General features: G+C 43.9%; 1 protein-coding gene across 2 annotated transcripts; it reads left to right on the forward strand.

Annotated features, from left to right (window-relative positions):
• Nucleotides 1-6,351: 6,351 nt before the first annotated feature.
• On the forward strand, nucleotides 6,352-233,877 carry ITPK1 (inositol-tetrakisphosphate 1-kinase). Of its 2 annotated transcripts, XM_053261319.1 has the most exons (10): nucleotides 6,352-6,503; nucleotides 67,049-67,073; nucleotides 144,620-144,745; nucleotides 174,847-174,964; nucleotides 205,894-205,992; nucleotides 207,160-207,200; nucleotides 208,959-209,124; nucleotides 213,112-213,179; nucleotides 218,429-218,591; nucleotides 225,539-233,877. In XM_053261319.1, the coding sequence occupies exons 1-10, from the start codon at nucleotides 6,409-6,411 to the stop codon at nucleotides 225,856-225,858; spliced, it is 1,221 nt and encodes a 406-aa protein (XP_053117294.1). In that variant the 5' UTR covers nucleotides 6,352-6,408; the 3' UTR covers nucleotides 225,859-233,877. The 2 variants fall into 2 exon arrangements, with proteins under 2 accessions (XP_053117294.1, XP_053117302.1); XM_053261327.1 differs by lacking the exon at nucleotides 144,620-144,745.
• The last annotated feature ends 8,522 nt before the right edge of the window (nucleotides 233,878-242,399 follow it).

Below are 242,399 nucleotides of genomic sequence, written 5' to 3' on the forward strand. Positions count from 1 at the left end.
AGCTGTACGCCATGATCATCACAATTATAACAAATTAAGGCTTGACTTATCTTGCTTTGCATGTAATGTGTCTGTCTCATATATCAGTTTCACCTTTTAATTTGCATTACTGAAATTAATGAACTTTTGCACGATATTCTAATTTTTCGAGTTTCACCTGTACTAGCAGACCCGGCGCAGAGCGTCTGCGCCCTCTTCCCTGGGCGTCTCTGATGCCCGCCCGGTCTGCTTCTCTCCTCCCCACCGTGGTTTTGGGCCAGCTTGAACCCCCCCCGCCCGCCGCCACCTGCTCTTCCTTGTGACCCAGCCGCCTCCTCACCCTGGCAGCTGGGCCCGCCGCTGCCTCCTCGCTGCTGCCGCCTCCCCGCTGTGGCCAGGCCCGCCACCACCACCGCCTCCCCACCGTGGCCGAGCCCACTGCTGCTTCCACCTCCCCGCCACGACCAGGCCCACTGCTGTCTCCCACTGCTGCCTCCCCAATGCGGTTGCTGCCACCTCGCCTGCCTCTTCTTGCCGCCGCCATTAGCTTCCAGTCTGGCGAACAGTGGCCAATCGGTGCCCAGCCAATCAGGCGCCTCCTTCGCTGGCACGCATTAGCCTTGCCACATCCCCACACACGGCAGGTGGCTGGCTAAGAGAATTAAGTATAACTAGCAGACCTGGCGCACAGCATCTGTGCCGCTTCCCCCGCTCCCTTCTGCCCCAGTCTGTTCCCCATTCTCTCCTCCACCATTCTCCCTGCTCCCAGCCCCCATGCCCGCCACAACAGCCCCATTTGCTCCACCAGCCTCTGTCTGGCCATTTTGGGGAGCCTGTCCCCGCCACTTCCCACCCAGCCGGGATCCTCTCAGTGGCACGGCTCAGCCGCCCGCCTCCTCCTCTACAACCCTTTTTGTCTCACCACCCTCACTTTTTTTGTCTCGCCGCCCATTCCCCTCCTGACCCGGCCTCCAAAAGGTGCCTCGCCGCCCTGTTGCCCTTCTGCACCAGGCAATGTTCCTGATCCTGCCCGTTCCTTCCCAAGGCAATGGCTGGAACTCTTGCAGGACCTCACGAGAGTTCCAGCAGGCATCCAGACGCATCTCAACATCCCCATGGAGTTCTCTACTGGGTTGGCTGTAAGATAATTAAATATATAGATGATAATTCTCTAAGGCATACCCATGGCTAATCCTGTGTGTAGCAGCTCTCGCAAGAGTTTGCAAGCAGAAACACTGAGGAGGAAAAGTGGGATGTAAATGTAAAACTTTTAAAAAAAAAATTAGGTTGGCTCTGGAGACTTTGTTCTCTCAGGAGAGTGTCCCAGTCTGGTTATGTCCTCTAACACCCTCTAAATCAAAAGCTTTTAACCTGTGGTCTATGGAGTCAGTGGAAAACTGACTCCTGGGGTCAATGGAAAACCTTTGTTGCACTTCATTCTATTTGCTTCCTGATGAGCCAGAACAAAGTTCTTGAAATGAATTATCCTGAATAATTTCTCCTTCTCTCATTTTTACTGAAGCCTTATGAAAGTATATTTTACAAGTGAGGTGGGGAGGTCTATGGGTAATATTTGAGGACCTGTGGGGTCAAAGAGGCACCTCTTAAAGTGGTGATTTGGAGAAAGCTGGCCCGGTCCAACCCCAGCACAGCATCCCTCCAGTGGTTGCTACTGATATCTATCTAATGTCTCTTTTTATATTGTGAGCCATTTGGAGACGGGGGACCATCTTATTTATTTATTATCTATTTTTCTATATAAGCTTTGAGAACTTTGGTTGAAAAGTGGTATAAACAGTGGTGTAGCGATCACTGGATGGGAGGGGGGGGGAAGATCTCTAGGCTGCCAGCATGCAGGGGCTGCTAGGGTGCCCCCTCACTTCCTCAGGGCGCTCAGTCAAACCACCCACCCACCTGGCAAATGAAGAGATTGTCAGCGGGGAGAGATGGACATGCAGCCTCTCACCCTTGCCTAGCCTAGCCTAGCCAGCTCTGAGTAAGAAGAGGAAAGAAGCACTCATGCAGCAAGCAAAGTGCTGGATGGCCAGCTGGGAAAGTGTGAGGGGTGGCACATCCATTCCCTGAAACTGGCTACACCCCGTACATCGGGATATTTCTGACACCGGTGCAAAGGGCATGAAAGGTGCGTGCGTGCGTGTGTGTGTTGGGGGGCTGCTGTGAAAGTGGGTGGCAGCAGTAGTGGCGGCAGCCTTTCTCAGGGCCACCAGCCTCTCTACACTCCTGGGTTAATAATAATAATAATAATAATAATAATAATAATAATAATGATGATGATGATGATGATGATGAATGGATGGTTGAATGAATAAATAGATGTAGGATTAGTCTGCAAGTGCAAAAAATATTAAGAACCCTTGTCCTAAATCCTCAGTTCCAATATTTGGGCAGGATAAACCCAGTCAGCTGACTATAGTTTTCTTTGCTTGCAAGTCCCAGCCTGTTAATTCAACCACAGCAAACTGAGAGTACAAATGATGAAATGGGCTGTTACCTTTCTAGGCTTCCCTCCGGCCACAGGCATTATGTAGCATACACACAATGGCATTTCCATACTCCCCTTTTGGGAAACTGTGTGCAAATCGCTGCTACCAAATCATCACATCCGGCATGAGGGCTTTGACTTTCCTGTCAAATGCAAACAATAGCACCGCTAGCACTTATACACTCTGACTGCTTGTTACAAAATACCCTTTCCATTCCAACCCTGACAGTGCTTCCTGATCACACTCCTAGTTCCCCCTATGCAGAACAACCATATTCTACCACTGAGAACAGTTAACAAGTCACACCCAGCCGAGTGAGTCAGCAGCATTTACTCAGCATCTTTGGAGGTGCAGTTTGATTTCCTGCTTGCTTGGGGTGAGTTACCAGAAAGATCCTGTAGCTGCATGAATGACATTGGGTAGAAGTGCAATAGTTACAAAGGAGAATCTTACTTCTTTCTGAAAGAGCTGGAAATGTGATTATCCTTATGGATGCATAACCAGAGCACCCATGAATGTGTTGGAGATACTGGCAGACTCAGGGTAGCATGCAGATACATCAGTTTCACAACAATTGGGGCAGGTGGGTGGCTAAGGGGTCAAGAACCCACCCACCCCCCAAATGCCCCAGGGTAACTCATTGGAACAGCTTATTAGTGGACTCAGAGAGGGCACTTAACAGACAACCAGGTGGGTAGAGTTAATAGAACTCAGTGGTGGCGGAAAGGAGGGCTTGAACAAAAAAAAGCGAGCAATTTATCAGCTTGAAGAATACTCCCTCAAGACAGTCACAACTGCATGTATGTGAACTCTGCTCTCCTGACTCTGAGGAGTGGGTGGGGGGGATTGTTCAATGAATCTGTTATTCTGCTGATTATTGTATATAAGTATGCACACACACACACAAAGTCAGAAAATAAACTAACAACATTCCCCTCCCCCCGCCCCCACACCAGGGGCATACTGCAACATTTTGTTGTTGGTCCATACTTGCAATGTATATATTATACAACCATAATCCTTGCCTGATTTTACATAGTAGAAGAGGGTTGCCAGATTGCAACCTGTATAGTGAGCATTTATCTTTAAATGCACCAGTCAGCAGGCGATACTATAGACCAGGGCTGCTCAACTTTGGCCCTCCAGCAGTTGTTGGCCTACAACTCCCCTAATCCCTGGCTATTGGCAACTGTGGCTGGGGACTGTGGGAATTGTAGTCCAAAAACAGCTGGAGGGCCTGATTTGAGCGGGCCTGCCATAGGCATATCTTCCAGCTTGTATTTTTCCTAGTCATTCCTTTCACTCACCACCAGCTCCTCTGCCTGCAGAAGGCAAAAACACTCACTCCTACAGGTGGAAGAGAAGGCTGGACAAAGGGACTCGTGGACGGGGTTTCCAGTGGCCGGGGGACAAAGGTAGCCAGGGGGCCTCCATCACGCTCGCAAAGTGCACATGAGCCCCAAGCCATGCCCACTGCATCTGATGCCAGATGCAAGGGGGAAGAGCAATGTGCCCCTCCGCCTTCCTCTCCCATCTCTTGAATTCACTGTACACAGGTACAGATCTGTACTCAGGTAGTTATTCACATGTTCTACTGAATGCAGGTACAGCAGCACACTTCCCATCTGTATCCTGGATTTCAGGAGGACCGTACCCAGGTTGAGTTTTGAAACAAATATAGGTACAGTCATTTACACGAAAAAATGTACATGTACACAGACATCTGAACACAGGTAGTATCTGCATTCATATACCTGTACATTCATACACGTTTTTGTGTTAATAACTGTACCTGAGTTAATGTTAAAAGTGAGCCTTGGTACAGGTCCCTCAAATGCATGGTACAGATCAGAAGTGTATTGCTGTACCTGCATTCAACATAACATGTGAATAACTGTACCTGTGTACACTGCACACAGCTTGTATGAGTGCCGAGCATAATGTGTGAATAGGGCTAGAATCCTGAACATAACCTTTTTGCCTTTACACAAGCCTTTACATAAGGTTTAGCAGACTGATCTTCAAGGAACTGAACAATAGCATGTTCATGGATGTGGATATCGGGGAAAATCCCAGTGGCTCTAGAAGGGTTATTTTTGAACAAGTGATGAACATTGTGGCTTTAGTCCTGTCTAAACCCATATAGCCTATAGAGAAAAACCATTGACTATTACGTTCCTTAACAGTGGCTGCTTTGTGAGTATCTTATAAATAAGAGCTGGTGTTGGCACGATTAAAAAATGTGACCCAAGCAGTGCATGGGTCAGATAGAAACAGGAAGCCAAGCTCTTTGACGCTTACTTCCAATACAAGGGCCGCTGGACTGTTTGTGCTTACTGAGTAGAGTAGTAAAGTCAATCTACACATGGCAATCTACACAGGCAACCCCCCCCCCCCCCCCATTTTATTATTTCACATTATGTTCCAGGACATGATGAAAAACATCTTCAGGCGGCCCTAAGCCCTGTAAACATAGTTTGCAACTGAATATAGTTGCCATTTGCATGCAGGCCCTGGAGCTTGCCCCATTCCAGAATGTCATAGTCTTGGTCTGCTGCCAGAAAAGAAAGATGCAAAGCCAGAACAGGGGCATCTTTTGGTGTTTTAAGTTTCTAGATGTATCAAGATGTATTACGTGTGTGCACTATGCACAGGCTCAGAGGCCCTCTGCCATCAAATCAATTACCTCTTTTAGGACATGGGAGGGAGGTGCTCTGCATATCCTCAGAAGCCCTCGGGCTGCCAACACGGACAGTCCTTCAGAAAGAAATGGGAAGCAGAGCGGAAGAGGGGAGCTCTGTCTCTTTCAAGTGGCAATCCTAGGACCGCTTCTTTGGGAGAAGTACATCCCTTGGAACTCAACGCGACTTGTTTCCGAGCAGGCACGCCTGCACGTCGTCGCCATGGCGCCGTGTTGCCCCCTGCAGGCCCAGTGCTGCACTCGGCGGCTACGGGCCCGCAAAATCCGTTGACACCGTCGAGCCCTGGAAGAGGCGACTTGCTGCTGCGGAGCGTGAGCGAGGTGGACCGCGGCCCATGATGTCCTACGCTTGCTACTCGCAAGTTCCTCTGAACGCCGCCGCCGCTGCTGCCGGGAGGGTGTGTCCTTGAGCCCCCCCCCCCCCCGCTTGGTGGCCGGGGGTGGAGAGAGGAGGAGACCGGCGGCAGCGGCAGGAGGAGGAGGAAGTGGAGGCGGTGGAGGAGAATAGCGGGCAAATGGAGACCTGAAAAGCCGCTGCAGCAGCTGCCCCAGCCAGGAAGGAGGCGAGCCTGGCTCAAGACTCTTCACCGCTCCCCCAGCCAGGCTTCTTCTTCCGCGCAAGCTCCCCGTCGTTGTTACCACCGCCGCCTCCTCCTCCTCCGGGGTTGCCCGGAGAGCCATAGCGGTCGCCAGCACTGCCTGCTGCCTTCCCCTCCTCCAAGCGGGCAGAGGGAGACTGCTGCTGAGAGGAGAAGCTTTCCCTCCCCCAGAGGCATCTTCTTCCCGTCGTCTCGGAACCTTCTTGGATTCGCTGTGCTTCGGAGGGCCTGCAAAACGCGGTTGCACGCCCAACTTGCTGCCGCCTACTGCTGCTGCTGCTCCTCGCGCGGACCCGGTACCTGCCTGAGCCATGCAAGCCTTTGGCCGGGGGAAGTTTCTTGATGGCTGCTGAGAGACTTGGATCTCTCCCCTCGCGCCCAGGTTCCTGCTGCTCGAAAAACAGCCCCCATGTCTTCTGTGGAAGGCTAAAGATCCCCCCGCCCGGCCCCCTCTTCAGTGCCCCAGCAGGCATCCTCAGGGCTGAATGAGCGTCCTGTAGAGACCCACGTCCATACATTTCAAAGTAGCTGCCTGCATCTTGCCTACCTTTGCCTCCTGATTCCTTCCCCCACCCTCTCTCTTTCTTTTTAAACCGCAACTGACTCTAGTCAAGTGGGAGAGAAGATGCAGACGTTTCTAAAAGGGAAAAGGGTCGGCTATTGGCTGAGTGAGAAGAAAATCAAGAAGCTGAATTTCCAGGCGTTTGCAGAGCTTTGCAGGTAAGAAACAAACCTTGAGTAGTTAAGTGGTGGGTGTTCTTTGGGTGGTTTTTTGTTTTTGTTTTAAAGAATCCATCTTCTCTTCTCTTGGGACTTGCTTATAACTTGACAGTTCTGGGCTCTCTGCCTTTAAAGCATCTTTATACGGTGGGCCTGTGTGTCTTACCATTTTTTCCCGGTTAACTGGAGGAATGTGCAGGTTTTTATACGGTTAGGCATAAGACCTTGATAATTGGCACTTGGGAAATCAAGCCTTACAAATTGCAGCACCTTGATCTAGGAAAGCCGTGCCTGATGCGCTGAGGATGCAAAAACCTTATAATTTTCTTGGCTTCTCCTGCTTCCTCTTTCTACCAATAACAGAGAGGATAAAATGTGAGGCTTTGGAGATTATGTAGACACGTGCAGGTTGGGGGAAAAAAGTACTGAGGGATTGTAACCATGCTAGTTGTTGCCAGTGTTTGGTTAATTGCTTTTGCAGTAAACTAGTCCAATGAAGGCAGTTTTCTACAAGCTAGAAGACTAGGGTGGAATGCTCATAAGCATGGTGGTATTTTGAGAGGCTGCATTTAGGGCTCTGTGGGTACCAGGAGTCGAAACTGACTTGATGGTACACTTTACCTTTATTAGCATTATCCTGTGCAACTCTGTGTATGACCAATATGATACTTCTTTCAGTTTTGGTTTATGAATCTAGTATCTCTTTTTCATGACAGCAATCTTTGCCTTTTCCCTTTTAAAGTGCACCAGTCAAAGCAGTTTGCCTTAAACCAAGATGAGCCTGAATGCTAGTCTTTTGAAGAGTACTAAACCAAAGTGTACTAAACCAAAAGAGTACTAATTAAAGGCCTCTGCTAATCTGATTATTTACTTGATTGTTTGTGACTGGAGTAAACTTGTGTTTGGATGCACCATTCAAAAACTTCTAGAGCTTATTGATGATAAAAACAAGATTGATTATTTTTGCTAGCTTTCCTCTTTCTTTGGTAAACCAAAATGGTAACATAATGGTTCTTGCTACTAGGAACAGAACAGATGAATGAGATTATTGTTTTGGTATATGACACAAGCTATTGAGATCTACTGTATAGTAGTTCTGCAGACTGTGGCTGGCTCCTTTGGGAGACTTTTGAATAGTTAAATAATAAGATCATATTGTGAGAGTCATTTTTCAAATAATAAAAGTAATTATTTTCCATGACTTGCATTATCGGTGGCTGCATTTAGTAACTTTTTTTGTCTTGCTTGTTACTCTTTCTTGACCTGCTAAATTCCCCAAGTCAAATATGCCAGATAATATTTTCACTTAAAAGCAAGTGAATACAATCAAGGCTTTATTGTTAAACATCCAGACAATATTCCTAATGTGTTTCTGTTCCAAGGTGATTCTCTTTGCTCTTTTAAAAACTTAGTTTACCTGTGCTTTGCCTGAAATTAGCTAATTAGTATTTACAGCTATTTTGCCTCAAAATGCAGTAGATGAATGTCTTAAGTGCTTTACTTCAGCCTTGCCTTGAAAATATAAGAAGTCAATAAAATTAGAGATGGGACCTGAGCAGATTTTGGCTGTGGTGTAGAATGCAGTGACAGTGGTGGCATTTTATCTCCCAAGTAGAAGGAAACCTATAGGATGCTTGACTTTCTGAAGACTATCTTGGCTAAGACACAAATGTTGGAGTTCTGGTTTGCCACTTCTCAGCGTGAGTCTGGCTTTGAATGGTATCTAGAGCCTCTGGAATTCCCCATTTCTTTTGCAGTAATCCCCTTGTGGGGAGTGTGTTTATCTCTGTTACCTCTAAGGCGTGCACACGTGCACGCTCACAAGTTTGTGGATGTATTCTCAGTTCAATTTAGGTCCTGCTCAGATTGAATCAGGAAGGCCCCATTCTGAATACAAGTGGACACACACTGCCTTGACACTGCCACCCAGAATAAAATTCATTCTGCACAGAGATGGAAAAAAATTAGAGGGACCACTGGGGTGTGTGTGTGTGTGTGTGTGAGAGAGAGAGAGAGAGAGAGAGAGAGAACACACAAACGAACCCTTTTGATAAAACAACAAGCTAACCATATGGGTGAAACTCTATCCTTCCACCCTCAGAACTGGGGTTTGATTCATGCTTAGCTCTGTTCACTGTATGTATGTACAAGTGTCTGTATATATGTATGGGGTTTTTTTTTGTGAAGGACTATACAGTATTGAGTTCATTTGAAAAGTGAATGTGGGTGTAGGCTCCCAAAAAATGCAGATACGAAGTGCATTACTGTACATGCATTGAACATAATATGTGCATTACTGTGCATGTGTACAGATGTACACTACTACTACAACAATGATGAATACATTTTCAACAAAAGTTCTCAAAGGTAGGGAACCACTTGATATATTTTTCTATATACACTTCTTTGAGAACTTGGTTGAAAGGTTTATAAATATTTGTCAAAGTGGTTTTCATAAATGATGGTTTGCTGTCCCAAAAGGGCTCACTGTGTATAGGTTATATGTGCATTGAACATAACATGTGAATAGGATTCTTCTTGGTGGATGCTTATCTAGACTTCCTATAGAAAGGTTTGTTAAACTTGTTGTATCTGTAGATCCTAGTAGTTTAGGCAGTTTGTCTGAAAGATGAAAACAAGATTTTCCATCTATATTACAAAGAGGTAAAATTCATCCTTGATCTTTCCTGTTAGGGTTGAATTGTATGGTCTGGAATTCCTGTTGGGGAGAAAAGAGGCTTGAGGGGGAAGTAGAAGGATTTAGCTTCTTTCCTCCTCTTGTGCTGTTCACCCCTAGCAAATTGTCGCTTCTGCAAATTTCAGAGGAGAAGCAGCACCTGGGGTTTCAAGGCTCAATGGAGACAGAATTTGTAGTTTGTCCTAAGATGCTTTTATGAAGTTCGATTATGGTCCTGTTCCAGAAACTTGTAGGAGTTGTCTTCTCACCTCCCCCGCCACCCCATGCTTTGGGATTAATTACTGAATTATGCCTTAGATATGCTGCCTGACATCTAGCCTAACAAAGTGATGGTGAAGCTGCACTCATGCTTCAAGGAGGAGTGATTTTTGTCAATCTCTGTGATTGTGAGTTGTGAAAATGTCTGATTTTGACTGACTGCGACTCCTGAAAATATGTCCCTGAGGGCTGCTGTCAGAGATATATTTTGGGGAGTCACAGTTGGCTTCCCAACTGTGGGAATCGTAGTTCTGGTCTATGAGAGGAGAGCTGGTCTTGTGGTAACAAGCATGAATTGGCCCCTTTGCTAAGCAGTGTCTACCTTGATTTGCATTTGAATGGGAGGCTACATGTGAGCACAGTAAGATATTCCTTTGAGGAGATGGGGCTGCTCTGGCAAGAGCATTTGCATGCAGAAGGTTCCAAGTTCTCTCTCTAGCATCCCCAAGATAGGGCTGAGAGAAACTCCTGCCTGCAACCTTGTAGAAGCTGCTGCCAGTCTGTGGACAGTACTGAGCTAGATGACCAGTGGTCTGACTTGGTATAAGGTAGCCTCCTATGTTCCTATCCTATGAGATTGAAAATTGCCCTTCCTCCAAAGTGCAGGCATATTTTTGCTGCACCACTTCATTTTGCTGAACTGCTTTGGATGTTAGCATCTTATTAGCACAGCAGTTTAGACAGGAGACTAAACTGCCTTGTTAATATTTTTTCATATGGGATATTATACTTCCTGTACTTGTAATATTTTTATATATAGACAGAATCGGGGCTCTTGCCTGATTCAAGGAAAAACAAACTAATAGCATGTATGGTCTTAGAAACATTCCTTGTTCTTCCCCTAGTTCAGGAGAGAATACCTTTTTTATGGAGGCACTGTCTGCAGGTTTTATAAGTACTCTGTACTGAAAATAATGTTAAAATTCTGCTATCCAATTAATCAAGGGCATCCTTCTGGGCCAATCAAAATATTCTTAATCAACTAAATGTTGCAGTCGCCCTAGCCAAAATGTATATCTTATAATATCACCTAAAGCCAAAACGTATGTAGCTTCTGTTTGTTCACCACCCCAAACTCTATTCTCTAGGTGATTTACAGCAACCTTAAAACAAGTAGTCTAGTAAAAAAAACTTTGATGAATAAGTGTGTCTTAAGATACTTTTTAAGAGTATCTTTTGTCAGAGATGGGGAGGCTCTTAAGCAGGGAACACATTTCAGAATCTTGGGGCGGCAATAGAAGAGGCCCACCAGACAAGCTGGTGGCAAGTGCAGACAAACCTCTCCAGATGATCTCAATAGGCAATGGGACTCATTGTGAAGAAGACGTTCTCTTAAATACCCCGAGCTGTTTAGGGCTTTATAGGTTATAACTACCAGTAGCAGCTTGTATTCTGCCCAGAAACCTTTTGGTAACCAGTGTAGTTCTTTAACTATAGGAGTAATATGGTCTCTTTGAGACGACTCGGAGATCAATCTAGTTGCTGCATTCTGTACCAACTGCAGTTTCCAGACTATGTATAAAGGCAGCCCAACATAGAGCATGTTGCAGTAGTGAAGTCTGGAAGATACCAGTTTATGTACCACTGTGTTGAGGTTGTTGATCTCAATAAATGAGTGCAGTTGGAGTATGAGCTGAAACTGATAGAAAGAACCTCTGACTATTGCCTCAACATGAGACACCAGGGAGAGGTTTGGATCCAGAAGTACACCCAGATGGCATACCTGTTCCTTTTGAGGAAGTGTGACCCCCATCCAGAACCAGCAGATCAAAATTGTCTCCTGATTGCTGACCCCACACAATGAGTACTTCCGTCTTACTTGGATCCAGTCTCAGTTTGTTATCACTCATCCAGCCCATCACTGCATCCAGGCAAGCATTTAGGAAGGTTATGCCTTTTCCAGATGATATTGACATGGAGAAAGAGAAATAGATTTGGGTATCATCAGCATACTGATAATACGCTGCACCAGATCTCCTGATGATCTCTCCCAGCGGCTTCATGTAGATGTGATAAAGCATTGGAGACAGTATGGAGCCTGGGGGACACCATCAGTGTTCCCTCTAACAAGAATTCCCAGATGTTTTTGACTACAACTCCGAGAATCCCTAGCTCCAGTGGCTTTTGCTTGGGTATTATGGGAGTTGTAGTCAACATCTGGGAATCTCTGTTAGAGGGAACACTGGATGCCATATAAAAGTTCACGTTTTGAAGACCAGTCTCCTTGTGACACCATCTGGAATCTTCCCGAGAGGTAGGAACAGAACCACAGCAAAGTAGTGCCTCCTGCTTCCAATCCCCTCAGACGGTCCAGAAGGATTCTATGGTTGATCGTATTGAAAGTCACAGAGATCCAAAAGGACCAACAGAGTCAAACTCCTTCTGTCGGTTCCTAATTGGAGAGCCTCCATCAGGCCAACTAAGGCAATCTCCACCCCATAGTCCACCTGAAAACCAGTTTGAAATAGGTCTAGATAATCAGTTTCCTCCAAGACTATCTGGAGCTTGGAGGCCACTACCCAGTCATGGAGCATTGGAGACATGCCTGTAGTTTCTCTGAGGAATCCCATGCAGGCTTCTTCAGAGTGCATCCTGCCCTCCCCCAGAGAAACATTTATAATATCTACCAGGCTTTCTACAACAAGCCCCCTTCCTGATAGTATAAGCCATGTCACACAAGGGTCTGGAGAACAGGTGGTAGGCTGTACCATTCCAAGCAGCTTATCCACATCACCAGGAGTCGCAAACTGAAACTGATCCAGCCTAACTACATAAGAGGAGTTTCTGGACACCTCCATATTAGGTTCTGCAATAATTGTGGGGTCTGAATCTAAGTCAGTCCAAATATGAGAGATTTTATCTAAAAAGAACTCATTTAAAAAAGTATAATGGGTAATTATTGGTTCAAAATTCTGATTCAAGGGAGGGACATATACTAGCCCTCTTACAACCAGTATTCTCTCTAATTTTTTTCATCTGTGTGCGGAATGAGTTTTTTTCTGGGCGGCAGTATTAAGGCAGTGTGTGTGCATGTGCATTCAGAGTGGGGCATTCCTGATTCAACCTGAGTGGGATCTAAAATTTACTGAGTGTACATCAAAAAACCTGTGAGCGCGTGCATGCCTTAGAGGGAACACTGCTCGCAACCCTAAACAACTCCACTGGATGTGAGCTTGCGAATGAATCGCTTCTTTGCCACACATATTGCCTGAGCATAGGTCTTCAAATGCACTCTATTGTTGAAACCTGTCTGATTCGAGTAGCATCTTTCTCCACTTGCACTCTAGTTGTCTACCTTGCCGCTTCAGTTCCATAGTTGTCTACTTTGTTGTCCAGTTGTCTACCTTGCTGCTTCCATATACCAAGGGGCCAATTTTGAAGTGGGTTGGAGAGGACACTTAGGAGCAATCATGTCTACTGCCATGGTGAGTTTGCTGTTTCAGTTCTCTACCAGGACATCAACAGAATCACCAGCAGAGCCAACATGAAATCCTTCCAAGCCTTCTTGGAATCCTGTTGGAACCAATAACCTTTGGGTGGGCCTCCTAATAGACCTCTCACCCTGTGGAAGCTGAGACATGATTGTGAGTCCAACCTTGTCCAGATGGTGGTCTGTCCATGACAATGAGGAAATCACAGGAGTTCCTACCCACAGAACACTGCACCTTACAAAGATTATTGTAGAGCTTGAAAAGATACAGAAAAGAGCAACCAAAATGATCAGGGGGTTAGAGAAACTCTCTTATGAGGAAATACTACAACATCTGGGCCTTTTTAGTTTAGAAAGAAGGTGGATAAGTGAGGACATGATAAAGGTGTATAAAACTATGCATGATGTGGATGAAGTGGATACAGACAAGTTTTTCTCCCTTTCTCATAATGTTAGAACCTGGGGTCATCTGTTGAAGCTAGATGTTGGGAGATTCAAGATGGACAAAAGAAATATATCTTTATGCAACATGTAGTTAAACTATGGAATTTTCTGCCGCCGGATGTGGTGATGGTCACCAATCTAGATGGTTTTAAAAGAAGATTAGACAGATACATGGAGGATAGGACTATCCATGGCTTTTAGCCTTGGGAGTTGTATATTTCAGTCAGGATCGAGGGTGGGGGAGGCATGCCCCTGAACAGCAGATGGCACATAACACCAATGGGAGGAGGCAATTACCTTCTTTCCCCTCTTGCAGGCTTCCCAAGTATGCCTGGTTGGCCACTGCATGAGGCAGGATGCTAAATGGGCTTTGGCGGCAGCAGCAGCACTATTCTTATATAATAATCCTAAAACCTTCTGTGAGTCTTGGGTATTTCCTCACAGGCATTTCCCTCATCAGTAGGAATTACTTGTCTCTTGTGATTTCCTAGGTAATCCAGTCCTAGAGTCTGAAAGGTATTATGCAAAATATCTGCAAAGTTATAAATACACGCTTGATAGCTTACTTGGATGCTTAATCTAGATGGGATATTCCAGCAAAACTGCAGTTCCATGCATATGTGAATTCAGCATACTCCAGATTATGTTAAAATAATCAGTAGCTCTCATGCACACAGATTCTGTCATTCAGCTGCTGCTCCAGGTAAAGAGGGTATATTGAGCTAAGTTTTCTTTTTTTTAAATGCTGACTTATATTTATTGTTATAAAAACTCATTACCCCATTCAGGGTTGCCTCTAACAGGGATTACCAGGTGTTGTTGACTACAACCCTCAAAATCCCCAGCAAAAGGTCATTGCAGCTGGGAGATGTAGTGAAGAATATCTGGGAATCTCTGTTAGAGGGAACGGTGACCCCATTAGTATCCGGTATGGAGCTCTCCTTCCAGTTTCTTCTTTCATCTACTACTAAACCAGTAGAAGTAATACATGCCAGCAGTGCCCAAACTTTGTGGAAAGTATACAAGAAGACATGTCCAAAATATGAGAGTGCCTCTTCAGAGCATACTGCAGTCTATGTGTGGCTGCCTCTAACTTGGGTGATTCTGCTTGTACTGATTGGAAATGGGCACAAGAATAGGTCTGATTCGAGACCATAGCCAGGACCAATGACTCTCTTATTTCTGAATTGGAGTACCACAGACTCACATTGTGTGTAGTGGCCATAGCATAATAAATAGATTAGACACACAGGCACTTAGACGCTAGCCACCCCAAATTATATCTAATATATTGTAGCCAGAGATATGCATGATTGCGAGGGGAGGGGAGGAAAGCAGGATTTCTGACTTGATATGAAAGTAATTGAATTCTGCACTTAAATGAAATATGTTATGTGAGTCCATTTGCTTCTCTGAGAAAACAACTTGCTTACAATGGGTTTGAAATGAGGTATATACCATGGCCTCCTGAACGCTTGCCAATGTATTTCTGCCTATTTAGTATGAATCTATCCCATCTTGAGTTTATGCAGTTTGGTAGTCTTCATCCAGTTTTACCATATGCTGCTTAAAATTCTTGTTTTTGAACTTGTAAACTTCACGAGGGCAAATAAAATTGCTTTTATCTATGGACAGTTTTCATCTTAACTTCAGATGTCTATGATGGTATTTGCCTCTTCTAGGTTCAACTGTCACATTCTCCAGTCTGAAAATTGTTGATATGGGATAAGAAACGGAAGAAGGCCAGTTCAAAAGCGAATGTGCATTTTAGCCAGTATGAAAACATAAGATATGTGTCTCACATATGGGACCATGGAAGCCATTTTCTCAGTCTGACCTCAGAGTTGCTGGAAATGTCAGGGTTAAGAACTGTAAAGCCCTTGATGCTAGAAAGTGCTATGAAATGAACAGAAATGACAACTGTATGCAGTACTTCTCCCTCTCTCCACCCTCTAAAAAATCTGGGGCAAGGAGAATGTTCACTGTTGATGTGTGATGGTTTGGGAAGTGTATCACAGTAAAATTAACCAAGAATATGAATTGTTCTAAAAAAACAAACAAAAAACCAAGGCAGAAAATTGATTAGTAAGTCCTGTTTAGTTTTAAATTAAGCTTCCCAACAAGATTTTATTAAGCTTCTTTGATCGGTACCCCCAATTTATTTAGGGTATAGTGTTCACATTCCTGCATTGCATTGTTGTTGTTGTTTTGGTAGATCATATCTAACATTTGAGTGTACCATACTAAAACAAGCATAGTTTCAGCCGTGCACAGGAGAGCTGTCTTATACAAAGTCAGTCCACTGGCCCATCTACCTCAGTGTTGTTGTCTACACCAGGGCTGCACAACTTCAGCCCTCCAGCTGTTGCTGGACTACAGTACCCATCACCTGTAACTATTGGCTACTGGCTGGGGATTATGGGAGTTGTAATCCAGCAACTGCTGGGGGGCTGAAGTTGTTGTGCAGCCCTGGTCTACACTAACTAGTAGTGGCTCTCCAAGGTTTTGGGCAGAAGTCTTTCCCAGCCCTACCTGGAGATGCCAAGGATTAGACCTGGGATCTCCTGCACGCAGAGCTGGTGCTGTGCCATTGAGCTATAGCCCCATTCCCTTCTTCCTAAAGTAGTATTTTATCCTTGTTTCATCAGTACTTGTATCAACCTTTCACACAGCTGCAGAACTCCAGTGGTAGCCAAACTGTTGCTTCTGTGCACTCCAGAAATGTCAACCAATTTACCTTTTGGTTTTGCAAAAATCTGGACATGCTCATGACAAATATTTCAGATGACCCACCTAAGTGTTTGGCGACATCTAGATTAGAGAAGGGAAAACAGCCAGCCAAATGCAGGATAGTTGTATGAACTTCTCTTCATCCATAGAAGAGGAAATAGTCGTATCTTAGCAATTTGGTTACCACAACTTTCATTTCTAGTTTGGTGATAGTTATATAATTGGGGAGGTGCAAACACAGTTGTACCCCTTTTAAGGTATATACTTGAGAGCACTAGTCATTGGGTTGTTAGCCACTCATTTAATGCAGTCCTAACCACACTTCCAGAATGTGGTAGAGAGTGGCTGAAAAGGTTCTTCACTGAACTCCACTCTACTTTAGCTGAGTACTTAGCCTAATATGAGTCAGGGTATGAATTCTGTGTTCTAATGGCAATTATTAGTAAGGAATGGATGCTGTCGTTCTGATTAACAGGAACTTTTCATCAGTGCTTTTATAAACTGGGTTAACATAAGAACAGCCCTACTTGGGCCTGCCCAAGGCCTATTATCAAATCCAGCATCTTGTTTTACACAGTGGCCTTACAAGATGCTTCTAAGAAGCCAACGGGCATGACCTCTCTCCTGATTTTGCTCCTCTGCAACTGGTATTTAGAGGAATCTTGCCTCTGAGGCTGGAGGTGGCCCATGGCGACAGGACTGTTAGCTATTTATAGACCTGTCCTCCATTAATCTGTTCAAGCCCTTTTAAAAAGCCATCCAAGCCTAATGGCCATCATCACATCCCATGGCAGAGAATTCCATAGATTAATTATTCACTCTGTGAAAAAGTAATTCCTTTTGTATGTCCTAAATATCCTGGCCATCAGTTTCAAGGGATGGCCCCTGGTTCTAGTGTTGAGGGAGAGGGAGAAAAATTTCTGTCAACTCTCTCTACTCAATACATAATTTTATATTGCATGGAGTGCCTTTTATCAGCTTCGGCTGATACGCCAGCTGTGACCTTACCAGGATAGATATAGCTTGGCCACAGTTACTTATGCTCTGGTAACCTCTTGCTTAGATTACTGCAATGCACTGTACGTGGGACTGCCTTTGAAAATGGTCCAGATACTGCAGCTGGTACAATTTTTATTATTTATTTATCATATTTTTATAGCACCTGATATTTATATCTCTAAGCGGTGTACAAAATTTAAAATATTTAAAAGTCACAAATTAAAACAAATGGCAATAAAATCAATAGAATAAAATTATTAAAATAAGTTTTTTTTAAAAAAATATTAAAATTAATTCTAATTAAAAGCCTGAGAGAACAGGAGAGTCTTGAGATTCTTCCTGAAAACAGAGAAGGAGATGCTCTTATTTCAGCAGGAAGCTTATTCCAAAGCCAAAATAGGGCTGCAAGATTAACTAATGGGACTGGATGCTTTGATCATATTACTACACCAGTGCTTTGTCAGCTGCTTTGGCTCCCAGTCCAATTAAAAGTGTTGGTTTTAACCTTTAAAGCCCTAAATGGCTGGGACCAGGTTACCTGAGAGAGCGCCTTGCCCCATGTGTTGGACTTTAAGATTTTCGGAGGCCTTGCTTCAAGTGCCCTTGCCAAATGAGGTGAGGCAGGTGGCTACTAGGAAGAGGGTCTTTTCAGTGGTTGCATCCCATTTATGGAATAGACTCCTCAGTGAGGTTTGCCTGGCTTCATCACTTTTTACTCTTAGATGCCAGGTGAAGAAGACCTTTTGTTTACCCAGTCTTCTCTTTTCTAGTTCTACAGTGTCCTCCTTTAAGATGCAGTGACCAGAACTGTATGCAGTACTCCAAGTGTGGCCACACCATAGATTTGTAGAAGGGCATTATAATATTAGCATTTTTATTTCCAATCCCCTTCCTAATGATCCCTAGCATGGAATTTGCCTTTTTCACAGCTGCTGTGCACTGAGTTGACACTTTCAATGAGCTGTCCACCATGACCCCAAGATCTCTGTTCTGGTCATTCACTGACAGCTCAGACCCCATCAGTGTATTTGTGAAGTTGGGATTTTTTTGCACTTGCTCACATTGTACTGCATTTGCCATTTAGTTGCCCACTCATCCAGTTTGAAGAAATCCTTTCGGAGCTCCTTGCAACACTATTATTCATTGTGTACAGTGCAGTAGGCACAAGAGGCCAAACATAATCTGAGGCATTAATCAGCTTTTTAAAAAAAGTTGTGAAGTAAATTGCATTTCCTCTCAGGAATTCCCACTAACGCCTCTCAAATTTGCAATTACTAAATATACTTGGTCAGATGCTTGCCTTGTGCTAGTTAGGATATTACTTTAGATTCTGAGGTTAGATTTTAAGAGTAGCATCTGAAGTTTCCTAGGCTGCTTTTTTAATATTCAAGTATCAAGCTTAAATGGGATAAACATAGTTGCTTTAAGCAGATTTTAAGAGCTGTGAGGTGTCTTGTGCTAGCTGTTTGTTTGATTTGTGCATATTAAAGGCAGGAATGGGCTACTGCTATTAAATTTCTTAATGCCTGTTGTGAATTAAGCCTTGTTGATAGTACCGAGGTTATAATCCCAAGCAAATAATTCTTGGTGCTGGTGCCTTCTTCAAGAGAGAATTTCAGAAGAGTGAGCCAGGGTGGTCTAGTCTTTAGAGAATTGGATTTGGATCGTGAAGATCTGTGTAAAAGTCTCTAATATACCATAAGGAATAGTTCCACAATTCATGAAACAATTCTATTTGCCACTGGTACATAGGTATTACATAGGTATATCCTGTAGCGCGCATGCGTGCGTGCACACACACACACACACACACACACACACACAGTGTAAATGGCAGACACTCTAACTTAATGGAGCAAATAATGTTCAGGACTTCTTGTAACTCTTTTTCCTGGAGTTCAGTGTTATGAAAATGGAAGCCCTTCTGCATTTCTCCTCTTAAATAATAGTATCGGGGAGGGAGAGTTAAAACAAAATATGAAACCACAAGCCTTAGCTCTGATTTCCAAATAACATTATTAGAAGTGAGCTCTGAAATCAGTAGCACTTGCTCTATATAAGAAGATCATGATCGAGTGTGTATTTGGCTCAAAATCAAGATAGCAAGCATCCCAACAAAAACGGTTCCCTTAGTGTATCCTAATACCATTTGACTCATGTTAATAGTGGATGGGAATGTTGGAGAGCTCTTGAGATTAAGAATGGTGTAAAGCTAAAGTGTGCCATCGAGTTGGTGTTGCCTCCTGGCGACCACAGAGCCCTGTGGTTGTCTTTGGTAGAATACAGGAGGGATTTATCATTGCCATCTCCCGCACAGTATGAGATGATGCCTTTTAGCATCTTCCTATACCGCTGCTGCCTGATATAGGTGTTTCTCATAGTCTGGGAAACATACCAGTGGGATTCAAACCAGCAATCACTGGCTTGCTAATCAAGTCATTTCCCTGCTGTGCCACTAGGTAGTTTTTAGAATGATGTGCCCTCTGTAAAAACTCTCATCTTAACTGGTGCTCCTGCAAACATGTAGTGAGACTCCCCTCTTGGACTGAGCACTTTGTCTTTAAGTTGGTAAAAGAAAAAATTCGTTTGAGGACAATGCAAGAGAATTTGGAACATGAGGCTGTGTATCGGAGAACTTGCGTCCAGAATTATAGATCTGTGTTCATTGTGCTGAATACATTTGTATATTTTCTCAATAAGCAGATGCTATGGCACAACAATCTGTTACAGTGCAGGTTTTGCTAACAGGTATAGAGTGAGTAAGCCACCAAATGGCGCAGCAGGGAAGCAACTTGCCTAGGGAGCAAGAGGTTGCTGGTTCGAATCCCCGCTGGTATGTTTCCCAGACTATGGGCAACACCCATATCGGGCAGCAGCGATATAGGAAGATGCTGAAACGTGGCACCTGATACTGCACGGGAGATGGCAATGGTAAACCTCTCCTGTATTCTACCAAAAAGAAAACAACATGGCTTAATGGTTGCCAGGAGTCGACGCCAACTCGATGGCAGAACTTTACCTTTATACAGTGGGTGGGTCAGGCTGTGGTGTTATGAGTGTGTGTGTTTAAATCAAAGAATAGGTGTGATACCTCTTCTCCTCCATCCCTTTTCTCTTAAAACTGGCTCTTCAATGCTGCTTTTCTCTAAGTGGGACTTACTTCATGGAGTTTAGGCAGGTGAAAAACAGCTGAGGGGAGGGGGGGCTTTAGAGGGAAAATGGTCAGCAGAGGAATGGTTCAGTACCTGCCCATCTTTTCTCAAAATTGTTCCTTCTGAACTGAAAATAAGGGATGGTCCTCTAGCAGGCACATCCCTAGATCATATTTGGAGTGAATGGACAAAATAAGAAAACATATAGGCATTTGCAGAAGCACTTTAGATCTGTACCATTGGACAGTAAACATGATACTTTAAGAACAAAACAAACATTATTTTTTCTGCTAATTCTACGGCATTGCTTTCATGCATGCATTTTGCTCATGTGCTGTTCAGCTCTTCAGAGTTTACATTGCCCTGTTTCTCCACCTCACTTCCTCCCCCACTCCCCGTCTAGAGCTCACTGCACATTGAGATTGTTGCTTTCCCCACAGATCTGGAAGCATGACAAAAGAACACGTGAAAAAGGAAGGCACTGTGATTTCCTTCCCCTATCTAGGCTGTGCCTGCTGCAGTTCCTCTGCTCTCCGGTGTTGTCTGCTAGGGAATTATACTGACTGTGCTTTACTATCATGTGGTCTGTAAGAGACTGGGTAAGCTGGGCACTGGGGCGGGGGAGAAATCATTGAGCAGACAGTGAGTGCCCGGTTTCTCCTGTACACTTAAAAAGGTAACTTTTGGATTTAAAAGAATTAATTGTGGCATGGATTAATTTCACTCCATATGGAGTTCTTTTGAATTGTGACAAAGCAAAATGACTGTAGCAGAGACTATGATGGTTTGAAACCGATTATGTTACAGTCTAATTAGAGAGCAAAGTACCTTGAGTTTAAATTAGGGAACGGTCTTATTGCTCTAAGGACAGCTTTTGAGTGGGCAAACCAAAGCCTTGCAGTTTCTGGGCTGGAGCACATTTGCTGGGTAATATGTGGCAACCCCTCTCTGTTCACCAACTGCACATTTCAGGGTAGTTCTGATAAAAAGGAGAAATGCAGGTGGAAAACTTGAATTGTGGCTGCTTCAGATAAGAGGATTGGCATGGCCGTCCTGAAGCTCTCCAGTAGTTGGATTAAACTCTCATCATCCCCAACAGCAATTTATTGTGGCTGGGATAATGGGAGTTGTACTTCAGCAGGAGTTGGAGAGTCTCATGTTGGACACCCCTGAAGTGGATCATGGTTTCCCCCTTCTAATGTTGCAAGCGTTGCTCCATTTCAGATGTAAATAACCTTTAGTCATGATGTGATTGTGACTGAGCGATTGCTTTATGTCCGTGATCGGCTACTACAAGGCTAGAGGCTACTCTGGTACAGGCCTTGGTTCCTTTTTGCCTCTGCTCTCTTGCCCCCATTAGCATACTTGCACTTAATTGAGAGTGAAAACTCTGTTGTGAAAGTGGGAGGGAAACTGAAAGAAGCCATGCATCGAGGGCGACCTGCATGTTTCTGTCCTTCCTTTTGAAGCCAGCTGTTATCTGTCTGACTGGGACTACAGTACAATGTTCCTTCTCGGCCCTAGAAGAGCATAGGTGAATGGTGGGTCAACCTGCTGGTGATTCTTGTCCGCAGCTCAGATTTGGAGCATAGACTCTCAGTTGACTACTGCATTAGTCTTCAGATGCTCACTGTAGCTTAGTCTTTTCTTTAAAAGACCACATTTTGTTAATGACTTGCTTGGCCACAGAATGGATTAATCTGTGAAGACAAATTTTGTCAGGATATTTTAACTTACCCTTTTTCTCCCTGTAAAAGTTCACAAATAGCTTTTATAAGCAATTAGTGTGTAATGTTCCGGAGTGCTTTTGTTAGAGAGAGCATATTGAGTTACCCTCGGCAACAAGCGGAAAGTGAGCTGTTGGCATTATGCAATGCCAAGAAATTGTGTGTACATGCTGTTGATATGAAATTCTAAAAATTGACATGGGAGGGGTCAGAAAGATAGTGACATTTGTATGTAAGGCCCCTACATCCAGTGGGAAGATACCTTATGGTCAGCACACAAGATTTGCACAGTATTTTCAAACATTGAGTTTAGATGATTTCTAGCAGTGTGTGGCATGGCTCGTTCCCTTGTGGAGAGCCTAAAGGGTAAAACTGATTGTCTTGGGGAGCTTGCTTTTTAACATGCACTAATGAAGACTAGCATATCTGTGGATACTAAGGGCCAAACTGCACATTGTTGTAAACTTACCTTGACAAATTTTCTTTGGATCTAGGAGTTGGTCTCAAAATTTAGGAACCAGGCAGTGGATACTTGACAAAGACTTGGTGACGGACATTCTTTCTCTTTATCCCCTTTATAAGTAAGCTACTTAGAACAAAAATGGGCACATTTGTCCCATTTTGCCTGGGACAAATAAAATTTACTAAATAACTCTACTTCTGAGTATTTTTGTCAGGACTGGCATGAGGGGAAAGGGTTGAGTACCCCCTCCCCTCCATGCTGTGATAGCTGTCCTGACTGACCCCCTCACAGCTGCTATTTTAGTTTTATTTAAGAGAAAAAGGCTCCAAAATCCAGACTACATTGCATGATGTTTAAAATAGCAAGTAATTTAACTCAAATTGGGATTAGGATCTTGAGAGCTGGCACTGACCAGCTCATGTAACAGTGGAATCTAAAGCTTGACCTGTTCTGATATATACAAACTATGGGTATGCAAGATTACATAGTTGGGTATGCTGTATATGGGTATAGTTTGGAGAAACCACGTTACTCCTATATTAAAAGAACTACCCTGACTACCAATAAATTTCTGGGCAACATACAAGGTGCTGTTTATAACCTATAAAGCCCTAAATAGCTTAGGCCCTGGGTATTTAAGAGAAAGGAACATTGGTCTTACCTGTGAAGGGTTCTTTTTCCTTGTAGCTGGAGCTCATCAGTATGGGATCAGTTACTGAGCATGCTTGAGACAGGCTGGAAATAACTGAACTCCTCCCACTAGAGGGTGGTATCCCCAGTTCCGGGACTGTAGTGAAGAGTGGCAATCAAAAGCTGAGATCGTGCTAAAGGAAATTAAAAAAAACTTCAGGAATGACAATGTCAAAACAGCAGAGCAGAAGAAATTCAGAAGCTGAAAGAGAAAACACGGACAGAGAGTAGTTAGAACTAAGACTGTAACCCTGGGGGGTTTGCCTCCACCCCAAAACGGAGCCTATCCCTGCAGCAACTATATAGAAAAAGGACAAAGAGACCCTTCCAGACTAGACATCAAGGAGAGCCTGATGAGCTCCAGCTACAGGGAAAAAGAACCCTTCACAGGTAAGACCGATGTTGCTTTCCCCACTGTGCTGGTGCTCATCAGTATGGAACATGCCCAACCAGTAGTCCCAAAGAAATGGGTGAGAGAGGATGTTCTAGACCACTTGCTGTAGCACTGTATGACTGAATGCTGCCTGGGATGACACAAAGGAAACTATTTTGTAATGATGTATGAAAGGTGTGGCCGAAGTCCATGTGGCTGCCCTGCAGATATCCGACAAAGGGGCCAGAGTGGAAAAGGCCGTGGCTGTTGCTGCACTATGAGTGGAATGTGCTGTGATTCCAGCTGGTGGGGGTAATCCTTGAGCCTCGTAGGCCAGTTATATGCATTATTTGATCCAGGTTGCCAACGTGGTTTTGGAGACCTTCTGGCCCAGATTATGAGAATGAAAAGAAACGAACAGGGCACCAGACAACCTGGAATCCTTGGTGCACCAAATATAAAAATGTAAGGCGTCCAACGTATGCTAGAGCTTCTCCTTGTGATGGGAAGGTTTGGGACAGAAGGAGGGAAGTATATCCTCCTGGGATCGGTGGAACACCGTGTTGACTTTAGGCAAGAAAGTCGGATCCAACCTCAGGATAGCTGCATCTGGTTAAAAAAATACACAACTCCTTGCACACCAAAAGTGCCCCTAGTTCTGATACCCTGAGGGCTGAAGTGATCGCCACCAGAAAAAGCGTTTTGTAGGAGATGACCCTCAAAGGAATGGAATTTAAAAGTTGAAACGGTGGGGACATAAGAGCGTTTAGTACTTTAAGATTCCATGAGGGAAAATGATGAGTTGGTGGAGGGGCCAAATTAGAAGCCCCCCTGAGAAAATGAGAGATGTGAGGATGTGGGGACTGAGTACCAGGGTCGGAAATATCCAGGACTGATGCTAGAGACGAAACCTGCCTTTTCAATGTGGATGGTTTAAGTCGTAACTCTGAGCCCGAATGAAGGAAAGTGAAGACATCAGGGACCCCTGCCGAAACTGGGTCGATGTGATGTCTGCGAAACCATCTGGAGAAGGCTGCCCAGGTGGCCTGGTAGATACGTTGGGTAGCCGCATGATGAGAAGCTATAATGGTGTCTAGAACCTGTTGTGAATGGCCTCTAATCTTTAGTTGTTTGCGCTCAACCTCCAGACACAACGTTGGAACCACCTGGGGTCTGGGTGCACTATGGGCCATTGCAACAGGAGGTCTGGGAGAGGGAGGAGTCACCATGGCGGTTCCATGGAGAGGCTGATCACGTCCACACGCCACACCTGGTGGGGTCAGTGTGGGACCACCAGGATGATTTCTGCCTTTTCCAGGCGTAGCTTTCTGATGACTTTTGGAAGAACAGGTGTTGGCGGGAATGCATAAAGCAGGCCCCTCGGCCATGGGGAGATCAGGGCATCCATGGCTTCCGCTTGGTGAGTCAAGAACCTGGACATGAAACGTGGAACCTGTGTGTTGATGGGAGACATGAAGAGGTCTATTAGAGGAGTGCCTAGACGGTTGGTAATTTGGCGGAAGATCTTTGGATGAAGTCTCCATTCCAATGGATCCACTGATTGATGGCGTAACCAATCTGCTTGTAGATTGTCCACTGTGCTCAGATGTTCTGCAGTAACCAAAAGAAGATGCCTCTCGGCCCAGCTGAAGAAGAGGTCAGACTCTTTCATCAGGCTTCTGGTGCAGGTGCCCACCGATAGTTTATATGTGCTTTGATGGTGGTATTGTCTGTCCAGATGAGGATGTGCCTGCCCTGAATTACTGTCCGGAAGTGTAAGAGAGCAAGTCTGGCTGCTCTCAGCAGTTGATGTTGCATTTCCTTTCCAATACTGACCACAGCCCTTGGCCGGACGGCCCTCGCAGATTGCCCCCCAGCCTTTGAGACTGGCGTGTGTCATGATCACCAACCTTTGTGGTTCCATGAGAGGGATGCCCTTTTCTAGAGCTGGAGAGAGCCACCATAGGAAGGAGTTCTTGATTGGATCCAAGAGGCACACTGTTGGTGGGTCACTGTCATGATGGCATCCTGGGAGGGCAGGAGTAGCTGTATATTCCATGGCCAGAATCATTAGTCCCAGGATTTGAGCTAGCAGCATCAGGTCTGCTGAAGTGGCATGAAGGAGGGGCATGATGGATGATAAAATCTTGGATTTCCTTTCTGCTAGAATGGTCTGGAACAGGGCTCCGAGGTGCTAGAGCGACTGCATGGGGTACAGGTGACTCTTGTCTGGATTTATAACAAATCTGTGGTCCCTGAGACAATTCAGGGTGAACTGAACATGCTTCTGGGCTACCTGGAACGATGGAGCCCTTATGAGGAGCTAATGAAGGTATGGGTAAATGCACACCCCCTGTAGGTGGAGGTGAGCAGTGAGAGCTGCCATTATCTTCGTGATAACCCTTGGGGTTGAAGCTAGGCCAAACAGGAGTGCTCAATGTTGATAATGGAGATTGTTGTAGGAAAAACGTAGGAATTTTCTGTGTGTTGGAAATATAGGAACATGCAGCTATGCCTCCGAAAGGTCCACTGACGTTTGGAAGAATCGCCTGCTTGTTGGACCGCAGAGATTCCATCCTAAAATTCCTCCTCTTGATGAATTTGTTGAGATTTGAGATTCAGCACCGCTCGCCAGGACCCGTCCTCCTTGGGTACCAGGAATAAAAGTGAGTAAACGCCTAAAGATCTTTGCATCAAGGGCATGGGTTCGACTGCCCGAATCTGAAAAAGGTGTTGAATCGCCAGGTTCATTTGAACATGTTTTGCTAACCACTGAGAGTGCAGGGTGATGAAAAAGGAGTCATGGGGAGTAAGGGAGAGTTCTAGTGAGTAACCCTGTGACACCATGTCCAGAACCCATTGATCCTGGGTTGAGGACAGTTACATGAGGGCTAACTGTTTAAGCCTAGCCCCTAAGGACCGCGAGTCGTTGTTTGTTATAGTGTGAGGTGGAGTTAAGGGCTCTATTCTCCTGAGGTTAGGGGGAACCCCTGAACCATTGTCTCCATTGTGTACCTTCCAGTGTCTATGAAGTTGGAACTTCTGACATCTCCTGACCAGGAGGAGGATGCGTTCTGAAACTGTCTTTGATTCCGAAAGGTATGACCATAGTTGTGAAAGCCTCTACGGAATTCTTTCCTAGTAGCTGGCATAGGTTTCTTTTTGTTCTTGGTTCCGACCAAGACTGGATCTAGTGAAGGGCCAAAAAGGTTAGTGCCTTATTAGGTAGAGGCCATTAAGGCCATATTTGACTTAAGAGTCTACCTGCCATCCCTTGAGGATCTGCGCAAAACCACCCCAGATGCTAGAGCTCTAGAGGCTTGTCGAACACAGTTGAGATTGGAATCCGTCATAAAGGCTGCTGCCATAGCCATCTTATTAACGCCCTGTCTTAACTTAGTATTTTCTGGAGGTACAAGGGTGACTAATTCCTTAGCACCAAAGGAAATTCCTTAGGCCCTGGCGAAAATGAAATTAGCAGTGGCTGCTCTCATAACTGTGGCGGAAGCTTCATGCTCTTTCTTGAGCTAGAGATCACATTTTCTGTCCTCCATGGACCTTAATTGTTCCTGGCTCTCAACAGTTGGAAGAGTCCCTGAGACCATTTGCACAACAGGGGGTCTACCCAGGATGCTGCCAGAAGGGAAGTGGCTTCGGGGGACAAGGTATAATTCCTAGGGTAGGAACTGATGGACCTACAGGATGCTGAGTTTTGTCATTCAGCCAGCATCATCTGTTTGAATAAGGACAGAAAGGGCACGGAGGCCAAGGGGCCTGTGGAGGGAGGAAAAACATTCTGGTCTAACTCAGAAGATTGAGCTATCTCTATGGAAGAAACATCATTAATCGCCCTCTTGCCCTTAGATAAGAGAATATCAAAATCTGCCGATGAAAATAGGTGCCACTGGTGTGGCTTCTTCCTCCAGTAGTTCTCCCTCTTCCTTATCTGACTCATTAGGAACCAAAGGCACAGGTGACTCATGGTCGGGACAGGTGGAGGGAAGGATAGGCGGAGTGGTGGGTGGGGGTAAGAATCAGGTTGGTCAGATGGGCAGGAGCAGGCAAGATAGGAAGTGGAGCAGGATCATCTAACTGAGCTGGAACTCTGGGTTCGTGGGGACATTTAGGACCCCTAGGATCAGCCTCCGAATCAGAGGATGGCAAAGGGCGCCACTGCTTGAGCCTAGGAATGAGCGGTCTTGGCGCAAAACGTCCTTGGACTGAAATCTGGTGAAGAGAAGGAGAGGCGCCTGTTGGGGCACGTTGGTCTGTCCGGCAAGGAGAAGCCAGTCAGCCGAATTGTAAAAGAAAAAAAAGTTTGTAGCATGCTGGTAAAATAACTAAAAATGCCTAAGGCAAGCCCCTTCCTGTACTTGCACTCTCAAAGGATGGGGAAAGGGAGCAAAGAAAAGTATTTTTGGTATCGATCTGAAGATCTGTGCAGAGCAAAAACCCGCTCAGCATGTGAGCCTTGAGCTGGGGATACCACCCTCTGGTAGGAGGAGTCAGAGTTCATTTATTTCCAGCCTGTCTCGAGCATGCTCAGTGACAGATCTCATACTGATGAGCACAGGGGAAAATGTCATCTTTGCCATGAGCCCCATTGAGAGCATCTAGAGGCTTGCCTGCAGTTGTCACCGGCTTGCCTGGTGGCTATACAGGGATGGGCCTTCTCTGGTGCCGCTCCGAGACTCTGGAATGAGCTCCCTGCTGAAGAGTCTCTCCATCTCTGACAACTTTAAATAAGTCCTTAAAGGCTTATTCTACAAACCCCCCCCCCCCCGCCACAAGCTTTTTAATTTTGAATGTGGTTTGAAATTGTTTTAAGGTTTTTATTTTTGTCTTAATTTGTTTTATGTTGTTGTAAACCGCCCAGAGATGAAAGTTTGGGGTGGTTTCCAATTGTGATAAATAAAATATATAAAGGAAAGCCAAGCTTAAATTGTTTGGATAATCTTGTTTTGGCTTGCTTCCTGACATAGCATCAGTCAGGCCTAGGGAGGCAAATTGGTTAATTGTGACAAGGGTTAGTGAGGTCTTTGGATCTTAAAATCCTCATGGAATGAAGAGAGAAACACCAGAATTATGGAATTTTTTAGCTTTTCCTAGCTTGAACACAGAAGAAGGGGTGAATAAAGGTGCAGCGGATTAAAGCCTTTGTCTCAGAGCAAACTCAAGTGAGGGACAGAAATGCTGACTCATCCCTGCAGGGCTTTCTGGCAAAGGCTATTCTGAAAACTTTCCTGTATTTCTGGTAGGTTCAAAAATGGCTGCCACCACCACTCCTCTTTATCACAGAGCTTGACCCTCTCTGGCTTGGGTTGGAAATCCCAGGGGGAAACTCCCTTTAAGCTAAATACAAAAACCTTTCACATGCTAGCCTACACGTGGTGAGAAAACTGATCCAAGTGGACAGAGACTGAGGCGTGTTTGCACCAGAGTAAAAAAAAACACCCTTTCTCCTAAGCCAAAAATCCACCCAGAGAGGCTTGTAAAATACAATCATCAAAAATAATTTTAAAAAAGTTTTATTCAAAGGCTACAGACCTCTGCCATCAGAGGCTCTCTCAGCTTTTCGTTGCAGGTAAAAATACTCATTGGTTACAAGCTGTGGTCCCTCTAATTATTTTCATCTCTGTGCGGAATGAGTTTTGTTCTGGGCGGCGGTGTCAAGGCAGTGTGCGCGCACATGCATTCAGAACAAGGCCTTCCTGATTCAATCTGAATGGGATCGAAAATGAACTGAGCGGACATCCAGAAACTTGTGTGTGTGCACAAATGCACGCGCCTTAGAGTTACTTTGAAATTACCAAGAATACTTCAAAAAGCACCCCAGTTGCAAGGAACAGTGATGTAGTAAAATACAAAAGCACCTTTAAAAGCTTACAGAGTCTTTTGCAATGCCCTGGCTGGATGGGCACAGGCTAGTGTTGCTTAGCTTAGTTACATTACAGGTAAACAATCCTAGAACAGTTTCAGGGACATGCAAAGCACACGAAAGAAAACAAAAGTCTAATGCCAATTCTGATGAAATGAACTTTTCCCTAGACTACTTCCCGAAGCCAAAAGCCCTGGCTTCCTCTGTCCTGAACTCACCAAATCCTGGATGAGAATTCAAGCTTCCTGCCCTCCTGGCTTCCCTGGGACCTGCTGAAGGGACATTCTCCAGCCTTTATGGCCACATGTCAGCTTTTGTACTCCTAGCCAGCTTCTTTCTAACAAAGAAACCCTTCTTCCTTTCCAGTGGCCCTCTAGATCCCACCCACCTGGTGTGCTGATTGGCTGATCCCTGGAGTTCACTAGCCTGTCAGTCAGGACAGGGTTCACTTCCGGTTAACTCTTTAGGGAGGAGAAGTGGCTGGTCACTACAAAAGGTGACCATCTATAAACTCTCCATATGCAGTTCCCAATGGCAGCTCTGTCACCTGTACCATAGGGCTACTTGGCCAAATAAACTTCTATCACAACCATGCATCTGTTTTTAAATCTGGAGTAGCAGGACCCTCTAACTTTGTCTCGGCATGTGGCCATGTTCTATCGATTGACACTTTGCTTGGGTTAACACAGAGCCATTGTGGACTATCCATCCTGCTCTGAGCAGGAGAAGATCTCCAAGATCCTTTTCAACTCTAACTTCCTATGATTCTGTGGATTGACTGAGTGACTAAGTTCACTCAGAAAGAGGTGTTAAGAAAACATTTTTAGCAATTTTAATGCATGACTTGAGACTCTGACTCTAACCTCGGGTTTCTCAACCTTGGGTCCCCAGATATTGTTGGCCTACAACTCCCATCATTTCCAATGGCCATTGTGGCTGGAGATGATGGGAGTTGTAGCCCAACATGGGATCTAAGATTGAGAACACCTGGTTTAAACTCTCTTTTCTCTTGTATTGGTTCATGAATCAGCTATGGGTAGGTGTTTGAATTTCTGTCCTAGCAATTAAAATCTAAAGTGTGTTAAATTTACTTAAGATGAAATCCATGGATTTAACCCATATAAATGGTGTAGGATCAGTTTGTGAAATCTCAGCTACTAAAATGTGGATGATCTGCAAGCTTAGCTCTAGCTATGAGAAGTCGGCCACAATAAAGAGTTCTTGTAGTACTGAAAGATACAGAGCCGGTTCAGATGAACATGACACACTTTGTGGGATAATGTCTGGGTTGTGGTGAGAACACACCCACCCTGCTGTCACTAAAGGATGTGCCGACACATTCTCAACATATTCTGTAATTGTGCATGAGGGCTGTTGGTTGGAATTGCCCCTCTGCATGTGCTAAAACCCTGCATAAATTCCGATGAACACACCTTGCATACAATTGGAGACATGCTGAGAACATGTCAGATGTGATGTTGGGACAGGTGTGTTTTTGCTGTGGTCCCAACATTATCCTGTGTAGAGGCCCATGTTCATCTGAACCAGGCCATAGTTAGCCAGATGGGGATTCTACTTCTGTGGGGAAGCATTAAAAAATGGTGCACTCTAGCATCTTGGTTGTGTGCTTGTGTGTCCCCTATTCTGTCATAACTGAATTCCTGTGGTAAAGAAAACCGCATAGCTCTGTGGTTGCCAGGACTCGACAGCACAACTTTACTGTTACCTTTTTCCACATTGGCACCAAGATTAACATTAACGATCATGAGCTTAATCAGAGTTCAACACTGGGGCTGAAACTGGCTTATACTTTTTTTTTTTTTTTTGGAGGGTATCTTGTAGGTCTTGCTGAATTTATTTAAAGCTGCCAGTTTGGTTTTTAGTAGGGAATGGAAAAACTTAGATCTTCCTACTACATTAGAGTGGATAATGAAGATTTGGGATGTGACATGTTAAATCTGGTGAGAGTTGAATAGAGCACAGAATGATGACAAACTTATCCAGAAATGGAGTCACTTCATTGTATTCAGGAGCAATTAAAACTGTTTGCTTTGTTAGAGACAATTTAAGAAAAGGATGAAAAATAAAGTTTGGTGCTGTATTTCAATAAGATTGTTGTGCATTCTGCACATAAAGGTAAAGTTGTGCCATCGAGTCAGTGTCGACTCCTGGTGACCATAGAGCCATGTGGTTTTCTTTGTTGGAATACAGGAGGGTTTTACCATTGCCATCTCCCACGCAGTATGAGATGCCGCCTTTCAGTATCTTCCTATATCGCTGCTGCGCAATATAGGTATTGCCCATAGTCTGGGAAACATACCAGCGGGGATTCGAACCAGCAACCTCTTGCTACCTAGGCAAGTTACTTTCCTGCTGTGCCATTAGGTGGTGCATTCTATACATATTCCATGCGTCATATGGGTTTTGCATTTTTCTCTCCCCTCCCACCCCCAAATTACGTCAAAAACAAAAGATTTTAAGAAATGTTAACCCTGTTGTGGACATAATGCTGCACCATGGCTAGCTGACATAATGGGAAGTATTCATTCAAATTTAATCTCTTAACCATGGCCAATTATGTCGATGGGTCCTCTGTATCTTTACTATTTGACTTTGGGGGAAATTATACCCAAAGAGAGATTAAAAGGAATTGCTCTCTGGGACATCCTTGCCAAGGATGAGCAAAATCATTCAGGTGCTGTTGGGAATAATTTGGCTAGTTCTGCAGCCATGACACAGAAACAATCATATTGAGGCTTATGCTATTCTAACAGGTAAAATATGGAAAATCTTATTTAGATGCTGTTTTCATATAGGGTATAAAAAAAAAAGACTCTTCTGCGCAAACCTGGAGATAAAGTATTTGCAATAATTCTTTTAAAATATCTGATTGGTTGATTCTTAATGGTTTAAAGGCAGTATTTTCAATGTATGTGGATAAAACTCTTGATTCCCTGCTGATGTAGAAGAAGCTGTACATTACATTGGACTTCAGCATAGTTCATCTGAGTTAATGACGTTCCTGTGCTTGAATCGAATCTAATATTGACTATGTCCTGACTAATCTCGGTGTTATCATCATGCAGGAATTGCTGGTTAACTGTTAACTGAACAAGTGATGTGTCCGATGATTAATGCTATGGTTGAGAGAAGTGAAGATGTTATAAAAGACTCATTTATAATGCTCTCTGTCCCCTTACCACAGTAGTAAAATGCTTTGTTTGTGCCACCCTTAAATTTTCTGTGGTTAGAAGGAGCTGTAACTTAGTTCAAATGGGAGGAGAGCTGGTCTTGTGGTAGCAAGCATGAATTATCCTCTTTGCTAAGTGGGGTCTGCCCTGGTTTGCAATTAATCAATCAATTAATTAATTAAATTAATTAATTTATACCCTGCCCAAACTTGCGTCTCTGGGCGGCTTCTAGTTTGAACGAGAAACTACATGTGAGCACTATCGGACATTCTCCTTAGGGGATGGGACCGCTCTGTGAAGAACATGTGCATTTTTGCTTGCAGAAGGTCCCAAGTTCGCTGCCTGGCATCTTCAACTAGGTCTGAGAGAGATGCCTGCCTGTAACCTTGGAGAAGCTGCTGCCAGTTTGTGTAGACAATACTGAGCTAGATGGACAAATGGCCTGACTCGTATAAAGAAGCTTCCTGTGTCAGATTACTCCATGGCTCCTTTGCCACAAGACATAGAGAGATAAGAGTTAGGTGTTGCAAGGTAGTCAAAATCAACTTGGAAATAACACAGCTGCAAAGTTGAAAAATGACTTTAAAGAACAATTCTTTGTATTGGTTGCCATACAGAGAGCTGCTGTTTAGGGATTGCGCCATAACATTCCTCAAGGAAGGTACTACCTAATAAAATGCCAGTACTGTAGAGGTAAGGGAAAGGTATTGATGGAATTCTCCTGGTATTGTTTTTTTCCTGCTCCCTGTGATGATTAGACTAGCTGGCACAATCTGCCCCCAGCAATTATAATGCCTGCCACTGGCTCTCTTCCAGTACCAACTGTAGCATGGAACCTTGTACATGAACCTTTGGTCATAGAACTGGTTTTTCATTGTACCTGAATGCCTGTTGTCACTGCTATAATTTTTGATAAGAATATAAGAGCTGCCCTGTTGGATGAGACCAAAGATCTGTTTAGTCCAGCACAGGGGCGTAGCAAGGTTGGAGGGGGCCCAGAGACAAGATTTTAAAATGGGCCCCTCACTTATATACACACACAAACACACTTCACAATCTAGTTTTTTTTACTCTCTGCTCCTGCCGATCTCCAAGAGACTCAACATAATTCATAGGGGGTGCAACATGGGCGGGTGGGGAGTCATGTGATGTGCCTCTGGGGGGCCCCTCGAGGCAGTGGGGCCCCAAGACGACTGCCTCCCCTTGCCTAATGGTAGTTACGCCCCTGGTCCAGCATCATCCTTCACACACAGTGGCCACTCAGCTGCCTCCAGGAAGCCAACAAACAATGCTATTTTACTGACTGACATTCTGATGCTGAACTTGTGCAACAAAAGTGTTGTGCTAGCTCTGGAAGATTGCATAGCGGCACTAAATCATGAGGATTTTTGAAACTGCATGAGTGTGCAGAAATTCTCTGTGAAACACATGAGGCGAGCTCTACTGTAAACCATTTGAGCACCTCTTGGGTTTTGCTTTCATGGGCCTTGGTAACATGAGGAACAGAGAACCTCCTGTGACAACAAAAACCCAGGGAATGCACAGTGGTTCCTGTTTCATCTGCTCATTCTTCATTGGTGACCCACTGACCTCTCTCTTCCTCTGCTGAGGAGGAGGAGGAGCACCAGCTGCTGACTATTTGCCCTCTTTCTGGACTTGCTTGCTTATTTCCTGTTGTATTCTATCCAGTATATTGTATGTTCTGTGGCTTAGAAGTTTGTTCCAGTGGGGATCCTGTAGAAAGTGTGGGATAGAGTCAGAAAGGAAAAGGGAGGGAAAGGAGAAAACGGAGTTGTTTCTGAATAAACTCTTAGTTAAATCTGTATAAGATTACTTTGTATTTGAGGGAAGCAGCTAGAAAACATTTACTTATTCTGCTAATTGAGCAAACAGGTATCTTCAAAGTGGTGGCTCCTTTATTTAGAGCAAGAAGAGAGCAACTGTTTCTATTCATCCCAGGCGGTGCATTGGAGCCCCTATGGAATGGAACCATCTTTTACTTGCAGTGTAAACAGCTTTGAACTCTTCTGTTGAAAAGTGTTTGCTTTTAGTCAAGGAGCCAAGTACATTTTTCTGCTGTTCAACACAATCCTTCAAACATTACCACTGCAGGAGGCTGTTGAACAGCAGTGCCTAGTGGAATTTTACCCATTACTAGTTGCTTTTTGCTTAATCTGAAGCAGTTGTTTCCTGAGTAGTGTGTCACCCTGTGTGTACACATTTGCACAATGGACATTGTTTAATGGAAGAGTTGGCACAGAACTCTCTTCCTGTAATATATTTTTCTCCTTTGGCCTCCAAGTTACTTTTTAACAGTCAACATAACCCCTCACTTGTTACTTTTACTAACTCTCCCTATGATGTCTGTTGGTTGCATTTGATAACTAAGCAAGTTCTTGATTTTCAGCAGCTCGTAGTAATAAGTGGCGGTGATTCTAAGCTAAAATTCAATATTTCGGGTATGTCTTTCTGAACAACGATAAAGTTATATTTAGCCTGAACAATGTTGGATTATAAGATGAATGGTCAGAACGCTGAAAAGCTGTTTAGACCTAGTGTGATGATCAGTGTATAAACTGCTCTTCCCCAAGGATGGATGTTAATTTTCGCTACTAGTTCCTTATATGTGAAATAGGTACAATAACTGCCTTGAGAAGAATGTACGCTAATTGGTATGGTCAACACAGGATGTAGTTTTCCAAATCTTTGAACGGGCGAATTGCTTCGTCATTGCCCTTATAAGCCTTTGTACTATTGTTACTGTATTCTGGTTTCTAAAGAAATGTGGCGGCGCGTTGTGGAGAACTTATCTTAGTGAGACAAGTTCTTTCCCATTGCTGAATTTATTACATCTATATCCCAGCTTTCCCCCATCATGGAACGTAATGTAAAAGTTATAAGGGGCTTCTCAGGTAATAATCAGATCTCTCAGGTAAACCCATTCAGACACTGACCAGACTTAGACCTGATTAGCTTCAGCAAGGTTGTTGTTATCAGGTGCCCTTATACCATGATGCTTTGGGACCCTAAATGGCTGTAGATCTGTTGACATTATCTGTAAACTGTCTTATGAATAGATAAATGCCTGTGCAGTAGGAAGCTGCTACTCTTTAGTTTTTGGGGGGTGGAGGGGAAGAGACATTCCTTCTGTTTCTTTATTCTGCTAAAAAATAGTAAAAGCAAGTAGCTGTGCAGTTCCCAGATACACAAGTTAATGCTGTCCATTGCTTTGGAGTTGCCCCACAGAAAAAAATGCTCTGTACCTCTTCCGTATTCTCTAGTTCCTGTTGGTTGGTTTCTTCCATTTTACTGTTTGTTTTTGTTGCTCCTTGTAGAAGTCTGCTTGGTCAGCTAGAAGTTTATGGTCATCGATGATGGTAGATATAGGGCACTGTTCCCTCTAAGGCATGAGCATGTGCACACGCTCACAAGTTTTTGGATGTCCACTCAGTTAATTTTAGACCCTGCTCAGTTGCCCTGATTCTTTGGGGCAACTCCACTCTGAATGCACGTGCAGACACACTGCCTTGATACTGGCACTCAGAACAAAACTAATTCCGCACACACAGAGACCAAAACAATTAGAGAACACTTATATAGGGTTTAGCAAGAAACAAGGAAAGGTGACACTTACTAGTCATTCCTGACTAGTGTCTGCAGCAAAGGTCAAGTTGCTCCAGATCAGCCGTGCATGCAAAGATAGGTTGAGAGCCGTGCATTTATTTGTCAAAGGTCCCTTCCAATATCTGGTTAGGATCACAGTTTGAATACCTGGTTTTCTTTCCCAGATCCATTAGATCCCCTCTTCCATAGGTCATGCCTTCAAACAAAATTTGGAAAGTTTGATCTCTTTCCCCTCTCTGGCTCACAAAAAAGGTGAAAAACTGTACAGTCATATATCCATGGGAGTGTTCTCAAGCAGACAAAGTTGATGAGGAACATTCGAGTTCTGTTTGGCACATGGCATTTCAAATGTTTGCTTTGCAAAGAACAGCACTTGCACTAAGTCATTTTCTTGTACTGTTCTACAGTGATTCTTTGATTCTGCGATTCAGTGAATGCTGTGATTTAAAACAGATATATTTGCTCGAGTTTAGAGGCCTCTAAGTTGCTTATAAGAATGCAAGCTGTGCATTTATAGAACTTTTAGGAATAATTAAATTACAGTTATGACAGTAGTTTTGTTCAGTGCAGCCAAAAAATAAAAATGGCACTAATGTATTGCAGTGGGAAATGGAGCCCAGTGAGGATATTTTCAGCTAACTACATATTATTCATTCCTTAAGAATCTGACGATATGCCTGTGTGTGGGTGTTGCAAGAGCCAGGATGACAGCAGTATCCTCCAGGAATAATTACTGGGGTGTTTTATAATGCGATAGTGACTATGGGATTGTGGAGTTGTAGTCAAAGACCCTCTTCCTTTGCCTGAGCAAATCTTATTTAATGAGTTCATTTAATCTGGTAACTGTAGGAACTTCAGATACTGAGACAAAAAATATATAATTTCAGCATTCAGTGCCTATGTTAGAAAAGTTTTTAAAAGGCCAGTTTTGAAAACCAGAACCTGCATTCCTTATATTTGCAGTTCAGGTATTCCCCCCGCCCCCCATCTCCCTCACAGTCCCCAAGTGTGTATTGTCCATGCACTTTTAGGACAGCATTTGACCTCTTCAGAGTTCATAAACCATCACATGCCTTGAATTCAGGAGGCAACATCCATGATAAGTAGTCATGACTGAGCATCGTTTAAATAATGAGATAAGTTAGTCATAATTAACAAGTCCGGTTGTACTTCGTAATGACTAACTTAAACTCCCTAGACAACATTCATACACTTAAAATTTTGAGCTTAAAGTTGTCATAATTTTCTTAAAAAAAACCTTTCTAACAAGCAATTTTAATTAGTAGTTTAGAAGGTGGTTGAGACACACTTGTAATGGTTTTGAACTAGTTTTAGAGCCATGTTATCCTGAATCATATAGAAGACTTTTGCTTGCGAGTTTATGAAATGAGCACAATAATGACTTAACTTGAACTGTAGCCTTTCTGGTACTGGGTGGAGGAGAGGCCCTTGAGAGAGAAGGTCTGGGCGCAGAGGAAGGTGTCACGTGGATCACTTTTCTCCATTTAAAAAAATAAAATAAAATTCCTGCAACGACCTTTTCTAGAGCATTCCTTGTCATACATTCTCTCTGTGTATAAATATTTTAGAAAATCCTTCACATTGTTGTTTAACACAAGTTGCTGAAACTTAAATATTTTTTTCAATGCTTTCAGCACACTTACATTAGCACACTCAGAATTGTGCATTACAGCTATAGATTGTTCCTAGTGATAGACGCTCATCTCATGTTCCATCCACTTATTCAGTAAACACTTAGAGTGGGGAACAGTATCATACGTGCTGGCTCTGCTGCTGCTTGATGAAAGGGGAGAATGGGTGCTACATACATGGATGTGTGACTCTACCTTTACACCAGCGGCCTATCAGCCCAGTACTACTTCCTCTGCCTGGCATCTCTCTGCTCTCCAGCTTCTTGGACTTTGCCTGCCACTCCCATGTAAAATGCACACACTGCTGCTGGGCAGTGGCCCCTCCCGTTTTTTTTAATGGACAGGAGCAGCAGCAGACAAGAAGCGATAGGGGCTCTATCCATCTTATAGTGGTTGGGGATGATCAAAGTTGTAGTTCAGCAAGATTTGGGAGCAGGTTGGGAAGCTCTGCCCTAAGGTATACTCCAGGTTTGTTTACATTTACCCACACCCTCTTCTTCTCTTACATTTGCAAGAATGAACACAATTGTCTTTTCTTAGCTACCTTTTGGAAAGGTTCTTGCCACCTTCTCCGCTTTCTGAAACGTTTCGACTATTTGAGGTATATGTCCTAGAACCTCCTTTTCTGCTGCACTAAGCACAACTAAGAAAGGGACCCATCTCCAGAGGGCTGAGGGAGGGGTCAAGTTGCTAAATTCTATAATTGTTCTTGAGGCACTTGCAAATTGCAGCAGCCATTTGCTCTAGTCAGGCAAAACGTAGCAGTAAGGGATGTGGGGTGGAAAACGTTCTGAAACGGAAACATGAGCTTGTTGTGAGCCGCCCCAAGCAGTAGTATACTGGAGGGGCGGGTTATAAATACTATAAATAATAAATAAATGAGATTTCCAGAAACCCTTCCCATAGTTAGTTTTTTTTCTGTGGAAACGTTTCAATTTCTAAAATTGCTACTTGGCTCTGTGAGAAACTTCTGAGACACAGTAGGGGATTTGAAAGAACAATAACAAAACACTCCCACTGTATCAAACTGTATGAATAACATACCATTTCAGATCACAATCTATTTAGGGCATCAGGACGACTTGTATAGAGATTTTTCAAAAGAGAAAAACATGAATGCAGATTTTTTGCAAATGAAGGGAAAATTTGCATTGGAAAGCTTTTCCAAAACCCCCACATCTCTGTTCGCTGCTTAAGGGATGGGGCTGTAACTCAGTGGTAGAGCATCTGCTTTGCATGCAGAAGGTTCCCGGTTCAATCCTTGGCATCTCCTAGTACAGGCATCCCCAAACTGCGGCCCTCCAGATGTTGCTGAACTACAACTCCCAGCATCCCTAGACACAATTTTTTGTGGCTGGGTATGCTGGAAGTTGTAGTTCATCAACATCTGGAGGGCTGCAGTTTGGGGATGCCTGTCCTAGTAGGCCTGGGAAAGACTCCTGCCTGAAACTTAGGAGAGCCACTGCCAATCAGAGTAGACAATATTGTGCTAGATGTAACAATGGTCTGTCTCGGTATAAGACAGCTTCCTATGTGCACATTCCACGTCAAACCTTGTCGGTTGCTGTTCATTCTTGTAGGATAATCATTTATTTATTGATTTGAAATATTTATACCCCGCTCCTCCAGTGCACTACTGCTCGGGGCGGCTCACAATGATCATGCTATAGGATTGAGGCTGTGTGACTCATACTATGGAGATGTAAAGCTCTGACCATGCTGAAGGATTTAGGATTGGGGCCACAGTGTCATGTATACTTTCCACAAACCCATTCCCTGGTTGACCCCAACCTTCATCAATGATATGAAGCCAACTTGCTATGGGGCTGAGACGGCCTTGGTCAGCCTGATGGTTGATCTCCAATTGGCTATCAACAGAGAAAGTGTGACTCTGCTTATCTTTTTGGATATCTCGGAGACTTCTGATACCATTGGCCATGGTATCCTTCTGGGTCACCTGCCGTTCTCTCTCTTTTTCTCATCAGCTAACGGAATGAGTTTTGTTCTGAGTGGCAGTACAAGGCAGTGTGTGCACATGTGCATTATTTTCCACTAAAGATACAACACACTCACCAAAATTATGAAAGGAAAGAAGTGTACTTTACAATTCTATTTATCATTCTTCTGTTGTAAAAACAATTGTATTTGCTATTTTAGGCACAACATTTAATTAATTAATTGTTAATGAATTAATCAGTTTTATATCACCTTTCATAAAACATCCCAAGGTGGTTTTCAAAAGTTAACATACAATAAAACTCCATAAAAACCACATTTAAAAGGTTAAAATCAGTTGATCAGTAAAAACCATGAAACACCAAAAAACCATAAAAAGACCCCAAAAAGCAAAGCACAAATATAAAGAGATTTTTTAAAAAAGATCTAAATATAAATAAAGCACTAATCAGTTTAATAACTCTAGAGTAATAATTTGCAGATTGCTTTACTCCTCTCCGAGTAAGATTTATGCTGCATGACCATAATCTTATTGATACAAATACCTCCTCCCATTTAGTTAGTTCAAGGAAAAGATTGTCAAAGTACCCTGGGATGACAAATAATTTTTAGATTCACACTTGAAGTGAATTGATTAGAAGCAATTTTTATGTTTTGCACAATAAAAGGTCAAGCTGCTCGGGTTTGTGAAGCCAATTTGTAGTACAACCTTTTCCCTACAACTGCTGCTAGACTAATGTAGATGCACACTACTAGGAAGTAGAGAAATCCATTTATCCAACCATGTCATTTAAGCAGGGTGCACAAGCAGTGGATTTCTCTATTTATCCTCCATATTAGCCCTGCTACACTCTGCCTGTGAGATCCTCATTTTATGAGGGCACTACTCTTTTATACAATTTTGCAACTAATAATGGCCCACTTGAAAAATTTTCAGAGCAGACCAAGAACATTTTTGAAGAAGAAAATAGAGTACCAATCTCACTAATTACTCTGTTCTCTCCTCGCAGCGGCCACACTGTGGTGCTGAGGAAGCTCTAGGCTGCTGGGAGTTCCTGCCGCCGCCACTCACCTCTGGCTCCGTCTGCAGATCTCAACAGAAGTCTCATGAGAGGGGAGGTGGGACTCTCCCCCAATGAGACTTTGGATGAGAGCTGCATCCAGAGCTGTAAGAGGAGGCTTGGCTCGGGGGGAGGAGGTGGCAGCAACTGCAGCAGCCCAGCCAGGAGAGAGGGCAAGTAGGACCTTGGTGGGGAGCTGGAGGTTGGTGGTGGGAGCGGCAGGACTGCATGCCTGCCACAAAGAGCTGCACAGGGAGCTGAGAGGGAACAGTGTTCGCCTGAGGGAGGTGGGATTGAGTGGCACTGCTTTACAGTGGTTCCATTCCTACCAGATTCCAGTTGGTGTTGCTTGGAGACTGCTGCTCTGCAAAGCGAGAGCTGAAGTATGGAGTTCCACAAGGCTCCATACTGTCTCTAATGCTCTTTAACATCTACACGAAACTGCTTGGAGAGATCATCAGGAGGTTTGGTGCTGTGTGTTGTCAATATGCTGATGACACCCAGAGCTATTTCTCCATATTGAACTCATCAGGAAATGACATAACTTCTCTAAATACCTGCCTGGAGGTGGTAATGGACTGGATGAGGGATAACAAACTAAAGTTGAATCTAAATAAGACAGAGGTACTAACTTGGGGTGGGGGTGGGGGCTGGGACCTGAGTGATCTGCCTGTTCTGAATGGAGTGACACTTCAACTGAAAGATCAGGTATGTAGCTTGGGAGTGCTAGAAACAAAACTCTCTCTGACCTTTTGGGTTGAGGAAGTGGCCAGGAGCGCTTTTTATAGGCTTCAGCTGATACATCAGCTATGTCCATTTCTGGAGGTTAATGACCTTAAAACAGTTATGCGTATGCTGATAACCTCCAGCCTTGACTACTGTCATGCGCTTGGGGCTGCCTTTGTACATAGTCTGGAAATTACAATTGGTACAGTAAGCGGCAGCCAGATTGGTCCCTGGCAGTGTTCCCTCTAATAGGGAATCCCAGATGTTGACTACAACTCCCATAATCCCCAAGAAAAAGCCATTTCAGCTGGGGATTCTGGGAGTTGTAGTCAATAACATCTGGGAATCCCTGTTAGAGGGAACACGGGTCCCTGGGACAACCGGAAGCGACCACATAACACCAACCTTAAAAGACTTGCACTGCCTGCTGATATGTTTCCAAGAGAAATATAAAGTGCTGGTTATTACCTATAAAGCCTTCAATGGCTTGGGTCCAGGGTACTTAAGAGAGCGTGTTCTGTCATGAAATTAATTTTAAACTGTTTTAACAATCTGTGAAATTGTTCTGTTCTTACTCAGTTTTATGTGTTAGTTAAATTGTGTATGCCACCTATAGATACACACATTAGGCAGTGTATAAATATCATAAATGAATAAATAATGATTGAAAAACAACAGCTTCAGATCCTAGTTTAAAAGCAAAACCCTATTTTAACTTGTACTGATGAAAGCATCATCAGTGGTGGTGGAGTGAGTATGCGATTCCAGGCAGAAAATCTGCTCATCTTAACTTGCATTCATTGGACAGATTGTTTTCTAGAAAGGTTCCAGTTAGTCATATTGTAAGCATTAAATGATTCATACTCCCTTTTCATTGACTTGCCATGTCATTATAAAGGTGCCCCCCCCCCGCCTTGCTGCTACCTAGAAGCAAAGCTTCACTATACCAGAATGTCTTTGGCTGATTACTTTGATAAGATTAAAGAATGAATCTCTGCTTTTTGAGTGGCAGTGTCTTAAGTAAGAAGAAGCTTAGTCAGTTCCTCTCTTGACATTCAGATAAAATGAAAATGGATAAGATGTAAGACTTCGTACTGTAATGGGTATTGCACTGCTGACAGGCCTACTATTATGAAAACCTCATGATAATTGTGTTTGCGGCATTCAAGACCTAAGGCATCAAACCTAAGGCTGTTGACCTGTATTGCGTCCTTAGGGTGCTTCTGAAGGCATAAGCCATTACTTCTTAACCTTCTAGAGATCAGGGCAGTGATAACAAAGCTGTTTATGGAATGAAGTCTTGGTTGAGGAAGCTTCCAGTTCAAGTGGTCACCTTTACCCTCACATTGCTGACTCACTAGCCACTTCATTCAAAAATATGTCATGAGAGCTCTCTCTCAAGCTTATAGTCATAGTGGCATAATGATTGTGCTCTTGTTGAACAAGCCTACTTTTTAAATGGTGATAAAACATCATGATGCTTGGGATGTCTTCAAATAATGCTGAAATGCCCCATCGCTGCTCTTAGGCTGTTTGAGCCATGTTTGAATGTTTAATTCAGGAAGCACAATGGAACTAAAACTGGATATGCATTTTAGCTAATTTAGTTTTAATGCTTGCGTTGTAAAACTGATTTCAGCAAGGCTCCCAACTTAAGCCATACATATTAGGGGTGTGCAATTCGGGTTTTCGGTGATTCGGTTCGGGACCCGAACCGAATCACCCCCGTTCTGTTCTGTGCCCGAATCTGGGCTACCCGAATCACCCCTGATTGGGTTCGGGTTCGGATTAAATCTGAATCCGAATCGATTTGGGTAAGAAAAACGGGTCCCGGAGCAAAATAGTGGGGTAGGGTGGTAGTGCCCAACGGTTGGAGGCTACCATCCAAATTTCAGGGGAATTGGGCAGAGGGCTGATTTTTGGGGAATTGTTGAATACCTCACATCTAGATTAGGAATTGTTGAATACCTCACATTTAGATTACTGCAATGTATTTTCTCTTCAGTGGTGGCACCCTGTTTATGGAATACCTCCCCCCTCTCGGTATGGTTTGTCTGGCACCATCATTATATTCTTTCAGATGCCAAGTGAAGACCTTGTTCAGCCAGGCTTTTAAATTGTCTTTTTAGTCTTTTAGGTGTCTTTTTGTTTGTTTTTAGTCCCATTTGGGTGTTTGTGCATGTGTGTTACTGTTTTGTGAGCCTCCCAGAGAACAATTGGTTATGGTGTGACCATATAAATAAAGTTGTTATTAAAAGAAGAAAATTGGATTTCTCTGATTTAGTAGGAAACAAGTTGTTGTTAGAACTAATCTGCCTACTTTCCTTTCACTATCCTTACAACTGCACTAAATTCTATCCAGATCAGTTAGGCAGTTCACAAGTTAGCCCACTTGCGCCTCAGAAGTTTATGCGTCCACCATCTTGAATTGGGGTGGATGACATCATCACAGACTATGCTGTTGAAGTGTCCCTACAACTGTATCCGATTTGGTTCATATTGGTCCAGGCATTGCAGAGTTGATGTGCGGGAGAGACACAGATGGAATCTCATAAGCCTACTGGAAAGTAGGCTTTAAAAGATGCTTTCCAGCCTGATGCAGAGGACTGATGCACTATGTCAGTAAATAAATGATTAGGAGAGGAATGGAAACAACCTGTGCCATTGAGAGGCAAGAAGTCAAGAAAGAAATGTTTGGGAATGCTAATATTGTTCTTGATGTATTGGATGCTGCTACTAATACTACAACAAATATTCATATGCTGCTTTTCAACAAAAGTTCCCAAAGCAGTTTGCATAGAAAAATAAAAATTAAATAAATAAGGTTTCCTGTCTCCAAAAGGCTCACAGTGAATTGATTTATTAAAACAAGTTGTTCTAGTAAGAACTAATCAGCCTACTTTCTTTTCACTAGCTCTACAACTGGACTAAATTTGGTTCAAATCAAGGTTCACAAGTTAGATCTCTTGCACTTCAATTGTTCATGCACCCACCATCTTGGATCAGGGTGGATGACATTATTACAAACTATACCATTGAGGTGTCCCTGCGTGTCACTCACTACAACTGTATTAAATTTGGTTCAAATGGGTTAGACAGTCCTCAAATTAGTACACTTGCGCCGCAAAAGTTCACACATCCATCATCTTGGATCAAGGTGGATGACATCACAAACTACACCATTGGGACATCTGTGTTGCTACAGCTGTAGCAAATTTGGTTTAAGTCGGTTAAGCAGTTCACAAGTTAGCCCACTTGTGCCTCCAAAGCGTATGCATCCGCCATCTTGGATTGGGGTGGATGACATTATCACAAACTATGGCGTTGAGGTGTCCCCACAACTGTACCCGATTTGGTTCATATTGGTCCAGGCGTTGCGAAGTTGATAGTGGGGGACACACGGACACACACACACAGAATGCCAGGTGATCTCATAAGCCTACTGGAAAGTAGGCTAATGATAACCATTCTGCCTTTGGAACTAAAGGAGACTAGTCATTCACCCCATATTAAGTATGGCGGGATTATTGAAGCACTTGACTGCACCTTTGATGGATGGCGGTTTGACTATTGTTCTTGTGCCATGTAACTGTTTCTGCCACCTCAGTATAAATGGTTGTCAGATTCACAAGAGAAATCAAATGCAGTGAGACATAGTGCCAGCTACCTTGTATATCTTAGGCCAGGGCTACTCAGCTTTGGCCCTCCTGCAGATGTTGGACTACAACTCCCAGAATCCCTGATTATTGGCCACAGTGGCTGAGGATGATGGGAGTTGTAGTCTAAAAATAGTTGGGGGCTGAAAAGTTGTGCAGCCTTGTCTTAGGCCAAAAAAGTGGTATATCTTTAATTGCATCATTCTGATGGTGCAGATGATGTGAGATAAACTTTGACCTGACTATCGCGATCTTACTGAAGGCTTGCACTCTGCCAGCTAATGACAGGCTGAAGTTATAAAAAGAATAAACTGTGCATCACTACCAATAGCTGATGGTCTAAGACAGTGTTTCTCAACCACCGGTCCCTGGACCGCTGCCGGTCCCCGAAGGGTTGAGTGCCGGTCCCTGACTAGGAGTCAACACCCCCCCCCCTGAAATCAAGGCACTCACTTCCTCAATTTTGCACATGGCACGGAAGAGGAAGAGTATCACGGAGGCATGGGACCCTTCTTGTGCCTTGCCTCCACGTGCTGCTGAGATCTTCCTATAGCTATCTTATTCCCTATCTTTACAGCTTCAAACTGTATGCGATGCGGGGGCATGGAGGAAAAAGTATGGCAGTGGGCGCCACTTGAAGGGCTGCTGGTTCTTGCATGCTCATTGTTTGCAGCCAAAGGTTGGTTGATTGAAACCCAGCTGCCTGTTGTGGTTGAGGCGCCTTGAGAGGGAACACTGTTTCCCTCTTGCATCAGTGGGGCTTGCTTGTATGTTGTTTTCATTGGCCCCATGTAGCTTTTGAATTTTTCCAATGGCCCAGCATCCCCTCTCCATTGAGTAATCACAAGCACCTCCACTCCAGACATACTGGAGACAAATTTGTTCACCCAGGCTTTTAGATTCAGGGGTTCTCAACCTTGGGTACCCAGACGTTGGTGGACTTCTACTCCCATAATCCCGAGCCATAATGGCCAAATGCCATTGTTGTTGGGGGTTATGGGAGTTTAACTGAGGGACCCAAGGTTAAGAACCCCTAATATTCAATGTTTGCAAAAGATTCCAAATTTAATTATTTTAATGCTTATATTATTTTCATTCTAAACTGCCCAGAGATGCAAGTTTTGGGCAGTATAGAAGTCTGATAGATAGACAGACAGACAGACAGATAGACAGACTTGAAACCCCTTTACTAACTGCTGGTCCGGGAAACTGCGCATGAAGAATGTAGCGGTCCTTGAAACTCTGCACGAAGAATTTAGCGGTCCTTGACTCCAAAAAGTTTGAGAAACACTGGTCTAAGATGCTTTAGCCACTAAAAGGCTATATGTGTAATGAACAGCATCTTCTTTGGACATGGACTCGAGTGGGATAGCACAATGGTGAGCCAGCAAGGCAAAAGCAGAGAAAGCTCCAAAGTGTGCTGAAAGTATGTGGTGATTTAGATCTGTAGGTTCAATGCAGGAGCAGCTGAGGGAGCAGTTAAAGCTTTTGCACTAGTTAGAAGGTAATGAGGCTGCTGGCTCTGTATTGCTTTTAGTATCTGCTGAAGCTTTTTTCTCTGTTTTGTGTGATGCTTTCTTTGGTGGTAATAGAAGGGATGTTTGTGGGCATTTTTCTCTGGCATAGAGCTCTAAGAGCTTATGAAACTTTTTTGTCTTGTCTAACCAATCTTTTTGTCTTGTAAGTGCTAGTGGTTGGAATTCCTGTCTGTAAAAGGCAGAGAATGCTTTTGAGGTGAGTTAGTGATGTTGGGTCACAAGATAGCAGATAGGACATGGGGATAAAAGTGACTGCATGAAAAACTGTCCAGACTGATATGGAAGAGACTCTACGTTTTGTCTGAACAAAGTCTTAAATCTCTTAGGCTTAGGATAGTCATAATACATACTTGGGTTATTAACAGTTCGAGGTGGGGGAATCAGTGGGTAAAGTAGTCTTTGATAAATAAGTTGATCTTAAGACACCTCTGTCTCTACATTTGCTGAAGAGTAGTCATGCCAGTTTTCTGAAGATTACGAAGCTGCTTTATACTGAATTGGGCCATCTAGGTCGGTCCTGCCTGTGCTGACCAGCAACACTTTCCCACAGAAAGTTTCAGAAAGGGGTTTTTCAAAGCCCTAACACAGGGCTGCATAACTTTGGCCCTCCAGCTGTTTTTGGACTACAACTCCCATAATCCCCAGCCACAGTGGTCATTAGTCAGATGTTGTAGCCCAGGGCTGCTCAACTTCGGCCCTCCTGCAGGTGTTGGCCTACAACTCCCATAATCCCTGGCTATTGGCCACTGTGGCTGGGGATTATGGGCGTTGTAGATCAAAAACAGTCCCACCCCCAAGTTAACCAGGCCTGTTGTAGGCCAACATCTGCAGGAGGGCTGAATTTGTGCACCCTTGTCCTAACTGAAGGTGCCAGGGATTGAACCTGGGACCTTCTGCATGTAAAGTAGGTGCTCTGCTACTGAGTTACAACCCTGTCCTCAGTGCATTTGGTCTACACCAGGGCTGCACAACTTCAGCCCTCCTGCATGTGTTGGATCACCACTCCCATCATCCCTGACTATTGGCCTCTATGGCAATGGATTTTGGGAGTTGTAGTCCAAAAGCAACTGGAGGGCTGAAGTTGTTCAACTCTGGGTTACACAGAACAAAACTATCCCTTAATTAGTCAGACGCTAGTTTTCGTACTTGGAACCTCCATTTGTTCTAAAAAGGGCAAATGGTCCATGCATATAGACATCTCTTGATGGGCGGGGGTGGGGGAAGGATCTTGAAAAAGAAAAAGTGAATTGCATCTGAGCTGACTTAATTGCAACAAGTTGCTCTTCCGGGAGAGAATCAAGAACATTACTCTGTGAACTTCCTTCTGTTGCTAAATTATTCTGAGTTTCCCAAGAATCTGTGGGAGGTTTCTTTGGCATGAAACTGTCATGGGTTGTCAGGCTTGCTCAACTTAGAGTCTGCATGAAACATTGTAGCCATCAAGATTTTTAAAACTTCCAGAGGTGCAGATATTAAAAAGGCTTGCACAAAGATTCTCCTCTCCAGGGTTTCTCCTGCCTTGCCCCTCAGAATCGTGCTATTGGCTTCTGGGTGTGTAGCATCGCCATGCGCCTCAGTGGACTTTAGAAAGAGGAGGTCCTTGAACTGGCTGCCTCACAACAGGTCTTATGCCCAAGTTGGCCACCATTTAATATAAATTCCTCTTTGTTTTTCCACTTAATATAAGCAGCTGGAAGAGCAAAGAGTGTTTTCTGTTTAATTATGGGGATAGTTTTTGGGTTGTATGACACAGTTCTTCAACTTCTGTGGATCCCCAATGCTTTCTTTTAAGAATATGCTAGGTGTGCGTGAGTCCTTATTACAGGGTTTGACAAATCCCAGGCATCAGGGAGCCATGGTGCCAAGAAATTTAACTGTGTTGCTTATACTAATGAATTCTCCCCCAGATTCGTTCAGCCCCCTTCCTAACTGCTTTTAAGTCCCTTCTTAAGATCCACCTATTTTGCCAGGCGTTGGCTTTCTTTTTTATTTTTATTTATTTTTATTTTTTATATGTATTTTGTTATTGGTATTGTTGTTGTCCACCACCTACAGTCTTTGGAGGAGGTGGTATATAAGAAAATTTTAATTAATAAATAAAATTAAACATACAGGATACTAGAAGGTACAGTTACTTAATGAAATCTTTATTTGTCCCAGGCAGCTCTGTCTCTGTTCTAAGTATGTTACAAGTAAAAGGGATAAAGAGAAGTCTTTCTCCCACCACCATAGTGTCCATCACTAAGTCCAGTGATTTTGTCAAGCGCCCACTGTTTAGCTCTTAGATCCAAATAAAACTTTTTCAAGGCCTGCCTTATTTCAGAGGATTATATTTCTTCTTTTTATGTAAGCAGTTGCTTGCTTAATGTTAGAATCTGTATATCTTGCAGCACATTTTTGTACTGCAAAATAGATACTCCGTGACTGAACATAATTTTGAATTATCAGCGTGAGCAAACACTTGGAATGGAAGTGGGGCCCTAGTATTATTATCGCAGTACTGCTCTAGATTAACAACAACCCTTGAAAAATTATGGTAGCCCTTACGTAACCACAACTGTTATCTATATGTTGAAATATATTTGCCAACTTGGTAGTGTTCTCTCCAGGTCCTTTAATTGAGGCTTACTATAGCCCACAACCAGCCACCTAATGGCGCAGCAGGGAAATGACTTAGCAAGTCAAAGGTTGCCGGTTCGAATCCCTGTTGGTACCTATAGCAGGCAGCAGCAATATAGGGAGATGCTGAAAGGCATTCCGTACCTTGCGCGCGATGGCAATGGTAAACCCCTCCTGTATTGTACCAAAGACAACCACAGGGCTCTGTGGTCGCCAGGAGTAGATACCAACTCAGAAGTACACTTTACTTTATTTATAGCCCACAAACCACAATGTCAAGTTTGGGGAACTAACTAGTTTGTGAATGGCAGCACTGATTCTGGCACTACCTAGAAGAGGCATTGCAGAGGTATAATATGCTTCCCTTTTGGTTTTCTGTATGTAGGTAGTCGAAGATGTTTTGAAATATAATCGGTCTTAAAAATACTCACAGCTCCTTGTTGAAAAAGGAGAACAAAATGACAGTTAAAGCATCCTGTTTTGTCTTGAACCTTGGATAAGCAGTATTCAGTATAACAAAGCCTCTAGGGGTTTGGCTGTCCAACAATCTTAGTTTAATAATTCAATTTATTTTCCTAGGTACCAGTAACTGCCCCTTCTTATTGTTTTGATTTGGCATCCTAACTTGGCAGGCGCATGATGCTTGCCAACGTAAAAGCTCTCTTGGATCAAAGGGACACTAGAATCCGTTAAGAAGGGGCTGGTATAAATCTGGAAAGTATCTTGTTTGGCGCAAGGAAGAAGTTTGTAACTTGCAGAGTGGGATGTTGTGTGCAATTTAAGGCCCTTGGACAGTCTCTCAGAGTTTATAGAGCACCTTGATTCATGTTAAATTAGTTACCAAAGTAGTCCCCATTATAACAAATGGGAAAATTCTTCTCCACTGCAGTCATGTGCATGGGCCTAACTGCGTCTCTAGTCCACTCTAAGTCTCAAGGCGCATTTGACCTGTTAGTGCAGTGACTCATCCACCTTTATTCTTTCTTGTCACTTGGTGAAGGATCACCCCATATAGTCATAAGAACAGCTCTGCTGCATCGGGCCCAAGGCTCATCTGGTCCAGCACCCTGTTTCCCACAATGGCCCAGCAGATGCCACTGAGAAGCCCACAGGCAAGAGCTGAGGGCATGCCCTCTTTCTTGCTGTTGCTCCCCTGCGACTGCTGTTTAGAGATATCTTGCCTCTAAGACTGGAGGTGCCCTATAGCCATCAACTAGTAGCCATCAATAGACCAGTCCTTCATGAATTTGCCCAAGCCCATTTTAAAGCCATCTAAGCTAGTGGCCATCACCACATCCCGTGGCAGAGAATTACATAGATTAATTACATGCTGTGTGAAGAAGTACTTCCTTTTGTTCCTGAAATTCCCGGCCTTCAGTTTCATGGGATGTCCCCTGGTTCTAGTGTTGTGGGAAAGAGAGAATAAATGTCTTCAAAATGGTCTCTGTCTTTTACACAAATGGGCTATGCACCTGCGCAAAGACCTCATTGGAACCTAGTAAGCTCAATTCTCCTCCTGCTTTTGGGTGGGAACCCCTCACCCAGCCGCTATATGCGGCTGCACCACCCCTCATTCCCTCAGTCTTTCGTCGTCCGTGCTTCAGTAAGCATCATGGAGTCTGCAGCTTGACAGTGAGTAGGATCTATCTATCCCCTTGTTTTTCTTCCTGCTTCTCGGTTTGTTTTCTTTCTTTCTTTCTTTCTTTCTTTCTTTCTTTCTTTCTTTCTTTCTTTCTTTCTTTCTTTCTTGTAATAGCATTTTTTCCCTTGAGGTTTTGTTTTTTTGTGGGTTTTCTGTGAAGCTCCGATCCTGGCCTGGATGGAGCGTGGTGACCGGCTGGCCTACGGTGTTTATGCCGGGCACAACGAACTTCAAAACATGTGTTAGTTGCAGATCTAAGATCCCTTCCCCTGATATTTATACCGAGTGTCTCCTGTGCCTGGGGGAATCCCACATTGTCGAAACCTGTCTTCATTGTCAGAAGTTTACGAAGCAGGCTTGCAAAAATAGGACTTCTTGCCTGCGCACAGCCCTGTGGGATCTGGCTCTCTGTTCTGCTTGAGCACAACCTTATCCTCGTGGAACTGAAGGTATGGTTGATCAACCCTTAGGGCCCGCAACTCACTTACCCTCCTAGCGGAGGTAATGGCCACCAGAAAGGCGACCTTCCAGGTCAGGAGGCAGGGCTCAGTTGAAGCCAAAGGCTCAAAGGGGGGCCGTAGCAGACCGGCCAAATCCCAGGCTGGTGACATGACAGCATGGTCTGGAAAAACATGGAACAAACCCTTCAGGAAACTCTTAACCACCGGGTCCTTAAACCACAAAGCCTGGGTCATCAGGGAGTGTGCCACAATGGCAGCCAAATGTACCTTAAGAGAAGAAAGCTGTAAACCAGACTCCTTAAGGGACAGCAGATATGAACATACATCTTGTACAGTGGGATTAAACGCATCAAACTCATGCAAAGAAGCAAACGGACAGAAATGAATCCACTTATCCTCTTTAATAATCCTCATCGTATAAGGATCCAACCATCTCCCTGGCAGTTTTTGTGCTTCTCATACATTTAAAGAGGTTTTTTATTATTCCCCTTGACACTTCTAGCTATATGCTTCTCAAATGCTCTCTTTGCATCCCTTATTGTTGCTTTGCATTTCTTTTGCCAGAGTTTATGTTCTTTTCTGTTCTCTTCATTTGGGCAGGACTTCCATTTTCTGAAGGAAGTCTTCCCTTTTTATAGCTTCCCTGACTCTACTTGCTAGCCACGCTGGCGTCATGCTCAACTTGTTGGTACTTTTCCTACTTCTTGGTATACATTCCAGCTGAGTTTCTATTATTGTGGTTTTAAATAGGTTGCATGTTTTCTGGAGTGATTTGAGCCTTCTGACTTTCCCTTCCAGCTTCCTTTTTACCAGTCCTCTCATTTGTGAGAAGTTTCCTCTTCTGAAGTCCAACGCATCAGTGTTGGACCTGTTTGACAATGCTCCACCTGCATATTAGCTGAATTGGATCACACTATGGTCACTGTTCCCTTATTGGCTCTACAACTCTGACATCTTGCACCACTCAGTATCAGTTCAGGATGATTTAGTGAAGGGATTGTTATGTTTATAACTTGTTTCAAATATCGGCTCAGCTCTTACCTTGCTGAGCAATAACCATGGGCAGTTGCCAGCTCTTGGTCTCCATATATGAAATGGAAATCTTCTTGACAGGAACTGTTGTGAAGATGACTGACCACAGGTTATAACTTGCAATGCACAAGAACGTTATTATTTATCATAAGAACATAAGAAGAGCCTTGCTGTATCAGACCAAAGGCCAATCTAGTATGCATTCTGTTTTCCACAGGGTCCAGGCATGGGAAGCCCCTATCAAACATGATCAGTTGCTTTTGTACAATCGTGCAAGTTGTATTGCTAGCTTATTTATTGAGTTCAGGGTGCATTTTGGCTTGTTTAGCTTAGGATGGGACAACTCCAGTTTCATTTTTGTTTTGAGTCAGTGCTCGTGTGTCTGGGGGCATGTTTCGTTTTCAGACTTGACATTTCATAGTTCTGTCTGGACTGCTTACTTAGCTTTGCTAATGTGATTACCATTGACCCATGAGTCAACATTTCTGTATGCTTCCCCTTTCTAAACAGAAGTACTGTTACCCAATGTGTGGGTTTTTTAAAGTTGCTTGTATGGATCATGTGATATGAGGTAAATCTCCATGGAATAGAAAGCAACGGAATTAGTTAACTTGAGTGCCTTGGCTACCACTAAACTTCAAACTTGATAACTGAAGATTTCTTCTACTTGTGTTTCAGCAATGTGAAGCACTTGCTTTGATTTCACCGATAAGCTGCAAACTTATCCCTTGAAGAGCTCTTTGTTTGCATATGGTAGAGACACTCGGCTTGTCTTGTAATATATGCCCAGCAGCAAGGGTTGCTAATTTGCAACCACCAGCGTATGGGACAAATCTATAGGAATCCTTGGAAGGTAGGTGGCTATGAGAGACTACAGCTACCAAGGGAGCCTGGATCTGGGAAAAGAGAAGGCAATGAAGGAGGAAGAGGATGAACATCCCAGTTTTTTGCCCCCTACCATGTGCAGATGTCTACAAATGTTGTTTGGCCTCAGGTATCAATCTGTTACTGACCCTGCTTCTCCCTAGAGTCCTCTGGTGTGCACCGTCAGAGTGTCTAAAACACAGAGCAAAGTTGGAGATAAGGGAAACACGCCCCCCTCCCATCTCTCCCCAATAAATTGTAGCTGGGAATGATGGGAGTTCTAGTTCAGCAATATCTGGAGGACCCCAACTTGGGAACCACTGGTCTAAGCAGTGGGGAATCAGGAGGCTCATTTGCCATGGTGAGAGCATTTGTGGTCCTTTGATCACATCCATCTTGGTACCTTTCACAAAATCAAGGAAGAGGCTCCAGTTGTTGCCCTCGCTCTTTCCTTGGTTACTGTATTCTTCTCTGCACAGGAGCAGCTCTTTGGGTAGTGCTTTTTCCTCTTTAATCCTGCCCAAGAGAGAGGTGATTGCAGGGAAACTAGACCTTTCCAGTCTTTCTCCTTGAGTGCCCTCTTGCGCCAGTGTCCAGTTCAGTTATTATGATGCAACAGGAGAAGGATGGAAGAGAATATACTAGTAAATGGCACTGCTCTTTTTATTAGTGCTAAATCCCATATTGATATTCTTGTATTAATAACTTCCAGGATCCAAGATATACTAAACAAACAGCAAGGCTAACTACTGTAGTGACCCAAATAGAAAATGACTCTGAATTTGACTCCCCCCTCCCTTTAAAAATAGAGGTTAAATATAGGTTATACCAGTATTAACTCAAGGAACAGGACTCTGAATTTAAGCCAGCCCCCCCCCCCACACCATTTCTAACCTCTGGGGGGGAAACTAGTCTGATTCAGATAAATATGGTATTTACATAGTCTTTGTTAGAATGAGGAGCACATAATAGGACTGCTTTGTTTGCCAGCTCAGTTCCCACTGAGGGGCTGCTGAGTCACTGAGTAATATATTCAAGAGTCCAACCTTCTTTAAGTGATGGTGTCTTTACGATATAATGGCAGACAATGGTATAGAACCTGGTTTTGTTTTGTTGGTTGGTCTGGGTGGGTGGGGCAGGGAACAGCTTAGATCTTTTATAAATTGCATCAAGACACAGAAGGGTATATTCTCCATAGTATATTTGCTGTATTTAGTAATTGGTTCAGTTCAGCCCATTTCATTATAAGGAAAGTTAATTTAGGTGGTGCTAAAAGAAACTCTGGAAGCCAACAACCTCTTCTTAACACCTGTTATTGTTTGAGCAAGGTTTGTGGTTCATTGATGCTTGGTGGGTTAATATTCTTACTCTGAAACTTTCTGATGGTAGTTTTCTTGCCGAGGAATTCTCTTCATTTTGACTCATAGCAGGATCAATATGAATGAGTTGTCTCTCTAGAGATGCACCAAAGCATACCACCAGCAACTCTGTAAAATTAGCTGCTGTATAGAATGGGTACGAAATAACTCTGTAAATTTTCTGTGAAAGTAATTTGTTTGGGCACATGGTGTTGCCTAATAGTCTTTTGCAAATCCAGGATTTGACGTTGACCCCACTCTGCAACATGGGATCCAGTTTTAATTTTTTAACCACAATGTCAAGGGCAAAGAGAGAGAGATTCTCAAGGCATATCTCCACTGAGGGCATACTGATTCAACAGTCTGTCTTCTCTAGAGACTCCTAGAAAATTATACTTTTGGAGGGTGGAGTAGGGAAATCTCATCTGTTTAAAAAAAATAAAATCTTAGCACCTGCACCATATTACAGTGCCCGGAATTGGAGGATGAGGGAGCCATTGCAGAGTGGAGTGGGGGGAGCATTGAACTGGTATACCGTGTTTCCCTGAAAGTAAGACAGTGTCTTATATTAATTTTAGCCGCCAAAAATGCACTAGGGCAATTAGCGGTACATCAGAAATTACTGCTAGGTCTTACTTTCGGGGTAGGTCTTACTTTCGGGGAAACAGGGTATATGTGAAGTGTAGCCATATTCCTCCCTCTTTCCCCTTATACTGAGCTTCATTAAAAAAAAAAAAAAGGCAAAAGTTCTGTTGGTGCTATAATCCATGGTTGCCCTAAATGGGATATTTTCGGCTGGCTGTATTTGTAGCTAAAACAAGCTTCATTTAACAATTGTATTTTAGTTCTTTGAAAGTTATAACACTTTGGACATCCAGATATGACAAAGTAGACTAAATGTTCACTACAAGATATATATGAAATTTCATTCGCGTGTGTGTGTGAGAGAGAGAGAGAGCGCTCTCGCGAGAGTTTGCAAGCAGCTGCCTGGGGGATAGCGACGGGGATGAGGGAGAAAATGGCGGTGACAGCCAGTCGGCCGGAGAGAAAGTGCCGGCTGGCCAGCAATGCAAAACACCTAGCGGGCATGTGGGGAAGGGAAGCGCTGGCCAGGCCAGTGGGCGGGGAGGGTGGGAGAAGGGAAGTGCAGGCCCAGCCGGCCGGCAAGAAAAGAAAGCGCGGCGGGTGGGGAGGAAGAAAAAGTGCTGCACAGGCCAGCAGGCAGGGAAGGGAAAGTGCCAGCCAGGCCGGCAGGCGGGGAAGAGAAGTGAAGTGCCGGCCGGCAAGGGAAAGCAGCCTGGGAGGAGAACGGACTGGGGCTGAAGGGGGTGATGGTAGAGGAGAATGAACTGGGGCTGAAGGGGGTGGAATGAACTAGGGGTGCAGATGCTCTGTGCCAGATCAGCTAGCTTGTGTGTGCGTGTAATTCTCTAAGGTGTACCTGTGGCTAATCCCATGCATGGCAGATCTTGCGAGAGTTCGTGAGCAGAAGCACCATGGTGATTGGGCAGTAGGCATTCCATATGCAGATGAGGAATAGGAGATTGCGATGGTTAAGGTCAGTTGGAATGAAACTGTTACTGGTTGGAAGATGTTCTTGGTTGTAGAGGGTTGTATACACACACACATATGGAACTACACTGCAGACTAGCACTTAGTAGGGTTGCAATGAAGGCCTTGAAAAGGATTTTTAGATGCTGTGACATGTCTACACCTACAAAGAATAGAATCTTTCAGACAAGGGTTTTCCCTTAACACTCTATGGATGCGAAACTGGACTTTGAAGAAGCAAACTATCATACTTCGGACACATTATGCAAAGACCAAGCTCCCTTGAGAAGTCTATAATGCTGGGGAAAGTTGAAGGAAAAAGAAGAAGAGGATGACCAGCAGCAAGGTGGATGGACTCAATTACAACAGCAATGAATGCACCACTGAGAGACTTTAAAGGCCAAGTTGAAGACAAATCATCCTGGAGAGAATCTATGTGGTTGCTAAGAGTTGACACTGACTTGACAGCAATCACTATAAATATAAATATTAAAAATATAAATATAATTAAAGGATAGTGGGCAGGGGTCTGCGAAGAGAGTGGTCATGAGGGAGCAAAGAGCCCCTTCAGGAGAAGGAGACTGCCCTTGTATGAATTAGATGAGGAAACAAGATGACCAAGATCTGTTATATCAGGGAGGGAGGATAAGACAGACCATGGGGAAGAGTGAGTGGAGGAGAGAGAAAGAGATAAAAGGAAGGGAGGGAAAGAGAGAAAGAAGAAAGAGTGAGGAATGGGCCTGAGGGGAACTAGCGGCCATGGCGACTGCTGCTCCTGTGGGGAGGAGATCTCTGGGGGTAGGAGTCTGCAGCTTGGCTAATAGGTGCCAACAATGCTGCAGCCGTGACCAAGAGGGGTGAGGGAGATGGAGTAAAGGATGGAGGAGTGATCAAGAGGGGGATGGAAGCAATGGGATGGAGGAGCAGGAGTGTGGCTTAGGCAAGGGTGGAGAGATCTCTGAGGCAAGCGGGGCTGTGGCAGAGGGTGAGGGGAGCAATTGGGTACTAGTGCGCAGATGCTCTGCATGGGTTAAGTTATTTCTGATACAGATTAGAGAAATGTGGGTTCAGAAGTCTGTTTTGCCTCCATCTCCCCCCCCCCCCCGCCGGTTTTCTTGGCTTGGAGTGTTTTGCTGTAATGATCCCTCCTAAAACATCTTTCCCAAGTCAACTCTATACTCACACAAAGTGTTGTATTAAGAATATTGTTGGCTCCTCTTTAAGGATTTAAAAAGAGCTTAGAATTATGACACATTCTCCCTTCAAGCCATTTGTCCTGGCAATTAAAATATCTGTTCTGAACTGTTTTGACCCAACATTAACCAGAAAAGAGAAACTGCAACCTGTGAAATTCTGAATTAAGAAGAGTAGGCAAACCACAATAACCTGCTTAGGTTACAGAGTAGCTCCAGGTTACTCTGTTGTGCGCTAAATTCAGGAAGCCTGACACTTTCAGAAATATATTGTGTGCCTTAGATCAGGACATTGCCATTTATTATTATTTATTTATTCAGTTTTTATACTGCCCTTCCTAAAGTGGCTCAGGGTGGTTTACACTTAAAAAAAAACAACAACAAACCACATACCAATTAAAATAAAAAAACAATTTAAAAGCAGGTTAAAATTAACATTAAAACTAAATATCATTAAAAGCCAGGCTTAAAAGATGGGTCTTTAAGGCGCTCCTGAAGGCCTCCAAGGAAGATGATCCCCTCAAACCTGTGAAGAGCATGTTCCACTGCCCAGGGGCGACAACTGAGAAGGCCCTATCCCAGGTTGTCACTGGATGAACTGGTGGCACCCAAAGATGGATCCCTCCTGGTGATCTCGGTGACTGATGGGGATCTTTTAGAGAAAGTTGCTCTCTCAGGTAACCCAGACCTAAGCCATTCAGTGCTTTAAATACTTTGTTTGTTTGTTTGTTTGTTTTATTTGAAACATTTGATATACCACCCACTCTGAAGACTCTGGGCAGTGTACAAAAACATGCAAAACAAGACAGCATTAAAGTTACATTCTAAATAAAACTAAAGTAACTAACAGAGAGGGGGGAAATAGATAAACTACAGGGTAAAAGCCTGGTGAAAAAGAAAAGTCTTCAATAAAGAATTAAAAATCGACAAGGAAGGAGCTAACGAAGCTTCAGGGGAAGGGAATTCCAGAGAAGTGGGGCGGCAACCGAGAAGGCTTGGATAAAGATAAACAGCACCCACCACATTAAACATTTTAAACATTATGCCTGTTTAAAAACAGGCATAATGTGGTCTCCCCAGAATACCCCAGAGACCAATCTGGCTGCTGCATTTTGAACTTACTGAAGTTTCCAAACTAATAGCTGTGGTCTATGAGACTACCACCTCCCTTACCAGGATCCCTGTCAGAGATTTGGCCTATGTTGAATGTGTGTACCTAAGTCTAGGGACCAGGGATAGCCCGGGACTGCTGGTGTACTGATCACCCCGCTGCCCAGCGGAGTCCCTAATTCAGCTGACAGACCTGGTTGCTGAGTTGGCATTGGAGTGGCCCAGGTTGCTGTTGGTGGGTGACTTCATTTTGGACTGGGTTGTTGTTGTTGTTGTTGTTACATTTATATCCCACTCTTCCTCCAAGGAGCCCAGAGCGGTGTACTACATACTTAAGTTTCTCTTTCACGACAACCCTGTGAAGTAGGCTAGGCTGAGAAAGAAGTGACTGACCCAGAGTCACCCAGCTAGTATCATGGCTGAATGGGGATTTGAACTCGGGTCTCCCGGTGCTAGTCCAGCACTCTAACCACTACACCACACTGGCTCCCACGCTGTTAGGAACGGCTCAAGAGTTCATAGTGGCCATGATCAGGGTTCTCTCTAATTCTTTTCCTCTGTGTGCAGAATGAGTTTTGTTCTGTGTGGCAATATCAAGGCACTGTGCATGCACATGCATTCAGAGTGTGGCCTTCCTAATTCAACCTGAGCGGGATCTAAAATTAACTGAGCGGACATGAAAAAACTTGTGAGTGCAAGCATGTGCGCATGCCTTAGAGGGAACACTGGCCATGAAGTTGGTCACATGCTTAATTTGGTCTTTAGCTTTGATCAGGGTAGTGTTCCATGGGTGGGGACTTGTGCCATCTCTCCGTTGTCATGGAAGGAACAGCATCTGGTTAAGATAGAACTTGCAGCCTCAACCCACTTCTGCAGGGATGAAGGACCTATTAGATTGGTCTGCCCAAGGAGGTTATTGGATCCAATAGGAATCCAAGAAGTCTTGGAAAGGTTTAGGGTTGGCTCTACTAGTGATTCTGTGTGTTTTAAAAATTATTTAACATCGGTATACCACCCAAAACGCAAGTCTCTGTTGATGCTCTGGTGCAAACATGGAATAATGAACTCACTAGAGCATTAGACACAATAGCTCCTAAGTGTAATCTCCAACTTGCTTTAAAGACAGCCCCATGATATTCGGATGAATTATGGGAGCTGAAGCGGCAAGGTAGACAACTAGAGCGCAAGTGGAGAAAGACTGATCGTGTACAACACAGAGCACATTTGAAGATCTATGCTCTGGCAGTGCAGGCGACAAAGAAGCAGTTCTTTTCTGTCCGTATTTCTTCTGCAAAATTTAATGAGTTTTAATCTGGTTTAAAGGTTATTTATTTTAATTGTTGTATTAGGTGCCTTTTATTCTAATGTAAACTGCCCTGAACCACTTTAGGAAGGTTGGATTATAAATTGAATGAATAAAAAAATAAAAACAATAGAGAGGGGGCCAGAGAAATTTCACTTGGGAGGACGTTCCAAAGCTGTCATTTCTAACTCTCGTGTTCACCCAAGAAATAAAGTATACAGTTGGCTTAAGGAGCAGTAGATTTATTCCACTAAAATGTCTGCCTTATTACTTTTTTTTTGCTTCAAGAAAGTTCTCCAAATGTGAGTGAGGTGACTATGGAGACAATAATGAAGCAATGATAAAGCACCAGCCAAATATATAATCTATTCTGTTGAAAGGTTGCTCTATATTAGTCTTAGATGAAGAAGGTTAAACTCCTTTGGAAAATTCATCAGATGTTTTAATAGTTTATTTCTTACACGTCTTTAATATGAGGACAGTGATGCCTAGGCTTTTGGAAGAACATTGCGTATTTTGTAGTAAATCAACAGACATAAGAATACTGGGTTGAATCCTAAAAAACAACTTGCATAACAGAAGTTCAGTTGTTCAAGGAAAGAGATGGGCCATTTTTGCCGATCCTCCTTCTACAGCTCCCTACAAGTTCCAAAAAAGGTTCTTGAGGGCTGGGGAGCCCTCCTATCAAGAACAGATTTTTGGGACATAGCAAAAAGAAGAGCAATGAAGTGAAGTGAAAAATCACTCCTCTGTTGCTCCTTGTGTGATAGAACTTATTCCATTCATAAAATCTCTCCTTGGAATCCATCCCACTGAATGGGTTCACTGATGTCAATATTGTGCACTGAACATCTTTAAAATTCAGTAGAGATGGCATGTGTACATGTGTTTTGAAGTGGTTAATGTTAGGATATATTTTGAGATACTATTGCCTGTCAGAGTCATAGCAAGAACTGGGCTGACAGGTTTTTAGCAAGTCCAAAGAATTCTGGTACTGAAAACATATGGCTAGTTATTCAGCTATATATTCTCTTTGAAATCTATCTTTTGTGTGGTATTCCATTTTCAGGGAACAATATGAGAGGAGGCAACACAATAAGTAGTCTCTGAACAGCTGAGTTTTCTAGCCAGCTGAGATGATGGCCAAGAGATCTTATAATGTTGATCCCTAGTGTCCAGAATCATGACTCAGCTCTTCCCTTTATGAGGTTTTGAAGCAGGATAAGTCCCTTTCTGTGTTTACCATCTCCAAGAGAAACCATTTTAAATTGGCTTTAATTTTGTTTTAGTGAGTGAGTTTGTTTGTTTGTTTGTTTTTAATCAGTGTTTATATTTGTGAACCACCTCCCTAGAGCCATCTGGATGAGGTGGTTTAAAAATTCAATTTGGTAAATTAAAAAGAGAGAACCTTAAAATGGAATATTAAGGTTCTTTGGATTTTTAACGAGGCTTGCACAAATTCTACAAGAGTGCAGCGTACATATTGCTGACTGCATAAGACCAAAACTCTAATCAAATCCAAACAGGAAGACCGTAAGTTCAAGAGGAAAAACATTATAATGCCTCTTGAAATTTTTTTAAAAACCCTCAGTTTTTGATTTGGGACATCCTGAAGGCAAACAAAGTTATAGTTATATGGCTACTCTTCTTAATTCAGAATTTCAGAAACAGTAGATTCCCTTTTTTTGATTAACATTGGGCCAAAGCTGCTCTCACATTATAATCTTTCTTGGTGTGAAAGGCCAAACATTCTTTTATGGCTTAGAAACTGCTTCCCAAGTCAGGGTCAGACGATCTATCAGATGCCTTAAAAGAACACTTAAGGCCTATTCTCATGTTGCTTGTAGGGTATGCTTGTGTAGAACTAGGTGTGTGTCCCTCTTTGCGAGAAATGCCCTGATCCTCTTTCAGTTGCTATTGCAAAGTTATTTGCGTTTTTAAGAGAAAGAGACATGTCCAAATTCTCACCTTCTCGCTTGGAGAGGGGTGTGTGTGTGTATTTTGTATTTGGAATATGAACAAGAACAAACAAGTGAAGTAAGAATCTGCCTTTAGGCTTGGAATACCTTGGATTCCTTTCCATTCCCTATGACATTTCTGGCTATGCTACTACTGCTGCTACTTAATATTTCTTTCAGTACCCATAATATGCAGTGCACAGAGCCAGACTTCATCCTGTTATCCTGCACTCATTTGAGGAAGAGATTATCCTTTGGGGATTTATTTTGCTCACCCCGTTCTTGCATCTTTGAAAGTCCAAGGATGTTTGAATGCTGGGCATGCGTGATTTGACTGTAGAGAGAGGTCATTCCATCATGTGCTTCTTGTGGGATAACATGATTGTGCAAGATCTTGCCTAGCTGATTTGCCAACTGGGGTTTTCCTTACCATGCAGACAGAAATAAGCTAACTGGAGAGAATCTCCTCAGATACCTGGTCTTAATTTTAGCCCGTTGTAGATCATGATTATATAAATGAAATGAGAAGGCAGCCTAGTACTCCAAGTTGACTTTAATTTGGAGGAAAAAAGAGGATTTATTTTTTAAAAAGAAATATAATCTCTTGTGGAAGTACCAGATCAGTCTATAGCTTTTTCATTGACTGTCACAAAGGAAATGTGCAGTGTTCTTCTAGGGACTAGAAGTCCTGCATAAAGAAGGTTTAATCCAAGCCTGATGTTAATGTTGGAACGTTATTAAAAACTAGTTGTGCTGTGCTCCCTCTCCAGATCCGAAGAGATTGGCCTTGGATGGCACTTGTTTGGTTTGTTTTGACCTCAGAGCATCATCAATATCTAAATTGGAGATGGCCAGCCTGAGGCTTTATAGCTAATTTTGAACCACAATTCCCATCATTCCTATCCATAATGGCCAACAGCCATGGCTTATGGGAGTTGTAGATCAGCCTGAGGGTCCTCCCAGTTTATGGGACAACCTGTTCTAAATCTTGAGAAATTAACATGGGAATTATTGGTTTTATTACCACTACAGAATCCACATAGTGGTGGGAAACCCCCGTTGCTTTTTACCCCCGCTCACTCTATGGAATGTTGTATGCTTCTGTTCTCTCTAGTATGATTCTAATATCTATACAATGAGGCTTCTCTGGGAGAGATCCTGAGACTATGGAGTGTGTTGTCATCGTCAGTGTGCTGATGGTCTGTAGCTTTGTGTTTTCATTTTTGGCAGATCCAGAAGCAGCAGGGTTTGCTTTCTAGATGAGTCAATGAAGCAAGTTGAATGCGGATAAGATAGAGGAGATGATTAATAATGGCCTGTGCAATACTGGGTGGGTGGGTTTGCTGGCCTTAGTAAAGCAATGATCACCCTGACTAATCAGGCTTATGGTCTGAGTGTCGCCATGGACCTGGCATGGCTTCTGGATGCCAGGGTGGCAGCTATGGTATGGAGTATGGTTTTTATCAGCTGCCCCTGATTCACTGACTCTGCCTCTTCTTGGAAAACAAGGGCTTTGACCCAGTCATCTATGCTTTGATGACTTCTCACATCAGTTTACTGCAAAGAAATGTTTATGACACTGTCCTTTACATAGTAGTCTGGAAGCTGGAAGCCATGCAGAATGCTGCACTTTTCTTAGCCATACCATGGGCCCACCCTGACCACTGAGATTTGTGAATGAAACTCTGCGCCAGATCTCTTCCTCTAGGTCAGGGATGGACAACCCAAGACTTTCTAGCTGTGGTTGGACACACACCATCAGTTGCAATCTAATTGTAGTTGGATATGATAGGAGTTGGAGTCGAAGCTGTAGATTGAAGGCATATGATGCATTTTTGAAAGGGTCAGTGTTTCTGAATTTAAAACTCAAGAGTTTTTGATTTGGGACACCCTGAAGGCAAACAAAGTTATAGTTGTATGGCTACTGTTCTTAATTCAGAATTTCAGAGACAGTAGTTTATCTTTCTTGATTAACATTGGGCCAAAGCTACTCACACATCAGGACAGGTATTTCTAGTGTCGGAATAAATGGCTTGAGGAGGAAAAAGTCAAAATCCCAATAGTTCTTTTTGGTCTCTGTGTTTAGAGCAGAACATTCTCTGTGGTGGCACCACAATCGTGGAGCACCCTCCTCAGTGAGGCACCTGAAGCAATATTTGGTACATCCACATGCTGTAGAGTTACCAAATGACTCTACAGCCATTCGAGTCCCAGGCCATGCTCTGAGGGCACATGCTTTAACCACCTTGATTTGCCACCCATGGAAACTATGCAGTTCTAGTCTAGTCAGTGTCTGGATGGGTGACTGAGAATCTCCATGGAGCCTCTTTGAGTTTTGTGAAGGAAGAAAGGTGGAATTCAAGTGTAATAATAATAAAAGTACTCCTTCCCATTAGGGATGTGCTGGAATCGAGAGTTGTGCACAGATTTGAAGCTGAGCCAGTTTGTGGGGTTTACAAACCTATTTGACTGGTGGAGGGTGGGGCAGTGAGTGGCACCTTTTTAAAAGGGAGGACAGCAGATCCTTACCTGCTCCTCTGCCGCTTCACGCAGCTTCCTGCTGCAATGGTGCACCCCCCTCCCTGGAGCCCACATGCAGCAACACGCACATGGCCTTTGTGCATGCCACCACAGTGCCGGTGAGCTAGGGGCTTCTGCGGAGTGTGCTGCTGCTGCAGGAAGCTACCCTCCACCAGTTGAACTGGTTCAGCTTTGAATCTGTGCATGAATCTCTATTCATTCACATCCTCACTCCCCATAGTTAGAAATGAATTTTGGAAACTGGTTTGAGTAACTGTCACTACCATTACATCTGTGTCAACATTAGCAACTCCAAAAATGTAATGGGTTGTGCACAACTGTGGGGGTTAGGGAAGACCATTATTTGGATATTGGACACTGCACGGGGGCTATAAGCACTCTTCTTCCAAAAGCAGATTTTCTTTGGCAAAGCTAGTATAAGCTGACTGCCTTTTTTCTGTTGCATACTTCTGTTTTTCAAAAGTGAAAAAATGGCATTTTAAATGGGTGGTGGATTGATTTAAAATGCTGTCAAGTCGATTTCAACTCCTGGTGCCCACAGAGCCCTGTGGTTGTCTTTGGTAGAATACAGGAGGGGTTTACCATTGCTTCCTCCCATGCAGTGTGAGATGATGCCTTTCAGCATCTTCCTGTATCACTGCTGCCCAATATAGTACCGGTGGGGATTTGACCCGACAACCTTCTGCTTGTTAGTCAAGCATTTCCCCGCTGCGTCACTTAAGGTGGAGGGTGGATTGATTTAGGCCTTGATAATTTTTCCTTGGATTTAGGAGCCAGCCTAAAAATATTGGAGCCAGACAATGGATACTTAATGAAATTACTGGACTTAGTGATTAACATTGTGGGGTTGGTGGTAAATGAGCTTCTCTTTATCCCCCTTGTAAGTAACATACTTAGAACAGAAGCAGGAGTGGGGGCAAGATTTTCTTAAATAACCCTGCCTCTGAATATCCTAGTCTAGATGCCGTGGCTCCCTGGTGCCTGGAGATTTGTCAAGCTCTGGATTAATTAGAATTGTGAAGCACCTCTTGAGAATTTACAAGCCAAACCAAAAGAGCTTCTTCATCCACTGCTCTCCTGCCTTTATTTTTATTATTATGAACTGGGTGATGTAAATGTTCAAGCATATGACTTCCTTTTTTCATCTGAATGCTTATCTTTTCATATTTGAATTAGTCCTGGTATATCCGTTTCATAAATAAACTTGTTTATAAGAGGAGGAGAGCTGGTCTTGTGGTAGCAAGCATAACTTGTCCCCTTCGCTAAACAGGGTCTGCCCTGGTTGCATATGAATGGGAGACTTGATATATGAGCACTGTAAGACATTACCCTCAGGGGATGGAGCCACTCTGAGAAGAGCATCTAGGTTCCAAGTTCCCTCCCTGGCATCTCCAAGATAGGACAAGGGTTTTTTTATAGGACAAGATTTTTTTATTGAACCAACAAACTACCAAAGCATACAGTACGTTGCCAAAGCACAATTATATACAAAGTGGTTGTTTGTACATCATATATCTACAAAGATTTACACACAAGGATTTGGAGACCCACAGGGTTATAAAGTATATGCAGGCAGTACTGTAACTCGGGGATGGGGGATTACAAGGCACATCAGGTAATCGGGGGGCGGGGTTACGTCCAGCAGGGCTGAGAGAGATTCCTGCCTGCAGCCTTGGAGAAGCTGCTTCCAGTCTGTGTAGACAATACTGAGCTAGATGGACCAATGGTCTGACTCAGTATATGGCAGCTTCTTATGTTTTATCAGCCTAAATAAGAACTGTCAAATAGACCTTAAGTATGTTTGGCCACCAGGTCACTTGCACTTTTTAGAAGTATAATAGAAACTGCATGAAATATGCGGAGAAAGGAAAGTTTGAAATTTTTGAGTTGACTTCATGGCTTTTCCCCCTTTTGCCTTTATCCTGCTACCAGTTTGATATTATCACCACAAGGCCTGAGATTCTTGAGATAACCATGTATTGAAATACTTCCGTTTGAAAAATTGCAGTCTAGTTAAGCAGATATGATTGGATGCTTCATAGTGCTCTATTTGTCCCTGTTGGCTGTGTTGAAATTTCTTGATCACTTAGTTATCCTTTATAATTTTTTTCCTTTATCCTTTTTTCCTTTATCCTTTATAATTTTTCTCTTTTTGTTTAGAGCAGCATTTAGTATATGTGAAGTGGGGGAGGATCCTTCAGTTAAGTTGGCACTGGTAGTCATGCTTTCTCATTATACAGCTAAAACTATTTTTCTAGGTAAGAGGAATGCATTTCAGGGTTCTGTGCATAATGCCGATCTGTTTATTTGTTATCAAAAATTGCTTTCCATTTAGAAAATTGGAAGGGAGACCTGGGGTGGTGGGTGAGTGAGTATATGTGTTTGTGTGTTGAAATTATGTACTGCTACTATATTGTAACACAAGGGAACTTTATCCTTTAGTATTTTATTCTGAATTTGGAATCTAAACATGTATGACAAGATTGCCTGGACTCCTAAAAATTTGTCATACATGCTGAGGAACTGAAACTACTATCTTGGTCCAAAAACCTTTAAATGTGCTTTCCCCAGCCTGGAATATATATGACTTGTGCTGATATTAAAGCAATAACTAGTCTTACAGTTTATTGCTACTCTAAGTAACTTAATTTCTTTTTTATTTTTCAGGAAAAGAGGGATAGAAGTCATACAGGTGAGTACAAATGATGCGTTTCTTTATTTTGAAAAGACTTTTTCCCCGAATCATGCCTTACAGTAATTAGTTTGCCACTGATAATAAAAGCTGAAAAGCTATAAACAGAAACATAACTGCATTTTAAGTTGTCTTCCTTTGTTTTTAATTTTAACTGCTAATGCTGCTTATAGTGAGGTACCATTTAAGGCAGGGCTGCACAACGGTGGCCCTCATGCAGATGTTGGACACGTACTCCCATAATCTGGACTGTTGGCCCCTGTGGCTGGGGAGTAGTCCAAAAATGGCTGAAAGGTCAAAGTTGTGCAGCTCTGCCTTAACGTAACATTGCAATACAGTAAGATGTGAGGTTGGAATAGGTAGATGGAGGACCTTGTTATTCGTGGGGGTTCCATTCCGCAATTGTACTATGGATATGGAAACGGTGAATATCGAGACATTAAAGTAAATGTATCCATGGCGGGATAGGTTCCCAGTTGGCCGAAAATGCTTCTAAATTGCCAAAAATCTACTGTCTTTGAGCAAGGGGGCATGCAGGGGGGAGTTCCTTACTGTGCTTTGCTGTTCCCCCTGAGTTGCACTGTGCCCGCGGAATGCCTGAAAAACTGCCAAAAATCACTGGGTTTTTTTGTTAAGACCGGAGCAGCCGGAAATGATCTCCGTGGTCATTTACGGCTATCTCCGACCCACAGATATGCAAGGTCAATATGACCCTCCCCCACATATGCATAATGAATCTGTGGCTAACAAGGTTTTACTGTACCTAAAGCACACGGGTTGCATAGATCATAGCAGCACTGTCGGTATTCAGATTATGGGGTGAAGCTGCAGAGGTGGCCTTAATCTAGAAGCCTCCCCTCCTGTTTTAGTCAATTCATGCTCCCCAACCTTCTATAAAGCATTGGTAAAGCCCCCCTCTCCTATAGTTCAAACACTGTCTAGTGCTCCCTCTCTTCCTCTTGCTTGCAGTGTGTTGTAGTTAAACACACATAGGTCATATCATGCATTTCATTACATAATAGGGAGAGGGAAGGGAGTTAGAACACTGCACCACTATGTGTGCTTAATGCTTAGCTTCACCCGAAGTCTTTCATGTACTCCAATTAGCTCTTCTTAAACTTGCCAGTGAACAGAACAGAATTTTCAGGTAAGTATTATATCTGGATTTGGCCAGTGTTGGAGAAGGTCTACTGGGCTTCATGGGCCCATTTGCTCTGACTGGGTAGGAATAGTTTTGTGAGGTATGCTTTATGGCACGAGTTCTCAAGGTCGAGTCCCCAGCTGTTGTGGACTACAACTCCCATCATCTCTAGTCACAATGGCATTTGGGCATTGTGGCTGGGGATAATGGGAGTTGTAGTACAACCACAGCTGAGGATCAAGTTGGAGAACAGCTTTATCACTCTTCACTCCCTTCATTCATTTAGGTTTTTTTAAAAGCTAAACCATGGTTTGATTAGTTTCTAATTGAATTTCAAACTACATTGTCCAGATCTGTGATTAATGTCGATAGTTTCCTTGACTAGAGAAGCAAAACACTGGCTTACATCTTTTCCTACTTGTTATGCATTGAAGTGACATTGATACAAAGCAAATACTTTGCTGTAAGAGGATGGAGTATTTCTTTGGTGTGTGTCTTAGTAAAACTGTCATCTTCAAATGAGGACCAATGACATCATGCAAAGTTTTAATAATTCAAGAACAAAACCTGATTTATACTTTCAGAGAAGTCTTGGAGTTAAGAAGGCCTCTGTGGGTGGTATTTAGTGCTCTGTGTGGAATCAGAAAGTATGTTAGGCATACCTTGAAGTAATAGCAAGCATAAACATGGAAAGTTGCTTTCTATTGAGTCAGTCCATAGGTCTATCCAGTGTTGTCTACTCTCTCTGACAGTGGCTCTCCAGGGTTTCAAAGGTAGGTGTCTTTCCCAGCCCAACCTGGAAATGCCAGGGATTGAACATGGGACTTGTTGCATGAAAAGCAGATGCTCTGTGACTGAGCTACAACACCACCCACAAAGCCTTGTGCCCCTGCTAACTGGGCAAAGAGGCACCTTTTACCGTGGCGATTCTCTTTATTTAGCAAGGGGAGAGTAACTGGCCCTATCCACCCCCAGCACAGCATCCCTCCAGTGACTGTTGCTGGTGTCTATCTTATGTTTCTTTTTAGATTGTGAGCCTTTGGGGACAGGGATCCATCTTATTTATTTATTTATGATTCCTCTGTGTAAACTGCCCTGAGCCATTTTTGGAAGGGCGGTATAGAAATCAAATTATTATTATTATTATTATTAGATAGGTATAATAGGGTGGAGAGAGGAAAGGTGCTGGATCTATGCAATGAATCAATGCACCCAAATGGCTTACATATAGTTGCTTTGAATTGTTTTACTGGGCATATCTTGTATGCTGGCTACTAATGTATATAGGTCTCCCCTAAAATATGACAGGACTATGCAGTCATGTCAGACCGACAGCACTATCAGATCTGACATCCACTTTGGGAAATTTTGGATTAATTCTGACATGATTTTCATAGATCCTTATTTATTGGAAAGTTTGGAGTGAATTCTCTATTGTGTTGGATTTATATCAGAATTCAAAAGAGCTCTTTTAGGGCTTCTAGAAGCCAAGCCAAACAATGTTGCCATAAAGGTAAAGTTGTGCCGTCAAGTCCATGTCGACTCATGGTGACCACAGAGCCATGTGCTTTTCTTTGGTAGAATACAGGAGGGGTTTACCATTGCCATCTCCCGTTCAGTATGAGATGCCTTTCAGCATCTTCCTATATTGCATACAGTTGCCTTATTTGGAACAGGCTGGGGGTGGGGTGGCAGAAAGAGTTCTGGAGTGACAGATCAAGCTCGATATTTGCAGTGAAATTATATCAAATGGTCTGAGTTGTTCCAATCACAGAACCTCTGGGGAGAGGCACAGATCCCTATGTTCTTGCTCAACTACTAATCTAGGTCCCATGCTTAAAAAACACACCAAACCATTAAAAATCAGTGGGTGGGCCAGTATGCTTCAAAGCCATGTACTTACCACCGTGGGAGATTTGATAACAATCTGCCCAGCTATTCTGAAGTTATTCCTCCCATTTTTGGCACCCCATGTTATATTACTTCCATATGAAGGCAAGGAGTGTTTTTCTCCTACAGGGGCATGTTCAGTGGTCAATTCCTGAAGCTATTGATATTACTTTCTGCCATGAAATAAAACATTTATGGTGCTTTTTAAGTTTTAAAAGCTTATTCCAAAATTGATTAAAAATCAACAGCTGAATGAATTTCTTTTAAAGTCCACATACTTAATGCAGTTATCATGTACTACCACCATGTGAAATTTCAGAGCTTCATTACAGCCATTCAGGAATTATTCATTTTTTAAAATGTTTCCAATTAATCCCTATGTGAAATCCAACTCAAATCAAATATTTCTGACTGAAATCAGACCTGACCTGACTAACAACTTTAAAGGACTCTCATTCTGATTCCAACCATTTTCATGATGGATTGGTGTCGAATAAGAGCTGACAATCTTTCACAAGCACTGGCGTTGAATGTGAACTGGAATGCCAATGTAGAAGTCTGATTTTTATGGCCACTTAATCCTGAGTGGTGTCCAGGACCAAGAAGTCAGAGTTGTAGAACCATCTTGTAGATGCAAGATGTCAGAGTTGTAGAACCATTTGGGAATGGTGACCATAGTGTGATCCAGTTCAGCTTATATGCAAGTGGAGCATTGCCAAGGAAGTCCAACGCAGATGTATTGGACTTCAGAAGAGGAAAGATGTCACAAATGTGAGGACTGGTGAAAAAGAAGCTGAAAGGGAAAATCAGAAGAGTCAAATCTCTCCAGAAGACATGGGACTTACTTAAAACAACAATAATAGAAGCTCAGTTGTAATGTATACAAAGAAGGAGGAAAGGTACCACCAAGTTCAGGTGGATGCCTTGGATTGCTAACAAGTAGAGTCAGGGAAGATATAAAAGAGAAGAAGACTTTCTTCAGAAAATGGAAGTCCTGCCCAAATGAAGAGAACAGAAAGGAACATAAATTCTGTCAAAGGAAATGCAAGTAGACAATAAGTGATGCAAAAGAGAAGGAGCATGTAGCTAGAAGTGTCGAGAATAACAAAAACTTTTAAAAATGTATCAGAAGCTAAAAACCTGGCAGGGAGGAGTTTGGACTCTTTAGATGATGAGGTCATGAAAAGGATTGAGGAAGATATTGCAGAGAAGCTGAATGAGTTATTTGCATCCCTCTTAATGGCAGAGGATACTGACCATACACCCACTGAGCTTCTCAGGGTTGGAGACTGAAGAACTGGGCCAATTTGAGGTGACAAGAGAGAATGTTCTAAAATGTCTTCAAAAACTAAAAATTAACAAATCACCAGGGCTATTTGTTAATCCTTTGTTAATAAAGTTCTGAAGGAAATCAAGTGTGAAATTGCTGATCTCCTAGTAACAACAATGTGAGCTGCCCAGAGATGCAAGTTTTGGGCGGGATATAAATATGTCCAAAAATAATAAACTTGTCTCTACAGTCAGGCTCTATACTGGAGGGAGGAGTGGAAAGTAGCTAATGTAACTCTGATTTTCAAAAGGGATCCAGGGGGGATCCAGAAAACTACAGGCCAATTAGCTTAATTTCTGTGCTGGGTAAATTGATGGGAATCATTCTTAAAGACAAAATTGTTACATATAGAATAACAGGCCTTGCTGAAGGAGAAGCAGCATGATTTCTGCAAGGGCAAGTCTTGCCTCACTAACCTTTTGGATTTATTTGAGATTGTCAGTAGGCATGTGGATAAAGGTGATCTGGTTGACATAGTATACTTGGACTTCCAAAAAGCTTTTGACAAAGTTCCCCACCAAAGGCACTTGAGTAAACTTAGCAGTCATGGGATAAGGGGTCAGGTTCATGTGTGGATTGCTAACTGGTTGAAGGACAGGAAACAGAGGGTAGGAATAAATGGACAGCTCTCATAATGGAGAGAAATAAGAAGTGCAATCCCCCAGGGATGTGTACTGGGACCAGTGCTCTTTAACTTGTTCATAAATGACCTAGAGGTTGGGATAAGCAGCGAGCTGGCCAAATTTGCAGATGACACTAAACTATTTAGGGTAGTAAAGTCCACAACGGATTGTGAGGAGCTGCCAAAAGATCTCTCCAAACTGGGTGAGTGGGCGACAAAATGGCAAATGCAGTTCAATGTAAGCAAGTGTAAAGTGATGCATATTGTGGCAAAAATCCCCAACTTCAAATATATGCTGATTGGATCTGAGCTGTCAGTGACTGACCAAGAGGGATCTTGGGGTTGTGGTGGACACAACATTGAAAGTGTCAACTAAGTGCGCAGCAGCTGTGAAAAATGTTGATTCTATGCTAGAAATAATTAGGAAGGGGATTGAAAATAAAAAAATACTAGTACTATAATGCACTTATACAAATATATAGTGTGACCACATTTGGAGTTTGCATGCAGTTCTGGTCACTGTATCTTAAGGAGGACATTGTAGAACTTTGTGGAAAAGGTGTAGAAGAGGGCAGCCAAGATGATCAGGGGCCTGGAATACCTTCCTTATGTGGGAAGGCTTTTTAGTTTGGAAAAGAGGCGACTATGGGGAGACATGATAGAGGTGTATAAAATTATGCATGGAGTGAACATAGAGAAATTTTATTCTCAATTTCTCACAACACTAGAACCAGGGGTCGTCCTATGAAACCAAAGGCCAGGAAATTTAGGACTGACAAAAGGAAGTACTTTTTCACACAGCACATAGTTAACTATGGAGTTTTCTGCTATGGGATGTGGTGATAGCCAATAGTTTTGATGGTTTTTAAAGGGGATTAGAAAAATTTATGGATGATGGGTCTATCAATGGTTACTAGTTGGTGGCTGTAGGGCACCTCCAATCTCAGAGGCAAGATACTTCTCAATACCAGTTGCAGGGGAGCAACAGCAGAAGAGAGGGCATGCCCTCACCTCTTGCCTGTGGGCTTTTCAGAGGCATCTGGTGGACTACTTTGTGAAGCAGAATGCTGGACTAGATAGGCCTTGGGCTTGAGCCAGTTGGGCTGTTCTTGTGTTGTCTTGGGATGGCCATTTGTCTCTGCTGGATAAGAAGAGAAATGGGATGTATGCCAGAGATATAGCAGAGGAAACTATCAATGATATATAGCATTACACTCTGTGAGGAAATGGGGCTCTTCCTATTTATTTTTGATAAAATATTTGTTGGCACATAAATATTTTAAACAAATCCTGAACCATTTACTGAAAAAGGGAAAAGTCTGCTATAAGTATTTATATCCTGTTTTTCCATTTTCAGTAAAATGCTCAAGGTGGTTAGAGAGATCTGTAGTATTTGGGTAATGCAATGCCAGAATTCCAACAGATAGGCACATAATGTGCATTCTGTCCTCCTTTGGATTTTAGCAATTTTTCTGTTGGCATTTGTTAAAATGCTTAAAACCACATCTAAAATATGCAAACCAATAAAAAATTAATATAGACAACATTATGTTGGTTTGGGAGGAATTTGCATGACTGTAATGTAGCACATACAGCAGGATGCTGAAGTTCAGACAGTTGTCGAGAGTGCAAACTGTTTGTAGGCTAGGATGAGTTTACCCTTCTGATAATTTTGGGTAAGAGTTAGTCACTTTAATACCTTTTTAATATATAGCTCCTCTGTGGTAGAGTACAAAGAAATACATGATGTTAATTCTTGTAACCAGAACTGCAATAATCCAGGCTACAGAAAATAATAAATTCAGAGGTGGCAATATGCAGTCTTGGTGGATCCAAGAAGCCATGTGGCTTAGAGTGGCACAGAATCGTAGGCCATTCTTAGCCATTTTTGATAGGGCTCCTCAAAGTGGAATCTGTATATGCAGGCATCCGTTTACACAGAGAACACCTGCTTCCTTCTTGCTTTTTGCTCTTCAGTGCTTCAGGTAATAAAAGACAGCACCTCCATTCATCATTTCAAAGGTGGAACAAAAGATCTTATGATGTGATTTAGACTTCTTTTTTCATTAGTAATTGGCAGTGTTTGTTTATGATGTCATATATGCTTGTCCAAATGTACTGTTCTCACCATACAAATCTGGCCTTGTATGCTTTGCCAGTTTCTTGGGGCACATTTATTTTCATGATGTTTTGAGGTTTGTTTAATATTTATCTTGGAATTCACTTTTCTGGTTATCAAATAGTATTAAAATTCAGATAGCAAAGGCCCAAACTATTGTCCATAGATATCTGTAGTATTTGTCAGTAAAATGCTCATCTGTTGTCATGGTGAATTTTCTTTGTTTTTCATAGCAAAACATTGCTTTGTTCTTGGTGATATTGGTACCCTACATTGCAGTTCTTTTGTTCCTCTGCTTTTCTCTCCCTTTTGATGTTCCCATGTTATATACACACCAGGAACAGGTCTGTTATTTTTAAATGAAATGCTGAATATCCAGAGAGATCAGAATACTGTACAATGAACTGAAAGGGGATATTTCAACTGCATTCTGATAACAGATTCTGAAGGAATTAAGAATATAAGTAAGAGTCTTATAAGAGTGTTAACCACTTTTATTTTAAACTAGCTGGGCCAGGCGCAGAGCATCTGAACCGCTAGTTCTTCCCCCTCGGTTTCCCTCTGTTCTCTGCCCCCACCCACCGCTTTCCCCCCCTGTCTGCCACCACCGTTTTCTTTCCCCCCTCACCCGCAAGCCTGTCCACTGGTGCCGGCGCTTTACTCTCCCACTACTGGCAGCTCACTCGCAAACTCTCGCTAGAGCTGCCACGCATGGGATTAACGACGAGTACGCCTTAGAGAACCATATAGATATCGATATGCACATGGTGCCTTTCTATCAAAGTAATCCACAAGGGGGGCAGCGTCACACCAACTAATATCTTCTAATTTTTCATTTAGCTGATCAGACTACAGTGAGGAAGGTTCTTGCCAAACAGGTGCTGTTAGGATCCACTTGTTCAAGGAAAAGCCTTAGATCTTGTGCAGATATAATCTAAACTTTGTTTCAGATAACCATCGGAAGCAGGCACCAACTCATTATGGCACCTGGAATTTTAGTGTGGCGCCTAAGCCAGCAGATGGAGAGGACATGAGGAGGAGGTAGCAAACAAGGTGGAGATGAGTTGCTCCCTCATTCTCCAGATTATGTCAGTCCATTGCCTGCCTTGAGCCAGACAGATGTGACCAGGAGGTGGAGTGAGCATGCAAAGTGGTGAGTTTGCCCCTCCCTGCCCCATGGAGCAGAGGGTTTGCTGAAGATGAGTGATGAGTTGATAAATAGGATTGATAAAAGCTGGAATGCTTAGAATTGATGATTTGTAAAAAAGAAAGACTTTAAAAATTTATATCAGATTTTTTTAAAAACCAGATTTTGGTTAAAAAACAAAAGAACCTAGGTCAAAGAGATAATCATGAATATTATCATAACTTCTAATTCTGTGAACAGCAATATATGGGGATCAATGTTCTATCTAATGTTTTTCATCTGTGTATGGAATTATTTTTGTTCTGGGCAGTAGTATCAAGGCAGTGTGTGCTCATGTGCATTCAGAGTGGGACATTCCTGATTCAGCCTGAGCAGGATCTCAAATTAACTGAGTGGACATTTTTTAAAAAGTGTGAGCACGTACACGCCTTAGAGGGAACACTGATGGTATGAGAGATAACAGATCTCATCAATCCTATTCTGCAGGTTATGTACATTCAGCATACAGTCAAGCACTTACCCTCCTCTTTCTCTCTAAAGAGAGTGCAAAGAAAAATGAAGGCCAATGAATGAACAGAGGATTTGGGGGGATGGATTAGATCTGAGCAAGGAGGAGGGGTCTGGAAAAAATGCACAGGATGGGGAGGGGAATAGAAAGTGAAACCAAAAGTGATCAGAACATATTCATACAGCCCTAAAGAAACTTTTTCCAACGGTATCTGCCATTGTCTAAGGGAAACACCTATCATGGCAGCAGCAAGCAGAGGCCCCATTTGGGAATATTTTAATTAAGTTCCTGTATCTGTGGGTAAGACAGGCATGTGTACAAAATGCAAACAGTACTACAAAGAAATGCAAGACCTGGTTGTCCAAATTAAACAGCATTATGAGAAGTGTGTACCTTCTAAAAATAAAACCTAGCTCTCTCAAGATGTGTTAAGGTTATATTAGACAACAGAAGCATACTTTTATTGAAAATGATGATTAAATAGAATCTTCCTGACTAGTGATTTAAATTGTGATTTAAAGCATTAAAATTGAGTCCTTCTGTTAAGCCATTTAAATCAATTTGATCTAAATCAAATTAACACTGGTTTAGATCAGGGCCACACAACTTCAGCCCTCCAACTATTGTTGGACTACAACTCCTAGCATCCTTGACAATTGGCCACTGGCTGAGGATGATGAGATTTGTAGTCTAACAGCAGCTGAAAGCCAAATTTGTGCAGCCCTGATTTAGATGGTCATAAAGGAGTTTGCCCTTATGTGCTTGCTCCCCACCCTTCCTTTTCAGACACCAGAGGAGAAGCTCAAACATCCACACTTGCTTTTGAACTAATCATAGTGCTTTCATAATGGGCAGCCGTGTTTACTACAAATGTGGAAGCATTCAGTCTTCTCCTGGCTCATTCATCAGAGGGGAGTGTGCATGCCTGCATTGTGGGTAGGCGTGTTCAAAATCTAAACCAAGGCTGCACAACTTTGACCCTCCAGCAGTTTTCGATCTACATCTTCTAGAATCCCCAGCCACAATGGCTAATAGCTGGGTATGATGGGAGTTGTAGTCCAGGAGGGCCGGAATTGTGCAGCCCTAATCTAAACAGTGTTTTATCATAGAACCTGGCCCTTACTTTTTGCTGTTTGAAGCTATTGCCAAGTTTACAATATCCATACCCCAATTTATTCTCAGCTAGCATGGCAAGCATCCCAAATCAGCCAGATTGTCCTCTCTAACTGTTCCATTTCTGACCTTGCCACATCCCCTCTGATGCTTCTTAACTTTGATAAATTGCCTACTGTCATCTATGTATACAGTCTGCAATTCTGTATGTAGCTTTGACCATTAGGTTTTAGGGTTGTGCACAAAGCATGAAACGTTCATGATTGCTAACCACATAAATGGCCACTGTGCATGCACAGAGGTCATGTGCGTGCCAGCATAGCACAGGGGCAGCTGGGGGAGAGCACAGCCGGTGTATGATGATTGGTGGGTGGCACTGTGATTAAGGAAGTGGCGGCAAGCGGTGGAAGTGGTATGGACCTGTTCTCCTCCATGTTAAAGGAGATTTATTTATTTACTTTATTTTATTTTTTACATTTATATCCCGCTCTTCCTCCAAGGAGCCCAGAGCGGTGTACAACATACTTTAGTTTCTCTTTCACAACAACCCTGTGAAGTAGGTTAGGCTGAGAGAGAAGTGACTGGCCCAGAGTCACCCAACTAGTATCATGGCTGAATGGGGATTTGAACAGGTCCTAGTCCAGCACTCTAACCACTACACCATGCTGGCTCCAAGGATGTGTAATCCTTCCACGTTAAAGGGATGAGCTGCAATTTGGCATCCAAATTGCATTTCATACACATCCCTATTAGGTTTAATCTATTTTATTTTACAAGCAAAAGATTATAGTTCATTAGCTGCCTGGAGTAGGATACTAATTGGCCGTTGCCAGCATGCAGCCGTGCTGAATATTTGCCAGCTTGCTTGTGCTAGAGACTATTTCTTCTCATGGTATAGCAGAGTTTCTCATAAATCATACTAAACTTGAGACATGGAATTTCTGGCAGTGCTTGAGGATGTCACTTCTCTGCTGCTGAACTATTTTTCATGCTGTGGGTGGGGGAATGCTAAAGGTGAAACCTACTCACTTAAAGGAAAGAGAATTGGGTCTCTGCACACCAGTTCCTGAAAATCACCAGCTCCTTAGCTGTAGCTGATGCACCCTCTTAGGTTTTGTTACACTGCAGAGGAGGAGAGATGGTTCTGGATTACAGTATGCTGGGCAAGAATGAATTGGTAGGAGGTGTATTTGTGTTAAGCAGCAGGGGTGCTTTGATTCTTTTTGTTCCAGGAATGTATCCTACTGTGAGCTGAGCTAAGCCTTGGTAGCAGACTGCTCATATAGCTGACAGCCACCACCAATTTGTAATGTAAAATACACCACTTCCAGAGGGGTAGCTCACTTACTCAGCAACAAAAATAACAAAGTGTCTTGTGGTACCTGCTCATGGTAGGTTGAACATCTGCTCTACAGTAGCAAGGGGGAAAGGCCAGACATGCATGTGTACATACATGTACGTGTATGTTTGTGTGTACACACAGAGAGAGAGAGAGAGATTGACTATGGGTGCATCTAGAAAATTTAAGGAACATCTTACAATTGTCTGTCTTAAAAAAAATTACTTTGCTTGTCCTCAAGAGATAAAAAGGCTGTGGAGGATACTGAATTCCAGCTGCCAAACACTAACATCTTGTTCAGTCACATTGTGAGATTTATTAAAAAGCTAAAACCTGTGTACTTGCTTTCATTCTCCTTCTGGCTGTGAATTATAGCCAAGCTCCATTTGCTACTGTCTTTAGATAGCTGGAGCTGAGGGTGGGTGGTTGGGAGTGGGGTGAATGGTCTGGCTAAAACAAAGGGGAGTTGAGTTCGACCTATGGATTTCCTTAAAGCTCTTCCTACCTTTCCCCTATAATTTGAGCATTGTAAAAGGGCTTCACTAAGTACTACATCTTGCACTTTTTTTGCACTTCCGCAGAATTGCAGTGTACAAGCTCACAACTCTGGGTACAGCCCTTCTAATTAACTACTCATTACAGTTTTCAGACTCTAATAATGACCCCACACCCCCATTGTACTCTGTTCCCCCACAAACTGCTGTGGGCTGAAGTGTTTGATGGAATTGACAAAAACCATAAGAGCATAAAAAATGTTGGGTGCAACCTTACACAAGGGTAAAAAGCCTGTTCATTTCTTAGTCAAGACTTGGAGGTGTGTGTTTAATTTATACCATCTGGGCCGGGCACAGAGCATCTGTGCCTCCTAGTTCTCCCCATTCCCCCACCCCCGTTGGTCTCCCCCCCGGCGCTCTTGCCTTGTGGCCAGCGGGTGGGCCAGAGAGTGAGGAGGAGCTGCCCTCTCTGCCGCCCACTACCATCATTTCCCTCCCCAATGCCGGAGCTCCTGCCTTTTTGTCGGCAGGCGACTGGAGAGGGAGGCTGCGTCGCCTGCCTGTCCGTTACCATTCCTCCTGGCACTCCTGACTTTTGGCCGGCAGGTGGGCCAGAGAGGGAGGCTGTGCTGCTCTCTCCACTGCCCGCCATTGCCCCCGGTACTCTTGTCTTTTGGCTGGCAGGCGGGCCAGAGAGGGAGGCTGCACTGCCCTCTCTGCTGGCCGCTGCCGCCATCACCATTATCTTCCCCATCCCCGTGGCTAATTGGCAGCTGCTTGCGAACTCTCACATGAGCTGCCACTCATGGGATTCACCATGGCTATGTCTTAGAGAAATAAATATATAGAAGATATAGATACTACCTGACTCCGAAGGCTCTAGGTGGTTCACAACCATAAATACATTAAAAACACAATAAAACAAACGATTAAACAACTAGTTAAAACAATTTAAAACATTCAAAGATTACTAAAACCCAGGCTAAAAAAATGTCTTAAGGGCTTTTTAAAAGGGTGACAAAGATGTTAGGCCACAGATATCTATAGGGAGTACATTCCACAGCCCAGGAGTGACTATAGAAAAGGCCTGCTCCTGAGTCTCTACCAGATGAGCTGGTGGCCTCTGGAGACAGATCTCTCTCAATGATCTTAATGTGTGGTGGAGATCATGCAGAAGAAGGCGCTCTCCCAGGTAACCTAAGCCATTTAGGGCTTTAAAGGTAATTGGTATTTTGCCCAGAAACCTATTGGCAGCCAATGCAATTGTTTTAAAACAGGCATAATGTGGTCCCTCCAAGAAACCCCAGAAACCAATCTAGCCGTTGGATTTTGGGCCAACTGAAGTTTCTGAACCACATACAAAGGCAGCTCCAGGTAAAGTGCATTTCAGTAGTCAAGCCTAGAGGTTACCAGAAAATGCACTACAATTCTGTGATAACTATCTTCAAGGAATGGATGCAGTTGTCGAATCAACCAAAGTTGACAGAAAGCGCTCTTGGCCATAGCCTCAACCTGAGTAACTAGAGTGAGGCCTGGGTTCAGAAGCACTCCCAAACTACATAAGAACATAAGAACAGCCCGGCTGGATCAGGCCCAAGGCCCATCTAGTCCAGCATCCCATTTCGCACAGTGGCCCACCAGATGTTGCTGGAAGCCACAGGCAGGAGTTGAGGGCATGCCCTCTCTCCTGCTGTTACTCCCCCGCAACTGGTACCCAGAGGCACCCCGCCCCCAAGGCTAAACTACATACCTGGGGGGAGTGCAACCCCATCCAGAACAGGAAGATCTTTCACATGAGTACCTCTGCCTTGTTTGGATTCAGTTTCATTTTATTATCCCTCATCCAGTCCATTACTGCCTGTCGGCAGGCATTTAGGGGATTATGCCATTACCAGATGTCATGGAGAAATAGATTTGGGTGTCATCAGCATATTGATAACATCCTGCTCCTACTCTCCTGATTATCTCACCAGCGGTTTCATGTAGATGTTAAGAAGCATTGGAGGTATACGGGTCAGGGGTGATATAGCCAAGCAAAATGCATCCTTTTATTGAGCTGCTGGCTTGCAAACTAAAATAAATATTCTTCTCGTAATTCTAGGGAACCACTCTCCGACATCATTCAACTCTTGCTTGCCTTGGAAGGCTTCCAGCCGAGTCTCTATGTATACATTATTGGATATCTATCTTATAAGCTCCCTTTCTTTGGATATATTCTTCTGTTCCATGCTTATTCCGCCAATTTTTCATGCAAAAATAAACCTCTCAACATTTGGGGAAAACAGCCGTTGCCAGGCAACAATTAGTGCTAACTGTTTTCATCAGTATTTTTTTTTTTTTACTTTGAAGACAAACTCACTTATTCTTTGTAGCTTTCTGATGAACCCATCTGTGTTAAAGGAACGTAGATTTACCATCTTTTTGAAATCCCTGTTTTAAATGGGGGAAATCTCCCCCTTTAAAATGGTGGTTTTTAAAGGAGATGATAGTCGTATTTCTCACTGGACTTGCTTTTATTTTATTGTTAAATAGGCTCCTGTTCCTTTATATTAAAATGTTGGACTAGATTAGACTGCTGTAATGTAGTAGATGGATCTACCACTATACATGGATCTGCCTTTGGCAAATATCTGGTAACTCAGCAGGTACAGAATGCAATAGCTAGGGTTCTTTGGCGGAGGGTGGGTGGGCTTGGGAATATGCATCTTCCACTCTGTTCCACCTGCATTGGTTGCCAACTTGTTTCTCGGCATAATTCAGAGTGCAGCTTATCATGTTTTAAAGCTGTAAAAGGTTTGGGGCCAGTTTATCTGGAAGGCTGTCTCTTCCTATATAAAGCTGCTGGCCTATTACAGCAGTGTTACACAACTTCAGTACTCCAGCTGTGTTTGAACTACAACTCCCATCATTCCCAGCTACAGTTGCCAGTAGTCAGGGATTATAGTAGTTGTAGTTCAACATCTGGAGGAGGGCTGAAGTTGTGCAGCTCTGTACTACAGTCATCCAGTGCCCTGCCCTGCACTCTTCTGCTATCGGTCCAATTAATGTCTAATTGATGGAGTCCAGTTGATGGAAAAGTGTGATGGGACCCCTTCTGTTTTGGCATCCTGCCTATGGAACTCGCTGTCCTGTGAGGCCTGCCAAGCCCTCATACTGCTGGTTCTTGTTGGCTGGCAAAAACATGTTGCTTTTAGGTGTTCAGTTTGAGGTTATTGGTGTTCTCCTTGCTTTATACCGATATGCCTGTATCGTCTTGAGCACTTGTATGCCATGCTGAATGATTTTCTGTGGGTTTTAATTGATTGTGAAAGCAGTCATAAACACCAAATAAATAGAAAGATTAGCAAGCGTGTACAGAAATTGTTTCTTGAAGATTTTTAAAAGGCTGCAAAAGGGTGTGAGATAGCTGTAAATATTTATACTTTTGAATAATCATTTGTTTGCTTGTATATGCTGCTGCTACTTATGTAGCAGCACATACAAGCAGCTGTACATTATGAACCCCATCGCCAATTGAGATCATCAGGAGAGGTCCGTCTGCATTTGCCACCGGCTCATCTGGTGGCTACTCAGGGATGGGCCTTCTCCGTTGCTGCCTTGGCTTTGGAATGCGCTCCCCAGTGAAATAAGAGCTTCCCATCTCTGACAGCTTTTAAAAGGTCTTTAAAGATGCATCTGTTCACCCAGGCTTTTAACTGATACTGTTTTGATTGTTTTTAATGTTGTTTTAGAGCATTGTTTTAATTTTGTTTAATTGTTGTGTTTTAAATTTCTTGTTTTTGTTTTTAACTAATGTTTTAATGTTTTTATCTGTTGTAAACCGCCCAGAGACATGAGTTGTGGGCGGTATAAAAATATGTAAATAAATAAATACTGAAATAGTTTCAGATAGATTGGGACCCAGTGGACAAAGGCGATCCTGCTACCCTCCTATAACAAAATTGTGTAAATAAATGGAAAGTTGCATAAATTCAGACACAACTGGTTTCTTCATCCCATATAAGAAATTCTTAGATAAATTGATCCTTTTGCAAAAAGTCATTTTAGCAATTAGTAGTGGGAGTCCAACTCTTTCTCCAAATGGAGACTAGTTAGTTACAGTGGCTGGCATGATGAAGAAAATTGCTTAAAAGTTGCCTATTTTTCCTTTTAATTTCGATGGGATGACTTTGCTATCTATGCTACAGCTGATTCTATCAAAACATGAGAAAAATTACTCAAACACACTCTACTAGCTCAGTCCCAATAGTGTTGGCAATATATGTTCTAGAGCTGTGGTCTCTGGACTTGGGTTCTCAGAGGTTGTTGGACACAGTCCTAAGACTTGTGGCATTTCTTGAAAGATGAAATGTTTTCATGCTGACTAAAAGTGAGGAAGACATTCAATTTATAGAGGATTCCTCAGTCATTAAGTTATATCTCCAGCATTTCTAAGCAGTTAGTTTTGTTACTGTGGTTTTGAACTATCACTGAGCCAAAACTATGCAGTGCTTTGGGAACATTTTTGATAGGGATGTGTTTGAAATGTGATGTGGCATCTGAATCGCAGCACAGTCCCTTTAAAACTGAGGATTTCTACAGCCCCTTTTAACACGGAGGAGAACAGGTCCATCCCAGCTCCTTCTCCGCTCGCCAACTTTGCTGTACTCATAGCACTCCCCCCCCCCACTATCACTGTGCACTGGCGGCACTCTTCCCCAGCTGTCCCCACACATGTGCAGTGGCCATGTATATGCTAGCACTGTGCAGGGGCGGTGAGCGGAGGAGGCGCAGGGATGGACCTGCTCTCCTCTAAGTTAAAGGTGCTGTGGAAGCCCTCAGTTTTAAAGGGATTGTGCTGAGATTCGGACGCTGAATCAAATTTTGGCACATGCCTAACTTTTGACAGTAAAATGCTTTCTTACTGCCCTCAGTGATACCATTGCATAGCCAAATATGATTGGCTGAGTACCAATCCTAAGACCCCTGCTAACTGAGCAAAGAGACACCTTTTTTAAAACTGGTGATTCTCTTATATTTAGCAGGGGGAGAGCAACTGGCCCTATCCAACCCCAGCACAGCATTCCTCCAGTGGCTGTTGCTGGTATCTGCCTTATGTTTCTTTTTAGATTGTGGGCCCTTTGGGGACAGGGATCCATCTTATTTATGTATTTTTCTGTGTATACCACTTTGAGAACTTTGGTTGAAGAGCAGTATATTAGTGGTAGTGGTAGGGTGGGGATGTCATCCTATTTGCCGTGCTATCCTGATTGTGTTGGATTAAAGGAAGTTGTAGTAGCCAGAGGACTGGAGCAAAATGGCAAAGCAAACAATGGAACAAACAATGGCAAAAAGAATCAAGGAAAAAATGAACTTTAGCATTATCTAATGTTTGGGTAGGGGAAAATCTATTCCATACAATTGTTCTCTTCTATCCAATGCTTGGCACAGTTTTATTTTTAACAGTTGTCTGATTTTTGTAAGTAGCTATTCTTCTGCTAATTTGTAAACAAGTAGCCATTCTTTTGCTAAATTAAACACACACCACATTCCTCCTTTTGTTGAGTGGAAAAAACCTTTGACTTTGAGTTAAATTTTAGAACTATGACTAAGCTAAAATTCTAAAGTCTTTCTCATCTTGAAAGCTAAAATAAAGCTGTCCTGACAAGCTCCCCTGGGCTTCTATAATGAAGGTCACCACTACTGAGAAGATCCTCCTACTCATCAATCTGACTAGATGCAGACCGGATTTGGAGCAAGGCTTTATGGCAGTTCTGCATTTGCAGGAGTTTGAGAACTATGGTGTGTACGTGGCTCATTTTGGATGACTTATTACTTCCTGACTTCAGAGGCACTGGGCAGTTCACACAAATGAATACAATAAAAACAAGACAGCTATTAAAACAACAATTTAAAACATTGAACAATTACTAGAAGCCAGGCTGAAAAAATGCATCCTAAGAGCCAGGCCCTCAGGGCAACAGGGCATATTCCCGGTGCGTCCCATCCGCGGGTCGTCCCTGCGCCCCAACTCCCACCTTTAATTGACCATTCTGCTCAAAACCCAGCACCCCAGCACATTCCATCGCTCTCTCAGTGCCCCCAGTCCAGCCCTGCTAAGGGCTCTTTTAAAGGCTGGTAAAGATGTTAAAGATGAGCTGGCGGCATCTGGAGACAGACCTCTCTTGATGACCTTAATGTGCCGTGGTGACCTTAATGGTACATAGCTATCATGTATGTATGTATGTATGTATGTAGTCAGATCATGACGAAGAGGAAGGAAGATGCAGGGGGCAGTCAAGCCCTGAGATGACTGATGTACTCTTAGTGTGGGAGCCCAGAAGAGAGCCAGAGGCAAACAGGGGAGATGGGGACTAAAAGATGCCTAAATCTCTCTGCTCATGTAACCATTCCCCTCCACCTCCATTGCTGAGGCTATTCAGGGGGCTTGAGGCCTCCTGTCAATTGTGAAATCCTGCGAGATCCACAGACGTTAAGAACGGAAGGCACCCAGCCAATGTAAGGAAGAAGGAGTTCCAGAAATGAGAGATCGTGAAGAACACAGCGTGTGTTGCCACCCATTTCACTTCAGAAGGGACACTCTTCTCAGGGTTCCTGAATAAGATCTTAATACAAGTTTCAGTATACAGATTTTTAAAAAAAAATTAACTTCTTAAAACAGTGTGAACTTCTAGCCTTGCTAAATGGGCAAAGATACACTTTATAACATGGTGGTTCTCTTCTGTTTAGTAGGGGAAGAGCAACTCGCCCTATTAAACCCCAGCACAACATTCCTCTCATAGCTGCTGCTGGTGTTTCTCTTGTGTTTCCTTAAGAGTGTTGGTTATTTGGGACAAGGAAGGAACCATCTTCTTATTTCTTTTGCTATGTAAACTGCTTTGAGATATTTTTTTTTTTGGTTGAAATGTGGTATTCAAACAATAATCTGTTCTATATTCTCACTAGCTGTTATAATAGCTCTGACAATTTTTAATTTTTTTTTAAAAAAAATCCATCTTTTTACTCAGGCCTTTTCAGCTTCTTAATGTATAGGTTTTTAATTCTGTGATTGATTTTTAAATTGTTAGTTTTTAATTGTTTTTATGTGTTTTAACTGTTTTATCATTGTGAACCGCCCAGAGACACATGTGTGGGGCAGTATAAAAGTGTAAATAATAATAATAATAATAATACATAATCTAAAACATCAAGTAAAATAAAACATCTGCTGTACATGGATAATCTGAAGTTGTATGGAAAGTCCCAGTCAGAAATTGAATCACTGCTAAACACTGTCTGTATATTCAGTAGCAATATAGCAGTGGAGTTTGGACTAGACAAGTGTGCTTCATTAATAATGAACAGAGGGAAAATAAGAAAAACAGAAGGAATAGAGCTGGCCAATGGAAGCAAGATCAAGAACCTGGAAGAGAAAGAACATTACAAATACTTGGGCATTCTCCAGGCGGATAACATTGCACACACTCAAGTTAAAAGAAAAATAGGAAGTGAATACATCAGGAGAGTTAGAAAAACCCTCAAGTCTAAACTCAATGGCGGGAACACCATACAAGCCATAAACGCCTGGGCTATACCTGTTATCAAATACACTGCAGGAATAATAGACTGGACCCAGGCAGAGCTAGAGACGCTAGATTGTAAGACCAGGAAAATCATGACCATCAATCATGCTCTGCACCCGCGCAGTGATGTCGATAGGCTATACCTCCCTTGCAGATCAGGTGGAAGAGGAATGCTGCAACAAGTCCATCAAACAGTAAAGGAGGAGAAAAGAGGCCTTGAAGAATATATCAAGGAAAGTGAAGAAGATGCACTTCAAATGGTCAATAATGCGAAACTATTCAACACGAATGAAACAAAGCAGGCCTACAAGAAAGAACAAGTCGAGAACCGAGCAGAAAAATGTAAAAAGAAGCCCCTGCATGGTCAATATTTGTACAATATAAGTGGAAAATCAGACATCACCAAGACCTGGCAATGGCTTAAGAATGGCAACTTGAAGAAAGAAACAGAGGGTTTAATACTGACTGCACAAGAACAGGCACTAAGAACAAATGCAATAAGAGCAAAAGTCGAAAAATCCAAAACAAACAGCGAGTGCCACCTTTGTAAAGAAGCAGATGAAACAGTGGACCCACTTAATCAGCTGTTGTAAAAAGATTGCACAGACTGACTACAAACAAAGGCATGACAAGGTAGCAGGGATGATACACTGGAACATCTGCAAAAAATACAAGCTACCTGTAGCCAAAAATTGGTGGGACCATAACATTGAAAAAGTGGTAGAAAATGAAGATGTAAAAATATTATGGGACTTCCGACTACAAACAGACAAACATCTGCCACACAATACACCAGATATAAGTGTAGTCGAGAAGAAAGAAAAACAAGTTAAAATAATCGACATAGCAATACCAGGGGATAGCAGAACAGAAGAAAAAGAAATAGAAAAAATCACCAAATACAAAGATCTACAAATTGAAATTGAAAGGCTGTGGCAGAAAAAGACCCAAATGATCCCAGTGGTAATTGGCACCCTGGGTGCAGTTCCAAAAGACCTTGAAGAGCACCTCAACACCATAGGGACCACAGAAATCACCATCAGCCAGTTACAAAAAGCAGCTTTACTGGGAACAGCCTATATTCTGCGACGATATCTATAACAGGAACAACATTGACAATAAAATTCAGCCATCCTAGGTCCTTAGGAAGGACTCGATGTCTGGATAAAACAAACCAGTCAATAACACCTGTCTGTGTAAACAAGAAATTATAATAATGAAAAGTTGGTTGAATTATCTGGTCTGGATCAGTCTCTATGAGTCTGTTAGACTGACTTGAATGGAAATCCTGATGCTCAGAGCAGAGCCTCTGTGAGAGTGCTTAGAGCTCCGGTAACTATTGCCCAGTGTTTCCATGCTGAAGCTACGAAGAGTAGAATTGTGCTGATGAATGGAGAAACTAATAAACAGACTGTACACAGTTATAGTTTAATAACATCTGTTGAATACCAAATGCATATGTGTTAAAAATAAATATAAACCTTTTAACACTCTAGTTAAACAGAATTTTACTTGGGTGGATTTTTGTTGCTATTCATTACCTAATGGGAAATTCTTCTTCTAAAGTTTCTTGCTTTAGCATCCACGTTGGCTCTTGTCATGCTTGACCATCTTTGCAACACACGCTGTTGCTATGGCACCATTTGAAAAAACACACACAGAGTGTTCTCTCCATAAAACCATACATAACCTTGAGAGATTCAATAAATATAGATGTTAAGCCTCAATCAGTAGGGAGTCAGAAGAAATTACTATTCATAACCGCCAACTATGTTCAGTATTTGTTGCAATGAGAATGAAAAGCTTTAAATTAAACCCTTCCAAGTGGCACTCAACTTTATGGTCCTTGTCTTTGTGAAGATCATTATTAAGAATGAAAAAGAGGTGGTGCTGAGGTCAAAAGTGTCTGTGGTGCTACTTTCATGCATAGGTATGTAATGTTTATATTACTGTTTATGTAATATTACTGTTTATGTAATGTTTATATTACTGTTGGTTATAATGGAGCATGCCAGGAATGTGTTACTTGCTCATTTTCCTTGGAAATCAACAGATTTCATTTTAAGCTCCAGCATTAGATTCATAGGTGTCCAGGCAAAAGGCCATTTAGGATTTTTACAGCCCTGTTGTACTATTTGTCTAACACTGGCAGTCAGGTTTCCAACTGTTGCTATCTTTTGATCAAAAGCTGTTACTCTATTTACAAAAAGAAAAGAAAAGTGTGAAAGACTTTATAGACCCTTTTGAATGTAGCCTCAAAGCACGGGTAGACGAAGCTGTGGTTAACCTGTGAAGCCGAGAATCGCGCCACAGACGATTGATCAACTGCTGTTCGTTAATCTCTGGCTTCAGGACAGAGGAATTCCTCCTTCCTCGTCCGTCCAATCTGCATCCCAGCAAGTCCCACTCCACTCACAGCGCCAGACTGTGGTCAATGCGTCAGTAAAGCGGCTACTGTTGGTTACGATGTTAGAGGGGGCATCTTCAGTGTGATCATGCCTTTTCAGCATTGATCATCTGCCTTCGGCAGGGCAAAAACATTTTAACCCTTTCCTCGCATCAGTGCTTTTGCAAGAACTCCCAAGCTACACAGTCATTCACAAGCACAATTATTGTTACCCCGGGATGGCAAGGGGCACTTCCAGATGACAATGGGATTTGGGGGGAGAGACACAGAACAGCAACTGAGAAATTGGGGTGAAAGTGCGGTGGGTTGGCTGGATGGGTGGGAGAAGGGACGGTCCACCAGAAAAAATAATGTTGTATCATATCCGCGCAGCTGCTCCAGGAGCCTAGGATGGAACTCATGCAAATTAATTGCAGTTGGTGTCTCTGGGAGCTGTTTCCTGACTGGAAAGATGGCACCTGTGTTACTACCATCTTTGGTCAGGAGTGACCTGCGTTTTATGTTGGGGAGCTGGAATTTATGCATGTAGTTTGACTGCTGCATTTAAAAGGGCAGTCATAGAGACTCCCATCGGTAGCGATCGCAGTGCAAATCCATACCCCACCATTGGATGGGAGCCTACAACCAGCAAGTGGAATCTCTATATTTGGACTATCACAAACTTAAACCTCTGGCATGAGCCCCTGGTGGCGCAGTGGTAAAACTGTTGCCCTGTAACCAGAAGGTTACAAGTTCGATCCTGACCAGGGGCTCAAGGTTGACTCAGCCTTCCATCCTTTCGAGGTTGGTAAAATGAGTACCCAGAATGTTGGGGGCAATATGCTAAAATCATTGTAAACCGCTTAGAGAGCTCTGGCTATAGAGCGGTATATAAATGTAAGTGCTATTGCTATTGCTATGTTTACCTCTGGTTTGGCGTTATGTCTGAATGGGGCCAGAGTCTTGTCTGCAAAATGTTAGGAAGCAATATCTGACCTCCAGTAAAACCAGTCTGAATATTATCTTTCCCCCCATCTTTCTTTACAGGTCTGCTGAATCAACAGTGTCCCTTCTGAATAACCCAAACATTTGCCTCTGAACTGGTTTTTCACTGGAAGAAGCCAGAGATGTTAGGAGTGATTAATAGAAAGTGTTTATTAATCATTCCCAACATTGTCTCTAGCTGCTTTGAATGCAAAACCAGAACAGTTCAGAGGCAAATACTTGGGTTATCAGAAGGGACACTGCTGATAGGGGGTTAAAACAGACATCTCTGTGTGAAGTGTGTTATATACTTCATTTAAAAGCCCTTTATGGTATGCTTCCTCACTGTAAGACAGCACAGGAGGGCGTTGCAGTTCAGTGGTGGAGCATCTGTTTTACATGCAGAAAGTCCCAGTTTCAATACTTGGCATCTCCAGGTAGGCTGGGAAAGATTCCTGCCTGAAACCCTGAAGAACTGCTACCAACCAGAGAAGATAATGATCAGACACGAAAGGCTTTCTCCCTAAATATCCAATTCTGTGAGTTACCGATCTCATGAGACGCCAAAGATCTCATGAGGGACTGAGTCCTCATCTTGCATGAGCTCATCTTCCTGCGAGACCAACCAGCACTCGCACAAATTGCCATCTCTTATTTTATCCTATCTCAGACTGGTTTTGCATCCCTGGTGTGGTCCTAACCAACTCCAGGCTGGTCACAAGGTCAAGGTTGTGCCAGGCATCAACCTCCCCACAGCATTATTTCTGAAGCAGTTTTAAATGTACTCTTCCTTTTGCTGCGTTTTGCTTTGATCACAGTCTTTGGTTTATGTATGTGTATATATTTTGTTGGCTTTAATTATCTCGTAAAATATGGTTCAGGAGGAGTAGAGTAAAATAACTTAAAGAAACAGAAAAAGTAACTTAATAAGACAAAGCATTAGGTCAAATGAAGGACAAGCTGCCAGGCAAGTATTTCAGTAGCCCAGAGAAACCTGCTCAAACTTTAAAGTCATGGTTCTCTAGTAGTAAAATGAGCAGTATTAAGTAGATAGAGATAGCTACTAAAGAAACAGCTTCCTGGTACTGTTCTCTAGTCCTCTGAATGTGCAAGTGTAATTTTGGATTAGTCAATTTAGCCTTGCAACACATGAATATTTGGGATTAAAAGGTCAGCCATCAGTTCATCTGTATCTGCATATTCTAATGGCGAAACAATGGACATGATCCATTCAAGGTCATGCACTTTAACTCTTGGTGGCTAGCTTTTGCCCAAATATGTATATTTTACAGTGTATAAATAAAAGACTGAAAGGGCACACTGATGCAGTTCTCCACTTTCTGCAGCACAAAAATATTTACCAAAGGAATCCAATAAAATAATGCAGTGATGGATTTATTGTCAACTATGCCTCTGCTCTCATGGGTACTTGTTCTTGATTATTTACTTATGGTAGTGCTGTCCTCTACTTTCACCCAAACAGAGAAGGGCTTCCTGTGTTTTGATACCATTTTAAAGGAACTTATAGCAACCCAGGAACCTGAATTTCTCTAACCATGGCTGTACATATTAATGGTGTGTGTGTGTGTGTACATTCAGTAACAAAGATACAGTTAATATTTATTCAGAAGAGTTACAGGGGGAAACTCTGGCAACACATTTCACCACTACAGTGCAAAGTATCCCTTCATCCTTCCTCAAACAAGCTATTACATATTCATGATAGGCTATGATGGATTGCAGTTCCACCATGCCTGCTGCTTCTCATCCCTTGGAAACGCCAGAAATACCAATGTGTAAAACTTCCCAGATACTTGTGTTGTGCAGTCATGATTTTGGATTGAGCCAATGGGATTACATTTTATTATTATTACATTTTTATCCCAGGCTTCTTCCAAGGAACTCGGGGAGTATACATAGCTTTCTTCTATTTTATACTCATAATAACACTGTGAGGTAGATTAGGCTGAGTGAGTGTGGCTGCCTCAAGGTCACCCAGTGGGTTTTGTGGTTGAGTGGGGCTTCGAACTGGGTCTCTCAAGTTCTATCGCTTCCCCCCCCACCCAGTCCATGGCATTTTTATGATGGCCACATTGGCAAGAGCAGTTAGAATACAGTGGTTTAGAAAATGAAAGTTGTAGAGCTGAAAAGAATTGAGTTGAGGGGATGGAGAAAAGAACTTGCTAGGAGGAATATCTGGAAAAAGTGAGACTTGATGTCGGGTAGAAAGAAGGAGGTGGGGGGAATCTTGCAAGTCCATGCATGTAGGTGGGGTTTAAAGTAAAATACTGTTCAAAGTAACTATTTCACGAGAAGCCTGTTCAACCAGAGGCGTAACTATGGGGGGGCAGGGGGGGCACGTGCCCCGGGCGCCATCTTTTCTGGTCACGTGGGGGGCGCCGCCATGACCAATTTTTTAAAAATTTTTTTGTTAATACAAATGTTTCCTGCTCAGTGCAGCAGCGCTGCAGCAGTCAAGGAAGCACGTCGGTGCCCCCTTCCCCATGAGCGGTCCCTTCCACGCCACCTGCAGCCCCCCCCCATTGCTTTGCTGGCACCTGGCGGCCAGTCAGTGGCCTGGCTTGGCGGTGGCGGCGGGCGCTTGTGAGGAAAAACCTAAGTATAATGTAGTATATTGGGGGGCGTGGTGGGGGGCGCCATTTCAGTGCTTGCCCCGGGCGCCGTTGTCCCTAGTTACGCCTCTGTGTTCAACCACCAAGTCCACAGGAGAAAAGGGGGAATATAAGAACAGCCTTGCTGGATCAGGCCCAAGGCCCATCTAGTCCAGCATCCTGTTTCGCACAGTGGTCCACCAGATGCTGCCGAAAGCCACAGTCAGGAGTTGAGGGAGTGCCCTCTCTCCTGCTGTTACTTCCCTGCACCTGTTACTCAGAGGCATCCTGCCTTTGAAGCTGGAGGTGGTCTTTAGTCCTCCGACTAGTACCCATTGATAGACCTCTTCTCCATGTTATCCAAATCTCTCTTAAAGTCATCCAGGTTGTTGGCTGTCACCACATCTCGTGGCAGAGAATTCCACAAGTTGATTATGCATTGTGTGAAAAAGTACTTCTGTTTGTTGGTCCTAGATTTCCTGGCAATCCATTTCATGGGATGACCCCTGGTTCTAGTGTTATGTGAGAGGGAGAAGAATTTCTCTCTATCCAGTTTCTCCACACCATGCATGATTTTATAGACCTCTGTCATGTCTCCTCGCAATCGTCTTTTTTCTAAACTAAGAAGCCCCAGGTGCTGTAGCCTTGCCTCATAAGAAAGGTGCTCTAGGCCCCTGATCATCTTGGTTGCCCTCTTCTGTACCTTTTCCAGTTGTACAATGTCCTTTTTTAGATGTGGTGACCAGAATTGTACGCAGTACTCCAGGTGTGACTGCACCATAGTTTTGTATAAGGGCATTATAATATTAGCAGTTTTATTTTCAGTCCCCTTCCTAATGCATCCCTAGCATGGAAAGAACACAAGAACTGAAAAGTCTGTTTCATGCTGAGAAAGGGAAGCAATAATATCTAAAGTTATAGTCACTTTACATCAGTAACTGAGAAAATAAAGCCACTTAATTAACACCTGTAAATAGTTATATATTGATTTTTAAAAAAAATTACTAGCAACTCCTGAGTTGGTTTTTAAAAATTAAACCTTAAAAACACTCTCTTATGGGGAAAAGTGATTTGGGATTTGGTTCATCTCCATGCCTCAAGCCATTACCAACTAGTGTGTCAGACTGGAAAAGAGGTAATGTGGCAGTTAATCAGAAGGCAAAAACGGGATTGGTTTAACTTATGCCAGTTAAGAATTCCCCACAGGCACCCATCCATATACAGAATGCCTGGACCTAGCATAAAATCTTCCTCTGTTACAAAAAGAGAACTGGCCCCAAGTAGGAATGGGCCACCTTGGTAAACCTTGTATGGTGATTCAAAACTTGCTAGCTTCTAAGATAGGGCTTTAGTGAGGACCCTGAAGTGAGTTTTATTTGGGAGCTACTCAGATTTGATTTAATAGCATGACATTAGTTAGGTTTACAGACGTCAAAGGTCTAGAATCCTAGTGGAGTGTGGTTTTATAATCCAACCTTCTGGGAATGGAAAAAAGTGTGGCTACTAAGGATTGTTGCTAGATCAATGAAGATAGCATTTTGTGTTACTGAAATTGCTTCAGGCAGATGAATGGAGGCCAGCAATCAGCAAAATAAGAAACTTGTATGGCTTGGCAGTTTGTTGTGTGGAGGTTCATACACACTTTCATAAGCGCTATCTCAGGACATCAGGTAATTTCCTTTCTGCATATTTATTGCTATGTGATCTAAAACTGTAGAATTAAGATTGTATCTAAATATGATGCCATATTCACCATATTCAAGACTCTGCAAGTAGATGAATTCTGGGTGAGCAGGATGTGACTTGCCTAGGCCTATTTTGCAGATTTAGAAGAGCACCACAACTGGGAATGTGTGTGTGAGTGAAGGGACTTGCCAAGTTCTTGCATTGCACAGTTTCTTGGAGTTATGAGTAGTTTGGCTTGTAGTTTTACCCATTTTTGAATAGTGCAATGACAATTAGTGTGTATTATGACATTCCCGATTCCATGGACAATAGGGAGATCACTGTAAACACTTTGGTGGAGAGTCTACTCTGGGTAACTTCTTTCAGAGAAGAGAAATTTGATTCACAGGCTAATCTAAGTCTAAACCCCCTTCCCACAAGCACATAGATTGACAATTAAACCTAAACCACTGTGTGCTGCACATGGGGAAAATGTGTGCTTGTAGGGAAGATGGGTCAGATTCTAACTCCATCATTGGAAGCTGTTTTTGGAAACAAAGGGGTTGTGTTCATGCAACTGTTGTATGAGCTCTACTCACCTTCTGATGGAGGAGCACACCATTGAAAGTTCAAATCCAGCGCATTAGCTTTACTCAAAAACACACAACCTAAACTGGCACATAGGATTGATACCTTGAAGAGTAGGCGACTGTCCTTTAGCATCCTGAACAACATAATGGACCCCATGATTTTTAGCCACGAGGTGTTTTTTGTGTGTGTGCGCGCGTGTATGTGCACACGTGTGTGTGCATGTGTGTGTTTGCAAGAATCCATTTTACATTTTTAATTGATTTTTTAAAAGTACTAAATTAACCGAACAGGTGGTTACAGGGTGCATATTTAAGATAACAGTCATAGTAGTACTTAAGCATAATTCACATTCTTGAGAACATAGCATAGATGTGTGTCATCCAATATAGCTTAGATGTACTGTATATCATCCAAGTTAGTCCTTTCAAAAGCCACTGTAAGAAGATGGCCATGGAAGTGATTCATTCTTATTTATGTATTGGATAAATCATACCATTCTGGGTAGAATGTGTCTGAATCTGTTAATCCTTTAGATAGTGTAGCTATTAATGCTGAGTGCCTCACTCCTTGGTGTTAAGCTTCATGTCAAATGACCCATTGATGTCCCAACGTTTAGCAACCTTGTTGTCATGTAGCACCTTCCTTGGGGCTCATGAGTAGGGCTCATAACTCAGGAGAGGATCTACTCATTGAGTGTAACAAAGGGCCTGGAGAACCCCAGTAACAGTGCAGGCAAGTTATGTGCAGGCAGTAGGCTCCAGGCAGTAGAGCTGGGATGAAGAGACCGAGCAGAGCAAGACTGGGATGAAGAGACTGGGATGAAGAGACCGAGCAGAGCAAGGCTCTGGGACCAGAGAAGGCTGGAGTTTAGCTCAGCAAAATCAGCAGCAGGGGAACCTTCACAGGCTGCAGGCCTGGAGCTTCTTAGTAGGAGGGAGTGGGCCTTTTTGGTGGTTGCGCCCCATTTATGGAATAGCATCCCCAGTGAGGTTCATCTGGCTTCATCACTTGGTTGTTTTAGATGCCAGGTAAAGACATTTTTGCTCACCCAGGCCTCTTAAATTGTGTGTTTTACAGATTTGATCTGATTTTTAACTAATTTTAAAATGAGTTTTTAAGCTGCTTTGTGTTGTACTTTCTTTTCACCATTTTTTGTCTGTTATGATTTAATGTGTTGTATGTTTTAATCCTCTGTTGTGAGCCACCCAGAGAACAATTTGAGAACAATTTGTTATGGGGTGGCTAACAAAGTTTTTTTTTAAAAAAATGAAAAAATAAAATTATTACTAAAGCCTGGAGGCCGAAAGCAGGGCAGTCAACAAGGAGACCCGGCAACTGATCTTGGCATAAGGTGGAGCAGACTCTCAAAGACAGCTGTTTGAAACTAGCCAGCTGTGGAGCAAGAGCAGTAGCTTTTGTAGTTTTGCAAAGCCAAACCCTTTCCTGCTTGGCCCAGGAAGCCTTACTCTAGAGTAGGGGTTCTCAACCTAGGATCCTCAGATGTTGTTGGATTTCAACTCCCATTATAATAACAATTATTCCCACCCACTGTGGCCTTTGGCCATTGTGACTGGGGATGATGGGAGTTGAAGTCCAACAACATCTGGAGACTCAAGGTTGAGAAGCCCTACTCTAGAGGAACCTTTCTGCAGCATGTTTACTGCTCCTTTTGAGGAGGCTGATGGAAGGGTAGGCCTCTGGCAGCTAAGCATATGCTCTTCCATCTGCATTGGATTTTTTCCCTAGCCTGGTGTCGACTTCGCTGTTGGGGGTTAAGGGCTTGGAGGGAAGCCTAAGGGTTACGGAGGGACTGAGGGTTTTTCCTGAGGGATCCCAGGAGCAGCTGTTCCTTAGGTGTCAAAGTAGGAGTCTCAGCCTTGGAGGTCAGCAGGGATTCAGTGCGAATGGAGGGTTCTGGTGGGTCTGGAGCTTCTTCAGATGAGTGGAGGGCTGGTGGGGGATGCTGGATCCACCAGCGAGCAAGGGTGAGGGATGGTGTGGTTTTCTCTGCCTGAATGGCGGGAAGGGGTTCTGAAGAGGCTCCTTGTTCCAAGGTCTGTGGGCAGGGTTCCAGGGATTCCACAGCCAGGGTATCTTCTTCCACTGGCATACTTGCCACTTCATCCTCAGAGTCACTAGCCTTGCACCCTGAGCCCAGACTGATCCTGACACTAGTCAAGTGTTTTCCTTGCCAACTTGGTTGTGATACTGTAACTTAAATTTTATAAATCATAGAGTGCTGTCAGGGCGGACTGTGAAGTTAAAATGCGGAAGAGGTGATGGTGCATAGTCCACTTTTAGACAGAAACTTCTCTAAGGAGCTGATCCAGAACTTGTGCCCACACAGTAGGAATTACAAATATGACAATAGAAAGCCTTCGGTTTAATGAGCTGGTGGGATGAGGTAAGTCAAGCATAAGGGAATGCAGGAGAAGAAGCCATCAGTCATGGAATGTGTCCATCCTGAACTTTTTCCTTAACTGAGTATTCAGAGAGATGAGTGTGGGAGCTTTATTTGCTATTCTACTGACTAGCCTGTTTATTCCATGGAGATTGGACCGTTACCTTCAGTTAACTTTGGACATGGATAATTTGTGTCTGTTTTGACTTTCAAAATGAGAGAGAGAATAAATAAGGTGCGGCTGTTGCTAAATTGAAATCCCTGTTAATCCATGAAACTCATTGGGTGATTCTGGGCCAGCCACTTCTCTCTCAGCCTAATCTACATCACAGGGTTGTTGTGAGGATAAACATAAACCATGTACACCATTCTCGGTGCCTTAGAGGAAGAGTGGGATACATACGCACGCACACACACACGCAGACTATTGACCCATCTAGGGATGTGCACAAACTGGTTCATGCACTCCCAGGAGGTGGGGGTTGCTTTAAGGGGCAGGGAGGGTGCCCTTACCTGCCCCACTGCTCTCCCCCCACCGGCACTCTCCCCAAAAGCATTGGTGTGGGGCTGCAGCGAGGTACGCTGCAGCCCCGCACAATGCTTTTGAGGAGAGTGCCGGTGGGGGAAAGCGGCTGGGCAGGCAAGGGCACCCTCCCTGCCCCTTAAAGCAACCCCCACCTCCAAACCGGCTCGAACGCTGGCATTCCGAACTGCTTTGGCACTCCAGAAAAGGAGCACCGAATTGGTTCGTGCACATCCCTAGATCCATGTACTGACTGTCAGGGGTGCCACAAAGTCTCTGAAGAGAGCCTGTCTCAGCTCTGCTGCCTGATTTCCATCTGCAGTCATGGAGCGCAAATTTGTTAGCACTCACTGTTTCGAGATTATTTTAAACTAGTAAGTAAGTAAAACTTTATTTCGGTCGTAGACGAGCAATACAACAATATAAAACAAATAAGAAAATAATAATAATAATTAATAAGATAATCATATAAATCAGACTACACTTATACACATTTGGCATATTATATAACAATATTTGGCCACAACATGAATAACATCTGAATTAAGATTAGTGAGCAAATAGTTTAAATAATAATCATCTCCACAACCCGGAAAATTAATCAAAAGTGGGGCAGTTAGTTGGCGTCTTATGTCTCTGTAATAATCACAATACAGAAGAACATGAGCAGTTGTTGCAACTTGACCAGATGCACAAGGGCATAATCTTGTTGCATATGATATACCCTGGAATCACCCATGGAGCACAGCTGTTGGGAGAGCATTTATTTATTTATGTTTATTTATTCAGTTTCTATACCGCTGTTTACACGGGCAAGAGTTAGAGCTCGTCTAAACTTTGGAATTAGGATGCTATATTTTAAACTATATATTGTGTTATTGGTATTGTTTTGCTTATTTATTTGTTGGAAGCTGTCTCGAACTATAGAGAGGTAGGATGCAAATATTTTAAATAGATTGACAGGATATGCCAAGGATTTGAAGATGGAACCTTCTGCTTGCAAAGCATGTAGTCCACCTAGCATTAGTCCCTGTTAAGACATACTATAATCTTTTTGCTTTTTCTGCAGAGTTTCTTATTGGGCAAGGTGGAAATATATTTAATTCTGAGTCACAGAGACTAAAGTTTAGTTAAATAAATAAAATGGTTTTTGAGCTTGGGTGGATAGTAACCTAATCCCAGCTTTAGCACTTTAAAAAATGGCTCATAACAGCCCTTAATGGGGTGTTATTAGTGTGTTGGTTATCTATGTATCTATCTATCATATTTATATACCGCCTGATATGTGTATCTCTAGGCAGTGTACACAATTTAAAACAACAAATATAAAACAGAGTAAAACCAAAACAATTTCACAAAATAAAAAGTAAAAACAATTTCATAGGATAAAAACAATTAAACAGTTTAAAGTTAATTTCAGTTAAAAGCCTGAGAAAACAGGTTTGTCTTGAGGGCCTTTCTAAAAGTAGTCACAGATTGTGATGTTCTTACTTTGACAGGGAGCATATTCCAAAGCCCCGGGGCAGACACAGAGAAGGCCCAGTCCCAAGACCACCAAATGAGTGGGTGCAAACTGTAACCAGACCTCCCCAGGTTATTTTAATAGGCGTCGGGGTTCATGACAAAGGAGGCACTCACTTAAGTACCCGAGACCCAAGCTGTCCATAATGATGCCAAAATAACAATCCTCCCCTTGCCTGCCCCCTCCTCTCCAATTGCTTTTTCTATTCAGAAAGGTTATTAATGTAAATTATTTCCTTTTCAAAGGTATATATTGCTACCCCTAACTGATAGGAGATATTTGAGATACTTTAGGCCACTTCCAAAAAAAAATTTAAAAAGTAAAATGGCATTAAAATGATGGCTGAAATGATGCATAGATTTATGCCTGCATTTCTAATCCGTCCCCTGCTACAGATGTCTAAGGCAGCTTTGGTGGTCTTGCACAAGAGTGTGTTTGCACAAATACTAAAAAGCTGCATAATGACACTTGAGAGACAAAACTTAACTTATTTCCAATATAAGTTGTGTTCCCAAAGTGTGGGTCTGCAACTTTAAGTATTTGCATAAGAGTGCTCTTTTGTAAGGCCAAGAATACTTCATGCAGTAGTAAGGGGCTAATGGGAAACGTAGGCAGAAGCCTGCTCGACATGTTGGCCACCAATAAATAAATAAAATTAGTACTAAAACAACTATTTCAAAGAGGCCTAGGAGAATAAAAAGTTCTTTGGTGCCTGAAGAAGAACAACATAAGCAATGGGTAGGATTCCCTAAGGAAAGGCTGAGAGAGAAGACCCTTTGCCTAGTCACTCATCCGGTGATGGGGCCGTAGCTCAGTAGCAAAGCACCTGCTTTTCATGCAGGAAGTCCCAGGTTCAATCCCTGGCATCCTCAGATGGGTCTGGGAAAGACTCCTGCCTGAAACCTTTGGAGAGCCACAGCCAGTCAGTGTAGACACTGAGCAGGATGGATCAATGACCTTCCTCAGTATAAGGCAGTTTCCTATGTTCCAACCCCATGACTGCCAGAAGCATCCAGAGGGGGCCTCCAGAGATAATCTTGATACATATATTTCAGTAATGCTTATAGTCTTTAAGGTAGGTCAGTTATACCCTTATGATAGGATCAGGGGTGTAGCTAGGGGAGAAGGGGCCCGTGTTTGCCCCTCTCCCCGGTGGCCCCTTGGAGTGAGGGAGATAATGAAAATAGGGAGGGCTGGAGCTGGGGGGGCCTCAGGAGCTGGGAGCCCCGGGTTCTTTGAACCCATCTGCTCAATTATAGCTATACCCCCTGGATAGGATTGAGAGGAGGCTGAGAGATAGTGACTTTCAAAGGCTAGCTATTGAGTTCATAGCTGAAAACTAATATTTGAACTACGGATGTATAACTCTTGGTGATTTTGATGTATCAGCTCTGACATGATAAAATGTTATTTGGGGAGAAACTGTTTTCAGGAGAGAACTAGCTGTCTAAATGTGGAAGGTTGTCCAAGTGCATAATCATTGCTAAGTACTTGTGGATGCCCAAACTCTAAGGGAACTGACCTCTTTCTGCACTGAGGTGATCTCTAGGTAGGGAAAACAGTGTGAATCAAGTGGCCCTGAGTGTGCTGTGGGGGCGATCCAAAAAGTAGCGTGTTGTTTCCAGAATCTGGTTCCAGTCAACTTACAGCAGCTTACAAATCCATTGCAGCCGGCAAGGGCTGGGGCTTACAGTGGGAAAAGGTGGTTGATTGATTGATTGATTGATTAAGTGCTGTCAAGTCGGTGTTGACTTTTAGCAACCACATCGTTAGATTCTCGCCAGGATGATCTGTCTTCAATTTGACCTTTAAGGTCTCTCTGTGATGCATTCATTGCTGTCGTAATCGAGTCCACCCACCTTGCTGCTGGTCGTCCTCTTCTCTTTCCTTCAACTTTCCCCAGCATTATAGACTTCTCAAGGGAGCTGGGTCTTTGCATAATGTGTTCTAAGTATGATAGTTTGAGTCTGGTCATTTGTGCCTCGAGTGAAAATTCTGGATTGATTTGTTCTGAGTAACAAAAAGTATCCTGGCCTTAAAGCAGCTGAATAGCTTGTTCTACAGTTCTTTGGAGGAGAGCATTTGTAAAGTTTGTGCTTGAATTGTAATGTTGGGACCTTGCTTGTTTTTTTTGTTCTTTAAAAAATATTAGTGCAATACAATTATGCTCAAATTGCATCTAAAAGCACGTTGTGTCCAAAAGCTTTATTGAAATAGTTGCCTTGATCTAAGGACTGTAATGCTGCCATGTTATCTGTTTATCTGCGGTTTTTAATCAGTGGTGCATAAAGTTCTTGCTAATGTTTTGCTGCCACTCCTGTCTCTATAGCCAGCTAACAAGATTCTACCAGTCCACTTGTCTGCTTTAATTGATTTGCACTGATTTACAAAGCCTCTTCCTCAAAGATGATAAATGAGTTTTGACTTCTTAGTCCTTCACTTATCAGGTTGGTTGGTTTGCCCTGCCTTTATACATATGTCCAGTTGACACAATTCAGCAGGGGATAGGCCAGAGAGAATGTTTTAAAATTGATTTAATGACAGCGGAACTGGAGAATACTGAGAAGTAGTTCATATGCAATAAAAGTTAGCAATAATGTGCACTTGATAAACATCTATCAGATGAGGAGATCTTGCGCCTGATCAGCTGTTTGTTTGTTTGTTTCTATTTGCTGAGCTGCTGAACTTTTTTTAGTGATCTGTATCTGCTGTTAGTTGTTTATGTTTTGTGTTGTATTTTAAATGGTGTCTAAAATTGTGCTTTCCTTTTGTGTTGTATACTGCTTTGTGTACCCTTTGAGTTCAAAGGTAGTATAAAAATATAATGAATAAACAGAGGCAAAGGGTGTTGTTCGACAGTAAGGCACAATTTTGACGACGTTTCTTTTCCGCCAGGCATTTGCCCTTTAAATCTCTCTCTCTCTCTCTCTCTCTCTCTCTCTCGCTTTCTCTCTCTCGCTCTCTCTTTTTAAATCTTGCATGCTGTACCTGGCTTGTACACTGCCCTGAGTCTGTGGATTGGGTAGTATATTAAATCTTTTAATAAATAAATAAATGTAGAATTTGTACTTTATATAAAGCTAGTTAAATGGCCCCACATAGCAGTGCTTGGAAATAGCTTTTTCCCTTGAAAGCTGCTCCAGTCAGGGTGGACTGTAGTGGATAAGATGGACTCCTGCTTTAGTTCAGTAAAATGAAAAAAGAAAGAAACAATGATGTAAAGCTGATAAATTGGCAAAACGGTATTTATATTTTGCAGAACCTTTCAAACATAAATGCCCTTTCTCAGGAAGACGGAAATATAGTAAAGAGATTTGATTATTTTGTTAAAGCCTGACCATATAGATATACTTATACCAATTACAGCTTTCCACTGAAATTGTTTGCTAAAATTTTGTTTCATGTAAAAGGGGAAATCCTTTATAAGGCTGTAGAGGCATCTTCCATAAATCTCTGAAAATAATATATTTTAAATTTATCAGAAACAACACAGTGGTTACTATATAATCTAACAGTGTATTTGTGGTTCTATATCTATATTATTGATTTCTGAAACATGTAAGGATCATATGACAGTCAAATTAATCCAGAATGTGTGCCCTGAAGGGAGAAAGCTTGAAAATCACTGTTCTAATTATCTTCAGTCTCTCATGTAATGAAGCATTTGTGGTTATAGAAGGCGAGTGAAGAAGCCATAGGTACCCCATAGAGCTCTCTCTCGTGCAGACGTGCGCTCTCTCTCTCTCTCTCTCTCTCTCTCTCTCTCTCTCTCTCTCTCTCTCATAACGAGACTTTGGCTTACATACAAAGTTACTCAGGAGTACTGCCATTGAAATAATGGGACAAGTAAACTTAGTTTCTATAAGACTGCTTATGAGTAACTCTAGATGTGAACCAGCGACTGGAATAGCCCATCTCATAACTTTAACATTAAGTGTGTGTGTGTGTGTGTGTGTGTGTGTGTGAGAGAGAGAGAGAGAGAGAGAGAGAGAGAGAGAGAGAGATTTCAGTGTTTCATTTACTGCAGTCACAAATTTAAGAGGTACAGGCTCACATCCATACTAAGTTACTCATAAGGAATCTTATTGAAATTAAGGGGACAAGTTTATTTGTCCCATTAATTTCAAAGGGAGTACTCATTGCTAATTTTTGAAGCCTTTCGGTCAGGCTGAGGGAAGGGTTTGCTGAGCTTCAGCACATAGCCTACCAATCGGGAGCAGAGAAGAAGGGTCTTCATCCTCCTCCCCCCCGCCTTCTGCAGCAGAAACATCACTGAGGATGTGTTGGCTTGAAGCTGGCAATCCTCAGATGGGCAACATAGCATGGCTGCAGCATGGGGAGACAGGAGTGATCTGTGTACCCCCGGGAGCCCAAGTACCCCCTGTTGGGAACCTCTAGTCTAGGATATACAGTACATACTCTTCCCCAGAATGAAATTTTTGGGAAAAACAATTTTTTTAGGAAAATAGTAACAATCTTAGTATGTTTCATACCAATTCTGTACTGCTTTTTCCTGCTTCTAATAACTAAGATATATGATATTATAGCGGCCCCTTTCTCTGGCTCAGTAGTCTACTATAGTTAAAACAAGCAAAAGAAGTGAAGGTACACTAATGACTAGTCTTTGTGTATGTTCTCTACATACTTTTCATTAGTCTGTTTCAAGTTAAGAGGGGAATGTTGGGTCAGACATTGTGTGAGTTGCTGGGAATTGTGCATTCATTCATCAGTTTGGTTTAAAGCTTGGGATCTGCCCTGCCTGATTGCTGGAACACAGGCAGGAAGCATTCACTTCAGGGTGAGACTGTGTCAACAGGTGGTACTGTCTTGAAGTCAGTCAATGAGGGTGTTGCTTTGCGCTCTCACTTTAAGAATTCTGGGGTTGAAAAAACGGTAGCTACCAGATGCTGAAACGTCAGGGGCACATTGCTATCAGGACCTTGAAACAGGCAGCAGCGAAAAAGGTGAGCTGGGGACTGGTTTCAAGGGATTTTTAAAATACCCAAATCTCCAGCTGAAAATTGTTTTCAGCTCAGTCTTATCTCATACCACATTCTGACAGTTGCTCTTTTATTGAATTCGTATTTCAGTTTAATAGTATGTATAGTTTGCTTTGACTGAAATGTCCTATAGAGATGTACTACAGCGTGAATCTGGGTGAACTTGGATTTGTCTGTGCCTTAGTCAGGCTTAATTTCCTAAGAAGGATATTAGCAAAGTAGATAAAAGTTTGCATCAGAGAATGTCTTGGTTTAGAAAACCTTGAGGGCAATGAACTGGTGGCAGGGTGAGCAAATTTGCGCTGGTGCAAGATGTTAGCTTAGTTACTCTGGAAAACGGGATTGGCAGAATTGCTCTAATACAGATGAGAAGTGCTGCAGTTGTGCATCTGCAAGCATGCTTGCAGTAGGGCAACACTAGTCTGGAGCACAAGCTCTAGCCCTAACACAGCTTTGCTCTAGTGCAGTGTCCTTTCATAAGCAGTTCATTGCTCTGGATGTCAGCCATTGTTCTAAATCTTAATGTGACTTGGATGTTAAAAGAAGTGCACAGTAGGCTCCATTGATTCTGCTTAGGGCTTCTTGTGTGTTTTCCTTCAAATCTTTGCTGGATGAGCTTCTCCTCGCCCCCACCACTGCATAGGGATTTGAATCCGGGAGCCCTTTCTCATGATTACGTGAGCATGCTGCAGAGTGGGTGGCCTTCCAGTTTGCCATCCCTGCAGATGATCTGGCTGCCATGTCTGGGAGTGTCAGGTTACGCGATTCTGCACACCCAGACAGTCTGCTGTTTTTCTCGGCAGCATGGGGGTCAGGATGTGTCATCCTGGCCCCCGGAACTCCCATAATGCACTGTGTGAATGCACAGTGCATTCTGGGGATACCCCCAGTGATGGGCGGGCGCTCTTCAGCGTTGCAGCATTGGCTGAAAGCATCCAATGCTGCTCATGATTAAAAAATGGGGGGCTAAGGGAGTTCTCTCTCCCTTAACCTCATTTAGTAAGCAGGTTCCACAATGGGGTTAGGTGGTGCTGGCCTGCCGGGATTGAGCCCAATCCCGGCAATTCTCAGGCTCAGTCATCCCTAGCCTGGTTTAGGCTGTGTGTGAGAACAGTTTCTGGATCTCCCAAACCTTAGTTTGACACTCTAACCACTATTGTTCTAAGTGTGAAAACTGATACGTGTGATGGATATAGGTCTGGGATTATAAGCAACATGGGAGGCAGACCTGAGTCCATTGCTATGATAATGCTGCCTTGTGTTCAAGCTTGGCAGGTTTCTTCCAGTGGGAACCCTTTCTTCAGAGTCCATACCTGTTTGCTTATAGCATGGCTTGGCCATTCCAGTTGGCTGTTCGTATCACTGGTGCTGTGAGCTTCTACACAAACACCAGTAAGCAAATACATGTTTGTGTTTGACACCAATTTCAAGAAAGTTTCTGGCAAACACAGGTTGCCTCCAGTCCCAGCAAAGTGTTAAATAGGTTGTTGGTGTTGCATTTTTGCATGGTTTTTGTTTCTGTACTGATGTTTTGTCTTGCTAACCTTTGTGGTAGGCCAGTTGTAACAGGCTGGACTGCAGTCTGTGCTTGGTGTGCTCAAGATAAACTTGGAATGAAGCCACTGTCGTGGAGTGCAAAGCTATCTGTAGTTGAAGATGTCCTTAAAACGTTGTGTGTTGGTGCTAGTTGGATCCTGCTTTGGCAATTGGGCAGCATGTAGTTGCTGCTAAAGGCTGCAGATGTCCAGATCTAGGTAGCAGATCTGCTGTTATGAATGAACACCTGCTGCAAAATGCTGTCTCTATCTGACTCGGGTACCCTTTGTGCCAGGCTGAACTATGGCTTGCCTGAGACGTCGCTTGGTTTTGCATCATGCAAGCTGCATCTTTCCAGACCGTGCAGATATGGTGCTGAAAGTCCAATTCACTCTATGCATACATGCTATGGCAGTTGGACCCTGAAGCAGTGAAGTCATCAGAACAAACCAGAACCTAGAGATCTTTGGGAAGGTCGGATAAGAGTTCTTGAGATCCAACCAGAGCCTTCAGTCCTCCATTCTGGCCAGAATGTATCCCCATCTGGTGCTTCTATTCGATTCCAACCAAAATTCTGATGGGAGTAGATTATTGTAGAATTATCTTGAGTTTCTCTCATCCCTAACTCCATCATACACTCCAAAATACTAATTTTCCAGTTATAATATGATTTCCCCCCTTTAATAAAAGCCTCATTCTGTGTTGCACACAACACATGGACGTATATATTTTAGAAGGGGGGGGAGGTGTATTTACAATTAATACCTCCTTCACAGAGCCCCTCTTCTTTTCTTTCTTTCTTTCTTTCTTTCTTTCTTTCTTTCTTTCTTTCTTTCTTTCTTTCTTTCTTTCTCTTTCTTTCTTTCTTTCTTTCTTTCTTTCCCCCTCAGCCGTTCACTCCTGCCTCTACTCTTCCTGAACCTATAGGCCTAAATCCACTCTAAATGATTGGACAATCATTCCAGTCAGTGGTCTGCCTGTCTCTCCATCTCAATGGACCATGCAGTACAGAATATAATAGCAAGCAGTTCCTAAACTTACCAGCCAGAAAACAGCTTCCTCCTTCCTGCTTTCTGTCAAGGCAAGTTATATGCTTTGTACTAACTTGCAGTAGCTCTCCTTGTCCAGGCAGCTCAGGGGCAAAGAAAGGGGGAGGAGAAACAAGTCAAATTTGGTGATGCATATAACAAATGGAAACACTGGTTTTCTTCCATTTTATTTTAAAAGTTAGCACTTCTGGGGAGCATATTATAATTGGAAAACTACAGTAGTCAAATTTTGTTGGTTGTGTTGTCTGTCTCTAACATTGTTTTGTAAGTTTTCCAAAAAAATTTCAACAGAGGGCTTCTGGGGAAGGTACAATTTTACATTGTAATGGAGAAGCAAATTACTTGCTTTGCAGTTCAGTTACGCATTGCCTAAACTTCAGCAGCTAACTGAAGCAGGTTGATAGAAGTGTTACAGAGTAGGATGTTGTTACAGGTGTCTTGCTGTAACTTAGGTGTATGAATACATAATCTTGCATGTAACTTAGGTGTATAATATACATAATGAGATGTATATATCAGGCAGTATAAAAATATGATAAATAAATAATGTATTAAAGATGGCTTTTGATCTGCTGCCCCTGGATTCCTTTGTCCCGTTTAAAGGGTGGTGGCATACATGTTTCAGGTCCACTTAGAAATAGTGAGGTGCCATTGCATACTTTTTACAGTTATCCTCCTAAAATCCGTAGTGGGGGGTGGTGAAATGCAGAGTTAGGCTGAACATCTGCAACGAACCCTGAATTAAACTTCCTAATGGCATACTAAATAAATAGTTGTTCACTTAACAACAATTTATTGTTGGATACTGCTTTGAATAGGCTTGAAATAGGCTTTGAATCCAAAGCCATGTCTTTGGGTAAAGTGCATGGAAGTGCTGTTAATTCAACATCTCTGCTACCATAGTCCATTGTGTTGTTTGCTTACATAGTAAGTCTAATGTACCTGGTGCTCAAGGAGTATGACAAGCAAGTAAAACAAAAAAACAGGCTCCTGCCCTGAGGAGTTTACAATTTAATCTACACTAGGCATGTGCCTTTGCAGGGCCAGTATGGCTGCAGCTGTCTTGACCTTTAGGTAGCTTCTTCACGTCTTGAGTCCCTCTTCAGATGATGTTAAGTCATCTGAAGAGGTCCGTCTTCAGTTATCACTGGTACATCTGATGGTGACACAGAGGTGGACCTTCTCTGTAGCCGCTCCTGGGCTGTGGAATGCACTTCCTACAGAAATCCATAAATTGAATTCTTTATTGGCCTTCAGGAGAGCCCTCATCCTATCTGTTTGGCCTGTTCTTCCAGGGTTTTTAAATTGTTGTAAATAGTTTTAATGTTGTAACCTGGTATTTCAGGGGTTTTAAACTGTTCTGACTGTTTAATTGTTGTTTTATGGTGTTTTATAATCTCTGTTTTAACTGTTAATTGATTTTAATTGTTTTGTTTTAATTGTAAACCGCCTTGATCCGTTTTGGAAGGGCAGTATGGAAATTGAATAAATAAATAAATAATGTGTTGAATGTACATTGACTGCTGTTCCAGTAAACTTACCTGTATTACACTTTGGTACAGTGTATTTAAGGGAACATGGTCTTCACTATGAGCCCCATAGCCCATTGGGATAGTCTGAAGAGGTTTGTCTGCTGTTGCCACCGGCTTGTCTGGTGGTTACACAGGGTGAGGGGCTTCTCTGTTGCCACCCAAGATTCTGGAATGGGCTGAAATAAGAGCCTGATAACTTTCTCTAAAGACACATCTAAAGGCTGACAAGTCTCTAAAGACACATTTATTCACCCAAGCTGTTTAACTAGGCATATAGTTTTAAATGGTGTTAAGGTTTAAATTTCTGTGTTAATTTGTTCTATGTTGTTGTAAACCACCCAGAGATTGAAGTTTGAGACGGTGTACAAATATAATCAATCAACCAATAAATAAATAACTGCAAATATGCTGAAGCAGAAGGGCCCAAAAGTACAGGGCAGGTGCAACTTTCACAGCATTAACTGCATAGTTAATAGTATCTCTCTTGTCTCCAAGATATCTTATCAGACAGTGAATAATATCAGTTGCATTTGCACAGGGTGTTTCCTCTGCGTGTTGCACTTTGTTCCTTTTCCGGGACAAAGTGCACCGCCTGCAAAAAGTTTCCAAAAGATGGTCTGTTCAGTTTCTTGAACTCTCTCTCAGGTTTTGTAGTACATCATAATCTTTTGCATGTGTATTAATGCCAGTGTCTCTTGTGGCTGATAGTAGGAGAATTATAAAAGGCAGGAGTGGAGGAGAAAATGGTGTAGCATTTCTCCACTGAAGGGGAAATAACAGCAGAGACTAATACTTGGCCATGCCCTTGGTCAGCAGCTGGCTCCTTGAGGAGCACCATTTGGTCTGTCAACTAAGAAAATGTGTAGAGGAAGCATTGACTGCCCACATGGGACTTGGTAGCAATTTACTTTGCATGACTAAGTCTTGTTTAGCATACTCCTGCTATTTTCTGATGAGTTCACATGGCTGGGTGTTGCATAGAAAGAGTGGTTGCCTAGCAGTGTGTAGCTGTAGCTGTAGCTGCATTCTAAATAAAAAGAACTTTAAAAAAAATGAAAACTGCTTTACAGAGGCAGAGGAACCAAGTGTATAATGCTTGCGACTGCTGTATTGCTGCTGCTGGCCTACAGGATGTTCTATGACTGTCTGGGAGTTAGTTTCATTTGGTATTCTGGGATTTATATCTCAGTTTTCGGCCCTCAAATGGTACACTGAGGTGGCCCACATCTGCCTTCTTCAAATTCACATAATGAAATAAAATTGACAAAAATTGCTTCCACAAATTCATGTCCAGCGGAGTTGTCAAGGGTTGTGTGGGGGCTGGTATATGCCCCCTTGAATTTGAACTTGGAACCATCAGTCACTCGCTGTGACGTCTTCAGTGGATTTTTTGCAAATAAAATATCTTGTATTCGGGCTGAACTGTATTCCCAAGTTACTGCAAAGTCTACTGCTGAGGTGTCCAGTGACTCCACTTATGGGATTAAACTGGACCACTTTATGTTTGTAACTCTTGATAACTAGGCAAAGAAGTACATTTTAAATGTGGTAATTCTCTTTATTTAGCAGGGGGAGAGTAACTGGCCCTATCAACTCGCAGCAAGGTACTTCTAGTGACTGTTCCTGGTTTCTATCTTATGTTTATTTTTAGATTGTGAGCCCGTTGGGGACAGGGATCCATTTTATTTATTTATTATTTCTCTATGTAAACCGCTTTGGAAACTTTTGTTGGATAGAGGTATATAAATATTTGTTGTTTTTGAGGATGTAGACAAACTACTTTGGACTGTACATCCTACAACCTGTTATCTTGACTCTTGCCCAACTTGGCTTATTTCATCTAGTAATCGTATTATCAGAGAGGGCCTGGTAAATATAAATGCTTCTCGTCACAGGGGGAAGGATGCCTCTTTGTTATAAGGAGGCTATAATTGGACCTTATTTGAAGAAACTTGCATTGGATCCCTCAGAGTTAGCTAATTACAGACCCGTTTCTAATCTTCCATGGTTGGACAAGGTGATTGAGCGGGTGGTAGCCTCACAGCTCCAGGCAGTTTTGAATGATACAGATTATCTAGACCTATTTCAAACTGGCTTTTGAGCAGACTGTGGGGTTGAGACTGCCTTGGTCGGCCTGATTTATGATCTCCAATTGGCTGTCGACAGAGGGAGTGTGACTGCTGATCTTTTTGGATCTCTCGGAGGCTTTTGAAACCATCGATCATGGTATCATTCTGGTTTGCCTGAGGGAGGTGGGATTGGGTGGATTAATAATACTTCCCGTTCAGGGTGCTAATGAAGATTACATCAAGATAGTATGATTAAAGTGCTTTGCACACTAAAGAAAAGTGCTGTACAACAGTTTAGTATTATTATTATTGGTTATATGGAAACTGAATGATAATCTTCAAAAGGGTGGGCACTCTGATTGGTAGACCTTAAGAGCATAGGAAGCTGCCCTTGTACCAAGTCAGACCATTGGTTCATCTAGCTCAGTATTGCTTGCACTGACTGGCAGCTCTCCAAGGTTTCAGGCAGGAGTCTTTCACTGCCCTACCTGGAGATGCTATCGGGGATTGAACCTGGGACCTTCTGCATGCAATTTAGGGATGTGCAATTCAATTCGTGCCAAACTGGCGATTTACAAATTCAACTGCAAATTGAATCAACCATTAAATGAAGGGGCTGATTCAAGGTTGATTTGTGTGACCATTTTTGACGGGCTTTCCCCCCTTTGCTGATTGGTTTTCTGGCAGTGGCTTCTGGTTGACTTGATCTCCTCGCTCCTTGGTTGGCTGGCAATTAAAATAAAGTGTAGCAAAGACAACTGTTCCCCCACTGGTTGGGGTGGAGAGAGCAGGGAACACTTTGAGGGAATTTCAAAATGTATTCAAAGGGACTGTGAGGCAGAGAGAGAGCCTTTATGCAGGAAGAGGATACATCAGGAGGAAGGAAGGTTTGACTAGGTGGTTGTCATTTATCAGCACGGAGTAGAATGCTGTGCTACCTATTGCTGCTATAATTATCTGGTTTTGCTGGATCTCAGATTGTCAAAGGCAGATTGACATAGTTTCTGTCTTGAGCTGTTGTTTGGTCTGTTTGTGAGATGGTGTTGTGCTGAAAAATGGACAGTGGCAGTTCGTTCTGTGAGAGTGAGAGAGAGAGAGATTTCTTGAGGATTGCGGTGATGAGCTCCATGTTTGCTCTGCATTCTGGGTGTACTCGCTCAGTCAAAATGTGGCTACAAATGTTACTGTAGTTGAACCTATGGCTATGCTTGCTGGGAGCTAAGGGTGCTGCTGTGCTGTCATAGCTGTTGCAAGTGAGGATGGAGTCATAATTGTGTGTGAGAAAGAAACTTGTGCCAGTGATGTTACTGCAGCAGAGGTACCGTGGCTGGCAGTGGATTCATCAGAGGTACTGTGTCTGGCAGTAGATTCTGGGTCAGTGATTCTTTTTTGGCCATCTTCAGACTGTGTGTTTGGCAAAATGTGTTCTGTGTTGGGAGGGACTGTGTGTACTGCTTCTGTCCTACAGTAGTATTTTTCAAGGCAGGGTTGCAAACTGTGTGCTCACTGCACAGTGCATTCTGCTTGTTTTGTCCATAGGAAGCAATGCGGAACTGGAGTAAAAAATTCAAATTGGTTTGATGAATTGAATTGGAAATGCATGAAAAACTGATGATTCACCCATACAGAACAATGTGTAACTCGAATCAACCAATTGTTCTACATGGGAAGTTCCTAGGCACATCAAAGTGAGTTGGGTGGTACGATGTGATGGATACTACTTACCACCCAACCCACAAAAGAAACGGGCAAGTGGGTGAATTTTTTTTTAAAAAAAAACCTAAACCCCCACAGGATCCTATGAGTTTGCGGGGGCAGGGAGTTTTAAAAAATTGCTAATGCCCATTTCTTTTGTGGGTTGAGTGGTAGGTAGCACCCATCATGCCCTACCATCCAACTCACTTTGGTTTCCCTAGGATCTACCCATGGGGAATTCAAGTTCCCCATTATATTGTATGGGCGTATAATGAATTTTCCACAAATTTCCAATTCGTCAGTCCAATTTGAATTTTTGTCATTCGATTCGAGGTTGAATTGAATCACAAAAATCAATTCATGCACCCCCCTAATGCAAAGCAGATGCTCTATCGCTGAGCTACAGCTCCATCGCCATTAACCCTCTCGGAGTTAAGTGAGATGAGGGTGCATAATATTTCACATCTCTTCAGTTTCTGTTTGTGTTAACAAGGTACCTTTTATAAATCTCAACAAACACATGTAGCAAAGTGAAGGCAGCTTCCCTGAGAAGCTAGTGTGACAACTAGCTACGCTGCTGCTTATGTGTTAGGCGACCCCAGGCTAAATGGGAACATGAAAAGCTTGGCTCAACTGGATTATTTCCTGGCTTCATGACAATCCTGCACCCATACATTTTAAACAAATATTGATTTGTCATTGGTTTGTACCCAAACTAGATCTTATCTTCAGTTTATTAAAGGTTTTCATTAGACCTGAAAATCTTTCTCTGCACTCTCTGGTTAACAGGCTCAGCCTCGTAGAATCCTGCAGTGAACTTAAAATGGAAACATCTTCATCTCATTCAGTGTTTATCAGAAAAGGACTTGAATGAACGAGTCTTTGTTTCAGTCAACGACCAGAACAAACAATTATAAATTACCACCAGTTTAATTAATAACCCCTCATAAAATTAAATCTAAACACAACAAAAACTACACAAGGTAATTAAAAGCTTATGCCCACACAAACCTGCCACACACAATGCTTGTTAATCAAATGAGGTGCTCATCTTCTGATGCTCTTTGGTTGCCATTGCGCTAAGCTTAGCATCATTTAAAGCTATTAAATCATTTTCATCCAATAAAAGAAAATTCAAATAAAAATTGTCCAACTGCCCTGGGTAAATCTTTCAAAAAATGGAGGAGAAAATAATTGTGAATAGCTCTATAATAATTACAGTAGAACAGTACGTGAGCAGTTGTCTCTATGCTTTGTGTTACACAGACAAAGACACTCAGCATACGGTACTTTCTTAAATCTTCCCTGGAGCACTGCCATATGTAATGCATTAAGACGAACTAGTGATAATGCTCTATGATATTTTGGCAGTTGTCATGCTGAGATACCTAGAAGAATTGATATTTGTGGTTTGATTTCCTAGGATAACAGTTCTTAGTACATGACTTAAATCTGTTTGCCATTCCATATTGTGCATTCATTGTCTAATCGCTAATCTGGCTTCTACGTATCCCATTGAAACTAAAAAATCAGGAGATAACCCACAGAAACACAATTTCCTCACCAGAGTGTGTCTCCAACAAGATGAAAACTTATCCAAAAGGATCAAAGATGTCAGGCCAGAAATCTGAAATTTTTCAACCATCGCTCAAAGATGCTAAGCCATTGCCCTGTTTCAATCTTTAATAAACCCATTTCCAGTTGAAGTACAGGACTCACTATTTGCAAGGGGAAAAAATCCATATTGGAATTTATCTTTAGGGTGTATGACTGTTTAGGGACACAAAAGATTCCGGTATGTTTCTTCCCCACTAACCTTTGGCTAGAACCAAATGTAGTCAGCCAATTAGTGAGCTAGCTGACTGGAGCTTTGTCACAAAGCAAGGCTCACCCCGCCCGTTAATTCTTTTAAGCTCCAAGTGTAATTTTCTGCATATTTAGTTGAGAAGGCAGAGGTCATGCAATAGGTATTTACCATGAGAGGCATCCATGCTAGATGCCCAGGGTAGTATCATATTTACCCAAATATGAGAGGACTCTGAATTTAAGGCGTCCTCTTTAAAAAATACAGGTTAAATAAAGAACACTGAAGAACTGATGTATTTATGTTGAAACGTCTGCTCTTTGTTGCAGTTCCCTTTTATGTTTTAACTTGTGCAATTAAAAAAAAGGTCTGGTGAGGAGTTTTGCAGCAGATCCATCATGCATATTGCGTCACCATTATATCAACTAATTTGGTTAAATAAAGGTTATATCTGTATTTACCCAAAAGGAGGAGGACTTTAAGATGACACCACAATTTTTAACACCAGAGAATTTGGTGGGAGGAGTGGGGAACCTAGTCTTGGATTCAGGGTTCATACAGTGTTGAATGTCAACTGGAAAAACCTTGGTTTAAAGCAGGGTTGCACAACTCAAATGCCCTGGTGGGCCAGAACTACCCACAACTTGGCATGCAGTGGCCGAGGTCAATTTTTAGCACCTTATTATATTAAAATTAAAAAATATATTATTAGTTACTTGTGGATCTATTCCCCCTGTCAATGGATCCATAGTTTCAACCAAGGATAGTGGCCAGAGAATAGGTCCTGTCCCTGCTCAATCAGTGGGGCCCCTAGAATGCATGCCAGCCCCAAACAAATGCCAAGTCCTCTCCTCTCCCTAAACTGTTGTTACTTTCAGGCTGCAATGCCAGGTATGCTTACATGGGAGTAAGCCTCACTGGGCACACCAATGGAGCATATTTCTTAGAAAGCATGCACAGGATGGTGCTATAAGGCTGTTTCCAGCTCCTATATTGCTGCAGGATAACTGGGGGCCAGTAAAATAGTCACTGTGGACCAGTTTTCCAACAACTCTCAGCATACTCTGGCTATCATACAAGTACACATACCTACCTCTCTCTCCTCACAAATGACTATTTGCTTTTTAAAAAAAATCTCCACGTATCTGAGACCATCTGACAGCCATAACAACATCTGTGGGTGGTGGTAGGTCAGAGAGAAAAGGCAGGGCCAGGGTCTTCCCACCAATGCCTGCCCACCTCCTCCACCGCACGCCCACTGGCGCCTCCCGCCTCCTCTGCTCGCCTCTTCATCCGTCCACCTCCTCGCCGCTGCCATTATTTCTCGCCCGCTGGAACTGTTGTGCGCTCTCGCGAGAGTTCCAGTACACATTCCAGACGCCCGTCTACCCTGTATAGAAGATCCCCAAATCCAGAAAAGTCCGAAATCCAGAACACTGCTGGTCCCAAGCAGTCAGGATAAGGGGTACTCGACCTGTAATAGCACTTCAAAGCAACTGCAGTGGATACTTGCTTAGAGGTATTTGCTCCCATTAAGCTGTAAAAATGGTTGCAAATGGTGGTAAATATATTTGTGATGTACCAGAAACAAGGCCTCTTCAGTAGTGGTTCCATATTTGGGAGGTTTTCTCACTAGGGATGTATGTCAAGCTTCCTCTTTTGTCAGTGTTGTCAATACTGAGCTAGGCAGATCAATGGTCGGACTCTGTATAAGGCAGCTTCCTATGTAACCTATAACAGACCTTAGTAGAAATGTTTAGTTATAATACCAGTTCATAATTCAACTTGTTATAACATTCAATATATAGAAATAGAGTTGAAAGTTGTCTTGAAATTTATTGTTCCAGAACACAGAAAGTGACCACTTTTCAACAGACTTGTTCATCTTCTAGAATAATGTCTTGCAATATGTTCGCTGAATCATTAAAACAATATTCCTTTAAAAACAACAACACCCATTCAGATAGCAGCAAGATTGCTGCCTTTTTTCATTATGAGGCAATACAGATGCAGTTACTACATTGTAGTGGTTTAAACAACGCATGCTAACCACTTTGTGGTGGGCTGCTATAAGATATCCTGTGTCTTCATAATGTTGGTTATTTTGTGCTGATAGACTCGCCGAAGAGACTGGAAGTGCCACTTCTGTGCTCTGTACAATACCTCCCAGACACGCTAGCAATAACCCCACATCTCCGTACCAGTTAGATATCGAACTAGTTCGGATTCAAACCTGTTTGCACACCCTTTGGGAGGAAGATTTGTCGATAGCAGTCCCATTGAGATCTTAGACTGCTCTTTTCTTTATAGATCTCAGTCCTTTAAAAAACAAAACACTGGAGTGTGCCAGAGAGGGGACCCAGGGCCAGGAATCAACATGTAAAATGTAATATGAAATTTGATGGCTTAGATATTTTCTCCTTCAGCATTTATGTTCATGTAGCGTAGTTCTTAACTTCAGAGTAGTTCATCAACATATATTCCTGATACAGCAGAACTGAAACCAAACTAGAGGTGACTGAGCAGGCACATGTCGTTTGGGTTGTGTGTTTGCCTTGCTCACATCCAAAATGAGGGGGGTTGTTTTTCAACAAAAGGTGTGCACAAGTAAGGAGTGTGGAACCTTTCTCCCCCTTACACATTCATAGTTTGTTGTTTCAAGGGCAAGTGGACCTCAGTATCCATGGGGGTTCCATTCCCGCATGTTAGCGCAGATAAACCGCGGATTTAGAATCCGCATATAATGAGGTTCTCCTGCACTGTCATCCCCAGCCTAATTCACTTCTGGTATTGGAGCTGGGTTGAAAGATTGCATGCAGTGGCAGAGCACAGGAAGTTGGGGGTGGGGGTGGCGGTTTCCCGTTTCCCTAGTCCCATGCGTGGTGTGGTGTGTGTTTTTTTTAAAAAGCCCAACTTCCCTGTTGCTGATACCAGTGACCCAGATGAATGAGAAACATTCATGTCTGCTTGCTTAGGTCCATACCTGGCGCTGCATTTGGAGTGCTTTTCCCTCAAATTTAGTGTTTTGATTAAGCATCCCTTAAACTAAAAGTCTATTGGGAGGAATTTCATTTTGTTTAGAAGACCGATCACATGATTCCTTTTGGATGGGAATTTGCCTTGTGATATAATATGTCTGGGTAATGGCTGTGTTTTGAATAAATACACGTTCACATGTTGGCCAGTTTTAAACTGTGTAAGCACTCTAATCATAAACCCTAGAGGTTAGCAGATAATGATTTTCCATCATACAGTAGGCAGTAAGACAGCCTGGCTTTTTCTGGCAAGTCTTTATTTTTTTAAATACACAGAATAAGAATTGGAGGCAAGAAAATTACTTTTTATGATAATAACTACTTAGGAAGCCCAGGTAGCAGGCTCACTGTTAGCCAGGCACATAACATTGAAGTTGTTAATGTAACTTCACTCTACTGGTATATTTGATTGGAGTTCTATACATGGAGAATGCACATCAAAGGTAGGCTAAAGTACTCCTCTCTTTCAGCCTCCATTGATTCAGGAGGGCTGAAAATGGAGCACAGAACATAAGAAGCTATCTTAAATTGATTCAGACCCTTAATCCATCTAGCTCAGTTTGTCTACTGACTGCAGCTGTCCAGAGTTTCAAGCGGGGTCCCTCCACCACCACCACCCCACCTGTATGGAGATGCCAGGGATTGAACCTGGCACCTTCTGCATGCAAAGCATGTTCTTTTCCACTGAGCTATAGGCATTCTGAGATTTCTGAAACTCTAAAAGGAGGTTAACCAAGATAAGACATAGCTCATTACATGAGATCTGGGTTGCAATGAATTAAATATCAGGTTCTCCAGTGGTAAATGGTGCAAAGGCCTGTTGCTCATCTTCGGTGAGCAACCTGGCTAACTGATTACCCCTGGCTAACAGAGCAAAGAGACACCTTTTAAAGTGGTGATTCTCTTAAATTTAGCAGGGGAAAGCAACTGACCCAGTCCAATCCCAGCACAGCATCCATCCAGTGGCTGTTGCTGGTGTCTACCTTGTGTTTCTTTGTAAATTGTGAGCCCTTTGGGGGCAGGGGGCCATCTTATTTATTATTTATTTTTCTGTGTAAACTGCTTTGAGAACTTTGGTTGAAGAGCAGTATATAAATATCAGGAGGAGGAGGAGGATAACCAAGATAATGCACAGTTCATTAGATGAGATCTGGGTTGCAATGAATTAAATATCAGGTTCTCCAGTGGTAAATGGTGCATAGGCCTGTTGCTCATCTTCTATGAGAGATACATAGGAAGCTGCCATATACAGATTCAGACCCTTGGTCCATCTAGCTCAGTATTGTCTTCACAGACTGGCAGTGGCTTCTCCAAGGTTGCAGGCAGGAATCTCTCTCATAGGGATGTGCATAAAACCGGTTCTCCCGGTTCGGTTCGGGTCCGAACCGGGTCCGGACCGGACCGGGGTGGTTCGGTTTTGGTTTTGCCAGACCACCCCCCCGGTCCGGTTCGGTTTCGAACTGGTTCGGATCACAAAAAGTGGCTGGTTTTGAAGGGGACATTGTGTTCTACCTGCCACCCAAATTTCAAGTCGATTGGACCTTCCTCTGATTTTTTACAAATTTTTTTCAAAAAATAAATTTTTGCCCATAACTCACAATGTGGAGCCCTTAGGGGCAAAAAAGCTGGGGTGGGTGGTAGCCACCCATGGGTGTCCTCCACCCCAAAAATCCCAAGGCAATTGGTGGCTCCTAGTATTATTGGTGAATTTCTGAAGAATTTTTTTTTCCCCATTGGCTAGAATGGGGGTTCGGGGCTGCCCCAGACCCACCTCTGTGGGGTGGCAGCACCCCCAAAGTGGGTCCGGGGCCATGGCAAAAATGCCCTCAGTCCCTCCCAGCAATCCCCGTAGAGATAGGAGTGATGGTTCTGTTGTTTTTCTGAGGTATTCTGAGTGTAGATTCTATGATAGCTTATGAGATTTCCAATGAGACACCATGAATCCACTCTCATTTGCTATCACAGAATCCACACTCACTCAGAACACCTCAGAAAAACAACAGAACCATCACTCCTATCTCTACGGGGATTGCTGGGAGGGACTGAGGGCATTTTTGCCATGGCCCCGGACCCACTTTGGCGGTGCTGCCACCCCACAGAGGCGGGTCTGGGGCAGCCCCAAACCCCCATTCTAGCCAATGGAAAAAAAAAATTTCTTCAGAAATTCACCAATAATACTAGGAGCAACCCAACAATTGCCACCCCATCTTTTTGGCGCCTCTCTCTGTGCGCCCTAACATGTAACACCTAGTCAGTCCATCTTAATGCCTACCTACTACCACCACTCCTATCCAAGCAAGTAAGAGGAGGACACTCAGAGAGACAACACCCACTCTCTGATCTAACAAAAAGGCCACTGCTGTGCTGCCTGCCAGCACAGCAGCAGCAGCAGCGGAGCAGCACACTAAGCACAAGAGCAGCACACACAGAGAAGAAGCAGGAGGCGGAGCAGCAGAGCAGCAGACCTGCCGCTCTGCATGATGGGTGACGTGATGCCCAAAGAAACCACCTCCTCACTCAGTGCCTGCCACTGACTAGGCCCGACAGACAGAAGCCAGCCAACCTGCTCTGCTCTGCTCTGATGCTCCCCATGGATGATGCACACACACCCTACATCTGCATCCCAATGACCAGACCAGACCAGACCAAGTGCGCAGAGTCAGCACAGGCCAGCAGCCACCAGCCCAGCAACAACAACAGCTACTACTGCTACCACCACAACCAGTGTTGCCGCTACAATAACATTCCCAGTCCAGTCACGCGCGCCACAGCCTGAGCCTAGCACACAGCCAACAGCTGCTGCCAGCCAGTGCCTGGCAAGCCCAGCCAACATGAGGAGGAGAGAGCTAACAAGTAGACGGCGCACGCACATCACCAACCCATCACGACGGCGCAACTGCAAGGGGAGAGGGCACAATTACAGGCAGGAGGAGGAGGAGGAGGAGGCGGGCGAGGCAATCCTAGCACAGATTTGAAAGTTTAAAATCCACCAGGACATCTTCTAGAATCTAGACTTCTGTTTTTTCTACCACCAGCTGTAGTGTCTAGTTAGTCAGTGTGCTGTGCAGCTGAGCTGAGCTGAGCTGAGCTGCATGTGAGGAAGGGTGATTGTAGCTAGTTCTTTAGTTTCAGCAGACTGAGCATTGAGCATGGGCAGTGGCCTTGGGAAGCAACACAATTACACGACACTCACCTGCTGCTGCTGGTTCTAGAAGTTGCCTCTTCTCGTCTTCACCTCTTCGTGTGTGTGTGTGTGTGTGTGCAGTGAGTGCATGCCTTTTGCCTTGCTGGAAAGAAATGCTTCTCTGGTCCACCACCACATATCTGCTCAAGGACACAGAGGCCCAAGGCAGAGGTGGTGGCACCAGTGTGAGTGCATGTGTGCTGGTGGTGTTTGCCACCACAGGTGTTTTGTGTGTGTATGTGTGCACTGCTAGCTAGGAGGGGGGAGGGAGGCAGGGAGGGAGGCTGGGAGGCAGGGGGGAGGAAAGGGGAGGGGGAGAGGGATGTAGAGGGGATTGAAGGGGGGAGGGTCCGGCTCAGAGTTGGTCAGCCACATATTTGTGCACACACGTGCTCACGTGTGTGCTTCGGTGGGAGAGACCAGACTCTCATCATCTGCCAGACCGGGGTTGGGGGCAGGTGAGGCGGTGGTGGGCTGGAAGGGAGGGAGGATGGAAGGTGGTGAAGAGGAAGGGGAGAGGATGAGAGGGGAAGGATGGAGGGAGGCATGGGGGGGAGGAAAAAAAACATGTAGACAGACACACACCACACTACACACAGAAAGCATCCACACACAGAGACAGTGCTAGGCATCCATTCACACAGACAGACAGACAGACAGACACACAACAGGAAGAGACAGACTGAGCCTGCACCACACACACACACACAGACCCAATTCCCCCCCTGCACAGTTATCAATCAATATGTTGTGTTGGCAGCCAGTTCATTGCTATTCTGATGGTTTTGGGTTTTTTGCCATCAGCCAACATCAACAGTGACCACAATCAAGATGAACATAAGATGATAATAATTCATTCGTTTCATTTCAAAAAATCACCCAATCATTTTCTCCATGTAAACCAAGCCCCCCACACATGATTTCTGGTGACATTTTCAATAAAATCAATTCATTTGGCATTCATCATTTTGTTCTCCCTTTGTCACCTTTTTTTCTTTCTTTTGCATAATTTTGAGGCTTGATTTTGACATGGGGTTTTTAAAGAAAAAATTATTTACATGTTTATTTACATACAGTATTTACATATCTACACTGCATTTTTGAACGTATACCCGCCGCTGCCGCTAAGTCTAGTACTCCGTGGGCTGTGCTACTTTGGGGGGGTGTGCCGTGCCCACGCCAGGTCCCCAAATGCTGACAGGTGGATAGATAAAGGGCCTGTGCTGGTCAGCATTGGGTTTCTTTTTAGGTGGGCGTGGGCATTGTAAACATCTGGCCAGTCGCAGCACTACAACTACTACTACAACTGCATCTCTGTGTGGGCACACTACACGCTGCGACTGGCTGGCACGGCTCAGCATCTGTCACATCAGCTCAGCTAGAGGTGGAAGGGGGGAGGGTAGGGATAAGCACAGAGTTCGAGCCAGGCAGGTGACCAACCATGGGGCAACCCACGGTAATCACTCGCCCATCTCAAACTGCAGCTTGGGGTAGCCCAACAGGGGGAGGTTCACCTTAAGGAAGACCAGCTGCTCCACCAGACCAGGGTCCAAGCGGGAGCGAGAGGGTGTCACCACGTCCCCGGCACGTGAAAACACCCGCTCGCTCTGGACACTGGTTGGGGGGCAGGAGAGGAGGCGCACAGCCACCACCGCCAGGTCCGGCCAGACTTGGCGGCGGCTCGCCCAGAACTGTGCGCAGTCCACGCCGTCTCCCTCCACAGGCTCCTCCAAGTACTGCGCAACGCATTGCTCAGCACTGGAGGGGGGCCTGGCAGGTCGAGCCTCCCGCATACCAGGCATGGCGCCATAGCAGAACCGCTGAAACCACTGGGCGGATCTCGAGTCGGTAGCAAATGGCTGCTGCGATGGCGCCGCCTGGGATGCCGCGCTGCTGGACTGGGAAGAGGGAGGGGAAGGGGAAGCTGACGCCGGCTGGCCGCCCATGCTGCTGCTGGGTGCGGGTTGGGCCGCGAGGGCTGCCCCCGCACCACTACCAACACCCTGGTCTCTGCGGGCCCTAGCGGCCTCCTCCTCCCTAACCTTCTCGACCAGGATGCCCTTCCACCTGGGCAAGTCGTCGGCACTCACGGCATTGCCCTTGAGGGCTGGGTGACAGAGACAAGCGAGGACATACTCCTCCCTGTCTCCCAGCACATCAACGAGCCGCTTGTCAACCCCAGACCTCAGCCTCCCAGCCAGAGCACGACCCTCTGGCGTGGTCAGAGAGATATGGAGTCCACCCATCAGCTTCTCGAGACCAACAGCTGTGGGCAGCGCCTGGCTCAAGGGAGTGGTGTCGCCACACAAGCCCTTCGTGGCAAGCTGGAAGGGCTCGAGTGCCGACACCACCTCGGACATCTGCTTCCACTCTGCGTTCGAGAAGTCGCAGACATCCAAGGACTCGTCCCTCACCAGGGCGACAAGGGCTCTCTCCTGCTCCAACAGGCGCTGGAACAGGAGGAAGGTGGAGTTCCACCGCGTCTCCACATCCGTAGGGATGAGATGGCGAGGAAGGCCAAGGTCATCCTGCTTCTGGCGAAGCAGTCTCCTGGACTTCTCGCTGCGGTGGAAGTGGGCGGCCAGCTTGCGGGACTTATCCACAAGCGTGGCCGTGGCAGCAACAGCACCTGCGATGGGGCGGGCCCCCTTCTCCTGGGACGCCCTCAGCTCCTTAAGGCCAAGGGCGTCCCTGACGGTCAGATGGAGCGTGTGTGCCATACACCGTATGTTCAAACAGTCCATGACTGTCTCGACAGCGGCGGTAACGTTGGCTCCATTGTCGGTGACAATGAAGCCGCGGGAGAGGTGTGGACACCAGCCAATCCACTCCTCTATCTGGCGGTCGAGTACGGCCGCCACCTCCTCCGCGGTGTGCCTCGTGTCCATCGTCTCCACGTGCAGGACGGCCCACCTGTGCCGTAGTGCATCGGGAGCCGCGCCGGACCCGGAAGCATCGCCCGCGGAGGTCCCCTCACTCTCCGGTCCCCACCAGTGGGCAGTGAGGGCCAGGAAAGAAGCGTGCATCCCACTGACACTGGTCCAGAGGTCAGTCGTGAAATGCACGCTTGTCCCGGCCGGAGCTGCACGCAGCTCGGCCGACACGAGCTCCCTGCACCGGCGGTACAGGGAGGGGACCACGTTCCGGCTGAACGTCGTCCTTGAGGGGATGACGTATTCGGGAGCCAGGTATTGGAGAATACGGCGGAAGCCGTTGTTCTCGACCACCTGAAACGGCTGGTCATCGGTGGAAATCATCTCCCCTATGAGGCGGGTGAGGTGATGATGGTCCACGCGAACAATACGCTGGCTGCCCGAGGACTGCGTCCACCGCTGGACGGGCAGTGTAGCCTGCCTGCTGGCTGGCACACTGCCGCTGCCCGCCCTAGTGGCAGATGCACAAGGCGCACTAGCGCTGCCAGCCTGTCCCCTGAGACCTGGGTGGTGACGCTCTAGGTGTCTCCACATAGGCGTCGTACCCAGGTGCGCAGGGTCCCTTCCACGGCTGACAAGCATCCTGCAGTGGACACAGCGGGCGTGGAATGGGGCATCTTGAGGGACCTCAAAATGCACCCATGCACCACTGCCCTTGGCCTCCTGCGCCCTGGGCGCCGTCCTAGGCCGTTTCTCGCAGGGTGGCTGCAGTCCTGGGGGGGGGCGGCCGCCGCTGCCTGCCCACTGCTGCCACCCAACCCGCCCCTTCCGCCCTCCACAGCGGAGGAAGGGCCCGGCTCAACTGGCATCGGAGAGGCAGGCCTCTCCTCCACCACCTCGCCAGACCGCTCCCCACCAGAGTGTCGGGCTTCACGAGGGGGGGCCCCACTGAGCGGCGAAAGGATAGGGGGAAGGGGCCCCAGAGGGAGGGAGAACCTGGCTGCATCGCTGCCAGCCGCACGGTCCTCACCGCCCTCTACCTGCTCTTCCAACTCCACAGTCTCCTCCACCTCAACAACTGGCGGTAGCTCAGCAGCACCTGGTGCCGCCGGCGAGGAGGGACCCGCCACAGCCCTAACAGTGCCTCTGCCTCTGCCGCGATTGGCGGCAGCAGGCGTGGGGAACTGAATCCTGCGCACCAAAGATGGGGCCGGAGCAAAGAATTCTCCAATGGGGAGAACTGGGGTGTCCTCAGGCTCCCCGCGTCCTCTCCCTCCCCGTGCCGCAGGCGCACCCCGCACCTGGCCTCTCCCACCTCTGCCTGCCAGCCTTGAGCGAGCCCTGCCCGCCACACGGCGCTCAGACATGCTGCTAGGTCAGAAGGAGGGAGACTTTAGGAGGAAGGCCAGACAGGGTCAAAAAAATAATTTGGAGGGGCTTAGGGGCCAAAAAAAAGGCAGCTGATTTGGAGGCGGCGGGGGGGAAGTTTGTTTTCAAAAAAGGAAGCCAATTGGGGGGAAAGGAAGACTTTTTGATATGGGGGGGTAAGCCAATCGAAGTGAGGGGGAGGGTGTCCTTTTTGAATTTGGGAGTCAACCACCAAGCCAATTGGGGAGATGGGTCTGGGAGGGTTTTTTTTTAGAAAAATAGGGGGTTAAAGGGTGGAACCCCGGTGTGGGAGGGTGGCACGGGCAGTTGGGTGGAGTAGTTGTGGTGTGGGTGGCAAGTTTTTAGCTTTTTGGGGGGGGGAGAGTGGATGGGGGGAGGGCACAGCACCTACCGGGGGTGGGGGAGGGATGCAGTCAACGCTTGGGAACCTGCAGATCAAAGGAGGAAACCCTTATTTAGTGAACTGGAACACAAAGTGTGGGTTCTGGGGGGTGGTTCTCAAGTAATGCTCCTGTGGGGGGAGCATCAAACTCAATGCAGCCTATTTAGTGACACACAACCAAAACCAGAACCCAGTCACACCAACACAGAGGTTGAACCCACCCACTCTGTGACTCTGCCTGCCCAATGCCATGGCAAGCAAGCAGCAGCAAACACTTGATGGCAGCCTCATGGATTGAACATCATGATCATCATCATACGTGTGTATTGGCCCAGCATGTAGTGGCAGCATCAGAGCCCAGCCAGGACCCCACTCAGACTGCCCCAGAGGCAAGGAAGCACTCTGGCATGGCATGGGCCCAGCATGTAGTGGCAGCATCAGAGCCCAGCCAGGACCCCACTCAGACTGCCCCAGAGGCAAGGAAGCACTCTGGCATGGCATGGGCCCAGCATGTAGTGGCAGCATCGCATCAGAACCCTGGACCCCACTCAGACTGCCCCAGAGGCAAGGAAGCACTCTGGAAGGCACCTGTTCAAAAACCACCTGCAAGACGCATGCAATGCAACGCAACACACAGCAGCAATTTCTTTACTGGGCATGGGCATGAAGACACAAGTTTTACAACAGTACATCTCCTCTCCAAGGTTCCCTCCCTCCTCCCCACACCCAAATGCATTTCAGAATAGGGGTGTCCCTATTTAAAACCGCCAGCTAGGGAGAGAAAGGGGCAACAAAAGGTGCACAATCGCACACGCACTAACCCCTCTTCTTCCGGTCCTTCTCCTGCCACTCACTGCTGGTCACGGATTCGCCGCCGCCAGCCAGCCACCCTGGGCTGAGACACAGCAGGGCGGCCGCACGAGGCACACAGGCAACCGGGGTAGTTCAACAACGATGGAGGGGCAGAAGTGAGGAGACAACACTATTTGTGTCGCTCAACTCACCCCCAAGCAGAGACAAAATCAACCAAAAACTATAAAAAGAAAAAAAAAACCCGATGGCAGCCGCCAGGTGGGTAGGCTACTGTGTGCGGCTGCAGCTGTGGGAGAGGAGGTGGAAAGTGAAGGGGAGCAGAGAGAGAAAAGACTAAGAGAGAGAGAAAAGAGAGGGGGGGCAGGGACAAAGAGAAAGAGAGGAGAGAGAGAGAAAAGAAAGAGAGAGAGAGGAGAAAGAGAGATGATAGAGAGAAAGAGGAGAGAGGAGAAGCGCAGCGCAGCAGGGAGGGGGGATTCAGGTGTGGGGGGAGGACACAGCAGTAGCAGCGGTCCAAAGAGGTGGGGGGAGCAGAGAGGGTGTGTGTGGTTGGGGGCTAGTGTGTGGCAGGGGGCCTGGGGTAAGTGGAGAGAGTCGGGGGCAAGGAGGAAAAGAGGTGGGGTGGGGGGAGCAGAGAGGGTGTGTGTGGTTGGGGGCTAGTGTGTGGCAGGGGGCCTGGGGTAAGTGGAGAGAGTCGGGGGCAAGGAGAAAAAGAGGTGGGGTGGGGGGAGCAGAGAGGGTGTGTGTGGTTGGGGGCTAGTGTGTGGCAGGGGGCCTGGGGTAAGTGGAGAGAGTCGGGGGCAAGGAGAAAAAGAGGTGGGGTGGGGGGAGCAGAGAGGGTGTGTGTGGTTGGGGCTAGTGTGTGGCAGGGGTTCTGGGGTAAGTGGAGAGAGTCGGGGGCAAGGAGGAAAAGAGGTGGGGTGGGGGGAGCAGAGAGGCTGTGTGTGGTTGGGGGCTAGTGTGTGGCAGGGGGCCTGGGGTAAGTGGAGAGAGTCGGGGGCAAGGAGGAAAAGAGGTGGGGTGGGGGGAGCAGAGAGGGTGTGTGTGGTTGGGGGCTAGTGTGTGGCAGGGGGCCTGGGGTAAGTGGAGAGAGTCGGGGGCAAGGAGAAAAAGAGGTGGGGTGGGGGGAGCAGAGAGGGTGTGTGTGGTTGGGGCTAGTGTGTGGCAGGGGGCCTGGGGTAAGTGGAGAGAGTCGGGGGCAAGGAGGAAAAGAGGTGGGGTGGGGGGAGCAGAGAGGGTGTGTGTGGTTGGGGGCTAGTGTGTGGCAGGGGGCCTGGGGTAAGTGGAGAGAGTCGGGGGCAAGGAGAAAAAGAGGTGGGGTGGGGGGAGCAGAGAGGGTGTGTGTGGTTGGGGGCTAGTGTGTGGCAGGGGGCCTGGGGTAAGTGGAGAGAGTCAGGGGCAAGGAGGAAAAGAGGTGGGGTGGGGGGAGCAGAGAGGGTGTGTGTGGTTGGGGGCTAGTGTGTGGCAGGGGGCCTGGGGTGAGTGGAGAGAGTCAGGGGCAAGGAGAAAAAGAGGTGGGGTGGGGGGAGCAGAGAGGGTGTGTGTGGTTGGGGGCTAGTGTGTGGCAGAGGGGTGTTGGGGGGAAGGGGAGGGGGCAACAATAAACAGCAAAGGAGAAACTGGAACAACTCGGGCAGCAGCAGCGATTAGGCTGGATGGGGTGGTTGGGGGAGGAGCTGGGCCTGGGCTAGGGTAGGGTCTGGGAGGAGGGAGGGTGGGGGGGGGCAGGCAGGGGGGGGAGGAGGAGGAGGAGGGTAGCAAAATATATAAAGCAATATATATCAAGAGAACACAAGCCAGAAGTTTAAAAAAAAAATTAAAAGAAAGACTATAACCAGCAGAAAAAACTTGGGGGTGGGGGTGTGGGGAGGGGGAACCAAACACAGACTCTGAGGGGGGCCACTAAGTGAACAGAGACAATGAAACCACAATTGCTGCAAATTAATAATAGCAAATGAATAAGTGGAACCAAGCAAAGAAAACTGGACTCGGTTTGGCAGCAGCAAACTTGGGAGAAGGCTGGATGGGGTGGGGTTGGGGTGGGGTGTGGTTGGACTTGGAGGGGCAAGTTTGGAGCAGGGAACCAAAACTGATTATATGGGACAACAAGAAACAACAACAGAATCCTCTGGGGGTGGGGGGGAGGGATTCAGGGAACCAACTCGCAGGGCAGCAGCAGTCAGCAGAAACAAACAAAATGGTACAATTTAAGCAAAACCAGCAAGCAATATATAACTGAAACCAATGGAATGCAATGTGAAAATCAAAAAGTTGGACAACAACAAGGCAGGACAAAGAGCAATAATTAATGGAAGAAGATTTAAAGCAATGAGGATGCAGTGGGTGGGAGTGGGGGAGGGGGAGGGTAGGCCCAAAGGATGAGAAGGGAAAGGGGGGGGAGGGGGGGAGAAAAGCAGACAGACAAGGAACAGGGAAAATTGGGGGAAATTAAGAAGAAAGTAAAGTGAAGTAACACACAGTATACAGACAAGAGACAGACAGAGAGAGGAGACACACAGAGAGTCACAAAGGGCAGGTGGACAAAGGATTAGACAGAGCACACACAGAGAGACACAGGACACAGTCAGGACTCACAGAGACACCAGAGCAGCCAGCAAAGGGCAAGCAGGTCTCAGAGATGATCCCACAACTGCAGCCAAGAGAAGTTTCCAGAGAAGAGGCTTGGGTTTATATAGGTTTGAAATTCCCTCCTTTGGGAGCCCCCACCTTTGCATACTCCCCCCACGGCCAACAGGGTGCCAGCTCTCAACAGTGCAACAGCCAAGCAGCCTACCAGACCAAAGGACTCATTCTGGCCAATCAAGGATCAATAGCGCAGCCAATACAATGCCTGGAAATAGCATCACAAAATGGATGCAAGGAGGAGCAAAAGTTTCGGGAAGGAGACACAAAATGGAGGACACACTTGGAACTTTAAAGAGACACTCCAGAGACTCAATTTCATTCCCGAACCGGTTCGGGAAACCCGAGCCGGTTCGGTACCAAACCGGCTCGAATTCGGTCCGGCTCGGTCCCCGGAAGGGCCCGATTCGGTCCGGGATCGAGCTGCCGGATCCGGACCGGTTCGGACGAACCGGTCCGGATCCGAACCGAACCGCACATCCCTACTCTCTCAGCCCTATCTTGGATAAGCCAGGGAGGGAAATTGGAACTTTCTGCTCTTCTCAGAGCGGCTCCATTCCCTGAGGGGAATATCTTACAGTGCGCACACTTCCCATCCATATGCAACCAGGGCAGACCCTATTTAGCTAAGGGGACAAGTCATACTTGTTACCACAAGACTAGTTCTCCTCCGATTGGCTGTGTTAAATTTCAATGTGTGTGAGAGAGGTAGCATTTTTGGGTAGATAGGTTGTTTATCTCCCCCCCCCCAGTTCAATATTTGTAATTACTTTCTGCTAGTGGATCCAGTGTGGTGTAGTGGTTAGAGTGCTGGACTAGGACCAGGAAGATCCGAGTTCAAATCCCCATTCAGCCATGGGACTAGCTGGGTGACTCTGGGCCAGTCACTTCTCTCTCAGCCTAACCTACTTCACAGGGTTGTTGTGAGGAGAAATTTAAGTATGAAGTACACCGCTCTGGGCTCCTTGGAGGAAGAGTGGGATATAAAATGTAATTAATTAATTTAATCTTGTCTAGTAATAAGGGGCCATCAAGAGATGTATTATTTATTTACTAGTATTTTTTAGCCCGTTAATAACGGGCGCTAGCCTTTTCCTCCTCTCTTTATGGGGGTCGAGCGGAGGCTGTGGAAATCTTAAATAGAAAATGCTGCCCCCGCCGTTGCCGCCGAACTCCCACCCTCCCTCCCAACTTCCGACACCACCTTACCCCGGCCCATGTCAGTTGGGGGGGGAAGTCCTTAATTGAAGAGGGAGAGAGAAGCTTGAAAGCAGTGCTTCTCTCTCTGCAAAGCCTCTTCCTGAACTGGCGCTTTGGGCGGAAAGGACGTCTCTTGCGTCCTTTCCGCCCAAAGCGCCAGTTCAGGCAGAGCCTTTGCTCAGAGAGGAGCACTGCTTGTGTGCTCCTCTCTCCCTCTTCAATTAAGGACTTTTTCCCCCCAACTGACATGGGCCGGGGTAAGGTGGTGTCGGAAGTTGGGTGGGAGGGTGGGAGGGAGGGTGGGAGTTTGGCGGCAACGGCGGGGGCAGCATTTTCTTTTTAAGATTTTAATGGCCTCCGCTCGGCCCCCGGTCCCTGGTCCCCGTCTCTCCTGTGGCTGAGGCAGCGGCTCTGCCACCGCCTCGGCCAATTTCCCCCGCCTCCTCTTCCCCGGCTTCGCGGCGGCCGCTTCTGTCCTTTCCACTGCCGGGCGAAGCCACCAAGATGGCTGCCTGGTGGCTGTGTCCGTTTTTGTCTCGGCGGAACTGAGCATGCGCTCCGTGCATGCTCAGAGCAGGCCAGGGAGGCACGGACACACGCTTTTTATTAGAGAGGATTATTTCTCTATGTAACCCGCCCTGAGCCATTTTTGGAAGGGTGATATAGAAATTGTATTAATAATAATAATGAAAATAATAATAATAATGTAAAAATAATAATGTGAAAATAATAATGTGAAAAGTACTCTAAAATCTTTTTTAAAAAAAATTCTGGTTTGTTTGATCTCAGTAATTGAGACTGATCCAAAATGAAGAATTGGAAAAGGAGAAGTGAATTGTGATGGCTTCAACTGTCTGCCTATCTGCTTGCTGTCTTGGATAATATATGTCCCTTTTTTGTTTTCTCTTCTTATGTAGGAACATTGAGTCAGCGATGTGATGTAGATGTAGTTACCCCTGCCAGCTGAGTAAAGAGCCACCTTTTAAAGTGGTGGATCTCTTACATTTATCAATGGGAGAGCTACTGCGCTTATCCAATTCCAGCACAGTGACATTTGCTACTGGTGTCTACCTTATATTTCTTTTTAGATTATGAAGCCTTTGGGTACATGGATCCATCTTATTTATTATTTATTTTTCTGCATAAACCGCTTTGAGAACCTTTGTGGGAAAATGGTATGTAAATAGTAGTAGCAGCAGCAGCAGCTCCTTGCAAGCTATGGCTTGCAAACGTGCAGTCCCTCCAAGTCCTCCCTCTTTGTTGTCTATAACCATGGTTCAGTATATTACATTGGCATGGAGTTGATTAATGCCAACCCAGCTCCTCTTAAGCGAATTCTGCACATCTTTTTCAAATCCTTGTTAGAATGGGAGCCTACTTAGTGTTTAACTATGGCTCTCATAGTTGCAGATACAATGCTAAGTGCTTGTTAAAGCCACAAAGGAAGAAATTGGCACCAAGAAGGTAGCAGAAAGAAATTTGCTTCCTGTTTTTGCATTCCATAGTTTTCAGGGAGTTGGCTTTAAGCTTGCACTGGACCAATATAATTGTGTGGTGTTTGTGCGGCTCTCATACATAAAAGGAATGGGGGACATCAGAAATGTTGGAGAAGAGCAACATATTATTGTAGGCTGTCATTGGCCAGTGATACCCACAGGCAGAGCCTGTTGTTGATTTTTCTCCTTTCTGTTTGTATTGACAACTCATAAAGATCATGTTAGCCAACCTGGGTCACCTTCCTTAGAAACAGTCAAGTTCCTGAGAATAGCTGAAAGATTACTTAATCCATGTCCTTGGCATTGAGACAAAGGCAGATGATGGTGAGAGGGGATGTCCACAGATTGTGTTCACATTTGAATAATATATCATCTGGTATCATTCAACATGGAGTGCCCTAGGACTTTAAGGGCAGACTTGTTAACACTTGACAAGTTGCAGGTTTTGCCAGGTGCCAGCTCATATGCTCACCCTTCTTTCCCTTACACAGGAGAGACCCAGGCATTACAGGAAAGGATTTGCTGCTGCCGGTGCCAGTAAGCAGTCCTGCCACTCCTTTTCCTTGTCTCCCCCCTACTGTGTATACCTCATGTGATGACACTGCATCCAAAGTTGCCCCTGCCCCACAACTCCCCTTTAGTCAAGTTAGTAGAGCAGGGTGTGAATGTGGTGACACCACATTGTATGTTCTCTTCTATACATTACTGGGTTCCCTGACTTTAGCCCGTTGCAATGCTTTGCGTACAGCGATGCTAGAAGGGAGGTTTTATGGTATCCCCCAGGAAGACCGTGTGTGCCCTTGTGGCTCTGGAGAGATTGAAAATACGGCCCATGTTGCTTTACACTGCCAGCTTTACAATGACGTTAGATATGAGCTTATCCGCCCGGAATTTGCCTCATACCCAGCCTCGTATTTATCTTTTCTTTTAACTGGACAGAATGAAGCCAGATTGTGGAAGGTTGCCGGATTTTGTTACATTGTTGGTAGGATTCGATTAGAAGCTATGAATACTTTTTAGCTAGTTATTCCTGCATTCTACTAATGTTAATTGTAATTTCATTCCCTTTAATTATTTGTCTATTGGATTTTATGTCTTACTGATATTTACTTTGTTTACTTAGTTTAACTTACTAGTTAAATAAGTAAGTAAATAAATAAAATAATATGTAGTTTGCCCTGTGATGACAGAAAATTGGGACCAATTCTCTTTCAGTGTTCCCAGATGCTCTTACACCTTGTTGATTTGGGGCTGACTTTTTCTTATGAAACTATGATAATGCTAGCATAGCTTTTGGAAGAGCCAAACACTACCTAAGGTAATCCAGATATTTCTAATATTATTTGCTTTGAGTTTGCATCTGATGTGATCTATTTATCTTGGCAAAGTTCTGTGGCATTAAAATATTTTAGGTGGAGAATGTTCAGCCTTGAAAATTGAACAATGTACAATTTTGACTCCCTCTCCTAACCTCTAGCCTTTAACCTCAGAAATGATTTGCATACAATACCCATTTCTCCTACTCCTACTCCTACTACTACTTATATATCGCTTTTCAACAGAAGCTCTCAAAGTGGTTTACATAGAAAATGTAAATAAAATAAGATGGTCCCCTGTCCCCAAAGGGCTCACAATCTAAAATGAAATATGGCAGACACCAGCAACAGCCACTGGACGGATGCTGTGATGGGGTTGGATAGGGCCAGTTGTTCTCCTCTGCTAAATATAAGAGAATCACTACTTTAAAAAATTCCTCTTAGCCCAGTTAGCAGTTCCGTTCTTAGAACTTCAGATGCTGATCATTGCTTCAAAACTCACAAGTTATTTTTGTTAAATATCCAAGTCCAGTGCTGCAAGAAATGAGTGAATGAGTAAATAAACTCTGTGGATGTGTACTTTACTATGTAGGATTTCTGTCATCCACACTCATAACAAGAAGTCGTCAAACTGTTTTGAACGCCAGCAGGCCTAATTCCACCCTCTTGCTTCAGTTAGGTTTTGCTTTCCTCCACATATCTTCAAGTAATCCCTTGTGTGACATGTTTGTTTGTTTTATTTAATTTATATACTGTCTATCCAAAAAATGGCTCAAGGTGGTTCACAATAAAAAATAAAACTATTTAAAATATAAACTAAAACTAATTTTAAAACCATTTAAAAATGGTTAAAAGCCAGGCTGAAAAGATAGGTCTTATGGCTCTCTTGAAGGCCTCCAAAGATAACAAAGCTCTTATATCCACAGGGAGGGCATTCCACAACCTAGGGGCAACAACTGAGAAGGCTCAATCCCAAGTTGCCCCCAGATCAACTGGTGGCACCCAAAGACGGACCTCTTCTGTTGATGTTAATGAGCGGTGGGGTCTTGCAGAGAAAGGTGCTCTGTCTGATAACCCAGGCCTAAGCTATTCAAGTCTTTAAATGTGATAACCAGCCCTTAATATTTTGAGTGGAAACATACCAGCAGCCAGTGCAACTGTTTAACAGGCATAATGTGTTATCTTTTAAGTTACCCAGGAGACGAATCTGACTACTGCATTTAGGACTAACTCCTGTAGCCCAGCCTGGAGGTTACCAGCTGATGCGGCACTGTTTGGAGGTCATTCTCCAAACAAGGAATGGGTAGAGATGTTGTATCAGCTGGAGCTGATGAAAAACACTCTTGACCATCGTCTCAACCTGAGACACCCGGGTGAGACCAGGACACTCTCAAACTGCATATGTGTTCTTTCTGGAGGAGTATAATCCCATCTAGAACAGGAGATTCTATTCCATTCTCCATAGTATGACCCCCCCTCCCCCAATGAGCACCTCGGTCTTGTGTGGATTCAATTTCAATGTATTATCCCTCAACCAGCCCATTACTGCCTGTAAGCAGGCATTTAGGGAGATAATTCCTGATAATGATGACACGGAGAGATAGATTTCAGTGTCATCAGCATACTGATAACACCTAGCACCAAATTTCCTGGTGACTTCCCCCAGCAATTTCATGTAGATGTTAAAAAGCATTGGTGGCAGAATGGAACCTTGAGGGACTTCGTGTAATAGCTCCCATTTTGAAAAGCAGCTGTCACCAAGCATCACTATCTGAAATCTACCTGAAAGCTAGGAGCAGAACACTTCAAGGCAGTGCCTCCCATCCCCAAATCCCTCAGGCGATCCAGAAGGATACCATGGTGATGGTATTGAAAACCACCAAGAGACTGAAAATAAGAGAGTCACACTCCCTCTGTCAGTTTCCTCACAAAGGGTGCCTGTCAGGCTTACCAATCCACTTGTGGAATTCTTTGCCATAAGATGTGGTGACAGCCAACAACCTGGATGGCTTTAAGAAGGGTTTGGATAACTTCATGGAGGAGAGGTCTATCAACGGCTACTAGTTGGAGGACTGTGGGCCACCTCCAGCCTCAAAGGCAGGATGCCTCTGAGTACCAGTTGCAGGGGACTAACAGCAGGAGAGAGGGCACACCCTCAACTCCTGCCTGTGGCTTCCAGCGGCATCAGGTGGGCCACTGTGCGGAACAGGATGCTGGACTAGATGGGCCTTGGGCCTGATCCAGCAGGGCTTATGTTCTTATGTACCAAGGTCATCTCAACTGATAGCCCACCTTAAAGCCTGTTTAAAACGGGTTTAGATAAGCTGTTTCCTCCAAGACCACTTGAAACTAGTTAGCCACCACCCCCTCAATCATCTTACCCAACCATAGGAGGTTGGAGACTTGCCTATAATTATCCATCACTAGGGGATCTAGGGCAGGCTTCTTAAGAAGAGGTCTAAGCATTGTTTGCTTCAAACAAGGAGACATCCTCAGTTGTTCCATGTTGAAGTACAACTTTACAGTTTAGTACATAAATACAGGCCAATGTAGTGTAATTACTAGGTATCCATGCTTGGAACATTCTCACTTGAAATGGGCCATTGTGAGTGTTCCAATGGAACACCCTTCAAATGAAGGGCTCTTTCTGTCGCAGCATCCGTCTCGACCGGTTGTTCCGACAGAATGTTCCGGGCAGTTGCATTCCGCAGAAGCTAGTCAAGCCTGTGATTCCTACAGAATGAGCCCTTCGTTTGAAGGGTGTTCAATTTCGGAACAGAACACTTGCAACAGCCTGTTTCGAGTAAGAACGTTCTGAGCTCAGAACATTCTGCACAGCCTTCGTAATTACCTCTTGCAATTTCTTTAAATTCACACTTGCATCCTTCTGAAGGAAGACGAAATAAGGACTGAGTGCAGGTGTAACCTTGCAGTAATATTCTGGCCCCAAATTGTAATGTTCTATAGTGAAGCTAGAGAAAAGGATGGTGGAGGGGGCGTTATTGTTGCTGCTGTGGCCCCTTACATATGAGAAACATGGGACATTTTTCCAGCAAACATACTGATGAAGATCTTTTGAAGCTACTGAAGAAGACTTTTGAAACTTTGATTGTCCATTGTGTGTTTGAACTTGGAGAGAGGCATAGATCAGTGCCAGAGCATATGCTCTGCATGGAGAAGGTCCCAGCTTCCATCCTTTGCACCTCCAGCTAAAGAAGCTTCACTCTAAGAGGGATGGAAAAGATCTCTGCCCTGAGGCCTTGGAGGACTGATATTGGTTAGAGAAGATATTACTCAATTTAAATGGATTAGCAGCCTGATGGGGTATCAGTGATGCGGGGCAGACAGTTTTCCACTACCAAATTTTTCTGTGGCAAATTGTCTACTTTTTATCATGGCAAATAACATGCCATACTGGATCATGCTTCAAATAGAATGGATCACATTCTGTTTAGGGTTTTGAGGGAAATTTACGTAGTAACATTTTCTGAGAAAAATCCTTGCACACATTCTATGCCAATAAGGTAGGGGGAGGGAATCATTGGACAATTTCTGGAATTGTATTCCAGTGCAGAATTTCCCAGAAAACCCATATCACTGGACAATTTCACATGTTCATATATGTTTCTTGCTTCCCAGTTTGCCTCTGTCCACCAAGAAATAATGACTACATTTTTGTTCTACAGAAGTTAGAAGTGGCTTTTAGGATATTCTTCTGTAATGCTGTTGAACATGATTCTGATTCTGGAGGGAAAGGGTGGTGGTTGTATTTGCACATTTAAAGTAAGTGTGTGTGTGTGTGTGTGTGTGTGTGTGTGTGTGTGTGTGTACACGTGTGTACAAACATTACAGAATAGTATAAAAGTAGCATTCATCCGCATGAATAGTCTCAACAGAATTTGCTTACTTTTGGTCTTTGGATGCAGACTAAGTAAAAATGACAAGAAGAAGTTACTTTACCATCCAGATGTCTGTAGGCAAAGTGAACTGATTGGGTGGCTTAAATCCCCCCCCCGCCCCATTTTTATTTTAGTTCTGTGAAGGCTGAGTAACTAGAGGTTCATCCTCTTTGATTCACAAAGTTGGATTGTCTCCGTGGTTGACTTGAGTGCTGAGAGTTCTGTCCAGTCAGGCATTGAAGTGAAAGATGAGTGGAGAGGAGGCTGAGGAGCTAATCAGTGAAATGGCTTTCCCTTCTCAGTCCTTGGTTGCTTCAGCAGAAATTGAATGGGTAATGGTCTGAGTTAACTGTGCATTCCGTAAAGTGGGGGGTGGGAGGGATACAACGGAAATCCCAGTTGTTGAACTTTTCACTTTTCCTTCTTCTGTTGCAGTCTGAGTCATGGTTTGGCCTGAGTTTGCCCTTTGCAACAGGATCAGGCTGGCTCTTCTGACACAAAAGGAGGTTTATATGCCTCTAGCCTGGTTCTCCCTCTTTGCCCTTTGACTCCACTATTGGCAGCAGTGAGTGCTAAACTGTTGAGCCTGTTCCAGCCCAGAAGAAAGAGAGAGAGAAACTTTCTGAGTGAGTAGGAATGATAAGGAAATGCGTTAATGTTGATCAGATTTAATAGGTGGCACATTATGGCGCTTATATTTGCCTGCCCGTTGTTCATAGGTTAACTTATGGCCACATTCCCACAACTGCTTTTTTGGCCCTGGAGGCTAGCCAGGATTGGTGGGGACGCCCAGCACAAAATCAGGTGTGGTGGTGCACCATCCACATGAGCTCAATTAGTGACTCTGGGAGAGCAGACTGCGGCAGCCATTGGCCCCCAGGGACCCACATGGAAACTCAGAAGCCGTCACGCACCGCTTACATTGCCTTGAACCTGGAAAACCTTCAGCGCGTTGCCACAGATACTCTGATTGGCCCTGATGTCGGAGTGGGTGGCTGAAGCAGCTCCAACTGCACTTGGTAATCTCCAGAGAGCTTTGGAACTGATCAGCAAGCCCATGGAGGTGGGGGAGCATTCCAAGTGAGTGACTGGCACCGTAACTCCTTCCCTGCAATGGGGCTCTTGGCCAGTTTGTGATCTGGGTGGCCTGTGCTTCATCCCAGTGGCGGGGGGTGGGGTGGAGCAACCCAAGGAGAAAGGACTAGACTGCAATCAGGCAGCCCCAACTGAACCCTTGGGTTTAATGAGACAAATGCAAATACCCCAGGGCATCCTGAGAAGCTCTTTCTATGGTGCCTGCCTCTGTACTGGGAGTTCACTGCCTGTCCCATGATGGGCAGATGTGCATCTTGAGGAGAGGGCAGGGAGGGACCGTTCTCCACACCCAGGCACTGTGAGGTTAGCAGGAGGCAAGGGGTCAGAATCCCGCTTGGGGACCTATTGCTCTCTGGCTGGCATAGGAGGGAGGAGCACTGTTCCTTCTAAGGTGTGCGCACTCACACATTTCCTGATGTCCGCTCAATTAATTTTAAATCCCGCTCAGGTTGAATCGGGAAGGCCCCGCTCTGAATGCACATGTGCACACACTTTCTTGATACTGCCGCCCAGAGCAAAACTCATTCTTCACACAGAGAAAACTGGGGAGGAGTATCCCCAGCCATCAGTTTCCCCTCCACATCAGCTTGGCATCTCTCCCCTTCACCAGCACCTGTGACTTGGAGCATCACAAAATATATGTCATGGGGGGAGGAACTTTCTGATAGTTTAAAGAATGTTTATAAAGTTTAAAACCTAATAGTTAGACTGTCATTTGTTTCATCCGTATGTGTGCCATCTTGCTCACCTACTCATGCCCAGGTTATGTCTCCCCTGAGATGCACATACTGCTTAAGATGGAGACAGCCTGGCCACAGTTACCCATCCTCCAGTAACTTCCCTTTTAAATCACTGTGACATGTTGTATGTGAGGCTGCCTTTGAAAATGATTTGGAAACTGCAGTCAGTCCAAAATATGGATGTAAGATTGTTAACTGGGACTGGACATTTTGATCACATCACATAGGTACTTTGTCAGCTGCACTGGTTTCCAGCCTGTTTCTGAACCCAATTCAGAGTGCTGGTTTTAACCCTTAAAGCCCTAAACGGCTTGGACTAGGTCACCTGAAAGAGCATAGTGCCCCATATGTCCCTACCTAGACCTTGAGATGTTCTTGGAGGTCCTGCTCCAATTAAGTGGGGTGGGTGAATACTAGAGAGAGGGCCTTTTCAGTGGTGGCACCCTGTTTATGGAATTGTCTCTCCAGCGAGGCTTGCCTGACACATCACTCTGTTCTTGCAGATGCAGGTTGAAGGCCTTCTTGTTCACCCAGGCTTTAAAAAAATTGTTTTCTTTAAATAGTATTTTCTTAATGTGCTTTTAGTTGCATATCTTATTTTACTGGTTTTATTGTGAGCCGCCCAGACAACAATTGTTCTCCAATCAATAAAGTTGTTAATAAGATAAAGGGATATTGATTTCTTTGACTTATTGGTAGGAGGCAGAGGAATACTGGATAATGACTTCAGAGTAGAGATTGTATGGCAAGAATGAACTGAAGAAGCAATATTTTTTAAAATGGCCCCAGATGGCAACATTCCTAAGCTTGGTTTTCATGGACTTTGATAAACTGAAATCTCAGATGTGAAATAAACAGAAACCCTTTTCTGGCTCAGTAACCCCAAGAGAATTATCATACATTACAGCAGCCTAAGGAATACCATATACAGACTTTGGAGACGTTCAATACAGGCTGGTGCTGTACATTTTGTTCAGAAGAAGGAGCACCCAGTGCCAGAGAACATTGAAATTTCCAGCAAAGAGTTAGGATTGTACATTTTATGGAAATACATTAGAGTGCCATAAATCTGATGCTGGGATGAAGTGAACAGAATGCACAAATGCTTTTGCCTTAGTAGGTGTTTAACCTTTGGTGATATGAGAATTGGAGTTCTCAGCTGTATTAAAGTTTAATCACAGTGCTAAAGTATAATCCCAAATAGTGCAACTCAAGTTAAAAGTTAACTATTTTTGAGTTTAGAAATGAGAAGATTTTTTTTTTAAACAGTTGAGTATAACATTCTGCAGAGTGTTAGCTGGAACAGCTGTGGGATCAAAGAACAATAAGTGTTTAAATAGCACTTCAAAGTGCTTTGTATATACTGGATATAAATATGCAGATATAAATTTCTCAGTAATCCCTTACAAACTCCTCTATAAGGTAGATCAGTGGAGTGACTACCAATCCACAAAATGTATACCAAAAAAGTGGAAAATAATCCCAAAGCCACAAGAAAAACAACCACCAGATTTTCTTTGTTGGCTGACATCCAGATGAAAGAAGCACCACTGCTTCTCACGATGTTCTGGTGCTGTGTGCGTGCAGCTGGAGCATTCTGGACTAACACAATATGCACAGTCGTGGGAGTCCATTTAGTTGATCTTCCCTGCCCTTGAAGTGCTCCATGCAACCTAGAAGTAGGCCCCTGAGGGTTGCACATGCTTCTGGGGGAAGGGGAGATGGGCAGAAATCACCCTCTCCCAATGCAAAGAATGAGGCTGCATTAGTCTGCAATTTGGCAGCACCAACACTTTATGAGAAGTGTTGGGACTTCCTTAATCTGGATAACAGCCATTTAATTTATAAAATCTTGGATAGCAGAAAATTGACTTGGGCAAGTGTGCCCAAGTTCTTGTAGGAGGAAGTTGGTGGGTCAGAAGAAGTTATCTGCTTTGCAGAGGAGAAGCAGCAGCTGGGGTTTCAGTGCACAAGATGATCACATAATGTGTAGCTCTAGCCTACAATTCTCTATTCAGGTTTTATTTCCTTATTGACCAACCAGCTATTGTCTCTTCCAGCTCTACAGCTCCATCATTGCATTTCTCATTTCAAAGTCCCTTGTCCTTTACTATTTGTTACTTTGAGTCAGAGAGTGGTCAGTACTACTGACTACTTTGAAAAAATGAACCTTTTGGCAATAACAGGTCAAATGTGAGAAATACTTGAAGAACAAGAGATGCTGGAAAAAGCAGGAAGCAGGAGGGCTGGAATTCCAGCCAAGGCCAAACACTGGCTCATTGTTTTGCTCAGCGGAGGGTCATCAGAAATGTACACTAGACTTTGTTAGACTTGTGACAAGAACTGATATTTTCTGTTGAAAAGCCTTCATTTTGGGGCTCTTTTTTTCTTTTTTGTAGTACGAATATAAAAAGGAGTCTAATATGAATATAATCATTCTAATACTTCTAATACGAATGTAAAAAAGGAGTGGTGGAAATGCTCCAAATTCCCTACAATTTAGAAATGTTTAATTTTCATAACTAAGAAGAATTGTTCCCAAAACATACACATTTATTTATTTATTTATTTATTTATTCATTCATTCATTCATTCATTTATTCATTCATTTATTCATTCATTCATTCATTCAATTTCTGTACCGCCCTTCCAAAAATGGCTCAGGGCGGTTTACACAGAAAACTTACCTGCAAACAGCTTAATCCATTGTAATAATGATTGACCCTGTTGGTTCTCGTGAATGGAGGTCATAATCTGGAGAATCCGTTTCACATTTAAAAACCAGGTCACACATGTGGATCAGGTCTTTTCCTCACTCAGTTTGCACAAGAACCTTGCATGGATAGATCCCCAGTGACATGAAGATCGCTTGATCCCAGTGTGGGAGATAGGAAGTTGTCTTCTACTGAGTCAGGACATTGGCCTATCTAGTTCAGTATTGTCTGCACTGACTGATACTAGACACCTTTTGGGGGAGGTGATGGATTCTGTGCATCCATTTCATAATCTGTGAAGAGTTTACCATTCCACTGGTATTATAAGATGGTCCCTTGGTCCAAAAGTGCTCACAATTTAAAAGAAAATATAAGGTAGACACTAGCAACAGCCGCTGTAGGGATGCTATGTGGGGCTGAATAGAGACGGTTGCTTCCCCCCTGCTTAATATAAGAGAATCACCATATTGAAAGGTGCCTCTTTGACCAGTTAGCTGGGAAGGACTGAGGTGTCGGAGGCACTATCTCTGGTGAGAAAATAATGTATCCTACCCTAGCTCTGCTAGGTTTCAGATTCTTTCCCCTCTGCTGTATTTGCAAGCTGTAAAATAAAACTGTAGTTTTGCTTGCTACCGCTAGTAGGAAAGGGAGGTTAGGAGAACCCTTGAATCCCAAGTTCCCGCTTAACAGCAGCTTAAAAGCTCCTTGTTACTCAAGCATAGAGGTGTTTTCCCCCATCCTTTCTTTTTCTTTGTTTGCAACAGGTCATACTGGAAGATGAATTTATCCCTTGGGGGGGTGTCTTCATCCCTCCCCCCTTTAAATATTTTACAAGGGGTGGCTCTGCATGCAAAAGAGACTAAAACTTAGTTGTTGTGTTTATATCTTCCAGGGAACTTGGGAATGGAAAATGGAGTTCAGTCTGAAATAAAATGGAAAGACTGTATGTTTTATTTCTGTTTAAGTGCTGTGAGTAACCTGGCTGAAAAGATCTTAAAGCCCAGCTCACCTGATGGGAATGCATTCAAAGAGACTGCAGACCTCTCCCTTCTGTCCGTGAAACATTCAATAGCCATTTCTGGATGGTTGCCAGTGTCTCACCAGGGCCCTGTGTTTAATCATCTGCTGAGTCACATGGATCATGCAGATTTAAGGTCTGCGTGCTGTTGGGACATCTGCATGCAGCTTCTGTTCATACTCTTCTCAAAGTCTTCCCTATTTGTCATCACCCCAAGGATTTTACAGTGGTGATTTGGCATCTGCGTGTGCAGTAAAAGAGATTAAGGTTTGGGGTTTTCCACTGTGAGGCAATTTGGTAGTTCTGTAACCAAGCTAAGCTTTCTGAAACTTTGTTTTGTTGGGTATATACCACCTGATATATCAGTTGTTGTGGTGTTGTGTTTTTGTTTTTTTATTTATTTTTGTTTTTTGTTTTTGTTTTTAATAATTTCCTGTGCTTGGCAGGATTAAATTTTGTCTGTTTTATCAAATTTGTACACTGCCCCAAACTTCCGCCTCTGGGCGGTTTACAGGAACATAAAACAAATTAAGACAAAAATGAAAACCTAAACACACTTTAAAACCACAAGTTAAAAAGCTTGAGTGAAAAAAATAAGTCTTTAAGGAATTTTTAAAAGGTTTACAAAGATTGGGAGGCTCTTATTTCAGCCGGGAGTGCATTCCAGAGTCTTTGGGCAGCAAGAGAGAAGGCCTGTCCTTGTGTAGCTGCCAGACCAGTAGGTGGCAACTGCAGACGAACCTCTCCGGATGATCTCAATGGGTGATGGGGCTCATGGCGTAGAAGACGTTCTCTTAAATACCCTGTTTAGGGTTTTATAGGTTATAACCAGCACCTTGTATTTTGCGCAGAAACGCATTGGTAGCCAGTGTAATTCCTTTAGTATAAGAACAATATGGTGTCTCTCAGATGACCTGTAGACCAACCTGACTGCTGCATTCTGTATCAACTGCAGTTTCCGGATGACGTACAAAGTCAGCCCCATATACAGTGCATTGCAGTAGTCAAGTCTGGAGGTTACCAGCATATGTACTACTGTTTTGAGGTTGTTTATCTCAAACAGATGCAGCTGGTGTATCATCCGAAACTGATAGAAAGCACCTCTGGCCATTGTCTCAGCCTTGGGATACCAGGCAGAGGTTTGGATCCAGAAGCACTCCCAGACTGCATACCTGTTCCTTCTGGGGGAGCGTGACCCCATCCAGAACCATCAGATCAAAATGGTCTCCCGAGTTCCGACCCCACACACCATCACTATTGATGGAAATCAGTATTGCATTCCAACAGAATACAAGGCCCAATCTACATGTGAGAGCAGCAGGTCCATATCTTTAGATTCAGGCCTGCCCCAGTCATGCATAAATTAGGATATCAGAGATGCACTTTAAGGTTCCATCAGGATGCACAGCTGGAGGATGCAGGCCTGTGCGCTGCAGTAATATCGGAGTTCCGAAGGTGGAATTTTCTGCCTCCACCACCAGGAGGCTGTGAAACACAGGGCAAGTGCCCCAGATAGCATCCTGGTGGTTGCTACCACATGGCCAGCTCTCCTGATCTATCAGCTGATCCTTGGTAGATCAGACTCTGCATAAGGACCCAAATCTCTCTTGCAGTCTTATTTCTGTGACAAGACGTGTTGCTCGGGGACCAAACATAGAACTGATAGTCACATCTGGGAAACAGTTCTGCTCCTGGCCTATTGAGAGTGATTGTGATGTAGAGGTCAGAGTGTTGGTGCAGAGAAACCAGGGTTCAAACCCCCATTCAGCTATGAGGCTAACTGGGTGACTTTGGGCCAGTAACTAACTAACTTATCTCACTTGCTCTCAGCCCAGCCTACCTCAGAGGTTAGTTGTGAGGATAAAATGTTTAGGAGGGGAAATGTGTGCACTGTTCTGAGTTCCTTGGCAGAAGCACAGGCTAAAGATTCAGTCAATCAATCAATCAAGCATTGTCAGATTAACTGAAAAACTGAGCTGTGGTAGATGAGAAACCACTTTTTCCTGTATTGTAACACAACTGAAGTTATCCACATGTGCCTTGACATGGTTTTTCCTGCTCTGCTCTTGAGTTTCAGTATAATCTTGGTGTATGTAATCATCTGCTGTGGGCACGCATGAAGGGGACCGGATATTGATGGTTTCCTACCTGATCCTCCTCCAGCTCTGATTATATATGAAAGTATGATTGCTCCACCCACTTGTTATTTAGTGCTAACATGAATACAGCATAATGGGCAAGAGTTTCTTAAGAACTATTGTTTTAGTGTAGAAAATTCATCGTTTCAGAAGTAGACAGAACGGTCCCGTGTGCAGTAAGATCATTCTGTGATGAAAATGCTCTGTAATTTCTGTCCTAGCAGTCAATATATTTTTATTAATAATGGAGGGTTATATTGATAAAGATTGCTTTTTATAACTAGAAAATTAGTTCTAGAAAATCCATTAGTTAGTGGACCCACTCCAGAAGTACTCTGCTAGAGTGGAAAAGTCACTGAGGGTAAAGTGATATGCTTCTGCTCTGAGTGCTTCTGGAGTGCGGGTGGGGGTGCGTGCAACAGTGAGGGGCCAGTGCTGCGTGGTGGCAGATGCTAGGAGCACCCACAGACTGCTGGTCTGGATGTTCGCCAGTATCTCCAGTTGAAAGGAATCAGCAGGGGCTGACCCTCTGACTGAGATTTGGGGGGCAATACTGGGCCAGATGGACCAGTAATCTGAATCTGTATATAGCAGCTTCATATCTGGACTTCACTGATTCTAGGAAATGATGACTGATGGGATGTAGCTGAATTCCTCTTGGAAGTTTGCTGCCGGTTGGAATAGACAATGCCAGACTAGGTGAATCAATGGTCTGACTCAATAGGGCAGCTTCCACTAGACTCCATGAGCAACCGTTTCACAAGAAATATCCTCCACGTCATATACCTTGAGGCTAATATCCTCAGCAGCCATCATAAAGAACCAGATTTGATCTTTCATGGAAATACAATTTATAAATTACAATTTATATTTTAATTTGGATTGTGTACACCACCTAGAGACATACATATCAGGCAGTATATAAATTTGATAGAGAGAAAAAATAAGTTTGTTTTCTGTTTTCCTGCTCCTTCCAGCTTGACCTTACCAAACCAATAGAAGATCAGGGTCCATTAGATGTGATCATACATAAACTGACAGATGTCATCATTGAAGCTGACCAAAATGACAGCCAGTCTCTGGAGTTGGTTCACAGGTTCCAGGTGAGTAATCGGCTTTGTTACCTCATTCAAATTGATGGCAGAGGCAGCAGGCATGAGGTTGATGACCAGTGTTGGTTAAATGATTGCTAGTTTATTGGTGCTTTACATTTATCTAGCCCTTTATAATGGAAGAAGAAACCTTATGTCATGTTTGCACAGCATCTGCCTGGTGTACATTTCTTCACAAAAATCTGCTTCACCTGCAACTGACATTAGCTATTCAGTTCCATTGTCTGCTGCTAACTATGCTGTAAGCTACATTGGGGTTGGGGGGATCATTGGGCCATCTGCTGCTAAACAGAATAATCAGATGCACCCTGCTCTTGCTAGTCTCTTGGTGCCTAGAAAATCATTCCAAGAAGAGTGTTCAACACTTCTGTGACACATTAGTAAACTCAGAACTGTTGGCAGGTCTAACCCCTGCTTACTTGACAAAGAGGTACCTTTTAACATGGTGATTCTCTTTATTTAGCAGAGGAAGAGCAACTGGGCCTATTCACCCCCAGCACAGTACCTCCAATGACAGTTGCTGGTGTCTATCTTAAGTTTCTTTTTAGATTGTGAGACGTATGGGGACAGGGATCCATCTTATTGATTTATTATTTCTCTGTGTAAACTGCCCTGAGCCATTTTTGGAAGGACAGTATAGAAATCAAAACAACAACAACCACCACCGAGCAGAAAAATGGAAAAAGAAGCCCCTGCATGGTCAATATTTGCACAATATAAGTGGAAAATCAGATATCACCAAGACCTGGCAATCGCTTAAGGATGACCGCTTGTGGAAAGAGAGAGTTTTCTAGTGGCTGCACAAGAACAGGCACTAAGAACAAATGTAATAAGAGCAAAAGTAGAAAAATCAACAACAAACAGCAAGTGCCACCTTGGAAAGAAGCAGATGAAACAGTGGACCACCTCATCAGCTGTTGTAAAAAGATCGCACAGGCTGACTACAAAGAAAGGCATGACAAGGATGCAGGGATGATACACTGGAACATCTGCAAAAAATACAAGCTACCTGTAGCCAAAAATTGGTGGGACCATAAAATTGAAAAAGTTGTAGAAAATAAAGATGTAAAAATATTATGGGACTTCCACTACAAACAGACAAACATCTGCCACACAATACACCAGATATAACTGCTGTCGAGAAGAAAGAAAAACAAGTGAAAATAATCGACATAGCAATACCAGGGGAGAGCAGAATAGAAGAAAAAGAAATAGAAAAAATCACCAAATACAAAGATCTACAAATTGAAATTGAAAGGCTGTGGCAGAAAAAGACCAAAATAATCCCAGTAGTAATTGACGCCCTGGGTGCAATTCCAAAACACCTTGAAGAGCACCTCAACACCATAGGGGCCAAAGAAATCACCATCAGTCAATTACAAAAAGCAGCTTTACTGGGAACAGCCTATATTCTGTGACGATAACTATTATTATAATAATAGCAACAATATTGACAATAAAATTCAGCCATCCCCGGTCCTTGGGAAGGACTCGATGTCTGGATAAAACAAACCAGTCAATAACACCTGTCTGACTGTGTAAACAACAACAATAATAATAAAATTGAGTCATTACTCAATACGGTTAGAATTTATAGCCATGATATCGTAATGGAGTTGGACAAATGTGCTATATTGCCAGTAAATTGCGGGAAAATGACAGTCAGTGAAGGAACTAAGTTGCTAAACGGAAACAACATAAAGTTAGTAAGGAATATATCAGGCAAGTAAGAAAGACACTTAAATCCAAACTTAATGGTGGTAACACTATCAAAGCAATCAGCACATGTGCAATTCCTGTAATCCAATATACAGCAGGTATTGTTGATTGGACATAAGCAGGATTGGATGCATTGGATTGGAAAACCAGGAAAATAATGACCATCAATCATTCCCTGCACCGAAGAAGTGATGTTGATAGGCTGTACCTACCAATAAATGAAGGTGGATGTGGAATGTTGCAAGTCAGTCTGTGGAAGAAGAAAAACGAGCATTGGCAGAATACATCAATGAAAGCCAGGAAGAAATGCTACAGGAGGTGAGTAAGACAGAACTGTTGAAAATAAAGGGATCAAAGGATGACTACAACAAACAGACGATGAGGAATCGATGAGAAAAATGGCACAGCAAACCATTGCATGGTCAGTTCTTGAATGACATACAATCAAAAGTCAACAATAGCACAACATAGCAGTGGTTAAAGAAAGGGACACGGAAGAAAGAAACAGAAGGTCTCATTTTTGCAGCCCAGGAACAATCACTATGAACAAATGTCATGAAAGCAAAAATTGATAAGACCCAGAAAGACTGTAAATGTCAGTTATGCAAGGAAGTGGATGAGACAGTTGAGCACCTTGTATGTTGTAAGAAAATCACACAGACTGATTATAAGGAAATCACAATAAAGTTGCTGCGATGATCCACTTGAACCTTTGCAAGAATTACACATTGCCAGCAAGCAAGAATTGGTAGAACCATCCGAATGAGAAGGTCACAGAAAATGAGGAGGCAAAAATCCTTTGGGATTTTCGGATACAAACTGATAGATTTCTGGCGCACAATACGCTGGATCTTACAGTCATCGAGAAGAATCGGGTTCTGATAACTGATATTGCAATCCCAGGGGATAGATGAGTCGGTGAAAAACAATTGGAGAAAATAACTAAATACAAGGACCTTCAGATTGAAATTGAGCGGCTCTTGAAAAAGAAAACAATAGTGGTGCCAATAGTTGTTGGTGCCCTTGGTGCAGTACCAAACAAACTTGAACACCATCTGGACACCTTGGGCATCTATTAAATTACAACATATCAGCTACAGAAGGCCACACAAATACTACAACGCTACCTTTAATTTTTCTTTAGTTGTCTTAGACCTTGGAAAGGGCCCGATAATTAAAGTACCAAATCCAGTCAATAACATCTGGTAGACTGTGTGTTAATAGCATAATATTAATAATTTTAAAAGTGTTGCATGTTCCAATGGTGAGCATTCTTTCCTCCCTCCACTGCCAGCATATATATCTGCAGTTCTATGACTGTGTCAGTAAAAATCTTCAGTCAGAAGAATTGCCCTTTGTGTTCTTCATCTAAATTTCAAAGGAAAGGAAGAAGCTTGTTCACTTAGGGACTACACATTATGCATGGCACAGGAATACTGCGGAAAAACAGCATCCCCAGGTTGAGCTCTCCACTAGTAAGCAGTATTCTATAAGTACACTCACCAGCTCACTCCTGTTGAGTATATCTCTTGAGTGCAGCATCAAAAAGAGTCCCAGGTCTTATCCTGAGCTCAGAGAAGAACAAGGATGAGTCCTCCTGACCACAGAGACACTTGGAAATCAACAAGAAGTCTCACTGATTTCCAAGAGCTTCAAAGCCCAGTGTGACGGTGGGGAAAAGAAGGGTCGTCTCTGTCATACTGTGCTGAGCCTTTAAGACATTCAGGGAGCAGCAACAAGTATGAAGCCAGCATGAGAAGAGGGAGAGCTCTCTCCCATTCTTTACGCTTGGAAAAAGTATGACCCTCAGAAAATAGTGCCACCTCACCGCTTTCAACATCTTTGAACACCATAGGAAAGAGCCCACAACCCTCTCCTCAGCTGTGAGTGAAGGGGACGGCAGGTTCAACCAGCAAAGCTGTGCTAGGCCTTGAGCTCAGCTGATCTTCCCTCAACTGAGGGAATATCCCACTCTCTCTGCCTGGGGAGGGGCAGAGATGTAACACAAAACAAATTTGATGGGGTCACAAGGCAAGTCCCAAATTCCCAGTGCCTGGTTGTTACGCTTGCTATCAGTCTTCAGCCTAGTTGGCTGACAGCTGTGGGGAAATGTGTAAAATGATAAAGTCACAACATGGGGTACACAGTCTTAAAGGTTACAGGGCAGAGGAGGAGAACCCAAAGGGATGCTTGTTTGGGTGACATCTCTGCATCACAAATGAATAATCACTCTTAGCCCTGATATTAGGAGGAACTGTAATATCTACAGCAAAAGGAAACTTTAATAAAGTGAGGTAGCTAACAAACCTCTCTTTGTTATCTTGGCTGTTCTATGCATTTTAATTTTGTTATTGCTAAATTCCCATTTGTGTATTCGAGCAGGGGTGAAAACCACCCTAACCCAGATACTGAGAACTGCCTGCTGTTGCAAGTGCTGAAGGCAGCTTTTTATATAGCTAAGACTTTGCATTGTACCCAGGGAACAAAACTCACCATGAAGCCTACTTAAAAAACATGAGCTATTCCAGTTAATATCCATAATTGGGCAGTCTTTACATTCAAAACAAGTTTTGAATTTATTCTCTTGTCTCTTTAAAGTGCTTGATCTTGTTGGCTGTGTGAGCTCAACATATTAAATAAATTAGCTGGAAACAAGCTCTCAGGTATTGAGAAGAGGGCGCTGTTTAAACAAAATAAATACAGGAGGACCTTTGCTCTGTGATTTCAGCCAAATGCCAAATAAACAGTAACTTGTTCCCAGAGAATTATTCTGCTCTGAACTTACAAAGTGGATTTCTCAATAAATGCACTTTATCTATATATGGCTTAAGTACCTTCTTACATAACTACTTAAGCTAAGTACAAAATGGAAGGCATTTCCATTCTCCATGCTTGGAATGGATGCCTTTGTGGATATACTGTAGAATACTAGTTGGCCTTTGCATCTCTTTTTCATGTGGGATCATCTCTCTTGTAGCATCCATATACTTCTCCTTCCCACATAGTTGCTAGCAGAATAGCTGCCCGGAATTTGCTGTTGCAACACATCCCTACACACCCAACTTCTGCCTAGTTTACTCTGCAGACTTGCTGTTGGAATTGTTAATGCAGGGGAACTTGATCCTGCAAAATGTAGCACGAACTGGCAACACCCACACACCAGTTGTGCTTAAGATGAAAAAATGCTGCCAAGGGCTGTACATGCTTTTGTGACAGCTGATGACAGCAGTAAATGCCTAACTATGTTCAGTGGTCTCTCAACTCCTTTTCTGATGTGGGTGTTCCCTGGCCTCGTTATACAATAAACTAAGCTGTATTGTGATCAGCAGTTGACTTCATATTCATTTTTTAAAAATGCTCCTTTCCCCATTTTGAAAGAATCAGCAGTTTTGTGAGGAATTTTTACCTCTTGACACATAGCCGCCATAGCTGTACACTTTCATCCTTGGAAGAACTCTGTGCCTGGCTTTATCTATAAGCCAGTTCCCAACAGTATGTCAGGCTCTAGTGCAGAGCTGCTCAACTTTGGTCCTCCAGGTTTTCTTGGACTAGAACTCCCATAATCCCTAGCCACAGTGTCCCATAGGAAGGGATTATAGGAGTTGTAGGCCAACATCTGCAGGAGGGCCAAAGCTGAGCAGCCCTGCAGGGGTTGCTCAACTTTGGCCTTCTTGCAGATTTTGGCCTACAAATTCCATAATTCCTGGCTATGGGCCACTGTGGCTGGGGATTATGGGAGTTGAAGTTCTGAACCTCATTGATAGAGAACCAGAGGAACTGTGGAAAGAAATCAAAGAAGTAGTTAAGGACCAGTGGTCCCTCTAATTTTTTTTCATCTCTGTGTGGAATGAGATTTGTTCTTGGTGGCAGTATCGTGGCAGTATCAAGGCAGTGTGTGCGCACATGCATTCAGAGTGGGGCCTTCCTGATTCAACCTGAGTGGGATCTGAAATTAACTGAGTGGACATCCATGTGCGCATGCCTTAGAGGGAACAGTGTTAAGGATGAATATGAAAATAAACTACCAAAGACCAAGAAATAGAAGGAAGTTAAATGGATGTCAGAACAGACGGTGGCAATTGCCAAGAAGAGAGAAGTCAAAGTCAAGAAGATAAAGATCTCTGGAAGGAACTTAATAGGGAATTTCAGAAAGCTTAGAAGAGACAAGGAGCAGAACTACAATGACATCTGTAAAGACCTTGAGGATGTTAACAGACATGGAAAAACAAGGAAAGTTTTCCAAAATATCACTAAACTCAGAAGGAGGTTCCAACCTTGAACTGGTATGTTAAGGGATGCCAAAGGACAGATAGTAACTGATTCAGGGAAGATCATACTGAGATGGAAGGCGTATACTGAAAATCTGTACAGCAGAGATGTCAACATCCAAGATACTCTAGAACGGGCCTGCTCAACTTAGGCCCCCCCAGCTGTTTTTGGACTCCCATAATTCTCAGCCACAGCAGCCAATAGCCAGGAATTATGGGAATTGTAGGCCAACATCTGCAGGAGGACCGAAGTTGAGCAGGCCTGCTCTAGAAGATATTCCCTACATGCAAGAACTTCTAGTATGGGAAGATGAAGTTAGATCAGCACTCCAGTAATTACCAAGTAAGAAGGCTATATGAATTGATGAAATAGCTTCAGAAATATGGCAGGCAACAGAAGAAGAACCAGTCAAGGCTCTAACCAAACAATGCCAGGAAATTTGGAGAATGACACAGTGGCCAACAGATTGGAAGAGGTCAGTATACATACCCATAACAAAGAAAGGAGACTTAACAGATTGCACAAACCATCGCACAATATCCTTAATTTCTCATGCTAGCAAAATAATGCTCAGAATCATCCAACACAGATTAGAGCCCTGTTTGGAAAGGGAAATGCCGGATGTTCAGGCTGGTTTCAGAAAAGGCCAAGGAACAAGAGACATCATTGCTGATGCATGCTGAAAGAGATAAGTCTACCAGAAAGAAGTCAATATGTGCTTTATTGACTAAATAAAAGCCTTTGATTGTGTCAATCATGTCAAGTTGTGGAATATCCTTAGGAAAATGGGTGCCCCAGAACATCTCATTGTTCTCATGAGAAACCTATACACAGGACAGGAAGCCACAGTCTAGATGGAACATAGTGCAACAGACTGGTTCCAGATTGGCAACGGAGTAAGACAAAGCTCTATAATCTCTCTCCTTATTTATTCAATTCTTATGCTGAGCATATACTGAGAGAAGCTGGATTGGAAGAAGATGAGCGTGGTTTTAAAGGTGGAGGAAGAAACACCAATAACTTTGCACTGCACTGAGGACACCACTCAGAGCTGAGAATGCGGATGATCTACAAGCTCTAGTAATGAAAGTAAAAGAGAAACAGTGAAAAAAATGGGTCTACGACTAAATGTCAAGACGACTAAAGTAATGACAGTGGGCACAGCAACCAGCCTCAGAAGTGATAATGAAGACATTGAAGTGGTGGATAGCTTCTGCCTTTTAGGATCTACCTTCAACAGTTAAGGATCCAGCAGTCAAGAAATACGCCACAGACTAGCACTTGGTAGGGTTGCAATGAAGGCCTTGGAAAGGATACTTAGATGTCGTGATGTGTCTATACCTACAAAGATTAGAATCATTCAGACAATGGTTTTCCCCATGACACTCTATGGATGTGAAAGCTGGTCTCTGAAGAAGCAAGATAGATAAAGTATTGACGCTTTTGAACTTTGGTGCTGGAGAAGACTTTTGAGGATGTCATGGACAGCCATGGAAACAAACAAATGGATCCAAATCAATCCAGAATTTTCACTCAAGGCACAAATGACCAGGCTCAAACTATCATACTTTGAACACATTATGCGAAGATCCAGCTCCCTTGAGAAGTCTGGAATGCTGAGGAAAGTTGAAGGAAAGAGAAGAAGAGGACGACCAGCAGCAAGGTGGATAGACTCGATTACTACTGCAATGAACGCATCACTGAGAGACCTTAAAGGCCAAGTTGAAGACAGATAATCCTGGACAGAATATATTTATGTGGTCGCTAAGAGTAGACACTGACTTGATGGCACTTAATCAATCAATCAGTCTAAAAACAGCTGGGGGGGGCTTAAGTTGAGCAGACCTGCTCTAGTGTAACCAAGTGAGAGAACCCAGAGCAGGCCTATGCAGATAGGAGCAGACTTGATTCTCAGTGTCTGGGCTATTGGTATGATGTCAGGGAGTAGATTCAGCTTCCGCCCTACTGGTATCTGCAAGTGCATTCCTTTCCTGTCTCTTGCACAAGTGGATGGTTGCCATTCGCTCACATTGTGAAATAAAGCCCTCATTGGCAAGGGTTCTGCAGCGGAAAGCACAAGCAGACCTTGTAGTATACAAGCTCTCCTCACCCACGCCCATAATGACAGCAGCCCTTTTTCTGGTTGCTGATGATCAAAGTTGTGTCTACTTTGCAGCAGAAAGTCCAGATTCTGCAACAATGAATCCCATATTCCCAGTTAGCTATCAGTGTACTGTATGCATTTGCTTACCTTTGCATACTTCAGTTTCTAGCATCCAGCTTTACAAAGACTTGGGAATTTGACAGGAATTGGAAGGAGTAAAGGACATATTGATAGCGAAGGCTAGGGAAAGATCACATTAGAGGAGTTGGCAAAGAGCTGGGCAGTGCAGATAATACTCAGCCCTACTCTTAGCTTATGGGTTTTCATCAGGCATTGTTCACATGTTTTCTGACTGCTCTCCTTCAAGATGTTTCAGATCAGTTCATTTTGGAAATGGAATTTTAAAAAATAAAATAACAGATGATGAGCACTGCTGCTCTCATTGCTAGTTTAAGGTATATCCTAAAGGAATTTTAAATTAAAGATTTGTACTTAGTTATAATTCTGCCAGGTTAAGTTATGTAATTTATATTAAAAAGCCTTAAACACTCAATGCTTTACTGGGATATATTAAAAGAACAAACACTGCCCGTAGGCTTAGAGTCTGTAAGGAGATAGAAGGAAGGTGAGAGGAGGAGGAGAGGCAGAGATTAGACTAGAGATCAAAGGCTTTGGGAGAAGAGGTTAAGGTTATGGCTGCAGTATTTGCTGCAAGGAGAGAAAGGCATGGTTGTTCAGCCATAGAGAGTTCCAGAGAAAATGGGTGAGTCGAGAGAAGGCACAGAGGCATGAAAATAAGAAAGTAATCTGAGAATAAACAAGAAGGAATTATTGGTAAGGTGCAGGTGACAAGAGGCAAATGAAGAGGAAGAAGGGAAGATGGATGAGAGGAAGTGAAGAGATTAAAAAGATAAAGGAGCTTGCTATATGCAAATGGAAGACAATGAAGGAAGTTAAACATAGGCATTGCATAACAGAATGTAGAGGTGGGGAACTCCTAAGCAGCAGAGTTGAGAATGGAGGTAAAGCTGTAAAGGAGTCAAACCAGAACAAGAGAAATGATGGTAATCAAGCAAATAATAAAGAAAGAATAATAAAATGATTGCTTTTGCAGTGGAAGACAGCAAAAATGAATTATAGTGGTATTTGTAGTTTTGAAGAGTTTTTTTAATAGTAGCATGACTAAAAAAGAGTCATCAGAGGACTTCATGATTCTGTAGCTGGGGAGAAGGAAGAATAAACACATTATCCCATGAAAGAGAAAAGGAAGCAGAGAAAAAAGCAGGAGGATGGATGAATTGCTTAGTTTTGGATAAACTAAGCTTTATAATAAGGTATAAGAGGCTATACTTTAACCTCTTCTCTGGGCTACCTTAGAGAGCACCTTCTTCTGTATGATCCCCATCACACATTGAGGTCATCTGGAGAGGTCCATCTGCAGTTACCACCAGTGGCGACTCGGAACCAGGCCTTCTCTGTAGCTGCTCCTGATAGATATCCGCAGTTTAGGCTCACTGTTGGCCTTTAAGAGAGTCCTAAAGACTTACTTGTTTGGCCTGGCCTTCCAAGGTTTTAAAATGTGTTGTAAACCGCCCAGAGACGTAAGTTTTGGGCGGTATGAAAATATGGTATAAATCAATCAATCAATAAATTGTTTTAAAGTATTTTAATTGGTTTTAAATTATGTTAAAATTGTTTTTGTATTTTAAGTAGTGTGTTTTAAATGATGATTGTTTTTATGTTTAAACTAGTTGTGTACTGCCCAGAGCCTCTGAATGGGGGCGGTTTATAAATGAAATAAATAAATAAACGACAACAATGACATACAGACCACATTCAGACGTAACAGCCAACCACAGTTAATCCTGGCCAAGGTTGTAACTCTGTTACGTCCGAATGTGTGAAACTGCAGTTATGCCTGAAAGCTAACTCCGGTTTGCTTTGCCAAACTCCAGTTGGAACCATCGGTTATCTCTACGGTACACTGCTGCCAACTGAGGTTTTGCCTCTGAAGCGTTACGTCCGCCTGCTGACACAGCTATAACTGTAGTTTCGCGCCAATTTCCAAACCCAAAACATAGGTGCAGACACATCCAGGGGCTCGACTGCTCCAAGTTTTCAGCGCTTCTCACTGGCAGCCTTTTGAAAAACCAGGCTCACTCTTCTTGTCAGCTATGCAGCTATGGAGTTGCCAGGCTACAGGGACGCAAACGTGCCCCATTGCGGACTTGGCAGCCTGTCAAGCTGCTCAGTCGTGCGGGGGCATCCCCGATTCCCACTTGGTCCCTTCCCCACCCCACCTGGCAAGCAGTGGGGAGAGGGCATGGGATGACTAAGTGCTTTGCTCCCCAAGAAGAGAGCAACAGAGTCATATATGTTTACAAACACAAACACTTCAAGTGGCAACTTAAGCCGGGCACCTCATCACATCACCATGAGAGGAATATTTTGCAGCCGAGGTGTGGGCTGGGTTGACTGTAAAAGGCAGAGCAGCAAAGAGCAGTAAAAGGCAGAGCAGTCCTCTCCCTACCGCTTGCCAAGTGGGGTGGGGAAAGGACCAAGTGGTAATCGGGGATTCCCCCGCGTGACTGAGCAGCTTGACGTGCTGACAAATCCGCGATGGGGCGTGTCAGCGTCCCTGTAGCCTGGCAACTCCATAGCTGCATAGCTGACAAGAGGAGTGGGGCTGTTTTTACAAAAGGCAGAGCAGCAAAGTGGAGAGAGAGAAATTATTTTCCCCCTCAAACAACACTAGAACCAGGGGTCACTCCATGAAACTGATTGCCAGGAGGTCTAGGACCAACAAGCAGAATTATTCTTTCACACAACGCGTGATCCACTTGTGGAACTCTCTGCCACAGGATGTGGTGACAGCCAACAACCTGGATGGTTTTAAGAGGGGTTTGGATGACTTCATGGAGGAGAGGTCTATCAATGGCTACTAGTCTGAGGGCTACAGGCCACTTCCAGCCTCAAAGGCAGGATGCCTCTGAGTACCAGTTGCAGGGGAGTAACAGCAGGAGAGAGGGCACACCCTCAGTTCCTGCTTGTGGCTTCCAGCAGCATCTGGTGAGCCACTGTGCGAAACAGGATGCTGGACTAGATGGGCCTTGGGCCTGATCCAGCATAGCTGTTCTTATGTTCTGATGTTCTTAAAGTTCCTTTCCCTCCACAGATGAGTTGGGGAAGGGGGGACCAGCCCCTCCCCCAAGTGGGGATATTTGCTCCCTTGTCTTGCTCATGGCAAGAACCATCTGTGGGCACTAACTTAAAATCCACAAAGTGGCTTTCTACTTTCACAGGATGGTACTCATGTAGTATGCTGGAGACATACCATTATTCCACAGACAGCTCTCTTGAGAGTGGCAGACTAAAGGGAGTGAGGGAGGATGCTCTATGCAGGAAAGCTGCAGGGACAGGCACTTAGGTGAGTGCTATCCCAGTCTCGGCGACTGCCACCGATCCACTATCAAACCCTGTGCCCTGCCAGCCTACCCACCATTGTGGAGATGTGCAATCCTGCCCATGTCCCCCTGGCTGATGCTACTGTCCTGGGGCAGCTGGCAAACAGGGCTCTCTGCTCATGGGAATCTCCGCCCCGGAGATCTGCCTACACTGGACCCAGCCCGAGAACTTTGAACTGGTGTAAAGGTCCATGGCTGGCCCCTATGTCTACACCATCCACGCATGCGGGTATCACCTTGCAAGTGTTCTCCTCATTGCAGGGACAGCCTGCACAAACAGGGCATCCCCTCTTCGGGTGGGGGGCACATATTTGGTAGGGCGGCGGCATTCCTGTATGGGTAGGAGGAACTACTGCATGCAGGGATTCTGGAGCAGCCAGGTTCTATTTCTTTCACAGAAAGTTTGGGGAAGGAGGGGCCCAGCACCTTTCCTGGGTGGGGAGATTTGCTCCACAGCTCAAGAGAATGCCAGGCTGCGGGGACTAGGTGTGCATGGAACCTCACAGCGGCGGTCCGGCACTGTGGAGGGGGTTCCTTTAAGGGCGGGGAGGGTTTACTTACCCCTCCCACTGCTTTGCTCCCTCCAGCTCTCGTAATTACTGCAGAAATTGGGGCGGCAGGATACCTCCCTGCCGCCCCTTCTTGCTGCTCAATATAAAAGGCTCCAACAAGCCTTCTGCGCACGCCATGCGTGAGCTTCACGTCTCCCGGAGGCCCGGTCTACCTGGCCTCGGCCCGGTCTACCCGGCCTCGGCCCCTGCCGGCGGGTAGACCGGGCCTCCTGGAGACGTGAAGCTTGTGCGCGGCATGCGCAGAAGGCTTGTCGGAGCCTTTTACATTGAGCAGAAAGAAGGGGTGGCAGGGAGGTATCCTGCCGCCCCAATTTCTGCAGTAATTATGAGAGCTGGAGGGGGCAAAGCGGCGGGAGGGGTAAGTAAACCCTCCCCGCCCTTAAAGGAACCCCTCCACCCGGACCGGACCAGCCAGGTCCGGACGGTCCGGAGGCCTTTACAATGGCCTACGGACCGGTCCAGACCCATCCCTAGCGGGGACACACCCCAACAACTCCTGAGAAGAACCATGGGAGGGGAGGGGAGATAATTGCCCGGACAAATCTGATATGAATAGAGATGGCAAAACGTCCCCCTTCTACCACGGACAGGATAGCCCTCTCATGAGAGTGTCAGGCCATTGGGGCTCTAAATAGAGCAGGGTTGCTCTTTGGATGGCAGCTGTTGGGCGTGGTGCCCTGGAGACAGCTATCCACATCTTGTGTAAGTGGCTGCATTTGAACGGAAGACTACATGTGAGCAATGTAAGATATTCCCCTTAGGGGATGGAGCTGTTCTGGGAAGAGCATCTAGGTTCCAAGTTTCCTTTCTGGCATCTCCAAGATAGGGCTAAGAGAGATTCCTGCCTGCAACCTTGGAGAAGCCGCTGCCAGTCTGTGTAGACAATATTGAGCTAGATACACCAATGGTCTGACTCGGTATATGGCAGCTTCCTATGTTCCTAACGGCTACCCCGCTGTCCTGTCCCATGGAGGCCGGGGAATCGGGGCTCTCCTCTCCCAGGAACCCCCACAGCAGGATATCTGCATATGTTGCGAGGGCAGACCAGGACCCTGGGATTTTGAAGGGGTTTAAAGATCCGTCTTTAGATATCAACACCTTCCTTCTCTCCATGCATGTGCCCAGACAAAGACAAAGGGAGCATCTAGATGGCCTTTGGGTGCATGAAAGTCTGCACAGGGAAGAGGGTGGTGAAGCTTAAGGGGGATCTGTTGTATTATTTACAAAGAAGGGTAGGGAAGTGGGGCCCAGCTACTTCCCAGGGGGGAGGTTACAACCCTGGCTTACTCATGAGCAGGGCCAGTGGGATAAGAACTGCTCCAGTTCTTGAAGCAATGCTTTCTCTGTGATGATGATGGCTACCCAAGCCCACATCGACAATGCCCACTCACAAGAGTGTCAGGCCATGGGTGCTCTAAGTAGAGTGTGCTGTGTTGCTATGTGTTGGGAAGCAGTCGGCAAGGGTTAGGGGTGTGCACCGGACCGCGGACCTGCGGCTCGGCACTGGGGTGGGGGGGTCCATTAAGGGCGGGGGGGGCTTTACTCACCCCTCCCGCGCTTTGCTGCTTCGGCGCCATAATTACTTTAAAAAATGCGCCGCAGTATCATTTGCCGCTCCGGGGCTCCTTCTTGACTGCAAAATCGGGCGGCAGGATACTTCCCTGCCGCCCCCAAAGCCCCCTCAAGCCATTTGAGCGCTTTAAATCTCGCCCCGGACCGAGTGCTAAAGCGCTCGGGCGGGCGGCGGGGAGATGTCCGTCCGGCCGCCCGCCCCCTTCCCTGCCTTCTGCGAAGTGCAGGGAGCCTTCTGCGCACGCGCGCGCACGCAGTGCTTCTGCGCACGCGCGCGCAGAAGGCTCCCTGCACTTCGCAGAAGGCAGGGAAGGGGGCGGGCGGCCGGACGGACATCTCCCCGCCGCCCGCCCGAGCGCTTTAGCACTCGGTCCGGGGCGAGATTTAAAGCGCTCAAATGGCTTGAGGGGGCTTTGGGGGCGGCAGGGAAGTATCCTGCCGCCCGATTTTGCAGTCAAGAAGGAGCCCCGGAGCGGCAAATGATACTGCGGCGCATTTTTTAAAGTAATTATGGCGCCGAAGCAGCAAAGCGCGGGAGGGGTGAGTAAAGCCCCCCCCCGCCCTTAATGGACCCCCCCACCCTAACCCTCCCGAACTAAAACCACCCCTTGTCCGGACCGGTTCGGAGGCCAGTAGAATGGCCTCCGAACCGATCCGTGCACACTACTAGCAAGGGTATCCCAGAGACTACTTTCCTGATCCCAGGGTTCGTGGCCAAGGTGCAGCAGAGACCAGCCCCCTGCCTGGCCATCTTCACCTGTGTACAGGTGTGCCCTTGCCTGCTCTTCCTACTGTCAACCCTGCTGCCACGGTGGCTGGGGGAAAAGAGGAAAGTGTCATCACCCACTATTCCCCGTCCCCACTTATCTGCATATGGCACACAGTGGAGCGAACCTGGGATTTTAAAATTTGTGCAAATGCATGGTCCTGTTGGCACACTATATAGCCGTGTACATGGCCAGACTGTGGCACATAGAGCGTCAGGACCTTCTCTGTGGCACGTGCAAGGCTTCAGAGGGTTTCGGGGAGAGGGAGGTAGTGGAGAATATTTTCTATTTTTTAACCAAGAGTTGGGGAGGATTCCCTGGTGGTTAAGTGAGCTAGCTATTCGCTTGAACTCACAGTACACAGGTGGGTTTTTGCCCTTTTATGGGCGAAACCAGTCTACATCCCATTCCCCGGTAGACTGACCCTCTCATGTGACTTCCAGCCCACCCAGCAGCAAGTTGTTGGACAGAAGGAATTTGCTTAGGTCTGGATGGGCTGCTTTGCCGGGGTCACCCCTCGCAACATCTTCCCAGGTTATGGTGCCACAGACACTGCAGCATCATTTGCCCTCCCCCATCTGCATATCCCATCCTAGTGAATGTGGATTTCTCTCTCCCCTCCCCCAGTGAAAGTGGAATTCCACCCCACCCCCGGCCCCCAAACCACCAGCGGATTAATGCTTGTGTGGTACTTCCAGGATGCAGGGGCTACTTGGGCGAGGAGCGGGGGGCGCCATACCATGGCTGGAAGAAGCAGCGCTGGCACTGCAGGATGTTGAAAGCGCCCTATAAATGCCCTTTCCCTGCTGAAGGCCGGCGGAGCGCTCCGAAAATGCTCAGCACGCCCCTTCTAGATTGTGGCCAATCACAGCTGAGCAGCTGACGCAGTAACGCTTGGTCTGCAGTTGGGATGTGGAGCTGGCTGGGATTGGCCTTGGAGGCCAAGCAGCAGGGAGACTCTACTCTCATTTAACTGGAATTTGCCTCAACGTCTGTGGTGCAAATTGGAGTAAAAAATTGGAATCCCAGCCACATTTAACTCCGGTTAGCCGTTATGTCTGAATGCGGCCACAGACTTGAAGTAGCAATAAGACAAGCAGAGAAGTAAGAAGAAAGGTAAAAATTCAGGTTGTCCATAAAATGATCATGAATGCCAAAAGAATGAATTCTAGGATGGAGATGGGGAAGAGGACCCTAGATGGATCCTTGAACAGTGGAAAGAGGAGGAGGAATTAACAGTAATTAAGAGCAATAGAAAACTGAAAAAGAAGACTATACAAGAACTCCAGGAAAGCATGTGTTCACTAAAATGCAGCAAGCATAGGAAAAAGGGGGGCGGGAAATGGAATGAGCAATTAATCCTAATTAAATTTGTGCAAAAGCGTTCTTATGGTGTGGATTTTTTAGAGTTCCTGCTATTGAATCTCTAGTCACATGAATGCTTTTCTCTGCTTAATCCTGCAGGAGCTGTTTCTTAGCACTTGTTGAAGTCTCTTCTTCTCTTTTCTCCATCTTACTGAATTTATTTAGCAGAATTTGGTGGGGTGGGGGATAACTGCAAAGATATACAAGCCATTTGTGAAGTTCCTTGTTTGCTTTTATTCAGAAAAAAGAAAAGCCCCACTTTGCCACTGTAGCCACACTCTTCTCTAGATTGCCTACCCCCCCACCCCGCCCACATAAGGGCTAGACTATTTTTTTTTCTTTTTAAAAATAAGGTTCTCAGGATGCTGTATTTCAACATAAGAATAGCCCTGCTGGATCAGGCTCAAGGTCCATCTAGTCCAGCATCCTGTTTCACACAGTGGCCCACCAGATGCCACTGGGAGCCTACAGGCAGGAGTTGAGGGCATGCCCTCTCTCCTGCTGTTACTCCCCTGCAACTGGTATTCAGAGGCATCCTGCCTCTGAGGCTGGAGGTGGCCTATAGCCTCAGTACATGGCACTGAGTACTACTCAGTGACTGGTAGCTATTGATAGACCTCTTCTCCATGTTATCCAAATCCCTCTTAAAGCCATCTAGGTTGTTGGCTGTCACCACATCTTGTGGCAGAGAATTCCACAAGTTGGTTATGCATTGTGTGAAAAAGTACTTCGTTTTTTGGTTCTAAATTTCCTGACAATCAATTTCATGGGATGACCCCTGATTCTAGTGTTATGTAAGAGGGAGAAAAAATGATCTCTATCCACTTTCTCCAAACCATGCATGATTTTATAGACCTCTATCATGTCTCCCCACAGTTGTCTTTTTTCTAAACTAAATAGCCCCAGGTGTTGTAGCCTTGCCTCATAAGAAAGATGCTCTAGGCCCCTGATCATCTTGGTTGCCCTCTTCTGCACCTTTTCCAGTTCTACCATGCCTTTTTTTATATAGTACACATTACTCCAAGTGTGGCCTCACCATAGTTTTGTATAAGGGCATTATAATATTAGCAGTTTTATTTTCAGTCCCCTTCCTAATGATCCCTAGCATGGAACTGGCCTTTTTCACAGCTGCCACACATTGAGTCGACACTTTCAATGAGCTGTCTACCATGACCCCAAGATCCCTCTCCTGGTCAGTCATGAACAGCTCAGATCCCATCACCGTATATGTGAAGTTGGGGTTTTTGGTCCCAATGTGCATCACTTTACACTTGCCAACATTGAATCACATTTGCCATTTTGTTGCCCACTCACCCAGTTTGGAGAGATCTTTTTGGAGCTCCTCACACTCCGTTTTGGATTTTGCTACCTGGAAGAGTTTAGTATCACCTTCAAATTTGGCCACCTTGCTGCTTACCCCAACTTCTCGATCATTTATGAATGAATTCATACCTCCCTGTCACCCCGTCATCTCCTCGGACCAGAAGTAACCCGTGCGTGTGTGCATGTCGCTTCCGGTCCAAGGAGAGGACAGGGCACCAGGGAGATACCCTGCCACCCCGCCAGACCGTTTTTACAGAGACCTCTGGCAGGGGTGTAAGTGATCTTAAAGTTATCTCCCCTGCCTTCAAATCAGCCAAACCCCCGGGTGTCCAAACCTGTTCAGAGGCCTGTAAAAGGGTCTCCAAACAGGTTCATGCACATCCCTAATGTACAAGTTCCATGCCTCTGATTCTTTTCTTGGGAGTCTTCTAGAATACACATGTGCCAACATCACAGAAATGCTCTTAGCTCGAGCACCAGTTGTTCAGGGGTTATTGATTTTATCGTTAGGCTCTCTTTGCATAAAATGCCCATTGCCCAGAGATTCAGCTCCATCAAGCCACTGGTTTATCGTGCTGTGTTACTGTGCTGTGAAACACTTTCACGCAGATGCTCAGGCATAACTGCTTTTCATTTAACTTAGTCAAAATGATTTATTTTATTTTATTTTATTTTATTTTATTTGCTGTAGCTTTAGTAACACATGACCTTTTGATACAGTGAACAACCCTGTCTGTGTACATAAGAAAAAATATTCTATTAATTTGAGTCCAGCTTAATGGGTTGCTGCCCTTGTTTGGTCAAGATAAGTTTTGACCAATGTGCTTATCCACTTTAGAAGTGCTAACCTCAGCACTTTACTGCAAGCGGAAGTATGTGCTGTATAATATCAGATCTCATGGACCTTAAAACTTTCCAAGCAACTGAGAATGTTCCACACAGAGCATGTCTGTTAGTGGCCTGGATTAATCAGGACTTCTGTTTGTGCACTTGCAGTCATATGCTCATTGATCATGTGAATTCCTTATATTTCTCTCTCATATATACCTATTAGGGATGTGCACGAATTGGTTTTTTAATTCAGTTTGTGCCCGAATCGAATTACCCCGATTTGTGTTTTTCTGAATCTGTCCCCCTGAATCACCCCAGATTTGATTCAATTCAGATTTGGATAGATTCGGACCACTTATAAAGATCCTGGGGCACAAAAATTGGATGGTGGGTAGGTCCCCATGGGTGCCATCTACCACCCAGATTTCAAGGCAGTGAGATATTTGGTTAGTTTTAAATGATTTTATTTAGTTTTTACTGATTTTGTTTATTTCCGCATAGGAAATAATGGGGATTCAAAGTTGCCATATCCTAACCCTAACATGGGTCCCCAGCTTTATTTTTTAAAAAAGCAAGGGTGGAAAAAAAGCTAAGCTTTAGCCCTTGTAGAAGTGGAGTTATGGAGCAAAATGTGCAGTCACTATTCTTCAAGTGTTTGGATTCTTTGGTGTATAATAAGTTTTACTCATAATGAATCCCTATGAGGAGTCATTGCACACCTTCATTTCTTCTCTTCATATTGACTGTCATTGGACAGCGCCATGTGCCAACTACACACCACTCCCCGCCCCCACAGCTTAGCTTAGTTTTTTGTTTTGTTTTTTTAAATGAACGCTGGGAATCTGGGGGAAATGATAGGAGGAATCCGGATCTTGAAGCGATTTGAACCTGAATCTAGACAATGGACCACAGGGGCAATTTGTTCTGTCTCCAAATCACCCAAATCAGCTAGATTCGGGTACAAATCCATTTGTACTTGAATCCATTTGAACATCCTTAATGCCTGTCATTTATTAGCCTATGTTCTGAAGGCAAGAAGACTTGTGAGATCACCACTATGTGTGCTCTTTCCCCCCACGCCCAGTTACTTCTGTATACTGTAAACCAGACTTACAGTACATGAGAAGGAGTCCTAGGGGATCCTGATGGGGGTACGCTTATTTTGATTCACTCTCTTGAAACAAGATGATGGCCACTCAGAATAGAAGCAATTAAATCTGATTCAAACTGACCATAGGCAGCAATGCATTTCACTACTGTTCTGTAGAGTGATGTGAGAGTCAGTGTGTCAAAAGAAGGGAAATGAGGACACAGTTATTTCTGCTTAGAAACATTGTTTTTCTCTGTAATAATAAATTGATTATAGAGGACATATTTGTTATAACATTCCTAGACAAACCACAGCACTCGAAGGGAAGGAACTCTGTACAAAGTAGGTTCATACTAGGTTTGATGGTGAGAAATTTTGTACTCAGGATAACGAGCTACTTGTCAACAAATGTCAAAACTGACTCTTTGTTTAGATTGTAAATTAAGTCATATGGTAATATATTAGTGGTTCTTTGTAGACTCTGTGAATCCTCACCTATGGAATGTGTGCCTGTGCAGAACCTTTCCAGAACATCCTTGAGCTGAGCATCTTGGTGCAAGCTGTGCCTGTGGAGTGTTAGCACATCCCCAAATAGGTGCTGTCCACACCTCCTTCCTTAGTTCTTTGACTGCTGGAATAATAGTAAGAAGCACTTTGTCTTGGCTGGCAGCCAGTTGCTACCATGCAAATTTGGCCTCAAACTTCTTGTCTCATGTAATCTTTCCCTGCCCCCTCCAAGTATTACATCTGGGGGCCCAAGGTTAAGAAACCCTGGCCTAGAGTACCACTTTGCAATCCTTCAAGTCCTAACTTGGTGCACCAGGAGTAAACATAAAGTGGTTTATTGAGCTGAACTTGAAATGATGAGGTTATCCGGCCCAGGCCATGTAAGGTTCTATAGGTCATAATTAGCCCCTTGATTTAAGCCTGTAAGGCCAATAAGAAGCTGGTACTGGTGTTAGAGGTGAAAGACTGAAAGTACATGCCTTCCCTTCAGATAACAAAGAGTCAGTTCAAAGGCATGACAGCTTCCCCGCCCCAAATGGGTCGGAATAAAACAAATAAATAAATGATCATAATTTTGCGGCTGTGGTATTATTCCAAGATTACTGAAGAATAACATCATGAACTCTCAGTGCATATATTAATTGTTTTACTCTACGAACTGTTTTTAATGGTTTTTATTCTGTGAAAGTGTGTTACATTTTTATATATTGTAATTTGGGTTATACACACCACCTAGAGATGTATATATCAGGCAGTATGTAAATATGATAGATAAATAAATAAAAATATCAAAGGTCAGTTTATATAACTTTTATACAAACTTTATACAAAGTTATAAGCATAACTTTTTATTATGCTTATCATGAAGCAATTCATTTTCTAAAACATTCTAATGTTCAGTATGAAACGCTGAAATTTATATTGTTGCCAGTTTCACTGGCTCCCCTATGTCTCCCATTCTTTCTCCCATTCTTGTAGCGTGCTCTTCATTTACTGTTGCTGTGGACATTAATACTTTTGTACTTTGATTTAGTGTGTGCCACATTGGATGTTTTGTGAGTTTGGTGATACAATAGATTTAATAAAGACTTTGCAAGATTGCAAAACAAACTACATATAAAAGTCATGTTTGTTGTTGTTGGGGAAAGAGAGCACAGAATGAGCTTGTTTCACATAGGACACTTGGAGTCTGGCTCATAATGCATTGTGGCACATATTAAGGTTATACACATGACCAAAATCCCTGGTGGCTAGGGAAGGCTGTGGGGAAGACAGGAGTATACCTACCTTTCCCCACACAAGTAGGTGTTCATCTGTTCTCTCCTGCGCTGCATGCCACCATGATCACTGTGGCTGAGGTGACTGCAATAGGGATCTTGAAGAAGACATCCTCCAGTATCTCACAATGCATTGTGCAGGCAGCAGAGAGGCAGACTGCCCAGTTCAATGCAGCAGCACCTGGCTTTGTACCACTCTCTATGTGTAGTTAAGGTCAAGCCGGGCTGCCGGGAGCTGCTGCATACAGCCCCAATCGTGCACGCGATTGGGGCTGTTGAGGTAATATGGGGCTCTGCCCCTTTTAACCTCAGTAAAATGCTAGGTACAAGGACAGGGTAGCATAGGAACATAGGAAGCTGCCATATTCTGAGTCAGACCATTGGTCTATCTAGCTCAGTATTGTCTTCACAGACTGGCAGTGGCTTCTCCAAGGTTGCAGGCAGGAATCTCTCTCAGCCCTCTCTTGGAGAAGCCAGGGAGGGAGCCTGAAACCTTCTGCTCTTCCCAGAGCGGCTCCATCCCCTAAGGGGAATATCTTGCAGTGCTCACACTTCTAGTCTCCCATTCATATGCAACCAGGGCAGACCCTGCTTAGCTAAGGGGACAAGTCATGCTTGCTACCACAAGACCAGCTCTCAGGACCTGAGCTTCCACATGAGCCTTCCTACCCAGATTTTCCCACTCCTGCCCTGCTGTGGCTGCAGCTGGTTGTGTGAAGGACCTTGTTGTATTCTTATTGTGTGGCTAAAACAGTGGTGAGTTGGTCTTGAGCGATTCAACACCATGAGCTGCCTTCATGTGGTGTGTGTCTGAGCTCTCACTCTCTATCAGAGGGGGAGGACAAATCGGTTGTGTATTTTAGGTTGATATTTTCGGTACCTGTGCTTTGATGACGCACAGGGTTTTGGCTGCCTAGGAACAATCGATGTTGCATTTGTTGTGTTTGCAACCATTTGCCCAAGCTGCCACTTGTATCAAATAACAGTAAGGAAGACAAATGCTTGCAAACAGATTCCATCCATTTCTTCTTTCTGCCTCTTATGCCTGGAACGCCTTCTCAGGACTCTTACAGTGTGTCACCTCTCTCTTCTCCTCATCCTGCTATTGCAAACCCTCACTGTTCCATGAAACCTTAGCCACAGTTCTTTTAGTCTGCATCCCCAGCTGAAACAATCTAAGTATTCTGCTTGGTTTATCACTTTTTTCTCTTTCCACCTGCTTTCATCCCCAGCCTGACAAAACTTGGACTGTGCGCTCTGTGAGATCAGTCTTCTATTAAGCCAGGGGTTCTCAACCTTGGGTCCCCAGATGTTGCTGGACTTCAACTCCCATAATCCCCAACCAAAGACCACTGGGGCTGGGGATTATGGGAGATGAAGTCCAACAACATCTGGGGACCCAAGGTTGAGAATCCCTGTATTAAGCTTACTGTATAAAACACCATGTGCACAGGTAGTATTATATTATAATAACAGCATCATCATGCAGAATTAGCCACTGTGGGGTTGGTGGAAGGGGCCAAGGAATTTATATGAATTTGGTCTAATCTTAGCTTGGCAGATGCACAAGTAGCATGACCAAAATAAAATAAAAAAGCCAACAGTTCAAATAATAGACCCCTATTTGCAAATAGAAATATTCAGTTGTTCATTGGACAGTGTGATGCCTCCCTTGGAAGGTGCAAATAGCTGCTCAGGGAAGAGCTATACTCCATTTGGGCTCCTTCCAGCCCTTTTAGTGAAGGGCTGCAAGCCAACATGATGTGCCTCTCTGTATGGAAGACCTACTGGCTCCATACAATGGCCAGCTCCTATTTCTCATGATATCTTTACTAAAATTTCTGCTGCTACTAAATGTGATGATTCATTAAGTGCCATGAAGTCAGTGTCGACTCTTAGCAACCACATAGATACAGGTGAAACTCGGAAAATTAGAATATCGTGCAAAAGTCCATTAATTTCAGTAATGCAAATTAAAAGGTGAAACTGATATATGAGACAGACGCATTACATGCAAAGCGAGATAAGTCAAGCCTTAATTTGTTATAATTGTGATGATCATGGCGTACAGCTCATGAAAACCCCAAATCCACAATCCCAGAAAATTAGAATATTACATGGAACCAAGAAGACAAGGATTGTAGAATAGAACAATATTGGACCTCTGAAAAGTATACAGTGTACTGTGCTTGATTGGCCAGCAAACTCGCCTGACCTGACCCCATAGAGAATCTATGGGGCATTGCCAAGAGAAGGATGAGAGACATGAGACCAAACAATGCAGAAGAGCTGAAGGCCGCTAATGAATCATCCTGGTCTTCCATAACACCTCATCAGTGCCACAGGCTGATAGCATCCATGCCACGCCGCATTGAGGCAGTAATTGCTGCAAAAGGGGCCCAAACCAAGTACTGAATACATATGCATGCTTATACTTTTCAGAGGTCCAATATTGTTCTATTCTACAATCCTTGTCTTCTTGGTTCCATGTAATATTCTAATTTTCTGGGTTTGTGGATTTGGGGTTTTCATGAGCTGTATGCCATGATCATCACAATTATAACAAATTAAGGCTTGACTTATCTCGCTTTGCATGTAATGCATCTGTCTCATATATCAGTTTCACCTTTTAATTTGCATTACTGAAATTAATGGACTTTTGCACGATATTCTAATTTTCCGAGTTTCACCTGTAGATTCTCTCCAGGATGAGAATTCTGGAGAGTGGTGATAGCACTCTTATTTTGCAGAATACCTTGTAGTATTTTGTTTACCCTCACCACCAAATATATGAAAGCCCTCACTAGACTGACTTTTGACAGTGTAGGAGTATAAGCTTTCTGCTTGATTATTGCTTTTGTGTAACTCAAAAGCTTGCCCATTTCAAGAACAAAAGTTGGTCAAGTAAAAATAACCTATCCCAAGGGTTCTCAACCTTTTTAAAACAAGTGTACCCCTTCTGTTGGAAACATTCAGCTCAGGTATCCCACAGTAATTGAGTGTGCACAGTCTCATAACTGTAACATTTAAATGTGTGTGTATGTATACACATATATACATAAAAACAAAATTTGGGGGAAAACAGGCTACTACCGTCACTGGCTCACAACCACACTAAGTTTCTCATTAAAAGTCTTATTTAAATTAATGGGAAAAGTTTACTCATCCTGTTAATTTCAGTTGGACTCATGGCTAATTCTCTGAAGCCTGACAGTAGGCTTAAGAAGGGAGGGGTATGCTGACCATCAACACATAGTCAACCAGTCAGGAGCAGACGAAGGGCCTTTGCCCTCTTCTCTCCCCTTCTGCAGCAGACACATTGCTGAGGATGCGTCAGCTTGAAGCTAGTAATCCTCAGGTGGGGAACAAATAGGTAGCCTCGGCATGGGAAGGCGGGAAGGCACTGAATGCCCTCTGGGAGTCCTTCAAGTACTCCTAGGGTTACTTATACCCCTAAGAACAAAAGGGGGGGGCAAAGCAATAATAGATTTGTTTATTATTCTTTTATTTATTGGCTAGCCAAAGGAAGTGGTGTCATTTCAGAGTCGAGGCAGAGGATAATTTACTTTAAGTTCACTTGAACTCTAATTTGTCACACATAGTGAGTAAAACAAAATGTAGAATAAGCTAATGTACATTCATATTTTAGGGCTGTTTTCAGGAGCAGCAGTTTCTTCATGGAGGACAAATCTATCAACGGCTATATGCAACCTCCAAATCCAGAGGCAGTAGGCTATTCAATACCAATTGCTGGGTAGCAACCTCGAGAAAGGGCTGCTGCCTTCACATTCTGCTTATGGACTTTCTGGAGACATCTGGTTTAGTCACTGTAGGAAATAGGATGCTGGACTGGATAGTTTTTTGGTCTGATCCAGCAGGACCCAGTCTTATGTTCTTCTGAGAGTATGCCCATAACGTGCACGGGTTCCTTGCCAGGAAACCTGACAGGGAAAAGTTTCCTCTGAAGTAGTCTAAAAAGCACCACTTACTCCCAAAGTTGAAAGTGAGGAGCCCACAATAATGCCCAGTGTAGCTGATCCCCCCCACCCCCACCATTCAGGTTTCAGCCCTCAATTGTATAAATAAACATTGAAGTGAATCCACAATATGCGCACATGGAATATACTGTTCTAGGCTGATTGCTTGATTGAGGCTAGCAGAACCTCCTGTTAGTCTGAGGACAGAGTGCCAACAAAGGAGTACATGGCCAGCGCAGCACCAGGAAGGCAGATGGGCTGGGATGGCAATTGACTTCTGACTAAAAGCAAATACTGCTGGTGAGGCCACCTAAGTAAAACATTTGAGAGCAACTGCGCTTCATATACGCTCTAAGTAGCTATATTTTCCTTCTATTGCTGGCTATTTGCAGGCTAGAAACTGACCATCATCTAACCCCTTGCTGTTCCATCAAATGGGATGTCACAGTATGGAGGCTAGTGTAGCCTTTGCTTTAAAATGAACAGAAATATCTTCCATTTGTGTTAGCTCTGATTTGAGCCCCTGTTGGCATTGCTCTGCAGACTTAATTGCATGTGAAAGTAACTGAACCAGTCTCCCTAGAGAAATAGCCTTTAGCTAGCTGTATAAGGTTGGTAGGTATTCCCGACCAGCCTTGCTCCTTTAGTCTAACGGAAGGAGAGATATGGAGTTGGAGGAATCCAAGGTCAAGCTAAAAATAACAAATGCCTTAATATAGCCATTTTAGTTTGTTGTTGCTCAAAGGGGCATTTTCCTCGCTTGATCTTTTTAAAAAAATAGTTGCATATTTCTCTCAGTGACATGGTCATGCAGCTCTTCATTTATAGCAAAACTGCATAATTCTGGATAGACTGTATATCTGGGTGTGCCCCCCCCCCCGGTATGTGAAAGCCTGTGACTAAAGAGAGCTTTTTCCGAGTAGCACAATAGGTCTTTAACTAGTTAGAATTAAAATGGGACCTGCCCAGATGTTATGTTTTGGAATGGCCTTTGTAGCCTCTTCTATTAAATGTAATGATTTGAAGGGCTCAAAACCAGTATTAACTGGCTCTCCAGAATTCGCTTTAGCTACTAGATGCTTTTGCATCTTTCTTTTGAAAAGCTAAATGTATTTGTTTAATATAATCCCAAGGTTGGCTTGTTAATCACTTCTAAGCATACTATTTCTGGATTTAGCAGTGTGATGTGGGCAGGGGGTGTGAGAGTGTCATCCTATTGTTTGATTCTCATCTACTGCTCTTGCCAAGAACAGCTGGGTTTCCTCTCTCCTTATGTTCCTGGTGTGTGAGCCCCATCTAGGGATTCATTTGCCGTCTGTTTTTCAGACTTCTATTCCTACAGGAGTACTTGCCCTCGTTAGAACTCTTTGTTTCCTCTGCTGGGCAATTAGGGGACTTGTTTGGAGATGATAATTTTAATGGTCCTCCATGACTATTTTTTTAAAAAGAAATGCCAGAGATCTTAATACAATGCAACATCCACTCCCCTATAAAAACAGCAAGATTTCCAGATTTTTAAGTTGCCAGCCCTACATCCCAATCTGTGCTTTTGTGGAGTACCCTGGAAAGTTGGAGAAAAACTGGTCAGAGAATCTTCCACAGCAAATAACTTTTATGGTCTGGTTGCACTTAGCAGTCTTTTATAGCAAAACCCCTTTTGTGTAGCCCTCTTGCTATTTCTGACAAACCCCCCACCCCCAACATAAGTATGTGCTGTCTAGAAAAGATTCACATGAATAACTGGTTTTATGCCCAGTACCCTTGCATCACAATAGTTCTTGAAAGTTCTTAATGTTCCAGGAAAAATACTGCTGGCATCCAGCTTAGTAAAAAGGTTTCACATAGATGAACTGATTAAACAGTGGTGTTTGCATTGATATTGTGGTGGGATGCCTCTAGGAGCAAGGGTCTTGCAGGACTAGGGCGGAGAACTGATTAAGATCTAATGCCAGTTCCAGTCTTATAATCAGAGGGGGATACAAGATGGAAAGATTAATGGTAGGAAACATCTCTGTGGAGAATCAGAAAAACTGAAGATGTCAAGATTAAGGTCATAAGAATAGCCCTGCTGGATCAGGCCCAAGGCCCATCTAGTCCAGCATCCTGTTTCACACAGTTGTCTACCAGATGCCACTGGGAGCCTACAGGCAGGAGTTGAGGGCATGCCCTCTCTCCTGCTGTTACTTCCCTGCAACTGGTACCCAGAGGCATCCTGCCTTTGAGGCTGGAGATGGCCTATAGTTCTCCGACTAGTAGCCGATGATAGACCTCTCCTCCATGAAGTTATCCAAACCCCTCTTAAAGCCATCCAGGTTGTTGGCTGTCACCACATCTCGTGTCAGAGAGTTCCACAAGTTGATTATGCGTTGTGTGAAAAAGTACTTCTGTTTGTTGGTCCTAGATTTCCTGGCAATCAATTTCATGGGATGACCCCTGGTCCCATTGATATATTGTCTAGAGTGGTATGGCTGCTGCCGCCTCCCTTGTTGGTCCCACATCATTACTGGTATAATCTGCATCTTCTGCCCACTTGGTTAAAGTGGGCTTGCATATCTCATGTCATGGCCAACATGGTACATAATCAGGTGACCTGCCCATATTATTATGGCAGAGGTAGATTCTAGGAAGAATATGGGAACAATTGCAGGTGAGTGCTCCAGGCAGTGCATGGAGAGACTTAAGTTAATAATGCCTTCTGATGTTCTTAACCAAGGAACTGACAGCAGCAAGGACTAAGATCTGTTTTTGTCAAAAGGTGAACAGTAACTGAAGTATTTTGTGTGTTATGAAGCGTCCAAAGCTGTTAGAATTTGTGTTGAAGGCGTCCTGCCAGATGGTTGTTTTAGCTCAGGAGTATCTACCTTCACCTCAGTGGTGGCTGGTGTGGGCGCCGCCAGGCACCTTTAAGTCTAAATTAGTAGTTGCTTATCTCCCATACCACCACATCTGAAAGCTCTTCTCAGCAACGGCATGCCACCCACCCCACACCTGCTGCACGACTCTGCTGGCTTTTGCACATGAACATTTGCTGGCCATGTAAATGGCCTCCGCCAGCTGAGTGACGGAGTCAGTCCTCTCCTGCAGTGGGTGCTGCTGGGCACTTTTCAGGTGCGGCGGTACGGGAGGTAAGCACCTACCAATTTACACTTAAAGGTGCCTCTTGCTGCCCCCAGTGGTGCCCACACTAGCCGCTACTGCTTCACCTCTTAAATCCAGAACATCTTTGTCAGAGAAACCTGACCTTTGAGAAGGGGTCATGGTTTTCCAGTGACCAAGACTGGCAGATGGACTCATTTAGAGAGGAAGGATGTATCAAGAAAATGAGGGCCAAGGAAAGGTTTCCTCCTCCTAATCGTTGGCCCTTTGCACCCATGGCTTTTAAAAGCACAATTGTGGGGACCCTTTGGAACCTTCTTGGATGTGACTCTCCCTCCTCCATTAAGGTAGGTGTACTTCGCACTTGGACTGCTGTGCCCCTTCCTGTGCAGTTCTGAGAATTCTCAGTTCAAGAATTCCTTATTGGGCTCTTGCCAGCCGACAGGCTTCCTGACATGTAGACTGCCTTGAAATCCAAACAAAAGGCAATCTGCCCACAAGCCTTTTGTTTCTTTTTGTTTGACTTGTTTTATGTTAAACATTATGAGGTAGGGAAGCATTCACATTTTCTGGGTCAGGCTGATCCCAAACCAAGAGCCACAGTCCTTTCAAAAGTTTTATATGAAGGTGCATGTAAATACGATAGGTACACTTGATAAACCAAACAGAGGTGGCAGTAAAAAAAAGGTTTATGAAGCAGTTAACGCCAGGCAGTCAGGTTAAAGGTTTTTAGATTTGCCAGGCAGGGCCATCTTGATTTTGGGGTCAAGAAGCTCTCAGTATGGCCCCTTAATCAGCAATGGATAAGGAAGGGAGGGTACAATCTGAGCAAGCCCTCCAGAGTTCTCCACCCAGATAATTCCAGTGACCCACATGGTGTGCAAAGCAGTGCCACGTTCCTGATTGGCTGGTGCAGCTGCACACGTGGAAGCCAGCCTTAATGATGATGTGCAAGATTGTAGTTTACAGCTACTTAAAATGGCATGTTCGCACTTACACAGTGGAATGTATATTACTTCCAGTGTAAGTCGCATTGTGCAAGGGCAGGCATGCTGTTATAAATACCTGCACAACTGCAATATGGTAGGACTTTTATTTATTTTTAATTGCTGCCAGTATGACTCAACATACTGGCAGCCCTATCCAGCCCAAGAAGCTAAGTAGGTGACCGCACCTCCTGTACCATGTAAAGCTTCAGGAGTGGTCTTAGGCAGGGCTGTTGTTATTAGGCTTTTGAATTCAGACAAAGAAATGATAGTAGTAGATGTACTGTCAGCCCTCTTGGCATGATTATGCTTTTACACCAGTGCTGACATGATTATGATCCTCAAGGTGCAATTGCAAGTCTTTTCAGCTGTGCAGATGAAATTTTCTTCAAAGAAGCATGTACCAGTACTCACTGGTCTATATGAAGCTCAAGGCAACACCACCGTTTCTAATTGGCCGGTGCTGCTGCACACATAAAAGCCAGCCCCGGGAGTGTTGTGCAAAAGTGCAGTTGTGCAACTACTTAAAACAACATGCATGCATTTGTGTAGTGAAACTTGCCTTGTTTACAGTGTGAGTTCCATTGCACACATGCATGTGCCTTGTTTTAAAAATTTGTGAAATGTTGCTCTTGCACAACACCTCTGGGGCTGGCTTTTACATGTGCAGCACATAATTGTTAATTTTTAATCTGATATTGTATCTATTTTTTATTAATAAATAAATAATGCCAGTGTTGCCTTACACATAATGTAGGTTACAGTTTCTTGAAGGTCCCTTTGTAATGGCCAGTGGTGTTTTCAGTATTTCTGATCCCTTAGAAGTTCCATCAGTATTTCTGATCTGATGTTCAATACATTAGTTTGGCTAAAGATTCAAGGAAGAGATTTAAACACATGATTTCGGAGGTAGGGGTTATTCAAAAGCCTTGGCCTTCCAGTTTTGGAAGTCATAACATCTCTAGCCTAAACTCTATCTCTATCTCTCAGAATGGTAAGATAAACTCAGTAGACTGCTACCAAATCTGAAATTCAGGCATAGTGATTGGCAGTAAGCTGAATTTGAGATGCCGTTTGTTACTGCACATGGTTTTCCCTATTGTGCATCCAATATCCAGCAAATCTGTTTCTCTGACCAGTATCATTTTGTGCCTTGTTTCTTCATTTCGTTAGGAGTATATTGATGCTCATCCTGAAACCATCATTCTGGATCCTCTTCCTGCTATCAGGACACTGCTGGACCGATCAAAGTCTTATGAGCTTATTCGACAAATAGAAGCCTATATGCAAGGTAAGCAACTAGGATTTTTCAGTGTTGCTGGTATTTGTATGTCTGTGGAATGGTGAAGATGATGAGATCTGCTGGGGAAAAGAGTCTACATTCATACATGGCTGACATATTCAATCCTGCCAAAGCAAAATACTCATCATCTGGAAAAGTGTGTATTTTCAAAATATAGAAGCTTTTTAAAAGGCCTCTCCTGAAGACCACACCTTTCAGATGCTCTTATGAACCCATTTTTTCCTTTTCAGATACTTATTATATTTTATTGTATTTTGTGGTTGCTATATTTTATAGTTTGTCTTCTTCACACACTGCTTGTTGTAAACCACCCAGAGACGCAAGTTTTGGGTGGTATAAAAATATGTTAAATAAATAAATTAAATTAAAGAGAAAACAAGCTCAGACTCCCCCCACCCTTCCTCCTCCTCCTCCTTGCCTGCACAGCTGAATTTGAATACTTCCTGGCATGTTAAACCATAGTTACCCATGACATCTCAATTGGGAAACTGTACTTTAAGTGTTGGCTGCGGATTAGGATATCGAACCATGGTTTGATTCACGGATTGTTAGATCATCTGAACTTGGTTATCATCAGTAAAACAGATGCTCCATTGCTTGTTTGCTAGAATGACTTTTCTCTGTTTTCCACATAATGAAGACAGCTAATATAATATTTTGGATCTACCTTAATACCGACTAATGCATCTGTGCCTTAGAGAGGTGCTATTGCTGCTGATTTTGATATGAAATGACATCATCGTACTCCATCCTGGTAGGGGCAGTTCAAAGCAAGTCTGAAGAGCAAGGTGCTGGTGATCGTAGATCATCAACATCAGTTCACTCAGCCGGTACATCCTGCAGATAGCTCCCCAAAGGAAATTTATCCCCAGGACGTAGGACCATGGATATTGGCAAAAGTATCTACTCTCCCTTTTTGGAGTTGCCCACTTATCAGTGCTGGAAATCAATGAATGGGAATTTAATGTATGCACATGTGTATACACACACACACACACACACACTTGATAGGAAGGATGTGTCACACTTTAAAGGCTATTCCATTATTTTTACATATTAGCTACACATGTATTGCTTGGTTCCTCCCCTTGAAAAGCAGGGTGAAGTTCACCAGTCTGACTACAAAAGTATGAGACAGATTAATCCATTTTTATGCTAGCATTTTAAGTAGTGTATCATGGCGGTGATAACCTTTTAGTGGCTCACATAACCATGCGAGGCATCATGGGCGGTTGGAGCACCACCCACGCTTCTGTGCGCATGTCAACATATGCAGCAGCACAGGTGGTGCTTTAACCGCCTGTTATGTGAGCCACTATCATCTTCTTCTTGAGAGCTGTGTCATACAATAAATTTGCTAGGCAGTCTGAGAGGCTAAAGGTGAGCAATCTGCTTAGATTAGATTAGTGCTGCTTGAGATAAAATATTTTAAATTATTTAAATTATTTGTCTTAAAGATGTAAAACGGAGCAGCAGTATGAGCCAAATGCTAATTGCTGATCTGAAGCTTGTAGCAAAAATATAGTAGGGACATCAGCTTTTTTGTGTTCAGTTTAATAGTAGTTTTCTTTTGAGGTATGTCATTTTGACTCGTTCCTGTTGTGGTGGTGTTCTGAGGGTCTTGGTAGCTATACAAATCAGCTTATTGAACATCATAATTAAATCACTTCACTTTTTTGCAGTAAGTTCAATACACATTAAGATAGTTTCATAAGGATAATCCATTTCAATATCTCTGCTGAATATCTCTGTGTTTCCTTATATAGCTGTTAAGTGCTGGCAAAGCTTCATAAAAGAATGTGGATGTAAATGTAATAGAAGGATTTTTGAAAGAATACCTTCCAGAAAGGTGGCTATGTGATGCTGTTTTAAGGTAATGCTGTGTTACCTTAAAAGTCAAGACATTTCTTATGGCATAAGCTTTCATGGGCTAGTGCCCTTATGAAATATGCCTGATGAAGCATGCTCTGCCTTCCAGCTTATGCTATAATAAATGTGCTAGTCTTTAAGGTACCACAGCACTCTTTGGGATTTTTGTTTTGAGATAATTAAAATTGTTTATTTATTTTAATATTAAACAAGAGTTCAGAATTCACATGGGTTGTGCTGTTGTCTGTACTAGGCAAAATGTGCAGAATTCTTTTGTTGAACCTTCATAAAATACCATATATGTGGCTGGCACTTTATAAATAAATGTATAATAATATAATAATGGTAGTAAGGAAACTATCATTAGCTCAAATCGCATAGAACCAAACAACAGGACATATGCTTAGGATTAGGCTGGAGTACTTAATTCTCAAGGAAAGTCAGATTTCTTCTTGAAACAAACAAACAAACAAAAAAGGTTTATTTAGAAAAATAAAAAGGAACATAGAATCAGGAATCTACTGCTCTAGATATGGTGATTTGACTATAAATGGGACACGAAGTCTTGTAGTCAATATTCTCATCAATTTCAAGCAAATATTTGAGACCTAGGCTGGAAAATCGCCAAACTACAGAACAGGAAAACAAAAGAACCCAGGATTACCAGATGCATGTTCTTTCATTTATTTGATTCATCACATTTGTATGCTGTGTTTCTACCCCTGTGCTCAGAGTTCTGTATATGGGGGTTACCCCACTTTATTCCCACAACAACCCTAAGGTTAACCCAAGAGAGCCTAATAGTCTCAAGATCATGGCTATGCAGGAATGAACCTGGGACTGGTATGAAGAGCCCCGCTGGAGCAGACCAAAAGTCCATTTAGCCCAATATTCTGTTTCCCATAGTAGCCAATCAGGTGCCTCAGGAAAGCCCAAAAGCAGGATGTATTGGCAAATGGCCCGTTTCTGCTGTTGTTTCCCAGCATCTAATATTCAGAAGCATGCTAACTCTGAGCCAGGAGGTACAGTATAACCATCATGACTGGTAGCCCTTGGTGGACCTCTGCTTCATGAATTTATTTAATCCCCTTTTGAAGCCATATAGATTATAGGCTTCCCCAGTCCAAGTCTGCACTGCAGACCCACTACACTGCACTAGTTCTTTTGATTTTCATGGAACCTAATCTCTTTGGAACTGAGGAACTAATGACCTCCAAAGTCATGTGGTTTCTAGAAACAGATCATGTGTTTCGGTTACACTTAAAATTTCTGACACAGAGGTAAACAGATTCATGTGAATGGAGGAAGGTTTTGGAAAGCACATTTAAAATAACTTACACTTACTACATGTCTGCATATATGTTAAATAAAAATAAAAATTAAAATTAATAATATTAGAGTGCATGCATATTATCGGACAAGATGCAATAGTTTGAGCAAAAATAGACATGCAGTGCTGCTGTATCATTTTATGTACTGCCTTATTCTGTCATGTTAGCTATTGTGCCATGCACTGATTGCTTTGATGCTTTGAGGGATGTATGACCTTGCTGAGAATGTGAATTTGAGAGTTTTTGAAAATTGTAGCTTTTGTAATTAAAAAAAAGTATGTTGTTAAACCATCTTCCTCCTCCTTCTCTGTTTAGTATCAGAAAGGCATGATGTGTGCCCCACTTTCATGTAACCACTAAAGAAGTTATCTCAAATGTTAGAAATGGGTCTGCATTTGATAAACCTCTTCTTTTCCCTCACCTAACTTCGGAAATGTGTTTGATAGATTGGTCCAGCTTCTTCTCTTTTTCTCTCTCCACGCAACTGGCTACTTGCTCTATACCAGCTTCGTCTATGAAATAGTCTAAAGGCAAAAACAGGCTTATTTCTTTTCAAGAAAATCTGATGATTTGCTTTTTGCTATAGACTTTTGCTGTTTTGCTGTGCACTTTCAATGTTGAGTTTGATGTTCTAGAAAATGGGCTATAAAAGAAACTGAAAATCAAAAGCACATGAAGTTGCTGCATCCAAATTATCCTATATAATAAAAGGCTAAGTGAGTGGCCGTGGCTTTGGAACGTTGGGGATCTGCGTCCCTGCCTCCCTGGGCTGTTCTGGGCCTGCGCGAAGCGCAGGCCCAGAAGAGCCCAAGGGACACAGGACTGCAGACACCAGTGTCCCACAGCCACGGGCAGCCATTAGCCGGTGTGTGGCGGCGGGGGAAAGTGGCCGAGGCGGCGGCAGAGCCGCCGCCTCGGCCATGAGCTGCGGCACGGCGAGAGGAGCCCGAGGCAACCAGAAGCGGCCGCCCTGAAAAAGGCGAGGGCAATGGCGGCGGGGGAAGACCGAGACGGGGGACAGGGAAGCTGGGCGAGGTGGCGGTGAAGCCGCCAACGAGGCCCCCGCCCGCTCACAGCCGTTGCCCCCGCCTGCTCACCCGCCCTCCCAGCTGCCCAAAATGAAGCTGGGCGAGGTGGCGGCGAAGCCGCCAACGAGGCCCCCGCCCGCTCACAGCCGCCGCTGCCGCCTGCTCACCCGCCCTCTCAGCTGCCCAAAATCACCTTCGCCGCTCCCCCCCCAAAGATTAAGGGCCAAAATGGCCCATGAGAAGGTCGCCGCCCCCGCCTATCGCCCTCCCGCCCACCCAGCTGCCGAAGACCACCTTACCCGCTCCAGCCCGAGGGAAAAGAGAGGAGCTCACGAGCAGAGCTCCTCTCTGTGCTAAGTCACTGCTCAAAGTGCCGCTATGGACGCAAAGGACGCCTATTGCGTCCATTGCGACAGTATGGGCAGCAGCTTAACACAGAGAGTAGCTCTGTTCCCGAGTTCCTCTCTTCTCCTTCGAGCTGGAGCGGGTAAGGTGGGCTCCGGCAGCTGGGTGCGCGGGAGGGCGATAGGCGGGGGCGGCCACCTTCTCATGGGCCATTTTGGCCGTTATTCATCCACACCCCCCCCCCAAAGTAAAAGCAAAATAAGGAAGAACAAAAACAGAGACAACAACAAAAACACAAAACAAAAAGAGAGAGGGGACAAGTGGGGGAAAAAGAGACAGAAAGAGAGAGAGAGAGAAAGAGACAGAAAAGACGGGATAGAAAGCTAGCGCCCGTTATCATAACGGGCTTAAAAATACTAGTACTTAATGTTGTGTAAGTATTTCCACCATTCCTCCTTCTCCAACCCTTAAAAAATAGTAACAGAAAATCCAAAGAACCTCCTTAAAAGTAAACATTTGTGCATTGTAATTTTGCAAAAATAGGATATGCTCAAGTCCATGCTGCAACTAAAATACTTCTGATTATGTGGGAGATTATATTTAAGCTTTGGAATGTGGCTACCGTAGAGGCATGTTACCACAAGAATTCTTTTCCTCTTGCCAAAACATGATCTAAAGAATTGTGCTGCCTGATTAAAGAGCTATAGCCTCTAACTCTAGAGTTATTCAGTTCTTTTACATAATAGTCTCCAGTGCAGTCTGAGATTATCATTTGCCATCTCTCAAAAACCTCCACTGAACAATAATTAAATATGTATATCAGAAGGTAGTTAACCTGTAACAAGTATATGCAAAGTTAATGCTAGGTTGTTTAAGTCTTTTCATCCAACCATGTTTTCCATATGACAGCTGCTCGCGGTGTATTATTGTTGGTTGAAAGATTAATGCAAATAGTAGACAAATCTAAGGTGTTAACAGGTACTTCAAGCCGGCTGTAACAGAAGTGGAAATGAATCACAATTTATATTTTTTTAAAATGGGTGCATAGAAGATTAAAAGTGCCAGATATCACCTGGGTGGATGAGCTACACTGTGAACTAGACAGTAAGAGTACATCCCTGTTGGTTCTGCTGGGCCTTTCAGAAGCTTTTGATACCATCTGCCAGTGTTCTCTCTAATTTTTTTCATGTGTGGGCAGAATGAGTTTTATTCTGAGCAGCAATATCAAGGCAGTGTGTGTGCATGTGCATTTGGAAGAGGGCCTTCTTGATTCAACCTGAGTGGGATCTAAAATTAACTCAGCGGACATGAAAAAACTTGTGAGCGCACGCACATGCACACACCTTAGACGGAGCACTGCCATCAGCTCATGGTATTGGACCATGGTAGTCTTCTGGTTTCCCTCTCTCCAAGCTGGGCAGAGTAGGTTGGTCTTGAATTAGTTACGATTAGGGATGTGCACGGAACTGGGTGGGGGAAGTTCAAAGGTGGGGGGGTTGACTTTAAGGGTGGAGGAGGGTGCACTTACCCCTCCCTCTGCCCCCCCCCACCAGTGCTCCGTTCGCAAAGGGACCGTCGGAGTGGCAGTATACCTCCCTGCCGCCCTGTTGCCTCCTTGGTCCCTACGTCACCAGAAGTCAGGTGACATAGGGACCAAGGAGGCAACAGGGCGGCAGGGAGGTACACTGCCACCCTGAGGGACCCTTTGCAAATGGAGCATTGGCAAGGGAAAGCAGAGGGAGGGGTAAATGCACCCTCCCCCGCCCTTAAAGTCAACCAACCCTCCTTCATGCCAGCAGTTGTTCAAACTGGTTCAGAGGCTCATAAAGGAACTCCAAACTGGTTCCATGCACATCCCTAGTTACGACCCTAGGAACATAGGAAGCTGCCATATACTGAAGCAGACCATTGGTCTATCTAGCTCAGTATTGTCTTCACAGACTGGCAGCAGCTTCTCCAAGGATGCAAGCAGGAATCTCTCACAGTCCTATCTTGGAGAAGCCAGAGAGGGAACTTGGAACTTTTTGCTCTTACCAGAGCAGCTCCATACCCTGAGGGGAATCTCTTACAGTGCTCACACTTCTAGTCTCCCTTTCATATGCAACCAGGGAGGACCCTGCTTAGCTAAGGGGACAAGTCATGCTTGCTACACAAGACCAGCTCTCTTCTGCTCCTACTTGGAGGGTCAGGTCTAGAAGGTGTTATTGGGAGACTACTGCTTGACCCTGTTACTGACCTATGGGTTCCTGCAGGAATTGATCTTGTTCCCCTTGTGTTTTATCATTTACTTGAATGGGGGAGATTATCCAGAGATTTGGGTCGTGGTGTCAACAATATACAGATGACTCCCAGCTCTGTCTCCCTATGTCATCTGATCACAGGGAGGCAGAGGAGGTTCTGAGCCAGGGTTTGGGAGCCGCGATGGGCTGGACGTGAGCTAACAAGCTGAAACTTAATCTGATAAGATGGAGGTGATGGTGATGGTTAGTAGAAGGTCCAATCCTAGTAGGGGTTTTTAGCCTGCTTTGAACAGGTTTGCACTCCTTCTGAAGGAGCAGGGTCGCAGTATACCACTTAAAAAATATAACTTGGAGGTCTTCCTAGATACAGAACTGCTCCTATAGGTTGCAGCAGTGGCCAGGAGTGCCTTTGTACTTTAGCTGGTGCACAGCTGTGCCTCTTACTCAAGAAGGCTGATTTTATTTATTTTTTTAGCTAGCTAGCTAGCATATTTTTATACCACTCAAAACTTACATCTCTGGGAGGTTTTAAACAAGATAAACACATTAAAGCATTAGTTAAAAACAAAAACAAGAAATTTAAATGTTTAAAAAACAATATTCTAAAACAACATTAAAAACAATCTGTCATCCATGCCTAAGTCACATTGTGTTTGGATTATTGCCGGGTGCTGTACTTTTCAAGGGGGCTGCCCTTGAAAGTATTCAGAAACTACAGATGGTACGCTATGCCGCAGCCAGGCTAATATTTGAAGCTGCCCACAGTGTGCATATTGCATTGATTTTGAAGATGCTGCACTGGCTACCATTCTGTTTTTGAGGTACAATTCAAGGTGCTGGTTATCACTTTTAAAGTGTGCCAGGTACCTTAAAAACCACCTGCTCTCAGTTTAATCTACCCACTTGACGAGGTTGGCCGGGAGGGCTCTACTCCATATGCCAACACTGTGGAAACTCAGTTGCTGAGCATGCAGTTCAGAGCCTTCTTGGTGATTGCTCCCAGGCTGTGAAACTTGCTTTCAGTTAAAATCCCTTGTGCTGAATCGTCTGGAGAAAATTTGGCCCATGAGTGGTTGACTTCCTTTTAGTTTCATTTTGTAGATCTCTGTGTGTTGTTTTTTAGTTGGATCTTTTCAAATGACATGTTTATGGTTGTTTTTAATTAGTCTACTGATTTGTTGTCCACTGTTCTGAGGTCCCATGTTGATAAACAGTATACAAATGTGATAGATAGATGGGAAGGAAGGAAGGGTGGGTCCCTACCCACAAGGGTAAAGTTTTAATAAAGTGAGACAGAAAGCAATGTCTTTGATGTGAGCTCTTATAGCAGGAATGGGCAAACAGCCCTCCAGCTGTTTTTGAACTACAACTCCCATCATCACCAGCCACAATTTATTGTGGCTGGAGAAGGGAGTTGTAGTTGAAAAGCTGAAAGGGCTCGTTTGTCCACCCCGCCGTATAATGTGGAGGTTTGATTATTTTATACTTTACACTAAGTATGTATGTTGACTTATTTCTCTGATGGAAATGTGTGGCTGTAATTTTTCTTTTGTAAAAACAACAACAACAAAGAGGAGGGAGTAAAACCACCCTCTTTTTACCACGCACAGCTCTAGTTCACACTCCTTTTAGTTACAGTGAAGTGTTGGTTGCTCCTGTCCAAATTATTGCACAGCAGAGGCCAGAGGATCATGGAGTTTGCATTCAGCTGCACCATGTTATCCCAGGGAGGATGACTACGTTGATTGTGGTTATTAATCAAGTGCATTCTTAGATAATCCAGTCACTGCCTTGGGCTGTCATTAGCTGGTGCTCTGGAGCTAGGATTGTGTCATGAAAAGCAAATGAAAGATGAATTGAATTACCCAGAGTGCTGTATTTTACCTGTAGCTATTTTGATACAGTTGATTAAATCCAAAGCAACACTTGTGAGCTGTTTCTAAGAAAAATTAATGCTTTGTGGTACAAAGGGATAACACTTTAAATAATTCTTGCTTTCTGAATTGATCTCTTGTTCTCATCCTGGATATAAGGTTTGTGAAAGCAGAATAGAAGCAACCTCAAGTGCTGCCTAAGAAATACTTAGGTACCTCTCCTTTTCTAAATTAATTGTGATACTGTTTTTCTTTCTGTAAAAATTAATGCATCATTGACTTTGTGCATGTCTAGTTAAATTACAGTCTCTGTGAGTGTCTCACTTTTGGTTACTGTTTCCCCTATCTCAAATATCACATTACAGTAATCATTTTTCTCTCCCAATGAGGCTCCTTTAAGCCCCTTTTCCTAACACTGTGGTTTCCTAAATATTTGCAATTTTAAGTGAGTCCTCTTCCAGTTAATGGAACTTTTCGTTAATTATGGCCAGGGTCCAAACAGGTCCTTACATTTGTGCAAAGCTTTTGTACATATATGCATGCAAGCAGTCATTTTCACTTTTCGGCTGCTGCATCCTGGAGCATCTTCCCAAAAGTCAGGAGCAGCTTTTCAGGGAGGACCTGTGCTGTAGGAAGGAAGCCTCCAGCGCCCTTGTTGCACATGCGGAACATAGCACATGGCTCTGAATCCCAGCATATGTTTCTGATTAGAATACTCACTTTAATTCAGCTTTCAATATGGAATACAAAAATAAAAATGAAGCTGCCTGGGTCAGATCATTCGTTGGTCCACCTAAGATGGTACTGTCTACTCCAGCTGGAAGCAGCTTCTCAGGGTCTTAGGCAAGCCAAGGTTTTCCCCAGTTCTGCTACTTGAGATTATTTTTCCAAGTGGAGATGCCAAGGATTGTCCCGAGGCCTTTTACATACAAAGCATGTAGTCTGTGGGGCTCTCCTCCACCACCACTCCTACAAAAACCCTAGTTTAGGATAAGCGACCTCACTTACCTCACAGGTTTGTTGTATACATAATAATGAGAGAATTCCATGTGTGCCACCCTCAGCTCCTTTGAAAATGGTTTGTCTGCAACAAATAGTGCATGTCTTCGACTAGACATTATGTACCTAAGAGTTAAAAAGAAGAAAGGGCAGTGCTACCTAGTGTTTTACAAAATTGCAAGTGTTTTACAAAATGCCACTGAAATTGTGTTGATCAGACAGGTCTGTTAAAACTTCTGACCCTCTGCCTTGTTTTATTTTGGACTCATTTGTTTATTTATTTACACTTCCGTACCGCCCTTCATCCTGGGCTGGTATAAACCTCATGAGTACAACAAATTAAAAAACACAATATCACTAAAACATAATTAAAACAATACAAAATCAATCCACAGTAGCCAGTCAGTCTAAAGGGCAGTCAGCCGCACAGTCTACTGACCAAAGGCCTGAATAGAAATGGCAGTCCTTGGACATCTATGGAAGACTGGGAGAGAGGGGTAGCACAGATTCCAACCTAGAACAAGCTCCATAGCCTAGGGGCAAGCACCGAAAAGGCCCTGTCCCACATGCAGAACAATTCAGCTCCAGATGGTGTTGTCATGTTGAGCAGATCCTTCCTGGCTGATCTAGTCAGATGGGTGTAATTTCAACTGGGAAGAGGCAGTCCTTAAGGAACCTGGAGCACAAACCATGTTGTTCAGCAAGTAAGCTGAACCATGTAATTTAGACTTTATTCAGACACATATATTGTATTCAGGGTTGCCCTTTCATTTTCTAATAACTGTTGCATGAAAACTGACCACAAGGCTGCAATTGCATTGTTTCTCTGTCATTGCTGATGTCAGGAAAACATTGTAGAAACTTCTGTCAGGAGATATATTGGGAATTCTACCTCCTTTTTATAAGATTCTGTCATTTGCTTGTAAACTCCAGCCCACAATGCTTTAGATGTTTTTCGTTATCTGATTTGCAAAGCCAAAATGAACTCATGTTCTGGACCAGTTTTTTTAATGACCCCAAAGAGAGAGTGACTAAAAAGGAAAAAACAACGCCATTTCTCTGGAATGTGCTGCCTGAAGGGGCTGTGTCATTGTAAGGCCAATCCTTACAGTGTCTGGGAAATACCTTCTATATTTAAAACCTCTCCCCCTGCCATCCTCTTTTACTGCAATTTATCTTCTTGCAAGAGAAAATGTAATTGTGAATCTCAAACATTTCTTAAAGCAGTTTCTGGGTGAGGGAATTATTGTGAGGCAGGTAACAGGATTTATGATGATGTTTCTAAATTGAGAATCCCCTCATCTTTTCAAACTTTATGGGGCTAAACCTTTATTTGCTGAAGTGACCAAGAAAGGTTATGTCTGTTTCCAAAGCAAAGCTGGTTTGTTTTTAGATTTGCTACTTACTTTTGATTTATTTACCATCTCCAAAAGTTTCCATAGGCACAGCTCTAGCAGATGGCTGACTAGATAATGTCAAAGCAGTTGTTTTCTGTAAATTTATGCCTTTTTATTTTTACCCCTTTCCCCTCTCCCCTGCTCCCACTGGGTTCTCCCCATGACTATTTATAGTGCAGAACCAAACAGCCCTTCTCTTGCCATTGGTTTTTCACTAGGATGTTTCATGAGATCCAGAAATAATGCATGAGAAACGGAGGATAGGAGTTGATGTAAAGCTGTGGATAAAGTTTTGGATTTCTAGACGTGTGCATTTTAGGATCACTTTGTTATAATCAAATGTATCGGCTATCATGAGGAGGAAAATTACCCATTGAAATCAAAAGGACAAATTAAGCAATTTATAACTTTTCCCTTTTAAATTAAATGGGACCACTGTAAGTAGTTTTCCTCACCATGCCAGCCACTACATTTATAGTGCTTTTCGTTGCTTAGCTATGATTGAACAAGGCAGGGTTTCGGTGATAGCGGGGTGGGGGCAGGGGCGAGATGGCTTGGCAGCAACTTGCTCTTCTCTCTTGTACATGGGGAGTGTGTTATGTTATTTGCACAGGAGTGAGAGAAAAGACATGCAGAGGATGTTTTGTTCTTCACCATGTTTTTGCAGTTCTCCTGCAGCAAAGACAAGGGGAGAAAAGAAGTTGTTGTGGGGAGGACAGCAGTGCAGGGCCTATCTTGACTACTTGTCCCAGGTTCCACTCCAACCTTGCTATGCCCCTCCCCGCAATTGCTGTAGGCTTTGTTGAATGGCATTGTTATTTTCCAGCTTCTTCCCAAGGTAAAAAAAATGTGATCAGAACCTCTCCCCACTTCTTTCTCTCATACAATCATAGGAGCAGACTTTGAGTGCAACACTATTTAGTGCCTACTCCACATCAACTATTTTAGATCCATCAAAATATTTTGATTTGTATTGAGCTAGAATAATATTAGCCAGATTTTCAAAGGACTCCAGCTGTGGTTCACAAATGGGTGCCAGTTTCTAGCAAAACCATTTACGATGACTGGAGCCAGATCATGGCAGATTTTGGCCTATCAAGAAACAAATGGGGGTGGAGCCACTCTGAGAAGAGCCGAGGGCTCCAAGTTCCCTCCCTGGCATCTCCAAAATAGGGTTTAGAGAGATTCCTGCCTGCAACCTTGGAGAAGCCTCTGCCAGTCTATGTAGACAATGCTGAGCTAGATGGACCTATGGTCTGACTCAGTATATTGCAGCTTCCTATGTTCCTAAACATTTTGAGCCTTCTAAAATATAATAGTAAAGGCAAATTAGTTGCTATACCTATGCTTTTCCCCTAAATATAGGGTCAGGCAGATGAACCAGGTTAGGCGGTAGAAGATGCTTATGGTGTGTGTTAAAATCCCCAAGTTAGGGAACTAGAAAACAAAACATTTTTTTAAAAAACCCTTTTGGAAAAGTAGAACATTAATTCATTGACTCTTGTTACCATCGGTCAATAAAAGGCTGGAGAGGCACTCAACTGCTCATATCATTCTGCTTAGTGTATTGAGAGGAAGTGGGGAAGGCCCACATTGTGGATCTTGGTATGGCCCTGTTAAAACACACACACATCTGGGTCTGGTTTTCAAAGCAGCTGCTCATTCTGCCCATTGGGAAGTCTGCCTTGCACTTTAAGAACCCATGGCAAACCTCTGGCCCAAACTGAGTGCTGAAGCTTGTTTCTTCTTCTCTTAACAGTGAATGTTTTGGTGTCAGCCAGGACTTAGTCCTACATCAGATCCTAGCTTAGAGCATGAGGGACAATATGCCATGATTCACCATCAAGCTCTGGCCAAAATTGAGAACCACATGATAACCAGTTAGATTAACAAGCAAGGCTTTGAGCAACAACAGCCCAGAGCAGTTAATCTTCTAAAGCATCCCTCCCATAACGGCTTCCAGACTAGGCTTGCCTTCCAGCCTGTGTAACAAGGAGAATCTTCTATTAGTATTCCTTGCTTTTGCCAAGACCTGCCAGGTTTCATCAAACTCCCAGGACCTTGTCTCCCTTGAATTGCAGGAGAGGGCTCTGATGCCTACTTACAGGAAGGACATTTTATTATATCCCAGGAGGATTAATCTTGATTAGGTAGATTTACATTCTAGAATGCCATAGTAAGATATACAAGTGTAGGGTCTGAGGGCGAGCAGTGGCATTTCCATCTAAAGAATGATATTTTAGTATCCCATTTCACATGTCCTGGTGCTATGGTCTGACTTTGAAAACCAGTTCCAGGGATGAGCTGTGGTTAAGTCTGCCTTTTAAAAAAAATCTCCAGTTGAAAAGTCTTGTCTATCAGAAGAGTGTTTAGAGAGTGAGCCTTTGCCTGTGAAATGGAATAAACACATCAATAAGGGAGAGTATGGAGTAATTTGAACCTATGACTTTTAAGAATGTAGGAAGGGAACAGAAGGCAGTTGCCTATTCAGTGGGTACTGGCTGAAAACGGTTTTTCTGTTTCTGCAGTTAGCTGACATAAATGGGTACAGAAAGTAAAACTCTTGATGGTATTCTTAAGCTGAAACGTACAACCCAAACAGAGGAAGAAAAGGAAAAAGAGATCTTTTCATGCTGAAAGTGCTTGGGTGCATTAAAGAAAATAGTAAGCATGTGGACCAGCTGACAGACACATTTTGCAGCAAATTCATTATTCATAGAGATTGAAGGAACAGGTGCTGGGGACAGGATGTTCTTTCAGCAGCAAAATAATTGTCTGGAATAAATGCATCCTATTGCTTAGGATTGGGAGCAGCAGGGAGGGGAGCGTGGAACAGTCTTATGTTCTCAAACAAGCTTCAACAGGCATATGGGTTAAAAAAAATACTAATTCATTCATTATAAGGGGTATGATTGATTAAATCAGCACAACTTTGCATATGAAAGAACGGGGGCGGTTTTGCGGGTGGTGGGAGATACACTCTTCTCATGAGAGAATGGTCATACATCGGGAACCATCTTAGGAGAGGCATTTCCCTCTCCCTGTCAAAGAGCAGAATGCCTCTTCTTAGATGATATTTGCCATCTGCAGCATTTGAAATGCTTTTATGTTTTTGGAAAAGGTGGGGGTACCCTGCTGTCTGGTGGCAGCCTGATGATATACAAAGTTGTGGTTTAACTGCACTCAGTCCTGTCTATTAGTTATTTTTCTCCTCTTGGGAAAGGAGGAGAGGGGATAGTGCTAGTGTGATGTTTTGGTCAAGTAAGACAAGAAGAGAGTCCAGAGAAAAAACAAAACAGCAGCTCCATAGTACCATGTTATTTTATTCCAAGCATGTTTGGAGGGTAGCACTTTGTCAAGGGATGAAATTTTACAAAGAAATAAAAACAGTTTGAATATTTGTTCATCAGTTGTCAAAATATGATATCTGAAAACACCAAGAGATGAATGGCTATTCAGTTATTAACAAAGCATTTGTCAAATTAAGAAGATGCTCATTAAAGCCTTTCTGTTCTGTTGCTTGAACAAATAAGTTCTTGCTCAACTTTGCTGGATTAACTTTCTTTTTTAGTGTGTTTTCGTTTCTACCTTGTACAGCTGTTTCCAAAAATGATTTGTGCTCTACTTAAACATTAATTGGTTGCTTAGGCTTAGTTTTCGCTATGACAATAAATTTGTTTTGAGACTGTACTACTTCAGACTGCAGGTAGAAGCTCACTTGAGTGAGTGCTTAACCTCAGTTTTAAAAAATCTCTCTACTGTATTTGGAAAACTAGTTGTTGGGACAAGTATTTTAGCCTAACTTTTGGAGAAGCATGGAGACCTCATGTGAACCCGCATCTGCAGTTTACATAAGAACAGCCCTCCTGGATCAGGCTCAAGGCCCATCTAGTCCAGCATCCTGTTTCGCACAGTGGCCCACCAGATGCCGCTGGAAGCCTCAGACAGGAGTTGAGGGAGTGCCCTCTCTCCTGCCATTACTCCCCTGCAACTGGTACTCAGAGGCACCCTGCCCTTGAGGCTGGAGGTGGCCCACAGCCCTCCGACTAGTAGCCGTTGATAGACCTCTCCTCCATGAAGTCATCCAAACCCCTCTTAAAGCCATCCAGGTTGTTGGCTGTCACCACGTCCTGTGGCAGAGAGTTCCACAAGTGGATAACGCGTTGTGTGAAAAAGTACCTCCGTTTGTTGGTCCTAGACCCCCTGGCAATCAATTTCATGGAGTGACCTCTGGTTCTAGTGTTGTGTGAGAGGGAAAAGAATCTCTCTCTCTCCACTTTCTCCACACCATGCATGATTTTATAGACCTCTATCATGTCTCCCCGCAGTCATCTTTTTTCTAAACTAAAAAGCCCCAGGTGTTGTAGTTTTGCCTCATAAGAAAGGTGCTCTAGTCCCCTGATCATCTTGGTTGCCCTCTTCTGTACCTTCTCCAGTTCAACAATGTCCTTTTTAAGATGTGGTGACCAGAATTGTACGCAGTACTCCAAGTGTGGTCGCACCATAGTTTTGTATAAGGGCATTATAATGTTAGCCGTTTTATTTTCAATCCCCTTTCTAATGATCCCTAGCATTGAATTTGCCTTTTTCACAGCTGCCGCACATTGAGTCAACACTTTCAACGAGCTGTCCACCACAACCCCAGGATCCCTCTCCTGGTCTGTCACCGACAGCTCGGATCCCATCAGCATATACTTGAAGTTGGGGTTTTTCGTCCCAATGTGCATCACTTTACACTTGCTAACATTGAACCGCATTTGCCATTTTGTCGCCCACTCCCCCAGTTTGGAGAGATCCTTTTGGAGCTGCTCACAATCCATTTGGGATTTCACTACTCGGAAGAGTTTGGTATCATCTGCAAATTTGGCCACATCGCTGCTTACCCCTGCTTCTAGATCATTTATGAATAAATTAAAAAGCACCGGTCCCAGTACAGATCCCTGGGGGACCCCACTTCTTACTTCCCTCCATTGTGAAAACTCTCCATTGATACCTACCCTCTGTTTCCTGTCTTTCAACCAGTTAGCAATCCACACATCTACTTGTCCCTTTATCCCATGACAGCTAAGTTTCCTCAGGAGTCTTTGATGAGGAACTTTGTCAAAAGCTTTTTGGAAGTCCAGGTAGACTGGTAGACACTCTCAAAGAATTCCAAAAGGTTGGTGAGGCAAGATTTACCTTTGCGGAAGCCATGCTGGCTCACTCCCAGTAGGGCCTGTTCTTCTAGGTGCTTTACAATTTTATCCTTGAGGATGCTTTCCATCAATTTGCCTGGAACAGACGTTAGGCTAACTGGCCTGTAATTTCCCGGATCGTCCCTGGATCCCTTTTTGAAAATCGGTGTTACATTTGCTACTCTCCAGTCCTCTGGTATAGAGCCTGATTTCAGGGATAAGTTAAATATTTTGGCAAGGAGGTCGGCAATTTCGCATTTGAGTTCTTTGAGGACTCTTGGATGGATGCCATCCGGCTCTGGTGATTTGTTAGCTTTCAGTTTTTCCAGACAGTTTAGAAGATCATCCCTTGTCACTACTATCTGACTCAGCTCTCTAGCCTCCATCCCTAAAAAGCCTGGTTCAGGAACAGGTATATGCTCAGTATCCTCTGCCGTGAAGACAGATGCAAAGAACTCATTCAGCTTCTCTGCAACCTCCATATCCTCCTTAATAATCCCTTTTACTCCCTCATTGTCTAATGGTCCAACTGCCTCCCTGGCAGGTTTCCTGCTTCTGATGTACTTAAAGAAGTTTTTGTTATTCCCCTTGATGCTTTTGGCTAAATGTTCCTCAAACTCTCTTTTTGCCTCCCTTATTGTCACCTTGCATTTCTTTTGCCAGAGTTTGTGTTCTTTTCTGTTCTCTTCGTTTGGACAGGCCTTCCAATTTCGGAAGGAAGTCTTCTTCCCTTTTATGGCTTCCTTGACAGTACCCGTTAGCCATGCTGGCATCCTCCTGGACTTAGTGGTACCTTTCCTCCTTTTGGGTATACAGTCTAACTGGACTTCTAGTATTGTGGTTTTGAGTAAACTCCATGCACTCCGGAGCAAAGTGACTCTCCTGATTTCCCCACTCAGCTTTCTTTTCACCATACTCCTCATTTTGGAGAAGTTTCCTCTTCTGAAATTCAAAATATCTGTGTTAGACATCCTTGGTGATTCTCTCCCCGCATGTATGCTGAAATTGATGGCACTGTGGTCACTGTTCCCTAAAGGGTCGATGACACTGACATCACGCACCAGGTCCTGTGTGTCACTCAGAATTAGATCCAAGGTCGCCTTCTCTCTGGTCGGTTCCATGACCAATTGTTCTAGGGCACAGTCATTTAGCGTATCTAGAAATTTGACCTCTTTGTCCTGACTTGAATGTGAATTTACCCAGTCTATGTGTGGGTAGTTGAAATCACCCATAATTACAGCCCTGCCTCTCCTTGACGCCTCCCTGATTTCCTCCTGCAACTCCCAGTCACTGTCGGCATTTTGATCCGGAGGGCGATAGCACGTCCCCAGTAGCACGTTCCCTTTCCGGCCTTGTATAGTCACCCACAGGGTTTCTGTGGAGGACTCCAGTCCACTTAGGTTTTCTAGCTTGTTAGAGTCTATCCCTTCTTTAACATACAGTGCTACCCCTCCTCCAAGGCGCCCCTCCCTGTCCTTTCTATAGAGTTTATACCCAGGGATAACAGTGTCCCACCGGTTCTCACTGTTCCACCATGTTTCTGTTATGCCCACTATGTCTACTTCTGCGTTAGCAACCAAGCACTCCAGCTCACCCATCTTGGCTCGGAGGCTTCTGGCATTGGCATACAAGCACCTATACACTGAATCTCTCCCCTGATGTATGCTATTCTTTTGACTCTTTGACCTACTGGCACAGGCTCCCGTCTGCTCTTTATGCGGTTCTGCTCTGTCCCCTTCTCTTTTATATGAATCCTTTGCACCCTCACACTTTAAAGGATGGCTTTTGCCAAATGGGATACTGCCCAGCTCCCATCGGCTGTTCCCCAGGTGTCATTTTAAAAGCTGCTCTGCAGCCTTTTTGATTTTAAGCGCCAGCAGTCTGGTTCCATCTTGGTTCAAGTGCAGCCCGTCCCTTTTGTACAGGCCTTGCTTGCCTAACAGTGCCTAACAGTGCCTAACAAATCTAAACCCCTCCTCCTGGCACCAACGTCTCATCCATGCATTGAAGCCCCTCAGCTCTGCCTGTCTCACTGTACTTGCGCGTGGAACAGGTAGCATTTCTGAGAATGCTACCTTGGGTAGCATTTGAAGTGGTACATCCTGGACATAGTTTTACTATCTCAGAATCAGTCCTTAGAAGTATTGCCCCATTGCTGTTTCTCTTGTTATGTGATACCATCCAAGCAGTTAAAGATTTTGATCCCAGCATTTATGTATGAAGTAACTGGAGAGATGAACATTCCCTGCTCATTTAACTGTATAGATGAAAGTTCTCAATGCTCAATTTATACAGTATAATTTAATTCCCAAGATTAAAAATGTCTTCCTTGTGTTCCAGTGCAGGCTTATGGCATAGCAAACGACTGATATATTTATTTCATGCTAGTGGCCATCAGTTTACATTGTTCTTTGATTATAAGGCTATTTCTGCTATTATAATAGGAAATGATAATAAGCAACCATTATGCTAATACTCCTAGAAATGTAGATGGGGTCCGCATTCTGATAATGCTGGAAGAGAAGACATCTTCTGTGTAGCTCAATTTCTTTTACTCAATTTCTGAGTCTGCAAACAGCTCAAAAGAAAAATAAACTGAAGTCTAGGAAGGGATATTAAGTAACTCAGACAGAAAGGAAATAGATTGTCTAATAAATCAGGTTCTATTTTATACAAGCCATGCTGGGATATAGTGAGAAGTGTCTAGATTGTTGAATTTAGCTGTGTTTCTTCTCTGAAAAGCTGCCAGAATGTCAGCTATCTCCTTGATTTACCTTATATTACATCTTGGATTTTCTTGTTAGGCCAAAATAAATCCAGATGAATTAAGCTGTCATGAAGCTAACTCCATGTTAACTGCTTTGCAGTTAGATGTAGGGGTGGAGGCCTGTTGATGCAGAATGAGTTCTTAAAAAAACAAAAAATCCCTTGGGTTTTAGAGGTATTGCCTCAGTTGCTTAATCCTTTAATCAGCTCCATTGTTATGAGACATATCAAAGTAAATGCTGTATGTCTTATAACCATGCAACAGAATGCTGGTTTTTATGGCATAAGAGGAAAACAAGGTTGGTCCCTGTTGCTTTTGCAAAATGAACATATGAAGCTGCCTTATAACGAGACAGACCGTTGGTCCATCTAGGTCAGTATTATCTGTAGTGATGATCAGTGGCTCTCCAGGGTTTCAGAGAGAGGGTTTTCTCAGCTCCTCCTGGAGATTCTAGGGATTGAAACTGGGACCTTCTGCATGCAAGGCATGTGTATCTCCCCTGAGTCATACCTACTTCCCCTCTTTGTACCCATCATTTACATCAGCGGCTGCACATGGGTATAAATTACTTCCAGAATCATGGCTAGCTACAGCAGTTGATATAGTTGGGTCACGTCTGGGGCCCTGAACAATTAAAAGGGCCCCTTGCCAGGAGCAAGTGCTACAGCCAGTTCCAGAGCAAAGCCTAGTCAAGTCAGTTCTGGAACCCTGTTAGGCCAAGATATCCAAAGATCCCTAAAAAGCTGGAGCCCCGAATATTTATATTCTAGCTTAACCGATGTAGAGCATCTGCGCGCTAGTAGATCCCTCTGTTTGCAGACCTCTGCCCACTATCCATATATAGATAGATAGATAGATTCCTCTCCTCTACAATCAAGAACATCTTCCAACCAGTAACAGTTGCATTCCATCTGACCTAAACCATCACAGGCTCCTCCTCCCTATCTGCATATGGAATCCCCACTGCCCAATCACCATGGTGCCACAGGCTTCTCCCCACTATCTGCATATGGAATCCCCACTGCTCAATTACCATGGTACTTCTGCTCTCACAGGCTCCTTCTCCCTATCTACATATGGAATCCCCAGTGCCCAATCACCACAGTGCCCAATCACCATGAACTTTCGGGAGAGCTGCCACACACGGGATTAGCCATGGGTACGCCTTAGAGAATTATACATATAGAAGATAACGAAGTATGAGATCCCCAGTGTTATGTAATATTTGGGAGAAATAAAGTTGAGTGTGTAGTATGATTTCATAGAACCCTTGGAGTCAGTAGGTTCCCTTTAAATAAGGCGAGAGTTCTTATTAGGACCAGAGGCTGCATTACTCAACGAGCTTTCCTTTATTTGTGAAACATCTGAGCATGAACTGCTAATTACGCCACATTGGCAGTAGCACCCGTCTGTCTCAAGCCATTGGCAATAATGCGATGCCTCTGCATGTGTATGCCTGTTTAAAGAGAACCTCTTAGCTTGTAACAGGTATTGTACAATCCCTTGAGTTCATTGTCGGATCGAGGCATCGGTTGAAAGGGCCTTCTTGTTAACATCCATTCATGAAAGGGCTTCTTGTTTCCCTTGAGCGGAATTCAAACCTCCTCTCTTCCAGCCTGACCTTTTCCCACTGTGCTGCTCGGGTGGGAAATGTTGTTCTCCAAAGGCAAAATGTACAAAACAAACATGAAAGTACCCTCTCTAAAATGGGCACCATTGTAATTGCCAGCAGCCAGGCTGAAAAGGAATTGCCTTAACAAATTTGCCATTAGTTAGTGACTGAAACATCTCTAGTCAGTCCAGGTAGAAGTCACCTGCTGGGCTGATGAATGTGCTGGTGTTTTCACCTTACGCTTTTTCTGTTGATGTTCTCATGTATGCCAGCTGCAGTGCACGACAGGCAACCCAAAGCTGCCAAGAAAACGCTTAACACATTGCTGTTGCTATGCAATAGTGGCAGTACTCAGAGTCCCCCCACCCTTCTTTTAGTAATGAAGCATTCTCTTGGATCCCCAGCCCCTTTATCCACATAGAAGCTTGCATTATATAACTAATAGCTCTGCCTAGAATACGTTAATTCTTGTTAGAGAGCAGGCCAGTTTTCTCAAGCTCTCTTAACTATATTGTTCGTTGTGTTGGTTATGTGTGTAATAATGTTTGCAAGTTGCTACGTTATATTAGCTACCCTATCTGTCTGCATCAGTCCATTGTTCCATCTAAGCTCAGTATTGTCTGCTCTAACTGGCATCAGCTTTCCAGGGTTTCAAACAGGAAACGGGTTCACATCCTGCACCAAACCTCCGGATGGTCTCTCCCTGCGGTTTCATGTAGATGTTAAAGAGCATTAGAAATAGTATGAAGCCCTGAAGGATGCCACATAAAAGTTTACGTTTTGAAGAACTACAGTCTCCAATTGACACCATCTAGAATCTGCCCGAGAGGTAGGCACAGAACCACTGCAAAACAGTGCCTACAACTCCCAGCCCTCTCAAATGGTCCAGAAGGATACTATGGCTGATAGTATTGAGAGATGCCAAGAGATCCAAAAGGACCAGCAGAGTCACACTCCCTCTGTCAATTCCTAATTGGAGATCATCCATCAGGCCGACCCAAGGCAGTCTCCACCCCATAGCCAGCCCGGAAGCCAGTTTGAAATGGGTCTAGATAATCAGTTTCCTCCAAGACTGTCTGGAGCTGGGAGGTCGTCTCCCTCTCAATTAACTTTCCCGACCACAGAAGGTTGGAGACAGGCCTATAGTTGCTTAACTCTATGCCAGGGATTGAACCTGGGACCTTCTGCATGGCAAGCAGATGTTCTTCCACTGAACTGCAATCATTCCCATTCGTCTTGCCTGTGGCTATCTTTCCTTTGTGGCCATTGACTGTCACTGACCTCATTTGTCATTCTCTGACCTTTCCTTAGGCAACTTTTGGTGCTCCAGCTTTTGCAGAACTACAACTCCCATCATCCACAGTCACAATTATTGATAGCAAGGCAGCAACAGCAATAGCCTCTGGGTACACATGTGGCCCAGATGTGTGTCAGAGCCAGACCAGGTCTATGGGCTGCCATATCCAAATCCAGTTCTGCAGTGTGTGTTCTCCAGACCATACCCCCAGAGGTCAGTTGCTGGGCAGTGAAGGATTGAGCTTAGCTCTGATGTCCCCCAAGGCACTCTACTACTGATTGAAAAGTTACTATTCTTTAACACACAAAAAAAATCAGAAAGGGTGATCCTGTGTGAAACGATTGAACTGAAATTTACCAAGAGGTTCAGTTCTGTTCATTCAGGCTTGAATCAGAACAATGGGTTGCTGTCACATTACAGGTTTTCATTCTTGGACAAGATTAGGAAGATCTTGTTATCACCAATTATTGCTGTTGTCAGTGGTCACTATGCTTATATAAAATACGTTTAAGCTTCACAGATTGTATTTCTTGCATTTCATGGCCATTTGACCCCACCCTGACAGTTTCCCCCCTTTTCTTTATATCTGTGTGTATGAATGTAGGTATACCTGCCAAGTGTGGCTAACACTTCATATAGCTGATGAAGTGAGCTGTAGATTACAAAAGCGTATGTGACAATAAATTGTTAGCCTTTAAGGTGCCAGAAGGTGATTGTTTCTGCTGCAAAGAACTCACTCTTCTCTTGCTCTGGAAGTTGTTACTTAATGCTGGATGTCATTTATATTTATGTTTATATAAAATTACATTTATATATATCCCACTCTTCCTCCAAGGGGTCCAGAGTACATGGTTATGTATTTATCCTCACAACAACCCTGTGAGGTGGGCTAGGCTGGGAGATAAGTGACTGATCCAGTGTCACCCTGTGAATTTCATGGCTGAATGTGGATTTGAACTTGGACCTCTCCAATATTTAATATGTAAATATTGTTTCATATTAAAAACCTTCCTAGGGGCATAATTTTGGCAGTTTAAAGCTTTCTATGAGCAGTTTCCTAGTCTGATACAAAAACTTCTGCTTTGCTGATAATGGGAATCCCAATGCTTTATGCAACCAGCCTTAACAATACCCAGATGTGGTTAATTCCTAGAATTCTGGAGCGTTTATAATCACTTTAGGCTAGTTAGATTAAACAAGACCATGTGGTTGTTACCATTGTAAGGTAACTAAGAAGCCGTGTTCTTTGTTGTTTTGTCCTCCCACAGAAGCTGTTTAAAAATAGTGTGCTGAATACTGGCACAGCCTCGGGGATGATTTTTGTTGCCATGTTGACTTAACTTTCCTAACCTTTTCAAATGTTGACAATAGGCTGTATTCCACACCATTTCTCATGCAGAAGATAGCATTAGTTTTAAATGTGTACAATACGCCTTACCCACAGTTGAAAGGTGTTTGACTGCATTGCTATCATTACACATACATTCCACTGGTTTTTCATGCTCTTGTGAAAGACATCTCAAGACTACAGGAAGATGGAATTCCTTTCTTGTATTGGCCTGCAAGAGGGAGAGATGCTAGCGCATCATTAATTGGACCTAACAGCTTGATCTTCACGATACAATAAATGCTTTAAAAAACAACACCACCCTTCTGTTTGTATTTTTGCAGCAGTAGATCTAATAAATGGTATCCTGGTAAACCCCTAGCTCTGAGGTTGCAGGAAAGAAGAATCTCGACATCAACATGCCCATAAAAATCCCAGTCTCTTTCTAATTATCAAATCACCCACTGCTAGGAGCTCCCCTGACTCAGAGGCGTTGCCTCTACACAAGAGGATGTCAGTTCATCACCCAAGGAATGGTTTCCTTCTAAGAGATTGCTTCCCTCTTCCTCAGAATGCTGCCCTTTTTTCCCAAGATAGTCATTCTCCATGACTACGCCCCAAAACTAGTGACACTATCACAGTAGCCATAAAAAATAACTTCTGTTGAAACACATAAATGATTTAACTGTGCATATGCATGACCTAAATCTAACAAAATTAGGAAATGGAATTTTTGGCTGCCACTTGCTCCCCTTTTCTGATCGGCCAGCTCACATTGTTACTGCTTTTATTCTTCCTTCTGTTGGCTATTGCCCATGGAAACTATAGCTTTACAGTGGCAGCTACCTAATGATGGGATGCAGCGAAGATTTTGTGACACAGCCTTGTTGTGTTGGGGGTGGGATTGGATAGGTGGCTGTATATGCAAGCCTTTAATTAGGATGACATAACTGGGTCTTTATTTTGTTTCATGGGAATTTTGTGATGGAATAGTGAAGACTGCTATCAAATACTTCCTTTTTGTATAGTGCCTCTCATGCTCCAGAGCCAGTGGATTTCTCTTTTGTGCTACAGACAGGGGAAGTAGGATGTTTTCATCAGCAAGCTGCAGATAAAAGTGACAGTAATTGGTAACTACAAGCAGGCTTCTTTCTACTTAACTTTGTTACCACCATCTCAAAATCTGCCAGGTCTTCAGTTAAATCTGACAAGGAATCGTATCATCTATTCATTCAGGAAAGAAAATCCCATCACCCATTCAGTGGTTACATTCTAAAGAGAGGAGTATTTGTGGATGTGGTGGTAGCTCAGAAGAAGAGCAAAAAGCTTTTCATGTAAAAGGCCCCAGCTTCAATCCCTGACATCTCCAGGTAGGGCTGGGAAAGACCCCTGCCTCAAATCCTGGACAGTCACTGCTAGACAATACAGGCAAACCTCGTTGTATGCGGACTCTCTATCCGCGGCTTCGTGTATTCATGAGTGTCTAACTGACACCCATTTTCATTATCCACGGATACGAAAGGGTTAAAACCCATGTATCTGCAGTTCCAGCTGCCATTTTGTAAGGAATAGCTATTTTGTGGCTCATTTCTTTTAAAATAAGGATTTGATGTTTCACAGTTGGGGGGCATTTTGTGGATGGGGGGGGGCATTCCTGGGCATAAGTAGTCCCTGTGGAGCACAATATTTGATTTTAAAATCACGGTGAGTGATTTTAGCCCTTTTTGGTGTGTTTTCATGATTTTAAAAACTTTTTTTGTCCATTCTGAAACCTAAGCCCCCATTTCCCATAGGCATAATGCCTCATTACTCATGGTTTTGTTACTCATGGTAGTAGGCGAGGAACGGAGGGGAAATGCAGCCAGTAATGAGGTATGCCTGTACTGCACTAGATGGACCAATGAACTGACTCAGGATAAGGCAACTTCCTATATCCACCTATGTTCAGGAGTGTTAGAGCTTAGACCTGGCTGGAATCTGTCTCTGTATGATGTGGATTTCTCTCTCTCTCTCCACAAAAGTGTGCAATTCATTTTGAAGGGAAATGCACAATGCATATCCCAGAAGACCTCTCCATCACGCTGTGGAGAGGTGATTGGAGACTTAGCATTAAATGTATACAGATTATGGGGGTTCGGCTCTCTCTCAGACTGAGCCCCCATATCTATGTATATTTACTGCCAGGTTTAGAATATGTGGAACAGATTATGGAGAGGGCATCTGAACATGAGCAGCATACTTTCCCCTTCAAACTGAGCAACTGCTTGGCAGCCCACACAACCAGATTCCAGATAATCTGGTCTGGAATGCACTTAAAATGAAGTACTTTGCATTTGTGATTATACTCCTCAAAGGTGTCCAAGTTGAGTAACTGGTTGCACGTGTCTTCTGTGGGGGGAACCAGCCAACTGACAGGGAGCATGGCGAAGTTGGGTAGCATTGACACTAGACCAGAGCCTGATCCTGGTGCTCCAGGAGGACGTGCTGAGGAACTGGCAGCTAGAGTATTACTCATGGTGAGGAAGTAGCAGTAGCAGCAAGGGCTGGAGTTGAGAGAGACCCCTACCTGTTTGGAGGTCTATCACCCTCACAGCCACTATTGGCTGGGTTAGGAACATAGGAAGCTGCCTGAGTCCATCTAGCTCAGTATTGTCTACACAGACTGGCAGCAGCTTCTTAAAGGTAACAGGCAGGAATCTCTCTCAGCCCTATCTTGGAGAAGCCAGGGAGGGAACTTGGAACCTTCTGCTCTTCCCAGAGCGGCTCCATCCCCTGTGGGGAATATCTTACAGTGCTCACACTTCTAGCCTTCCATTCATATGCAACCAGGGTGGACCCTGCTTAGCTAAGGGGACAAGTCATGCTTGCTACCCCAAGATCAGCTGTCCTCCAGTTCTAGTCCTCCAGCTCTAGCCCTGTAGAATACTGTTCTACAGGAACACTGTTGGCTGGTGCCCTCTAGACTGAAGAACTTGGATTTAAGTCTGTCTGGTTCCATTGGAGACGGTGAGACCATTTTGCCTTAAATCCAGTGACTTGTTCACTATTTTTTTAACCTATATGTTAAGTTAAAGTTATCTTGATATTGAATGCAATTGACTGGGTTTTTACTATCATTCAGGTCAACATTTGAGAAGTATAAGAACATTGCTGGAACAGGAAGGTGTCTGCCAAGTTCTCCATTTCTTTATCAGCTTTCCTGACATTACTTTTCTCCTTTTGGGTTAAATAAAGATCATAAGTAGAGTAAGAATTGTACTTCAGGAAATCCGGAATACCTCTCACCAAATGCACTTTTTTCTCTTGTACATGCCCATGATCACACCACCTGTCTCCCTGAGTCTTTCCAGTCTGTTCCTGCCCTACTTCATTTTAACTTCAAGATTCACTTTTCAATCTCTCCTCCCGGCACAAGACTGTGAGGTGTAGCAACCCTCTCCCCTCCCCATCCACTGTCTACAAAGGAGATGCCCCACCATTACTGCTGAGTCAGGGCTCACAAGAACATTGTGCAATGATGGGCAGCAGAGGGTGGGGGAGGATTTGAAACAGCACAGTGTTGGCTATGCACACATTTGCATGAACATAAGCAAACAGACCCAATTTTTGTCCTATTTTAAGTTATATATCTGTTGTTTCTCACCTCCCTCCCCCGAACCCAGTCTCCCTGGCCCATCTGTGCCTGTGCTTCTGGGCAAAGGAGCACTGGAAGACCTCGTGCCCCCACTCCCTAAGTCTCATTAGGTTAGGTGACAGTGGCACAGTATAAATGCAGAAAACATGGGATGGTATATAATGCAATGCCACCTAATGGTGCAGTGGGGAAATGACTTGCTTAGCGAGCAAGAGGATGCTGGTTCAAATCCCCGCTGGTGTGTTTCCTAGACTATGGGAAACACCTATATTGGGCAGCAGCGATATAGGAAGGTGCTAAAAGGCATCATCTCATACTGCACGGGAGATGGCAATGGTAAACCCCTCCTGTATTCTACCAAAGACAACCACAGGGATCTTTGGGCACCAGGAGGTGACACCAACTCTACGGCGCAACTTTATATAATGCAAAGCTTATGGATTTTTTCTCTTTGGTATTTGCATTTGCATGGGAGACAGATGGAGGGAATTGAGGTGGAACCAGCCATTTTGCTGAATTTACATGGCTGGCAGCAAGAGAGATTTACTAGCCACACTCATATGGATGGAGACTGTATCAAGGCCAGAAATATTCTCATGTATCTCTCTAAAATAAAATGCAAATCAACAAGATAATCCAAGATAAGGAACTTTTTTTCCAGCAAAAAACTTGTAAATATTACAGTAGTGTCACTTTCAGATGCCTGTAGATGTTTTATCCTAGCAATGAGACAAAAGCTTTGAAGCCTGGGAAACCTCAAATTTGTTTGGAGTTTTTTAGATCTAAGTTAACTTCAAAGCACCAATCTGTCAGTCTGGATTTTTAGAAGTTCCTAACATGTGCCTGGTCCCCCCCCCCATGCATTGTAGTAAAAACAAACAAAAAGACTTAAAGATCAAGACTCAAAGCCCCTGCTTCTCTCCCACCTCTTTCACATAGTAGGTCTAATTTTATTAGCGGCATTAACCAAGCTGTCACCAGTTCCAATGATATGCCAGCAGCCAACTTTGAACAAGATACCAACTAGCACAAACAGCCTGTCTGTGTGTGTGTGATGTTAGAGCTGCAAACTTGTTGCTCTGCTTTTGTGAAAAGAAAAATTCACAGAAGAGCAGTCACCTCACTTGAGTTGGCTGTTGCAGCACTGGAGAGGTGTGGCCAAAGCGGAGAGCTGGTCTTGTGGTAGCAAGCATGACTTGTCCCTTTAGCTAAGCAGGGTCTGCCTTGGTTGCATATGAATGGGAGACTAGAAGTGTGAGCCTTGTAAGATATTCCCCTCAGGGGATGGAGCCACTGCTCTGGGAAGAGCAGAAGGTTTCAAGTTCCCTCCCTGGTTTCTCCAAGATAGGGCTGAGAGAGATTCCAGCTTGCAACCTTGGAGAAGCCGCTGCCAGTCTGTGAAGACAATACTGAGCTAGATAGACCAATGGTATGACTCAGTATATGGCAGCTTCCTATGTTCCTATGGTGTTGACAGAGCAGCTCCCTTAAAGAGCTCCTGGGATTTTAAGAATATTTTCGTAGTCTTTTTAAAATGTTGCAGCACTGCTCTGTTCATACAGGTCGATCGGCTGATAATTGGAACCAACCTTTGTTTAATACCTCCATCACTCAAGGCTGGAAGATCCCAGGCTCTTGAAAACCAGGCGCTTGAATCTTGCACTAGTTTACGAACAAGACCAGAAATAAGAACTTTGGGTCACCTGGACTAACATAGGCTTGAATTCAGAAAATCAAATACAACTAGTTGTTTCAAAAAGTAGCTGCCCGTAATCTCTTTTTGCTTCTCAAGGACAAGCCACAACTTGAGCTTTTGTCAACGTTTTTATTCTTTTGTTTTCTTTATTTATTACATTTATGTCCTGCCATTCCACCAAGGAGCTCACAGCAGTGAATTTTGTGAAGATAGACATGGCATTTATCTTAAGAACATAAGAACAGCCCTGCTGGATCAGGCCCAAGGCCTATCTAGTCCAGCATCCTGTTTCACACAGTGGCCCACCAGATGCCTCTTGGAAGCCCACAGGCAAGAGGCAAGGGCATGCCCTCTCTCCTGCTGTTGCTCCCCTGCAACTGGTATTCAGAGGCATCTTGCCCCTGGGGCTGGATGTGGCCTATAGCCCTCATACTAGTAGCCATTGATAGACTTGTCCTCCATAAATTTATCTAAGCCCTTTTTAAAGCCAACTAGGCTGGTGGCCATCTCTACATCTAATTATGCATTGTGTGAAAAAATACTTCCTTTTACCAGTCCTAAAATTCTTGGCAATCAAATTCATGGTTCTGGTGTTATGCGAGAGGAATAAACATCTCTCTCTCTTTCTCTCTCTCCACACCATGCATAATTTTATAGACCTCTATTATGTCACCTCTCAGTTGTCTTCTTTTTAAACTGAAAAGCCTTAGGTGTTGTATCCTTGCCTTGTTAGGAAGGTGCTCTAGGGCTCTGATCGTCTTGGTTGTCCTCCTCTGAATTTCCCCCCAGTTCTACAACATCCTCCTTAAGATGCAGTGATCAGAACCGTATGCAGTACTCCAAATGTGGCCACACCATAGATTTGTATGAGGGCATTATGATAATAGCAGTTTTATTTTCAGTCCCCTTCTTAATGATTCCAAGCATGGAACTGGCCCTTTTCACAGCTGATGCACACTGTGTCAATATCTTTTACATGCTTGACTTATTTGGAACTCTTTCCTTGGAAGAGATTGGTGTGTGTGGCACAGCTTATCTGTTGCTTTGTTCTGTGCTGTGATCTGGTTGTCAGTTAAGTTACAAAGGGCCTGTTGTGTGAAGAATCTTGCTCTGAAGTAGGCGGGGGGAGGCGAGATTGGACTAGACGACCTTATCATCCATTCCAGCTCTGAATGTGTATGTGTTGTTTATTTTACTACATGTATATGCCACCTCTCTGCCAGTATACTCAGTGTGGTTTATCAAATAAAATAATGGTCTACAATCTGATACAGAAGAAAGAGGGAAATAAGCAAACTGGGGTACCAAATGTTACTCTGTAAAGAACTATGTACATTGATGGTGTTGTCGTATTTATTATCCTTAAGGAAAAGAGCAGCTGTAGAGCTAAGTGCTGAATAAGATGGCAGGGAAACAGTCACCCTCCAGCAGGCATGAAACACTGGAAGGCCATCTTCCCCGTGCTACACCACTTGGATCTTTGCTCCCCTCTTGTCATTTCTGAAGACCTGGTGGAACTTTTGGGCATCCTACTCCCATTTCTGAAAATGTATAATAGCAATAGCACTTATATTTATATACCGCTTTATAGCCGGAGCTCTCTAAGCGGTTTACAATGATTTAGCATATTGCCCCCAACATTCTGGGTACTCATTTTACCGACCTCGGAAGGATGGAAGGCTGAGTCAACCTTGAGCCCCTGGTCAGGATCGAACTTGTAACCTTCTGGTTACAGGGCGGCAGTTTTACCACTGCGCCACCAGGGGCTCATCTAAGAAGTGTAAAGTGTGCCGTTGAGTTGGTGTTGACTCCTGGCAACCACAGAGCCCTGTGATTGTCTTTGGTAAAATACAGGAGCGGTTTACCATTGCCATCTCCTGCACAGTATGAGATTATGCTTTTCAGCATCTTCCTATAGCGCTGCTGCCCGATATAGGTGTTTCCCATAGTCTGGGTAACATACCCGCAAGGATTCAAACCAGCAACAAAGTATAGTGTGAGAATAATGGTGCATGCCCATTAACTTGTAGAAGAATGTTTTGAACGAACTCCGCAGATCATAGGTTGTCTTACAGCTTCTTGTATGCACCATCATTCTCTCTTAACAGCTGAATGTGTTTTCACACTCTTAATTCACAAGAAAATCCACCTGTCATTCAAAGGTAAAGTGAAAGATTGCCTTGAAAAGTATTCAGATATTGGTTAACTAGAAGAATGCTGAAAGCCAAATGCTACAGCCTGCAGGATGCAGGTTACTATGCACAAAGCCAAATGGCACAGCCTGAAAACTCCATGCACCTTTTTATTCCTCTCTTTTTGTCTTTCAGATGAGAGAATCTGTTCTCCACCATTTATGGAGCTGACAAATGCATGTGGAGGAGACATCTTGCAGAAAATAGAGAAGAATGGAATAGCATTCCCATTCAGTATGTAAACAGACTTGCTTTTAATCTTATAAAGGAATTCTTGGAGTATTTTCCATAAAATACTCTAATAACCTTCTAAAGTGGTGGCTCTCTTATATTTAGCAGGAGGAGAGCGTCTCTATTTAGCCCAGCAGAATGTGTCTCCCAGTGCCTGTTGCTGGTGCCTCCCTTGGGTGTCTCTTAAAACTTTGGGACAGAAAACCATCTTCTCATGTGTAAACTGCTGTGTGTACACAGTTTTGCTGTGTAAACTGCTTTTTAAATTTTGTTTTTGAGAAGTTACCTATAAATGATTCAATGCAGCCCAAAAAATAAGATTGGAGAAATATTTTTAAGGAACATTTCTGATGTAATATACATGTTTGGCAACTTATTGTAATCACTCAAAATAACTAAGGTTGGCAAGTGAGTACTGTTGATCAAGAAGTGAGTTTGCATGTCTTTACTGACATAATGGCCTAATTCATTGTTCTGATGATAAACAATTCAGAGCATGATATTTACAGCAAAGGTCAGCCATAAGGTTTTGGGTGCCTGAAGTGAAACACAAAATGTAACTTCACACTGGCACCCTTTGCACGATTTAAGGTGGGGTGCGGATTGAGGAGCAGAGACTGCTTGTTGTAAGCCTCCTCTCATTACCTGGCCCCCGTCCAAGGGTTGGATCAGATGCTCCTTCCAAGCCGCCTTTGCAAGGTGCATGGGGAGAGGTGGGAGGTTGCTGCCAGCAGTCCCTTGTCCTGCATTCAGATGGCAGCAAGAACCAAATCGGTAGCTCCCAGTCCAAATCTGGAGTCTTTGGAGTACAAAGACCCCGCTGCCACAACTTCTTAATTGGTAGCAATGGCTGCCACTCCTACTCCTCCTCAAACTGAACAGCAGATGATGATTCTTTACTTGTTGGTAACTAGATTACATATATTTACATCTAAAGGTGCCATATACAGAGCCAGGGCGTTCAATATTATCTATACAGCAGTGGCTATACAGGATTTCAGGCAGGGGTCTTTCCCAGCCCTACCTTGGGATGCTAGACATTGAACATAGGGTATTCTGCATGCAAAGCAAGCGCTCTCCTACAGAGCTGCAACCCCCTCCCCTTTTTAGCCTGGTTGAAGGACTGCATTACTTTACTTACAGTTTTGCATTTCTGTTTTGCTTGTATAGTTTGTAAGACCAGAGTGGCCCATGGAACCAACTCTCATGAGGTGAGTATCTACACAAGGCCCTATCTCCTTATGGATAATGTTTGAAGTTCAGGGCAAAAAGGTTTGGAAAAGCCTGCCCAGTACCTCAACTCTTGCCTGTGGGCTTCCCAGAGGCATCTGGTAGGCCACTGTGTGAAGCAGGATGATGGACTAGATAGGCCTTGGTCCTGATCCAGCAGGGTTGTGCTTATGTTTTTAGGATAAATGCCATATCAAGAGCAACCTTAACCATCTACACTGCTGTGAGCTCCTTGATGGAATGGCAGGACATAAATGTAATTAATAAAGAAAACAAAGACTATAAAAGCTGACAAAAGCTCAATATGTAGCTTGTCCTTGAGAAGCAAAAATAAACTAAGAGCTACTTTTGAAACATCTAGCTCCATTTGATTTACTGAATTCAAACCTATGGAAGTACAGGCAACCCAAAGTTCCGATTTCTGGTCTTGTTCATAAACTAGTGCAAGATTCAAGTGCCTGGTTTTCAAGTGCCTGGGATCTTCCAGCCTTGAGTGACTAAGCCATTAAACAGAGGTTGGTTGCAATTATTTACTGATCGACCTGAATGAGCAGAGTAGTGCTGCAACAGCTAATTCAAGTGAGGTCATAGTGAATTTTTATTTGAATTTTTCTTTTGGCTTTGTTTATGGGTTTGAGGGAGAAACAGGATGCTTCTTTACTTAGTTGTCTTATTTACTCAAGATTCGTGTTGCTCCAGAAAAGGGTTACGAGATCCTTTTGGGTCATTGCAGTTGCTGTACTGTAACTCATGCCTCTCTTGAAGGCGGAGAGTGGGTTTGGAGTTTTCTAAGATGGAACAATAAAGTAATAAATTAAAGAAATCTCCTCTGTTTAATTTCCTTTCTCTGAACAATCTGTAAGATTGTGGATTATTTCAAGTCTTTTGTTAGATTAAGCCAGGATCAGTCAGTTTGGATACCATGGTCAATCCTGGCTTATTTCTATCCACAGTAAGAAGCAGAATTCTTCTGACTTTCTGAGGTTGAGAAATGGCATGTGAATCCAAGACTTTAATCTTGGCTCTTTGTGACATCTGAACCTGCCCACTGTATTCAGCGCATATGTAACTCTTCTTCTCCCAGGACAATTTCTGAGGAAACTAGTTCTGCAAGTTGAGTGTATGAGCCACCTTCTGTATGTTTCCGTTACAAGACCTAGAATAAATTCATGATGTGATGTTGTACGTCCATCTAGGAACCAGTGTCCCCTCTAAGGCATGTGCATGTGTGTGCGCTCACAAGTGTTTTGATGTCTGCTCAGTTAATTTTAGATCCCCTCAGGTTGAATCAGGAAGGCCCCACTCTGAATGCACATGCACACACTGCCTTGATACTGCCACCCAGAACAAAACTCATTACACACAGAGATTGAAAAAAGTTAGCGGGAACACTGCTGGGAACCCATTTGGGGTCAGAATTTTAAAACAATTGTATATGTTTTTACACTTTACAAATTCTGGTGCAACTGTGTACTGTACACGAAGCTATCATATTTGTTACAATGCCTGCTGTTGCCCTTAACTCCAAGGGCATTGGCTGAAGGCGCATAGTACAGCCACTTTGCTGAAATGAAGCTTGTCTAGTCCTGGTCAGTCTACCTGGGAACCTCATGTAAGCTGCCTTGAGTTCCATGGTGGAAGAAAGGCAGACTATAAAAATAATGAAATTATATAAATACATTAAAAAATAAATAAATAGGAGGTTCTTGCTGAGACCACATGTCTCTTTGATTTTTCAGATGGCTATCATATTCAACCAGGAAGGCCTGAAGGCCATCCAGCCCCCATGTGTGATTCAGAGCTTCATCAGCCACAACGCCGTCCTATACAAAGTCTTTGTAGTTGGCGAATCATACACTGTAGTGAAGAGACCTTCTCTAAAGAACTTCTCAGCAGGAATTTCAGGTAAACTTTGTCAAGCAGCAGTTCAGTGCCAGTGAAGACTGGAAGAATTCTTCAGCCAGAAGGATGAGCATAATTTCAAATGTGTATTTCTTAAAATGTTGAACTGGGGGTGGGGGATTTCAACTTATGCTACATTATTTTCTTAAAATCAGCCAAGACAGGAGATGTGGCCACGAATTGGCCCATGATCCCTGCCTCTCTGCAGCCTCCATTCTAGCACAACAGTTTTTGTGGCTAAACTTCATTGCTAGGTAAAGATAAAGTGTGCTGTCGAGTTGGTGTCGACTCCTGGAGCCCACAGAGCCCTGTGGTTGACTTTGGTAGAATACAGGAGGGGTTTACCATTGCCATGCCCTGTGCAGTATGAGATGATTCCTTTCAGCATCTTCCAATATATCGCTACTGCCCGATATAGGTGTTTCCCATAGTGTGGGAAACCTCATGCAGTGGACTTCTTCCCCATGGGGGGGGGAGGGGTTGCCATCCTTTTCTGAAGGATGAAGAGAAGCCGCTACCATAGTCTGGGAAACATACCAGCAGGGATTCAAACCGGCAACCTCATGCTTGCTAGTCATGTCATTTCCCCACTGCGCCATTAGGTGGTCTTCATTGCTAGGTAGACAGTGCTTTTGTCTGTTAAAGGATCCTCTCCTCTCTAGAACCAGGTATCTCATGTGCCTCCTCTGCCAGTGGCTCACCCTACAGTTTGAGAACCCTTGTTTTAAATACAGGTGGATCTCATTATCCATGGGGATTCTGTTCCCACAGAATTCCGCAGGTAACGAAATAACAGATAATGAGTAATTGAGTCTATGGGAATGCAGGGATTAAGTTCCCAGACGCAATGCCGCCCGCCCGCCCCCCCCAAACACACAAATGGGCCAAATAAAGTGCCCTACCATGCTCATGGGTCTCCTGGAATCCAGCAGTGTCCCCCAAATGCCTCCCCAATCCAAAACTGTCCCCCAAATCACTGATCCCCCCCTTTTTTTTGCTGAAATGAGCCCCAAAATGGCTCCTGTACGGACAAAATGTTAGATAGATAAATAAATAGAAATGGCAGCCAGAAGTGACCTCTGCAATCACTTCCAGCCCTCTAGGAACCTTGGATACGTGGGTTTTAACCCTTTCGTATCCACGGATATTGAAATCAGGTGTCAATTGGACACCCATGAATACTCGAAACTGCAGATATAGAATCCACATATAATGAGGTTCTCCTGTACTGCAGAGAAATGGAAATGTGCTTCTTGCAGTCTGGACTTCTTCTCCATAAGGTGTGTGTGTGTAGTGGGGGGAGGAGTTTCCATCCTCTTCTGAAAAATGAAGAGAAGCCGCTGCCAGTCTGTGAAGACAATACTGAGCTAGATAGACCAGTGGTCTGACTCAGTATATGACCTATGTTCCTAAGTGTACATGAATGAAATTTGTGGATTAAATATGAGCCTCCTTCTGTCCAAGGCAGAGAGCTAATTATGTCAACCATTGAGGCCTATCAGGGCAGAACAGAAGGCATATTCATATCAACATCCTCTCCCCTAGATTTAATATAATAGCACTCACATTAGCAATAGCACTCACATTTATATACCGCTCTATAGCTGGAGCTCTCTAAGCGGTTTACAATGATTTAGCATATTGCCCCCAACTTCTGGGTACTCATTTTACCGACCTCGGAAGGATGGAAGGCTGAGTCAACCTTGAGTCCCTGGTCAGGATCGAACTTGTAACCTTTTGGTTACAGGGCGGCAGTTTTACCACTGCGCCACCAGGGGCTCTTTAAACATGTCTACATTTTAGATTGGATTTGTATATGTATCCTATTCTTTTTTCATCATGGACCAGTCTGGGCTTTGAAATGTTCTCTGTTTAGGTCTTCTAAGTTTTTGCTTGTTTGTACTTTAAATGCATGTTGATTCGGGCTCAGTTTAAACATCACATTTTAAATTATTATCCATTTTATCTTTCAGTTAGCATCTGAAATGGGGACTTGCAGAAGATCTCAGCTACACCAGGGATTCTCAACGTTGGGTCTTCAGATGTTATTGGACTTCAACTCCCATAATCCCCAGCCCCAGTGGCCTTTGGTTGGGGATTATGGGGCTGAAGTCCAATAACATCTGGGGACCCATCGTTGAGAATCCCTGAGCTACATCTATGTCTGAAAAAAATTGTTTGATTTTTCTAATTGCAGAAATATTCCCTGCTATCTTCCACGAGTCCCCACTTTAAATGTTAAACTCATGTGAGCAGTTATTTTTAGGGGCTAACAGTCTAAACAGGAGTTTAACTTCAGACATATTTAGGTATTTTCAGGGTTATAACTTCAGACATTACTCATAGGGAGCTGCCTTATACCGAGTCAAACCATTGGTCCATCTAGCTTATCTACCCAGACTGGCAGCAGCTTCTCCAAGGTTGCAGGCAGGAGTCTCTCTCAGCCCTATCTTGGAGAAGCCAGGGAGGGAACCTGGCACCTTCTTCATGCAAGCAGGCAGATGCCCTATCCCCTAAAGGTCTTTCAGTGCTCACACATGTAGTCTCCCACCCAAATACAAACCAGGGCAGACCCTGCTTAGTAAAGAGGACAATTCATGCTTGCTATCACAAGACCAGCTCGCATGTGAGCATTTATTTATAGGGCCAAACTATAACTTCTGCAGCAGATCTGAGGTAATGAGTGTATCAGAAGGGTAATTGTCGAAGCTCAGAATCAAAGGCCAAAGTCCAAGTAGAAGAGAGGGGTTGAGGCAAGGAAAGGAGGTCAGAGTTTGAGGCAGATATATTGGGAAGGGAAAGCAGAGAGGGAGATCTACAAAGATTAGTCCAAACAGTAGCCAACAGGATACCTCTCAGAGAACCCTGATAAAGCAGATGTAAGAGATTCTCTGGTGTAATGGCCCAGACTTTCAACCTATGGCCAACTCTTCCTGCCATGATAAACAGTGCTGCTGACTCCATCAATTTAAAAAAACAAAAAAACCCTAAGTACCAGTATATGAGGTGAGAGTGATACTGATGTGAACAGAAGGATGAAGAATGTGGACATTCTAAAAAATTAATTTTTGTCTAGTAGACATTATACTTATGACTTTAAAAAAAAAAAAGATTCTGAGAATCTGTTCTGTACAGAATGTCTTCAGCTAGTGATTTGGTATTTTGACCCGTCAGACAATAGCGATTGTGCATTGACTGCTATATTTTTCATTAATTGCATGGGCTTCAGATGTCTTCCCTTAAAGGAAGGCCTTCTGCTGGGCAATGTGTCACATTTTCCCAGCATTCAACCCAAAGTATTTTGTCTCTGGGGGATATGCAGTTCCCAACGCTGATGGCATGGCATGGCATGCGGCTGTGCGTGAGTTTCGGTCACCTGCCTTCTGCACTAGTGAACTTCACTAGTGACAAGTGGCGCAGCTCTTCCACTATATGTCTGCACAATTTTTTGTCATTTAAATTCCTTTAGAGGCTCAGTGCTCTCCAGCAGTACTACTCCAGAGCAAGAGTATGCTCTGGCCCTTATCTCATCTGGCACTTTAAAAAGCAACAGTGCGTCAACACAAGCATGGCTATCTTCTCCACCTGCAGCAATGTCCTGCCATTTCATGAACCCTTTCTTTAAAAACATTAAAATAAAATAAAATAATATAATATAGGTATTGTCTTCACAGACGGTGTGCTATTTTCTCCCTCCCTTTAGCAGCACAGCTGCTGCCTCCCTCCCTAACCATTTCTTGTCCTGGACTGGGGCCAACACAAGAGTTGCGCTGATGGGAACCCAGATGGTTTTATCAGCTGGAAAGACCCATGGAGTTGGTGAACTGCACTGCCCCCTGGTGTCGCCTTTGCCAACTAAATCCTTTTAGGAGATTTTAATCTGGATATACAAGAGACCTCTTTCCTTGTATTTATAGAGTAGTAACCTGCATGTTCCACCCAGAGAACTGTTTTATAACATTTCATTTTTTCCCCCTTTTCAAATTGTAGATAGAGAATCAATATTTTTTAACAGCCACAACGTATCAAAGCCAGAATCATCTTCAGTCCTAACAGCAGTAAGTATTGCAGGTTTTCTGTTTCCTAAAAAGAGTGCTTGCTAAATGATTCAAGTAACAAGCAGACGTCAGTGTCCCTCTTGTAAGGATCTCAAAGTCCTGGTTTATTCTAGGAATTGTTCTTCTATTTGTTTAAGAGTTCTGTCAGTTCTATTCTTTGCTTAGAGCACAATTTTTGTAGAAAAGCAGGATTTATTTATTTGTTTTCTATACCGCCCTTCCAAAAATGGCTCTTAGGGCAGTTTACACAGAGAAATAACAAATAAATACGATGGCTCCCTGTCCCCAAAGGGCTCACAATCTAAAAAGAAACACAAGATAGGACATCAGCAACAGTCACTGGAGTTACTTTGCTGGGGGTGGATAGGGCCATTTACTCTCCCCCTGCTAAATAAAGAGAATCACCACGTTAAAAGTCACCAGGTTGGTCTCTGGGTCATCTCGGAGAGACCATGTTACTCCTTTATTGATGGAGCTACACTGGCTGCCGATTACTGGACAAAATACAAAGTGCTAGCTTTAACTTATAAAGCCCTAAACTGCTTAGGCCCTAGGTCTCTAAGAGAGCGTCTTCTTCACTATGAGCCCCACCGCCCATTGAGGTCATCTGAGGAGGTCCGTCTCCAGTTACTGCCAACTCGTTTGGTGGCTACACAGAGACAGGCCTTCTCGGTCGCTACCCTGAGGTTGTAGAATGCGCTCACTGCTGAGATACGATCCTCCCCATTTCTGGCAATTTTCAAAAAACTCCGGAAAACCCATCTTTTCGTCCAAGCTTTCACAGCTTCCTAAATTTTGTGGGTTTTAATCTCTGGTTTATTTTTAAATTGTTAAAGTTTTGTATATGTTTTTAACTGGTTTTATGCTATTGTTAACCGCCCAGCGATGAAAGTTTGGGGCGGTGTACAAATGTGATAAATAAAAAATAAATTGGGGGGGTGTTCTGTGGGTGGGGGATCCAGTGGTTTCCCCATTGTCATGGACGGACCACTACCTGGTTAAGGTTGGTCTCACAGCCGCAATCCACCCCTGCAGGGGTGGTGGACCTATTAGGATGGTCCATCCGAAAAAGCTGCTGGACCCAGTGGGATTTCAAAAGGCCTTGGAGGATTTTGACGTTGGTGCAGCCGGTGATTCTGTCGATGCCCTGGTGGGAACCTGGAACAGGGAACTCATCAGGGCAGTAGACATGATTGCTCCTAAGCGTCCCTTCCGACCTGCTGCAAAAATGGCCCCTTGGTATACTGAGGAGTTGTGGGGGCTGAAGCGGTTGGGTAGGCGACTAGAGCGCAAGTGGAGGAGAACTCGGTTCGAATCTGATAGGATACAGCATGTCACCCATTTGAAGAGTTATGCGGTTGCGGTGCGTGCGGCAAAAAAGAGCTTTTGGTCTACACGCATTGCGGCTGCATGTTTGCGCTCAGCAGAGCTATCCCAGGTTGTGAGGAGTTTGATTTCTGCTCCTTCTACTTCAAATCAGTCCCTGGGGTCATTCTGCTGTGATGCCTTTAATGGGTTATTTGCAAACAAGATCTCTTGTATCCGGGCTGACTTGGACTCCACTGTTTTTTGCAGGATCTATGGAGGAGGTGTCCAGCAATCTCTCTTGCAGTATTAGATTGGATCAGTTTCAATCTGTGACTCCTGAGGATGTGGACAAGCTGCTTGGGGCTGTGAGGCCTACCACCTGTTCTCTAGATCCTTGCCCGACGTGGCTGCTTCTGTCTAGCAGGGAGATTGTTGGAGATGGCCTAGTTAATATCATAAATGCATCACTGAGGGAGGGTAGGGTGCCCCCTTGTTTGAAGGAGGGATTGATTTGAACACTCCTAAAGAAGCCTTCTTTGGATCCCTTAGTGATGGACAGTTACAGGCCAATCTCCAATCTCCCTTGGTTGGGCAAGGTGATTGAGAGGGTGGTGGCTGACCAGCTCCAGACAGTCTTGGAGGAAACTGATTATCTAGATCCATTTCAAACTGGCTTTAGGGCTAGCTATGGGGTTGAGACAGCCTTTGTCGGCCTGATGGATGACCTTTACTGGGGAATCGACAGAGGGAGTGTGACTCTGCTGGTTTTTCTGGATCTCTCGGCAGTGTTCGATACCATCGACCATGGTATCCTTCTGGATCGCCTGGGGGAGTTGGGGATAGGAGGCACTGCTTTGCAGTGGTTCCGCTCCTATCTCTCGGGTAGATTCCAGATGGTGGAGCTTGATGACAGTTGCTCCTCAAAGCGGGAGCTGTTATATGGAGTCCCCCAGGGCTCCATTCTGTCACCAATGCTTTTTAATATCTACATGAAACTGCTGGGTGAGGTCATCAGGAGATTTGGTGCTGGGTGCTATCAGTATGCTGATGACACCCAAATCTACTTCTCCTTTTCATCTTCAGGAAATGGCACTCAGTCTCTAAATGCGTGCCTACAGGCCATAATGGGCTGGATGAGGAAGAACAAATTGAAGCTGAATCCAAGCAAGATGGAGGTGCTCATTGTGGGGGCTCAGAATCTGAGGGATGAGTTAGATTTCCCTGTGCTGGATGGGGTTACACTCCCCCAGAAGTTGCTGGTGCGCAGCTTGGGAGTACTTCTGGACCCAGGCCTCACCCTGGTATCTCAGGTGGAGGCCATGGCCAGGAGTGCTTTCTATCAGCTTCGGCTGATTCGACAGCTGCGTCCATTCCTCGGAGAGGATGACCTCAAAACAGCGGTGCATCAGGTGGTAACCTCCCGGCTTGACTACTGCAATGCGCTCTGCGTGGGGCTGCCTTTGTACGTAGTCCGGAAACATCAGTTAGTTCAGAATGCGGCAGCCAGACTGGTCTCTGGGGCAACCCGGAGAGGCTATATTATGCCTGTTTTGAAACAGCTACACTGGCTGCCGATATGTTTCTGGGCAAAATACAAAGTGCTGGTTATTACCTTTAAAGCCCTGAACGGCTTAGGTCCGATCTAAGAGAGCGCCTTCTTTTACATGATCCCCACCGCACGTTAAGCTCATCTGAGGAGGTCCGTCTCCAGTTGCCACCAGTTCGTCTGGTGGCGACGCAGAGGCGGGCCTTCTCTGTAGCTGCTCCTGGGCTATGGAATGCACTCCCAGCAGAAATTTGTAATCTGAGGTCATTGCAGTCCTTCAGGAGAGCCTTTAAGACGTACTTATTTGGCCTGGCCTTCCAGAGTTTTAAATAATTAATTGTTTTAAACTGTTTTAAATTGTTGCCCTGATTTTCAGGGCTTTTAGCTGTTTTATTGGTTTTATTGTGTTTTAATAGTTTGATTTTAATTGTTAATTTGTTTTTAATTGTTTTTATCATGTTGTGAACCGCCCTGAGCCGTATCGGAAGGGCGGTATATAAATCAAATCAAATCAAATCAAATCAAATAAATAAATAAATAAATAAATAAATAAATAATAAAAGGTGCCTCTTTGCCAGGTGTAATGAACAATAATAACTCCGCCTTTCCATTCCAGAAGTTCAATGCGGCTCACAGCCTTTAAATAAGTACGAAAACTACAATAAAATAATATCAAAACAATAAAAGAGAGACAGGATGCCAAGGAGCTAGACATCCCCCAGCACTGCCTTTTGGAAACTAACCTTTAGGTAAAATTGAAACCACCACAAAGTGAGACCACCCCGCCAGTGGTCCAGAAGGGTACCATAGCTGATAGTCTCGAAGTCCAGCAGAATAGAAGGATACTATGGTTGTTAGTCTTGAAGTCCAGCAGAACCAATGGGCGTTCATTTGTTCTGTCCAGGCAATTTGTTCTGTCCAGGCTGGCAGCAGAATCAAAGCAGTGTGCATGCACATGCATTCAGAGTGGGGCCTTCCTGAGCGAGATCTAAAATTGAGTGGACATCAAAAAAAACTTGTTAGCACGCACGTCTGTGCACACCTTAGAGGGAACAGTGCTGACCATGCAGATGGCGTTGGCGCATGCGTCAACACTATTTGCTTGCCAATGCCACGTGAAGGCTCCTGGGAGCAGCATCCCATTGGCACAGTGGTGGGTTAGAGTCAGTGGGTAAAGAGGACAGCGGCACAGCTGCTGCTTCCAAGTTTAAATTTCAAGAATGACAGCACTGCGATGGGGCAGCGGTGCCTCACTAGAGGACCAGGTAGGACTTGCCTGCCTCCTCTTAAAGGTACCCCTCCCCGCCCCCTGGGATATGCAGGAAGCATTTCGTGCACCTCCCTATTATGTACCACTTACCAACTAAAAACTTCTCAAGGTGAATTTACATAGCAAAAAAGAATGAGAAGATGGTTCCCTGTCACAAAAGGGCTTCCAAGAAACACAAGGGGAGGCACGCTGTGCTGGGTTGAATCAGGACTATTGCTGTTCTCCTGCTAAGAGAGCTACCACTTTAAAAGTGGTTTTTAAAAATTTAGCTAACATATTTTTATACCGCCCAAAACTCACGTGTCTGGGCAGTTTGCAACAACGCAAACAAACAGAAAAGTTAAAACACTAGTTTAAAAATTACAACAGAAAACTCAAATCATTAATTTTTTAAGCTTTCTGCCATCATTTGTTTTAATTAAAGCAAAATAAATGATACAGTAAAAGTTGAAACATTTCAACAAGTTGCCTTTTGATTTAGTAATGTTAGCAGTTATGAGAGTGGATAGTCCCCTTAACACAAGCTATCATTTTGAGCATTAGACAAAAGGCCCAGATCCAAGCAACGTCCTGTCAGATCTAGAAAAATAAACTTTGCAATTATTGCGAAAGCTGGAAAATGACATGCTATATTTATCTGAATCCAAGACTAGGGTTTCCCCAAGATCTTTGATTCAGCAATAGATATTGATTAAGTGCTGTCAAGTTGGTGTCGACTCTTAGTGACCACATAGATAGATTATCTCCAGGACGATCTGTCTTCAACTTGGCCTTTAAGATCTCTTAGTGGTGCATTCATTGCTGTATGCAACTCAATTGTGATGTCATCTGTAATCCAGAGTCCTCTTCCTTTTGGGTCAATTCAGATATAACCTGTATTTTTTAAGGCATCATCTTAAATTTCAGAGTTGTTTTCTGTTCAGGTAGATATGGTACTCTTCTATAGACTTCCATGTTTAACTTGCATTTTGGGGTCTGCTGGCTCTGAAACAGAAATCTGTGTGTGGCAACAGATCAAAGAGAAGTTCTGCTGGTCCAAGACTGAAATAAAATCATCACCAAGAGAAGGTCTTGGTGACAATTTACACCCTCCAGTTATTAAATATGTTTTTCTGTCTCTTCAAGCTTGATAAAATTGAAGGCGTGTTTGAGAGGCCAAATGATGATGTCATCCGGGCGATATCGAAAACACTGAGGCAGGCCTTGGGGGTTTCTCTCTTTGGGATCGACATAATCATTAACAATCAGACTGGTCAGCATGCTGTCATTGATATCAATGCATTCCCAGGTAAGAGCAGACCTCTGTGTAGCATACAAAATATGTGTACTGCACACTTAATTCAGCTTTCATTTTTAAACAATTTGGAATGCAGGTAGGTTTTCTTCTTGCCATTACCTGCTTCATCACTTATGAAGCCCATCTGGCTTTTTCGAGTTAGCCCAGGCTAGTAATATTCTTGTGAGTTTTGCAGGTATTTAGCCAAGATCTTTGAGCAGAGATCCTTCCATCAGTGCAAAAGCAACCTCCACTCTTCTCTCAGGTGAAAAGATTCACCCAAAGTGCTTTTCTAATCAAGTTACTCATCTCTGTAGCAGATAGAAGCATGGTGGTGCAGCCTAATCTGTCATACCAAAGTGGTGGGAAAACATGTCCCTCCAGCTGTGGTTGAACTACAGCTCCCATCACCCCCAGCCTCAACTTATTGTGGCTGAGGAACATGGGAGTTGTAGCTCAGTAACAGCTGGAAGGCCAAGCTTGCCCTCTCCTGCTATAAACAGAGATTCCTGTCTAAGGGGAGATGGGAGGGAGGAAGAATATTTTTTAAAGATGCATAGATCAGCTCTGGATGTAGGCAAGAGCCCCGTTGTTATTCATTGAGTTTGTTCAGTGAGGCCTCGCCTCAGAGGGTAGGTGGGCTGTGGGGAAGGCAGGATCTCACCCGCCTTCCTCAGCAGACAAGCAGCCACCGTCCTCCCCTTTGCCACACCACACACCCACACAAGCAGTGGTGTGGCGAAGAGAGACACTAGGAGTAGGAGGACTTCTCCCTTCTGCATCCCAGGGTGCCCCGGGGCATGAGTGTGGCTGTTCCCCCCCTCCCCCGCACTCTATACCAGAAATGCTGGTGGGCCGAGGGGAAATTGTTTAACCCAGCCATCGCCCGCCGAGGCTAAATGCTGAGTTGAAAGTGGGGCTTGGTGCAGGTGCAGCGCCAGGAGTGACCTGGAACTTCACATGGGCAACCTTACCCAGGCTGAGCTTCCCTAGCCTGGGTTAGGCTGCATGTGTGAATACCCTTATTGTATAATAAGTCTCAGGTGCCAGTTGCAAGTGTCCTGGACAGGTTTTCTCGGGCAATGTAGTTCCCTGTGGTGTTGGGCTCAAATCTGTCTGCTTTGAGACTTTGCAGGCTTTAAGAGCAGTGACCTTCGGAATCCTGAGTTACATGACTTTCACTTCAGGCAGTACTATTTTGTTCTGGGCAACACTCAAAGCTGTGATGCACCACGTCTCTGCAGGGACATTTCCTGTTCCTAAACAACACAGATAAGCAGTGTTCCCTCTAACAGGGGTTCTCAGATGTTGCTGACTACCACTCCCACAATCCCCAAGCAAAAGCCATTGCAGCTGGGGATTCTGGGAGTTGTCATCAACAACATCTGGGGATCCCTGTTAGAGGGAACACTGCAGATAAGATTTAAAAGCTAATCCTGTGTTGTTGTTGTTTTAAGAGGAGGCAAATGCTAAATGTCTTGTATTTGAGGCTCTGGACATGTCTGCATCTGAAGCTTTATACTGAATCAGGCTCTTGGTCTAGGAGCCCAATGTTTCATACTCTGACTGGCTGCACCTCTCCAGAGGTGTTTCTGTGCAATGCCACATAAGTCCCTTTACCTGGATGTGCCAGGGATTTTTGAATCTGAGATCACCTTATGCAGACAAAGCAAGTGCTCTGCTACTAAGCAATGGCCCATCCTTATAACTTACAACATGATGCATTTGTAATGCTTTCATTCCAGTGGCTCCCAAACAAGGGACATATGAGGGCGTCTCCACAGCTTGCAATGACTAGTATGACAGTCATTTCCCACAGCAAAAACTTGATGTGTGAACAATTTATACACTCATATTTATAATTCACAATGTTTGTATATTTGTTGCAGAAAATGCTAGTCTGGAGGTGGCCAGCCTGTGACTCTCCAGCTGTAGGACTACAAATCCCATCATCCCCAGATGCTGTTTATCGTAGTTGGGGGTGCTGAGCATTGTAGTTCAGCAACAGCTGGAAAGCCTCAGGTTGGCCAGCTTTGAACAAGATAACACCAATATTTCCTGCAGCAATCAGAATGTGTGCAGCTTGTATGGAAGCAGGAGAATCGAAGGCTTGAACAGCAGTAAAATAGAAACTCTAGTTTGACTTACTGAGAATGAGAAATGGTTCTCTACTGATCTATTTAACAAAGAACCCACACCTTAATTCAATCTCAGAATATGTCTCCTGTGTTTAGATTAAAATTTCTTGCTGTAGTATCCAAAAATGTCCAGGTTTTCCTGCTTTATCCTATGTTTATTTTATTGTGTCATGAGAATGAATCATTCTCGGGGGCAGGGGGGTGGGGAGGCTGCTTGAAAATACCGCAGCTAGAAACGTGGTGGGCTTATTTTACTTTCTAGTATTCTAGCATCACCTTTTGAGAATGAAAGGAGTTCTTACTCCCTCAGATATTCCATGATCAGACTCTGGCTCTAGTGTTTATTCCATGCAGTCACGTTGTAAGACAAATGCATACACAGTATCTTGCACAACGTAGTTATTTCATTAGCAGACTGCTTCACAATAATGAAATGTGCCCAGGCTTATAGAAGAACCTTGGAAATACCCAGTCCACAGCCAAGTGCTCTCCCCTTGGATAAGTGCCAATAGAGGTTGGCCAGGCCCTGTTACTTCCTACTCGTGCGCTTCCTCATAGCCTCTCGGAGTTGGCCTTGATGTTGTCAGGTGGCTCTCTTCACTTCCACCCTTAGCCACCAGAACCTCCAGGCAAGCAGAGATTGCTAATTCCTTCGCTTGCATCAGTGTCCATCTGGCTGTAGTCCCTTGCTCCCACCAACAGCGAACCTAAAGTTTGTCAACTTCACCCACCCCTCACACTGACACCCCTCAGTTAGTCCTCCACTGGTCTCTGCCCAGCCATGTTCCAGGCAGGGCTGTCCCTAGGTGGGTGTGTGGCTCAGGGCAAGCCAGAACAGGCAGGGGCTCCCTTCACACACACACACACACACACACACACACACACACACACACACACTAGTCCAGGGCTGTCACTCTTCTACCTCCACAAAGTGTGGAGGGGGACGGGGTGGGGTGGGGGGACAGGAGGCAGAGCATGGCACGTGAGGTCCCTGCAGAGCCCGCAGCGGGCAGCAGCAGAGACAGCAGGTGAGGTGGCGTTTCTCCTTGCTGCAATTAGATGAAGTCCGAATGAGCCAGGGTGAGTCTCGGGCATCAGTTGTAAACTGCCCAGAGACACAAGTTTTGGGTGATATAGAAATATGAATGAATAAATGCATGCATGAATGAATGTAGCTGCCCGAGTCCAGAGCAGCAGAGCACAGGAAGGATCCAAAGTGCATCTAGATTCAATACCTCCTAGAGATGCACATATCAGGTGGTATATAAATAAGAGAAATAAATACATCTTAGTCCTCCTTTCAACCTGCAGGCAGTGCGCTCTCCCCCCCCCCCCCAGAGCCTTTCACTCCAGTCCTTTCCCCCCACTCCCTCTTCCACCTGCCTCCTTCTCCCATCTTGATTCTCTGCAAAGCAGTTATCTTTTTTTTACCCCCTTTTCCTCATATTCTTCTGGTATGAAGTGATGGTAGGCCTTTTTGTTTGTTTGTTTTAAGGAGACAATAATGTTTCAGAGAGAGAGAGATCCTGCAGAAGCTCCCCTTGGCCCCTGCTGCATGGTTGAAACAAAGACAGAAAGAAGGCAGGCAGGCAGGGGAAGAGAGAGCGGTGGATTCAGGGGTCGTTTTCTCGGGCTTCTTTTCTCAATGCCTCTGTGCATGCTTGCTCAGGCCCTCCCTAGGAGCACCGTCCAGGTGGGGAGGAGAAGAGGCGGGGGATGGCCCAATGCTGCATGAGATCCAAGAAGCACACACAGTGACGCTGCCTCATCCTCTGATCTGCGTGGTAGCTGCAGCAAGAGAGAGCACGAGAATGCAGCAGACCAGCCCAGGGAAGGGAAAAAGACCCCTGGTGGTTGGGGAATTGAGAGTGGGACCTGGGGAAGTGCAGGGGCTGTGCCATCTCTTCTCTGAGCAGCAGCAGCCCCCTGGCTGGAAGATGGAGTGCAAGGATGGATGGGAGAGAGGGAGCGAGGCCTGGGGGAGCATAGGGCTGAGGCAGGCATCCTGGCCACCCCACTCAAAGGACCGCCCTTGTCCAGGTAATGCAAGGGGCATCCGTCATCCAGCAAAAGGCACAAGGATATTGCAACTTCGCTTTTCTCCCTTCAGAGGGACTTGCATAACAGGCAACTTCTGAATGCTCACAGGCCTGTTTCACTGGAGATTCCAGTTACTGGAGCATATTGAACTTTGTGCCTTCCCTTTTAACAAGAATCTTTTTACAACAGCTGATGAGGTGGTCCACGGTTTCATCTGCTTCTTTACAAAGGCGGCACTTGCTGTTTGTTGTGGATTTTTCGACTTTGGCTCTGATTGCATTTGTTCTTAGTGCCTGTTCTTGTGCAGCCACTATTAAACCCGCTGTTTCTTTCTTCAAGTTGCCATTCTTAAGCCATTGCCAGGTCTTGGTGATGTCTGATTTTCCACTTATATTGTGTAAATATTGACCATGCAGGGGCTTATTTCTCCATTTTTGTCTGCTCGGTTCTTGACTTGTTCTTTCTTGTAGGCCTGTTTTGTTTCATAGGTGTTGAATAGTTTCGCGTTCTTGACCATTTGAAGTGCATCTTCTTCAGTGTCCTTTATATATTCTTCAAGGCCTCTTTTCTCCTCCTCTACTGTTTGATGGACTTGCAGCATTCCTCTTCCACCTGAGCTGCGAGGGAGGTATAGCCTATCTACATCACTGCGGGGGTGCAGAGCATGATTGATGGACATGATTTTCCTGGTCTTACGATCTAGTGTCTCTAGCCCATTTGACAAGGACATCTGAGGGGGCCCTGCTCCGGGTGCCGACAATGAGAAACAGTTCAGCAACGGTGGTATCCTCTATTTCCAACACCTCCTCCATCTGCGCCTGAGCAACTGCTTCAGTTGGTGGTAATTCTTCCATATCTTGAGCCTGTGTTGCTCTTTGCAGTTCTTCCAGCTCAACTCCTGTGAATACTTTATTTCTTATTATGAACCTTCTCTGGTCTGCTAGCCTTTGTTCTGTTATTTCTGTATCTGGATGCTTCTCTTTCCAAATTTGGTACATTCTTTTAAAATAACCTCTTCTAGTTGGACTAGACTTGTAATAGTAGATCATTATTTCCTTGTTGGCATTTTTTGTATATTTTTTTCAGTTAAGCGACGTTTCTTCCAGTAACTTTGCTGTCTCCAGCCCTGGTTGCTCAACTAAAGATCCTGAGTCCTGTAGCCCACTTGCCACCAGATGTCCAGGGACTATAGCACCTTGCGCGGTCCTTGTTGACCCGGGTGACGACCGATCCGGTATAGATTTATTAATGTTACGTCTCACCATATTGTTGATGGTCGAGGCACTCTTTGTCTGGCTCCTCTGGTGAGACCTGTCCAGTATGGTTGGACCTCTGGCATAGCTCTCACCTTCATCAGAGCACACAAGCCCCACAACCACGTCAAGGTAGTGCCTCACTGGGGGTTGTTGTTGTTGTTGTTGTTGTTGTTATTTCTACCAGATGTTATTGACTGGATTTGGTACTTTAATTATCGGGTCCTTTCCAAGGGTCTAGGATGACTAAAGAAAAATATAACGGTAGCATTGTAGTATTCATGTTGTCCCGAGTAGTGTGGCCGTCTGTAGTTGATGTGTTGTAATTTTATCAATGCCCAAGGTGTCAAGATGGTGTTCAAGTTCTTTTGGTACTGCACCAAGGGCACCAACAACTATTGGCACCACTACTGTTTTCTTTTTCCAGAGCAGCTCAATTTCAATCTGAAGTTCCTTGTACTTAGTTATTTTCTCCAATTGTGTTTTGTCAACTCGTCTATCCCCTGGGATTGCAATATCAATTATCAGAACCCAATTCTTCTTGATGACTGTCAGATTCAGCGTATTGTGTGCCAGATGCCTATCAGTTTGTATTAGAAAATCCCAAAGGATTTTTGCCTCTTCATTTTCTGTGACCTTCTCAATCTGATGATTTCACCAATTCTTATTTGCTGGCAATTTACAATTCTTGCAAAAGTTCCAGTGGATCATCGCAGCAGCTTTATTGTGTCTTTCCTTACAATCAGTCCGCACGATTTTTTTACAACAACATACAAGGTGCTCAACCATCTCATCCGCGTCGTTGCATGACTGACACTTACTATCTTTCTGGGTCTTATCAATTTTTGCTTTTATAACATTTGTTCATAGTAATTGTTCCTTGGCTGCAAATATGAGACCTTCCATTTCATCATCTTCATTGTCCCCTTCTTTAACCACTGCTGTGTTGTCCTGTCGTTGACTTTCGATTGTATGTCATTAAAGAACTGACCATGAAATGGTTTGTTGTGCCATTTTTCACATTGATTCCTCATCTGCTGTTTTTTGTATTCATCTTTTGATTCCTTTATTTTCAACAGTCCCGTCTTACTCACTTCCTGTAGCATTTCTTCTTGGCTTTCATTGATGTATTCTGCCAATACTCGTTTTTCTTCTTCAACAGACTGTCTGACTTACAACATTCCACGCCCACCTTCATTTCTTTAAGGAAGATAAAGAACAGGGAATCACAGATAACAAGTCAATTATTCATTGACTTGTTATCCGTGTTTCCCTGTTCTTTGTCTTTGTTATTGGAGTGGGGGGTGTATTCATGGCCTATTTAACCAGTGTGTTATTCATTCACCTTCATTTCTTGGCAGGCACAGCCTATCAACATCACTTCTTGGGTGCAGGGCATGATTGATGGTCATTATTTGCCTCATTTTCCAATCCAGCACAATATTATAATTATTTATTTGTTTGTTTGTCATTTGTACACGATTGTGCTTAATTTTAACCATCTTCTCTCCCTCCTTTCCTTCCTCAGGCTATGAGGGTGTCTCAGAGTTCTTCACAGATCTCCTGAACCACATAGCTACTGTCCTACAGGGGCAAGCACCAGAGGTGTCCCAGCTGAACTGTAGCAAGCACCTGGCTGAACAAACCAGTAGTCTCGTGGGGGAGCGGACATGCTGTGCGAACACAGGCTGCCGGAGCGTGATGGGCAAAGACTCCTGGATTGTGGAGAGTGAGAACAGCAGCTCGGTGAAGCTTCAGCACCAGAGATTAGGCTGCAACTCTGCGGTGTCTCCTAGCTTTCAGCAACACTGCGTAGCCACATTGGCAACAAAAGCTTCTTCTCAATAACGCACTCAGCCCCACAAACTTAGAAAAAACTGTAGGTCCCAGGATCATGGCAGGCTGGATGGTGAATGAAACTCCCCAAAAAAGAAAGAAAAAAGAAATGGAAACCTCTCTTGTTTCAACATGATTTTGAAAAGGAAAACAGAATTAGTAATCTGGGTCCACTTCATCAGATTCCTATAGTGCAGATCTGTAGTGAGTGTACACATGCGTGTGTGTGCGTGCGTGCATGTGTCTTTTTAAACACTAGAACTTAATGTGGGAGAGTGAGATTTGTGGTGGTGTTTCCCCTTTTTCCTATGTAATCATTAGTGACCAGAATTTAAAGAATGAACTTTGCAGACTTGGTAGGGTTGTGTCTGAAAATTTGCACACTTGAATTCGACAGCCCTTCTTGCTCCTTCCCAGCGCACTCCAAAGAGTAAAGCAAAAGTGCCCAGAACACATCCATTTATTGTGCGCTTCAAGCCTTCCTGACTAGGCCAAAGCCTGCAGGTTTAGATTTGGTGTTCTTTACTTTGATTGGATGGACCTAATCAGTAGGGCCAGTTTTGAGTCATTGTCATTGTCATCCCCCCACAAGCAAAGTATGTACTCAGTTGCTTGTCTGCCAGTCAGCAAAAACAGAGTCCTGTTTTGTTTCTCAATGGCTGTAGGTTGACACAACACTACCATTGATCTTGTTTCTGCAATATCATGGTTCTCAGTGGTGTCATAAGAGTAACCTGTTCTTTTCAACAACCAGGCCTTTCCCCCTGAATAGTTCTGCTGCTTTGGCAATCCAGGCATTGCAAGCGTCAGCTAGGATTGTGACTGCTCCTTCCATGACTCATTTTGCTCAAAACTTGTCAGGGCTTTCTATATAATAGTATACAAAAGTGCAGCAACTTTTTACACTACTGCCCCATCCCTCCTTCCTGTTGGCTCTTTGGGATAATGTTCATGAAGGCCACATGCATAATCTGTTGCCTCTTGTGCAGCCTGGCTGTACCTAAAGACCCAATAACAAAAGTAAAATGCACCTTCACTCTATTCTTCAACCCAGCAACGTCTTCTGCCAAGTCTTTGTACATCCTTGGCCAGTTCCAAATATTATACAAAAGCTAACTTAGCTAGGTTTTCAGGATTTGGGGAATGGTTTGTTAATGAGACAGTGAGGCTGTTCACACAAGCAACCCTACCCAAGCTTGGGCAGCCATACCCAGGTAGGGCTACTCGTGTGAAGCGCCGGGATTATGGACGATCCCGGCGCTACCTCGCCGGGTAGCCCAGATATTTTTCCTGGGCTTTTACCTGGGTAAAAGGGTGCGAGCATGCCCTTTTATCCAGGTCCCCAGTCAGGTGTCTGCTGATCGTGTGAATGACCGTACAGTGAATACATTTAAGGGCTTCCTCCTGTCTGGGACAATTCAGCCCCTGAGTTGCTTAAGGAAATGTTGTAAAAAAAAAAAAAAGACCCTTTTTATTTTTAGATACCAATGGAGTGATCAAACATTTACATGGTCTAGGGCTCAGCTTGCACACTTACCGGAATGGGCCCTGTGTGCACATGGTGAGGCAGTGTGAATGTATATGCATAATGCAATGTTTGATTGCATAGGCCATACCTCTGCTCTTCCCTCCCTGCATTGTTTTCTTTTTCTCTTCTTTTTTTTTTAATGGGAAGGAGCACATGAATCTTGAATGCACATCGGATGCATCCCAGATAACTGCATAGCATAGTAGAAGACAACTGAGTGCTTGTCCTCCCTCAACACTCTACAGAAGTCCCCTTTCTGCAAGGCTATAAACTGACCTCACCATAGTCGTGCTCCACTGAGGCCAAGTATTTTTATTTCCATGGTAGGGAAATAGAAGCTGGGCAGAGCTAGTGAAAAATTGAGGGCAACAGAAAAAAGAAGGTGGGTGACCAGAGATTATTCAAAGACACAAGAAGCATTCCTTGCCCTACCTCTAAGGGTATATTTTTGGTAGAACCTGTAACGGTATGGTGGGAGAAAGTTAACCTTGTTATAGTGCTTTTCAAAACCCTGCCTTAGATCTCTACAGCAGGAAATTGATATAATTAGCCTTTTTAAAAAGGTTATTTTTGCCTAGAAGTTTCCTAAGTTAGATGAAATCAAGTATTCATTTTGGATTTCTGTATCATATCGGGGTCACGATGATTCTCAGTGTCAATTCTTCCCCCATACTGACGGTTGCTGAGACATCACAATAATTTCTAGGGATTTGCATGAACATATTTTACAAGCATTCGGTGGGAATAGAAAGTAGGTCAAACGTGGGTTTGTAAACCTCTTTGATACACAGCCTCTTGTAAGTTCACAATATTAAAAAATTGTAATCAAACTTATTTTTTAAAATCCCTTTAATCTTGATTTTTATATGCAACACAAGCAAGAACTACACGTTACCCCAAGGAGTAGCAAGTACAGAAAATAGCAGCCCTTTGTCGTCTCTATGCCTCCCCTGTAACATTTAGTAAGGCAAACCCCATGATGTTGTTGTGCTGTGTTCTCCCACTCCTGTTGTATTTCATTGACTGTCCCTTGCATGAGTGGGAAAACTCACAACAGTATGACATTTTTCCATACACCTTGATGTAGTTTACATCGCAGAGGCGATCAAGAGGAAGGGATGTGTCAGAGATGCTGTTAGCATCCTCTAGGGAATGTGGCAGTACAGTACCATAATGGTATCACTTGATTTATTACCCTTCTCCTTTTATTGAAATGGCAATATTAAATTTGGACCAGGGGGTAAGTGAAATAGAAGATCAGAGAGCCTGCTTTAGTAATGGGAGGCATTTCAAAACTAACTATGTTTACACAAATCCAGTTATTGGATCCAGTTGCAGTGTCTTTATGTTGTTTCCTGGTTTTAACAATGAATAAGAATTTCATTTCATGGCTGCCTTCTAAATTTTGGTTGGCCTATTTTGCACTGCTTTATTTCTCCAAAATGAACTACTGAGATATAATTGTGCATTTTATATTTGTTTACGAATTATTATTACTCAGTATATTATGAAAAGTATCTGAAGTCTTAACACAAAGCAAGTCTTTAAAAATGTAAACCATATCTTGATTATTGCTAGATGCAAACTTTAATTCATTAGCAAGATAGTTGCTAGCTTATTTTCCATGCAGCTATAACTAATGCATATTCCTAGATGACAGCAGTATCACTTTTTCATATCCTGCAAATATTATGTGACAAGGTGACATTAAAACTGGGTTGACTAGCAAATATTTTGCAACTCTGGCAGAAAAGTAATATATTTTCCTGTCAGTATCTTGAGTCAAACCTTTCCTGGAATACAAACCTGCTAATTCAGAAAAGGTCCTAGGGAAAGCAGGGTGTAGATTACAGTGCATACAAGATTATCAAAAAGAAAGAAGGAAAGTTACATTAGTGCAAAATTGACTTCCTCATCTTTGGGCTGTGGTTGCTCACATTTGATTCTAGAGATGTTTTAGGGGTTTTCGCCCCTCTTGTGTGGATGTCTTTCTGTCTGAACTTTATCATGTTGAATGTTCTCAGATTTTGATATGTACAGTACTCCTTGCCTGGGGTGACAACAGTTGTACATTTTTCTGACCTGTGGTTAGCCTTCAGAAAATGTTCTGTGGATTTTTGGTGTGGCTCAGTTCAAATTGAGAAAATGCAACTGTGGTGAATTGGATAGTACCTGAACTATCACCACCAACTTCACCACACAGGCAAAATCACTGAAGTGGTTTTTGCTACTTTTAAAAATATTTATTAATTATAGGCTGGGAGTGTTAAATCAGATATGCACAATAAATATATATGTGCTGCTTCTGGTCTGGAGGAAAGCAGAGCTATCTTCTGATGATTTATTGTGAGGCAAGACTGACAATCACCCTTGGCATAGGAAACAACTCACTGACCTTTTGTCTAAGCCTCTAGTGTGCAAGTTTAACATCAGTTGCAAAGAATCCTTTTTGTTCACCCTCAGAATGCTCTCTCTATCTTCACCTGTAAAGCTATTTATGCCAAGCTGCCTATTTCCAGTTAACACACTTAAAATAAGACCATTTTTTAAAAAATTCACTTGGCTGCTTCATTACCAGAAAGAGGTACTTTGCACATCCTCTTGTGTGGTGGGGTGCATCTGCATACCAAAATCCAGAGAACGTTATAAACACATGAAGCTGCCCTTTAAATGCACATTTGTATGTGGAATGTGCTTGACAGAAATGTTCAGATAAGAGTTGAGAAGGTGTGGAAAGTCTTTTGGTCTCGGCTTATAAATGCTGTTTGAAACCTCACTAGATTGCCCTGTTGAATCTTACACAAAAGCTGGAGAGGGGTTACCTTTTTCAGGAGTGAAAGACTGAAAGATTCTGCGGGCAGCTTGTCCAAACTGCAAGGGATTGTCTTTCAAGAGGTAGCTAATGTTGGGCATCTCTTGTTTTTTAATCTGTAGAAAAGATGCTTATTGTTTCAGGGCTGATCCTGTGTCAGTCAGAGAAATACTGGTGGCACAGAGATATGAAGCTGAAATAATTAAGATTCATCCAATTTCAGGTTAATTTTAAAATACTACAACAGGTTCTTTTAATATTTGTTGTTTTAAATTCTTTGTCATAATTTAATGGAAACTAATAATGGAGAATAATAATAAAGAACCCAGACACCTGCGTTTTAAATGTAAGAAACAAGCAACTAGAATACGCATTCTATATCAGCTAGAGGATAAAATGCAAACCATTGGCTATTGCTTGCATATACTAACACCTTCTTTTTTCTTTAATCAAACGCAAACTTCTCAATGCTTGGGCAAACATTTGTTGTACCAGTAGTTTAAGTTGCAGCAGGATAAAGCTATTGTTTTTTCTCTATTGAACTAGCTGGCAGGCTTTAGGACTCTTCCAGATGGTAGCCTCCCATGTTTTCATGTTAAACCAGAGGTAGAATAGAAATCAAGCTGGCATCTTGCAAAACCTTTGCTTCTCAGACTCATAACACACCCAGTTGTGATGCTGGCCTGGCAATTGTGAACAAGTAGTGGGCAAGCATGCATTAGATCTTGAGCGTATGTCGTTTGGGAAGTTTCAAACCCCACTTGACCAAAATCCGCACCTCATTCAGAAGTGTCATATCGACGCATCATTTGGCTCTCCTGTCTGTTCTGAAAACTCTTTCTTTCTAGCAGAAAATTAAAATCTGTTCCCCTCATAGTGAATGTAGCCACAAAATCTGTTCCCCTCATAGTGAATGGAGCCACTGGCACAACTATAGTCACTCTGCCTGTGTTTAAATGAGCAAAGATTCTTACTCTTTCTTAGTACCTGCTGTAACACTGTTGTAACCTATTTATGTAAATTATTCATGGCACTGAGCTGTACTTTTAAAAAGAAGAAGAAAACAATTGGAGCTGGGTAAAAATATTTTAATATATCTGAATTGATCACTATGATCTTAGACTTAAAATCACAAGGGTCTACCTCTTTTAGCTACCCCTCTTTCTTTTTGTACCTAAGGTGAATTGTGAGATCTTGAGCCTGGTTATCAGTAAATTTAAAATGCATCAAATTTGCATATGATAAAAAACAATAGTTGTAAATAAGAAGTTATACTTTATATTTTGGTGATAAAAGAAATGTCAGGATTCCATTTAATGTATGATCTGAGAATGGTTTTGTTTGGATATATGAAAGAGGAAGTGGTTTTGAGTTATTTACCTTTTGACTGCAGCTAGGCTCTGTCTGGCCAAAGCCTGAGGAAAAAACCTATTCCCCCAACCATTTACAAATTATGTATGGAGGATGGTGTGTTTGGTCAAATTAACTTATTTTAAAAAGACAAAAGAAGATCTAGTCATACTGTATTTTTAGATAATGCACTAATGGTTCATCGCATCTGAGACCATCTTACAAGAAGCATTCTCCTTGGCCCAAGTGTATGAGAGAATGCCTCTTTAGATGGCACTTGCCATTGGGACACGTCTTTAGTTGATCAAAATGTTAATTAATTGGTTAATATAATCAATGAACTGCCTAAGTTTTTCAGCCCTAATTAAAACTCAGTTTTCATGAGGATTCCCTCTCCCCATGGGCAGAAATTGAGTAATGCAAAATCTTTAGCATAAACTGAGCATTGCTAATTACTTCCAAACATCAAGTTTTTAAACTAACCACTTGTTGATGTCTTCCTTGACTTACATGGGTATGAAAAAATCCATTCAGAATAATCCAGTTTTCAGCAACTATATAGAACCTTTCTTTCCCTTACTGTCCCAGTGAATTCACCAGTCTGCATACCGTTCAGTTACCTGTGGGTGGTTACCATACTGCCCACATTGGTGCAATGATTTTTTTTTAAATTGTTCTGGAGTTGCACAAGAGCACAGTTCTGCAATTGCCTAAAATTGTAAAACACTAAGGCCATTATTTCCAGTGACCATATTGTCATACAATTATGTATCCATAATGTTAGGCATTTGCAGAACTGTTCTCTTGTGTAACTCCAGTGGGATTTAAAAAACAAACAAACCTGTTCCTGGACTGGACTGCATGTTTGAGTGTTCCCTTATGGATGGCGGGATATCTGCGCATAAACATCTAGAATATCTAGGAGAAGGCTAGGTTGCAATCCTTTTTCCTGACACCTTTTTCTATTTGCATGGAGTGTGTGTGAAAGTATGTATGCATACATATGCACAATAAAGTCAAACCCTGCCTGCAGTCTCAAATGGTACAGTCCAGGCAAAACAGCAGAGTTGTGTGGCACCTCAAAGACGAATACATTGTAGCATACAGTAAACCACCTCGTACTTCAGCGCACTTTCAGATATAAATCTGTTTTCCTTGTGAACTGCTGTTTGTATATACCAGGTCTAACTCAATCTAGTATCTTGCTCTGGCTACTTGAAAAATGGGTTCTGACTGTACTGTTCAGTTTATTTAAGTAGAAGGGACCACAAAAAACAAAAATCTTAATTCCTAATGAGTAAAGCTGGTTTGGGCTGGGGTAGAGGGAATCGTGTCTTCCTTTCTGCAAACTAACCTACTCCACGTTAACATTAAAGTTATCTTCCGTTGTCTGCACATTAACTTCCTAATACAACATTTCAGCGTGTTGAAGAGATATATGTAGTATTTAAACATTGCAAATATGTAAGTATAAAATAGTAAGATTTCTATATTTCAGATCGTATGCAGCTCTTCAGAATGATAGAGAAGTCTTTTATCTCTTGTGTGTAAAAAAAAAAGTCAGTGCTGTAAAAAAAATCGTAGTAGATGTATTTTTTTAATTATTTATTTCTTTAGATCCCCTTTCTAAGTGTTTTTACATGGCCTTTATGCATCTTTCTAAACAGGATCCCAATAACATCCCCACAAACTGAATTTGGTGTCTTTATTAGTAACTAAGGATTGTAAATCTTTATCACATGATGGAATTGAGAATTGTTTCTTTGATTTTTAAGGCATGCTTAACATTTACTGTCCCCAGCAAAAAGCTCAGCCCGTTAGGGACCATTTTCTTGCTCATGCCAAGTTTGCAGGAGTCCGTTAATGTCCATCCGTGACCCTCTGCCACTTATATCGTATTAGCAAGTGTGAGTGTTGTGATCAGTTTTCTATTTAATTTGTGTGTGTGTATGTGTGTATGCACACAAACACACACATAAACGTGTGTGTGTGTGTGTGTGTGTGTGTGTGTGTGTGTGTGTGTGTGTGTGTAACTATATAAATAAATCTGGGGTTATATAAAAACCAAAATAGAGCTCCTTGGCTTTTCGTATGCATGACAGACATCCTTTTCAATAATAATATGGTGCTTCTCTTGCTTACTGTCATTGATTTTAGTAGTACCTTATCCCATTTTTGTCTTTATTTGCCAAACACCTGTGACAGTCAAATTTTGATTTTTAACAGTATAGTAAACTGCACTTAAATATCATCTGTTGTTGTTGTTTCTGTGTCTGCTCTGGAGACAAAGTCGTCCCTTTCCAAACACATGATAAAATAAATGCCTTATTACAACACCGTATTCCGCATTCTTGTTCATGATTGACAAGAGCTGGGTTGAGTGTGGGGGGCCCAATCGACTATATATTTTGAAGAGTTTGGGTTTTTTTGTTTATGTGATATAAAGTAATACAGGACAACCTGGTTCCTTGCAGGGGCTCCATTCCTCTCCTACTGCTGTGAGTAACGGAACTCTGAGTAACAAGTTGTCATTGCTATGGAGAAAGGGGTTAGTTTCCAAAGTGGAGGGGAAACCATTTTTTAAAAACTCAAAAAAGGCTTACTGTGGCGTGCTCCGCAGGGTCTGTATCTGCCCAGGAATGCCTTAAAATGCCCCCCAAAACTGTAGAAAATCAAGGGGGAAGTCCATTTTTGTAAGGAAAGGAGCCACAAAATGGTGCGCAGAAAGAACCACGGTCACTTCCGGCCCTCTAGGCACCATGGATATGTGGGTTTTAACCCCTTCATATTCACGGATACTGAAAACAGGTGTCAATGTGACACCCCTCGGATACGTGGAACTGTGAATTGGGGTTCGTCGAATGATGAAGTTCTCCTGTACTTCCTACAGTGACCTACGGATACCAAATTTTGCATACACAATCCTGCCACTGAAAATAGATGAACACACTACTTTTTACACTAGAATATGCTTGGGAAATTTTTGTTTTTATTTTTTGGAAGAAATTCTGAATATCATACTTCCTCATTACCTACAGATAACAAATTTTGCATGAACAATCCAGCCACTTAGTTGAATGCACTACTTTTTAGATTGGAATATGCTGGGGAGAAAGTTTTATTTGTTTTGTTTTTTAGAAAAAATTGAAAAAATTATCATAGTAAATTTAAATCTGAGAAAGATTGAAGCTTCTTTTGGAAATGTTTTTGAATTATTGATCTGATTATGGAATGTTAAAAATCTGCTGAGAACAATAACAGGTAAAATATCAATATTTTACCTGTTATTGTTCTCAGCAGATTTTTAACATTCCATAATCAGATCAATAATTCAGAAACATTTCCAAGAGAAGCTTCAATCTTTCTCAGATTTAAATTTACTATGATTAAATTTTCCATATGTGATCATTATTCAGTAAAATACTTGATCTTTGCAGTTGAAAGTCTACAAATTTAAAACAGTTTTTCCTTCCCCTTTGAAAGCACATGAATGAATATATATATATATATATATATATATATATATATATATATATATGTCTTGAACTTTACTTGAACTTTAAATCCTCTATAATAAAGAGCTTGAGTCTGATCCCGTGTCCCTGCCCGTGTCTTTCTCGGCCGTTCTGGGCATGTGCTCCGCGCATGCCCAGAACATCCGAGAAAGATACAGCCTCAGGGACAGGGGCAGCCATGTTGGGGCTGGGAGGAGGAGAAGCGGCCGCTGCCAATGCCGGGAGGAGAGTGCAGGTGAGGCGGCAGTGGAGGAAGGGGTAATGGAAGGAGACCCACAGAAGGGGAGGCGGGGGGAGGAGAGCCGAAGATGCCCCCCACCTCTGTCTCAGCGGGCTCAGGGCCTCCCCGGGTGTGCTCAGGCAGGCAAGGGGTGCTCGGGACCCACAGCAGCGGGCCTGCTGCTATGTGTGCACCTTGGAGACAGAGGTGGGCGCACGGGAGCCCCGCTCTGCCTCTCCAGCAGCCCTTCGGACGCCCTCCTCCGCTGCTGATGGGGAGAAGGAGGGGAGCCCCCCCGCCCGGCGCACTCCTCCGACCAAGGAGGCAGGCAGCAGCTGCAGGTAGGGAAGGGTTAAGCCGGGAGGGAGCGCGCTGGAGGGCAGCAGCAGCAGCAGGCGTGCTTCAGAGGAGAGCCGTGTTCATGTGAAGGAGGCAAGCCCTTTCCCGATGCACCACAGCAGCCGCCGCAGCCCCGCGGCACTCGGAAACCTTTGAGACCAAAATGGCTCGCAGGAGTTAGAAGTAATAAGGTGTGCGCGGCGGCGGCGGCCTCTTTCTCCGGTGCTGCAGGGCTGGCAGGAGGTTGTGAGACACGCTCCCCGGCAACAAGGCGGGTGGCGGCAGCTGGGGTGTGCGCGCCCGCCCCGCTGCTGCTGCTGCTGCTTTCTGGGGGGATGAAGAGCCATTCCCATCTGCCCCATGTTGTGTAAGAAGGCTGGGGATCCTGGAGTGGGGGTCTCAGCCCAGCAGGGGGGTGGGGAAGGGCAAGAGGGAGTGGGGCAGGGGGAGGGGGAAGGGCAAGGGAGTGGGGGAGGGGGAAGAGGGAGTGGGGCGGGGGGAGGGGGAAGGGCAGGAGGGAGTGGGGCAGGGGGGAGGGGGAGGGCAAGAGGGAGTGGGGCAGAGGGGAGGGGAAGGGCAAGAGGGAGGGGGGAGGTCTACTAGCGCCCGTTAATCTAACGGGCTTAAAATTACGTGTGTGTGTGTGTGTGTGTGTGTGTGTGTAGTCTTGAACTTTACTATCAGGGTAATCTATACAAAATGCTTTTGTCTGGTCAACAGCGGGCCTCACCTACTAGTATTAAATATTCCACAAGGCTAATCTTAAAGAATTTTTCTTCTGTCATTTTCTTTACATCCCTGGTGCCAATATACTAGGCTTGTTCACACCATCCTAATTATATTCAGATGTGCCTATTCTGATAAACTCAATATGTTTGGGATGGCGATACTGATTCTCATAGCTTTGGATCCAGCTATTTCTATATGTTTGATGGCCTCAGCAGAGAAAACACCGGCTTATCAGAACTGCTTCACACATTCCATAGCAACAACTCTTATTTATCACTAGTGTACCCCTGACAGGAAGCAGTGGTTAACTTTGGCTTTCTGACAATGTAATCTATACAAGTATGTAGATTGATTTCAGTCTCTCTTGATTGATTGATCCTGGCCATTTGTGCCTTAATAGAAAGTTCTGAATTGATTTGTTCTATGATCCATTTGTTTGTTTTCTTGGCTTTCCATGGTATCCTCAAAAGCTTCCTCTAGCACCAAAGTTCAAAAGCATCAATACTTTTTCTATCTTACTTCTTCAAAGTCCAGCTTTCTCAGCCATAGAGTGTCACGGAAAAAATCATTGTCCGAACAATTCTAATCTTTGTAGGTATAGACACGTCATGGTATCTAAATATCCTCTCCAAAGGCTTCATTGCAACCCTACCAAGTGCTATTGTGTGGTGTATTTCTTGACTGCTGGATCCTTTACTGTTGATGGTTGATCCTAAAAGGCAGAAGTTAACCACCACTTCAATGTTTTCATTATCAGTTCTGAGGCTGGTTGCTGTACCCATTGTCATTAGCTTAGTCTTCTTTACATTTAGTGGTAGTCCCATTTTCTCACTGTGCTCCTTGACTTTCATTACTAGAGCTTTGCAGATCATCTGCATTCTCGGCTATCAGAGTGGTGTCATCCACATAGCACAGGTTATTGATGTTTCTTTCTCCAGCTTTAAAACCACACTCATCTTCTTCCAATCCAGCTCTTCTCAGTATGTGTTCAGCATATGTTGAATAAATGAGGAGAAAGTATACAGCCTTGTATTACTCCTTTGCCAATCTGGAACCAGTCTGTTTCACCATGTTCTATCTGGACTGTGGCTTCCTGTTCTGTGTATAGGTTTCTCATGAGAACAATGAGATGTTCTGGGACACCCATTCTCCTAAGGATATTCCACAACTTTACATGGTCAACGCAATCAAAGGCTTTTCTGTAGTCAATAATGCACATATTGGCTTATTTCTCATATTCTTTGGCTTTCTCAATTATCCAGCGTGCATCAGCAATGTTGTCTCTTGTTGCTCAGCCTTTTCTGAAACCAGCTTGAACATCCAGTGTTTCCCTTTCCATGTAGGATTCTAATCTGCGTTGGATGATCCTGAGCATTATTTTGCTAGCATGTGAAATTAAGGATATCATGTGATGGTTTGCACAATCTGTTGAGTCTCCTTTCTTTGGTATGGGTAGCTATTCCTTTGGTATTCTGTAGCTATTCCATCAATTCCTGTAGCCTTCTGACTTACTTACTTATTTATTTATTTATTTAAACTTTTATACCGCCCTTCCAAAAGGCTCAGGGTGGTTTACATTAATGACCAGAGTGCTGATTTAACTTCATCTTCCCATACTATAGGTTCTTGCAAGCAGGGAATATCTTCTAGAGTATCATGGATGTTGACGTCCCTGCTGTACAGATTTTCAGTATACTCCTTCCATCTCTGTTTGATCTTCTATGAATCAGTTACTATCTGTCCTGTGGTGTCTCTTAACATACCAATTCAAGGTTGGAACTTCCTTCTGAGTTGAGTGATCTTTTGGAAAACTTTCCTTGTTTTTCCATTATTTCCATCCTCTGTGTCTTTACCGATGTCATTGTAGTACTGCTCCTTGTCTCTTCTAACAGCTTTCTGAAACTCCCTATTAAGTTCCTTCCTGAGGTCTTTATCTTTCTTGACTTTGTCTTCTCTCCTCTTCTGGGCAATTTCCGCCATCTGTTTTGACATCCATTTTGCTTTCTTCTGTTTCTTGGTCTTTGGCAGTCTCTTTTCACATTTGTCCTTAACAACTTCTTTGATTTCATTCCACAGTTTCTCTGGTTCCCTATCAATGAGGTTCAGAACTTCAAAGTGGTTCCTGATGTTCTCCTTGAAAATGGCGGGTAAATTCTCAATATCATATTGTGGAAACTGGATAGCTTTGTTTTTCTGTTTTAGCTTGACTTGGAACTTGCACCTGAGCAGTTCATGATCAGTTCCACAATCAGCCCCCAGCCACATTTTTGCTGTTATAACTGAGCTCTTCCACCTACTTGCACCAATAATGTAATCAAATTTGATTTCAGTGTACTCCATCTGGTGTTGTCCATGTTGTATAGGCACCACTTTGGTTGTTTGAAGAATGTGTCAGCAATGAAGATATCATTGTCTTGGCAGAAACTAAGTTGTTCTCCTGCTTAGTTTCTGTTCCCTCGGCCATACAGTCCAATTGTGTTTTCCTCTTTACCATTTCCAGCTTTGGTATTCCAGTCCCCAACCACCAGCAGCACATCTTGCTTGCATGTTCGGAAGGCTATAGGCCACCTCCAGCCTCAGGGCAGGATGCCTCTGAGTACCAGTTGCAGAGGAGTAACAGCAGGAGAAAGGGCATGCCCTCAACTCCTGCTGTAGGCTTCCAGTGGCATCTGGTGGGCCACTGTGTGAAACAGGATTCTGGACTAGATGGGCCTTGGGCCTGATCCAGCAGGGCTGTTCTTATGTTCTGTCAGTTTCAGACTGAACTTGAGCATAAAACTCATCAACTTCCTCTTCTGCATCAGTCATTGGAGCATATATTGGAAAACTGTAATGTTAAAGGGTTGTCCACGAAATCTAATTGATATTAGTTAGTCACTGACCACATTCTACCCGAGTACTGTCATTGCTATATCCTTCCTGACTATGAAAGCAACACTGTTCCCTTTTTGTTTTTCGTGTTCTGAATAGGAAACAGTATGATTTTCTGACTGAAAGTGTCCCATTCCAGTCCATTTTAGTGCACTGATGCCCAAGATGTCAATCTGTAGTTGATTCATTTAATCTTCCACTGTGTCGAGCTTTCCCATATTCATGCTTCTTACGTTTCATGTTCCCATTGTAATTCTGTCTTTGCAGCTTTGGATTTTCTTTTCCCACATGACAACATCTGTTGCCACCAGCAGCCCTTAAAGAGGCGATAATTCGCCCTCACTTGAAGAAACCCTCCCTGGACCCTGAGGTCCTTGACAACTATAGGCCGATCTCCAACCTCCCTTTTGTAGCGAAGGTGTTAGAGAGGGTTGTATGTGCCCAGCTTGAGAGGGTCTTGGAGGAAACTGGTTATCTTAATTTTTATCAGTTGGGTTTCAGGCCTCAGCATAGCACAGAGATAGCACTGCTCGCTCTGGTAGATGACCTTCTTCAGGACCTTGATGAGGGTAGTGTCTCTCTCTTGGTCCTTCTAGATCTCTCAGCGGCTTTTGACACTATCGATCATGTTATCCTCTTTGACCGCCTGCGTGGGTTGGGTATCGGGGGCACTGCCTTACAGTGGTTCCATTCTTACCTTAGCGGGCGTGTCCAGTCGGTATGCATTGAGGACAGATGCTCTGACCCCTGACCACTCCTTTATGGAGTTACCAGAGTTCAGTTCTTGCCCCTGTCCTCTTTAACATCTATATGGAGCCTCTGGGTCAGGTCATTTCCCAGTTTGGGGTGTGATTTCATCAATATGCTGATGATACGCAGCTGTATATTGCCATCCCAGATCATTCTGGAGATGCTGTTTCTGTGCTTACTCGATTCCTGGAAGCTGTTAAGGTCTGGATGAATCAAAATAAGCTCAGACTGAATCCCACCAAGACTGAACTACTTTTACTCAGCCCTCGTACCGGCCAACAGCTGGATGTGAACCTTGTTTTAGATGGGGTGGCACTGCCCCCGAAGAAGCTTGTACGTGATTTGTGGGTCCTTTTGGACTCACACCTCCTGCTTGAACAGCAGGTGAAGGCTGCATCCAGAAGGGCCTTTGCCCAGCTCCATCTGATTTGTCAATTACACCCTTACCTTGATCAGCAAGCATTAATGACAGTGACCCATGCCCTTGTTATCTCCCGCCTAGATTATTGTAATGCCCTCTATCTAGGGCTACCTTTGAGGATGATCAGAAAGCTACAACAGGTCCAGAATGCAGTGGCTTGTTTACTTATGGGTGCCAGAACATATGACAGAGTAACACCTCTCCTGTAGTCATTGCACTGGTTGCCTATTCGCTACCGAGTTCAATTTAAGGTCCTGGTTTTGACCTTCAAAGCCTTGCGGGGTTTGGCACCTGTCTACCTACAGACCCACCTCTCCCACCCAGTTACATCCCGTCCGCTCAGATTTGCTCAGATGGCCCTTTTGTCGGTCCCCGATTTCTGAGAGGTTCAGAGTGCTAGGACCCGTGAAAGGGTTGCTGCCCCACTTCTCTGGAATTCCCTTCCCCTGCAGATTCGTTTAGCTCCTTCCTTGTTGATTTTTAAATCTGTATTGAAGACCTTTCTTTTTCTCCAGGCTTTTACCCTGTAGTTTACTTATTTGCTTCCCCCCCCTTTTCTTTTTCTTTCCCCCCCTTTTTTGTTAGTTACTTTAGTTTTATTTAGAATGTAATTTTAATGCTGTCTTGTTTTGCATGTTTTTGTACACCACCCAGAGTCTTCGGAGTGGGCGGTATATCAAATGTTTCAAATAAATAAATAAATAAATTAACATCAGCCACTAGACATCCAAAAGGCTTTAACCTAACCACATCATAAACCCCATCAGTACTCTCAGAGATCCTCAACTCTTCCTCAGTAGCATGTTGAGTACCATACAACTTGAGGGGCCCATCATCAGGCACTACATCGACAATCATTCTATTTTACTATCCATGTCTTTTTCTTGGTAAAATATAGGAATGGTTTACCATTGTCATCTTCCGCACAGTATGAAATAATGCCTTTGTCGTTGTCACTGAAGTGATTGTCCACCTCCAGCACCTTCCTATATTGCTGCTGCCCAATATAGGTGCCTACTTGCTTTATTGGGCAGCTGGGATGACCTTCACACTTTGGGTGATCCTACTGGGAGTATACCTCCCGACGTACTTTGCTCATCCCTCTCAGGAACACCCCACCACCACCACAATGAGGCAGCATAGCAGGATGGGGGTGTAGTCTGTCTAATTCACTCTTTATACAACTAAATTCTCCCCTTAAAACATCTAAAAACATAATGGCTGACATCCAGACAAATAACAGGTGCTGTATGAGAAGTCGGGGTATGCATGGAACTGGTTTGGCTGGTTCGGTTGTAATCCGAACCAGATTCAGCCCAGTCCCAGGTCGGGCCATCGAACTGGGCCAAACTAGTTTTTGGCCAGTTCAGGGTATATACTTGTAAAGGGGTATCCTCTTTATCCTTTTTGTAAAGGGTGAGGATTCTTCTACAAGTACAGGGGGTGAGGGGCCCTTCAGGAGGTAAGGGGCGCCTCCACCCAAGTGCCCCTTGCCATGCAGAACCAATTTGCCCAAATCGGGCCTGGTTCGGTTACAAACAAAACTTTTGAACCAGCCCAGATTCAAGGCAGACCTGTTCTGCACAAACCATTCATGCACACCTGTAATGAGAAGTGCCAGTGCTGCTGATGGTTTTGATGAATGGAGCATCAGCAATCAGGCAGGATGTGTGCATGATTTTCATGACCTCCTTTCCCCCAGGTTCCTTTAATCTAGCATCCTGCTTCCCACATCAGCTAACCATATGCCTCTGGGGAAATATAAAACCCAGTAACATTCCTCCTTTCTTCTCCAGCAACTGGTATTCAGTGGCATATTGCCCTTTCAGTTGGAGGAATTGCAGGTAGAGGACTTGATTGCTAATACCAATTGATAGAGCTATCCTTCATGCCAGGGGTCCCCAAATGATGATTGGCTACATTCATATCCAGTCAAAATGGACAAAGGCCATTGTGGCTGGGGATTATGGGAGTTGTGATCCAACATTATCTGTGGCCCCAATGTTGGGAACCTTGCT

This window comes from Hemicordylus capensis, chromosome 1 (genome assembly GCF_027244095.1).
Source record: "Hemicordylus capensis ecotype Gifberg chromosome 1, rHemCap1.1.pri, whole genome shotgun sequence".
Classification (NCBI taxonomy): domain Eukaryota; kingdom Metazoa; phylum Chordata; class Lepidosauria; order Squamata; family Cordylidae; genus Hemicordylus; species Hemicordylus capensis.

Bases quoted from the DNA above. Each gene is read 5' to 3' on its own strand.
- ITPK1 (XM_053261319.1), top strand. From the start codon at position 6,409: ATGCAGACGTTTCTAAAAGGGAAAAGGGTCGGCTATTGGCTGAGTGAG. The intron at 205,993-207,159 runs GTATGTAAACAG...TTGCTTGTATAG, and splicing joins TGGAATAGCATTCCCATTCA to TTTGTAAGACCAGAGTGGCC. The intron at 209,125-213,111 runs GTAAACTTTGTC...TTCAAATTGTAG, and splicing joins CTTCTCAGCAGGAATTTCAG to ATAGAGAATCAATATTTTTT.